The following is a 267,080-nucleotide window of genomic DNA, read 5'->3' as shown; positions in this document are numbered from 1 at the left end:
AGGAGTCTCAAACTCAAATGTTGACAAGAGCCAGCTAAATATTTTAGTAGATTATCCTCAGCCAAATGGGCTCTGATTAGGAGCCTGTGAAAGACACTTTTTGTTAATTCTCTCAATTTTGAAATGTTGGTAGCTAATTTACAATATTCTTAAATGTGTGTTAAAAAAAACTGCACTTGGGCCATATCATTTTTCAACTTGTGTTAGTCTTAGCTTGCAACTTATGTCACTGTCCATCTGACGCACATTGGAATCACAGAAGATTCAAGAGAACAAAATAACTAATACCTGATTCCCCACCACCACCACCACCAATTTCCATAGAGATTATGACTAAAATGGCTTTGGATTATGTCCTGAGCATTAATTTTTTAAAGCCCTATCCTCATTCCTGTCCATGATGATTGTACAATGCAGTTTAAGACTTGCAGACACCGTTCATTGAGGCCGCTGATGAAGACACTTCTGTAGTTTCCAAGAATATAGGTTGTGCACTCTAGAACATAAAGTGACAATAAGACTTGTGGCAAATTCACAAGCTCAGGAAAGGGCCACACTGTAGGCCCTAAGTGGGGTTTGTGGAATGGTGCTTCCTATGGATCTAGTGTGAAATGCCCAATTTGTCAGTTTTCTGATAAGTGTTTCACCTTGGAGAAAATTAAATTCACAAACCAGAACTAAAACCAGCCAGGCAGAATAAGATGTTCACATCAAGTGGCAATATATTCTCTGCCCAAGGGAGAGAAATCTACCTAGGGAAGTAAATTAGTATATCCTGAACCAAATCAGTTGAATGCTTATGAGCAAAGCTAACTTTTTTGTGTCGAGTCAGTGGACAATTTCATTTAATAACAAAATCAGCACAATAAGCCACAGGTTTCTCACTGTTACTTTCTTTTGATGATCTCTGTGAAGACAGGATTTTTTTGTTTTTATTCCCAGTGTGGTAGAGTGGAAAGATAGCAGTATTTCAGCCATATTTTTCCTTTTGAAAATGGGGTAGTAATAGCTATAATTTGTTGAGTGCTTCTTATTACATGCCTTACATATATATTATCTCTATCTTCTAAGCAGCCCTATGACGAAGTTGGCATTGTTCTCCTATTTTATAAATGAGAAACAGGTTCACATGCTATTCACTCCCTCAAAAATTATATATGACAGGGTTATGCTTGTCTGATTTCGTATCTTCATTCTATCATGCTATATTATCTGTTTTACATGAATATTGTGAAGATCAAGGAAAACAGGAAATCAAAGCCTAGTTATAAATAATAAGCATATTGATACAAACTTGGCAAAAATGATACAGATCTGTCTCATAGACTCTCAAAGGCAGGATGACATTGGATCCAGGGACTAGAACGTTTTGTGGTTTTTTTGTTTGTTTTTTGCCTGTTTTTAAAATTTTTATTAACAGACTAGAGGCCTGGTGCTCTCCAATCTGGGATTCCTCTCACAATCCAGGACTGCTGGGTCCCAACTGTTCGCCTGGCTGCCTTCCTGATTGCCCCTAACCTGCCAGCCTGATTACCCCCTAATCACTACCCTGCTAGCCTGTTTAAGTGCTCCCCTGCCAGCCTGTTTGCCCCCAACTTCCCTCTGCCGGCCTGGTCACCCCTAACTGCCCTCCTCCACAGGGTTTATCACCCACAACTGCCCTCCCCTGCTGGCCATCTTGTGTCCACATGGGGGCAGCCATCTTGTGTGTTGGAGTGATGGTCAATCTGCATATCACTTTTTTAAGCTAGGATAGAGGCCTGGTGCATGAGTGGGGGCCCGCTGGTTTGTTCTGAAGGGTGTCCCAGATCAAGGTGGGGCTCCCTTGTGGTGTAGGGCAGCCTTGGCAAGGGGCCTGTGATTGTTTACAGGCCGGCCACACCCCCAGTGACCCAAGCAGAGGTCCTGGCATCTGGAATTTATTTACCTTCTACAATTGAAACTTTGTAGCCTGGAGCAGAGCCAAGCCTTCTGCTTGCTCCTTGGCTGTTGCCATTTCTGTTTGGATTTGTTTACCTTCTATAATTGAAACTTTGTAGCCTTGAGTGGAATCTTAGGCCGGCAAGGGCAGGCGGAAAGTTTGGCTTCTTCCATTGCCAAAGAAACCCAAGTCTCCCTCCTGCTCTCTGTGGCTGCAGTCATCTTGGTTGGGGTTAATTTGCATACTCGTTCTGATTGGCTGGTGGGCGTGGCTTGTATGTATAGTGGATGTGTGGTCAATTTGCATATTGCTCTTTTATTAGATAAGATACCTCCCTTTCCCCCCCTTGATCCCCTCCATCTCACCCCACCCCAGGCCATCACTATGCATACATGCTTAGAGAGCCATTTTGAACTTCTGAATTGACATTGTCATCAATACATCCACATCATTCTAACAGCTTTGCTTTCCCTGTAGCTACCCCATAACTCCAGGTGTTTCATGTTAACAGTTCCAGACACATGTAGACAGAACCAAGAGAGCCTTGGGACCAGCACATTGGTAGAAATGTGGCCCTTTCGAGCTAAACCATGTGGTTTGGGCGGTAGATCTGAGAGGTTATGGTTTGCTGGCTGCACATCACAAAAGGTGCCTTTTTAAAGTGTCTTTGTTGATTTTAGGAGGGAAGGGAGAGTGGGAGAGAGAAACATTAATGGTGAGAGATACTGGGGATTGAGCCCACAACCTGGCCATGTGCCCTGATCAGGAATGAAATCTTGGTTCATAGGTCGACATGCAACCACTGTGTACAGGCCAGGCGACAAAAGGTGTCTGACAAAAGCAAAATGCCATGAAATGAAATAAATATAAGAAATACTATATAGTAGATAATTATTAACTTATTCTTACTAAATGCTTCATGTACATTTTAAAAACTCACAATCCTATGAGATAAATACCATCTCCATTTTATAAATAAAATAAAGCTCAGAGAAGGTAATTTCCCTGAGGTCATCATTTTGTGTCAGAATGAAGATTCAAACCTAGGTTCTTTCAGTCAGTTCCCACACTGACAAGCACTATTTTTTTTAAATATACTTTATTGATTTTTTACAGAGAGGAAGGGAGAGGGATAGAGAGCTAGAAACATCGATAAGAGAGAAACATCGACCAGCTGCCTCCTGCACACCCCCCACCGGCGATGTACCCGCACCCAATGTGCATGCCCTTGACCAGAATTGAATCCAGGACCCTTCAGTCCGCAGGCTGACACTCTATCCACTGAGCCACACCGGTTTCGGCTACAGGCACTATTCTAAACACTAGAGGTACAGCAGTGAATAAAAAGCCTGTTAGTTTGTCTGAAGCTTTTAACCTTGTTTTGTACACCAAGACTTGGTTTGCCCAAGGTCACCAGCCAGTTAATGGCAGAACTGGAACCATATTTGGACCACTATGCTGTATGTATGCTTTTCATGACATTTTAGCTGCTGATTCTCAAGCAGCCTTTCCAACAGCATCTGCTAAAATTATATAGATTGGTTAGGGGGAACTTACAGCCTTGGGTTGCCTTGGTGACTGACCAATTTTTATTTTTGGTTCTGTTCAAAACATTAACCTCAGATACTGTACCTGCCTTTTTCTTCACAATTGAGAGCCACCTTGGCATTTTAATGATAGTTAAGAAGCAAGCCCATGTTTCCAAACCATCTTCAGAAGGCCAATCTTACCTATTTTGAGCTAATGACTTGGCTTCATATTATGCACATAATAACAGTTTCTGATTTGGCACCTGTATGTCTCTCCTCACTGACTACACATGTAAAAGTTTAGTCTTTTTAAGCTGCCTACCTTTTACCATGGAATACTCAGGGTGGGAATTTGGAAGGTGATTATAGACTATAAAACCAATTCTCTATAGTAGACAGAGGACCTTCTGATGGCTAAAATTGGTTTCTGTATGCATAACAACAAAGCAGTGTCCTAGAAACCATCTCGGTGCACATTAAATGGCTGTTTGTTAGAATTGGCAGTTGGGCTTGTGCAGTGAGGATCTGGCTCTCTGCGATTAACTGACCAAGTTGGGATTCATGAGAAGTGAACAAACAGCATGGTTCCATCCTAAGTTTTCTGAGGAACCTATCCAAAACCACTAGTATTGAGTACATTTCCCAGCTTCCTCTTGCAGGGAAGACTCCCTGTGTGTATTTCCACCTCTGCAGGTCACATCATTTTCTCAGAGGGAGTGCAGCATAAAATGATAACCAGCATTTGTGAAGCACCTCTGTTCCCACCTAGATAGTAGACATTACAATGGAATGTTCTAAAATTGTAAGTTCTTGCACCTGCTCTCAAGTCATTTATAACCCAACTACAGGCCCAATGCATGAAATTCGTGCAAGGGCCTGGCTTTGTCCAGAAAGTCATTCAGACGATTGTTCTGATGTTCTAATTAGCATGTTAACTCTTTATTATATAGGATTGCTGGTCTTCTGGTATGAACAAAATTATCTGGTTGTATAAATTTCTACCATATGATACTGACTTGTGCTCTACAACCAGGGCAAATATTAAAGTGTTTCCTAAAAAAGGAGGAAGTATGATCTGAGTGTCCACCAACTTTGGAAAAGATGCCTGCTTTCAATAGGAAATGATTTTGTATTTAAAATTCCTGTGACTGGTTTGGAGCATTATAAATGTCATGGCAGCAAATACCAGAGAAAGTTTAATGGAGATAGTGTTCTACATGCCTTTGAAGAATTAATTTTCACTCCATTATTTTTACTAGCTTGCAATTGACTAGGTTAAGTACCATTCAATATCTTCATGTTAAATCCAACCTAGTACAAGTCAGTGCCTTACACAATGGTCAAATTTGTTGCTCACTCATCAATGGAAATAAAGTTGCTTCACAAATTTCTAAATGCTGTTTCAATGAGACACTGGATTGTGTGCTTTTTTAATATAAATTCAGAATCAAATTCCTTGTCCTGAACAGATTAGAGCCCAACAAAGATCACACTGAGAACAGACCAGTAAGGGTTGGAGAAATATGCTCCTGAAATAGAAATCCTCCACTCATCTTTAAGTTAATATATAGAAATCAATACATATGTTGTGAAAGGCACACATCCTAAGTGTCAGTTTGACATTTTGATAAATGTATAAACCTTGTGATAACCACCCAAAAGAAGATATAGAACTTTCCCATTAATCTAGAAATATTTTTTGTGCATCTTTCAAATTATTCTTGCTCACCTCCCTACTCCAATGATCACTTGCTGATTATCACTAAAAATTTATTTTGTCTGCTTTTGGACTTGATATAAATGGAGTCATATAATATGTAGGATTTTTTTGTTTTTGTTTTTTCAGTAAATCTTTATTGTTCAGATTAAAATTGTTCCTCTTTCCCCACCACCCATATCTCCCCTCCACCCAGTTCCCACCCACCCTCTACCCTAGACCCACTCCATTGTCCTCATCCATAGGTGTACGATTTTTGTCCAATCTCTTCCCACAACCCCCATATCCCTTTCCCCCTGAGAATTGTCAGTCCACTCCTTTTCTATGCCCCTGATTCTATTATATTCACCAGTTTATCCTGTTCATCAGATTTTTTATTCACTCAATTTTTAGATTCACTTACTGATAGATATGTATTTGTTGTTCATAATTTTTATCTTTACATTTTTCTTCTTCCTCTTCTTAAAGAATACTCTTCAGCATTTCATATATTACTGGTTTAGCAATGTTGAACTCCTTTAGTTTTTTCTGATCTGTGAAGCTCTTTATCTGACCTTCAATTCTGAATGATAGCTTTGCTGGATAGAGTATTCCTGGTTGCAGGTTCTTGCTATTTATCACTTTGAATGTTTCTTGCCACTCCCATCTGGCCTGCATAGTTTCTGTTGAGAAATCAGCTGACAATCATATGGGTGCTCCCTTGAAGGTAACTGTTTTTCTCTTGCTGCTTTTAATATTCTGTCTTTGTCTTTTGCTTCTTGGCATTTTAATTATGATGTGTCTTGGTGTAGTCATCTTTGATTCCTTTTGTTTGGGGTTCTGTGCACTTTCTGGACTTGTAAGTCTATTTCTTTCACCAGGTGGGGAAAGTTTTCAGTCATTATTTCTTCAAATAGCTTTTCATTATCTTGCTCTCTCTCTTCTTCTGGCACCCTCATAATTTGTATGTTGGTATGCTTGAAGTTGTCCTAGAGGCTCCTTACACTTCATATTTTTGGATTCTTTTTTTCTTTTCTGCTTGAGTGTTTTTTGCTTCTTTGTATTTCAAATCTTTGACTTGATTCTTGTGATCCTCTAGTCTGCTGTTGGATCTCTGTATATTATTTTTTTATGTCAGTCAGTGTATGTTTAATTTCTAGTTGGTCATTTTTCATATACTCAAGGGTCTCACTAAATTTATTGGCTTTTTCTAGAAAATTCTTGAAAAATCTTATATCTGTGGTTTTGAACCCTATATCCATCATTTGCTTTCCTCCATTTCTTTCATTTGTGCTCTGTTTCTTTGTCTCCGCATTTTCGCTGCTTCCCTGAGATGATAGAGAGTGGCTTTGCATGCTAGGTGTTCTATAGGGCCCAGTGGTGCATCCCTTTGTGGGCTATGTGCACAGTCTTGTTGTAATTAAGCCTTGATTGTTGTTGGTATCATTAGGAGAAATTGACCTCCAGGCCAATTGGCTGTGAGGATCAGCTGTGTCTAGGATGGGAGAACTTCTGTGGTAGAGACATCCTTGTGAGACTAGATTTGCTCCAGTATGGCTTTGGTGCTCACTGAGTCTGCCCCCTGAGTGTGTTCCTTATGGATCTGAGGAGTTGTAATCTGGATGGTCCCACTCTGAACCCTGGGAACACTGGTTCTTGGATCTCCAAGGAGGTGCTAATTTAGCCTCTGCTTGAGGCCACCCAGCAGGAGCTACAGAGAGATCTACAGATTCCTCTTCTTCGTTTGGATTTTGGAATTGCCCAGATGAGGCCTAGCTATGAAGCAGTGCAAGCTAATGCAGTGCCTTGGGCCTTCTTTTGGATGTTCTGGGTCTCACTGACTCAGCTACAATTTGTTAGGTAAGTTTAGAATTCAAAGGAACCATTTATATGCAAAAGCTGCTATGCTCAGCTTGGATGGGGCAGAGTCTCAGGGTGGACCAATCAGTAATGGCTTCTTGGGGTGGGATCCCAGAGTGGAGCAAACAGCTATGGCTTCCCATCAGCCCTGCCCTAATAGGCCCCTGGGGTCTCAGTGTCCCTTGGTAATTTCTGCAAGCATCTCTGAGAGAAAGCTGCACTCAAGTTTCACTTGCTGCCAGATAGTCCAATTTCTCCCCATATGAGTCTGGATCTCCAAGAGTCTCGCCCAGAACTGGAGTTTCCCAGTTTCCCAATTGAGAAAGCCTGCTGTTTACTCCGTTGCCAGCCCTTTCCACATGCATGCCTTCTTACCTCTGCCTTCCGCAGCTCCTGTGAGTCTCAGTGTGCTTTTCTCTTTCCTTCTAGTTAATAGAATTTCCACTCAGCCAGCCTTCCTGTGATTCTGGATATCTGTTTTATCTTTTAGTTGTAGTTTTGAAATTGTTGTTTGAGGCAGCAGTTTCTGTGTTTACCTATGCTTCCATCTTGGTTTCGCCATATGTAGTCTTTTGCATTTGGCTTCTTTCATATAATACTTTAAAGACAACCATGTTGACTCTATTGGTAAATTATTCTTTATTGCTGAGTAGCAGTTCATTTTATAAATATCCACAATTTGTTTTTCCATTCCCATATTGATAGACTTTTAAGTTTCTAGTTTGAGGCAATTACAAATAAGACTACTATATAAATTCTCATAACATTTTGTTTTGTGGATACATGTTTTTATTTCTTTTGGATACCTAAGAGTACAAAATTGCTGAGTCATATGGTAAGTGTACATATGACACTTTAAGCAACTGCATTCCTGTTCTTCCAAGTGGTTTTACCATTTCGTACTCCCAACAATGAAGTATGAGAGTTCCAGTTGCTCCATGTCTTTTTCAACATTTACTATTGTCAGTGCCTTTTATATTAGCCATTTTTTGGGGGGGTGGAGGATATGAAATAACTGATTTTAATTTACATTTCTCTGATGTTTAATGGTGATTATTTTCCATATGCTTATTTTACATTTGTATGTCTTTCATGAAGTATCTTTCATGTCTTTTCCCATTTTAAAATTGAATTGTCTTTTGTATTGTGGCTATTATTCTGTAAATTCTGGGTACTAGATGTTTTGTTTGTTTATCTATAATCCCCTGTACCCCAAGGTTACATCTCCTCTATCTTTTGTTTTCAGCTGATTGACTATGATATGTATAGGTATATTTTACTTTGTGTGAAGTTTACTAAATCTTTTGGATCTTTATTGATGTCTTTCATTAATACTGGATATTTCCTGGCCATTATCTTTTCAAATATCTTTGTTCCATACTCTGTCACCTCTCTTCTTCTTTGGGGACTCCAATTGCACATATATTAGATGATTTTAAATTATCCTACGCACCTCAGATGATTTTCTTCCATTCTCTTTTTTGTTTTCAATTTGGATACTTTCCATTTAGCAGTGCCCAAGTTTTCTGATACTTTTCTGTTAAATCTATCTAATGAATTATCTTTTATATTGTATTTTTAATTTTTAGTATTTCATTGTATTTGTATAGTTATCATGTTTATGCTAAGATTTTCCATTTCTTCATGCATATTGTCCACATTTTCCACAAGATTTTTTAGCATTTTAGTTAAAGTTATTTTAACAATCCCAACTGATAATTTAGTCATCTGGGCCAACTATAGTTCTCCTATTATTCTAGGGAGAGAGAGATAGAAACATCAATGATAAGAGAGAATCATTGATTGGCTGCAAGCTAAGGGACAGTCAAACCCTAGGAGCAGGTGGAGAACTACTGATTGGGATCCCCTGACAGGGAAGCACCCCGGTGGGGCTGGGTCCCCTCCTGGAGCTACCTATGAGCTATGACGGGAAAATATTGCCATCTTTAAAGGAAAAGTGGATCTTTTTAAAGGAAAAAGGCCTGAATATCCACAGCAGCAGTGACCACCGAGCAGCTGTGAGCCCCAGAACACTGGTCCCAGGTTGCGCGACACTTGGACTCAAAGGAGTGCTCCACCGCATGACTAAAAAGATTTTGCTGGGATAGGGTGAGTCCCCTTGGAAGACAGATGTACACCGCTCGGAGAAGCCCAGGGCTATTGGGCTGGTGTGACCCGTGATTGTGGACGGGGGTCCTAATAGGGGAGATATATAAAGAGCAACCCATTTTTATCTGACTTGGAGGGATAGCAAGTGGGTTTCAGAAGAGTGCAGTCGGCTCGGACTTGCCTACCAGCCTCCTCAGATCACAGACAGAAATAAAAAAGGCTAGAAAGGCCTTGGAGCCCTGGAAGTCAATCCAGAAACACTGCCACCCAGAAGCTAAATCACAAATTGACCCTAGTGTAAAAAAAAAAAAAAAAAAAAATCAAGGCAAGGCCTGCTTAAAAATCAGGACTGGATTACAACACTGAGGAGAAGAAGGGAAATTCAGGGAGCTATAATACTGTCCAGGCTGGGAAACAGGCATGCCAAACAGAACAATAGAGGTAGTGAATGACCTTTACTACTGCACATTTTATTTAATTAAAAAAAATTTTTAATTTAAAATTTTATTTATTTTCATTATTTGCAACATTTATTCAAGAAACTATTTTTTATTTTTTCCTCACTTGATTTTACCTTTTTAATTATTACATTTTTATTTGTTATCAGCATTATTACTACTACTATTTTACCTTTTTAATCTTATTTACTTTTTTTTTTATTATTACTTTTTTAAAGTGTCATATTATTTGCTCTTAAGTTTCCTTCGGGATTAGTGTTCTACAGTCTATTTTCACCTTTACTTCACCAACGCTTTATTCTATCTCAACTCTTATCTTTATGCCATCACTTTCTTCCTAACCTTTCCCCCTTTAGTGTCCTGTTTATTTTAACCCTTTCCTGCTCTAGATTGTCCCTATTCTTTATGTTTATCCCCTGCTGAAATTTCTTCACCTTACTTGTGTATATTTAATTTCCAACCATCTGCTCTAAGTCCATACACATATCCTTTTTCGCAATCCTAAAAACAAAACACAGACAAACAAACAAACACGTTTTCACGTTTTTCTCTCTATCCTTTTGTAGTTATATGTTGAATGTTAACTATTATGAAGTTTAATACTTTTTTCTGAGTTTGTTTTGCTTATTCTTTTTGTTTGATTGTGTTTTTGTTAGCTTTGTTTTAGTTAATTTTTACTTCGCTTTCCCTTTCCTCGCTTGATATTAGTTGGTGTTGTAAGTTGTGTTAATCTCCAGATACTTGTTGCTGGCATTTGCTGTGATTAATGGTTGTTCTATTGGAGTTTCCTCCCCGTATTATATAATTAGTTCCTCGTATCTCTCTTAGTATTGTTCTAATCTCTCTCCATTTTTTTCCTCCTTTTCCCAATTTTATTTTGACACTTTCTTTTCTTTTCTTTCTTTCTTTTTACTCTTATATTTCTTCTACACCCTAATTTGCCTTTCTCTAATGGTCACCTTTATTAGAGGTTAATAATATTGTAAATACATTTCTGTTCAGTGCCTGTGTATTGTACCTGGTTGTGTTGTATTTTGTACCTTTAAATCAATGCAGGAGAGAGATAACTACATAACCAGACATTCTGAAATGATCGAGACCATGGGGAGACAAAGAAACAGCCCACATATGAAAGAAAAGCAGGCATCACCAGAAAAGGAAGTAAACGAGTTAGAGGCAATCAACATACTGGAACAAGAATTCAGAGAAATGATTAGAAGATGGCTAAAAAGAATGGAGGACAAATTTGACAACTGAGTAAAAACCAAGAGGAAATAAAGAAGAATCAAGAATAAATGAAAAATGACATCACTATTGTACAGAATTCAATAGAAAGCATCAGAGTAGACTAGAAGAAGCAGAGTACCGCATCAGTGAGCTAGAAGACAGTATGAAAAAAAAATACCAAATTATAGCAGATTCTAGAAAAAGAAAAAAAAAAAGCAGGGGGAGAGCCTAAGGGAACTTTGGGACAATACAAACAAAAACAATATTCATATAATAGGGGTTCCAGAAGGAAAGGAAACTGAGGAAGAGATGGAAAACCTGTTTTAAGAAATGACAGAAAACTTTACTGAGATAAAGAAAAAACCCACACAAATCCAAGAAGTTCACAGAGTCCCAAGCAAAATGAATCCCAAAAGACTGACACCAAGGAACATTATAATTAAATTGGCAAACACCAACAACAAAATAAGAATCTTAAAAGCAGCCAGAGAGAGACAGAAAGTTACATATAAAGGAATCCCCATCAGACTAGCAACTGATTTCTCAACAGAAACTCATCAGGCCAGAAGGGAATGGAATGAAATATACACAGCCTTGCAAAGGCACGGTCTGAATCCAAGAATACTGTACCCAGCAAGGCTATCAATCAAAATTGAAGGTGAAATCAGGAGTTTCACAGATAAAAAAAAAAAGTCTAAGGGAATTTATCACCACCAAACCAGCAATGCAAGAAATGCTAAAGGGTCTGCTGTAAAAAAAAAAAAAAAAAAAAAAAAAAAAAAAAAAAAAAAAAAGGGAAGTGAAGAAGGAACACGGGTATAGAATAAAAATGGTGACAAATAAGTATGTATCAATAATAACTTTAAATGTAAATGGATTAAATGTCCCAATCAAAAGACATAGAGTAATGGATTGGATAAGAAAACAAGATCCTTATATCTGCTGACTACAAGAAACCCATTTCAGAAAAAAAGATGCACACAGACTAAGGGTGAAGGGATGGAAGAAGGTTTTCCAGGAAAATGGAAATGAAAGAAAAGCTGGCGTAGCAATACTTATATCTGACAAATTAGATCTCAAAGTGAAGGACATAACAAGAGATAAGGAAGGCCACTTCATAATACTAAAGGGAGCAATCCAACAAGAAGACATAACCCTGGTAAGCATATATCCATCCAATACAGGAGCACCCTAATACATTAAAACAAAAACAAACAAAAAAAACTGCTGGAGGACATTAAGGGAGAGATTAATAGCAATACAATCACAGTAGGAGATTTTAATACCCCACTATCACCTTTGGGCAAATGATCTAAACAAAAAATCAACAAAGAAACATCAACCCTAAATGACTCACTAGATGAGATGGAATTAACATCTTTAGAACATCTTACTCCAAAGCCACAGAATATACATTATTCTCAAGTGCACATGGGACATTCTCAAAGATAGACCACATTTGGGAAACAGGCAAAGTCTCTTCAAATTCAAGAAGATAGAAATCATATCAAGCATATTCTCAGATCATAGTGCCATAAAACTGGAAATCAACTACGATAAAAATAATCCAAAGAAATCAAACACATAGAGACTAAACAGCATGCTATTAAACAAGGACTGGGTTACCAGAGAAATCAAGGAAGAAATTAAAAACATCCTGGCAACAAGGCCCGAAGCGGCCGGGCCCGGAGCATCTGGGCCCAGATCAGCCGGGTCGGGTGCGGCCAGGCCCAGAGCAGCAGCAGCCAAGCCCGGAGCAGCCAGGTCGGGACCTGCCAGGCCCGGAGCAGCAGCTGCCAGGCTAGGAGCGGCCAGGTTGGGAGCGGCAGTGGCCAGACCCGGAGCAGCTGGTTGTGGAACGGACCAGAGCAACAGAGGCCAGGCCCGGAGCAGCCAGGCCCAGAATAGCTCGCTCCTCGCCTGCCTCCGCCCCAAGGCTGCCTCGCAGATATGGCTGGAAACTTGGGGGAACTAGAGGGTCTGCTGAATCAAGTGATGAAGGCTTAGATCTGGATGTGTTGAGTTAGTATAGCACTGGGGTGTTGATTTGTGAGTGCCTTGTGTGGGGCCTGGAGGAGGTTGGTTGATCTATTTGGGAATGTCTTTTGTGTGGGGTGTATCCTTGGGCATGTGGAGGTGTTATTGATTTGAGAAAATGCTAAGTAACTGATCTGCTATCTGAAAGGTTTAAAGTTCTGAAAGTTTAAGGTCTCTTGCCAAAAAGAGGTTTTAAAGCTAACACCTTAATTTTAATGAAGAAAGGGGAAGACAAGCCCTTCCCACCCAGAACAGGTAATCCAATTCCAACCAGCAGTTATGTTTAAACAATGTGTCCATTTACACTTGAATGGCTACACCTTTTGATAGCCTAAGGGCAAGTTTACATGTAAACAAGTTTACTCTCAACTCCCAGGGCAGAAAAACAAAAACAACAACAACAACAAAAAAAAACCCACAAGGTTTAAAATTATTAGATTTTAAAATTTATTCTTTGAAGTGTAAATTTTATTAATTTAAAAACAAAACAAAAAAAAAACACAGGAGATTGAAAAACCTGATGAACAATAATAGCTGTTCATTGTAGTAGAGTCGGCGATATGGGAGGGGTGTGGACTGACTGTTCTAGGGGGAAAAGGGAGGGAGGAAGAGACTGAACATAAACAATGCACCTATGGATGAGGACAATGGGGGGTGGGGAGGGGGTGGAGGGTGGGGTGGGAACCTGGTGGAGGGGGGGAAGAAATGAGGAACCTTTGTAATAATAGGAACAATAAAGATTGATTTTTTAAAAAACAAACAAAAAAACATCCTGGCAACAAATGACAATGAAAACACAACAATCTATGGGACACAGCAAAATCAGTTTTGAGAGTGAAATTCATAGCTCTACAAACCTACTGAAAAAAAAAACAAACAAAAAAACCAAACAAACAAAAAACAAGAAAAAATGGTAACAAATTATCTAACTCTACAACTCAAAGAGTTAGAAAAAGACCAATAAGAAAAACCCAGTGTAAGCAGAAGGAAGGAAATAATAAAAATCAGAGCGGAGATAAATGACATAGAGACCAAAGAAACAATACAAAAGATCAACAAAACCAAGAGCTGATTCTTTGAAAGAATAAACAAGATTGATAAACCTCTAGCTAGGCTAACCAAGAAACAAAGAGAGAGGATCTATATAAACAAAATCAGAAATGAAAGGTGAAATAACAACACCTGCCAAAATACAAAGGATTGTTACAAAATACTAAGAACAACTCTATTCCAAGAAACTGGACAACCTGAAGGAAATAGACATATTCCTAGAAAAATATAACTAAACTCAATCAGGAACAATCTAAAATCTCAATAGACAAGTGCCTTTGGAAGAAATTGAAGCAATCATCAAAAAGCTTCCTGCAAACAAAAGCTCAGGGCCAGATGGATTTATAGGAGAGTTATATCAAACATTCAAGGAGGAATTAAAACCTATCCTCCTCAGAGTATTCCAAAAAACTCAAGAGGAAGGAACACTTCCATACTCCTTCTATTAAGCCAGCATCACCCTAACACCAAAACCAGATAAAGATAACACAATGAAAGAGAATTACAGGCCAATATCCTTCATGAAGATAAATGCCAAAATCTTCAACAAAATTCTAGCAAATTAGCTCCAGCAGCACATCAGAAAGTTCATATACCATGAGCAAGTAGGATTTATTCCAGGAATGCAAGGATGGTACAATTTCCACAAATCAATAAATGTGATACATCACATAAACAAATTGAGAGATAAAATAGTCATCTAGTCATATCAATTGATGCAGAAAAAGAATTTGATAAAATCCAACACCCTTTCCTGATAAAAACTCTCAACAAGGTGGGAATAGAAGGATCATACTTCAACATAATAAAAGCTATACATGATAAACCCACCACAAATATCATACTCAATGGGCAAAAACTAAAACCATATCTTCTAAGAACAGGAACAAGACAGGGATGCCCACTCTCACCACTCCTGTTTGACATACTACTGGAAGTACTAACTATTGCCATTAGACTGGAAGAAGAAATAAAGGCATCCAAATTGGAAAATAAGAAGTAAAATTGTCCTTATTTGCAGATGACATGATATTGTACATAAAAAAACCAAAAGACTCCATAAAAAAACTAATAGATTTAATGAATGAATTCGTCAACATAGCAGGATACAAAATTAATGCCAAGAAATCTATGGCATTTCTATACACCAATAGTGAACTTCCAGAAACAGAGACTAAAAAAGCAATCCCATTTACCATTGCACCAAAAAATTAAGATACCTAGGAATAAACTTAATTAAGGAGGTAAAAGACCTATATGCGGAAAACTACAGGACACTGAAAAAAAAGATAGAGGAAGATGTAAATAGATGGAAGAACATACCATGTTCATGGATTGGTAGAATCAATATCATCACAATTTCTATACTTCCCAAAGCAATTTAAAGGTTTAATGCACTCCCCATTAAAATACCAATGGCATATTTCACAGACCTAGAAAGAAAACTCCAAAAAAATTCATCTGGAACAAAAGAAAAAAAAAAGAAAAAGAAAAAAGAAAAAAAAAGTCTCTGAATAGCCACAGCAATCCTGAGAAAGAATAAAATAGGAGGTATCTCAATACCAGATTTCAAGCTGTATTACAAAGCCACTGTTCTGAAAACAACCTGGTACTGGCACAAGAACAGACATATGGATCAATGGAATCGAATCAAGAATCCAGATAACCCAAATCACTATGCTCAATTAATATATATTTTAAACAAGGTTCATTTTAAAATATATATATATATCTTATTAAGTTTTTACAGAGAGGAAGCTAGAAACATCAATCAGCTGCCTCTTGCACACCCCCTACTGAGTATGTACCCGCAACCAAGGTACATGCCCTTGACGGAATCAAGCCTGGGACCATTCAGTCCACAAGCCAACACTCTATGCATTGAGCCAAACCAGTGTAGGCTCAATTAGTATTTAACAAAGGAGGCGCGAACATACAGTGGAGTCAAGATAATCTCTTCAATGAATGGTGTTGGGAAAATTGGACAGATACATGCAAAAGAATGAAACTAGATCACCAACTTACACCATACACAAAAATAAACTCAAAATGGATACAGGACTTAAACATAAGATGGGAAACCATAAAAATACTAGAGGCATCCACAGGCAGCAAAATCTCAGACATATGCCAAAAGAACTTCTTCACTGATATTGCCCCTAGGGCAATGGAAGCTAAAGAGAAAATAAACAAATAAGACTACATCAAAATAAAAAGCTTTTTTACAGCAAAAGAAACCATCAACAAAACAACAAGAAAGCCCACTGTTTGGGAGAACCTATTTGCAAATGTTATCACTGATAAAGGTTTAATCTCTAACATCTACAGACAGCCTATTCAACTTAATAAAAGGAAGATAAACAACCCAATTAAAAAAATGGGCAATGGACCTAAATAGAATCTTTTCAAAAGAAGACAGAAGGAAAGCCAAGATGCACATGAAAACATGCTCAAAGTCACTAATCATCTGAGAAATGCAAATCAAAACGACAATGTGGTACCATCTCATACCTGTCATCAAGAAATCAGCTGGCAAGGATGTGAAGAAAAAGGAACCCTTATGTACTGCTGCTGGGAATACAGACTGGTGCAACACTGTGGGTGAACAGAATGGAGTTTTTTAAAAAAACTGAAAATGGAACTCCCATATGCCCCAGTAATCCCACTCCTAGGAATATATCCTAAGAAACTAGAAACACCAATCAAAAAGGATATTTGTACCCCTATGTTCATAGCAGCACAATTTATAATAGCTAGGATAAGGAAATAGCCTAGATGCCCGTCAGCATATAATTGGATCAAGAAACTATGGTACATCTACACAATGGAATACTATGTTGCCATAAAAAAGAAGAAATTCTTATCATTTATCCACCTTGATGGAATTGGAGAACATTATGCTGAGTGAAATAAGCCAGTCAATGAAAGAAAAAGACCACATGATCTCACTCATTTATGGATAATAAGGAACATTATAAACTGATGAACAAAATGATAGATACAGAGACAGGAAAGCAACAAACAGACTATCAAATTACAGTGGGGAGGGTAAGGAAATATGGGGGAGATAGATCAACCAAAGGACTTGTATGTATGCATATAAGCATAACCAATGGAAGCAAAACCTGGGGAGGGAAGGCATATATGGGAGTGGGGGAGATTGGTAAGATAGGTACACATATAATACCTTAATAAAAAATGAAAAATAAATAAAAAAGCATACTGTATATTCTATACTTTGTTTTCTCATATAACTCTTTCACCATCTTGAAAATCTTTTAAAGACTACAAAACATGTCTTAAGATATATGTACTTCAGTTTATTTAAATAATTCCTGGTGTTTTTTCTCATAAACAATGCAGTAGTCTTTGTCCACATTCACTATTGAATATATCTATAGTATCAGGAATATTTTAACTGCTTCATGAAGGCCTTTAGAGCTTCATGTTATTTTTAAAATGCTACCCAAGATGTTGGCTGGGCTCTCAAGGAGTTGGTGGTATGGGTTTTTGGAAGGGCAGACATAGGTTTTAGGGAGTTGCCTGCAGGTGTATCAGAACAGAGTTGGCTATAGACTCTGCCTGTCTATAAATGACATATTAAAATATTTAAAATGTCAGAACTCAATGATATTGTAACTTATTTATATACATATTGAGGATGTTAAAAAGTTACTAATGCCTAATTCCTCTCATGCTTTCTCAACTCCTACTATGGGGGAAAAAGGTAATTACCATTTTATTTGGAATGCCTTATCCAGCTTTGTTACTCGAATGATCCTGATAAACATCAAGGTTACATCCAAAAAGGTTTTCTAGGGGAAATGAAGACTGATGTGTCATACAAGAAGCATTATCTATGTCATAATGGGATTTTTCTGTGAAAATGTTATTTTTTAGGATATTTTTCTAATTACCTATATAATTAAAGCACATTGTTTGGTTATTGCAATTTGAGAAGCCAACATGCTTTCTTATGGAAAAAAAAAAAAGCCATTGCACAGAAAGTGCTCTATCTTTCTCTTAAAATCTGGGATCAAGGGACAGATTTTAAAACATAGTAATAATAATAATAACAGCATCTATTTAATAACATAGGCATAAACAATGTCCTTAACTCCCCACAGGATCCCTTTCAGGGAGATTTTATATATTGAAAAGCAAGCTCATAAGATTTCCACCAACACCTTCCCTAAGGCTCCCCATTTCAGTAATTGACTGTACTATTCATCCAATTGTGTTTTAAAATGTTTCTTTTTTATTTCAGAGAGATGAAAAGGGATAGAGAGAGAGAAACATTGATGAGAGAGAGTCATTGATCGGCTGCCTCCTGATTGCCCCCAACCAGGGATTGAGAATGTAAACCTGGCATGTGTCCTGACCGAGAATCAAACTGGTGATCTCCTGGTTCGTTGGTCAATGCTCAACCAATGAGCCACACTGGCTGGGCCATACAATTGTTTTGAAAGTTAGAAATCTGGTTATATTTTTGTAATATCTATCTCCTTTTCCCTCACTCCCCATATATAATTCTTCACTAGAGAAGGTTTATTTTACCTCCTAAATTTTTGAGAATCTGTTCACCCTCCCCCATCTTTCTAGTCCAAGTAAATTGAACTGTTTCATCATCTCATTAGTAGTGTTAGTCTCCCTTAAACTATCAATTCTTGTCTCCCTCTCAATTCATTCTTTACTTATTCTTTAATACAAACTCTTTAAGTATTCATTCTGACCATGTCATTCTTTGCTCAAAATTCTCTAGTCTCTTCCCAATGCCCTTGGAATAAAATTGTTCACATGGTCTCTGTGGATCTGCACAAGTAGGCTTCCTTACCTCTCTACCTATTGCCACCAACACTTTCCCCCATATGTCTTTCAAGCTACTCTGGTCTTTTTATGCTGCAAACTGGCCAGAATTTTCCATCCTCAGGACCTTTGCAGCACAAGCTCTTCCTTTGCCTTAGAATTCTTTCCTAGCCTGCTAACTTTTTCAGCCTTTGTCCCCAAACTAATGCTTTCTCTTTTAGGTTTTATTTTAAGCATCTTGTATCTAGGGAAGTTTCCCTGTCCAAAGAAGTCTAGATTGAATCTCTTTGTTTATTTGCTGTTACTACTCTATTTTTTCCTTTAGTATTTACCATTGATATTATATAGTTACTAAAGGCCCAATGCATGAAAATTCGTGCAACAGTAGGCCTTCCTTCCTTCAGCTGCCAGCACTGGCTTCCCTCCCACACTGGGGACCCTGGCTTCCCTCCTCTGGCCGCCCTCAGGCACCTGGGATCCCAGCTGGCTTCCCTCCCACCCTGGCCCCGGCCCCCGGCTTTGTCAGGAAGGACATCCAGAATGACGTCCAGTCTAATTAGCATATTACTCTTTTATTATTATAGATGTTCTTTTTAATTTTTATTATTGGAAGAAGTAATACATCCATAAAAATTCAAATTGCACACAAAGTATAAAGCCTTTTTCTTTCTGTCCCTCTACTACCCAGTTCTCCTTAAAAGTAACCACTTCTGGCTTTAAATATCCTTCCAGAGATATTTTCTAAGTACAGCATAATTAAATACATAATATTGTTCTTTGATTTTTGCCTTCTCTTTTATGAACACACATACTAATACATTTTTCTGTACTTTGTTTTTACCTGTTAATATCTTGACAATTCTTCTATATCAGTATGTATATAGTTGCCTTTCTTTTTCATGTACCATATAGTATGGGCTTATGATAATTTATTTAACCTCAATTATTGAGCATTTGGGTTGTTTTTAGGCTTTGTTTATTACAATCAATCTGTACTAAATAACTTTGTATATAATGTCATTTCTCACATTTTTACCTGTAGAATAAATTCCTAGAATTGAGCTAATTGATTTAAAGAATATGTGTGTTCTTAATTTCAGTAATTGCCAACTGCACTTAATGAAGGATGTACCAATTAGCCACAGATGATGAATGCATGCTTCCTCACAACTATGCCAGTGAAATTTTTTGTCCTTTGTCAATGTATGAGGCAGAAAGTATCTCTTGGAAACATTAATTTGCATATTTTCTTCCTTGCAAAGTTATATTTTCATATGCTTAACAACCATTTGTATTTCTTATTTAGTGAACTGTTTCTTCATAAGCTTTGCTTTTGTTATTATTTAATGTCTTACTTCTCCCTAAATGTCTGTTCTTCAGGTACAGGGATCCTGTTAGGTTTTGTCCATCACATAGTGGCTGGAATGAATGATGCTCAAGAAATTACTGACTTGCTCTGGCCAGTGTGGCTCATATGGCTGGGTGTCTTCCTGTGTACTGAAACATCACCATTTTGATTCCCAGTTTGGGGCACATGCCCCAGTTGTGGGCTTGATCCCCACTCAAGGGTTTGTAGGGGGCAGTCCATTGATTTTATTTGCTCTCACATCAACATTCACTCTCCCTCTCTCTCTCTCCTCTGAAAATCAATAAAAATATTAAAAAGAAAATAAAGCAATGACTGGCTCACATCATGCAATAGTAAAATCCAGAACTTCATATCTGACTCTAAAACCCACCCATATTTGTGATCATCCAGTGGAAAGATCAAGCATTTAATTTACCATACTAGAGGCCAGATAAGCAATGTAGAATGGCTGAAGTGTGCTGAAAGTGAGAACTGGCAAAAAGGTGAACAAAGACCTATCTATAATTTTCAGACTTATTTTACTGCCTTGGAGGAATGAAGGCCCATTATTAGATCTTTACTTATCCTGAGGACAGGTTTCTGGCTTTCTTGTGAAATCTGACTTTTGTCCATGTAAGAACCTCTAAAGTTGTAGAAAAAATTTATAAATATTTAACAGAATACACTTGGAAGCATGATCTCAACAGACAGAAAATTCTCAGAATGAGAGTTTGCAGCTTCTTTTATACATTTGGAATTAAAAAGGAAAGGAAGATTACATAAAGGTGGGAGGAAGCAAGTCGGGGATTAGACTTGCTTTCAGGATAGTTAAGATTATTTGCTGTCTTCTAAAACACACCATTTCAAAGGTGCACATAAACAATGGACAGGGATTGCTTAAGGCAAAGATAAACCTTTCACTAAAAAGATTATATGCCTAAGGTATGACTAACCCACTATGACTGCCCAGTTAGCAATTTATGATCAGATTATCATCTGAAGCTACTTTCCCTAAACCCCCCTTTTTCATTCATTTAAAAATATTTCCAATCAAAACAAGATTGTGCTCAAATGCACCCCATCAGCAGTGGGTTTGCAAACTTGGGCATAAACAAGAATGGAAATGTCAACGTAAGAAACATTCAAACCTATAGAGAATTTTTGTGAGTTTATTTGAGCCTATCTGTTGACAATTGCAGGGAAGCAAATTTTTAACAGATTGCGATAATACTCACCAGGAATGGAAGCTTTGCATATTATTTTGTATCCTATAATAATAAAAAGCTAATATGCTAAGTGTCCAGTCATCTGTTCAACCAATCAGAGCGTAATATGCTAATGATATGTTAAGGTCACTCATCCGCTCACTATGATGTGCACTGAGCACCAAGGGGCAGACAGTTGACCAGTTGCTATGATGTACATGGACCACCAGGGCAGACATTCCAACTGATAGGTTAGCTTGTTACTTGGGTCTGGCCAATAGGAACTGAGCGAGAAGGGCCAGATACATCCTGGAACCCTCTTGCAGTCCTTCCACAGCTGGCCAACGTCCTGAGTCCTAGCCCTGATAATGCCCTCTTGCAATCTGAAACCCCTCAGTAAATGTCAGAGTGCCAGTTTTGGTCAAATCCCGCAAGCCAGGCCAAAGGACCACACTGGTGCATGAATTTGTGGACCAGGTCTCTAGTATTACAATAAAAAGAGAAGACCCATTAAGTTATATGAAATCCATTGGTGATAGATTAGGGAGGTCAGAGAAAACAAAGCAGGGAAACCTCTGGGATTGGACAAAAAGCAAAATGATAGACATATATATAAATACTAGAGGCCCGGTGCTTGAAAATTCATGCACTGGAGAGGGTGTCCCTCAGCTTGGCCTTACCTCTCTCATAGTCTGAGAGCCCTCAGAGGTGGGAGGTGACACCTCATCACACTTCTGCTGCTGCCATTGCTGGAAGCACAAACCTTGGCCAGCCCTGGTTACCTGAGCCTTAGATGGCCCCTGAGCAGCTGCCATCTGAGGCTTACCTGTGCTTCAGGCCAGCTCTGGGAGGCTGGGGGGCTGAGGGTACTGGGAAACTCTAAAGGCAGGCATGCAGAGCAGCCAAGCCCACTTGAGGGTGGGCCCAGCCTTGCTGCGTGCCTGCCGCCCTGATGGGGCTGAGGGGACTGGCTGCCACCATCTTTGAGGGAGTGACAGTCAATTATCATATTCCCTCCTTATTGGCTGTGGGTGCTTCTATCTTTGTGATGGTGTGAGGGTCAATTAGCATATTCCCTCTTTATTAGATAGGATATATGTGTGTGTGTGTGTGTGTGTGTGTGTGTGTTTACATAGGTAGGTATAGAATAATTTACAGTTAATAATTAATATAACAATAACAATGAGAGAATTTATGGTCTCAATCGTGTGCATTGGTTGTGCCCTGAAGGGTCTAGAAAAAGCAGAGTAACCCAAAGGAATGTTATTGAAGCTATAAAAGACAATAGACAGGCTCAGTTAAAGTAAAGATTGCCTTTGTCAGAAAAAATACCAGCATAAGACATGACTACTTACCATGAACTGCTTTTAATGAAAAAGTTTTCATTTCAAACCATCCTTTGTGGTTACTTTAGGTCTCTGAGTTTGCAAGGCTGCTATGTAGGCCATCCCTGAGCTAGTCAGGTTAGTATGTGGCCCCTTTTTGTCCACAGAAGGCTGATGAGGTGAGTACTTCAGCTGATTGGTGACAACCAAGAAAGAAGGAGTTTTTTATGTAAGATAATAATGAGGTTCCCTGCTCTAGGGTTTGGGCTTGGAGGCTGGGCACTTCTGGAAGGAGAATTGAAATACAGTCTTCTTAAAGATATCCATACCTCTTAAAGATTAGGTAACTTGGCATTGTGTGACATCATAGCATATACTTACACACACCTTGGCTATATGGTGTAGCCCAGTGATTTTCAATCTTATGGCACACATAAACTTATTACTAAAATAAGTGGTATACCAAAAGAGATATGTTTTACCAATCTGGTAACAAAAAAAGAGTATAATTTTTATTCATTCACAGCAGACAGCTATTGATGTGTTGGGTGTTTTCTTTCTTTCTTTCTTTCTTTCTTTCTTTCTTTCTTTCTTTCTTTCTTTCTTTCTTTCTTTCTTTCTTTTAAATAAATATTTTATTTCCTTATCAACCTAAATGTTTTATTTTATTTTTTAGGTACTTATATTTACTTATTTATTTTACATTTAATAAATCTTTATTGTTAAGATTATTACAATTATTACTCTTTTTTACTTCATAGCTCCCCTCCACCCAGTTCCCACCCACTCTCTGCCCTTATCTGCCCCCCACCCAACTGTCCTCATCCAGAGGTGTGCAATTTTTGTCCAGTCTCTTCCAATAATCCCCATATCTTTTCTCCCTGAGAATTGTCAGTCCACTCGTTTTCTATGCCCCTGATACTGTTATATTGACTAGTTTATCCTGTTTATCAGATTTTTTATTCATTTGATTTTTAGATTCACTTGTTGATAGATATGTTTTGTTGATCATAATTTTTATCTTTACTTTTTTCTTCTTCTTCCTCTTCTTAAAGAATACCTTTCAGCATTTCATAATACTGGTTTGGTGGTGATGAACTCCTTTAGTTTTTTCTGATCTGTGAAGCTCTTTATCTGGCCTTTAATTCTGAATGATAACTTTGCTGGGTAGAATAATCTTGGTTGTAGGTTTTCACTATTCATCACTGAATATTTCTTGTCACTCCTGGCTGGCCTGCATAGTTTCTGTTGAGAAATTAGCTGATAATCATATGGGTGCTCCCTTGAATGTAACTAATTGTTTTTTTTCTTGCTGCTTTTAATATTGTCTTTGTCTTTGCTCTTGGCATTTTAATTATGATGTGTCTTGATGTGGTTCTCTTTGATTCCTTTTGTTTGGGATTCTGTGCACTTCCTGGACTTATAAGTCTATTTCTTTCATCAGGTGGGGGAAGTTTTCAGTCATTATTTCTTCAAATAGGTTTTCAATATCTTGCTCTCTCTCTTCTTCTGGCACCCTCATAATTTAAATGTTGGTACGCTTGAAGTTGTCCCAGAGGTTCTTTACTCTATCTTCATATTTTTGGATTCTTTTTTCTTTTCTGGTTGAGTGATTTTTGCTTCTTTGTATTTCAAATCTTTGACTTGATTCTTGTGATCCTCTAGTCTGCTGTTGGGTCTCTGTATAATATTTTTTATTTCAGTCAGTGTATGCTTAATATCTAGTTGGTCATTTTTCATATCCTCATGTGTCTTGCTAAATTTATTGGCTTTTTCTAGAATATTCTTTAAAAATCTTAAAACAGTGGTTTTGAACTCTATATCCGTCATTTGCTTTCCTCCATTTCTTTCATTTGTGATCTGTTTCTTTGTCTCTGCATTTTGACTGCTTCCCTGAGTTGATAGAGAGTGGATTTGTGTGATAGGTGTTTTATAGGGACCAGTGGTTGAGCCTCCCCAGTTACCTGAGGTGGACACTTTTGGTGCATCTCTTTGTGGGCTATGTGCACAGTCTTGTTGTAATTAAGCCTTGATTATTGTTGGTATCATTAGGAGAAATTGACCTCCAGGCCAATTGGCTGTGAGGATCAGCTGTGTCTAGGATGGGAGAACTTCTGTGCTGGAGACACCCTTATGAGACAAGACTTGCAAAAGCCTTTGTGCTCAACTTGGATTGGGCAGATTCTCGGGGAGGAGCAGACAGCATTGGTTTCCCATCAGTCCTGCCTTAATAGGCCCCTGTGTCTCAGTGTCTTATGGTGATCACTGCAAGAACCTCTGAGAGAAAGGTGGGCTGTCTTGGTACACCCCTTTGTGGGCTGAGTGCAAAGTCTTGGTGTAGTTAAGCCTTGATTGTTGTTAGTACACTGGGAGGAATTGTCCTCCAGGCCAATTGGCTGTGGGGATGTGCTGTATTTATATTGGAAGAACTGCTGTGCTGGAGACATGCTTAAGGGGCAGGAGTTGCTTCAGTGGGCTTTGGTGCTCACTGAGTCTGCCTCTTGAATATGTCACTTATGGATGTGAGGAGTTGAAATCTGTGTCTCACACTGACCACTAGGTACATTGGCTTCTGGATCTCCAATGCAGGAGTTACGTTGAAAACTACAGTCCTCTCCTCCCTGCTTGGGATTTATAGATTATGGAGCTATCTTAATTAGTTTCCAAATTTGCTAGGTTAAATGGTGATCATGAAGGCCAATCATATGCAAAAGCCGCTGCTTCAAGCTTGGCTGAGTTTGTAGATTGTGCAGCTGGAGTCTCAGGGCAACACTAGGCTAGGGCGTGGCAAACAGCAATGGCTGGCAGCCAGCCATCCCACACCTCTGACTGCGTCCCTGCATCTCGCGTCCCAGCACAACAAACAGTTATTCCTCTGTGCAGCTCTGCAAGCAAGCCAGCCTCACTTTCTGACTCGATGGCAGACAGTCCAGCTTCTCCCTGTATGAGTTTGGGTCTCATGCGTCTTCCCTTTGGGTTGAAGAAAGCAACACCCACCGCCAGCTGGGATCCGCTGCCAGCCCTTTATCGCATGCTTCCCTATACCTCAGCTTTTCAGACGAGATCGGGTGCGTTCAGGGTGGTATGGCCGTAGACATACCTCAGCTTTTCAGTGTTTGTGCACTGCATGCTCTTTTCTCTTTCCTTCTAGTTGTAGAAATTCCACTCAGCCAGCCCTCCCATGGCTCTGGGTGATAGACATTTTGTCTTTTAGTTGTAGTTTTGAAATTGTTGTGCACAGCCACAGTTTAGGTGTTTACCTACACAACCATCTTTCAGGTATTGCATGTTTAATTTTTTAAATTTAATAAATCTTTATTGCTCAGATTATTACAATTGTTTTTCCCCCACCCCCCATAGCTCTCTTCCACCTGGTTCCCACCCCATCCTCTGCCCTTACCTCCCCTCCCATTGTCCTCATCCATAGGTGTATGATTTTTTTTTCCTGTGAGGCATTTTATTTCCACAAATGTATTACATCTCTAGAAAAAGAATCCCAGGATTTTCCCTCCTGTGTGTTTTCGTCTTGCTTCTTCATGGTCCATGATGCCCGCTGAGGTTGTCAGTATAATGAAACCAAACTGACGGGATGGAAGCAAGTTGTTCTGCCATTTTTCTTGACCTTTGAGTTGCACATCAAATCTGGGGCTGATTACTCCACACTTGTTCAACCTGCCTGTGAGGTTCACAACTATTTTCCCAGCTCTGTGGTCATCAATAATTTCAAATTCGCCAATGTAACCATGCTTCATAATCATGGTCAGAAACCGGACGATGACTTTGGAGCACGGCCTAATGAGGACCTGGTGTTTGCCTCACTTTTTGGCATTGTTGATACTCTTCAGAGCATCAGCCAGGACATTCATGCACACCATTGTGGCGGCACAGACTGATGGTGGAAAGAGTCATAGGTGTATGATTTTAATACAGTCTCTTCGTGCACCTCCTGATAATTATCAATTCACTCCCTTGCTTTGCCCCTAATTCTATTATATACACCAAATTATTCTGTTCCTCAGATTTTTAATTCACTTGATATTTAGATTCACTTGTTGATATATATGTTTTTTTGTTGATCATAATTTTTATCTTTACTTTTTTCTTCTTCCTCTTCTTAAAGAATACCTTTTAGTATTTCATATAATATTGGTTTGGGGGTGATGAACTCCTTTAGCTTTTTCTTATTTGTGAAGCTCTTTATCTAACCTTCAATTCTGAATGATGGCTTTCCTGTGTAGGGTAATCTTGGTTGTAGGTTCTTGCTGTTCATCACTTTTATTATTTCTTCCCATTCTTGTCTGGCCTGCATAGTTTCTGTTGAGAAATAGCTGATAATCAAATGGGTGCTCCCTTATAGATAACTAATTGTTTTTCTCTTATTGATTGTAAAATTCTCTCTTTGTATTTTGCCCTTGGTATTTTAATTATGGTGTGTCTTGTTGTGGTCCTCTTTGATTCCTTTTGTTTGGGGTTCTGTGCACTTCCTGGACTTGTAAGTCTATCGGGTCTAGTAATATTTAATGTCGTTTTTAAACATTCGTTTAAAATCTTGCTTGGCTTTGACTTGTATTGACATAACCTTCAAACACGTGGTATCTACAGAACATGTGAAGTGCAATTAACAAGTTTTGCTTGAAAAAGTTTGTGTTTGGTTTGTTTTTTGTTGCAAAACTAGGGCTAAGAAGATGGCGGATGAAGAGCATATTCAGCACTGCATGCTTTACGAGTTCCAATTAGGAAGAAAAGCAAGTGAGGCTGCAAAAAACATCTGTAGTGCTCTTGGTCAAGATGCAGTTAGCGCCAGAAAATGCCAGCGTTGGTTTGAGAAATTTCGCGAGGGAAATTTTTCGTTAGATGACAAGAGTGGTTGAGGCCGTGTGTCCAATTTTGATCAAGAAGCTCTTCAAGCTCTTTTGGTGCAAAATCCTCAAATTACCCAACAAGAGCTTGCGACAACTTTAAATTGTTCACAAAAAACAATTTCCAATCAATTGCGTGCACTTGGCAAAGTCCAAAAGTTTGGAAAATGGGTTCCTCATGAGTTGACCGACAACAACCGTAATCAAAGAGTCACAATTTGCAGTTCGCTCCTCTCTCGTCAAAACCGTTTGCCGTTTTTAGAGCAAATTGTTACCGGAGATGAAGAATGGGTGCTGTATGTTAATTTGAAAAGGCGGCCTCAATGGTTGGACAAAAATGAGGCTCCGCAGCCCAAGCCAAAACCTGACTTGCATGCGAAAAAAGTGATGTTGTGTGTTTGGTGGAATTTTAAAGGAATTCTTCATTATGAACTTTTACCATCTAACCAAACCATTACAAGTGCAGTGTATAGTGCCCAATTGGAAAGGTTAGCCCAAGCTTTAAGAGAAAAAGAACCCGCGCTGATTAATCGGAAGGGCGTAATTCTTCACCACGATAACACACGACCGCATGCTGCAAGAATCACTGCTGAAAAACTGCGCCAGTTGGAATGGGAAGTTCTCCCTCAACCTGCATATTCTCCTGATATTGCCCCTTCCGATTACCATTTGTTTCATTCTTTGCAAAACTTTCTTCTTGGAAAAAAATTTAATAATGAAGAATGCCTCAAAAATGCATTGACCGAATTTTTTGCATCAAAATCACAAGAATTTGACAACAGAGGGATTAAAATGCTTCCTGAGCATTGGGCACAAGTAATAGAAAACAATGGCAACTATATTGTTGATTAAATTTTGTTGTATTGTTTAAATAAATTTGATTTAAAAAAGGTATTAGAAAACGACATTAATTATTACTAGACCTAATATTTCTTTCACCAGGTGGGAAAAGTTTTCTGACATTATTTCTTCAAATAGCTTTTCAGTATCTTGCTCTCTCTCTTCTCTGGCACCCCCATAATTCTGATGTTGGTTTGCTTGAAGTTGCCTTAGAGGCTCCTTACACTATCTTCAAATTTCTGAATTCTCTTTTCTTCTTGCTTCTCCAGAGGAGTGTCCTTTGCTTCTTTGTATTCCAAATCTTTGACTTGATTCTTGTGTTCCTCTAGTCTGCTGTTGGGTCTCTGTATAATATTTTTTATTTCAGTCAGTGTATGTTTAATTTCTAGTTGATGGCAGACAGTCCAACTTCTCCCTGTATGGTGCTCATATCCTCAAGTGTCTCACTAAATTTATTGGCCTTTTCTAGAAAATTCTTGAAAAACCTTATAACCGTGGTTTTGACCTCTATAGCCAGTCATTTGTTCTCCATTTCTTTCATTTGACATCTATTTCCTTCTCTCCTCATTTTTGCTGCTTCCCTGAGTTGGTCGGTTGGCTTTGTGTGTTTGGTGTCCTATATGGCCCGGTGGATCAGCCTCCCCAGTTACCTGCGGTAACTGGTGCTCTTTGTGGACCATGTGTGCAGTCTTGTAGTTATGTCTTGATTGTTGTTGATATCACTGGTAGTAATTGACCTTCAGGACAATTGGATGTGAGTATCAGCTGTGTGTACGCAGGGATACCTTCTGTATTGGAGACAGTCTTATAGGATCAGACTTGCAAAATTGCAAAAGCCTATGTACTCAGCTTGGATGGGGCAGAGTCTCAGGGCTGAGCTGACATTCTTGGCTTCCCTTCAGCCCTTCCCTTGTGCATGAGCCTCAGACCTCTGCCTTCTGCAGCTCCCCTGAGTTTCTGCCTGACAGTCCAGTTTCCCCTTAAAAGAGCGTGGGTCCCCCAGAGGCTCGCCTGGAATTGGGTTGGGTCTCTGTATAATACATTTAATCCCAGTGCAGTCGGAACTGGAATTCAATGCAGTCTGGAGCTTCTCGCTCCTTCTGCTATGGAGAGGCCTTGGCAACCTCCGCAGTCAGACCTCTGCACGCACTCACTCGCACATGTGTGAGCACCTCTAGATCCTGCCTGCTGCAACTCCCGGATCCCCCGAGTCTCCCGTCTCTGAGTCTCTGGATGCCTTTCTCTACAGTCCAGACTCCACCCATATGAGCCTGGGTCCACTAGTTTTCAGCCGGGGTTGGGGTTCAGTGCAATTGGAACTGAGGTTCAGTGCAGTGGGGGCTTCCTTTCCCCTGCCACCAGCCAGGCACTTGGCTGCCCTACCTCTGTGCGCACGTCTCCACACCTCAGTGCTTTGCGGCTCCCCTGATCCGTGAGCCTCTCTCCTTCTTTCTAGTTGTAGATTTTTCCACTCAGCCAGCTTTCCTGTGGTTTTGGATGATGTCGGTTCTGTCTTTTAGTTGTTGTTTTGAAATTGTTGTGCAAGGCCGCAGCTTAGGTGCTTACCTAGGCTGCCTGCCATCTTGGTTTCTCCTCAGGTATTGCATGTTTTAAAAATTCTTGTGGCACACTAGTTGAAAATCATTGGTAAAGACCAGTGGTCCGCAAACTCATTAGTCAACAAAGCCAAATATCAACAGTACAACGATTGATATTTCTTTTAAGAGCAAAAATTTTTAAACTTCTTCTAATGCCACTTCTTCAAAATAGATTCGCCCTGTCCATGATATTTTGTGGAAGAGCCATACTCAAGGGGCCAAAGAATTGCATGTGGCTCATGAGCTGCAGTTTTCTGACCACTGCTATAGACCATTGCTCCTAGACAATACAACATGTTACTCTACTGAATACTTTTGGCAATTGTAACACAATGGTAGTTATTTGTTATCTAAACATATATAAAAGGTACAATAAAAATGTTAGTGTTGCCAAAGGAGGAACACACAAGGCCAAAGTAGAAAGGGATTATAAGCCGAGACCGGTTTAGCTCAATGGATAGAGCGTCGGCTTGGGGACTGAAGGGACCCGGGTTCGATTCCGGTCAAGGGCATGTACCTTGGTTGCGGGCATATCCCTAGTAGGGGATGTGCAAGAGGCAACTGATTGATGACTCTCTCTCTCATCGATGTTTCTAACTCTCTATCTCTCTCCCTTCCTCTCTGTACAAAATCAATAAAATATTAAAAAAAGAAAGAAAGGGATTATAAATTTATTAGGTTATCTGGATACCAGATGGGCTGAGCTCCAAAATGGTATCAGTACCCAGGGATGGGGAGTCAGAGATTTTAAAGTATTCTATGTGGGATTTTTCTGGGCAGAGAATTCTCTAGGTTAGGGGTGTCGAACTCAATCAGAGAAGGGGCCAAAATCTAAAATCCAGCCTAAATCGCGGGCCCAATGGTTTACTGAACAGTCATAAACTGTCATTGTGATGGAAACGCAGCGGAGTGCAGTGATGACAGCGCGGTGCGGGCCACATTGCAAGGCCTGGCGGGACGGATTTGGCCCGCGGGCCTTGTGTTTGACACATGTGCTCTAGGTGGTCCAAATCTTAGCAAATGAAATGTGGTCTAAGCAAAAGGGAATGTTGGTTTTGAAGTAGCCAAAAGGTCAGTTCCTGGGGGAGGGGTATTGATTCAATTATTTGATCAGACCTAACATTCCAGCCTTTTTGTTTTATGGAATAGGGATGAAGGTCATATCTTCCGTAGTTACTTCCTGCTAGGGGGAATGTCGAGATCATAAGGGGATGGACTTTGATTGTAGTTGGCTAGAACACTGATTAGATTCCTCACAGTTGGTTGGAGTGAGGTATTACAGCAGCATGATTTCCCTGACAGAATAGTTGGTGAAGACTCAAAAATGGTCCTGAAAGAAATATGAAAAATAATGCATAATACATGGGGCCAAAATAAAGAATAAGGAATAGGAATGCTAATTGTCCTATGAAGGGGAGTAGTCAGGTATACCAATTTATATTCTTTATCCAGTAGTCCCATGAATTTACAAAATATGATAGAGCAGTGGTTAAGCCCCCTATGCCAGTCCCGACACCTGTTGTCATGTTGAAGATTATGAGGAAAGGGATTATCTGGACTGCTTTTTTGTGTCAGATATAATGAGTTATGGGGACAGGTAAAGACTGATTACTGAAAGCTACATCTACATTGGGTGAAAGATAGATGAGAGTACAGGTTCCTGTCCAGTTGGTCAGGAGGCAGATATATGTGATTTTCCTGCAGAGGAAGAAAAATTCCAGTTCATGGAGGCAAGCTAAAAAGTGTAGGGAGAACAGGTACCCTAAAGGGTATGACGCTCCCTTTCCTGGTTCCATGCTCCAAACCAAGAAGGTAGTCACTATGGCACTACCAATAAGTGGTGACAGATGAGTGGTTGATATTCTATTGCAGTGAAAATGGGCAATGAGCTGTTATCCAAGGGAAAAGCTAAAGGGAAGGAAAGGAACAATTGAAGCCTCAGGCCTGAATGGTTGGATAAGAAGTTAAATGGATTGGATATAGGAAATAACCATTGGCTTTTGGGGAGACCTGGTAGTCAACCCCTTTGGGACCAATGGTTGTTGGGTAATTCTAGGTTAACTGTGGTGTTGCAAGTTGATAATGGGAGATGGTCTATTGATTTATGCCATGTGACCTTGTAAAGCATAAAAGTGCTTGGATGATTAGTAGGGTGTGTACAGTGAAAGGACCTGTGACAGGAATGGAGGAAGGAGTTATCTTAGTAAGACATTGAATATAAGAATGGAAAAGAAGGAAGGCTTGATTTGTCTAGGCTGTAGGATGAAACCAGGGGCTGTGCCCTGATAGTTTAGCTGCAGTTGGGATAGTTAGGAGTAGATAGGGATCTTGCCATTGGAGCTGTAAATTATGGATGGATTTCCTTTAGGAGAATCCAGTTCCCTGGCTGTAGAAGAGTAGGGGATGTCTCCCATAAAAGGTTGAGCATGTTCTCAAAGTTGGATGAGATTTAAAATGGGGACATAGTCTCCTAGAGGGGTCTCTGTGGAAGGAAGGTTTCCTAATAAGAGTATTCCATACATGAGTTCAAAGGGACTAAGAAAGGAGGGTACATGAGGGAAGGTGGGGGTTGCCCTGATGCACATAAGGGCTAGAGGTAATAGAGTACTCCAAGGTTCTTTAGTTTTGGAGCATTAATTTATTTAGGTGAGAATTAAGGAATTCACATTTTCTACCTTGCCTAAAGATTGGGGCTGGTAGGAAATGTGTAAATTCCACTGGATGTTCAGAGTGGAGGAGATATAACCTATTGAATTATTGAAATATGAAAGCATTACAATTATCTGATTGTAATGAAGTGGGTAGGCCAAATCTGGAAATTATATGCTGAATGAGAGTTTGAATGACCTCAGAGGACTTTTCAGAAGTAGTAGGGAATATTTCTACCCAGCCCAAGAAGGTATCCACTAGGGTTAAGAGATGCTTAGTTCTTTTAATAGGAGACATATGAGTAAAGTAAATTTGCCAGTCTTTTCCAGGGATTTGACTCCTAGCCTGATGAGTGGGGAAAAGTCTAACTTTCCTTGGGGAGATAGTGAGTAACAAGGAGAGTGGTTTTGGTATATCTTGTGGTAGGGAGGCTAGGCTAGGAAATGCGATGAGGCATTTTAGGACTTGTAGAAGTGAGTTGTATCCTATATGCAGGGACTTGTGAATAGCTGGTAAGATATCATGGGCCTGTCCATGGGGAAAGATATATCTTCCCTGAAATTTTAACCATGGATCTTCCTGAGTGGCCCCAGTTGGAGAGAAGGGGGTCCCTTCGATGTTAGGGGTAATCAAGTCCTGACTCACGGGACAAACTTTTCTACAAACAATTTTACTCATTCAGAAAGCTTAATTTCCAATGATAACTAAAATGTAAACAATCAGCATTTCTCAGATTGACATTTATGAACACACTTTGAACACACTCTTACTTCTAAGAAAATATACCTCCAACAAAGTACAAGAGACCTAAGAGAAGGTGAATTTAAAACTTGTCTAGCAATCAGTGTTTCAGTATTTTATGTTATTTTAAAATATTTAGATACTTATTATTTAACCCAGCAATGCTCCAAAACCTTTAAGTTACCAAATACTTTGAAAAATTACATATAAGCCCAAGAGGCTGTAGAAAAGATAGGGGGAGGAGGGAACAGGTCCTGCAGCCTGTTCTAGGACTGCAGTTTCCAGGGTTCCAGCTACTTGGTTTTAAAACTGCCACATTTTCCCCTAGAGATAACATCTAAGGTTTGGGTGATAATGAATTCAGCTTCTGATAATAGCAGGACTGTTAAGTAAATGTTTGCAATCTTGTAGTAAAGAAAGTTGTTCTTTGGGGAGGAGGTGGCAGGTATTGAGGTGAGAGCAGTTTTTAGAGAATTAACAGGAGTGAGAATGATAGCCTTGGGATCTAAAGTCTCAGTGAGGGGTCCCTTCACCATATACTAAAATTATTAATAAGAACCCAGAGGCAGAATTACCCAGCGAGCTCCAGGAAGGAGAGTATTTCTTGTCTAGAGGAGGGGACAGTCATGGAGGAGATAATACATTTACAGTCTAAAGGTAATGGCTTGATTTTGAGGGGTGAGAATGACAATGAGGTTTGGAACAACTGGGCTTTATGAGGGGATGGGTAGTAGCCCTGGTCAGGCACCAAGGTAGAACATCAAGAGAGTGGATAAAGGGGGTGTCTAGTAAGATGCAGTGCAGAGGTTAGGTGGCTAATAGCTGTGAGATTAGTCCCTCAACTCCCATAATAGAGATTGAGGAGGGGACAAGGGTCCCAGCAACTTTGGAGAGGTCAGAATAAGTGGCCCTCGTGTCAATTAAAAGGAGATCGACTTACCTGCCACCACAATCATTACCCGAGGCTTTGTCCTGTGATGTAAGTCTCTGGGGTTTTGTCATGGCATGGGCAGTTTCAGTCTTCAGTGGCCAGTCTCAGTAGGTCAGGGAGCCCCAAACCAGATGCAGAGGGCAGCCTTGCTAGACATGCTGAGGTCCGACCTGGAGAGGCCAGACTACAGTCTGATTTCCAGTGGCCTTCCCTTCTGTACCTTGCGCAGGGCCCAGGAGGGGATCTTGGGTTTGGCCCAGTGTCCTTTCTTGTTGCATTTGAGGCATGGGCCTGGAGGAGACTTATCCCCAGACTTACCCTTGTTCAGAGGATCAGCACTTCATTTGGAGTTCATGAGAATGGTGGTTAGGAGCTAAAAGGCCTCCTTCTGGGCCTCAGCCTTAGCCTAATCTTGCCTTTGTTTTTGGATTTGGGTCTCCTCGTCTCTATTAGTAAAGACCTTAAAGGCCTGGTTAACAAAGTTCTTTTGAGGGTTTTGTGGACCTGTGTCTATTTTTTGAAGTTTGTGGCATATGTCAGGGCTGATTAGTATATACAATGGGTGATCAAAGGAAGGGTTCCCTCGGGGCAGGTGGGGTCTAAGGTGACAAATTTCTTTAAGGCTTCTGTGAAGTGGGAGAGGAAGAAGAGCTGGGTTTTCTCCTGAGTGATTTTATTGTTTACTAATGGCCTGGTGGATGAAATTTGTGCACAGAGAGGGATTCCCTCAGCCCAGCCTGTACCTGTAACCTCACATTTTTACAAAGAGGAAGAGAGAGGGATAGAGAGTTAGATACATCGATGAGAGAGAATCATCCATCAGCTGCCTCCTACACCCCCCCTCCCCCCACCGGGGATGTGCCAACAACCAAGGCACATGCCCCTGACTGGAATCAAATCCGGGACCTTTCAGTCCACAGGCCAAAGCTCTATCCACTGAGTCAAACCAGTATCGGCAGTCTGGAGTCTTTTTAAAGGGAGGAACAAGAGAGGGTTGGACCCAGAGTGGAACAGGAAGGGGTGGGCTCCAGGGCACTTTGGCACACGCTGATTGGTGGTTCAATGTCTTGGGGATGTCTCTGTGACAGATTCCAGTAATGTCATAACTCCGCCCACCAGTTGGGGGGAGGGAGAACCTCACATTCCAGACTCTTTGATATATTATATTTTAAAAAATTGAGAGTCTGGGCAGGGATTCAGGGGCTTTGTCACCATCCACCTTGCAGATGCTTTTATTGGCTCTGGGCTTCCCCCCCTGCCTCTCTGGCCTTTTGGTGATCTGTATACCCTCTACTTTGAGCTTTACCTGGGGCTCAGCAAGGGTGACAGGGGTAGTCGAGTCCAGGCATCTGGCCAACGGCAGATCATAACCTGGAAGGATGGCCCCTCTACGCTGAGACGCAAAGGGCTCGTCACTTTTCCAGGGGCAGTCACTTTTCCAGTGGCCCATCACTTTTCCAGAATGCCGGGCAGGGCTTGAGGGCACTGTGACCTTCGTTTCTGCACTTGAAGCATCCTCTAGGTGGCGTTCGTCCTTTCGTTGTATCCCCACCACACACAGTTATGAGTGGCTGCTGTCGGCCCCAGGGTAGCAAGCAAAGGTGTGGGTTTTGCAGACTTACCTCCTGTTGAAGACGGGTTTACTCTGCCTGCTCCTCACGGGCATTAAAACCTTAAATGCAGTGAATGGATCTCGGACCTGGGTCTGAGAAGGCGTCAGGAGAGGGGGATGGCGCGGGGCAGGAAGCTGGAGGTAGACCAGAGGAGCGGCAGGCCGGGCTTGAGAAAGCAGGACTTGGTTAAAGAGGGGAGGGGGCTCGTGACGCCCAGATGGCGGTGGCCTCGTGGGAATCAGAAAGGGGCGGGACTCGCCATGCCAAGATGGCAGCGGCCATGTGGCAGCAAGGCTGCTCATAATACACAATGGAAAAGCAATGAAAAACAGAAAGCAAACCTAGCTGTTGCCATGTCCAGTCTGCACTGACTGCAGGACTGGCTTCCAGTGTTTGGTTGAGCCTTCGGTCAGTCATACAGACCCTGGGTTTTTATATATTAGGATTATAGTTGATAATATGGGCAGCCTTTTTGAGTCCGGTAATGAGACAGGTAATCAAATGGATACAGAGCTGGTGTTCTGGAGAAGTAACCTGATAGTCTTATCTCTAGTCAGCTCAGGGAACTGCATTAGTGCCAACTGGCTATATCCGATCCATGAAGGACATGGGCATGGTCTTGAGGTGCTAGCCAGATGTGCTCCTGAGGTGCTAGCCAGGTGGACATAGATGTCATTCCAGGTAAGGTCATAGTGTGAGAATAAACAAGTCATTTTTTTCTGTCAAAGAACAGTTTAGACAGCTGCCATTTTGGTCCCTGTGACTTGCAGCTCCCCTGGAGGCCACCATCTTGAAATGGCAAAGGCCAACCCCTTCCCTTGAATTAGTCAATCATGAAAGACTGTGTGCCTGAGCTCCAATCAAGTGCTGATCAACAGAATTAAAAAGCCAAGCAGACTGCATACTCAGTGTGCCTGTGCTTTCAGACCATGTGTTCACATCCTTCTACATAGAAGTAAAGATATTTGCCTTACTGCCCGGAGCAGCAGCAGCCACGCCCGGAGCAGCCGGGTCGGGAGCGGCACTGGCCAGACCAGGAGCAGTAGGTTGTGGAACGGACCAGAGCAACAGAGGCCAGGCCTGGAGCAGCCAGGCCCGGAACAGCTCGCTCCTCGCCTGCCTCCGCCCAAAGGCTGCCTCACAGACATGGCTGGAAACTTTTGGGGGAACTTGAGGGTCTGCTGAATCAAGTGATGAAGGCTTAGATCTGGATGTGTTGAGTTAGTATAGCACTGGGGTGTTGATTTGTGAGTGCCTTGTGTGGGGCCTGGAGGAGGTTGGTTGATCTATTTGGAAATGTCTTTTGTGTGAAGTGTATCCTTGGACATGTAGAGGTATTATTGATTTGAGAAAATGCTAAGTAACTGATTTACTATCTGAAAGGTTTAAAGTTCTGAAAGTTTAAGGTCTCTTGCCAAAAAGAGGTTTTAAAGCTAACACCTTAATTTTAATGGAGAAAGGGAATGACAAGCCCTTCCCACCCAGAACAGGTAATCCAATTCCAACCAGCAGCTATGTTTAAACAATGTGTCCATTTACACTTGAATGGCTACACCTTTTGATAGCCTAAGGGCAAGTTTAGATGTAAACAAGTTTACTCTTAATTCCGAGGGCAGAAAAAAAACAAGGTTTAAAATTATTACATTTTAAAATTTATTCTTAGAAGTGTAAAGGTTTATTAATTAAAAACAACAACAACAACAAAAAGGAGATTGAAAAACTGATGAACAATAATAGCGGTTCATTGTAGTAGAATCGGCGATATGGGAGGGGAGTGGACTGACTGTTCTCGAGGGAAAGGGAGGGAGGAAGAGACTGAACATAAACTGTGCACCTATGGATGAGGACAATGGGGGGTAGAGAAGGGGTGGAGGGTGGGGTAGGAACCTGGTGGAGGGGGGAAGAAATGAGGAACCTTTGTAATAATATGAACAATAAAGATTGATTTAAAAAAAATTCTATTTAGGTCCATTGCCCATTTTTTAATTGGATCATTCATTTTCCTTTTATTTAGTTGTATAATCTGTTTGTAGATGTTGGAGATTAAACCTTTATCAGTGGTAACATTTACAAATATGTTCTCCCACAGCAGGCTTTCTTGTTGTTTTGTTGATGGTTTCTTTTGCTGTAAAAAAACTTTTTATTTGGATGTAGTCCCATTTGTTTATTTTCTCTTTAGCTTCCATTGCCCTAGGGGCAGTATCAGTGAAGAAGTTCTTTTGCATATGTCTGAGATTTTGCTGCCTGTGGATGCCTCTAGTATTTTTATGGTTTCCTATCTTATGTTTAAGTCCTGTATCCATTTTGAGTTTATTTTTGTGTATGGTGTAAGTTGGTGATCTAGTTTTATTCTTTTGCATGTATCTGTCCAATTTTCCCAACACCATTTATTGAAGAGACTGTCTTGACTCCATTGTATATTCGTGCTCCTTTGTCAAATATTAATTGAGCATAGTGATTTGGGTTGATATCTGGGTTCTCGATTCTATTCCATTGATCTATATGTCTGTTCTTGTGCCAGTACCAGGCTGTTTTGAGAACAGTGGCTTTGTAACACAGCTTGAAGTCTGGTTTTGAGATCCCTCCTACTTTAATCTTCTTTCTCAGAATTGCTGTGGCTCGGAGTCTTTTATTGTTCCAAATGAACTTTTTGAGAGTTTTTTTTCTAGGTCAGTGAAATATGCCATTGGTATTTTATTTTATTTTATTTATTTATTTATTTATTTATTTATTTATTTATTTATTTTTTGGAGAACAAGAAAAATAGGTTTATTTGAATTACTCTTATTTTTTTATACACATATATTTATAGATACAATATACAGTATATGCACACAAAAATAAAATCATACCCTACATACTGTTTTCATTAGTACTATATCATGAACATTTCTTCATGTCAATACATCTTCTGTCATAATATCATCTTTTTCTGATCATGTCATTATTAATGGTCAAATTATATTCCATCATATTCATGTATCATAATCTGTATGACCAATGCTAGTTGTAGGGTATTTTCTATTTTTTCCTATTGAAATCAAACTCTTTTTTCTAATTTAATTTAATTTAATTAATTTATTTATTTTTAAATCTATTTTATTGATTTTTTTTGCCCCCCTCCCTCCCAAATATATCCTCCCTCCTCAGTTTTATGTCCATTGGTTGTACTTATATGCATGTATACAAGTCCTTCGGTTGATCTATTATCTCCCCCAAATCTCCCTCCCCTCCCCATTGTAATTTGACAGTCTGCTTGTTGCTTTGCTATCTCTATATCTATCTTTTGGTTCATCAGTTTATAATGTTCTGTATTGCCAAAACCGGTTTGGCTCAATGGATAGAGCATCGGCTTGGGGACTGAAGGGCCCTGGGTTCGATTCTGGTCAAGGGCATGTACCTTGGTTGCAGGCACATCTCCAGTAGGGGGTGAGCAAGAGACAGCTGATCGATGACTTTCTCTCTCGTCGATGTTTCTAACTCGCTATATCTCTCCCTTCTTCTCTGTACAAAATCAATAAAAATATATTTAAAAAAAAAATAAATAAAAAAATATATAATATTCTTTATTATCCATAAATGAGTGAGGTCATATGGTGTTTCTCTTTTATTGATTGGCTTATTTTACTCAGCATGATGTTATCCAATTCCATCCAGGTTGCTGCAAATGATGAAAATTCCTTCTTTTTTATGGCAGCATAGTATTCCATTGTGTAGATGTACCATGGTTTTTGGATCCAATCATCTGCTGATGGGCACCTAGGCTGTTTCCAAATTCTGACTATTGTAGATTGTGCTGCTATGAACATAGGGGTGCATATATCCTTTTTGATTGAAGTTTCTAGTTTCTTGGGATATATTCCTAGGAGTGGGATTACTGGGTCAAATGGGAGTTCCATTTTCAGTTTTTTGAGGAAACTCCACACTGTTCTCCACAATGGTTGCACCAGTCTGTATTCCCACCAGCAGTGCAAGAAGGTTCCTTTTTCTCCGCAACCTCGTCAACACTTGCCTTTTGTTGATTTGTTGATGTTGGCCATTCTGACAGGTGTGAGATGGTACCGCATTGTTGTTTTGATTTGCACCTCTCAGACAATTAGTGACTTTGAGCATGTTTCATGTGTCTTTTGGCCTTCCTTCTGTCTTCTTTTGAAAATATTCTAATGAGGTCCATTGCCCATTTTTTAATTGGATCATTCATCTTCCTTTTATTTAGTTGTATTAGCTGTCTGTAGATGTTGGAGATTAAACCTTTATCAGTGGTAACATTTGCAAATATGTTCTCCCACACAGTGGGCTTTCTTGTTGTTTTGTTGATGGTTTCTTTTGCTGTAAAAAAACTTTTTATTTTGATGTAGTCCCATTTGTTTATTTTCTCTTTAGCTTCCATTGCCCTATTAGTAAAGAAGTTCTTTTGGCATGTGTCTGAGATTTTGCTGCCCGTGGATGCTTCTAGTATTTTTATGGTTTCCCGTCTGATGTTTAAGTCCTGTATCCATTTTGAGTTTATTTTTGTGTATGGTGTAAGTTGGTGATCCAGTTTCATTGTTTTGCATGAATCTGTCCAATCTTCCCAACACCATTTATTGAAGAGACTGTCTTGACTCCATTGTATATTTGTGCCTCCTTTGTCAAATATTAATTGAGCATAGTGATTTGGGTTGATATTTGGGTTCTCAATTCTATTCCATTGATCTATATGTCTGTTCTTGTGCCAGTACCAGGCTGTTTTGAGAACAGTGGCTTTGTAATACAGCTAGAAGCTGGTATTGAGAACCCTCCTACTTTACTCTTCTTTCTCAGAATTGCTGTGGCTATTCCGGGTCTTTTATTGTTCCAAATGAACTTTTGGAGAGTTTTTCCAGGTCAGTGAAATATGCCATTGGTATTTTAATGGATAGTGCATTGAACCTATAGATTGCTTTAGGAAGTATGGACATTTTGATGATGTTGATTCTACCAATCTATGAACATAGTATATTCTCCCATCTCTTTACATCTTCCTCTATCTCTTTTTTTAGTGTCGTGTAGTTTTCCACATATAGGTCCTTTACTTCCTTAGTTAAATTTATTCCTAGGTATCTTAATTTTTTTGATGCGATGGTAAATGGAATTGCTTTTTTAGTCTCTGTTTCTGTAATTTCACTGTTGATGTATAGAAATGCCATGAATTTCTTGGCATTAATTTTGTATCCTGCTACATTGCCAAATTCATTTATTAAGTCTATTAGTTTTTTAATGGAGTCTTTTGGTTTTTTTATGTACAATATCATGTCATCTGCAAATAAGGATAACTTTACTTCTTCTTTTCCAATTTGGATGCCTTTTATTTCCTCCTCTTTTCTAATTGCAATGGCTAGTACTTCCAATACTATGTCAAACAGGATGGCAAGAATGGGCATCCCTGTCTTGTTCCTGTTCTTAGAGGGAATGGTTTTAGATTTTGCCCATTGAGTATAATGTTGGCTGTGGGTTTATCATATATAGCTTTTATTATGTTGAGGTATGATCCTTGTACTCCCACATTGTTGAGAGTTTTTATCAGGAAAGGGTGTTGGATTTTATCAAATGCTTTTCTGCATCAATTGCTATGACTATATGATTTTTATCTTTCAATTTGTTTATGTGATGTATCACGTTTATTGATTTGCGGACATTGTACCATCCTTGCATTCCTGGAATAAATCCTACTTGGTAATGGTATATGATCTTTGTGATGTTCTGCAGGAGCATATTGCTAGAATTTTGTTGAAGATTTTGGTATATATGTTCATGAGAGATATTGGCCTGTAATTCTCTTTCATTGAGTTGTTTTTACCTGGTTTTGGTATTAGGGTGATGCTGGCTTCATAGAAGGAGTTTGGAAGTGTTCCTTCCTCTTGAATTTTTTGGAATAGTCTGAGGAGGATAGGTTTTAGTTCTTCCTTGAATGTTTGGTAAAACTCTCCTGTGAAGCCATCTGGCCCTGGGCTTTTGTTTGCTGGAAACTTTTTGATGACTGTTTCAATTTCTTCCCAAGTCACTGGTCTATTGAGATTTTTAGATTCTTACTGATTGAGTTTTGGAAGTGTGTATTTTTCTAGGAATATGTCCATTTCCTCCAGGTTGTTCAGTATGTTGGAACAGAGTTGTTCGTAGTATTCTGTAACAATCCGTTGTATTTCAGTGGGGTCTGTTGTTATTTCACCTCTTTCATTTCTGATTTTGTTTATTTGAGTCCTCTCTCTTTGTTTCTTGGTTAGCCTGGCTAGGGGTTCATCTATCTTGTTTATCCTTTCAAGAACCAGCTCTTGGTTTTGTTGATCTTGTGTATTGTTTCTTTGGTCTCTGTCCTTTATCTCTGCTCTGATTTTTGTTATTTCCTTCCTTCTGCTTACACTGGGATTTTCTTGTTGCTCTTTTTCTAACTCTTTGAGTTGTACAGTTAGAACATTTGTTACCATTTTTTCTTGTTTTTTTTCAATAGGCTTGTAAGGATATGAACTTCCCTCTCAAAACTGATTTTGCTGTGTCGCATAGATTTTGGATTGTTGTGTTTTCATTGTCATTTTAATTTCTTCCTTGATTTCTCTGGTAACCCAGTCCTTGTTTAATAACATGCTGTTTAGTCTCCATGTGCTTGATTTCCTGGTGTTATTTTTATTGTAGTTAGTTTCCAGTTTTATGCCACTATGATCTGAGAAGATGCTTGATATGATTTCAATCTTTTTGAACTTGAAGAGACTTTGCTTATATCCCAAAATGTGGTCTATCTTTGAGAATGTCCCATGTGCAGTTGAGAGGAATGTATATTCTGTGGCTTTGGAGTGGAATGTTCTGAAGTTGTCGATTAATTCCATCTGGTTTAGTGAGTAATTTAGGATTGATATTTCTTTGCTGATTTTTTGTTTAGATAATTTGTCGAAGGGTGACAATGGGGTACTAAAATCTCCTACTCTGATTGTATTGCTATTAATCTCTCCCTTAATGTCCTCCAACAGTTTTTTTTTTTAATGTATTTTGGTGCTCCCGTATTGGGTGCACATATATATATTTACCAGGGTTATTTCTTCTTGTTGGATTTCTCCCTTTAGTATTATGAAGTGGCCTTCGTTATCTCTTGTTATGTCCTTCACTCTGAGATTTAATTTGTCAGATATAAGTATTGCTACTGCAGCTTTTTTTTCATTTCCATTTGCCTGGAAAACGTTTTTCCATCCCTTCACCCTCAGTCTGTGTGCGTCTTTTTTTCTGAAGTGGGTTTCTTGTAAACAACAGATATATGGGTCTTGTTTTCTAATCAATCTGTTACTCTATGTCTTTTGATTGGAGCATTTAATCCATTTACATTTAAGGTTATTATTGATAGGTACTCATCTGATGCCATTTTTATTCTATACCCATGTTCCTTCTTTGCTTCCTATTTCTTTATTTTTACAGTAGACCCTTTAGCATTTCTTGCATTGCTGGTTTGGTGGAGATAAATTCCTTCAGTCTTTTTGTGTTTGTGAATCTCCTGATTTCACCTTCAATTTTGATTGATAGCCTTGCTGGGTACAGTATTCTTGGACTCAGACCCTTCCTTCGCATGACTTTGTATATTTCATCCCATTCCCTTCTGGCCTGATAAGTTTCTGTTGAGAAATCAGTTGCTAGTCTGATGGAGGTTCCTTTGTATGTAACTTTCTGTCACTCTCTGGCTGCTTTTAAGATTCTTACTTTGTCGTTGTTGTTTGCCAATTTAATTATAATGTGTCTAGGCATCTGTCTTCTGGGATTCATTTTGCTTGGGACTCTGCGAGCATCTTGGATTTGTGTGGTTTTTTTCTTCTCTATCTCAGGAAATTTTTCTGTCATTATTTCTTGAAATACTTTTTCCATGTCCACCTCAGTTTCCTTTCCTTCTGGAACCCCTATTATTCGAATATTATTTTGTTTTGTATTGTCCCAAAGCTCCCGTAGGCTCTCCTCTTGCTTTTTAATTTTTTTTTCTAGAAGCTGCTCTAATTGGGTATTTTTTTTCATCTTGTCTTCTAGCTCACTGATGTGGTTCTCTGATTCATCTAGTATACTCTTGATGCCTTCTATTGAGTTCTTCATGGTAGTGATGTTACTTTTCATTTCTTCTTGGTTCTTCTTCAGTTCCTCTTGGTTCTTCTTTAATTCCTCATGGTTCTTCCTCATTTCTTCTTGGTTATTGTCAAATTTCTCTTCCATTCCTTATAGCCATCCTATGATCATTACTCTCAATTCTTGCTCTGGTAGATTGCTTGCCTCTAACTCGTTTACTTCCTTTTCTGTAGATGCCTACTTTTCTTTCATGTGCGGGCTATTTCTTTGTCTCCCCATGGTCTCTCTTTTGGGGATGTCAGGTTATGTGGTGTTCCTTCTCCTGCGTTGATTTAAAGCAGGTTGTCTTCAAACTACGGCCCGCAGGCCACATGCGGCCCGCAGAGGAGTCTGATCCGGCCCGCCAAGTTTTTTGGGCAGTGAGCGCAGCCGAGGTGTTACAGTAGGAATTAGTAGTTCATATAGTCCGGCCCTCTAGCTCTCTGAGGGACCGTGATCTGGCCCCCACTTTAAAAAGTTTGAGGACCCCTGATTTAAAGGCACAAAATAGAACACTACCAGGTACAACACAAGAGGCACTCAACAGGAATTTATTTACGATATTAATAACCTCTAATAAAAGTTACCATTAGAGAAAGGCAAATTAGGGGATAGGAGAGAAGGAAGAAAGGTAAAAATAAAATAAAGAAAAATAAATAAATAAAAGATGGATAAAGAGATAGAAAAAGAAGAAAAAAAGTAATGACAAAATGAAGTTGGAAAACAGGGAAAATAGAAAAAAGAGAGAGAGAGAGAGAGAGAGAAGAAGCAGACTAAGAGAGAAATGGGAAACAAACTATATATATATGTATATATATATATATATATATATATATATATATATATGTGTGTGTGTGTGTGTGTGTGTGTGTGTGTGTGTGTGTATGTGTAGAAAATTCCCATAGAACAACACTAATCCCAGCCCATGCCAGCAACGATACTTGGAGATTAGTACAAACTACAATATCCACTAGTATTAGGTAAGGCTATGATATACAGAAGTACAAAAAACAAACAAAAACAAAGGCTTTTTAAAAAAATACAAAGCAACAATAACAACCCATGAATATGCATAACAATTTCAGTAAAAAGCATAGAGATTCACAATAATCAACATTCACGCAAACAATGACAAAGGGATAGAGAGGAGAACAGTTTTTTTTGTTTTTTGTTTTTTAACTAGTTAATATAGTGCAAAGAGTGGTATTTATGCACTTGGATCAGGGGTTGGAACTTAGGTCTATAAGTATAGTCGGAGCTTTAGCAGGGGGTATACAGAAAGAATAGAGGAAAAACTAAAGCCAGAAAGGGATAGGATAGATAAGAGACTAAAAGGGTAAAGTTTAGTAAGAGAGTGATGGTGTAAAGGTCGAGTTGAGATAGGGTAGAACAATGCTATAGTAGAGATTAAAATAGAATGAAGATTACTCCCAATGTAAAATAAAGAAAAAATAAAATGGTGCTGGGGGTGGGGGGAAAGAAGAAAAGGATTCAAAAATTGCAAAATAGCAGTAATAATAGTGATGATTGAGATTGAAAAATGTAATAATTTAAAAGGTAAAATCAAGTAATGAAAAAAATTCGTTTCTTAATTAAAAGACGTAAAAAATAAAAATTAAGTAAAAGATGTAAAAAAATGAAAATAAAATAAAAAATAGTAAAATTAGCATAAAAATGTCCAGTGGTCATTCACTTCCTCTGATATTTTACTTGGCATGCCTGATTCTCGGACCAGACAGTCTTGCAGTTCCCAGAGCTCCACTGCACCTCAGTTTTGTAAGGTAGTCCTTAATTTTAAGTAGGCTATATCTTAGTTATTTGTGTCCATTTATTTTTGATTAATTAAAAGTAAAGGAAAAAAATGGCAGTTTGTAATTCAGCCCCTAGGTGGCAGGTTTGACCTTCCAGTCTTTTTGGTTGCTCTGGTCTTCTTTCTCTATTGCTCTAGCTGACAGAGTGCCTGCTGGTTCCCAGACTTTCTCTTCTGGCTCTGAACCCCCGTTTCCAGGAAGGCACTTTCTTCCTGCAGTCCCCAGGATATGCCCAACTGGGCAGTCCTTCCCTAGTATTCAGAAGCAAGGGGGTGAAGGGGATCAGGTGCCAAGATGTCCAGATGTTCCGCCCTTGGCGAGACAGCCCCGATTCTTAATCTGTCCCGTGTCCCTTGGCGTTATAAAAAAAAGTCCCGCTTCTGGGGAAGATTACGCCAAACCCAGCACTGGGTATTGCCGGGCAGGATTCTCACTGCAGCCTTCTTTGGGCGCAGCTCAGGGCGGGCAGCCGCTTGGGTGCTCAGCGGCTACAGTGGAGGCGGGGCCGGAGCTCTGCGGCTAGTTGCTGCCAGCGCCGCCAGAACCCTCACGCTACCCCCGCAAACTCTGACCTTTCCATGGGTGACCGAAGAATTCCATTGAATCCACGTGTTTGTGCCGATTGGGGCGTCACAGCTGCTTGTTGGTCTCCTCTGCTGTGGGCTTCTCCAGGCCTCAGAGAAGATCCTTCTTTCCTGGTAAGTTGGCGCAGCCTTCCCTCCTAGCCTGTAGCTCTGGGAGAGGTCACCGCCGCCCCGGCAGTGCTGGCTGCTTGGTCAGGAAATCCTGTACAGCGTACCCTTCCTTACTTTCCTTTAGAGTTTCGCTTCCCCTTAGCTGCCAATCAATATTCCCTGAGCAACTCAGAAGCTGCTTTTATCTGTTCTGGGACCAGGGTCAGAACAAGTCCGTCTGTTCAGTGGCCATCTTGTCCCCTCTCTCCATGCCATTGGTATTTTAATGGGAAATGCATTGAATCTATAGATTGCTTTAGGAAGTATGGACATTTTGATGATGTTGATTCTACCAATCCATGAACATGGTATGTTCTTCCATCTGTTTACATCTTCCTCTATCTCTTTTTTCAGTGTCGTGTAGTTTTCTGTGTAGAGGTCTTTTACCTCCTTAGTTAAGTTTATTCCTAGGTATCTTAATTTTTTTGGTACGATGGTAAATGGAATTACTTTTTTAGTCTCTGTTTCTGTAATTTCACTGTTGATGTATAGAAATGCTATGGATTTCTTGGCGTTAATTTTGTATCCTGCTACATTGCCAAATTCATTTATTGAGTCAATTAGTTTTTTTAATGGAGTCTTTTGGTTTTTTTATGTACAATATCATGTCATCTGCAAATAAAGATAACTTTACTTCTTCTTTTCCAATTTGGATGCCTTTTATTTCCTCCTCTTGTCTAATTGCAATGGCTAGTACTTCCAGTACTATGTCAAACAGGAATGGCAAGAGTGGGCATCCCTGTCTTGTTCCTGTTCTTAGAGGGAATGGTTTTAGATTTTGCCCATTGAGTATAATGTTGGCTGTGGGTTTATCATATATAGCTTTTATTATGTTGAGGTATGATCCTTGTACTCCCAACTTGTTGAGAGTTTTTATCAGGAAAGGGTGTTGGATTTTATCAAATGCTTTTCTGCATCAATTGCTATGACTATATGATTTTTATCTTTCAATTTGTTTATGTGATGTATCACGTTTATTGATTTGCGGACATTGTACCATCCTTGCATTCCTGGAATAAATCCTACTTGGTAATGGTATATGATCTTTGTGATGTTCTGCAGGAGCATATTGCTAGAATTTTGTTGAAGATTTTGGCATATATGTTCATGAGAGATATTGGCCTGTAATTCTCTTTCATTGAGTTGTTTTTACCTGGTTTTGGTATTAGGGTGATGCTGGCTTCATAGAAGGAGTTTGGAAGTGTTCCTTCCTCTTGAATTTTTTGGAATAGTCTGAGGAGGATAGGTTTTAGTTCTTCCTTGAATGTTTGGTAAAACTCTCCTGTGAAGCCATCTGGCCCTGGGCTTTTGTTTGCTGGAAACTTTTTGATGACTGTTTCAATTTCTTCCCAAGTCACTGGTCTATTGAGATTTTTAGATTCTTACTGATTGAGTTTTGGAAGTGTGTATTTTTCTAGGAATATGTCCATTTCCTTCAGGTTGTTCAGTTTGTTGGAATAGAGTTGTTCGTAGTATTCTGTAACAATCCGTTGTATTTCGGTGGGGTCTGTTGTTATTTCACCTCTTTCATTTCTGAATTTGTTTATTTGAGTCCTCTCTCTTTATTTCTTGGTTAGCCTGGCTAGAGGTTCATCTATCTTGTTTATCCTTTCAAAGAACCAGCTCTTGGTTTTGTTGATCTTATGTATTATTTATTAGTCTCTATGTCATTTATCTCCACTCTGATTATTATTTCCTTCCTTCTGCTTACACTGGGATTTTCTTGTTGCTCTTTTTCTAACTCTTTGAGTTGCAGAGTTAGATAATTTCTTACCATTTTTTCTTGTTTTTTGCAATAGGCTTGCAGGGATATGAACTTCCCTCTCAAAACTGCTTTTGTTGTGTCCCATAGATTTTGGATTGTTGTGTTTTCATTGTCATTTTTTTCCAGGATGTTTTTAATTTCTTCCTTGATTTCTCTGGAAACCCAGTCCTTGTTTAATAACATGCTGTTTAGTCTCCATGTGCTTGATTTCCTGGTGTTATTTTTATTGTAGTTAGTTTCCAGTTTTATGCCACTATGATCAGAGAAGATGCTTGAAATGATTTCTATCTTCTTGAACTTGAAGAGACTTTGCCTATGTCCCAAAATGTGGTCTATCTTTGAGAATGTCCCATGTGCACTTGAGAAGAATGTATATTCTGTGGCTTTGAGGTGAAATGTTCTGAAGATGTCGATTAATTCCATCTGGTCTAATGAGTAATTTAGGATTGATATTTCTTTGCTGAATTTTGTTTAGATGATTTGTCCAAGGGTGACAGTGGGGTATTAGAATCTCCTACTATGATTGTATTGCTATTAATCTCTCCCTTATTGTCCTCCAGTAGTTTTTTTAATGTATTTGCGTTCTCCCATATTGGGTGCATATATATTTACCAGGGTTATTTCTTCTTGTTGGATTTCTCCCTTAAGTATTATGAAGTGACCTTCATTGTCTATTGTTATGTCCTTTACTCTGAGATCTAATTTGTCAGATATAAGTATTGCTACCCCAGCTTTTTTTTCATTTCCATTCGCCTGGAAAACCTTTTTCCATCCCTTCATCCTTAGTCTGTGTTCGTCTTTTTTTCTGAAGTGGGTTTCTTGTAAACAACAGATATATGGGTCTTGTTTTCTTATCCAATCTGTTACCTCATGTCTTTTGATTGGAACATTTAATCCATTTACATTTAAAGATAGGTACTCATTTGATGCCATTTTTATTCTATATCCCTGTGTTCCTTCTTCACTTCCTATTTCTTTATTTTTACAGTAGACCCTTTAGCATTTCTTGCATTGCTGGTTTGGTGGAGATAAATTTCTTTAGAATTTTTTTGTCTGTGAAGCTCCTGATTACACCTTCAATTTTGATTGATAGCCTTGTTGGGTACAGTATTCTTGGATTCAGACTTTTCCTTTGCATGTCTTTGTATATTTCATCCCATTCCCTTCTGGCCTGATGAGTTTCTGTTGAGAAATCAGTTATTAGTCTGATGGGGGTTCCTTTATATATAACTTTCTGTCTCTTTCTGGCTGCTTTTAAGATTCTTACTTTGTCGTTGGTGTTTGCCAATTTAATTATAATATGCCTTGGTGTCGGTCTTCAGGGATTCATTTTGCTTGGGACTCTGCGAGCATCTTCGATTTGTGTGGTTCTTTTCTTCTCTATCTCAGGATAGTTTTCTGTCATTATTTCTTGAAATACTTTTTCCATGTCTTCCTCAGTTTCCTTTCCTTCTGGAACTCCTATTATTCTAATATTGTTTTGTTTTACATTGTCCCAAAGTTCTCTTAAGCTCTCCTCCTGCTTTTTTCCCAGAAGCTGCTCTAATTGGGTATTTTTTTCCATATTGTCTTCTAGCTCACTGATGCAGTCCTCAGCTTCTTCTAGTCTACTCTTGATGCTTTCTATGGAGTTCTTCATAGTAGCGATGTCATTTTTCATTTCTTCTTGGTTTATCTTCATTTCCTCTTGGTTCTTCTTCAATTCCTCTTGGTTCTTCTTCAATTCCTCTTGGTTCTTCTTCATTTCCTCTTGTTTCTTATTCATATCATCAAATTTCTCTTCCATTCTCTTTAGCCATCCTATGATCATTACTCTAAATTCTTGCTCTGGTAGGTTGCTTGCCTCTATCTCGTTTACTTCCTTTTCTGGTGATGCCTGCTTTTCTTTCATGTGCGGGCTATTTCTTTGTCTCCCTATGGTCTCTCTTTTCAGGATGTCTGGTTATGTGGTGTTCCTTTTCCTGCGTTGATTTAAAGGCACAAAATAGAACACTACCAGTTACAACACAAAAGGCACTTAACAGGGATATATTTGCAATATTAATAACCTCTAATAAAGATGATCAATAGAGAAAGGCAAATTATGGGATAGGCGAGAAGGAAGAAATGTAAAAATAAAATAGAAAAAAATAAATATAAAAAAAGAGGGATAAATTAAGAGATAGAAAAAGAAGGAGAAAAAGTAATGACGAAATGACGTTGGAAAACAGGGAAAAAAAAGAAAAGAGAGAGAGAGAGAGAGAGAGAGAGAGAGAGAGAGAGAGATAGTAGAAGCAGACTAAGAGAGAAAGGGGAAACAAACTATATATATGTTGAAAAAATTACCATAGAACAAACACTAATCCCAGCCAATGCCAGCAACAATACTTGGAGATTAATACAAACTACAATATCCACTATTATTAATTAAGGCTATGATGTACAGAAGTCAAAAACAAACAAAAACAAAGGATTTTTAAAAAATGTAAAACAATAGCCGAGACCGGTTTGGCTCAATGGATAGAGCATTGGCTTGGGGACTGAAAGGTCCCGGGTTTGATTCTGGTCAAGGGCATGTACCTTGGTTGCAGGTATATCCCCAGTGGGAGGTGTGCAAGAGGCAGCTGATCGATGACTCTCTCCCATCGATTTTTCTGACTCTCTATTTCTCTCCCTTCCTCTCTATACAAAATCAATAAAATATATTTAAAAAATAAAAAAATAAAAAAATGCAAAAGAACAATAGCAGCACAAGAATAAGCATAACAATTTCACTAAAAAGCATAAAAATTCACTATAATCAACATTCACGCAAACAATGACAAAAGGATAGAGAGGAGAACAGGTTTTTTGTTTTGTTTTGTTTGTTTTGTCTTTAACTAGTTAATATAGTGAAGAGAGTGGTATTTATACACTTGGATCAGGGGTTGGAAATTAGATCTATACGTATGGTGGGAGCTTTAGCAGGGGGTATACAGAAAGAATAGAGGAAAAACTGAAGCTGGAAAGTGATAGGATAAACAGGAGACAATAAGGGTAAATATTAGTAAGAGAATGATGGTGTAAAGGTCGAGTTGAGATAGGGTTGAAGAATGCTATAGTAGAGATTAAAATAGAATGAAGACTATTCCCAATGTAAAATAAAGAGAAAATAAAAGGGTACTGGAGAAAAAAAAAAAGAAGAAATAGGGAACAAAAAATGCAAAATATCAGTAGTAATAGTGATGATTGAGAATGAAAGATGTAATAATTGAAAAGATAAAATCAAGTAAGGAAAAAAGAAAAAAAATCGTTTCTTAAGTAAAAGATGTAAAAAATGAAAATAAAATAAAAGATGTAAAAAATGGAAATAAAATAAAGAATGGTAAAATTAGCATAAAAATGTCCAGTAGTGGTCATTCACTTCCTCTGTTATTGTATTTGGCACGCCTGATTCTCGGACCAGTCTTGCAGTTCCCAGCGTTCCACCACACCTCAGTTATTTGTGTCCATTTATTTTTGATTAGTTAAAAGTTAAAAAAAAAAGGCAGTTTGTAATTCAGCTCCTAGGTGGCAGTGTTTCTGGTTTGACCTCCCAGTCTTTTTGGTTGCTCTGGGCTTCTTTCTCTATGGCTTTAGCTGGCTGAGTGCCTACTGCTCCCAGACTATCTCCTCTGGCTCAGATCCCTTGTTTTCAGGAAGGCAATTTCCCCCTGCAATTTCCCCGGATATGCCCAATTGGGCAGTCCTTCCCTAGTATTCAGAAGCAAGGGGGTAAAGGGGATCAGGCGCCAAGGTGTCCAGATGTTCTGCCCTTGGCGGGACAGCCCCAATTCTTAACTATCTGTACCGTGTCCCTTGGCGTTTTAAAAAAGTCCTTCTTCTGGGGAAGATTACACCAAACCCAGCAGTGGGTGTCACCAGGCAGGATTCTCGCTGCAGCCTTCTTTGGGCGCAGCTCAGGGCGCGGGCAGCTGCTTGGGTGCTCCGAGGCTATAGTGGAGGTGGGCCTCCTGGGAGCTCCGCAGTTACAATCGCTGCTGGCGCAGCGGGGACCCAGAACCCTCAAGCTATCCCCTCAAACTCTGATCTTTCTGTGGGTGATTGAAGAACTCCCTTGAATCCACATGTTTGAGCCAATTGGGGCATTACAGCTGCTCGATTGACTCCTCTGCTGTGGGTTTTCCAGGCCTCAGAGAAGATTCTCCTTTCCTGGTAAGTTGGCGCAGCCTTCCCTCTGAGCCTGTAGCTCCGGGAGTGGTCGCTGCCGCCGCAGTGCTGGCTGCTTGGTCAGGATATCCTGTCCAGCGGACCCTTCCTTACTTTCCTTTAGAGTTCCACTTCCCCTTAGCTGCCAATCAATATTCCCTGAGCGACTCAGACGCTGCTTTTATCTGTTCTGGGACCAGGGTCAGAACAAGTCCGTCTGTTCTGTCACCATCTTGTCCCTTCTCCCCTCGTTGGTGTTTTGTAATTTAATTATAATATTCCTTGGTGTTAGATGAATACAAACTACAAACAACAACTAATATCAAGTGAGGCGAGGGAAAACAGAAGTAAAAACAGCAACAACAATAACAACAACAAAAAACAAAAATAAAGATAAAAAGCAAAACAATCTTACAAACAAGCCTAAAAAATGATGTAATCAACAATCAAGCAAATAGCAACAAAAGGACAGAGAGAGAAAATTTTTTAATAGTGAAGAAAAAGAGAGAGATATGTATGGACTTGGAGCAGGGGAATGGTAGAGTGTAATTTTAACAGTTGGTAAAAAGAAAGAATTGGGGAAATCTATAGCAAGTATAGGGTAAGAGAAATAGGACAGCTGAAAACGGGTTGGCTCAGTGGTAGAACGTCCGTCTGTGGACTGAAAGGTCCCAGGTTCGATTCCAGTCAGGGGCATGTACATTGGTTGCGGGCACATCCCCAGTAGGGGGTGTGCAAGAGGCAGCTGGTCAATGTTTCTCTCTCATTGACGTTTCTAGCTCTCTATCTCTCTCTCTTCCTCTCTGTAAAAAATGAATAGAGATATATTAAAAGAGCGAGAGAGAGAGAGAGAGAGAGAGAGAGAGAGAGAGAGAGAGAGAGAAATAGAACAATAAAAAAGGAAAAGTGAGGAAGAGACTGATGGCATAAAGGTAAAATTGAGGTAGAGTAAAATGATGCTAAAGGAAAGATGAAAATAGAATGTAGAACATTAATGCCAAAGTAAAATAAAGAGAAAATAAAATGACACTTAAAAAGGTAAAATAGTAGTGGTAATACTATTTATTAAAAATTAAAATGTAATAATTAAAAAGGTAAAATCTAGTGAGGAAAAAAGAAAAAAAATTAGTTTCTTAAATAAAAGATGGAAAAAAATGCAGTAGTGAAGGTTATTCACGTCCTCTACTGTTCTGTTTGGCATGCCTGTTTCCTTGTGAGGATAGTATTGAAGTACCCTATGTTCCACTGCTCCTGAGTATTCTAAGTCAGTCCTGATTTTCTTATATTCCTTTATTTGTGTTTATGCAAGAGTCAATTTTTGACTCAACCCTGTGTGTCAGTGTTTCTGGATTGGCCTCTGGGTCTATAGGTCCTCTCTAGCTTGTGTTTAGATTTTGTTTTCCCTGTTGCACTTAATACCTGTTTGGGGAAGTGGGTTGTCCAGGGCTGGTTCTCTGATGGTTATTCCCTTCTCTGATCCACAGGTTCCACAAAAACAATTTTACCCTGCAGTTTCTTAGAGTGTCTCCAATTGGGTGATCCTATGTATTGGGCTTAGTAATCAGAATCAAGGATTTAAAGAGGGGAAAAAAGTGCCATAGTAAGTGTGCAAATTCCAGGGCTGTGTGCAAGTCTGTGCAGTCCTTTTTCCCCTTGGGTCTAAGTAGCCAACACACTCAAAATTTTTAAGCTGTCCTTTCACACCCAGATCAAAATGGGTTGCTTTTTAGATTTCACTCATGTTAGCAGCTTTGTGAACTCCCTTCCACATTCATGGATCATGCCAACCCCCAAAACCACAGGTTTTTCTAGGTGCAGAGTTTCCCTTGTCCTCCAGCTCCTGCATGCTTGTTTCTCTCTCCTGCCGGGACAGCAGACCTCACCTTATCCCAGGCGAAATCTGACCTTTCTGTGAGGGAGTGTAGAGCTTCTCTGAATCCGCCTGTTTGTGCCACTTGGGTACTATTGTTCTTGGGTTCGCAACTGTTCGGTGGGTGCCGTAGTTGTAGATGCCCTGGGCTTTTCATGCTTCCAATAACATCCACTTTCCCCTTCAAAACGGCACAGTCTTTGTGTCTGAGCTGGTCGCTCAGGGAGGGAACCTAGCAGCAGTACAGCCTGCCTGGTCAGGGGAGTCCTGTCTACCAGTGCCCCACAGTATCCTGGAGTATAGCTGTCCCTCAACAAACACTCCCCATGTGACCACACATTCTCCCTTTGTTTTCTCACTCACACACTCTTGAAAATTGTTTCTAAAGCTTGTTATTTCGGAAATTTGTAAGACTTATAAAGGAAGATTTATGGAGATGCCAAGATGGTGGCATAGGTAAACACACCTAAATTGCTGCCGTGCACAAGTATTTCAAAACTACAACTAAAAGACAAAATGTCTATCACCCAGAACCATGGGAAAGCTGGCTGAAGGGAACCTCTACAACTAGACTGAAAGAGAAAGGAGCATTTAGGGCACAAGTGCTGAAAAACTGAGGTACGAGAGCGCAGGCGCAATTTAGGCTGGTGGTGGATCCTGGTTGGATGCGGGCATTGCTTTCTTCAACCTGAAGAGAGACAATCTCCAAATCTCTCTGAAATCCAGTTTCTGAAGAGAAGCTAGACTGTCTGTCATTGAGTCGGAAAGTGAGGGTGGCTTACTTGCAGAGCTGTGCAGAAGAATAATTGTTTACTGTGCGGGGGCGCGAGATGTGGGGAGATGCGGGGACATGGTTGGAGAGGCAGAGAAGGCTGACAGGCAGACATTGCTGTTAGCCATGCCCCGGCCTAGTGATGCACTGAGACTCCGCCCTGAGACTCCGCCTGCACAATCTACAAACACACCTAAACTCCAAGCAATGGCTTTTGCATATAAATGGCCTTCTCTAGTACAGTTTAACCTAGCAAACTTGAAACCTGGTGCAGACAGCTCCAAAGCCTCCAAACTCCAAGCAGGGAGGAAAGGACTGTGGTCCTTGCTGTAGCTCCTGCACGGTGGCCTCAGACAATAGCTGAACTGCACCCCATTGGAGATCCAGAAGCCAGTGTCCCTAGTGGTCAGTTTCAACTCCTCATACCCATAAGTCACACATTCGGGAGACGGACTCAGTGAGTACCAAAGCCCCACTGAAACAAGGTGCTTCTCCAGTGCAGCAGTTCTTCCTTTATAGACACAGCGGGTCCCCACAGCCAATTGGCCTAGAGATCAATTCTTCCCAGTGTACCAACAGCAATCAAGGCTTAATTACACCAAGACTTTGCACTTAGCCCACAAAGGGGTGTACCAAGAGTGACCACTTCAGGTGATTGGGGAAGCTAGGCTACTGATCCCTATAAGTCACCGACCACACAAAGCCACTCCATCAACACAGGGAGGCAGCCAAAATGAGGAGACACAGAAACCATGTTACGAATGGGAGAGATGGAGGAAAGTAAACTACTGGACGACACAGAGTTCAGAATCACATTTATAAGGTTACTCAAGAATTTTCTAAAAACCTTTGAGAAACTTGATGAGACCTCCAAGGAGCTTAGTGAGACCTTCAAGGACCTTAATGAGAACACAAAATAAATGGAAAAAGACCGGTAAGAAATTAAGTATACACTGTCTGAAATAAAGAATATACAGAAACTCAACTGTAGATCAACTTACCCCAAGAATCAAACCAAAGATCTGGAATATGAGGAAACAAAAAACACCCAACCAGAGAGGCAGAAAGAAAGAAGAATCCAAAAGTGTGAGGATAGTGTAAGGAGCCTTTGGGACAGCTTTAAGCATACCAACATCCGGATTTTTGGGGTGCCAGAAGAAGAGAGAGAGCAGGATATTGAAGAAAAAAAAATGACAGAAAACTTTCCCTACCTGGTGAAAGAAATAGACCTACAATTCTAGAAAATGCACAGAACCCCAAACAAGAGGAATCAAAAGAGGACCACACCAAGACACATCATAACTAAAATGCCAAGGGCAAAAGACAAAGAGAGAATCTTAAAAGTAATAAGAGAAAAACAGTTAGTTACCTACAAGAGAGTACCCATATGACTGTCAGCTGATTTTTAAAAAAATATATATTTTATTGATTTTTTACAGAGAGGAAAGGAGAGAGAGAGCTAGAAATGTCAATGAGAGAGAAACATCAACCAGCTGCCTCTTGCACACCCCCTACCGGTGATGTGTCCACAACCAAGGTACATGCCCCTGACCGGAATCGAACCTGGGACCTTTCAGTCCGCAGACCGACGCTCTACCACTGAGCCAAACCGGCTTTGGCTCAACTGATTTCTTAACAGAAACTATGCAGGTCAGAAGGGAGTGGCAAGAAATATTCAAAGTGATGAATAGCAAGAACTTACAACCAAGATTACTCTACCCAGCAAAACTATTATTTAGAATTGAAAGTCAGATAAAGAGCTTCACAGACAAGAAAAGTTAAAGGCATTCATCACCACCAAACCAGGATTATATGAAATGCTGAAGGGTATTCTTTAAGAAGAGGAAGAAGAAAAAGGTAAAGGTAAAAAGTATGAAAAACAAAAAGACATCAAATATATACCTTCCAACAAATGAATCTAAAAATCAAGTGAATAAAAAAATCTGAAGAACAAAATGGACTGGTGAATATAATAGAATCAGGGACATAGAAAGAAAGGAATTGGACTAACAATTCACAGAGGGGAAAGGGGTCTGATGGGTGCGGATAGAGATTGGATAAAAATCTTACACCTATGGATGTAGACAGTGGTGGGGGTAAGGGCATGGGCTGGGGTGGGGAATCAGGTGGAGGGGAGCTATGAGGGGGAAAAAAGAGGAACACCTGTAATAATCTGAACAATAAAGATTTATTGTAAAAAATGAAAAAAAAATACAAAAGATTTATGAAAGTTATAAAATGTTTTTAAAAAATATTGAAAAGAAGTTGAAGATGTTGCAATGGCCAGTAAGCCAGAATAAATAGAATAGGAAAATTGAAATAAACAGTAATTTGGAGCATCTAGTTAATTCTATATTCTCTAAATCAAGGACACTTAAGAGTAAATGATTTGCATTTTGCCTCCCTAAGCACAGAGTAAATAGTTTATATCAATGTACTCACAGAGACTGATAACAGAAATTCAATTATTAGCTGAGACCAGTTTGGCTCAGTGGATAGAATGTTGGCCTGCGGACTGAAAGATCCTGGGTTCGATTCCGGTCAAGGGCATGTACCTTGGCTGTGGGCACATCCCCGGTAGGGGGTGTGCAAGAGGCAGCTAATTGATGATTCTCTCTCATCGATGTTTCTAATTCTCTATCCCTCTCTCTTCCTCTCTGTAAAATATCAATAAAATATATTTTTTAAAAAAAGGCCTGTATGGTCACAAACTGATATTGATTGAATCTTAAAAAAAAAAAATTCAATTATTATTGTGGGGGCCTGATGCGGTGGGGATCTCCCTTTTCTGCATCTTGCATGGAAAGAGAGATGAACAAACTGGTTCAAAGTGGAGGTGGCCAGGGATTGAGAAATAATAGAAATAAAGAGAGAAGACACAGAGATAGATTTTAGCTGGAGCTGGGTGGGCCGCCATCCTATCTGCTGGAGAGGCAGGAAGAAGACAAAGACGACCCTTCCCAGCACATTTATTTTATACCTCCAATACCAGGAAGTAACACCAACTTATTTGCATTCTTAACTAGGCCCTAGCATGCCTGGATTTACATATCTAGTCCCGCCCCTGCTGACATCTGGGCTGATATGAAGGCCAAGCTGACAACATGTCCACCATCTTGGGGGAAACATGTTCCCAAGGTGTGGCTCTGCCTACTCCTTGAGTTCAGCTGACGATAATTAAGGAAAATGCCCATGTGTCTTCCCAGGCGGCCCTCTACAAGTATCATTTGTTCTCTGTACTAAGGATAAATAAAGTTAGAAAATAAACCTTATTTTGGTTAGTCCTTTTCTGAAGCAAAAGTTCTATAAATTATTATAGGTATGTTACTTTGAGGCCTGGTTTACAAATTCATGCACTAGTAGAGTCCCTCAGCTGGCCTGTGGGATTGGGCCAAAACCAGCTCTCTGACATCCCCCAAAAGGGTCCCAGATTGTAAGAGGGTGGAGGCAGAGGGATCCCACCAGTGCATGCATGATCAGGGCCAGGGAGGGATGTGGGAGGTTGGCCAGCTGGGAGGGGCTGAAGGAGGTATCCAGGGCATATCCAGCCTGTCTCACTCAGTCCTGTTAGGCCAGACCCCACCAGCAAGCTAACCTACTGGTCGAAGAGTCTGCCTCCTGGTGGTCAATACAGATCATAGCTACTGATTGACTGGTCAATTGTCTGTCCCATGGTGGTCAGTGCACGTCATAGTGACCAGTTGAGTGGTCTTAGCATATAATTAGCATATTATGCTTTGATTGGTTGAACGGCCAACCAGATGACCGAAACACTTAGCATATTAGGCTTCTATTATATAGGATATTAATCAGGTATTTTTAATTTTTAAAAAAGATAATCTTAGTTGTGAGACTTGAAGTTTTATTAGCTTATGTTTGTGTTTAATACCCTCTGAATTTACATATCTAGTCCTGCCATTATATGTCATGGGATTTGTGTATGACATTATATGTCACTTTGAATGCTATATAGTCTTTTGGTAGGATGGGTTTGACAACCTTCCTAGGGTTTAAATTTAAAAAAAAAATTTTTTCCCCCTTAGAGTTAGCTGTAGGTGATTCCAATAGGTCCTGGAATGCCTCAAGATCTTCGTACAATGGAAACTAGGGACCAAACTACTTAAGATACTGGGTATCTCTTCTATTGTACTTTAATCTCTCTCTGGTTAGAAGGCCTCCTGACCCAAAGCCCTCTTGATTTTCCAGTTCATCACCAATGATCAGAAGACTTTGTTTGTTCTAATCAAGATTTGGAAGGGAAGCAAGTTAGAACCCTCCTGGGAAGGACCCTAACTGTCTTGCTTGCCACAGAGATTGCTGTTTGGACTGCTGAGTAAGGTTAGACCCAACACATGGCTTAAGGGCAGACACACCTCAACTTGAACAGCAATACCAGGACATATCCCCTTGAAATTGATGCTAAAAACTGTGAGGTGTCTTAATAGCCATCATGTACTGAGTTCTATTTGCTGTAGAGGTCTGGCAAATTGCAGGGGCTTACAATGTGGGCTGGGAAAATGTGTACAATCTGGATCATGCATACCCAGTTAACTTAAATGATTTGGATATTTTGCCTTTAGGTCAAAAGATTGGCTAGGGCTAGATTTAGAAATAGATGTCACAGGACAAGAACCTCTAGGCCAGTGGTTGGTAAACTTATTATTAAACAGAGCCAAATATCAACAGTGCAACGATTGAAATTTCTTTGAGAGCCAAAAACCAACTTCTGTGCATGGGCCACAAAGTTTCAATCACACTGTATGTGAATACCCACACGTGGTATTTTGTGGAAGAGCCACACTCAAGGGGCCAAAGAGCAGCAGTTTGCTGACCACTGCCTTAGGCCACTGCCACTACCATGCAAATAGAAGTAGGATATAAGGGAACAAATGCCTGGGTGGAATGGATGAAATATTCTGTACTTGACCTAAATAAAAATGACTGTTATGCTTGTGCAGCAGTAAAGCTAGAAGCCCAAGTGGTTCCATTCCCATTTGCATGGACCTCAGGTCAGTAACAGGAAGGAATGTGTGCTTGGCCTGTATCAGGAGGAAACTGCCTGGGGCAATGCTTTCTGTAAGACTCTCCCTGTTGTCCCAATCCAACAGAGTCAAAGAGCAAGGATCCCCTCCGCAACCCCCCCGCCCCCCGCAAAAAAAAAAACAAAAACCCACAAAACCCAACAATAACACCAACAACAAACAAGATTCAGCCCTGTCCTCCACGTAAACTATACCTCCTGCCTCTCAAGGTCGGGGCGGGGGAGAGGGGAGGGAAGGGAGAGACAGTGCTCAGAGTTCATGAGAAATTTATTGGGAAGCCAATCATGCTGCACTGTCTATTCCCATGCGGATGCCTGGTGGTGTTATGGGGGACCCTTACTTGTGGTTTTGCTCAGCAAATGGGAGTGGAACTTGTGCTCTGATATAATTGGTTATCCCCTTCACTTTGGCATATCGTAAACCTTTTTCAATAGACAGACAGACTAGGAAAAGGAGAAAGTGTCCAGGGGGCTCCTTTGATCCCCATATATACACAAATCCCATTGGGTTCCAGGAGGAGTGAGTGCCAAAGAAGTTTAAAGCTAGAAATCATATTGCCTCAGGATTTGAATCAGTCCCATTCCGGTGACCCACTGTAAACAACTTTGTTGTTGGGTTAATTATATTTACTACTAGAGGCCCCGTGCACGAATTTGCATTCCCTCATTAGCTCCTTTTGTGCCAAACTATATGTGGGGCAACAACCAACCCTTCTCCAGCTTCCTGAAACTCTCAGTGGTGTGGGCAATCAGCAATTCCCCTCCCAATTTCCCTCCCGCCCTGCCTTTTACTTCCTTCTCGGCTCAGGCCCCTCCCTCTTCTCCAGCCCACAACTTCCGTTTGTCTGGTTGCCTGGGAAACCTCTTATTTCCGGCCGTGCAGCAGCCGGGGGTCGGCAGAGATGGCTGAGGAGAGACACCCAACGGTGAGCACAGACTCTGTTTTGTGCCAGGCGAGACTGGATGGGGCAGGGCCCTAGGGGACCGACGGAGCCTAACAGCAAGACAGGCCGTCGGGCGGCCTTGGTTTTTTGCAGCAGTCCCTGGACTAGTGGGGAGTCGGGCAAGCGACTCGCGGTGGGCGGGAGACATGGGCCAGCCCCCGGGAAGTGGTTTGCTTGAAGCTGGGCTGAATTCTTTGCAGCATTTATCCCATGGTTCTCTCGGGGTGACCTGGATGGAAAAGGGGGGTTTTTCATTAAAATATGTCTCTTTTCTAGCCTCATTTCGTCCGTCTCATTCGGTTTGGAGGTACTAACCATCCAGAGGCAGGCAGTTCTTTTTAATCCCCTGGATTAGGAACTGGGGTGGGGGTGGGGGGATGTTTTCTTTGCTGTGATTAAATTTAGGATAGGACCCTAGGGATTAAACTCCCCAGAATTGCCATTACGAAGTAGCCAAGTGAATTCGGGGGAACTCAGTAATAATTTTTGAGGCGTGTATTCATAATTGGATGTAAAGTTACAATTGTGAAACTTTGTTTTCCTTATTTTAGTATTGGGTTTCAGAGCTTGTTTTGAGCATTTGTTAGAATGACTTTAGTTATTACTCGGAGTTTATTGCCCTTTGAAAAACACCCCGGAAAACAAAGACAAATGTTGGCTGCTACAGAGCAGGCCAATATTATTTATTATCTGTTAGAGGGGCCGTTTGGTTTCTATTTTCTTTATATTAGCAGAGAAACTAAATTATTTTAGTGTAATCAGAAAACTCTGAGTACAGAGCATGAAGCCCTATGCAAAGATTTCTTTAAGCTACGAATTTAAAAAAAGCATTATTAGTGTTACTAGGTTTTCAATATTGGAAACATACTAAAGAAATTACTTCACCTACATAATCTTAAATGTAAAACATCATGTTATTTATCCTTACTACAAATATTCTTTAGTGTTCATTGTAGGTATAGATAGGTGTTCACGAATAGTCTGTGAACTTGATTTCTGTGAAGGCAGAATACACCTGTGATTTTGAGTTTCTAATACCCTGTTTCCCCGAAAATAAGCAGTGTCTTATATTAATTTTTTCTCCCAAAGTTGCGCTAGATCTTATTTTCAGGGAATGTCTTATCTTTCCATGAGCTAGGTCCTATTTTCAGATGATGTCTTATTTTCGGGGAAACACGGTAGTGTTTTAAAGGGAATGGCTTTTAAATATATATATTGATTTCAAAAAGGAAGAGAGAGGGAGAGAGAGTTATAAACATTAATAATGAGAGAGATACAGTGATTGGCTGCCTCCTGCATGCCCCAAACTGGGGATCGAGCCCGCAACCTGGGCATATGCCCTGATAGTGAAGCATAGTAACCTCCATCTTGTATAAAAAACTGGTGTTTGAAATTCTCTGCTATTGTTAGATAGTCCCTAGTCCTGTAAACTCTGTCATTGTAAACTTTGTCACTATAAAATGACTTTGTTTTTAGTTCAAATAATAGAAAAAGCCACTCAATGTAATAGACTAATACTAATAATAATGCCCATATTCTTATGCCAAGTACTAACTCATTATGTATTCAAGGTTACAACTGTCTGTAACAATAACTCACACAGAGCCCTTTGTTTTTTGTGTTTTTTTTAATAAACTTTTATTGTTCATATTATTACAAAAGTTCCTCATTTTTTTCCCCTCCACCAGGTTCCCACCCCACCCTCCACCCTTTCCCCACCCCCATTGTCCTCATCCATAGGTGCACAGTTTATGTTCAGTCTCTTCCCGCACCCCCACTCCTCTTTTCCCTGAGAATCATCAGTCCACTCCCCTTTCATACCTCTGATTCTATTATATTCAACAGTTAATATTGTTCATCAGGTTTTTTTTAATTCCCTTGGTTTTTAGATTTACTTGTTGATAGTTATGTATTTATTGTTCATAATTTTTATCTTTATATTTTTTCTCTTCCGAAAGAACCACCTTCAGCAATTCATGTAATTCTGGTTTGGCGGTGATAAACTCCTTTAGCTTTTTTTTATTAGTGAAACTCTTTATCTGGCCTTCGATTCTGAGTGTTAGCATTGCTGGGTAGATTATTTTTGGCTGTAGGTTCTTGCTATTAATCACCTTGAATATTTCTTGCCATTCCCATCTGGCCTGCATGGTTTCTGTTGAGAAATCAGCTGACAATCGTATGGGTGCTCCTTTATAGGTAACTACTTGTTTCTCTCTTGTTGCTTTTAATATTCTTTCTTTGTCTTTTGCCCTTGGAATTTTAATTATGATGTGTCTTGGTGAGGTCCTCTTTGGATTCCTTTTGTTTGGGGTTCTGTGCGCTTCCTGAATTTGTAGGTCTAATTCTTTCGCCAGATGGGGGAAGTTTTCTGTCACTATTTCTTTCTTTCAGTATGTTTTTGGTATCTTGTTCTCTCTCTTCTTCTGGGACCCCCATAATTTTGATGTTGGTTTGCTTGAAGTTGTCCCAGAGGTTTCTTACATTATCTTCAACTTTCTGGATTCTCTTGTCTTCATGCTTCTGCAGAAGAGTATCTTTGGGTTTTTATGTTCCAAATCTTTGTCTTGATTCTTGTGATCTTCCTTTCTGTTTTTAGGACTCTGTATAAATATTTTTTATTTCAGACAGTGTATTCTTTATTTCTTCTTGATCCCTTATTGTTTCTTGTTGATCCCTTATTATTTCTAGTTGATCCCTTTTCATATCATAGGTCTTATCGACCTTTTCTAGGAAATTCTTGAAAAACCTTATAAGTGTGGTTTTGAACTCTATATCCAGTCGCTTTTTGTCCTCCATTTCTTCCGTTTGTGATCTGTTTCCTTGTCTCAGCATTTTCACAGCTTCCCTGAGTTGGTAGCCTTAAAAGTCTCTGTGTTCAGCTTGGATGGGGTGGAGTTTCAGGGTGGAGCCTACAGCCTTAGCTTCCGTCAGCCATGCCCTATGAAGCTCCTGAGTCTCAGTATTCCTCAGGGTCCTTCAGTACTTGTTGCAAGCACCTCTGAGAGAAAGGTGCCCTCGAGTTTCGCCTGCTACCAAACAGTCTAGGCTCTCCCCCAATGAGCCTGAAACTGGGGTTCAGTTCAGTTGCAGTGGAGTTGGAAGTGGAGTTTAGAGCAGTTTGGAGCCCCTGTCTCCCTCCCACCAGGGCAATCCAGGGGCACAGTCAACCACCCGTTCTTTGTGTGCAATGTGCGCGCCTCCAGGACTTTCTTTTGCCACTCCCCAGGGTTTCCGCCTTACAGCCCAGGCTCCCTCTGTATGAGCCTGGGTCCCCAGGGTCTGGCCTAGAACTGGGGTTCAGTGCAGTTGGAACTGGGGCTCAGCACAGTCCGGAGCTTTTGTCTCCTTTCCACTAGGGAATCTAGCAGCAGAGTCAATGATCCGTCCTCTGCGGGTAATGTGCGCGCCTCCGGGGCACTGCCTTTCGCCACTTCCCTAAGATTTCACCTAACAGCCCAGGCTCCCTCTGTATGAGCCTGGGTCCCCAGGGTCTCGCCCAGAACTGGGGTTCAGTGCTGTCAGAACTGGGGCTCAGCACAGTCCAGAGCTTTTATCTCCTCTCTAGGGAACGCCAGCCAGGCACTCAGCCGCCCCCTCCTCTCTGGTTCTGTCCTCTCAGTGTATGCAGCGTGTCTCCATACCTTAGGCTTTTACCAGCTCCTCTGATTTTCCTTCTGGTTTTCTCTTTCCTTCTAGTTGAAGAATTTCCCATCAGTCAACTTTCCTGTAGTTCTGGGTAATGTCCATTTTATATTTTAGTTGTATTTTATTGAAATTGTTGTGTGAGGCTGCAGTTAGGTGTTAGCTATGCCGCCATCTTGGATTCTCTCCTCACACAGAGCCTTTTGTAATATCTGCAAACAAAGAGGCTCGAAAAGTATAAATACAAAAGCTTCCTGTTTGTGTTGCTCAGAGATTTGGAAGAGATGCCTCCCTTTGGGCTGCACACAATAAACCACTCCTAATTGGCTAATTAAGGCATCTTGTATCTCATTCGCTTATTTACGATACAACCACAGTGACCTCCTGGTTCATAGGTGTGTCCCAATAATTCCATAAGAGACGTATGCACAGGTGACCAAGGATGCCTCAGCTAGAAATCTGACACGTACGACCCAAGGTACTTAATTAATAATCCACCGAGCATAAATTACACAGGAGACAAACATGCAATGCACGAATCACACACGGTTTATTTACCAGAGTCCTGGTGGCAGGCCACCCGGGGATACACACTGACACACACTGACACACACACACACACACACACACACACACACACACACACGGTTCACGGAGGACGTTGCAGCTGTGGCTCAATTCCGGGCTTGCGGCTCATGCAGAGCTTGACAGGTGCAGGTAGGGAAAGTGGAGAGTGACCTTCTGTGGAGGAGCAGAACGAGTGTCTCTGATCTCCTCTGGGGCTTGCTCTTTCTATGTGCTCAGATGGGTGTCTTCAGTGTGTCTTATCAGCGGGTCCCAGGAACCTTGCTATCTGGTCTTACATATGGGGTACAGATTACTTTATCTATTTTCTGCATACAGTCCTCTCAAGGGTGCTTATCAATTTGGTTACATTACATTTCATACTTTGTGATATCACACTTCAATTCCACACTTTAATACTTATTCTATATTGTATTTTATCCTTATTACTATTGCTACAACAAGGTGAATGCTCAACCACTGAGCCAAGTTGACTGGGCAGGGAATAGCTTTTTTGTTTTGATATGACTTTAGCACTTGAACCTGAAGTTTAATTATTTTCATTATTGTCAAATTTATTGCCAGCAGTGTTATATTTATAGTAGCTATGTTTTCAAGTTACTACTGCATGGAAATTTGAGTTTCTTCCTTTTTGGAAATGATCTTGCATCTTGTAATAAAATGACATGATAATCCTATCGAAATAGAAGCAAAAGCAAATAGTACAAGTGTGTTTATTGCAGTACTATTTACAGCTGCAAACAGCTGGAAACAGTGAATGTCCATTGGTGAGGTAATTTCCATATGTAAGAAGATTATACAGCCATTAAAAAGAATGTTAGAACTACGTATGTTGATTTGGGGGGTTTTCATAGTATATATTTAAGTAAGAGCTAGATGTGAAGTGAGGAATATTGTGTGATCTTAATTTTGTGACCCAAAGAAAAAAAACATAGATCTGTGGATGTGGATATATATATATATGGAGAAGACAAAGACTTAAAACTCATAGAGAGAACTTTGAACAAATGTATAAGTGAAGTCTGTGATTGAAGGCCTTGAGGCCAGAGATATCCCAGCAAAATGGAATGAAACTAGCCCAATGTGTTGCACACAGGAATTCTGATTTGCTACCCAAGTTATTTATTATTATTTTAAATATATTTTATTGATTTCAGAGAGGATTTGAGAGTGAGAGAGAAATAGAAACATCAGTGATAAGAGAGAATCATTGATCATCTGCCTCCTGCACACCCCACACTAGGGATCGAGGTCACAACCTGGGCATATGCCCTTGACCGTAATCGAACCTGGGACCCTGCAGTCTGCAGGCTGACACTCTATCCACTGAGCCAAACCAGCTAGGGCTACTCAAATTATTTAGATTAATAGTTCCTTATGGAAGAAAAATGGGGACTGATATTTATATTTTATTTAAGAATAAAATGGTTTAGATATCTTTTTAAAAATACTGAGCAAATAGCTCTGGTTTCTATGATTTATAACATTTTTTGTAATTCCCATTATTTTTGCTTTTTTTATTTTTCAAATATATTTTTATTAATTTCAAAGAGGAAGTGGGGGTGAGAGGGGAGAGAGAGAGAGAGAGAGAGAGAGAGAGAGAGAGAGAGAGAGAGAGAGAGAGAGAGAGAGGGGAAGAAGGAGGTGGAAGAGGAGGAGGAGAAGGAGGAGGAGGAGGAGGAGGAGAAGAAGAAGAAGAAGAAGAGTGCACGCAAGGGAGAAAAAGAGAAAGAAACATCAATGATGAGAGAGAATCATTGATTGGCTGCTTCCTGCACCCCTCCACACCAGGGATCAAGCCCACAACCTAGCCATGTGCCCTGATGGGGAATCAAACTGTGACCTTCTGCTTCATAGATCAATGCTCAACACTGGCTGGGCTAATTCATTATTTAATGTCTTCGTATAAACAACTTTCTTCCAATAAAGTTTAAATCTTTCAGAACATAAAATACTATTGCTCTAGTTGATTTGGTTCAGATAGAGTACTTATCACATATCAAGCATTACATAAATATTTGTTAGATGCACAAATGATCACAGAACTACATAAAAAGGAAGGAACCAAAAATTTTATTTTTTTATACATCCCAGCTATAAATGCAGTCAGGTGGGTTAATAGAATTTTTTTCATCTCAGTATGTTTTGGGAAGTCTTTTGAGAGAAACATAAAAATATACATAATTTGTTTTAATTCTACTTCGTGTAGGAAGTAGGGTTGCTGACTTATGAAGATGCTTTTTGAACCTTTAAGAATCTTTAATGCCGAAACCGGTTTGGCTCAGTGGTAGAGCGTCGGTCTGCGGACTGAAAAGTTCCAGGTTTGATTCTGGTCAAGTACATTGGTTGAGGGCACATCCCTGGTGGGGGGTGTGCAAGAGGCAGCTGGTTGATGTTTCTCTCTCACCGACGTTTCTAGCTCTCTATCCCTCTCTCCTCCTCTCTGTAAAAAGTCAATAAAATATATTTAAAAAAAAAAAAAGGAATCCTTACTTACTAAAAGTTCCCCAAAGTGAAAAGAAAATCCCAGATCAAAAACAATAGAGGTGCCTGACTGGCATGGCTTAGTGGTGGTCAAAGTTCAATTCAAAGTCAGGGTATATGCCTGGGTTGTGGGCTCGATCCCTGTTGTGTTGTGTGCAGGAGGCAGCCAATCAATGATTCTTTCTCATCATTGATGTTTCTATCTCTCCCTATTCCTTCCATTCTGAAATCAATAAAAAATAAAACAACAAAAAACAATGGAGGTGTTTTTTTGTTAGCACTTTAAAACCAGCTTTGTTGAGGTATAAGTATATATACTGTAAAATTTACCCATTTTAAATATATAGTTTGATTAATTTTAGTAACTTTATATAGTTTGCCAACTATCACAACTTATGTCCATCACTCCGAACAATTCTCTTGTGTACATTTGCAGCCAATCCCTACTTGTAATGTGTGGAGAGTGGCTACAGCGTTTGGACAGGTTCAAACCTTAGACAAGGTCCTCTCATGGCAAAGCCACGTGCAAGTCCTAACTTGGGGGGCAAAGCCTTCCCAGCACAATTATAGTCAAAGGCTATAGTTGCAAGCTTGACCTTATGGTCCAAACCTGTGGTCCCACGTGGCTATAGGTTGCGGGAGGTGCAGCAAGTAAACAAAGCTTGATCAGGTGCATGTAATTGAGTAGCTTTGAAACCCAGGAGAACATTGTAAACATCTTGACCACACCTTTACTTTGCCTCGTGAATCTGGCTATAAAATAAAGACTTGGCTTGCAGGCTGTGGTGTTATCTCTCCATCAGAGAAGCAGCATCCCATCTAGTCCTAGCTTTATTCTCTTGTCTGTCTTTTCCATCCTTCACTTCCCCCTCTCAGGTTCATCCATAGCTGTGCCGGCATGGCACAGTAATCAAAACAGACTGTTGATCTGCTTTCTGACTCCATAGTTTTGTCATTTCTAGCAGTTTCATATAATGGAATCAAACAGTATGTAGTTATATGTGTCTGACTATTAAAATATATTTTTATTTAACTCACTAGAGGCCCAGTGCATGAAATTTGTTAATGGGGGTATGTGTCCCTCACTCCAGCCTGCACCCTCTCTAATCTGGGACCCCTCGAGGGATATCTTACTGCCCATTTAGGCCCAATCTGTCTCACAATTCAGGACTACTGGCTCCCAACCACTCACCCGCCTGACTGCCTGCCTGATTGCCCCTAACCACTTTTGCCTGCCAGCCTGATCACTCCCTAACCACTTCCTTGCCAGCCTGGTTGTCCCTAACTTCCCTCCCCTGCCAGCATGGTCACCCCTAACTGCCCTCCCATGCTGGCCTGGTCAACGCCAACTGCCCTCCCCTGTTGGCCCAGTCACCCATAACTGCCCTCATTTTCCAGTCTGGTTACCCCTAACTTCCCTCCCCTGTAGGCCTGGTCCCCCTTAACTGCCTTTCCCTGCAGGCCTGGGTCCCCTCCAACTGCCCTCTCCTGCAGGCCAGGTCACCCCCAACTGTCCTCCCCTTGTTGGCCTGGTCATTTCTAACTGCCTTCCCCTGCAAGCCTGGTCCCTCCTAACTGCCCTCCCCTGCAGGCCTGGGTCCCCCCCAACTGTCCTCCCCTGCAGGCCAGGTCACCCCCAACAGTCCTCCCCAAGTTGGTCTGGTCATTCTAACTGCCTTCCCCTGAAAGCCTGATGACCCCCAACTGCCCTCCCCTGCAGGCATGGTCCCCTAACTGTCCCCCCTGCAGGATTGGGTCCTCTTCCAGCTGTCCTCCCCTACAGGCCTGATTGCCCTCAACTGCCCTCCCTTGCAGGCCTGGGCCCCCCCCAATTACCCTCCCCTGCAGGCCTGGTCCCCCCAACCGCCCCCCCTGCAGGATTTGGTCCTCTCCCAGCTGTCCTCCCCTACAGGCCTGATTGCCCCCAACTGCCCTCTCTTGCAGCCCTGGTCCCCCCCAACTACCCTCCCCTGCAGGCCTGGTCCCCCCAACTGCCTCCCCCCTTGCAGGATTGGGTCCTCCCCAAGCTGTCCTCCCCTACAGGCCTGATTGCCCCCAACTGCCCTCCCCTACTGGCCTGATCGCCAGCAACTGCCCTCCCCCTGATGGCCATCTTGTGGTGGCCATCTTGTGTGTTGGAATGATGGTAATTCTTTATTATATAGGATTATCTAGGATGGTTATTTTGATTTTAATATATATTTCCCTAATGGATAATGATACCTGTTAGCATCACTGAAGGAGGAACATATCAAGTAGGAACAAATGAAAATGAAAAATAGTAATGTTAATGGTCCTATGAAGGGTAGTAGCCAGGTTTACCAATTTATATTCTTTAGCCAGTAATCCCATTATTGATGTTCTCTAATCTTTGCATGATATTGATTGATATTCTGTAATCTTGGTGGTCCTTTTTGTTAACTTTTGGGTGGCATCCCTGACTAGGTGAGGTAATAATAGAAAATGCTTTGGCCGGACCTCTGTGGAAAGGCCAAGTGTGTTAAGATTATAGAGGAGACATCCCAGAGGAGTGTGTGTTTTTTTTTTTTTTTTTTTTTTTTTTTTTTTTTTTTTTTGAGGGACAGATAATTCTCCATGGTGTAAATTAGGAAAAGGAGGTAAACAACAAAGGGATACCTTGGAAGCTAGAGGAAAGGGAACATCCCCACTGTCTACTTAGGCTCCAGAGGAAGGAGAACAGTCTGATCTGCATGGTGGGCATCCTTCTGCCTTCCCTCTGAGGTTTGATGGTCTGTTCCATGCTTCTCTGTCTCTGGATTTTTTTTTGTTCATCAGTTTACGTTCATTATATTCCACAAATGAGTGGGATAAGTACATATTCAACTTCATTATTTATGGGAAACTTTAAGGTGGTTATAATAATTTATATTTCTTCCACTAGTTCCTGTTGCTTATATCCTTGATATTGTTACAACTTTAGCTTTTGTGATTATGGTGGATGTGAAATATTTATGTGGTATTATTTATATTTCCCAGATTGTTAGTGAGGTAGAGCATCATTAGTTGTATTTTTTCTTTTTCTGTGCAATTCCTAGTTAATATGTTTTGATTTTTCTATTTTGCTATTTGGGTTCAATATTTTTAGTTATTTCTAGTTTCTGGCTGTTAATCCTTTGTTATTTTTTGGTTTTGTATTGCAAACATCATCTCTTAGTTTTCTGTCTTTACTTCCTTTTTGGAACAGAAATTACTAATTTTAATGTAGTTGAATATTTAGATAACCTTGTTTTTGAAGTTTGTTTTTCAATCCCTGTTGATATACAATATTATATTAACTTTAGATCTATTACATAGTGGTTAGACATTTATATACCTTACAAAGTGATCACTGGAATAAGCCTAGTACACATCTGATACCATACATAGTTACTACAGTGTTATTGATTATATTTGTGCTGTACTTTACATCTCCGTGATTGTTTTTGTAACTGTCAACTTGTAGTTCATTCTTTTCACCTTTTCCACCTATCTCCCAAATTCTCACTCATCTGGCGACCATCAATTATTCTCTGTATCTGTGTTTGTTTCTGCTTTACTTATTCCTTTATTTTGTTGTTTAGATTTCACCTATAAGTGAAATCACATGGTATTTGTCTTTCTCTTTCTGACTTATGGTGCTGCATTGAACATAAGGGTGCATATATTTTTTCAGTTGGGTCCCCTCCCCAATTGAAATTTTAGATTTCTTTGAATAAATACCTAGTGTTTTAGATTTCTTTGAATAAATACCCAGAGGTGGAATTGCTGGGTCATATGGTGTGGGGGTTCTTCAGCCATGACCAGCATGGCTAGAGAGTGAACGGATCCTGAGTAGGGGTGACTGGGGATTGAGAAAAAGAAAGAGACAGACCCGGAGACAGTAAGTAAAGCTGGGACCAGGACACTGTTCTCGGATGGAGAGACTGTGACCCAGACTTAGTGCAGTGTGTTTATTATATACAGCATGATACCGGGAAGTTTCATTAGAGTTTAAGACAAAGGAAATTATGTGAAATAATGCTAAAAGATGAAGCTGCATTCTTGATTTTTGTGGCTTCTCGTAATTGTCAAACCTGGAGCCCAGATAATTGTGTCCACCCCAGTGCCTGGCTGAACTTAGATAATGACATCCACCCCCTGGCACCTGAGCGGTAGGTCAGGACTGACAAAATTTCTGCCTTTGGCAAGGTATGTTTCCAGGACATGGCTTTGCCGATGCCCCTGGACATAGCTGACAACCTTTGCTCAGGTGCTGTCCCAGGTGCTCTCTATAATATGGTAGTTCTATTTTTAATTTTTTGAGGAACCTTCATAATGTTTTCTGTGGTGTCTATACCAGTATATAACCCCAGCAACAGTGCATGAGATTTTCCTTTTCTCCACATCCTTGCCAACACTTGTTGCTTGTTGTTTTATTGATGATAACCATTCTGACAGGTATGAGGTGATATATCATTGTGGTTTTAATTTGCATTTCTCTGGTAATTAGTGACATTGAGAATCTTTTTGTTTGTTTTGTTAATCCTCACACAAGGATATTTTCCCATTAATTTCTAGAGAGAGGGGAAGGTTGAAGAGGCAGAGAAACATGGATGTGAGAGAGACACATTGATGGGTTGCTTGCTGCACATGCCCTATCAGGACTGGGGATTGTGCCTGCAATCGAGGTATATGCCCTTGACTGGAATAGAACCTGGGGCCCTTCAGTCCTCAGGCCAACACTCTATCTACTGAGCCAAACTGGATAGGGTGCATCTATTCTTTTTATAAATGTTTTTTTATTGCCTTTTAGAGAGAAAAGAGAGGGAGGGAGAGAAAGAGAAACATCTATGCAAAAATGAAACATTGATTGGCTGCCTCCTGCAAGCCCCCCCAGTAGGCGCTGGAAAGGTGGGGATTGAGTCTACAACTCAGGGATGGACCCTGACTGGGAATTGAAACAGTAACCCCTTAGTGTACAGGATGATGCTTAACCAACAGTCAGACCAGGGCAAATATATCTATATATTTATATATCTATATATCTATATATCTACCGTGTTTCCCCGAAAACAAGACATCCTCCGAAAATAAGATCTAGCGCATGGAAAGATAAGACTTCCCCTGAAAATAAGACCTAGTGCAACTTTGGGAGAAAAAATTAATATAAGACACTGTCTTATTTTTTGGGAAACAGGGTATATATCTATCTATATCTATATCTATATCTATATCTATATCTATATCTACCTATCTGTCTATCTGTCTATCTGTCTATCTGTCTATCTATCTACATCTACACCTACATCTACATCTACATTTATATCTATATCTACATCTATGCCTAAGTGACCATTATGCCTGGTTGACCAATCACTATGATGTGCACTGACCACCAGGGGCAGAAGCTCAATGCAGGAGTTGCCCCATGGTGGTCAGTGCACTCCCACAGCCAGCCTCCTACAGCTGGCCAACCTCCTACAGTCCCTCCTTTAGGCTACCCCTGATCAGCCCTGTTAAGGACTGGGTGAAACGGCCCCAATCGGCCCCAATCAGCTCCAATTGCCACAGGGCAGGCTGAGGGACCCCACCCATGCACGAATTTGTGCATCAGACCTATAGTCTTTTCATATGTCTATTGGCCATATGTATGTCCTCTTTGGAGAAGTGTGCATTCAGGTACTCGGCTCATTTTTAATTCAAATTGTTTTCTTTTTGGTGTTAAGTAGTATGATTTCCTTATATATTTTGGATATTAACCCCTTAAAGCATATATCATTCATGAATATCTTCTCCCACTCAGTATGTTGTCTGTTTTGTCAATGACTTTCTTTGCTGCACAGAAACTTGAGTTTGAATTTGTTTTCCTTGCATGAGGACACATAGCCAAAAATATTGCTAAGAGCAATGTCAAAGAGTTTACTGCCTGAGTTTTCTTCTAGGAGTTTTATGTCTTACATTTACATCTTTAATTCATTTTGAGTTTATTTTGTATATAGTTTAAGAAAATGGTCTAGGATTAAAAATGATGATGGTATAAGTACTACACAGATATGCTCCCAGGACCAAACTGGAATTACAAGTGAAATGAAAAAAAAAAAAAAAATCCTGAAAATCAATTGAAGATTAGCTGGAAGAACCTTGATAACCACAGATGGAAAGTGGTGACCACATAGAGACTGGTAGGAAGGTGGAAGCTAGAAAGGGTTGGTCAGGCTTCCACAGATAGCAACTGAAGATCTGGAGAGATATCTCTGCTATGGGGGGTTACCACTGAGAACTCAGGGGTCTAATCCCCAAGCTGCCCCCTCCCCTCCGCCCCCACATCCCAGCAGAGAGCCCCAGAACTGAGAAAGGTGTACACCTAACTTCTGAATGTGAAAAGTTCACATCCCAGCAAGGTTGCTGTCTGCCAGGGAAAGATGGCTGGAAATACAGTCACCCTCTTAAAGGGCCGCTGAACAAAATTCCCTGTGCTGCCACTCACCATGGGCTCAGGCAGAGGAAGGGCAAAGTGGACTGGAGCTGTGTGAGTAGAAACCAGGATTGGGGGTTCTGGAGTTAGAGCTCAGAAGGCAGATACTTTGGCTTCTTGTGCTGAGTTAGTCCCCCAAGCTGTAGGTATCTTTTTCAGGAAGAGAGTTGTTATCCTGGTAATTTTGCCTAGGGCAGTGGTCAGCAAACTGTGGCTCATTGGCCCCTTGAGTGTTCTAACACCACTTCTTCAAAATAGACTAGCCCAGGCCAAAAACCGACTTCTGCACATGGGCCACGAAGTTTCAATCGCACTGTACATGCACGCCCGCACGTGGTATTTTGTGGAAGAACCACACTCAAGGGGCCAAAGAGCTGCATGTGGCTCGGGAGCTGTAGTTTGCTGACCACTGGCATAGGGGGAAGACAGTTGACGCACCCTATTAGAAAACACCTTGCCCCACCAGTGGAAAAACTCACCACACCTGTGGATGATTGCCTGAGGAGTTCTCAAGAATGAATCCAATCAGTCTGCAGGCAGAGCTGGTCTCTGGAGGCTTAGAGATTTTTCCTGATCTAATTAGTCAGAAACAGTGACACTGTCCTGCACTAGAGATTGGGAGGCATAGCAGATCTACCTAATACTTAGTGGCAAACCCAAACATGCAGCCAAAATGAGGAGACAAAAAACAACCCCCAAATGAAAGAACAAGACAGTTCTCCAGAAGTAATAAATGAAATGGGGATAAGAAATTTATTTGATATAGAGTTCAGAATAATGATGTAAAGATGCCCATCAGCAGGAGAAAAGATATAGTATCTATGAAAGAAGAACAGTTGGAAATAAAGAATGGCATAGCATAAATAAAGAACACATTGGAAGGAATACACAGCAGATTATGGGAAGCTGAGGGTCGGATCAGTGACTTAGAAGACAGGGTTGAAAAAAATCACTCAATCAGAGAGCCAAAAAGAAAACAATTGAAAATAGGACAGCTTAAGGGATCTGTGTGGGACAACATGAAACGTAACAATATTAGAATAGCAGGTGTGTCAGAAGAGGCAGAAGGGATAGAGTATGTATTTGAAGAAATAATTGTAGACCCCTAGCTGGTTTGGCTCAGTGGATAGAGTATTGTCCTATGGACAAAAGGGTCCCAGGTTCGATTCCTGTCAAGGGCACATGCCCGGGTTGTGGGTTTAATCTCTAGTGGGGCGCATGCAGGAGGCAGCTGATCAGTGATTCTCTCTCATCAAGATGTTTTTACCGTGTTTCCCCGAAAATAAAACATCCTCTGAAAATAAGACCTACTTAAGGTTTCCTTCTGAGTGAAATATAAGGCATTCCCCAAAAATAAGGCCCCCCAGGCTCTGTCTTAGAATGAAAATTAATTTACTGTAAACTTTGTGAAAACCTAAACTGCAAGAATTCATGGGAGAAAATCACTGACAGTTGCATTGCAAATGCACTGCGAGCAGGCTACCTTGACAAGAAGTACTCATTTAAAGACAGTGCTATTGCTAAACATGAGAGATTTGGTCCACTGTTTCTGAAAGAAATGGAGTCACAAGAAATTCACCAGGAAATTCAGGAATTGGATTGTTATGATGATGTTCCAGAAGATGATGACGATTGTCATTGAATAAATGAGTAGATTCTTGATACTGTAGGATTAACAGTTTGTCTGGTTTGTGTTGACAACTACCGTACTACCATACCGTATACAGGTAATAAATTCCCTTTATTTTCATTTAACAATAAATGTGTACCGTATTCTTCTTCATGGAAAAATAATACAACCCCTGAAAATAAGACCTAGAGCATCTTTGGGAGCAAAAATTAATATAAGACACTATCTTATATTCAGGGAAACAGGGTATCTGTCTCTCTACCTCTTCTCTGAAATCAATAAAAATATTAAAAGAAAAAGAAGAAATAATGGCAGAAAACATTCCTAATCTGGTAAAGGAAAAAGTCACACAATTTCAGGAAGACAGAGAGCCCTAAACAAGAAGAACCAATACAGGCCCATGCTCTGATACATTATAATTAAAATGCAAAAATTTAAAGACAAAGAGAGAACCTTAAAAGCAGCAAGAGAAAAGAAAACTTTCATATAAAGTAGTTCCCATAAGGCTGACACCTGATTTCTCATCAAAAACTACAGACCAGAAGGGAATGGCATGAAGTACTCAAGGTAATGGAAAGCAAGTATCTGAGACCAAGATTACTATATTCAACAAGGCTATCATTCAAAATAGATGGTCAAATAACAAGCTTCTCAGACAAAAAGGCTAAAGGAGTTCATCATCACCAAGCTAGCATTACAAGAAATGCTTAAGGGATTTCTGAGAAGAAGAAACAGAGAGAAACCTAGCTGTACAGAATTAAAGTGGCTATAAATAAGTACCTCTCAGTAACCCTAAATGTAAATGGACTAAATACTCCAATCAAAAGGTCTAGGGTAGCTGAATGGATAAAAAACATATGACGTAACTTTATGCTGTCTACAAGGGACCACTTCAGAACAAAATACTCACACAAGATGAGAATGAAGGGATGGAAAAAAATGTTTTCATGCAAATGGAAAGGAAAAAGAAAAGCTGGGGTAGCAGTATTCATATCTGACAAAATAGACTTAAAAATGAAGGCCATCAAAAGAGACAACAAAGGTCATTACAAATACTAATGAGATCAATCCAACAAGTGGATAAAACCCTTTTTACAAGTGGTAAATATATGCACCCAATAATGGTGCACCTAATTATATAAGAAACTTTTAGAGGACTTTCAGGGGGAGATCGACAACAATACAGTCATAGTAGGGGACTTTAACACCCCACTGACTTCACTGGATAGATCTTCCAGACAAAAAATTTAAGGAAACAGTGACTCTAAATGACTAGTGTGTGAATTCGTGCACTTTGAAAGGAAATTAATTAGAATATTTAAATATTGCTATTCGCCCTTTCTCTATAATAGAAGTGTCAACCATATTTGTGATTGTCAATGACAGATCGAAACACACACATGCCATTGGCACCGAGAGCTTTATATGTATGATGCATCTGTGAGTCAACTTAGCCTTTTATATGTATAGAATAAACTTGGTTTGTTAGACCTGCTTTCTGATGCAGCTAAACTTTTTTCCAATCTTGTGAAGCACCCCAACATCTCTTAATTGTCAGCAGCACAACAGTAAATATCAATCTGAAGCCGATTATTATTGTAGATGATGCAGGGAGAAGAAAAAGGGTAAAATATTTAATTGCAGCAGAATATTTGACTATATTCTGCACAATAAGAAAACCTGAAGTCCTTTTCAAGGTCCACCATTTCTTCTTTTAAGTTGGGTCAAGTTTCTAAACTTTCTAAATCTCTGTTTTTCCCCTAATGAAAAGAAAATAGGATTTTACGGAGTCTCTCGTCTATCTACTCCAGGACTTCTGAGAAGATCAAATGAGATAAGGCACTGGAAAACACTTCACAGACATTTGGTTATAGTGTAAAGTGTTTCCACCTGGCTATAAAGCAAGCTGTGTTCCTGGGCTGAAGAAACTGCAAGGAGGCTAGTCATTGCTAGGAAGAGGAAGCCAGGCATTGCTATGTGATGTCATTACTTGGACAGAGGGAAGAACACTTACCATATTAGCCTTTATATATATATATATATATATATATACACACACACACACACACACACACACACACACACATATATATATATTTCACCCCAAAGTTGCAAATATACATCCTTCTAAAGTGCACATGGTTCATTCTCAAAGATAGACCACATGTTGGGACATAAAATAAGTCTCTACAAATTCAAGAAAATTGAAATCATATCAAGCATCTTCTCAGATCATAGTGGAATGAAATTAGAAATCAACTACAATAAAAATGCCCCAAAACATTCAAATACATGGAAGCTAAATAGCATTTTATTAAATAGTGAATGCTTTACCAATGAGATCTAGAAAGAAATAAAAAACTTTCTAGATACAAATGAAAATAAACACACTGCAACCTAAAATCTCTGGAATCCAGCAAAAGCAGAGAGCAATGTTCATAGCACTAGAGGCCTATCTAAAACAAAACAAAACAAAACAAAACAAAAATATTAATAATAAAATAACTCTGCAACTAAAATAACTAGAAAAAGAACAAGAAAAGCCTAGAGTAAACAGAAGGAAGTAAATAATACAGATTAGAGCAGAAATAAATAACATAGAGACTGGGAAAAAAAAATCAATGAAACCAAGACCTGGTTCTTTGAAAGGACAAGCAAAATTGATAAATCATTAGCCAGACTCATCAAGAAACAAAGAGAGAGGACCCAAATAAATAAAAGAAGAAATGGAAGTGGAAAAGTAGCCACTGACACCACAAAAATATTAAAGATTGTAAGAAAATGCTATGAATAACTATGCTAATAAGCTGGACAATGTGGATGAAATGGATAAATTCCTACAAAAATACAATCTCCCAAAAAAGTGGAATTAGGAAGAATAAAAAAACCTGAATAGGCCAATAACAACTGATGAAATAGAAGCAGTAATAAAAAACAAAAACAAAACAAAACAAAACAAACAAACAAAAAAACCCTCCCACAAACAAAAGCCTGGGTCTGGATGGCTTCACGGGAATTTTAAGAAACATTCAAAGATGAACTAATATCTGTACTTAAAATATTCCAAAAAATCCAAGAGGAAGGAACACTTCCAAGCTCTTTTTATAAGGCCAGCATTATATTAATTTCAAAACCAAATAAAGACATTACAAAGAAAGAGAATTACAGATCAATATACCTGGTGAACATAGATGCTAAAATCCTCAACAAAATATTAGCAAATCAGATCCAGCAATATATTAAAAAGGCCAAGTGGGATTTATTCTAGGATGCAAGGCTGATACAATATCTGCAAATCAATAAATATGATACATCACATAAACAAAATGAGAGACAAAAATCATCTGATCATCAATGCAGAAGAAGCAAGCATTCAACGAAGTCCAATACCCTTTTTTGGTAAAAACTCTCTGCAAAGTGGGAATCGAGGGAGTATTTCTCAACATGATAAAGACCATATATGATACACTTCCAGTGAACATTATATTCAGTGGGCAAAAACAAAAATAATTTCCCTTAAGAACAGGAACAAGACAGGGATGTCTACTTTCACCACTCTTATTCAACGCTAGATGCCCAGTGCATGAATTTTGTGCACAGTTAGGGTTCCTAGGCCTGGATGGTGATCAGGGCCAGTTGGCACTTTTATAGTTTTATGACTTACATTTAAGTCTGTAAAAATGGGGCCTTTCTTCTCTGGATGCTGGCTGGAGCCTTTCTTCCCTGGATGCTGGTTGCTAGCTGGGTCCTTCCTTCATTCTGAGTCATCCCCTGGTGGTCAGTGCATATTGTAGCAAGTGATGGAAGTCCTGGTCTTCTCATCGAAATATGGAGGGGACACTGCATATTATATACATACATACATACATATATATGTGTATATATATAATGTAGATAGGTAGATAGATAGATAGTACTAGAAGTCCTAACCACAATAATCAGACAAGAAGCATCTAAATTGGAAAGGAGGAAGTAAAACTCATTATTCGCAGATGATGTGTTATGCATAGATAACCAACCCTAAGGACTCCACCAAAGAAAACTAGATTTAATAAATGAATTTGGCAATGTAGTAGGACACAAAATCAACACCCAAAAATCGATGGAGTTTTTTATACATCAATAATAAATTCTCAGAGAGAAACTAAACAAACAACCCCACTTACCAGTGCAACAGCAAAATATAAGAAACTTAGGAATAAACTTAACCAAGGAGGTAAAAGACTTGTAATTCAGGAAACTACAGGACATTGGAAAAAAAAAAGATAGAGGGAGATAAATTTAAGTGGAAGCATATTTTGTGTTCATGGGCTGGTAGAATTAATATCATTAAAATGTTCATACCACAGAGTCAATGCTATCTTTATTAAAATGCCAAGAGTATATTTCACAGATTTAGAACAAATTCTCCAAAAATTTATAGAGACCCAAAAAAGACCCTTGAGAAAGAAGAATAAAGCTTGAGGAATCACAATACTAGATATCGAGTTATATTACAAAGCCACTGCAATCAAAATAGACTGGTATTGGAACAAGAACAGGCATATAGATTAATGGAACAGAACAGAGCTGTCAGAAATTGACCCAAGGCATTACACTCAATATTAGACAAAAGAGGTAAGAGCATACAATGGAGTCAAGACAGTCTCTTCAATATATGGTATTAGTAACATTGGAGAGGTACTTGCAAAAAATAATAAAACTAGTCCACCAATTTACAGCATACCTAAGAATAAATAAGAATTACAGCATACATAAGAATAAATAAGAGAAAAGACTAAATGTAAGTCATAAAACTATATAAAAATCCTAGAAGAAACCACAGATATATCTCGGATATATCTCAGCAATAACTTTGCCCATATATCTTCTAGGGCAAGGGAAACTGAAGAGAAAATACATGGACTACATAAAAATAAAAAGCTTCTGCACAGCAAAAATAACTATCAACGAAATAAAAAGGGAGCCCATTATATGGGAGGAAATATTTGGCTGTGATACATGTGATAAAGGGTTAATAAAATATATAAGGAACTCATACAACTTAACAAAAGGAAGACAAACAATCCAATTAAAAAATGGACAAAGTACCTAAATAGACACTTCTCTGTGGACATGCAGATGGCCAAGAGACATGAAAAAATGCTCAAAGTCACTGATCATCAGAGAGATGCAAATTAAAACAACAATGAGCTAGGCCAGTGTGGCTCAGTGATTGAGCTTCAACCTGTGAACCAGGAGGTCATGGTTTGATTCCTGGTCAGGACACATGCCTAGGTTGCTAGCACCATCTTAATGAGGTGTGTAGGAGGCAGCTGATCAATGATTATCTCTCATTATTGATGTTTCTAGCTATGTGTACCTCTCCCTTCCTCTCTGAAATCAAACACACACACACACACACACACACACACACACACACACACTGGAGGCCCGGTGCACAAAATTTGTGCATTGGGGGTGTCCCCCAGCCTGGCCTGCACCCTCTCACAGTCCAGGATCCCTCAGGAGTTGTCCGCCTGCCAGTTTAGTAAGCTGGCAGTCAGACATTCCCTCTTGCACTCCAGGACTCTCGCAGTCCAGGACTCCTCGCTCCTTACTGCCGCTGGGCTCACTAGCCATTGGCCTGGCCTGGGGCTGAGTGATGCTCTTCTTGTGGGAGTACACTGACCACTAGGGGGCAGCTCCTGCATTGAGCGTTTGCCCCTGGTGGTCAGTGTGCGTCATAGTGACCGGTTGTTCCACTGTTCGGTCGATTTGCATATTATGCTTTTATTATATAGGATGTATGTGACCATGAGGTATCACCTCACATCTTTCAGAATGGCTGTCATCAACAAATCAACAAATGACAAGTGTTTTGTGGATGTGGAGAAAAGGGAACCCTAGTACATTAAAAAAACAATATGGTATTTCCTAAAAAATTAAAAATGGAACTGCCATTTGCCCCAGTGATCCACTTCTAGAAACCAAAAACACTATTCAGAAAGAATGTATGCATATCTATGGTCATAGCAGCACAACTTATAATCACTAAGATTAGGAAATGGGACCCCGGACCTTTCAGTCTGCAGGCCAACGCTCTATCCACTGAGCCAAACCAGCTAAGGCTGCCTTTTCCATTTTAGTCTTCAATCCATTTTAATTCATTTTAATTTCCCTGATAAAGCCTTTTCTCTTGAAGTCTATTTTGTCTAATGTTAATATTGCTAATTTGATTTCATTTTGTTTCTATTTCCTTGGTGTATCTTTTTGCCATCTTTTTACTTGTGTTTTTTCCTTGTTTTAGATTTTGCTTTATATAAATAGCATATTTCTGTATTTAGAAAATTCATTTTTATAATTTGTTTCTTTTTTTAAAAATTGATTTTTCACAGAGAGGAGGGGAGAGAGAGAGAGAGTTAGAAACATCGATGAGAGAGAAATATAGATCAGCTGCCTCTTGCACACCCCCTATTGGGGATGTGCCCACAACCAAGGCACATGCCCTTGACCGGAATCGAACTTGGGACCCTTCAGTCCGCAGGCCGATGCTCCATCCACTGAGCCAAACTGGTCAGGGCTATAATTTGTTTCTTAATTGGGAAATTTCATTTTTTTCTTCTTTCTCTTTTCATGCTATACCTCCCACCCTTTTAGACTGAGTTTCTTTTCTCTCTCCCTTCTGCTTTTCTCATTTTTTTTTTCTCATTTTATTCCTTAGCAGTTATATATTTTATTCTTTGGTCTTCCTTTAGTGAGTACCCCAGTTTTTAAAATAGTACATACTTAAAGTTCAAACATAAGTTTGAATAACACAAGGATCCTTGAATGCTTTATTGCCCCTCATTTTCTGCCAATGCATGCCATTGTTGTTCAGTTTCACAGTTTTTCTTTTTTTTTTTTTAATGTATTTTTATTTTTATTATATATACTAAAGGCCCGGTGCATGAAATTTGTGCACGGGGGGAGGGGAGGGGTGTCCCTCAGCCCAGCCTGCACCCTCTCCAATCTGGGACATAACTCTCACAATCCAGGACTGCTGGCTTCTGACTGCTTGCCTCTTTGTCTGTCTGATTGCCCCTAACCACTTCTGTCTGCCAGCCTGATCACCCCCTGACCACTCCCCTGCCAGACTGATCAACACCTAACTGCTCCCTGCCAGCCTGATTGCCCTTAACTGCCTTCCCCTGCTGGCCTGGTTGTCCTAACTGCCCTCCCTTGTAGGCCTGGTTGCCCCCAACTGCCCTCCCCTGCTGACCTGGTCACCCCTAACTGCCCTCCCTTGCCAGCCTGGTCACCTCTGACTGCCCTCTGCTGCCAGCTTGGTCACTCCCAACTGCCCTCCCCTGTAGGCCTGTTTGCCCCTGCTGGCCTGATCACCCCCCAACTGCCATTTTTTGCAGACCTGGTCCCCCCAACTGCCCTTCCCTGCTGGCCTTATTGCCCACTTCCTTCCCCTGCCAGCCATCTTGTGACAACCATCTTGTGTCCAGGGGGGGCAGCCATCTTTGGCCACATGGGAGTGGCCATCTTGTGTATTGGAGTGATGGTCAATTTGCATATTACTCTTTTATTAGATAGGATATGTTTTTATTGATTTCAGAGAGGAAGGGAGAGAGAAATATCAATGATGAGAGAGAATTACTGATTGGCTGCCTCCTGCATGCCTCCTTCTGGACGGATTAAGCCCACAATCAGGGCATGTGCCCTTGGCTGGAATCGAATCTGGGACCCTTTAGTCTGAAGGCCATTGCACTATCCACTGAGCCAAACTGGCTAGGGCATTAATATATTTTTATTGATTTCAGAGTGGAAAGGAGAGAGGGAGAGAGGAACATCAGTGATGAGAGAGAATCATTTATCAGCTGTCTCCTGCCCGCCCCAAACTGGGGACTGAGCCTGCAACTCTGGCTTGTGCTCTGACTGGGAATTGAATCATGACCTCCTGGTTAATAGGTTGATGCTCAACCAATGGGCCCCGCTGGCTAGGCATTTCCACAGTTTTTATATTTCTCAATTCAACACCACAAAATTATACTTATTTTTCTATATAAATTCAATTTATCCTTAGACTATTTTTAAAAGAAACAGTGGTGTGCTGTTTTTCTAAAAATATGCCTTTATAGATTTATATATAATATGTATATTATAAAATCCATACATGTATTTACATGATTGCTACATGCAAAAGTACAGCACTGTGTTATTACATATCTATAGGTATATTCCTTCTGCTCATCCCTGCTGTGCTGCTCCCAGGTGAAGCAGCTCTCGGCTGGCTCAGCCAGGTGCCTCTGAGTGAGGGCCGCCGTAGAGAAGGTGCGTGGCTGCTGAGGGAGCAGCAGGTTGCAGGACTTGGTAGGCAATATCTGGAGCCATCAACCCATGGTGACAATGCTGTCCTTGAGATGGAGGTGGCTGCAGAGCTTCTGGGGCCATTCTATGTCCAGGACTTGCTTGCCTGAACCAATAACTTGTATAGGTAAGGGGAGCAGAAGGCTGAGAGGCAGCAACTCCTTCCAGCCTTGGTCCCATGAAGGGGAAAAGGCTGGATGAAAATTATAGTTTTGATTATTTCTTTTATTTAGTCAGTAGATACTTAGAAAAGTTCCATATTTTATCAATTCCTTTGCTCATTTTACTTCATTCTGGTGCTATTTTCCCTTTATATAATGTATATCCTTTACAAGTTTATTTGGTGAGTCTAAACACTCAAATTTTACTCGTCTGAAAATTATTTTAATCTGCCATTGTTCTTTAAAGTTAGTTGATTGGTTTAAGAGTTTAAAAGAACAGGGGTTGGCAAAGTGGTTTTTAAAAGGTCAATAATATTTTTAGTTTTGTGGGCCATATAGTCTCTCTCAAGTAACTAAATTAGTCAGTTTGTAGTAAACAAGCAACCTCAGACAATATGTCAACACGTGAGTGTGACAGAAGATTTTGTTGATAGACACCAAAGTTTGAATTTTATGTAATTATCATGTGTTATGAAATGCTAATTTTTTAAACCATTAGAAAGTGCAAAAGCCATTCAGCCAGTTTGTGGGCTGTGTAAAAACAGGCTGGAGCCCTAGCCAGTTTGACTCAGTGGATAGAGTGTTGGCCTATAGACCAAAAGGTCCCAGGTTCAATTCCAATCAAGGGTACATACCTTGGTTGCAGGCTCTTCCCTGGCCCGGGCCCTGGTTGAGGCTTGTGTAGGAGGCAACCAATCGATGTGTTTCTCTCACATTAATATTTCTCTTTGTCTTTCCCTTTCTCTTCCACTCTCTCTGAAAACAGGCTGGATTTGACCTTAGGCTATAGGTTTTGCTGACCTTTTATCTAGATTAGCATTTATTTTACTAGCACTGGATATTTGGTAGTAATCCTATATAATAAAAGGCTAGGTGGCATCATGCTCTCATGCAATGTTCTTGTGCAATGTCATCACAAGATGGCTGGCAGGGGAAGGCAGTTGTGGGTGATCAGGCCAGCAGGGGAGGGCAGTTGGAGGGAATCCAGCTGGTAGGAGAGGGAAGTTGGGGGTGAGATCAGGCTAGCAGGGGAGGGCAGTTGGGGGCGATCAGACCAGCAGAGTAGGACAATTGGGGGTGATCAGGCCAGCAGGGGAGCAGTTAGGTGTCAATCAATCTGGCAGGGGAGCAGTTAGGGGGCAATTAGGAGCAATTGGGCAGGCTGGCAGGTGAGCAGTAAGGAGTCAGCAGTCCCGGATTGTGTGAGGGATGTGATTAGGCCTAAACTGGCAGTCGGACATCCCTCAAGGGATCCCAGAGTGGAGAGGGTGCAGGCCGGGCTGAGGTACACCCCACTCATGCATGAATTTTGTACACCAGGCCTATAGTTATTCTTATAATGTCTTAATGTGATACTATCTTTCATTTTTAATTATTGAGAAGTCAGCTGTCAATCTAATTATCCTTTATTTTTAGGTAATGTGGTGATATATTTTTCCTTTGTCATGCTTTATTTATTTTTTAATATTTTTATTAACTTTTAGAGAGAGAGGAAGGGAGAGGGAGAAAGAGAAACATTGATATGAGAGCAGAACATTAATTGGCTATCTCCTGCTTGCCCCCTACTAAGGATTGAGCTGGAAACCTGGGCATCTGCCCTGATTAGGAATCCAACTTGTAACCTTTCAGTGCATAGGATTATGCTCAATCAACTGAGCCACACCTGGCAGGGCTTCTTGGTTGCTTTTAAGAATGTCTTAGTGTCTCTGGTGTGAGTCCCTGTGATATATTTAAATGTGGCTTTATTTTCATTTAACCTGGTCAGGATTGGTTGAGTACCCAGAATCTGAAAATTCGTGTCTCATTATTTATGGAAATTTTCAGCTGTTATATTTTGCTCATATCATATTATACCATATCATATAAAACATAGGAGGTAGAAAGATCCATTTGAAGTTTCTTTTCAATTATTATGTAAGCTATTATCTACTATACTAGTGGCCTGGTGCATGAAATTCTTGTTCATTAAAAGGGGATTAATTAGAGGAAATATTTTAATATTGCTATTTGCCCTTTCTCTATAATAAAAGTGTCAGAGATGAAAGAAAATTAGTAAAATAAATATGAAAATATTCCTCCTGTCAGAATCTGGGGCACACCACAGAACCCAGAGTCAAGTCCCCACCCACCACATGCTCCTCAAAATTGCATGAGACCTGGGTCTAGATTCAGCTGGCCCCCCACCATTGGACTAGATCTAGACTTGGCTGGTCTTACCCTTGTAAAACCCCACTGGGTGTGTGTGTGTGTGGGAGTGCAGCCTCAGGTTCCCTGGCCCAGTACTGGAGTGGGGGGCATGACCTGAGGTCCCCCTGCCCAGGCAGTGCACCTTTAGGTCCCCTGTCAAACTCTGCCGAGTAGGAGACGTGGCCTGAGATCTCCTGTCAAGCCCTGTCAGGTGGGAGGCGCGGCCTCAGGTTCCCCATCAAGCCCTGCTGGGAGGAAGTTGCGGCCTGAGGTCTTCTGGCCCAGCACTAGAGTGTTGGGGGCACAGCCTCAGGTCCCCTGGCCTGGCACTGGGGTAAGGGGCACAGCCTGAGGGCCTCCATCAAGCCTTGCCAGGTGTGTGTGCACAGCCTGAAGCCTTGCCAGGTGGGGATGGGGGTGGGGCACAGCCTCAGGTTCCTGCTGATTTCTTGTTAAGGCTCATTACAAGAACTCGGTCTCCATTGTGGGTTCAGCCATTTTGTGTTATGATTCCACTGTTGGTGCCGCCATTTTTGTGGTGGAGGGATGGTCTTATTTAATATAATGTGTTACTTAAAAATAATTCCCTCCTACTGTTGAGTCCTATACAGTTTCTGTGTAGTTGACCTCATAAGCTTCCTTTTAAAATGTTTTAAAATTTTATAGGCACAAGCTTTTAATAGAGCTCAGTTATTTAAAGTACGGTACTCTAAAAGATGCTGAAAACTAGAGTTTCAAGTCTTTATTTAAAAAAGACATTAAGCTTCATTGAAAAACCAACTGTAGAGAAAAAGACTGCAACAGGGCCATGGCAATTCCATGGCATCTATACCCCAAGTCTTTCATGCAGTCGGTCAGTGGATATCACACTGATCTGCTGTGTGGACACAAGTAAGTCTAGCCTAGGGGTGGGGAGTTGAATCTGGGTCCTGTTGTAAATTTGTTATTCTTGAATCGGAACAGGCCAAGAAGTAACTGGCATGAAGGATTAAGTTGGAATGCGCCTCTCCTGTCCCATACCTCCAACCTTCAACTTCTGGGTTTTGGTTCTTCCTATGATCTATGTTGAGTCCTTGTAAGTTTACTGTTAAATGCTGTCCATGATAGGGCCTTAGAGCTTGGTCTAATGGTAGTGATTTCTGTAGCCCTCTCATGTACTGCCACTCTCATTTCACTGAGTGCTGCAAGTGAACCTTTTCTCACTATCCCTGATCTACCATTCATGAACATCTCACCAGCCAGTTGCTTGAAATATTCTGGAAGATCAGCATATTCATTTCTGTAGATGACCTTACCCCTTTATCCAGCATGCTTTCTTTAAGCTTCTTGAAATCATCTACATCTCCTTCAAACCAGTATGAAATGTTCTAAGTCAGTTTTATGCTTGACAGCCTCTAACAAAAAGGGCTTAGAAAGTGGTATCATCCATAGTCCAGCCACAGTCCAGGAAAAGAAATGACTTGTTTTCATAGAGTTTCTGAGTCTCTTGTAACTTCATTGTCCCTGAGCATATTCTGATACCCTGCTGGTTATACCACTGTGGTTGGTATAACCCTAGAAGCTTCTACTTCTCTTGAGTTCACTCTAAAGCCTTTTTTTCACCAGTAAGGTCAAGGATTCAAGTTGTTTTCTCTGCTCTGCTGCATACAGTTCCAAGAGATTGTCAAAATTTGTAGTCAATACCAGGGCTCCACTTTTCATAAGGTGGAAAATTGACTGAAGTAGCTGTTTTCCAGAGTCTTCCATTTTTACTCCAAGCCATTGAATACTTCATATAAACAGTTCTTGAAAAATGTATATCGAACATTACTAGTACAAGGAGAGTCTTTGAATAGGTAACAACATATTTGTTGTTCATAATTTTTATCTTTATTTTCTTCCTCTTCCTAAAGAACCCCTTTCAGCAATTCATATAATTCTATTTTGGCGGTGATGAACTCTTTAGCTTTTTTTTATTTGTGAAGCTCTTTATCTGGTCTTCGATTCTGAGTGATAGATTTTTGTCTCCATGGAGACATTTCTGCAATTTTTTGCGCTCATCTTCTCAAAATTAATGGCAGCATCCTTAAGGCCTGAATTAACCCCTTCCAGGATTTTAGGGCTGGAACCTGAGTTGCAATTGCAGCAATAATGCTTGTTCCAATCACCAGCACAAGTTCCCAAGGCTTCTTACTTTTTAAGATTGGAAGCAGCTTCCTGTGCTTTTTGGTGGGGGGTGCACCATCTCTGAAATATAAAAAAATATTGTTCATATCAGAATTCTGGCTCTATGTAGAAGTCATTCATCCAGTTTTGTGCAAAGAATGAGAATTTCTTTGTCACTGCTTTTCCTCCTATGAAGCTTCGAGAAGGCATATTCATATCTGCTCCAAATGCTGCAGCTCTAACTCATAAACTCTCTTTTATTAAAATTATCACTTTTTTGGTTTGGTTGCTGAGAAGTATAGCATTACATATAATACTAATATGTAATGTCTAAGAAATTAGTACTTTTTTTGCACATTTTATCCTATATATAATTGATAAATACACATAAGTATTTTTATATTATTAATATGCATTTTACATTATTAATGGTTTACTTGACCTCTGTTTTTTAAACTATATTCAGAACAATTCTTTGTACCTGTATGCAGTTAATGGATTTATTGGAAAGCTACTGATTGTTATTTGAATGCTTAAGTTTGCAAGATTTATGCTAGTGCTTTAATATAGATTCTTTCATTTTAGAGAACTCAGTTTCCTGCATCTGCTGAAACTCAAAAACCCCACCTGAAAAAAGGTCTGTATACAATTTCATTGTATATTTGCAGATTTCTCTTTTCTATATGCATTAGAGCTTATCAAAATATGATTGGGTTCTTCCATAGCTAGTTTTTATTTTATGGAATTATTAGATATTGGAAGGTTGATTTTTACCTGTAAATGAGTTTAAATGGTTTTAAATATGTACTAATTTTTCACTTGTGAAAAAAACACTCTAAAATTCCCATAAGTACATTCGAGACCTCAATAATCTCATGTATATGTTAAATAAATGTGTTTGGTTTTACAAAAATTGAGTCTGGGAAGCCTAACTTGGTAAGGACCTATACTGTAAGGAAGTATATTTTATAATCTGATAGGAATATGACATATTTTATTTAGAGGAATAGGTTATCTTCACTTGTTACCTATAATAGTCTTAGGAAGGTTTGCATCAAGTTGTAGGTTAATACAGTATTGGATATTTTCCTATGCCTCAACTTCTTATTTCACCAGGCTATACTTCCTTTGCAGCATGTTCTTTTCCTATAGTCTGTTAAGAGTTTGAAATTTAATTTATCAATAAATTGTTTAGTTTACTCGGGGCGTTTCTGTTATTCTTTGAAATTATAATGTAAGTTAGAAAATCTGCCTTTCAGGAATTTATTTTCAAAGTGTTTTCCAGGATTATATCTTTCATTGAAAGAGCAGTACATATGTAATTTTGATTATTTGTTACATTTAGATGTAATTCTGCCAATCCTGTATAATAAAAGGGTAATATGCAAAATGACCCTAACGGCAGAACAACCAGAACGACAGCTGGACCAGCCACTATGAGGTGCACTGACTACCTCTTGGTCCTTTTCCCTTGCCAGCAGGCTCTGATTGCCTGATGGTGAATGGGGTCTGGGGGTGGGTGGCAGGGGATGTGGGTGACACCAGGCCAAGGCTCCCACCCTGCCAGTCACCCCACACACAGAGGGTGACCCATAGTGGGGGCAGGGCACCTCATGGTGAAAGGGGAACTGGAGTTGGGTGGTGATATGCGTGTTGAGGAAGATGGCCCTGATCGCAGGCCGGAACTATGGACCATATCCAGGCACGAATTTTGTGCATCGGGCCTCTAGTATCTATACTAATAATAGCCTAGGTGGTGTCACACCCTCATGTCATCACAAGATGGCCCTCACAAGATGGCCATATGCACAGTGGAGGCAGGTCCCAGCAGCCACTCCCCATGGTGAGGCCTGGGAGTCCCCTGCTCTGTGTGGCAAGGAGGAGGCAGGTCCCGGCGGAGGAGGTGGGACCAGCAGGGGAGGGCAGTTGGGGGTGATCAGGCCAGCAGGAGAACAGTTAGGTGTCAATCAGATTGGCAGGGGAGCAGTTAGGTGTGATCAGGCTGGCAGGCAGAAGCGGTTAGGGGCAATCAGGCAGCAGACAGGTGAGTGGTTAGGAGCCAGTAGTGAGAGGAATGTCCCAGGTTGGAGAGGGTGCAGGCTGGGCTGAAGGACGCCCCTCCCCCGTGCACAAATTTTGTGTACCAGGCCTCTAGTCCTATCTAATAAAGAGGGAACATGCTAATTGACCCTCACGCCATTGCAAAAATGGTGGCGCCCACAGCCAATAAGAAGAGAATATACTAATTGACTGCCCTGCCCTGCACCCACAGCCAATATGAAGAGAATATGCTAATTGACTCCTCTGCCCTCAAAGATGGCAGCACTCACAGCCAATAAGGAGGAAATATGTTGATTGCCCCAACCTCAATGATGGCAACACCCATCCTACCTAATAAAAGAGTAATATGCAAATTAACCCCTGGTCTGCTACACCAGCCACTCCCACCAGCCAATCAGAGCGAGTATGCAAATAAACCCAACTAAGATGGCTACAGCCACAGAGAGCAGGAGGGAGGTTTGGGTTTCCCAGGCAATGGTGGAAGCCAAGCTTTCCACCTGCCCTTGCGGGGCTAGGCCTCCACTCAAGGCTACAAAGTTTCAATTATAGAAGGTAAACAAATCCAAACAGAAATGGTGGCAGCCACAGAGTTGGAAAGAGCAGGAGGCTAAGGTTGCCCCAGGCAATGGAAAAAGCAATGCTTTTCTGCACACCCTGGCTGGCCCAGGCCTCCACTCCAGGCTACAAAGTTTCAATTATAGAAGATACATACCAACAGAAATGGCTGCCAGCCATGGAGTGAGCAGGAGGCTTGGCTCCGCTCCAGGCTACAAAGTTTCAATTGTAGAAGGTAAATTCCAGATAACCAGAACCTCCACTTGGGTCACCAGGGGTCATGGCTGGCCTGCAAATCACCACAGGCTCCTTGCTCAGGCCACCCCACGCCCCATGGGAACCCCCACCCTGATCCAGGACACCCTTCAGCGCAAACCAGCTGCCCCCACCCATACACCAGGCCTCTATCCTATCTAAGAAAAGATTAATATGCAGATTGACCATCACTCCAACACACAAGATGGCTGCTCCCATGTGGTCAAAGATTCTGCCCCCATGCAGACACAAGATGGCCACCACAAGATGGCCAGCAAGGGAGGACAGTTGGGAGGAACCAGGCCTGCACGGGAGGACAGTTAGGGGTGACCAGGCCAGCAGAAGAGGGAAGTTGGGGACAAACAGGCTGGCAGGCAATGGTTAGGGGGTGATCAGGCTGGCAGGCAGAAGTGGTTAGGGGCAATCAGGAAGGCAGTCAGGCAGCAGTCCTGGATTGTGAGAGGGATAACCAACTGCCCATTTAGGTCCGATCCAAGCAGGCAGGCCTAAACGGGCATTTGGACATCCCTAGAAGGGTCCCAGATTGGTGAGGATGCAGGCTGGGCTGAGGACACCCCACTCCCAACCCTGTGCACGAATTTTGTTCACTGGGCCTCTAGTAGCCAATAAGGAGGAAATATGCTAATTGACTGCCCTGCCTCAAAGATGGTGGTGCCCACAGCCAATAAGGAGGGAATATGCTAATTGACTGACACACTCTTAAAGATGACGGTGCCCACAGCCACAAGATGGCTGTGCCCAATCTTCTCAGCCCTACTGTGTGCCTGCCTCTGGAGTCCCCCAGTCACCTAGGGCCACCCGAGGCTCAGGTAACCAGGGATGGCTGACGCTTGCACTGCTGGCAGTTGCAGCAGCAGAGATGTGATCAGTTGTGGCCTTCTCCTGATCATGGGATCGCCTCCTGCCCCTGAGGGCTCCAGGACTGTGAGAGGGCATGCTGGGCTGAGGGACCCCCCCTCCAGTACATGAATTTTCATGCATGGACCTCTAGTTTAACATAATTGCTAATATTTTTATACTATTTCTGGGCATGAGAAATCTTCTTATGATATGTGTTACTTCATTCAATCACCAGGGTAATTTGGCTAGTTAGGTGGATGTAGTGGTATTATGATTATCTCTCCATTGTTCTTTCCACACTTCCTCTAGAGTCAAACCCAGAGGTTTCATTGATTCCTAGACTGGGAGAACTGTGATTAGTATATACCAATCGAGAATTGGCCCATGCCCAATCTACATTAATAAGATACAAAGTTTATAGCTATGAGGAAAAGAGATACAAACTATGCTATACAATTTAATAATCCTGTCCTGCCCCTTCTCATTAGTTCTTTCTCCCTTCTTCACTACAAAGCAACTGCTTTTTTATTTCTGTTATTGAAGTTTAGAATTTCCTGTTCCAGATTCCAGGACTAGTGATAGGTGTTTGGAATACAAATATAAATAGGGCATTGATTCTGCCCTCTGGATTGACAGTCTTCAGGGTATCTCATATAATAAAAGCTAATATGCTAAGTGTCCAATCGTTCATTTGACTGGTTGACCAGTTGCTATGATGTGCACTGACCACCAGGGGGCAGACACTCTGACTGGTAGGTTAGCTTGCTGCCAGGGTCTGGCTGATCGGGATTGGGTGAGACAAGCTGTAAACACCCTGAAGTCTTCTCATGGTCCCTTCAGAGTTGGTCAACCTCCTACGGTCCCTCCCTGGCAAGCTGGCCCCAATTGGGACTGAGTGACATAGGCCAGACACGCCCTGAACAAGTCTGTGCACAAAGCCTCTAGTATAGAGTATAAGCTAATACGATACAATAATTAAAGTTCAGTATATACTTTCTAAGCCCTTTCTTTTGAAGGTTAAACATTTCTAGTTTTTTTCAACTCTTCACATGAGATATTTAGAACACTTTGCTATTATTGCTTTTGTTTTCTGGTGAAATGTGTTGGTACCCTAGGAAGTATAGAATTCAGGACTAAGTAGAATATTCTAGTTATGGTGTGAATGGGGCCATATGGAATGTCTAGATTAAGATAAAATCTCTTCATCTGCACTTTTTATTTATGTTAGCCCAGCTCAAGGCTGCATTGCCTTTTGGGCAACCATTTAATACATTTGCAATACAACTGTATTATTACACAGTGGCAGGAGTAACATTCATGTAGACTGCAATAAAAATGATGCTTTGGAGTTGTGCATGGAGGTGACACTGGCCCCTAAAATATCGAGGTAATAACAACATGCTCTTAATCTTCCCTTAATTTCTGACTCCCATAACCCATAATTTAATATATTGATATGGTGGATTACATTGAATTTTGGAATGTTGTATCAGCCTTGCATTTTGGGATAAATCTCACACAGTCACGATATAGTAATCTTTTTATATATGGCCGGATTCAATTTGCTAATATTTTGTTATTGATTTCATACTTGTGTTCATGAAAGTTGTTGGTCTATAGTTTTTATTTTTTGTGATGCTTTTGTCTATTTTGGGTATCAGGGTTATGCTGGCCTCAAACAAATTAGGAACTATTTTCTGTCCTATTTCTTGGAAGATTTTGTGTAGAATTGATATTATTTTGTTCTTAAATGTTTGCTAGAATGTGACAGTGAAGTAATCTGGACCTGAATTTTTTTTGTTGTTGGTTTTTAAATATGAAATAAATTTCTTTAGTAGATGTGGAACTATTCAGATTATATATTTCTTTGGAGAGAACTTTGGTAATATTTTCCTTTCAAATAAATTTGTTCATTTCATCTCGCTTAATCAAGTTTATTTATTTTTTAATAAATATACTTTATTAATTTTTTACAGAGAGGAGAGGGATAGAGAGCTAGAAACATCAATCAGCTGCCTCCTGCACACCCCCCACTGGGGATGTGCCCGCAACCAATGTACATACCCTTGACCAGAATCGAACCCGGGACCTTCCAGTCCGTTGACTGATGCTCTAACATAGGGGTGTCGAACTCAATCAGAGAAGGGGCCAAAATCTAAAATCCAGCCTAAATCGCGGGCCAAATGGTTTACTGAACAGTCATAAACTGTCATTGTGATGGAAACGCAGCGGAGTGCAGTGATGACAGCGCGGTGCGGGCCACATTGCAAGGCCTGGCGGGACGGATTTGGCCCTCGGGCCTTGTGTTTGACACATGTGCTCTAACAACTGAGCCAAACCGGTTTCGGCTTAATCAAGTTTATTTGCATTAGGTTTATAATACTCCTATATTTTCTTTTTAATATCTGAAAGATGTGTAATAATCTTCCCTCTATTGTTGCTTTTGGTAATTTTTGTCTTTTTCTTGATCAGTCTGGCTAGAGGTTTATACTTTTATTGATCATTTCAAAGAATGAGCTTTTGATTTTATTGTCTCTCCCCCCCCCCCCCCCCCCTCTTTTGCTTTTCTGTTTCAATTTTATTGGTTTCTGCTCTTATCATCTAATACTAAAGGCCTGGTGTATGAAATTTGTCTACTGGGAGGGGGGAGGTCCCTCAGCCCAGCCCGCCCCATCTTACAGACAGGGAGCCCACAGAGGATGTCCTAAGCTGCAGTCTGGCCTCACCTCTGTGGCAGGTGACTGGTCTGATCAGGGGAAGGGGCCAGCCCCATCACCCCACTGCTGCTGCCACTGCTGCAGCCACCAAGGTGTTTTCATTAACACGAACTCTAGTCCCTTTGCCACAAAAAAAGACAACTTTCTTTAGGCATTTTCAAGATGTGATTTTCATATGATATGACCTTTCTTTCTTTCTTTCTTTCTTTCTTTCTTTCTTTCTTTCTTTCTTTCTTTCTTTCTTTCTTTCTTTCTTTCTTTTGTCTTTCTTTCTTTTGTCTTTCTTTCTTTCTTTCTTTCTTTCTTTCTTTCTTTCTTTCTTTCTTTCTTTCTTTCTTTCTTTTCTTTCTTTCTCTTTCTGTCTGTCTGTCTGTCTGTCTGTCTTTCTGTCTGTCTGTCTTTCTTGTCTTTCTTTTCCTCCTCACCTGAGGATATGTTTCCATTGATTTTTAGAGAGCTTGGGAGACAGAAGGAAAGACAGAGAGAAACATCAATATGAGAGGGACACTTCGATTGGTTGCCTCCTGCTTGAGCCCTGACCTGAGCCCTTGCCAGGGAGGAGGCTGTAACCTAAGTACATGCCCTTGATCAGAATTAAACCCTGACCTTGTGGTCAGCTGGCTGAGGCTCTATCCACTGAGCCAAACTGGCTAGGGCAGAATATGATATTTCTTAGCCCCTCCAGCAGTGGGCCTTAGTTTTTTCCTCCAGGAGTGTGGTAGAAAAACCCTAGATCACCTTCCTGGATTCTTATTACCCAAGTTACCAAGAACATTGCAAGTGGCATACAGGGAGCTTAGGCAATGAGCAATCAGAAAAGGTGTTTCCTCTGCAGCTCATGCGCAGAGGACCCTCTGCGTTTTTGTCCGCTGGGCTGGGGGCGTTCTGTCTGCTGGGCTTCTGTCTAATGGACTGGGGGCATGCTCCAAGCCCTGAGGCAGCTACAGGGGGCACGCCCTCAGCCTGGCATCCCTCTTGTGTCCCCTGGGCTAGAGGTGTGCTCTGAGCTGTGTGGCAGCAGCTCAGAGCACACCCTCAGTCCAGCAGCCCTGCATTGTGTCCGAGCCCTTCCTCCCTCTGTGTCCCGCCCCGGCCACTATGGGTGCCACCATCTTTGTTGCGGAGTGATGGTTACCTTTTTATTAGATTAAATTTTCTTGTGTTTAATTTGCTCTTCTTTTTTCAGGTTCTTAAGAGAGAAACTTGGAAATTAATTTGAGATCTTTTCTTTTGTAAGCATTTTGTATTTTATATTTTCCTTTAACCGCTGCTCACTTGGTTTATACACATTTCAAGTGTTATATTTTAACTTTTATAGAACTCTTTATTTTTAAATTAAGTCATTTTTAATATCAACAGTAATTGTTCACATTTTCTTTATTGTTTCATAAATATACAATTCTTTAAAAAAAATATATATTTTATTGATTTTGTACAGAGAGGAAGGGAGAGAGATAGAGAGTTAGAAACATCGATGAGAGAGAGTCATCGATCAGCTGCCTCTTGCACACCCCCTACTGGGGATATGCCCACAACCAAGGTACATGCCCTTGACTGGAATCGAACCCGGGACCTTTCAGTCCCCAAGCTGACGCTCTATCCTTTGAGCCAAACCGGTTTCGGCCATAAATTCTTAATTAAAAAGAAATGTTTTAATTGAGTTCATAGAGAGATTTTAGAGAGATATAAACATCTTTGATGAGAATCAGCTGCCTCCTACACACCCCTTCCTGGGGATTGAGCTCACATCCTGACATTGACTGGCTTATTTCACTCAGTATAATGTTCTCCAATTCCATCCAGGTTGCTGCAAATGATGAGAATTCCTTCCTTTTTATGGCAGCATAGTATTCCATTGTGTAGATGTACCATAGTTTTCTGATCTAGTCATCTGCTGACGGGCACCTAGGCTGTTTCCAAATTCTAGCTATTGTATCAATAAATTGTGCTGCTATGAACATAGGAGTGCATATATCCTTTTTTCATTGGTGTTTCTAGTTTCTTAGGATATATTCCTAGGAGTGGGATTACTGGGTCAAATGGGAGTTCCATTTTTAGTTTTTTGAGGAACCTCCATACTGTTCTCCACAGTGGTTGCACCAGTCTGCATTCCCACGGGCCGTGCACTGGGGTTCCTTTTGCTCCGCATTCTCGCCAGCACTTGTCATTTGTTGATTTGTTGATGTTAGCCATTCTGACAGGTGTGAGATGGTACTGCATTGTTGTTTTGATTTGCATCTCTGATGATTAGTGACTTTGAGCATGTTTTCATGTGCCTCTTGGCCTTCCTTCTGTCTTCTTTTGAAAAGATTCTATTTAGGTCCATTGCCCATTTTTTAATTGGATCATTTATCTTCCTTTTATTAGTTGTATAAGCTATCTATAGATGTTGGACATTAAACCTTTATCAGTGATAACATTTGCAAATATGTTCTCCCATACAGTGGGCTTTCTTGTTGTTTTGTTGATGGTTTCTTTTGCTGTAAAAAAGCATTTATTTTGATGTAGTCCCAATTTTTTTTTTCTCTTTAGCTTCCATTGCCGTAGGGGCAGTATTAGTGAAGTTCTTTTGGCATATGACAGAGATTTTTCTTTCTATAGATTCCTCTAGTATTTTTATGGTTTTCCTTCTTATGTTTAAGTCCTGTATCCATTTTGAGTTAATTTTTGTATATGGTGTAAGTTGTGTTCTAGTTACACATTTTTGCATGAATCTGTCCAATTTTTCCTACACCATTTATTGAAGAGACTGTCATGACTCCATTGTAAGTTCATGCCTCCTTTGTCAAATGTTAATTGAGCATAGGGATTTGGATCGATTTCTGGGTTCTCTATTCTATTCCATTGATCTATATGCCTGTTCTCGTGCCAAAACCAGGCTGTTTTGAGAACAGTGGCTTTGTAATACATCTTGATATCTGGTATTTAGATCCCTACTACTTTATTTTTCTTTCTCAGAATTGCTGTGGCTATTCGGGGTCTTTTTTTGTTGTTGTTGTTCCAGATTAATTTTTGGAGAGTTCTTTCTAGATCTGTGAAATATGCCGTTGGTATTTTATTTTAATTTTTTTATTTTTTAAAAATCTTTATTGTTCATATTATTACAAATGTTCCTCATTTTTCCCCTTCCATTGCTCCCTTCCACCAGGTTCCCACCCCAATCCAGGCCCTTTCCCCACCCCCCATTGACCTCATCCATAGGTGCACAGTTTATGTTCAATCTCTTCCCACACTCCCCACTCCCTTTTTCCCCAAGAATCGTCAGTTCACTCCCCTTCCATACCTCTGATTCTATTATATTCACCAGTTTATATTGTTCCTCAGATTTATTTTTTTTTTATTCCCTTTGTTTTTAGATTCACTAGTTACGTAGCTTTGCTGGGTAGAGTATTTTTGGCTGTAGGTTCTTACTATTCATCATAATTAAAATTAAAATTCCAAGAGCAAAAGACAAAGACAGAATATTAAAAGCAGCAAGAGCAAAGCAGTTAGTTACCTATAAAAGAGCACCCATAGGATTGTTAGCTGATTTCTCAACAGAAACTATGCAGGCCAGATGGGAATGGCAAGAAATAGTCAAAGTGATGAATAGCAAGAACCTACAACCAAGATTACTCTACGCAGCAAAGCTATCACTCAGAATTGGAAGTTAGATAAAGAGCTTCACAAAAAAAAAAAAAAAAGCTAACCAGAATTATATGAAATGCTGAAAAGTATTTTTTCTTTTTGCTCTTCCGGTTGGGTGTTTTTTGCTTCCTCGTATTTCAAATCTTTGACTTGATTCTTGGGATCCTCTAGTCCAGTGTTTCCCAAACTTCTCTCATGATGAGAATCACCTGGTGGAGTTGTTAAAATACAGATTCCTGAATTCCAACTAAAGTGCTAAACTAGAATTTTTGGGAACATATAGGTAAAATTGTATACTTAACTTAGTGCTCTAGTATACAATTTTACCTATATGTTCCCAAAAATTCTAGTTAGCACTTCTTAGTTGGGATTTAGGAATCTGTACTTTAACTATTCCACCAGGTGATTCTCATCATGAGAGAAGTTTGGGAAACAGTGCTCTAGTCTACTGTTGAATCTTTGTATATTATTCTTCATTTTAATCATTGTATGCTTAATTTCTGACTGATTTTTTTCCATTTTTTTGGCATTCTCACTAAGATCCTTGAAGGTCTCACTAAGTTCCTCAGAGGTTTCTAGAAGATTCTTGAGTAACCTTATAACTATGATTTTGAACTCTATATCCAGTAGTTTGCTTGTTTCCACACCTATGCCAGCAGGTGGACATCCCCTGAGGGGTCCTGGACTGCATAAGGGCGCAGACTGGGCTAAGGGAATCCCCCTCCTGAGTGCATGGATTTTCATGTACCAGGCATTTAGTATATAATAACATTCCTGAAATATCTTTTAAAAAGTCTTCATATTTACCTTCCATATCTAGGGAGAGTGAGATAGGAGAAGGGACAAACAATGATTTTATTTTCTTTCAGGCCAACTTATTTGAAAAACTAATATAAGCTACAAAAAGTAAAAGAAACATATTTAATTTGTGCTAGTAGGACTTGTATCTCTTAGTTTAATAGTATTTACATTTTTGATGCAGTATGCTATGGACAGCAGCATGAAGAATTTAATATTATATTGTAAAATGTTTGTGGTTAGTTTATATGTGAGGACAGTGTGTTAAAAGAGAAAATCTTACAATTAACTGTGTTGTTTGTTTTGTCAAAATATGCTGCCCAGCTCCAGAGTTTCCTATTTTGGAGAAGCAGAATTGGCTGATACATCTCCACTATATCCGGAAGGATTATGAAGCATGTAAGGTGAGAGATTGAAATGATAGGCAGACTTTGGTTAGGCGGCTGACAGTGTCTTTCACTGTATCTGTCCCACTAATAATGTATGAATTGCTGTTTTCCCATACTTGGTGTATTTGTTAGCCTTTGCTATGATAATTCTATTTTAGAAACAACTTTAATTCCAGTGGTCTCCAACAACAGATGTCTATTTATTGCTCATGGGCCTTCCTATTGGCTGTGGGTTGGCTGGGTTTGACTACAAGCTGTGGGTCAGGTTCAGTTATGTTCCATGTGTCTTCTCATTTCAAGACCAGATGAAGGGCATTCATTATCTGGGACTTGTTAATCTCACAATGGAGGGCAGATGTTCAACCAGCATAGTATTTTTTAGTTTTTGATCTCTGGACAGGTGAAAAGTGGTATTTTATTTAGTTTTATTTTATAATTCTCTTATTCTGGTGAGCTTGATCATCATTTGTTGATTATATTCAAAATCCATCTGTATTTTTCCCCCTCTAAACTGTGTGTATGTTTATCACATACTATATGTTACATACTTGCTGGCAGACAATAGTATTAACATGCAAAATACATCCTTGGTATTGTCTTTTTTGGCATTCAGAGATTTGTAATGTTCCTAAGGTTGTGGTTTTTAATTTATACCTGTAGTTTTTATATCTATGGCAATGCACAGACCTAGCAATGTTTAGTACCAGTCTGAATCTCGAAAGGTTTCTTTCTTTCCTTCTGTGATAATTATCTTCTTTTTGTTTCCCTTTTTCTTTTTTTGTTTTTTAACAACTTTCTCTGTTTCCTTTTTTGACTTCTCTTTCTCTGCTTATTTTTTAAGAGTTGGGACTGACCCCTTTCTCTGCTCATTTCACATACTCCCTCCTGATCTCCAGACTAATGTGATACTTACTGAATATTTCAGTCATTTCAAATTTATATTTTTCTGTGGCTGAATTTATTGGCTTCCTTCCAAACCTATTCATTCTCCTGTTCCATATCTCAAGGATAGTTACTACCATTCACCCAGCTGTCTATGTGAGAATACCCTGACCCACTTTCCCTAATATAATGTAGATAACCATCAAGTTCTGGTGCTCCTTCTCTTATTGTCTCTTGAAATTGCTTCTATATCCTCTCCATGCCTTAGTTAATCCCCTTCATTTTAATTTAAATTAGCAAAAGTGTTCTTATACCAACTTTGCCTCTATTCTTGCACCCTTCCCATCTATTTTCAACAATGCTTCCCACAATTTTTTTTTTAATAGAGCAAATAGAATCAGGTTACTTACTGCTTAAGACTTTTTAATATTTCCCCATTGTTCTCAGCCTTTTTAGCATGGCATTTGAAAACTTTCTCTCTGACTTTCCTGGCCACCTCATATTTTCCACCTCCTGCCAACACAGGATTTAAAACTGTTTACTCTGGAAAGCTTTATCTGGCTCTCAAAGTTAGAATCAGGTGCTTGCCCTCTGAGCTCCCGTAGCACCTGGGGCTTAGCCCACCATAGTAGAAAGTGGAGCCTGTATTTTGCTCAACAGAGGTTTTTTGTTGTTGTTTTTGTTGTTTTTCTTAGCTTAACTAGATAGGTTTTAGGTAGGGTTAGCAAACTTTTTCTTTAAGGGACCAGATGGTAACTATTTTAGGCTTTGCAGGCACAAATAGTCTCTGTCTCATAAGCTTAATATTCTCTCTCTCTCTCTCTCTCTCTCTCTCTCTCTCTCTCTCTCTCTCTCTCTCTCTCTCTCCCCATTTATTTATTTTTTCACTTCTTTATTGATTAAGGTATCACATATTTGTCCTCAACCCCCCCATTACAATCCCTAACACACACCCCCCCCCCAATCATGCCCCCAACCCCTTATTGTCCTTGACCACTGGTTAGGCTCATATGTACGCACAAAAGTCCTTTGGTTGATCTGTCCTTTTTATCCCCACCCTCCCTCTGAGGTCCAACAGTTTGACCCATGGCTCCTTATCTCTGAGTCTGTTCTTGTTCATCAGTCTATGTTGTTCATCATTTCCCCTAGATGAGTGAGATCATGTCCTACTAGAAATATAAGAATCGAAAATAAGACAAGCAATAATGCTCATGCTGAAAGGCATCTGAATTAGTCTGTAGTGAGTTTCTTTCTGGGCCAACAGTTCTTTTGAGGCCCAATTTCAATGTCAACAGATCCTTATGTGTATATGTCAGCAATGATATTTCAGTTCTGGATGGTGGACAAATGGAGGTAATACAGGTCCAACTCTCTCTGGTTTGGTCCTGGACAACCTGCAGTGACACACAGCTGCTGACTGCTTTTATGGCAAGGTGATGTCAGTGTCTTCCATCTCTGGACTGCTTCTCTTCTGTCTTCATGGCTGGAGTAGTCCTGTCAATTTTTCTCTGTTGCAGAAATCCATATGATCTCGGAGTTGTTTTCTGAAAATATACAAACATATTCTCTACCAAAAGTTAATAAAGGAATATTTTCTATAAATTTGACTTGGGATCCTTTTTCATTTTTTGCTCAAATGATTTTCCTCTGACTTGTTTTGACACCATGTTATTTTTCATGGGTGTCTTGCTGTTAGCATTACAAATAATTTTCTAAAGTACAAATTTTCTAGATGTAATTTACTTACAGGATATTTTTCCTTACATGGTATTCTACTTTCCTTCTTTTTTGATTTAAATATTAGGAGGCTTTTGAAAATTTTATAATGTAGTCTTGATAGCTTTTAAATTTTAATTTTTTGCACTATAATATGACTGCTTTAGGTTTGTTTCCTGTTGTGCAATTTTATCACAACATGAACTACCAATAAAAATTTTAGTTAACACTTTAAGGACAGCATTTAGTCTAGTACAATGAATTTTTTTTTTAGAATATTTCCTTATTTCAATTAGCCAATTTAAATTAGCTTGAAAACTTGACTACTATTTTACTGTCAAATTTATTACTCTAAAAACACTCTTATTTTACCCTGTAAATATTAGGGGAAAGGATTATTTGCCTTCTTGAGTAGGCCCTGAGCATTCCTGGTGCCAAGCTGGGTTTAGATATCAAAACCCACTTCCTCACACCATGGGTACAAGACAACTCAAATAAGTCTTGTTGCAGTGAGAGGGCAGCTGCTGTCATCCAAGTTGTCTGTTACCTGGGTCCCAATTTGAGCTGGGCATGGGAAGCTTAGCAGCCATGGGGGCAGGAGACCTCTCCTAGCAGAGATGAGGGTTTAGGCCCCTGTAGAATTGGGAGGGTGAAGGTCTGTGCCCCACCTCAGTTGACCCCCAAGTTCTCTCCTGATGGTCCCTCTTTGATTGTGCCTATCTTAGGTTGTTCCTTCCCTGAGGAATCTCTGGCTAATCAGCCATACTCTGGGGCCAAACAGGGTGATGTGAGGTTCAGTTCTGTCTCCTGGGTAACCTATGCCCCCATGGCCTCCACACCCAGCTCCTATCTTGTGATCCTCTCACCTAAAAAAAGATGTGTTACCTTTGTCTCCAAGCACCAAAAAGATGATTTTTTATTGATCACATATCTTGGGGAACCCACGTTTCTTCTCCAGGGAGGGCCCAGCTTGCCCCACTGGGTGAGAGACAGATCCATGGTACCAGTCATCACAAGGCTTCGACATGAACAAAAACTCAGGCAATAGCTGAGGGCAATTGGATTGTGAGAAGAGGTTCCCTCTTGGCCAAAAGGGCAAGAGGGAGCAATATAGAAATGCTCATGTGCCTTCCCAGGTGGCCTACACAATGAAGGGATTAAATCCTTTCATGTCCTTTTAAATTGCTGCCAGACATTCAAAAAGTTAATTCAGCCAAAACTGGTTTGGCTCAGTGGATAGAGCATTGGCCTGTGGACTAAAAGGTCCCAGGTTCGATTCCGGTCAAGAGCCTGTACCTTGGTTGCGAACACATCCCCAGTAGGCGGTGTGCAAGAGGCAGCTGATCGACGATTCTCTCTCATCAATGTTTCTAACTCTCTATCCTTCTCTCTTCCTCTCTGTAAAAAAATCAATAAAATATATTTTTAAAAAAAGTTAATTCTTAAGTTTGCTTGGGATAATTGTATAATATCCTGTTGTAATTCTAAAATATCAAGAGATGTGCTACCTTTGTCTCCAAGCACCAAAAAGATGATTTTTTATTGATCCCCAGGGGTGCGCGGTAATATTATAAGTAATTGAGGTAACACAAATCTGGAAAAATTTTTATGACATTGTAGAATAATATCATGTAAGGATATTCTTTGTTCTAGGCCATGGCAATTCCATTTCATACTGGCTGTCCATTTCCTTTTCTATGGAACAGATCTTAGTTACATTTTCTGGCCTTCTCCAAGGGGCTAGTAGTGATAGTAGTGACACCCTTTCTTTGGTGTCCACATAAGCCAGAAACCTCTCTTTAATTTTACACACAAAGGGGCAGTGTTTTGATTTTGTGTCATACAGAAGGGAAGCTTTTATGCTTCACCCATGGTCCTCCTGGATGACCAAGGTATTTGGTATTATTGGTAACTACATTAGGCAGGGGATCAGCCCATGTAAGGGGTCTTACCCATGAAGGATCAGGAGCATAAGTACAAAATACTTCCCCATTTGCCCAAGGTAATATTACTGTACAGCTAATGATTGCTAGCATTGCTAGAAAGACGTTATCAGGCATTCTTGGATTTCTGATTACCTCACAATTTCTTCCCTGAGGTTTGACGTTCTCATTGATGTTTCTCTGTTTCTGGATCTATTTTTATTTTCATCAGTTTATGTTGTTCATTATATTCCACAAATGAGTGATATCATGTGATGTTTATCTTTCTCTGCCTGGCTTATTTCACTTAGCATAATGTTCTCCATCTCCATCCATGTTTTTGCAAATGGTAAGAGCTCCCTCTTTTTTAACGCAGCATAGTATTTCATTGTGTTTTTTAATCCACTCATCTGCTGATGGGCACTTAGGCTGTTTCCAAATCTTAGCTATGGTGAATTGTGCTGCTTTGAACATATAGGGGTGCATATATCCTTTCTGATTGATTTTTTAGTTTTTTGGGATATATTCCTAGAAGTGGGATCACTGGGTCAAATGGGAGTTCCATTTTTAGTTTTTTGAGGAAACTCCATACTGTTCTCCATAGTGGCTGCACCATTCTGCATTCCCACCAGCAGTGCACAAAGGTTCCTCTTTCTCCGCATCTTCGCTAGCACTTGTCATTTGTTGACTTGTGGATAATAGCCATTCTGACAGGTGTGAGATAGTACCACATTGTTGCTTTAATTTGTATCTCTCTGATGACTAGAGACTTGGAGGAGGTTTTCATATGTCTCTTGGCCTTCCTTCTGTCTCCTTTGGAAAAGTGTCTATTTAGATCAGTTGCCCACTTTTCGATTGGGTTGTTTATCCTTTTTGTTAAGCTGCGTTAGTTCCCTGAAAATGTTGGAGATTAAACCATTATTGTTGATATCATTGGCAAATATGTTCTCCCAGGTTGTGGGCTTTCCTGTTGTTTTGTTGATGGTTTCCTTTGCTGTACAAAAGCTTTTTATTTTGATGTAGTCCCATTTGTTTATTTTCTCTTTAGCTTCTATTGCCCTAGGAGCAGTATTAGTGAAGAAGTTCTTTAGGCATAGGTCAGAGATTTTTCTTTCTAAAGATTCCTCTTGTATTTTTATGGTTTCCCTTCTTATGTTTAAGTCTTGTGTATCCATTTTGAGTTAATTTTTGTATATGGTGTAAGTTGGTGTTCTAGTTTCATTTTTTTGCATGTATCTGCCCAATTTTCCCAACACCATTTATTGAAGTGACTGTCTTGACTTCATTGTATGTTCATGCCTCCTTTGTCAAATATTAATTGAGTATAGTGATTTGGATCAATTTAGGGGTTCTCTATTTTATTCTATTGATGTATTTGTCTCTTCTGTGCCAATACCAGGTAGTTTTGAAGAACACTGGCTTTGTAATATAGCTTGATATCTGGTATTGAGATCCCTCCTACTTTGTTTTTATTTCTCAGGATTGCTGTAGCTATTCGGGGTCTTTTTTTTAAAATTCCAGATGAATTTTTTTGGAGAGTTCTTCCTAGGTCTGTGAAATATGCTGTTGGTATTTTAATGGGAAGTGCATTGAATTTTTAGATTGCTTTGGGTATTATGGACATTTTGATGATGTTTATTCTGCCAATCCATTAACATGATATGTTCTTCCATCTGTTTATGTCTTTCCCTATCTATTTTTTTTAGTGTTGTGTAGTTTTCTGCATAAAGGTCTTTTACCTCATTAGTTAAGTTTATTCCTAGGTATCTTAATTTTTTTTGTGTGATGGTAAATGGGATTGCTTTTATAGTCTTTCTTTCTGTAATTTTATTATTGGTGTATAGAAATGCTATAGATTTCTTGGCATTTATTTTGTATCCTGCTACTCTGCCAAATTCACTTATTAAGTCTAGTAATTTTTTTATGGAGTCTTTAGGGTTTTTTATGTACAGTATTATATCACCTGCAAATAAGGACAGTTTTACTTTTTCTTTTCCAATTTGATGCCTTTTATTTCTTCTTCATGTCTGATTGCTATGGCTAGTACTTCCAGATTTTTAGAATCTTCCTGAGTATGTTTTGGCTAGTACTTTCAGTACTGTGTCAAACAGGAGTGGTGAGAGTGGGCAATCTTGTCTTGTTTCTGTTCTTAAGGGAAATGGTTTTACTTTTTCCCATTGAGTATGATGTTGGCTGTGGGTTTGTCATATATGGCTTTTAGTATGTTTGCAAATGATCCTTCTATTCCTACCTTGCTAAGTTTTTAATCAAGAAAGGGTGTTGGATTTTGTTAAATGCTTTTTCTGCATCAATTGATATGACTATGATATTTTTATCTCTCAATTTGTTTATGTGATGTATCACTTTTATTGATTTGTGAATATTGTACCATCCTTGCATCCCCAGGATAAATTCTACTTGGTCATGGTGTATGATCTTTCTGATGTATTACTGGATCAGATTTGCTAGAATTTTGTTGAGGATTTTGGCATGTATGTTCATGAGGGATATTGGCCTGTAATTCTCTTTCATTGTGTTGTCTTTATCTGGTTTTGGTATTAGGGTGATGCTGGCTTCATAGAAGGAGCTTGGAAGTGTTCCTTCCTCTTGAATATTCGGGAATAGTCTGAGGACAGGTTTTAGTTCTTCCTTGAATGTTTGGTAAAACTCCCCTGTGAAGCCATCTGGCCCAGGGCTTTTGTTTGCTGGAAGCTTTTTGATGACTGCTTTAATTTCAATGACTGCCTATTGAGATTTTTTAATATCTTCTTGATTAAGTTTGGAAGGTTGGATTTTTCTAGGAATGTGTCCATTTCCCCCAGGTTTCTAGTTTGTTAGAAAAGAGTTGTCCATAGTATTTTTTTTAATAAGCCTTTATATTTCTGTGGGATCTTGTTATTTCACCTCTTTCATTTCTGATTTTGTTTATTCAGGTCCTCTCTCTTTGCTTTTCCATTAGCCTAGCTAGAGTTTCATCAATCTTGTTTATCCTTTCAAGGAACCAGCTCTTGGTTTTATTGATCTTTTGTATCTTTTTTTTTTTTTTTTTTTTTTTTGTCTCTGTGTCATTCATTTCTGCTCTGATCTTTATTATTTCCTTCCTTTTGCTCACTGTGGGCTTTACTTGTTGCTCTCTTTCTAATTCTTTGAGCTGTTGAGTTAGATTATTTATTACCCTTTTTTCTTGTTTTTTTGATGTAGCCCTTTAGAGCTATACATTTTCCTCTCTGAACTGCTTTCATTGTGTCTCATAGTATTTGTATTGTTGTGTTTTTATTGTTATTAGTCTCCAGGAATTTTTTCTTTTTTTCTTTTATATCATTGTTAACCCAAGCATTGTTTAATTGCATGCTATGCAGCTTCCAAGTGTTTGAATTTTTTGGAGTGTTTTTATTATAGTTTATTTCTAATTTTATGCCATTGTGCTGAGAAAATGGTTGATATGATTTCAGTCTTTTTGAATTTGGGGAGACTTTGTTTATGACTCAATATGTGGTCCATTTTTGAAAATGTCCCATGTCTACTTGAGAAGAATGTATATTCTGAGGCTTTGGGGTGAAATGCTCTGAAGATGTCAGTTAAGTCCATCTGACCTAGTGAGTCATTTAGAATTGCTGTTTCTTTGTTGATTTTTTGTTTAGTTGATTTATCCAGTGATGTCAGTGGTGTATTAACGTCTCCTACTATCATTGTATTGTTGTTTTCACCCTTGATAATTTCCAGGAGATTTTTTATGTATTTGGGGTGCTCCTGAATTGGGTGCATATATGTTTATCAGGGTTATATCCTCTTGTTGTATTGATCCCTTTATTATTATGAAGTGGCCTTTCTTATCATTTTGTTATGGCCTTTACTTTGAGGTCTATTTTGTCAGAAATAAGTACTGCTATCCCAGCTTTTCTTTTCTTTTCTTTTCTTTCTTTTCTTTTCTTTTCTTTTCTTTTCTTTTCTTTTCCTTCTTCTTCCTTCCTTCCTTCCTTCCTTCCTTCCTTCCTTCCTTCCTTCCTTCCTTTCTTTCTTCTTCTTTCCTTTCTTTCTTTCTTTCTTTCTTTCTTTCTTTCTTTCTTTCTTTCTTTCTCTCTTTCTCTCTTTCTCTCTTTCTTTCTTTTTTTTCCTTCATTTCCAGTTGCCTGAAAGATGTTTTTCCATCCCTTCACTTTCAATCTGTATGAGTCCTTTTTTCTGAGGTGGGTCTCTTGTAGATAGCATATATATGGGTGTTTTTTTTTTTTTTTTTTTTTTTTTTTTTTTTTTTTTTTTTTTTTTTTGTGTGTGTGTGTGTGTGTGTGTGTGTGTTTATCCATTCAGCCACTCGATGTCTAAAGTTATTATTAAAAGGTACTTGTTTGTAGCCATTTTTATTTTTTGACACTGTGTTCCTTTCTACCTTTTTATCTTTTCTTTTTACACCAGTCCCTTTAGCATTTCTTGCATTGCTGGCTTGGTAGTGATAAACTCACTTAGCATGTTTTTGTCTGTGAAGCTCCTTATTTGCCTTTCAATTTCAAATGATAACTTTTCTGGATAGAGTATTCTTGGATTCTGTCCCTTGGTTTGCATCATTTTGTAGATTTCCTTTAATTTTTTTTTTTTCTGGCCTGATGTGTTTCAGTTGAGAAATCTTTTGATAATCTAATGGGGGTTCCCTTATATGTAACTTTCTGTCTTTCTCTTAAAGCCTTTAAGATTCTCTCTTTGTCCTGAGTATTGGCCATAGTAATTATGATGTGTCTTGGTATGGGTCTTTTTGGTTTCATTCTGTTTAGGACTCTCTGAGCTTGTATGATTTTTTTTTTTCTTTCTTCCACATCAGGGAAATTTTCTGACATTATTTCTTCAAATAGTTTTTTTTTTTTAACCCTTGTTCTTCTTCCTGTTGTTCTGGTACCTCTATTATTCTTATGTTGCTTCGTTTCATGTTGTTCCATAGCTCCATTAGGCTTGCCTCATGTCTTTTAATTTTTTTCTCCAATTCCAATTCATTTTGGCTGTGTTTTGCTTTCCTGTCTTCTAGTTCACTAATTTGGTCCTACGCTTCTCCTAGTCTACTGTTGAAACTTTCCATGGTGTTTTTTATTGCAGCTATATTACTCTTCATTTCTTCTTGATTCTTATATAAGTTGTTGATTTTTTCACCCATTTCTTCTTGACTCTTGCATAAGGTGTTAATTTTTTCTTCCATCTGATTTATGAACTCTATGACCCTTATTTGAATTCTTTTTCTGACATATTGCATACCTCTGTTTCACTTACGAGCTTTTCTGGCATTTCCTCCTTTTTCTTTCCTTTGGTGGAATCTTTATTTACCCACTTTTGATCTCACCGACTTATCTAGATGTCGAGCTGTGCCATGGGTGGCCGTAGCTTCTCTGGCTGCAGTTGCTCCTTGGGCCGTTATGATAGCAGCTGCTTTTCAGTTGGCAGCAGTTCCTCTGGTGGGTGCTGTTTGCAGCAGTGTTGCCTCCTCTGGCTGTAGGGGGAGGCTCTCGTATAGCTTCTGTTCCTTGGACGGGTTTGGGCTTTTTCCAGGGACTTCTGCCTCTCCCAGGTACAAACTATCTCACCAGCTGTGTCTCCTCATCAAATTCGGGCTGAATTCCTCTTGTTTCAGCTGCTCCCTCCACCCACTCCAGAACAAGGCTCAGGATACATCCATCTATTCTGCCACCATCTTTTCTCCCCTGTTTTATTTTTTTTAACGAGAGCTTTAAAACTATGAGAGCTGTTCACAAATAGGCTATACATGTTAGATTTGGACTGTGGGCTATAATTTGCCACCCCCTATTGTAGAATACGTGGCCATCAAGAGAGGAGATTTTTTTAAACATCTGAATTAACTACTTTATTAGTAATTATTCTGGATTCTTACATCTGCTCCTTGTTCATATCTACCCTTTCTTTAAAATCCTTGAAGGCATTTAACCATTCTTCAGAAGTATTTTTCTTCATCTTTCAGGCTATTATCAAACAGCAGCTTCAGGAGACCCAGGGGCTATGTGAATATGCTATCTATGTCCAAGGTAAGACATATATTTCTCTTCTTGTTAGAAAATGCACATTTTGCCTATATTTCTGGAAAAAGAGCAAACAACTTATGAAATGCTTAAATTCAAGTGAGTGCTCTACAAAGGTTTTTTTCTTTTCAGCGTTGGTTTTTTATTTTATTTTTAAATACTGTGCTACATTTGCTTTAATTTATTTTATGTTTTTTTATTTTTATTGATTTCAGGGAGAGAGCAATAGAAACATCAATGATGAGAGAGAAACATCTATCAGATGCTTCTTTCATGCCCCCTACTGGGGAATCTAGCTTTCAACCAAGTCATATGTCCCTGATTGAGTTGAACATGGAACCCTTTAGTCTGCGGGCCAACTTTCTATCCACTGAACGAAATTGGTTAGCGCCAGTGTTGATTTTTTAAATTGGAACATATGAAGGGGTGGGGGGGGTGGGGGATGAGGACACATATGTAATACCTTAATCAATAAATAAATTAAAAAATAAAAAGTAAATAAAAATAGGGATTTAAATATTTCTAGAGAAGTTTTTTTTTTTTTAAATAAAAAAATAAATAGAAACATAATTCTTAGGCTAGATTTGACCTCAGAAATGACTGGTTATGTTTTAAGAAAGATGCTACCATCCTTCACCCCATTTCTAGTTTCTGCCTAGTATTTTTCAGAATGGATATTAGGGTCCAAGCTTCTGCAATAGTGTCAGGCCCAGAAAAGGCTTTAAAAGGGTTCCTTGTAATCAGGCTAAAATAGATGAGGAAAGACTTGAGGATTTTTGGTAAGGTGAGTCAGGATGAAGGGAAGTAGCCCAGAGATATACAGGATAAAGAAGAGAATAAATGAAATTCATTAGAAATAAAATATAGAAACTATTTTCTGAAATTTTACTCTTTAGTGCCAAAGTTGCATCCCTAATTTTCCCATGAACTTTTCTTTTTGAGCTTTTTTTGTATAAATGAATTATTTTGTTGACCACTCATTGCCATTGTGGTCTTCAGATTTGTATATAATTTTCTGGCAAAATTGGTAAAATATTGACACATCTAGGACATCATGGCAAAAAAATAAAGTTATTTTATTCCCAACATTACAAGTTCTGGACTTTCACTTTCTCATAATACTTAAGCATGAAAATTTTTTGTTTTTGTTTTGTTAATTGTTACCTGACGATATTTTTCATTGATTTTTAGAGAAAGTAGAAGGGAAGAGAAGACAGAGAGCAAGAGAAACATTGATATGAGAGACACACATTGATTGGTTATCTCCCGACAGGGCTAGGAATTGTGTCTGCAACCAAGGTATGTGCCCTTGACTGGAATCAACCCCAGGACCTTCAAGTCCACAGGCGAATGCCCTAACCAGTACTAAGCCAAACCAGCTAGGGCAAGCGTGGAAATTCTTCTGAAAACTTAGGTGTAGGAAAAAATATGATTCTGAATGGTTGCTATACTGATAATCAAGTCTGAATATTACTGCTTTTTTTTGTGCCAGAATCTCCTTGTTGGACATAGGGTATGATTGTCCTTGCCCCATTTGGGGAACTCTCTAAAAACGGAATTATGAATTATGATAGAGCATCTAATAATAGAAGTTTAAGAATGTTTATATGTAGTTTATCTGGTAATCTGCCAGGCACCTATTATTTGTGTGATAGATACTGGGAGTGGAGGGGGTTAGGCAAGTTTGAGGCATCTTATTAAAAAGGTTTTAGCCTAGCTGTGCCTCTGCACTGGGTGACCAATTGTGCCAAGGTCCTGTCTCCTGATAGTGAAAACTCTTGATTCCTTCTTCCTGCATCCATTTCCCACTGAGGTCACCCAGCCAACAGAAGCAACAGAAGCAAAAGCAAGGGTAGTAAGCAGATGGAGAGGGCCATGTCTCATCCTCTTCCTGCCCCTTCCCAACTTCAATCCACAGTCCACTGTCTCAGAGCTGTAAAAAATGGGCAGTTTACAGAGCCACAACTGGAGCCTGCAGGAAGTAGAAATGAATATCTAAATATATTTTTCTTAAATATCTTTATTGATTAAGGTATCACATATTTGTCCTCAACCCCCATTCCAATCCCCCACCCTCCCCACTTATGCCCCCATTCCCCTATTGTCCTTGACCACTGGTTAGGCTCATATGTATGCACATAAATCCTTTGGTTGATCTGTCCATTTTATCCCCACCCTCCCTCTGAGGTCCAACAGTCTGACCCATGGCTCCTTATATCTGGGTCTGTTCTTTTTTATTTATTTTATTTTTATTTTATTTATTATTTTTTATTAAATTATTATCTGTGTACATATTTTAACATTGTGGGCCCTCCCCCCCTCATACATACCCTCCTCCCCAGAGTTTTGTGTCCATTGGTTGTACTTATATGCATGTATACAAGTCCTTCGGTTGATCTATTATCTCCCCCAGATCTCCCTACCCTACCTGCTGTAATTTGACAGTCTACTTGTTGCTTTACTGTCTCTATATCTATCTTTTGGTTCATCAGTTTATAATGTTCTTTATTATCCATAAATGAGTGAGGTCGTGTGGTGTTTCTCTTTCATTGACTGGCTTATTTCACTCAGCATGATGTTCTCCAATTTCATCCAGGTTGCTGCAAATGATGAGAATTCCTTCTTTTTTATGGCAGCATAGTATTCCATTGTGTAGATATGTTACGCCCAGACTTCGTGATCCCCAAGGACCACCAGGGAGCCAAGTCTGATGCAATAAACAAAAGAGCCTTTTCATGCTAGCATGGGCTCTGTCCCACTCACACCGGCAGCATGGCGGAAGAGAGAGCGAATTTCGCCCAGTCCAGGGGTTTTACTCCGGTCGGTGGTGATGTCACTGCCTCAGCTAACCCTGATTGGTTGGGTGAGGGCTAGGGTTCAATTACAGAATGGAGGATAACTCCGCCATGACCTCTCATTCCCCCCTTGTCTAATGTGCCTAGTCAAATCATTGACTCAGCCTACTTTCTTTCAGCATAAACAACAAATACAGTTACCAAGACCCTTAGTACCACAGTTCCCATCAGTATTGTCCTCACTGAAGTCCAGTTCCCCTCCTGCAGGCATCAGTTCTCCTCCTGGCCTATAGTTGCCAGGATCCAGGCCATGCAGGAGCTGGGAGTCATGTAGTCAGGTCTGGGTGCAATCTACTTCAACAGCAGTGGGCGTGCTCAGGATAACAGTGCAGCGTCCCTTTGAGCCCTTGGGCAGTGAATTTCTTTACCCACATTGAGTTCCGGGGCTACAGGGTCTGCAGTGGGCACTGGCAGTGCATCTGGAACAAGCAAACTGCAGAGCCTGTAAGGACTTGAGCAAGGGAATGGTTACCATACATGATCCCCTCCCAAAAAAGGGGAAACTTGCCCCAGTAAGGGGTACACCTGGCCCTTAAGAGGGTGAAGGACAGGGGGTTGGTCCAATTTTCACCGATTCTAGGACACATTTAGTTAAACCTCTTTTCCAGAGTCTCACTTACCTGTCCTAAGGCTAGAGCTATACTCTGAGATACCTTAGCTACCAAGGTGGGGCTGTTATCTGATACTGACAGCCGGAATCTAGGTATAATCTCCTGGAGTAATCTCTTGACTACTATAGAGGCAGTTTCTATCTTAGTGGGGTATACTTCAACCTAATTTGAAGTGTCTACAAAAACTAGACCTTAATGCTGGTGGTTTAATCTCTGAAATCTACCTACCAATGCTCTCCTGGGGAAGTTCCCTGGACCCGAATTCCCAGGGGGACCCTCTTACCTTGCTTAGCATTTACCTGTGCACAGACAGTACTTCTAGCAACTCTGCCTCACAGAAGTTCAGAAGTCTTGGTGACACTTAAGTGGGTAACCTGGTGTCACTGGGCAACTCTGACCTAGAGCCTCTGGGACCAACAGTCTTGTCATCTAGAGTAGGGGTGTCGAACTCAATCAGAGAAGGGGCCATAATCTAAAATCCAGCCTAAATCGCGGGCCAAATGGTTTACTGAACAGTCATAAACTGTCATTGTGATGGAAACGCAGCTGAGTGCAGTGATGATAGCCCAGTGCGGGCCACATTGCAAGGCCTGGCGGGACGGATTTGGCCTGCGGGCCTTGTGTTTGACACATGTGATCTAGAGGGTCCACCAATCATCTGGTCTGTCAGGGGCTTGCTTCTGTTCAGCCGATTCCTTCCGGCTGCAGTTGGTAACCCTCTTTTCTCCGTGGATGGCACAGTGTCTCTATCAAAGAGCCTGGATTAAGGCCAAAAGTTCTGGAGCTGTGCCCAAATGGTGTGGTCCAGGGTGACTACCACTACCCCTGCATATCAGATCCCATCCTGAACATAACTGCTCCCATCCGTGAACAGTACCTTGTCGCCTGTTACCTCTGTGCAGTCATGAATGGCTTCCTCCATCATCATCTGGAAGCAGGCTGGCAGGATTGATGGCCAGAGTCTTATGAATCTGGACACAGGGCTGGTCCAAGAGAAAAGCTTGGCCCATCCAGGTTAGCTCTTGTCCCAGTCTGCTTATCTGCCTCCTTCACCAGCAATGCTGTGGTGGCCACTGCCTGGAAGCATGCTGGCCACCCTGCTGCCACAGGGTCCAGTCTCTTAGACAGATAGGCAACAGGTCTCTTCCAGGGACCTAGAGTTTGAGTGAGAACCCCTTTGGCAATGCCTCTTTATCTCACTCACGTAGAGGTGGAAGGGCTTTGTGATGTCTGGCAAGGCTAGGGCAGCTGCTGAGATGAGAGCCTTCTTTAGCTCCTCAAAGGCCCGTTGTTCCACTTTGGACCAGTTCAACAGCTGCATTTCCCCAGTACGTGTTCCTTCCGAGGACCACAGTCCTTCTTGATGTCCAAGGAAAACAGGCAGTTTGTCCGGTGGCTTCCTGGGCTGATGTACTACGGGTCCTATTGCTCTCTCAAGACTAACTAGGCTGCCCCAATGCCCATCAGGAAACTAACAGGCTTGCCTCTCCTAGCTAACCTGTAAGGACATTCTCTTTATAACTTTTATAAAAATCTTATCTTCCAAAAATACATAACCATGCCTTAAATTTTAAAGAAAAGGCAAGGGAGGAGGGAGCAAGTCCATACACTGTTCCCAGGCCTCTAACCGCTTGAAATTTAAAATGCCACATTTTCCCTACAGATACAGATTTATCTGCATTTCTAAGCCCCCTTCTACTCCCCCCCGCAGAACATCGGTGAAAATTGTCCTAGCAGTCGTGGGGGGTTAAATCATACAAATAATTGTTTTCACACAATTCTAAATAAATTATAAACCTTTGTGATGAAGTCTACTTAAATCTATAAAGTAGACACACATGGCTGAAACCAAAAAATGATTCCCAAAGTTTAAACAAAATACAAGATGCAGGTACAAGCCCAAATTCAAACTTACAATGCAAAGCAAAACAAAACAGATCAAATATAAAAGTTTCATATGTTACATTAAACATTACTTCAGAAAAACTGACTTCAAAAAATACTGCATACTGCTTATTCTTAACACATGTTATACAGTTTAGCCTGCCATATTCTAGGCATTTAGTTACTGCAATTAACTTTTCCTAATTCAATTTATACTTTGAACTTTTAAAGCTGGCAAGTCAAATATATTTGGCATTTTTTTAGATTAATAACATTACATTTTTAATACATCCTGCTTACTTAGGGTAAAGTTTCAGCAACAGATCTGGTCACACATTTTTTCAGATCTCAAAATTTTTTCTGAAGTTCAAACAAAGCACTGAATAATCTCTTTGCAGGAGAGCTAATAGTCTTGCACTCTCCGGCCTCCCCTAGACCTCTCTGCACCAGAAGCAGTTTACTAGGATTTAAGACTATGTTAGAAAAAATGAATTTTGTTCATAGATCAATCACAATTCATACTTAAGTAGCTATATGACTCTGCTTAGCTGATACCAATGACAAGGAAGACTAAACATTGTAAGCAAGGCCATCTGGGCAGCTTCACCACGGAATCACCTGCCACTCCCTGCATATCACTGGAGTAGCATTCAAATGCAAATGAACACATTCTTTAGCTGAAGACTCCCAGCCATTCCTGTAAATTTGTTACCATTACCATCTACTTTCTGCCTCACAGTGGAGAATTTCAAAAGCTGCTTACAATGACTTGGGAAACCAGTTTTAATTTATCTCCCAGTTATCTCCACTATTTTTAAAGCTCATTCTGTACAAAGAAAAGAGTTTTAAGCACAGCCCAAAACTATGCGCACTCATTTTGAACTGGCCTTTCCCCTTTACTGAGCCCAGAAATTCGCCCTTGAGCTCTTCTCCCGTACCAATGCCGCCACTGACCGATGCCTCCACGCCGGCCCAGGCCCCCGGGCCCAGGCCCCCGGAGCAAGGCTGCTGCCACCGCCGCCCCAGCCATGCTACTCAGGAGGCCCCCGAGGAGGAAGTGCGGGTCGCCCCAACAGCTTCCCAGCTCCGCCTCCCCTTCTCCAGGCAGCCAGCAAATTAACCCAGGTGCCTGCTCCCGGAGCGAGGCCACCACTGCCCAGCCGCGCTCCAATGTGCAGCCACGCTCCAATGAGCGCATGGGAGCCCCCCCTCCAACCCAACACTGCTGGGGGCCCCACACCGCCACGCCGGCCACACTTCGCCTGCTCCATCCTGGGGTGCCATGTTGCCCGCAGATACCAAACTCAGACTTGGGAAAGGTTTCCGCAGGTCGTCCTGGGAGAGGTTACCATCCCTCTCCCAACATGAGGGTCCCTCTAGGGCCCTCCTGGGAGGTCAGAACGTCTTCTGACCTCCTGCCTGTGGCCTTCATGGTGCGTCCACCAGGCGTATTTGGGCACCAATTCCATGAGGGGTTTTACGTCTCTCCAGAGCGCACACAAGGACACAGACACACACACACCTCTGCAGCCAGTCAGGCTCTCCGGATCGGAGTCCCTCATGGTCCTGGCTGGGGATCCCGGACTAATTCCCCCATATGTTACGCCCAGACTTCGTGATCCCCAAGGACCACCAGGGAGCCGAGTCCGATGCAATAAACAATAGAGCCTTTTCCATGCTAGCATGGGCTCTGTCCCACTCACACCGGCAGCATGGCGGAAGAGAGTACGAATTTCGCCCAGTCCAGGGGTTTTACTCGGGTCGGTGGTGATTTCACTGCCTCAGCTAACCCTGATTGGTTGGGTGAGGGCTCGGGTTCAATTACAGAATGGAGGATAACTCCGCCCTGCCCTCTCAGATATACCGTAGTTTTTGTTTGTTTGTTTGTTTGTTTTTTATTTATTTTTTTTAATATATTTTATTGATTTATTTTTGCCCCCCTCTCTCCCTCCCACACATCCCCTCCCTCCCCAGAGTTTTGTGTCCATTGGTTGTACTTATATGCATGTATAAAAGTCCTTCGGTTGATCTATTATCTCCCCCAGATCTTCCTCCCCTCCCCACTGTAATTTGACAGTCTACTTGTTGATATACTGTCTCTATATCTATCTTTTGGTTCATCAGTTTATAATGCTCTTTATTATCCACAAATGAGTGAGGTCATGTGGTGTTTCTCTTTCATTGATTGGCTTATTTCACTCAGCATGATGTTCTCCAATTCCATCCAGGTTGCTGCAAATGATGAGAATTCCTTCTTTTTTATGGCAGCATAGTATTCCATTGTGTAGATGTACCATGGTTTTTGGATCCAATCATCTGCTGACGGACACTTAGGCTGTTTCCAAATTCTGGCTATTGTAGATTGTGCTGCTATGAACATAGGGGTGCATATATCCTTTCTGATTGGTGTTTCTAGTTTCTTGGGATATATTCCTAGGAGTGGGATTACTGGGTCAAATGGGAGTTCCATTTTCAGTTTTTTGAGGAAACTCCACACTGTTCTCCACAGTGGTTGCACCAGTCTGCATTCCCACCAGCAGTGCACGAGGGTTCCTTTTTCTCCGCAACCTCACCAACACTTGTCGTTTGTTGATTTGTTGATGTTGGCCATTCTGACAGGTGTGAGATGGTACCGCATTGTTGTTTTGATTTGCACCTCTCGGACAATTAGTGACTTTGAACATGTTTCATGTGCCTTTTGGCCTTCCTTCTGTCTTCTTTTGAAAAGATTCTATTTAGGTCCATTGCCCATTTTTTAATTGGATCGTTCATCTTCCTTTTATTTAGTTGTATAAGCTGTCTGTAGATGTTGGAGATTAAACCTTTATTCATGGTAACATTTGCAAATATGTTCTCCCACACAGTGGGCTTTCTGGGTCTGTTCTTGTTCATCAGTCTATATTGTTCATCATTTCTCCTATATTTTCATATCCTGATGGAAACATACTTATAGGAATCAAAAATGAGACAAGCGATAATTGTTATGCTGAAAGTCATATGAATCAGTCTATAGTGAGTTTCTTTCTGGGCCAACAGTTCTTCTGAGACCCAATTTCAATGTCAAACAGTTCCTTATGTGTACATGTCAGTAATGATATTTCAGTTCTGGATGGTGGACTATTAGTGGTAATGCAGGTCCAACACAGCTGCTGACTGCTCTTATGGCAAGGTGATGTCAGTGTCTTCCATTTCTGGACTGCTTCCCTTCTGTCTTCATGGTTGGAGTAGTCCTGTCACTTCCTCTCTGTTGTCAGAATCCACATGGTCTCAGAGTTGTTTTCTGGAAATATACAAATATATTCTCTACCAAAAGTTAATAAAGGAATATTTTCTATAAATTTGACTTGGGATTCTTTTTCATTTTTTGCCCAAATGATTTTCCTCTGGCTTATTTTGAGACCATGTGTGTTTTTCATGGGTGTCTTGCTGTTAGCATTACAAATAATTTTCTAAAGTACAAATTTTCTAGATGTAATTTACTTACAGGATATTTTTCCTTACATGGTATTCTACTTTCCTCCTTTTTTGATTTAAATATTAGGAGGCTTTTGAAAATTTTATAATGTAGTCTTGATAGCTTTTAAATTTTAATCTTTTGCACTATAATATGACTGCTTTAGGTTCATTTCCTGTTGTGAGATTTTATCCTGAGATGAACTACCAATAAAAATTTTAGTTAACACAAGATCTAAATATATTATATTCAACTAGAGCTGCATGCTCCCTAAAGGAAGGAAACTACAGAGAGTACATTCAAGATTGTAACAGGGCTCTGGAACTTCATTCTCAATCAAACCTCTTTTTCTTTTTTTAAAATATATTCTAATGATTTTTTACAGAGAGGAAGGGAGAGAGATAGAGAGTTAGAAATATCTATGAGAGAGAGTCATCAATCAGCTGCCTCTTGCACGCCCCCTACTGGGGATGTGCCTGCAACCAAGGTACATGCCCTTGACTGGAATCGAACCTGGGACCCTTCAGTCCACAGGTTGACGCTCTATCCACTGAGCCAAACCGGTTTTGGCAATCAAACCTCTTTTTCAATTGAGAATGACCAGTGAAACTTTACAGAAATATCAAAAGGCTTATGTGAATTATAAAACAGTGTTATGTAAATAGGCTATGAGATAGCAAATGACAGTATGAACAGAAGAATAAGAATTTTAATGGACATGGATGCATCTAGCTGGTGGGAGAAGCTGTCACCCATTGCTTAGTGCCCATTTCTATGTAGTTGTGGGTTTGGCAGCCTACAGTGGAGATGCCCCCAGACTAAGTGGGAGATTCCTGCAGCCATCACCAGCTGGGCATCACAGATGAAAAAAATGTTTAAAATTCTTAAGAAAGAAAATCACTGGGAAGAAACCAAGATGGCAGCATAGGGTAGACACCCAAATGCAGCCTACCACAACAAATTTGAATTTAGAACTGAAAAACAGGGGAGGCATTGCCCTGAAGCGCCAGACAGCTAGCTGAGAGGAGGCTCTGCCATCTGGGAAGGAGAGAGAAGGCACGCTGAACCTCAGGAACTGTGAAGGTACGGAGAACTGTGTGCGCGAAAAGGCGCTGGTTTACTCCTGGTGGAGAAGAAGGGCCGGACCGAGATTGCTGCTGGCTTACTCCCTGCACGCCGAGAGGGCGGGCCGGGCTGAGTTCACTACTGGCTTACTCCTGGCACGTGGAGAGGGCGAACAGCTAACGCGGCTGGCTTTCTTGTCCGAGAGGAAAACAGAATCACCCTATTGCTCTGATAGACAGCCCCAGACAGGGAGAGGAGAGACTGTCAGGCAGCGGGCAGAGATCTCTTGGAGGTGTGTGAAGCCAGAGGCCATTACTGCGGGACTTGGGGAGGAGCCGAAGGGAAAACAAAGTTTGTCTGCACCAACCCGAGACTCCGCCCTATCTGTGGCTGAGCACAGAAGCTCTCCCAGAGGCTGGCTTTCTCTAAGGAGAGACTGGCTGCAATCCAAAGCTTGTCTGCACCTTTACCAAAGAGGTGCATGTGCCTGCAACCAATCTTCCAAAACTCTCCACGAACAGGACTTTTCTAAGGCGAGACTGACAGGGAACCAAAGATTGTCTGCGCCACCCCAAGACCCCGCCCTATTCAAGCAGAGTACGGAAACCCTCCTTGCTGAGACACTGCTGATCCTCACAGCCAATTGGCTTGGAGATCAGCGCTTCCCAGTGATACCAACAATAAGCAAGGCTTAACAACAAGACTGCACACACAGCCCACAAAGGGCTACACCAAGACTGTCCACCGCAGGTAACTGGGAAGGCTGTGCTACTGGGCTCTACCAGAACACCTAGCACACAAAGCTATTCCATCAAATCAGAGAAACAACTAAAATGCAGACAAGAAGAAGGACAAAAAGGAAGGAGATGGAGGAAAAGAAAAGATTGGACATTGAGTTCAAAACTACAGTTATAAGGTTATTCAATAATATCCTAAAAAAGGCCGATAAAATAAATGAGACCTATGAGGATATGAAAAGGGAGCAACTAGAAATAATAAGGGATCAGCAAGAAATGAAGAAAACATTGTCTGAAATAAAAAATATTATACAAAGTCCTAAAAACAGACTGGAAGATCGCAAGAATCAAGACAAAGATTTAGAACAAAAAGAGCCAGAGGACACTCCTCTGCAGAAGGGAGAAGATAAGAGAATCCAGAAAGTTGAAGATAGTGTAAGAAACCTCTGGGACAATTTCAAGCGAACCAACATCAGAATTATGGGGATTCCAGAAGAGAGAGAGCAAGATACCGAAAGAATACTAGAAGAAATACTGACAGAAAACTTCCCCACCTGGGGAAAGAAATAAACTTATAAGTCCAGGAAGTCCGCAGAACCCCAAACAAAAGGAATCCAAGGAGGACCACACCAAGACATATCATAATTAAAATTCCAAGAGCAAAAGACAAAGAGAGAATATTAAAAGCAACAAGAGAGAACCCATAAGATTGTCTGCTGATTTCTCAACAGAAACCATGCAGGCCAGACGGGAATGGCAAGAAATATTCAAGGTGATGAATAGCAAGAACCTACAGCCAAAAATAATCTACCCAGCAAAGCTATCACTCAGAATCGAAGGACAGAGAAAGAGCTTCACAAATAAAAAAAAGCTAAAGGAGTTCATCACCACCAAACCAGAATTATATGAATTGCTGAAGGGGGGTTATTTACGAAGAGGAAGAAGATAAAGATAAAAATTATGATCAACAACTACGTAGCTATCAACAAGTGAATCTAAAAACCAAGGGAATTAAAAAATCTGATGAACAATATTAACTGGTGAATATAATAGAATCAGAGGTATGGAAGGGGAGTGGACTGACGATTCTCGGAAAAGGGGAGTAGGGGTGCGGGAAGAGACTGAACAAAAACTGTGCACCTATGGATGAGGACAATGGGGGATGGGGAAAGGACAGAGGGTGGGGTGGGAACCTGGTGAAGGGGAGCAATTGAGGGGAGGAAGAGGATCACATTTGTAATAATCTAAAAAATAAAGATTTATTAAAAAAAAAAAAAGAAAGAAAGAAAATCAATGTGTAAAGGATGAAAACTATGAAGATGCCCATGGTAAATAACACAAATGCTTAAAGATTAACAATAAGGAATGTGCTATTTATACAAACAGAAGCTGTTACTTGAATCTGTACCAGTTTGCAGAGGCAAAGCAGGATTCTGATTAGGTGCTTTAGATAATGGGCATGTGAAAGCATGCTGTAGACACGCTCTTGCTAAAAAAGGAGTCAAGAATCATCAGAAATATTAAACAATCTCAATAAAGTTCTACTAGACTCAAATATTATTGAGGCAAAGGTAGAACTTTTAGCCAAATTCCTTAATATTAAGGACTAGAGGCCCAGTGCACAAAATTTGTGCACTAGGGGTGGGAGGAATTCCTCAATGCCCTCTCGCTCCTTACTGCCTGCTTGCTTGCTGTGCCATAGTGCTGCCTCGGAGGTGGGAGAGGCTCCCGCCATCGCCGCTGTGCTTTTTAGCCATGAGCCTAGGTTCTGGCTGAGTGGTGTGTCCCCTGTGGGAGCGCACTGACCACCAGAGGGCAGCTCCTTTGTTGAGTGTCTGCTCCCTGTGGTCAGTTTTCATCATAGCAACTGATTGTTCTAGTAGTTCCACCATAATAGTCGCTTAGGCTTTTATGTATAGATTAGAGGCCCGGTACACGAATTTGTGCACCAGTAGGGTCCCTCAACCTGGCCTGCGGGATCGGGCCAAAACTGCCTCTTTGACATCCCCTGAGGGGTCCCAGATTGCGAGAGGGTGCAGGCCAGGGGCCCCGACGGTGCATAATCGGGGCCTTGGAGGGATGCTGGAAGTTGGTCAGCCGGAGAGGGACTGTGGGAGGGCTCCAGGCATATCCAGTCCATCTCACTCAGTCTCTATCAGTCGGATGCCAGCAGCAAGCTCACTCACCAGTTGGAAAATCTGCCCCCTGTTGGTCAGTGCACATCAAAGCAACTGGTTGACTGCCCCTGGTGGTAAGTGGACCAGTCGACTGCCCCCAGTGGTCAGTGCAAATCATAGCGAGGGAGCAGTTGAGTGGACTTAGCATATCATTAGCATATTATGCTTTTACTATAGAGGCCCGGTGCACGAAATTTGTGCACTGGGTTGGGGGAGTGTCCTTTAGCCAAACCTGCCCCCTCTCACAGACTGGGAGCCCTCAGGAGATGTTCTACTGACAGGAAGTGGGCCTAAGCCACAGTCTGGCCTAACTCTGTAGGAGGTGACTGGGCTGATCAGGGAAGGCACCAGCCCCATCACCCCACTGCTGCTGCCACTGTCACAGCCACCAAGGTGTTTTCAACATGGACTCCAGTCCCTTCACCATGAAAAAATGACAACTTTCTTTAGGCACTTTCAAGATGTGTCTTTCAAAGGATGTGACATTTCTTTCTTTTTTATCCTCACCTGAGGATATGTTTCCATTGCTTTTTAGAGAGCTTGGAAGAGAGAGGGAGAGACAAAGAGAAACATCAATGTGAGAGAGACACTTCAATTGTTTGCCTCCTGCATGAGCCCTGGCCAGGGAGGAGCCTGCAACCTGACCTTGATCAGAATCGAATCCAGACCCTGCGATCAGTAGGCAGAGGCTCTATCCTTTGAGCCAAACTGGCTAGGGTAGGATATGACATTTCTTAGCCCCTCCATCAGCAGACCTTAGTTTTTCCTCCGGGAGTGTGGTGGAAAAACCCTAGATCACCTTCTTAGATTCTTATTACTCAGGTTACCAAGAACACTGTGAAAGGCAGCTTAGCCAATGAGCCTGCAGAAAAGGTGTTTCCTCTTCAGCTCATGCACGGAGGACCCCCTGCATTGTGTCTGCAGGGCTTCTGTCCACTGGGCTGGGGGCTGTTGGGGGCATGTCTCCAGCCCAGCGGCCCCGCTTCCTGTCAGCTGGGCTTCTATCTGCTGGGCCGGGGGTGTGTCCCAAGTCATGTGGCGGTGGCTCTGAGCATGCCCCCAGCCCAGTGTCTGTCTGCTTAGGGTGTTCCAAGTCGCACTGTGGTGGCTCAGAGCTCACCCCCAGCCCAGCACCCACTTTCTGTCAGCTGGGATTCTGTCTGCTGGACCCGGGGTATGTCCCAAGCCATGTGGTGGCAGCTCAGAGCACGCCCCTGGCCCAGCAGCCCAGCATTCTGTCTGCAGCTCTTCCTCCCTCTGTAGCCTGGGAGTGGAATGTGCTCCTCCCTGGCGCTATGGGCTCTGCTATCTTTGTAGTGGAGTGATGGTTAATTTGCATATTACTCTTTTATTAGATAGGATAGAGGCCTGGTGCACGAGTGGGGGCCAGCTGGTTTGCCCCAAAGGGTGTCCCGGATCAGGGTGGGGGTTCCCTTGGGGTGTGAGGTGGCCTGGGTGAGGGGACCAGTGGTGGTTTGCAGGCCAGCTACACCACCCTGCAACCGAAGCGGAGGCCCTGATATCTGGAATTTATTTACCTTCTACAATTGAAACTTTGTAGCCTGGAACGAAGTCTTGCTCATGGCTGCTGCAATTTCTGTTTGGATTTGTTTACCTTCTATAATTGAAACTTTGAATCTTTGAGTGGAGGCCTAGGCTGGCCAGGGCAGGTGGAAAGTTTGGCTTCCTCTGTTGCTGGGAGCAGCCCTAGCCTGTTCTCTCCAGCTCTGTGGCATCTGCCATTTTTCCTGGGATTTATCTTCTATAATTGAAACTTTGTATCCTAGAGTGGAGGCCTGGGCTGGCCAGGCTGTGTGGAAAGCTTGGCTTCCTCTATTGCTAGGGAAACCCAAGCCTCTCAACTGCTCTCAGTGGCTGCAGCCATCTTGTTTGGGGTTAATTTGCATACTCACTCTGATTGGCTGGTGGGCGTGGCTGATGGTGCAGTGGAGTGATGATTAATTTGCATATTACTCTTTTATTAGGTAGGATTGGTTGAAAGGCCGACTGGACAACTGGACACTTAGCATATTAGGCTTTTTTAAAATATAGGATAATATGGCGTCACTCAAGAAAGAAAAGGAGAGAAAGAAAATTGACATTCAAGAGGTGAATGAAGGTTATGAAGAGCCTAAAAGTACTTCAGAGGAGATCTCTACTGGCTGCTTTGCTTCTGAGAAGAGGGAAACAAGCAAAGGGCAACTGGAATACTATGAAAAGCTATTGTTTGCCAAGTCTAACAATGCATGTGAAGTTAGTTTATAAATGCTACCAGAATTAGGAAAGATAAGTCAATGCTCAACTTTTAGCCATCACTGAACTGAAAGATTTGGCGATATTGTTGAGTAACAAACTTGAAGGGGATATATTCCTCTTCCCACTTCAGTCTCTGAAAAACAATCTTTGCCAAATATTTAAATGTCTTTCTTTCCTATTTTTTTCCTTTTTTAAGCTTGAGCTTATTTATTCCCTTAGTAAATATGAAGAACTCCTCATAGTGAAAACTCCTTTGTTATTTCTCACAATAAAACATTCAGGTCTCAAAAAAAAAAAAAAGGTTTTTAGCGTGTTAGTCACTTTACTATTTGTTTCAGCCCATCTGATTGTGTTGAAGATATAATAATCCAAAGACTTTCTTTGATATAATTTTCCACCTCTCGTTTTTCCAATTTTTTATTTATTTATTTATTTATTTATTTATTTATTTATTTATATCAGGCTCTATTCTCAGAACACAACTTTATTTTCTGTTTCTTGGCAGCACTGATATTTCGCCTGGAAGGAAATATCCAAGAATCCCTAGAACTCTTTCAGACATGTGCTGTTCTCAGCCCTCAGTGTGCTGATAACCTCAAGCAGGTGGCCAGATCTTTGTGAGTATCAGCAGTCTGGAGGTCCTGGACACTCATGGAAAATGTTGTGCAATGAGCATTCTTAGGAAGAGGCTACTTCTGGCAGCCTGATCAGCCTTATCCATAGAGGGAGAGTAGCTTAATAGGTATAGTGGGATTCATTTGAAGAGTGTAGGTTAACTTTGAAATATGACCAAAATGTGAGTTATCTCCTTTTGGTCAAATTTCAGTTAATCTACACTCTTCTTGCAATGAAAATAAGGTTTTCATATAAATACTGACTTTTGTGTCCTCAGTTCTCTAATCTTATTGGCAACCCATGGAAATTTTTTCATCCAATACTTAGCATAATATTTAACACATAGTAGATTTTTAATGTTTGTTGAGGGGATGCTCTGAAGGTTCCTGAATGCAAGCAACCTTTAAAATCTTTCTAAGCTGTTAGGTGCTCTAATAGCTTTACTACCCCAGTACAGTATTCCAGTAGTAAAGTTTCTGTGGGGTTCTCAACCTAATTTTTTTTAAACCTAAATTGTGATTTATACCTGTACTCTCTTTGCATAGAGCCTGGTTTCCCCCTGCTTTCTCCAGAGCAGACTTAGGTTTGGGAGTGAAGAGCATATCCCTAATAGATGATGGTGATAAGTGATGGCAGCTCTTGCTTAACATGGTACATTATTTGGTTTGTTTCTTTTTTGGTCTACATTTGTAGTACACTGTAGAAAATAAATTACAGAAAATTCACTAAAATTGGTATAGAAGTTGATCAAGGCACTGGAACTGCTACCAAGAGAGCTTCTGCTGTTGGTAGACAGCAGCCTCACTGACCGAACCAGTATGACCAGCTCATAGGGAAGAGACTTCAGAAGGCTCAGCTGGATTGGATTTGAGTCAAATGTGGGGTTAGTGGAGTTAGTCTTCTAAAAGGTTTGAGTTAATAATTATGGAAACTGTATTTCTTCCGCAGATTTCTTTTGGGGAAACATAAAGCTGCCACTGAAGTATATAATGAAGCAGCTAAACTTAACCAGAAAGACTGGGTAAGTGGGAAACTTTTAGATCTTTGTTATTAGCTACAGCTCATGGCTCCATTTATCATATGGCTGTCTTTTGTTGTTACTGAATTCTTACATGCCAAAATTGTTTTTATCCTCACACTAAATTGATGATTCAGTTAGACATAAGATCAAAAACTATGTTTTCGAATAACTTAGCAGATACTGCTGCATGGTTTTCTGGCAGGGAGTGTTGCTGTTAAGCAGTTCGCCATTAATCTGATTCCTGTTGATAATCCAGCTTTCCTGTCTAGAAATGCTCTCTCCTTTCTCTAAATAAAGGGAGTCTTAATAAAGGGAATTAAAGATATTCTGTAGAGCTTAAGGTCAGGAAATACAGGTTGGTCTTGCGATGAACTAGAACTGGAAAGCTGTCAGCACCAAGGTAGCTACTCTTCATTTCTGTTTTATTTCTTCTTTTTATAGATCAGCAGTTGGCAAATGTTCTATGTTTTAAAGGGCCAGTTAGTAAATATTTTAAGCTTTGTGGCTTCATATAGTCTCTGTGACAACTACTGAACTCTGGGGTTCTAGTATAAAAAAATCATGGACAATAACAATAAAACTTTATTTACAAAATAAGGCAGAGATGGATTTGGTCTGTGGACTTTAATTTACTTTACTGACCTCTGCTGTCTGCATTTGCAGATTGACTTCAAATACATATATTCCATTATAGTACCCTCCATATGGTGCTATCAGTCCCAAAGTCCACATCACTTAGTGAATTCCTAGATTCCTAGGAAAAGGAATCCAATTAACACATATACGTGTATGTATCTCTTTAGGGTAGGACAGGAGTGGGGGGTAGTCTCTTCGGAGAAGAGGGCACAAATGAAGTTGATCTCCTGTTTGTCCTGCTTTTATGTCTTTTTATCTCTGTGTGTGGGGTATATTAAGGAACTCATCTTTTTAGAATTAAATATATTTGAATATGAAATCTAGTAAAAAACTGACTGTAATGCATATTTTAAAGTTTAAACTTTGCTGAACAATAACAATCTCTAGATGACTGTTGTTTCACTCTAATATGTAATGTGGAATTTATACCTAAGCTGTTTTCTTTTGTGTGTAGGAGATTTATCATAACCTAGGAGTTTGCTACATTTATCTGAAACAGTTCAACAAGGTAATTTATAGAAATAGTGGTGGCTAGTGATTTCACTGAGGGTATACTTGTTACAGAGGTGCCATTGCTCATTTTGTATTATTCTTAGTGCTTGCACAGATTTTTGGAAGTAAAAGTTTGAAAGTGCCATATACACCTATCTCCATTTTTCTTTTCATTTGCTGTTATCCATATCCCGGCTTTTAACAAGAAAATGAGAAATTCTAGAAATATTATGAGGAAATGGTCATCTAATTTCCTTTTTTCTCTCTTCCTTTTCTCTACCCCAGATTAATTTTCCAGTATAGAAACAAATGTTCAGTAAAACTTAGGTATCAAAAAGTAGACCATTGCCCTAGCCGGTTTGGCTTAGTGGATAGAACATCAGCCTGCAGACTGAAGGTTCCCGGGTTCAATTCCTGTCAAAGGGATATATCTCAGTTGCAGGCTCGATCCCGGGCTCTGGTCAGGGTGTGTGTGGGAGGCAATTAATGTATCACTCTCACATTGATGTTTATCTCTCTGTGTCCCTTCTACTCTCATGAAGAATCAAAGGTAAAATGTCCCCATGTGAGGATTAATAACAACAAAAAAGTGGACCTTTAAGTCTTAAAAGTGTAATCATGACCATGGTAACTCTCTTATGCTCTGATAGCAACTAATTTTAGTTTTTAAGGTCATTGGAGGTAAATTTTAAGTTACAAGTGGATCTGATTTCTGAGTTTCAGTTTCTAAGGTTATTTTCTATATGAGACTTTATATTTCATTGTGATTAAGCTGCAGACTCTAAGGCTCTTATATCAAACTAGGTGCCTGGTGCACGAAATTCATGCACCCTCAGCCCAGCCTGCCTCCTCTCACATACTGGGAGCCCTCAAGGGATGCCCTACTGATGGCTTAGGCCTTCTCCCCATTGGGAGCATACCTAAGCTGCAGTCTGATCTCCTTTTGAGGGAGGCTGATCAGGGGAAGGTGCCAGCCCCATCAGCCCACTGCTGCAGCCACTACCAGTCACTACAGCCATCAAGGTATTTTCATCAACACGAACTCCAGTCTCTTCACCATGAAAAAAATGACAACTTTCTTTAAGCATTTTCAAGATGTGTCTTTCATAGGACATGACATTTCTTTCTTTATTTTTATTTTTATCCTCACCTAAGGATATATTTCCATTGATTTTATCCCCTTCTCTCTGATCCCAGGCTTGGTCCCTGCCCAAGCCTAAAGCCTCCGCCGCCCCCCGACCCTCCGATCACAGGCTCAGTTCCTTCCTAAGCCTAAAGTTTTTGCCCTGGGCTTTAGGCTTGGGAAGGGGGACCCTCTGCCCCTCTGATCGCAGACTCGGCCCCTTCCCAAGCTTAAAGCCTCTACCTGGTGGAGGTTCCCAAGACCCAGGTATGTATGCAAATTAACTGCCATCTTTGTTAGATTAATTTGCATATTCACTCTGATGGGTTGTGGGTGTAGCAGAGGTAGGGTCAATTTACATGTTTCTCTATATATAAGAAAAAAATATATATATATATCTTAACTGAGGGATAGATTAAATTAATTGAGAGCTCTGAAAATTAATGATAGTGGGCTGCATAGGGTTCCCTTCATAAAGCTTCCACTTAGTGATTATGAAGTTTTATTCTCCTTTCCCTAGTGCTGACAGGACTAAGAATCTCAGTTGGTTAATATCCATTTGACAACATTTAATCTATCCCTCAGGTATGTGAAAAAAAATCTGTACATCAGCAGTTGAGGTGTGAGAGTAACTTTTACTCTTGTGAAATATATAATAACTAGAGGCCCATGCACTGAAGAGGAGTTCCTCAGCCTGGCCTTCTCCCTCTCACAGTCCGGGAGCCCTCAGGGGCTGGAGGCAACCCAGCAATCAGGGGAAGGCAACACCCCATCACACCTCTGCTGCTGCCACTGTCTATAGTGCAAGCCTCAGCTGGACCTGGTTACCTGAGCCTCAGGTGGCCCTGGGCGGCTGGGCAGCCACCATCCGAGGCTTGCCTACACCTTGGGCCATCCCTGGGTGGCTGGGGGGCTGAGGAGACTGAGAGGCTCCAGCAGCAGGGCTGAGGGGACTGGGCATTGCCATTTTGTGGCTGTAGGTGCCGCCATCTTTGATGGCATAGCAGTCAATTAACATATTCCCTCCTTATTGGCTGTGGGTACCACCATATTTGACGACAGGACATTCAAGTAGCATATTCCTTATTGGCTGTAGGCTGCCACCATCTTTGCAATGGTATGAGGGTCAGTTAGCATATTTCCTCTTTATTAAATAGGATATGTATAAGTAAAAAATATATATATATATATTATATATAATGGGCCCCCTGTCCACTGGGCAGATCTACATTGTTAATATACTTGGTTAGGAAATTTTTCTCTCAAAGACTATTTCAAGCAAGTATATTTCTATTAATAGGATTATTCTGAGGCAAGGGAGAGGCAGGTTGGTTTTTGGTCATATCTGTAAAGGAGAAAAAGATTATATTTAAATGTTACTGTAAAGCTAACAGAGCAAATACAATACTTGGCATTTATGTAAATAGTTGTTGAATCAGCGAATCACTAAAAAAGCCCTTTTGATCATCAACTAGGAAGAATATAAGCTTTTCCAGAGCAAGAAGTTTGTTTTGTTAGCTCTAATATACCTAGCACCTAGAACAACAGGTACTCAGTGAGTACATATTGAGTATAAATGAGAACAATCCATTCATTTATTTATCAAAATATTGTTGAGGAAAATGAAGTCCCCTCTGGGAAAGGTTGTGCAGTTGGTCACTGGTGCAGCTAGACAGTGCTGTATACCGTACTATGATGCCCCCTTTTGACTTATGAAATATGAATCATAGGTATGATTATTAAAAAGCAGAAAATAGCACTGGCTGGTTTTGCTAAGTGGTTGGAGCATCAGCCTGTGGACCGAAGGATTGTGGGTTTGATTCTCTGTTAAGGGCAAGTACCTTGATTGCGGGTTCCATCCCCGGCCACAGTTGGAGTGCATGCGGGACAATAAATGTTTGTCTTTCCAGGCAATGTTTCTTTCTCCATTTCCCCTGCCCTCTTCCTTCCTTCACACTTTGTCTGCAAAACAATGGAAAAAATATCCTCGGGTGAGGATTATAAAAAGAGAGAAAAGAAGCAAAAACATTCAAAAAGTTAGTCATCTTGTAAAAATTCTTCCAAATGGCTCCAAAGGCAGATACTCCATGTTTCCACCTGTCCTGGCAGCAAGTACAGTTTTGGTACGAGTTGTAATTTTTTATTATTGGCTGAAATGGAATGTTCCTACATTAGTATAGCGGGAGCTTTGTTTTTGCTTTATACATACACAGCCATTGTCCTTTATGGTAGTGATTTCATTCTCTTCATCAATCTTATTAGGCACAAGACCAATTGCATCATGCCCTACAGCTTAATAGGCATGATCTGACTTACATAATGCTGGGGAAGATTCACTTGCTGGTGGGAGACTTGGACAAGGCCATGGAAATCTACAAGAAAGCTGTGGAGTAAGTGTACCTGTTTCCGTTAGAGCAGGACTGGGGAACATCTGGCCTATAAGCCAGGTGAGGCCCATGAAATCATTTGATCTGGCCCTGCCAAGGTATTAGTGGTGAGTTAATTAAGTGTTTGACCAAATATAGCAGGATAATCTTTAAATTGATAATTTTATATGGCCCACAAATGATCTTATAAATATCTAAATGGCCCTTGGCAGAAAAAAGGTCCACCCAACTGCCCAACTTTGGAGCAAGGAAAAAATTAAAAAAAAAAAAAAAAAAAAGGGAGTAGATATATGAATTCTCAAGCCTACGAGAGAATATATATGACTGATAACTATTTGTATGAATTAGATGAATGCAAATGTTATGCTAAGGTTAAGAGATCCCAATGACCTAAATAAGGAAGATTTGTATTTCTCACCAATTAGTATGACTGTGTGGGAGTCCTTTTTTTTTTTTTTTTAACGAATCTTTATTGTTCAGATTATTACAAATGTTCCCTCCCCCCCCCCCCCAGTACTCCCCTCCACCAGGTTCCCACCCCACCCTCCCTCTGCCCTTTCTCCACCCCCCATTGTCCTAATCCATAGGTGAAGTTTTTGTTTAGTCTCTTCCCACACCCCCAATCCCCTTTTTCCTGAGAATCGTCAGTTCACTCCCCTTCCATATCTCTGATTCTATTATATTCAACAGTTAATATTGTTCATCAGATTTTTTTAATTCCCTTTGTTTTTAGTTTCACTTGTTGATAATTACATATTTATTGTTCATAATTTTTATCTTTATTTTTTTCCTCTTCCTAAAGAACCCCTTTCAGCAATTCATATAATTCTGGTTTGGCGGTGATGAACTCCCTTTAGCTTTTTTTTTTTATTAGTGAAGCTCTTTATCTGGCCTTCGATTCTGAGTTATAGCTTTGCTGGGTAGATTATTTTTGGCTGTAGGTTCTTGCTATTCATCACCTTGAATATTTCTTGCCATCCCCATCTGGCCTGCATGGTTTCTGTTGAGAAATCAGCTGACAATCGTATGAGTGCTCCTTTATAGGTTTCTCTCTTGTTGCTTTTAATATTCTCTCTTTGTCTTTTGCTCTTGGAATTTTAATTATGATGTGTCTTGGTGTGGTCCTCTTTGGATTCCTTTTGTTTGGGGTTCTGTGCGCTTCCTGAACTTGTAGGTCTAATTCTTTCACCAGATGGGGGAAGTTTTCTGTCACTATTTCTTTCAGTATGTTTTTTGGCATCTTGCTCTCTCTCTTCTTCTGGGACCCCCATAATTCTGATATTGGTTCGCTTGAAGTTGTCCCAGAAGTTTCTTAAATAATCTTCAACTTTCTGAATTCTCTTGTCTTCTTGCTTCTGTGGAGGAGTATCTTCCAGCTCTTTATGTTCCAACTCTTTGACTTGATTCTTGCAGTCTTCCATTCTGTTTTTAGGACTTTGTATAATATTTTTATTCCAGACAATGTATTCTTTATTTCTTGATCTCTTATTATTTCTAGGTGATCCCTTTTCATATCCTTATAGGTCTCGTTTATTTTATCAGCCTTTTTTAAGGAAATTCTTGAAAAAACTTTATAAGTGTGGTTTTGAACTCTATATCCAGTCGCTTTTTGTCTTCCATTTCTTTCGTTTGTGATCTGTTTCCTTGTCTCAGCATTTTCGCAGCTTCCCTGAGTTGGTAGCTTTAAAAGTCTCCGTGTTCAGCTTGGATGGGGCAGAGTTTCAGGGTGGAGCCTACAGCCTTGGCTTCCTGTCAGCCCTGCCCTATGAGGCTCCTGAGTCTCAGTGTTCCTCAGTGTCCTTTGATACTTTCTGCAAGCACCTCTGAGAGAAAGGTGCCCTCGAGTTTTGTCCGCTACCAAACAGTCTAAGCTCTCCCCCAATGAGCCCGGAACTGGGGTTCAGGTCAGTTGAAAGTGGGGTTCAGAGCAGTCTGGAGCTTTTGTCTCCTTCCCGCTAGGGCAATCCAGCGGCACAGTCAACTGTCCGTTCTCTGCGCGCAATGTGAGCACCTCTGGGACTGCCTTTTGTCGCTCCCCTGAGATTCCGCCTGTATGAGCCTGGGTCCCCAGAGTCTGGCCTAGAACTGAGGTTCACTGCTGTCGGATCTGGAGTTCAGCACAGTCCGGAGCTTTCATCTCCTTCCCACTAGGGAATGCCAGCCAGGCACTCAGCTTCTCTCTCCTCTCTAGCTCCGTCCTCTTCGCACGTGCAACGTGATTTTCCTTCTGGTTTTCTTTTTCCTTCTAGTTGTAGAATTTCCAGTCAGTCAAATTTCCTGTAGTTCTGGGCAATGTCCATTTTGTATTTTAGTTGTATTTTATTGAAATTGTTGTGTGAGGCTGCAGTTAGGTGTTTACCTATGCCGCCATCTTGGATTCTCTTGTGTGGGAGTCCTTAACACGACCCGTGTGGTTCAGGGCCCACTCAGGGTCCGTTTTCTGGAGAAGGCCACACACTAAAATGAAGAGAGAGACTGGAAAAAGAGTTAATTTGGGAAAATGGGGGGGGGGGGGCAGGCAGGAGTTAACCTCTAGTGGGAAGACTACCACTAGGCTCTCGCCTTGCTATCCCTTTTATTGAGGCTATGGGATACACCCATTACCCTTAAACAGCTTTGGGAAAGACCCATAGCCCTTAGGCAGGTAATAAGTGGATTATCTTATCAGTAAGGATTTACATTATTACAAGATGGGAAAGTTGCCTCAGTTACCATTGTCTCAATTAGATAGGAGTGGTTGGTTCTGATCTTTCAGAGCTTCAAGGTTGACCAGCCTCTTTTTATTAGTGAGACAATGATTGGTTTCCAGCATGACTGATTTAGCCTCGGTGGGCAGCTGTGCTCTACAAGGTCAATCTGGGACCCAGGTTCCTTTCTTTTTGACTCACCATTGTTTAGGTTATCTTCATCTGCATGGGTGAAGCTGAGTTACTATAACCTCCATATTCTGGACTGTGGTTGGGGGAGGTGGTACTGGAAACTAAGTACTAAATAAAAAGCTTGTAGTATTTTAAGTGACCCAGAAGTTGTACACCTTTTTACGCTTGCATTCCATGGTTCAAAATTAATGAGGTGGCCACATCCAACTGTAAGGGAAGTGGGCACACATGCTTGGGAGGAGGGTCTTATTAGAATGTTTTTTTTTAAAAAAAAGTATTTAAAAAAAATATCTTGTTTTAAAAATATATATATTTTTGAAACCTCCTATTGATATTGGAACTGACTGGCTTTCCCAGGATGGTGTTCCATGTTTTCTCTCTGGACACACGTTATCTTGCCTTTTCTGTATAGGGTTTTCTTTGTTTTAAATGGGATAGCTGTCACCATGATGCTTTAAGCAGGGGTCCTCAAACTTTTTAAAGTGGGGGCCAGATCACGGTCCCTCAGAGAGCTGGAGGGCCGGACTATATGAACTACTAATTCCTACTGTAACACCTCGGCTGCGCTCACTGCCCAAAAAACCTGGCGGGCCGGATCAGACTCCTCTGCGGGCCGCATGTGGCCCGCGGGCCGTAGTTTGAAGACGCCTGCTAATGTCTCGTTTGTCCATTTAATAGAATGCCTGGTCACAGAGTCTAGTATTTATGGTAGTTAGACTATGAACTAAACTTAATTTGTTAAATTAACATGTTAATTAACTTTGTCTTCTACCATAGTAATGATGTAGTAACTTTTCTGGTTCCATCAGTTACAGCTTTCTGAATTTTCTTCAGTCAAATTTTGTGCCTAAAAAGATAGAAATATCCCTTGGTTAAGTGAAGTTCTAAGAGACTTTTATCATCAAGAGGCTATGTATATGTGGACAACTAGGAAGGAGCCCACATAGCATATGTTAAGCTTCTGTGGGGCTGCTGGGAGCCTTAATTTGTAACCCCTGGCTTCTAGAAAATGAGTTCACATAAGGGTGACATTCTTTCAGTGGTTGGTCAAGGACTTAAGTCACAAGAATTTCCAAGAGGACAGCTGAGCATTACTGAGAATGTGGAGATCCACAGCTTGGAGATAGCAGTTTTGGTAGATCATGCAAGTTAGTTTGGGGAAGGGAGATGATGAAAATGGATATTTATTATGGCAAAGTGAAGGGCAAATACTCAGTTGAACTGAGTAAGCTTTGTTTGGCCAGCTCAGGTCTCCCTGGTTGGGGTTTTGGTCCCTCTCATTCTGGTCGCCTGATAGGTAACCAGTGCCCTATCTCATTGCTTCGACTTATGCAACACTGTTCTTCATCTTTGGCATTTTTACTGTTGTTACTGTTTGATTATCCTGTAGTCAGATCATAGCTCAGTTTTGTAACAAAGACAAATATTAGTGAGGGATTGGGAAGGCAGATAATCTTTTACCTAAGTCAGTGGCTAATCTTTCCCAGAGCTGGTATGTCTTCCTTTTTTTTTTGTTTAGTGTGGCTGTTTACCATGGCCTTTTGTTTAATGTGGAGAACAGAGCATTAGGGCCCTTAGGATCATAAATTACACAGAAAATTATACAGGTTGCCATTGTGCATACAGTGAGAACATGGGGAAAAAGAAATTCTACCAGAAGGAAACTGACTAAAGCTACCCTGTTTCCCCGAAAATAAGACAGTGTCTTATATTAATTTTTGCTCCCAAAGATGCTCTAGGTCTTATTTTCAGGGATGTCTTATTTTCCCATGAAGAAGAATACGGTACACATTTATTGTTAAGTAAAAATAAAGGAAATTTATTACCTGTAAACGGTACGGTAGTACGGTAGTTGTCAACACAAACCAGACAAACCGTGAAACCTACAGTATCAAGAATTTACTCATTTATTCAATGACAATCATGTCATCATCTTCTGGAACATCATCATAACAATCCAATTCCTGAATTTCCTGGTGAATTTCTTGTGACTCCATTTCTTTCAGAATCAGTGGACCAAATCTCTCATGTTTAGCAATAGCTCTGTCTTTAAATGAGTACTTCTTGTCAAGGTAGCCTGCTCGCAATGCATTTGCAATGCAACTGTCAGTGATTTTTCCCCATGAATTCTTCACCCAAGTCACAACTTCTTGCAGTTTAGGTTTCACAGAGTTTCCACGCTGATTTCTCTCCATTCTATTTTCAATGTAGTCATTAATTTCCATGCACAAATTGTCTTTGAATGGCTTGTTTGTTGCAATATCAAGAGTCTGGAGATAGGTCGTCATTCCTGCAGGCGGCCCTAGCGACCAGTTTACGGTAAATTAATTTTCATTCTGAGACAGAGCCTAGGGGAGCCTTATTTTCAGGGGGATGCCTTATATTTCACTTAGAAGGATGCTTTATTTTCGGGGAAACACGGTATGTATGTTTCTTACTGGCTTGGCTTATAAAGAATTATTCTTTAATTCTGTCAGTATAATGAAGACAGTCACACAAAATATTCAATAGGTTTTGTCTTAGGACTTGAACTCTAAGAAATGGTCCTAAAAAAGAGTCTGAATTCTAAGTCCTATTTCTATCTTTTTTTAAAAATATATTTTATTGTTTTTTTTATAGAGAGGAAGAGAAAGCGATAGAGAGTCAGAAACATTGATGAGAGAATCATTGATCAGCTGCCTCCTGCACACCCCCTACTGGGGATGTGCCCGCAACCAATGTACGTGCCCTTGACTGGAATCGAACCTGGGACCCTTCAGTCTGCAGACTGAAGTTCTATCCACTGAGCCAAACCGGTTTTGGCCCTATTTCTATCTTGTTGAGCAATCCTCCCTTGTAGCCAGGGTTAAAATGACACACTATTAAAGGCAATTTCCCAATCGTTTTGGGGACTTTCCATGGAGAGTGGGACACACACTGTCTTTCAGATGTTGCATGAGGGCATGTTACTGTGCATGTGCCTCAGCATCTCATTCACATCTTGTTTCCTTTTGAGCATCTCTGTGTTGATCTCTGTGTTGCAGGTTCTCACCAGAAAATACAGAACTTCTTACAACTTTAGGATTACTCTACTTACAGGTAAGAACTTTTTACTCATTCATGCATTGATGTTAGAAATACTTTTGGATTATGTGTATTGTGGTTTCCCTGCATTTTGATTTTATTTTAGCACTTTTCACTGAAGTTCATATGAAGCACACCAACCTTACTCTCTGCATTATTATATTCTTTATCTGTTAAAAAAATTAATTTTCTGCTTTCAAAAAAAGACTGAAATTATAATTTTTAAAGGAAAGAACATATATGAGAAATAACTGGTCACAAGGACTGTCATTTTGTTGTGGGGAGAGAGAGATACAAGTTAGCACTATCAGGGTTTTGGAGCTAAAGCCATTTCTGTTGTTCCTTTTTCCCAGCCAGGTGCTATAGGAAAGAGGAGGCAAAACATTGTCTAGAATAAGAAGTCTATCTCCTTCCTGAGTATGAATGAAATTCTTTTAGCTCAATCACTTATTAGCCTGAGAACTGGGGCCCAGAATCCTGGAGGGACCTCTAGTCGTCCCATTTCCCATCAACTCCCAAAGTTCACTGCTCGGCTGATCCTGCCTCCAGTTCTTCCTCTTTAGTAGCCTTTCTGTTTGTTTCATTTTTCTTTAAAAGGAATTAGGAGTTTACCCCTGGGCCTTCCTGGCTTTGGCTTGGGAGGTTGACCCCAAGGGAGATGAGGCTAACCAGCCCATTTCCTGCCAAGAGACATTAGTGTGGAGCATATTATGGCAGAGATAATTCCTGGCAAATAGGTACTTTGATCTTATCAAGGGACAAATGTGGGGATTTTTAGTTTTCTTTTTCTATCTGGTATCAGTAGCTCTGTTTTGTAAAGAGAACTCAGAAAAGTCAGGGTGTAATTGGCCAGACTCCTGAACTGCTATCTCCTCGCTGATACAATTCTCTGGTTTGCTTTTTCTCCAAGGTTGGCATTTATCAGAAGGCATTTGAACACCTCGGAAATGCTCTAACTTATGACCCTATCAACTACAAGGTACTGTAGGCTGTCAAACCCCAGAGCCTTCATATAGATGTTCCACTCCTAGAGGTGATCTGGCCCTTAAAAGCATTTTGAATACCTGAGAAATTACATTTTACTTAGAAAAAATATTAATAAACATGGCTCTTTTCATTTGAAAATATTGTAAAGTGTTGGTGTTCTGCTTGTTATTTTCCAAAAGAGCACATTTGTTATAACAGACCTATAACTTACGCAGAAAGCAAAATTGTAGTACTGGTAAAGTTTTATATATTTATGAAATTAGCAAAGCCTCCACAACTATAAAAATACTTCTGGTGAAATGATTTCTAGTTTTTTAATGAATTTTCAATTACAACCTTGTCTAGATATGTCTTTAGGGGTGAGAAGATCATTAAGTGAATGAATGTCATTGAGGGAGATGCAGCAAAACAGGCTGTGAAGGATACAGACTCAGTCCTATCTCAGAGTCACATTAGCCTGACTCCATCAGCTCCCCACCTGAACCCTGGACTGATGAAGCCTAAAGCTGTGTCACCTTTGTGCTGTGGCAGAAGGAACTATACTTTAAGTGGCAATGAAAGGAGTATTTGAGTTGTCTGGATCAGCACTTAATGTATCAACTAGGGGCTACAGGGAACAGATTAAAGATAGTGTGCTCAGAAATATTGCCTTCTCTAGTTAGAAGTTGGAAGAAGTAGGAAACAAATGAGCTGGGTAAAGTCAGTGACATTTTATCTTTTTTTTTTTCTTTTTTCTTTTTTTTCTGTACTGTGCCAAAGAGAGCCAGAGTCTGGGGTGCAGGGATTTCTCATGAGCATTTGTCCCTAATAACTTGAATATCTTTTATATGTCTCTGGAAGTCCTCAGTCATGATGTACATTATCTACACCCAGGAAGGCTCCTTCATTACTACAGCCTTTTGGGAATGACTGAATTATCAACTTCCCATATCCTGTGTTTTCAGGCAATCTTGGCAGCAGGCAGCATGATGCAGACCCATGGAGACTTTGATGTTGCCCTCACCAAATACAGAGTTGTAGCTTCTGCTGTTCCAGAAAGTCCTCCACTTTGGAATAATATTGGAATGTGTTTCTTTGGCAAGAAGAAATATGTAGCAGTGAGTGTCTCCTCACCTTCCTTCTTTGTGCTATTGGGTCTGCCCAGCTTGTCCCACCCTCATCAAGTGCTCCTCTCTCCTGCAGGCTATCAGCTGCCTGAAACGAGCCAACTATTTGGCACCCTTTGATTGGAAGATTCTCTATAATCTGGGCCTTGTTCACTTGACCATGCAGCAGTATGCATCAGCTTTCCATTTTCTCAGTGCAGCCATCAACTTCCAGCCAAAGATGGGGGAACTGTACATGCTCTTGGCTGGTAAGAGACTATTGTGTGGAAACTGTCTCCACAGTCTGTAATAAGGGGGGAAATGAATTAGAATCATTGGAGGTGAGTGGCTACCCTGTAGAAGCCATCCCCTTGCAGGTCCCATAGGAATCTAGATTATTGTGCTAGAGCTTGAAAAACAATGAAGAAAATAATGACAAAGCATTTGGTTGTTTCTAACTTGGGGCAATTTCACTCAAAGACCAACAGGTTAAATCAAGATCATACCTAATTTATCTTTTACCAAATGTTTTCCCTTGACTATCTATATTAGGGGTGTCAAACTCAATCAGAGAAGGGACCAAAATCTAAAATCCAGCCTAAATCGCGGGCCAAATGGTTTACTGAACAGTCATAAACTGTCATTGTGATGGAAACGCAGCGGAGTGCAGTGATGACAGCGCGGTGCGGGCCACATTGCAAGGCCTGGCGGGACGGATTTGGCCCGCGGGCCTTGTGTTTGACACATGTGATCTATATATACACTAAATGGCCAGATTATTATGATCTCTGAGTGCATAATAACCTGGCCACTCAGTGTATATCCTATATAATAAAAGGCTAATATGCAAATTGTCCCCTCATCCAGGAGTTCGACCAGCAGACAGGCCAGCCAACTGCCCATATCCCCTCCTCCTGGCCAGGCTGGCTGGCCCCCACCCATGCACGAATTTATGCACTGGGCCTCTAATATATATACAGAGTGGCCAGATTATTATGCATTCAGAGATCATAATAATCTGGCCACTCAGTGTATATAAAAGCCTAAGCAACCATTACAATCGAACAACCAAAACGATTGGTTGACCTGTCGCTATGATGCACACTGATCACCAGAGTACAGACACTCAATGCAGGAGCTGCCCTCTGGTAGTCATTGCACTCCCACAGCCAACCTCCCACAGCCAGCCAAACTCCCCCTGTTCCTCACCCCCTGCCGGCACACCTCCTGCAGTCCCTCACCATCTGGCAGGCCCCATCCTGCAGGCCCCGTCCAGCACCTGGCAGGCCCTATCCAGCAGCTGGTAGACCTGGCTCCAATCTGGAATGGGTGAGACAACCCGCATAGGCCCTGATCATTGGACAGCCCTAGGGACCCCACCTGTGTACGCATTTTGTGCACCGGGTCTCTAATCTATAATAATAAAAGGGTAATATGCTAATTAGATCGGACATCATTCCAGACATCATTCTGATGTCCTTCCAGATGAAGCCAGGGCCAGAGGGAAGTCTGGGTCTTGGGTGTGTACCAGTGTCAGAGGGAAATATGGGTCCCAGGTGCCAGAGGGAAGTCGGTATCAGTAGCCAGGGGATGGAAGGCCTACTCTTGCATGAGGCCTTAGGCCTTAGGCCTCTAGTTTATATATATATTTTGTGCCCAGCTAAGTTCCAGATATCATTTAGTGTACAAGAGATATATCTTATAGGGTTGGTGAGGGGGTTTCATAATTAAGTAACTGGGAGTTTGAAGAGCCACAGGAAGGAGCTACCTTTCTCAGAATCCCAGGCCTGTGGTGCTGGAGGCCAAGGTGGGGCATGGCTGGGCTGGGAGCTCTTAGTTGTGGAGCTGGGACTTTCCCTCACCTGCCTTCACTGCTGGGCTTTCTTTTGCTCACCTGCCTTCGCTGCTGGTGTGGAGGTTTCCTAGCAGAGTGTTTCTCCTGCCACTTGGCAGAAGAAATCTGTGATCCTTCTGGGCAAGTGGCAGCGGCCATCAGGAGTGCTCACAGCCACCACTGCCATGTGGGGACATACAGGCTGCCCTCTACAGGCCACTCCCGCCTTGTCCCCGCTGCCATTATGTCCCAATGCTGCAAGTCCCCGCCCACCTGTGTCTTCTGTGTGCACAGCCTGCTAATCTGTTGTTACTATGATGGTGTTCGACTAGTTTGCCTATTACCCTTTTATTAGGTGAGGCTTCTATTGTAGAAAATACTGATTTAAAAAGTGAAATTGTCCTGGTGCTAAACAAATTTTAAAGCTCAGGATTATGGGTGATTGGGGGCCAGTGAGGATTCTTAAGCAGGATAGTGTCATTTTCAGATTTGTTTGAAAGTTGTTGAGAAACCTGGCAGCATTGTGACAAGTGGATGGGTACAGATGAGGACATTGCCACAGCCAGAAACAACTTGGGCAGTGTCAGAAAAGAAACTGCAAAAAATTGTGTTCAGATAACTTGGCAACTGATTGACTGCAGAAGGGAACTGTTGAAGATGACACCAGGAAACTAAGCTGAGTGAGTAGATGGTGGTGCTAGACACTAAGGAGGCAAAGGAGCAGTTATGTTGGGGGAACTGAATGAACTGTGGTCTTGAAACATTTCTTCTGCTTTCTAAGCTGGGTTCTCCAGTCTCAGTCCTCACTTTCTTTGTTTCAGTGGCTTTGACCAATCTGGAAGATACAGAGAATGCCAAGAGAGCTTATGACAAAGCAGTCTGCCTGGATAAGTAAGCTGCACCTTGGGGAATAGTATTGGGGAGAGCTAGACTCTCCAAAGCCAAGAAGTGGCATTAGACAACTGGCTTTGCCTGAGTCAGTCCAGTTGCTTGCTCTCCATAGGCTTTGTGCACACGGCATGTGTGGAAGGATGTGCTACTAAGCCTGCAGTGGAACCGACACTGACACTTTCTAAGAAAGTGTTTCTGGCCCTAAGTTTAGTAGTTAGGAGACCAGAGAAAGTCAGAGCTGGCAGTGGACTTTGGTTACTGGGCTAGATGGAATATCAGATGCAGCTCTGGGCTCAGTTCAATCTAAGATAAATGTGACTCTCTCCATATTCATTCCACTGACATTGGCTAGGCAGCAGGGTAGGAATCACTTCTTCAACCCACTTGGTGGTCCCTGCTGAGGGCTGAGATGTCAGACTTGGTCCTGATTGTGGGCAATTATCCTTGATTCTTTCCCACAAATCCACACATAGCATGTGTGTTCCTCTTACCTTGCTGCAGAATGGAGAAATCTCTACTTACAATCAGTTTTGTTTTTTATGTAATGGGAAAATCTAAATGACCATTGATTGTGAAGCCTAAGTTTCATAGAATCCTTGTCTGTTTGCTATAGGTATAACCCTTTAATCAACCTGAACTATGCTGTGCTGCTATACAACCAGGGTGAGAAGAGGGATGCCCTAACCCAGTATCAGGAGATGGAGAAGAAAGTCAACCTACTCAAGGACAGTAGCTCTCTAGAATATGACTCTGAGGTATTTTTTTTAATATTTTTTATTAAATATATTAATATTTATATTAATACTAGAGGCTCAATGCATGAAATTTGTGCAAGGGGCTCGGCCCTCACAGCTGCAGCTTTGTCCAGGAGGTCATCTGGCCGGTCATCTAGTCTAATTAGCATATTGTGCTTTTATTATTATAGATATAAATGAGGAAGAAAGAACTAGAGAGATGCTGAAACTGGTTTGGCTCAGTAGATAGAGTGTCGGCCTGCAGACTGAAGGGTCCCAGGTTCGATTCCGGTCAAGGGCATATACCTTGGTTGCGGACATATCCCTGGTAGAGGGTGTGCAAGAGGTAGATGATCGATGATGATTCTCTCTCATCAATGTTTCTACCTCTCATCTCTCTCCCTTCCTCTCTATAAAAAAATCAATAAAATATATATTAAAAAAAAGAAGTAGAGCGATAAAAACATCAATGATGAGACAGAATCATTGATTGGCTGCCTTCTGCATGCCCCACATGGGGATCAATCCCGAAACCTGGGCATGAGCTCCTATCAGGAACGGAACCTGTAACCTCATGGTTCATAGGTCAATGCCCAACTGCTGAGCCGACACTCAACCAACTGAGCCGCACTGGCCACGGCATGAGATATGTCTTTTATTAGCTTCTAAGGAGCCATAAGCAAGCTGTCAGTACACTTTTGATCAAACACAAATAATTCAAAGATAATCTGTTATAAGCTCATGCCTATTTTTTTTCAGGCTGTCAATTAGTGACAGCCTGAAAAAAAAACAAAAAACAAAAAAACACACAAAACTTTCCTAGAAGAAAATAGTAAGAGGAAATTCAGGCTTACTGAACCTGCTACTGATAATACAACCCCTCTGAGGCCCATATCTCATTGTAGCTTCCTCCCAGTAACATACCAAACTTGAATTGTTAGGTTTGAGATCTTGTATGAACTTTCTTGCCTCAATAAGGGCAGTCTGTGATTTCTGCTGTTTGAGAAATATTTCCTTGTAATAAGTATTTCCTCCCTCAAATGCTAGTACCAGTAGTCACTATTTCAGCTATAACCCACCAGGTGGAAGGCGTAGGAAGCAGGTAGGCTTGTCTCTGCCGGTCATACCTTGATTCTTTTTTTTCTTCACATGTGGGTACAAGATGGTGGAGATGGCTCAGAAGTTGGGAGCTGCTCTCCAGGTTGGGGAGGCACTGGTCTGGACAAAATCAGTCAAAGATCCCAAATCAAAGCAACGGACAACTTCAACTAGCAAAGCTTCTGGTTTCCAGCAGCCTCTGGGCTCTAATCAAGCTCTAGGACAGGCAATGTCTTCAGCGGCTGCATACAGCAAGCTACCCTCAGGTAGGAGGTTACACACAATGCCATAAAGACCTCATGGTCATAGTCACATGTACCAATGAAGAGGTTACACATTTGAATGAAGCCTGTACTTTTCAGACTCAGAACCTGTCCAATGTAATATTGTTTGGAAGGGAGAAAAAGTCTTAAGGTAGCCAAATTGGCATTAGTTTCTTTAAAGCAAGTTCTATATTAGGTAACAGTTACTGGCAGGCTTAATTGGATTGTTAGCATACTGGGTCTTTACAATATTCAAATTTAGAAATATATTCAGTACTTTCTATTATATAGTCTTGTTTTAAATCTCACTGCCTTATCATAAGTTGACATGGTGCAGATAATTAAAGATTTCTTTTAGTTACTCATTGAAGGCAAACTTGACTGTTTGCTTCATTTCTTGTTATGGCCTAACTTCACAGCTGCAAAGATATACCACAGTCCCAGTAATGCTAGAAAACATGGGGTTTCTTGAAATTCAGCATAATTCTTTGGGAATTCTGGAACAAGAATTCAAGTTACCATCTCTTCCTCTGGAGTTGAAGCCCATGTGGAAGCATGTCCAAGTGAAGCAGCAGCACAAATAAGAGAAAAATAGGAATAGGATCACCATAGAGTAGGGGTTTCTCTGGTGATGATTAAGAAAGGTCACATGACAGGTAGAGCACATTCCTTGGGAACCACAGAACGCAGCATATGTTGTGATGATCATGTGGAGCCTGAGGTCTCTGCAGTCATCATTGGTCCCCATCACCTCACCCAGGAAATGAGAAGCCAGCCAGACAGATCCTTTAAGAATTGGTTCTAAATATGTAGTTCTAAGAGCCAGCAGGGTACTTTTAAAAATTTTTAAATTTGCTTTGAAAAATTTTTTTTATGTTATTTTAAAATTTTTTATTTAAAAAATGTTTTATTTTTTATTAATTTCAGAGAGAGATAAAAATATCAATGGTGAGAGATAATTATTGATCAGCTGCCTCCTGTATGCCCTCTATGGGGGATCAAGCCTGAAACCTAGGATGTGCCCTGATCAGGAATTGAACCATAACCTCCTGGTTCATGGGTTGACATTCAACTACTGAGCCATACCAGCTGGGCTTGAAAGAACTTTTGTTTCCTGGCTGACCCATATATCTGTTGTCTACAAGAAACCCACTTCAGAAAAAAAGACGCACACAGACTGAGGGTGAAGGGATGGAAAAAAGTTTTCCAGGCGAATAGAAATGAAAAAAAAGCTGGGGTAGCAATACTTATATCTGACTAATTAGACCTCAAAGTGAAGGAGAAGGAAGTGTAAGCAGAAGGAAGGAAATAATATAAATTAGAGGGGAGATGAATGACATAGAGACCAAAGAAACAAAACAAGATAATGAAGGCCACTTCATAATACTAAAGGGAGCAATCCAACAAGAAGAAATAACCCTGGTAAACATATATGCACCCAACACGGGAACACCCAAATACATAAAAAAAACTGCTGGAGGACATTAAGGGAGAGATTAATAGCAATACAACCTTAGTAGGAGATTTTAATACTCCACTATCACCTTTGGACAAATCATCTAAACAAAAAATCAGCAAAGAAATATCAATCCTAAATGACTCAATAGACCAAATGGAATTAATCGACATCTTCAGAACATTCCACCCCAAAGCCACAGAATATACATTCTTCTCAAGTGCACATGGGACATTCTCAAAGATAGACCACATGTTGGGACATAGGCAAAGTCTCTTCAAATTCAAGAAGATAGAAATCATATCAAGCATCTTCTCAGATCATCGTGGCATAAAACTGGAAATTAACTACAATAAAAATAATCCAAAGAAATCAAACACATGGAGATTAAACAGCATGCTATTAAACAAGGACTGGGTTACCAGAGAAATCAAGGAAGAAATTAAAAACATCCTGGCAACAAATGACAATGAAAACACAACAATCCAAAATCTATGGGAATCAGCAAAAGCAGTTTTGAGAAGGAAGTTCATATCTCTACAAGCCTATTGCAAAAAGCAAGAAAAAATGGTAACAAATTATCTAACTCTAAACTCAAAGAGTTAGAAAAAGAACAACAAGAAAAGCCCAGTGTAAGCAGAAGGAAGGAAATAATAAAAATTAGAACAGAGATGAACGACATAGAGACCAAAGAAACAATACATAAGATCAGCAAAACCAAGAGCTGGTTCTTTGAAAGGATAAACAAGATTGATGAACCTCTAGCCAGGCTAACCAAGAAACAAAGAGAAAAGACCCAAATAAACAAAATCAGAAATGAAAGGTGAAATAACAAAAGACCCCGCCAAAATACAAAGGATTGTAACAAAATTCTACAAACAACTCTATTCCAACAAACTGGAGAACCTGGAGGAAATGGACAGATTCCTAGAAAAATACAAATTTCCAAAACTCAATCAGGAAGAATCTAAAAACCTCAATAGACCAGTGACTTGGGAAGAAATTGAAACAGTTATAATAAAAAAAACTTCCAGCAAACAAAAGCCCAGGGCCAGATGGCTTCACAGGAGAGTTTTACTAAACATTCAAGGAAGAACTAAAACCTATCCTCCTCAGACTATTCCAAAAAATCCAAGAGCAAGGAACACTTCCAAACTCCTTCTATGAAGCTAGCATCACCCTAATACCAAAACCAGATAAAGACAACTCAATGAAAGAGAATTACAGACCAATATCCCTCATGAACATAGATGCCAAAATCCTCAACAAAATTCTAGCAAATCGGCTCCAGCAGAACATCAGAAAGATCATACACCACGACCAAGTAGGATTTATTCCTGGAATGCAAGGATGGTACAATATCCGCAAATCAATAAACGTGATACATCACATAAACAAATTGAAAGATAAAAATCATATAGTCATATCAATTGATGCAGAAAAAGCATTTGATAAAATCCAACAACCTTTCCTGATAAAAACTCTCAACAAGATGGGAGTACCTCAACATAATAAAAGCTATATATGATAAACCCACAGCCAACATCATACTCAATGGGCAAAAACTAAAACCATTCCCTCTAAGAACAGGAACAAGACAGGGATGCTCACTCTCACCACTCCTGTTTGACATAGTACTGGAAGTACTAGCCATTGCAATTAGACAAGAAGAGGAAATAAAAGACATTCAAATTGGAAAAGAAGAAGTAAAATAATCCTTATTTGCAGATGACATGATATTATACATAAAAAAACCAAAAGACTCCATCAAAAAACTAATAGACTTAATAAATGAATTTGGCAATGTAGCAGGATACAAAATTAATGCTAAGAAATCTATAGCATTTCTATACACCAATAGTAAACTTGCAGAAACAGAGACTAAAAAAGCAATCCCATTTACCATCACACCAAAAAAATTAAGATACCTTGGAATAAACTTAACTAAGGAGGTAAAAGACCTATCCATGGAAAACTACATGACACTGAAAAAAGAGATAGAGGAAGATGTAAACAGATGGAAGAACATACCATGTTCCTGGATTGGTAGAATCAACATCATCAAAATGTCCATACTTCTCAAAGCAATCTATAGGTTCAATGCACTCCCCATTAAAATACCAACGGCATATTTCACTGACCTAGAAAAAACTCTTCAAAGTTCATTTGGGAGGATCCAAGATGGCTGCGCCCAGGTAAACACCTAGCCGCAGCCGCACACAATAAAATATAAGTAAAATATAAAATGAGAAGGAAGTTCATATCTCTACAATTTCAATAAAATATAAGTAATATATAAAATGGACATTACCCAGAACTACAGGAAAGTCGACTGACTGGAAATTCTACAATGAGAAGCAAGGAGAAAACCAGAAGGAAGCGTGGAGGAGCTTTAAAAGCCCAAGGTACGGAGACACGCGGAGCGCGGAGAGGACGGAGCCGGAGAGGAGGGAGGTCGAGTGCCTGGCTGGCGTTCCCTAGCGGGAAGGAGATAAAACTCCGACTGTGTTGTGCCCCAGTTCTGACTGCTCTGAACCCCAGTTCTAGGCCAGACTCCGGGGACCAAGGCTCATCCATAGGGAGCTGGGCTGTAAGGTGGAACCCTGGGGAAGCAGCGAAAGGAGGTCCCGGCGGCGGACGGTCGGCTGTGCCGTGGGATTGCCCTGGCCGGAAGGAGACTGGGGCTCCAGTCTGCTCTGAACGCCACCTCCAACTCCACTTCCAACTGAACTGAACCCCAATACCGGGCTCATTGGGGGAGAGCATAGACTGTTTGGCAGCAGGCGAAAATCGAGGGCACCTATCTCTCAGAGGCGCTTTGCAGCGAGTACTGAAGGACCCTGAGCCGCAGGAGCCGCATAGGGCGGGCTGACGGAAGCCAAGGCTGTAGGCTCCACCCTGAAATCCCGTCCCATCTGTAACTGCGAAATGCGACAACGAAATAGATCACAGATGAAAGAAATGGAGGACAAAAAGCGACTGGATATAGAGTTCAAATCTACGCTTATAAGGTTTTTCAAGAATTTCCTAGAAAAGATGGATAAGACCTATGAGGATATGAAAAGAGATCAACTAGAATTAATAAGGAGTCAACAAGAAATGATAAGGGATCAACAAGAAATGATAAGGGATCAACAAGAAATAAAGAATACATTGTCTGAAATAAAAAATAGTATACAGAGTCCTAAAAACAGAATGGAAGATCGCAAGAATCAAGTCAAAGATTTGGAACATAAAGAACCAGAAGACACTCCTCCACAGAAGCTAGAAGGCAAGAGAATCCAGAAAATTGAAGATAATGTAAGAAACCTCTGGGACAACTTCAACAAACCAACATCAGAATTATGGGGGTCCCAGAAGATGGGAGAGAGCAAGATATCAAAAACATACTGAAAGAAATAGTGACAGAAAACTTCCCCCACCTGGTGAAAGAATTAGACTTACAAGTCCAGGAAGCGCACAGAACTCCAAACAAAAGGAATCCAAAGAGGACTGCACCAAGACACATCATAATTAAAATTCCAAGAGCAAAAGACAAAGAGAGAATATTAAAAGAAGCAAGAGCAAAGAAGGTAGTTACCTATAAAGGAGCACCTATACGATTGTCAGCTGATTTCTCAACAGAAACCATGCAGGCCTGACGGGAATGGCAAGAAATATTCAAGGTGATGAATAGTAAGTACAGCCAAAGATAATCTATCCAGCAAAGCTATCACTCAGAATCGAAGGACAGAGAAAGAGCTTCACAAATAAAAAAAAGCTAAAGGAGTTCATCACCGCCAAACCAGAATTATATGAATTGCTGAAGGGGGTTCTTTCAGAAGAGAAAGTAAATAAAGATAAAAATTATGAACAACAAATACGTAACTATCAACAAGTGAATCTAAAAACCAAGGAAATTAAAAAAATCTGATGAACAATATTAACTGTTGAATATAATAGAATCAGAGGTATGAAAGGGGAGTGAACTGATGATTCTTGGGGAAAAGGGGAGAGGGGGATGTGGGAAGAGACTGAACATAAACTGTGCACCTATGGATGAGGACAATGGGGAGTGTGGAAAGGGCAGAGGGTGGCGTGGGAACCTGGTGGAGAAGAGCAATGGTGGGGGTTGGGGAAAAGAAATATTTGTAATAATATGAACAAAAACTTATTAAAAAATAAAATAATAAAATAAAATGCAAATTATTCTGGTTAGAAAAAAAAAAAGTTCATTTGAAACAACAAAAGACCCCGAATAGCCATAGCAATCCTGAGAAAGAAGAGTAAAGTAGGAGGGATCACAATACCAGATTTCAAGCTGTATTACAAAGCCACTGTTCTCAAAACAGCCTGGTACTGGCACAAGAACAGACATATAGATCAATGGAATAGAATTGAGAACTCAGATAATCCAAATCACTATCCTCAGTTAATATTTGACAACGGAGGCCTGAACATACAGTGGAGTCAAGACAGTGTCTTCAATAAATGATGCTGGGAAAATTGGACAGATACATGCAAAAGAATGAAACTAGATCACCAACTTACACCATACACAAAAATAAACTCAAAATGGATACAGGACTTAAACATAAGACGGGAAACCATAAAAATACTAGAGGCATCCACGGGCAGCAAAATCTCAGACATATGCCAAAAGAACTTCTTCACTTATACTGCCCCTAGGGCAATGGAAGCTAAATAGAAAATAAACAAATGGGACTACACCAAAATAAAAAGCTTTTTTACAGCAAACGAAACCATCAATAAAACAACAAGAAAGCCCCCAACATGGGAGAACATATTTGCAAATGTTATCACCGATAAAGATTGAATCTCCAACATCTACAGACAGCTTATACAACTTAATAAAAGGAAGATAAATGATCCAATTAAAAAATGGGCAATGGATCTAAATAGAATCTTCTCAAAAGAAGACAGAAGGCCAAGAGGCACATGAAAACATGCTCAAAGTCATTAATTATCTGAGACATGCAAATCAAAACAACAATGTGGTACCATCTCACACCTGTCAGAATGGCCAACATCAAGAAATCAACAAACGACAAGTGTTGGTGAGGTTGCAGAGAAAAAGGAACCCTTGTGCACTGCTGGTGGGAATGTAGACTGGTGCAACCACTGTGGAGAACAGTATGGAGTTTCCTCAAAAAACTGAAAATGGAACTCCCATTTGACCCAGTAATCCCACACCTAGGAATATATCCTAAGAAGCTAGAAACACCAATCAGAAAGGATATATGCACCCCCATGTTCATAGCAGCACAATTTACAATAGCTATGATTTGGAAACAGCCTAGATGCCCATCAGCAGATGATTGGATCCAAAAACTGTGGTACATCTACACAATGGAATATTATACTGCCATAAAAAAGAAGAAATTCTCATCATTTGCAGCAACCTGGATGGAGTTGGAGAACATCATGCTGAGTGAAACAAGCCAGTCAATGAAAGAGAAACACCACATGACCTCACTTATTTATGGATGATAAAGAACTTACAAACTGAAGAACCAAAAGATAGATATAGAGACAGTAAAGCAACAAGCAGACTGCCAGATTACAGTGGGGAGGTTAGGGAGATCTGGGGGAGATAATAGATCAACCGAAGGACTTATATACATGCATGTAAGTACAACAAATGGACACAAAACTCTGGGGAGGGTGGGTACGTGTGGGAGGGGGGGCAATGGTAAAATATGTACACACATAATAATTTAATAAAAATTAAAAAAAGATACAAGAAATTTTTTTAAAAAAAATAGATATACAGAAATATAGCTAAAAAAGACAATAAATTATAATGAAATTCTAAAAAATATTCAATTAGCACTTTCCTCCCCTAAAGAAAATGGACTGTAAAGGAAGAATGAAGGAACAAAAAAGAAAAAGCTGGAACAAAGAGAAAATAAATAACAAATTTTAAATCTAAATCAAATCATGATAATAATTACATGAAAGTGTAACTAGACTAAAAAATATAATTGGATTAAGCATTCCGATTAAAAAGCAGAGAAAGAATTAAAGAAGGAAAAAAGCCCAGTTATCTGGATTGAAATAAAAAGGATGGAAAAATACATATCATAAACTATGGGCATAAGAAATCTGTAATAATGTCTAGAGTACTGTGTTAATGTCATATAGACTTCAGAATACAGAGTATTACTAGAAATAGACTAATTTGCCTGACAAAGAATTCGAATAAGGATGCTCACCAAACTTAACAGTGCAATTGAGGAACTTAGGGAGCATTTCAACAAAGAAGGTTTAATAAAGAACCAAGCAGAGCTAAAAAAATATATTGTAATAACTGAAATGAAAAACACACTAGATGGAATTAACAGATTAGCTAGTACAGAAGAATGGATTAGTGATCTAAAGGATAGACTAGTGGAAATCAACCATCAGAATAGTGAAAAGAAAAAAGACCGATATTTTAAGAGACCTATGACATCATCAGTGACAGAAACATTCACATTATAGGGATCTCAGAAGGTGAAGAAAGAAAGGAACAGAAACTTTACTAGAAATGATGACTGAAACTTTCCTAACCTGGGAAAGGAAATAGACATCCAGGTCCAGGAAGTATACAGTTACAAACAGATGAACTCAAAAGATACCCACACTAAAACACATTATAATTATAATGGGAAAAGTTAGAGACACTTTTGAATGCAGCAAAGGAAAATAACTAATTATATGACAAATGAAACCTCATAAGGTTATCAGCCAATTTCTCAGCAGAAATTTTAGAGGCTAGAGGGAGTGGCAGGACATCTTTAAAGTGCTGAAAGAAAGGAACCTACAACCCAGAATAATTTACCTGACAATATTGTCATTCAGAATTGGAGAAATAGTTTCTCAGACAAGCAAAAACTAAGGAGTTCATCAGCTTTTTAAATCAGCTTTATAAGAAATGTTAAGCAGAAAAGGAAAGTCCATAACTACAAAATAAATATGAAAAAAGAAAACATCTCACAAACCAAATATTTAATAAATATAGCAAATCAGTCATTTAAAAAGCTATTACAAAAGACAAAAATACTAAACTTAACCCAAACTATAATAAGTAGTTAGGAGACACACAAGACAAAGATTGGTAGTTATAAAATATATAGTCACAGAGATATAAAGTACATCACAGGGAACATAGTCAACAAAATTGTAATAAATATGTATAGTGCCAGGTGGGTACTAGACATATCAAAGTATCACTTTGTAAAATATATAAATGTCTAACCTCTATGTTATATATCTGAAATTAATCCTATATAATAAAGAGCTAATATGTAAATGGTCATCACGCCCTCATACCATAATGGCTCAGACACTAAACACTGAGGAGAGAGGGATGGGGACTAGCCAGGCACAAATGAGCTTATGAGATAGGAATGTGGACCAGCCAGGCTGTGACCCAAGATAAAGACAAGCTGCCTGCCCTGCAGTCCTGGGCACCAGAAGCTGGGGCTGTGGCTTGAGAGGGGGACAAGCCACACACCCTGTGGTCCCAGGTGCCAGCGGGTATGCCTGTGGCCTGGGAGAGGGACAGGCCACCTGCCCTGTGGTCCTGGGTTCCAGAAGCTTCACCTGTGCCTATGACCCAGGAGAGGGACAAGCCACGCACCTATGGCCCCAGAGGCCTGTGGCTGCAGCCCAGAAGAGGAACAAGCCGTGTGGTCATTGGGCCAGCGCCTGTAGATGTGGCCTGGTGAAGCTCTCTGCCCACTGTCCCCTGTGGTTGCAGCCAGCCTGGGCAAAACCGGCCTGGGTCATGAGTGCCTGTGGCTGGCCAGAAGTGGGAATCCTGGGTCCCAGGTGTGGGGCGAGGCATAAGTGGTTAGGAGTGGTTAGGTAGGCAGAGGGTTTAGGGATGATCAGGCAGGCAGGCAGGCAGGCGAGCGGTTAGGAGCCAGCAGTCCTGGATTGTGAGAAGCAGTCAGACATTCCCCAAGGGGTCCTGGATTGGAGAGGGTGCAGGCTGAGCTGAGGGACTCCCCCATGCATGAATTTCGTGCCCTGAGCCTCTAGTATAAAATAATATCGAAAGTGAACTCTAGTGGAAAAATAAAAACACACATTTTAAAAAAACAAACAAACATAAAAGATCTAAAATATGACATAATAAAACATAGGAGTGTGGGCCCTAGCCAAGTAGCTCAGTTGATTAGAACATAATCCTAATAAGCCAAGGTTATAGGCTCTATCCCAGTCAGGGCACATACAAGAATCAACCAACGAATGCATAAATAAGTGGAACAACAAAGCGATGTCTCTTTCTCTTGCTCCCTTCTTTCCTCTCCCCCCTCCCTCCCTCTTTCTCTCTAAATATCAATAATAATTTTAAAAAATGTACAAAGTATGGAGGGAGGAATAAAAATGTCCTTTTAGAAAGTACTTGAACTTAAATGCTTATCAGCTTAAAATAGGCTGTTGTAGATACAAAATGATATACACAAATCTCATAGTAACCACAAACCAAAAACCTACAAAAGATACACAAAGAATAAAAAGAACCTAAACAAAACTCTAAAGGAAATCAGCACACCACAATGCAAGAGCTCAAGAGAAGAAGAAAGGATTAGAACTACAAAAACAACTAACAAAATGGCAGTAAGTACATCCTCCCTATCCTACATAATAAAAGAGTAATATGCAAAATAACCATCACTCCGCTACACCCACAGCCACATCTACCAGCCAATCAGAGCAAGTATGCAAATAAACCCAACCAAGATGGCTACTGGCCACAGAGAACAGGAGGGAGGCTTGGGTTTCCTAGGCAATGGAGGAAGCAAAGCTTTCCGCCTGTCTTTGCCTGCCTAAGCCTCCACTCAAGGCTACAAAGTTTCAATTATAGATGATAAACAAATCCAAACATAAGTGGCAGCAACCACGAAGCTGGAAAGAACAGGAGGCTAGGGTTACCCCTGGCAATGGAGGAAGCAAAGCTTTCTGCACACCCTGGCTGTCCCAGGCCTCCAAACATCTACAAAGTTTCCATTGTAAAAGGTAAATAAATTCCAGATACCAGGGCCTCCACTTGGGTCTCCAGGGGATGTGGCCAGCCTGCAAACCACCACAGGCCCCTCGCTCAGGCTGCCTCACACCCTAAGGGAGCCCCCACCCTAATCCAGGACACCCTTCAGGGCAAACCAGCCCACTTGTGCACCAGGCCTCTATCCTATCTAATAAAAGAGTAATATGCACATTGACCATCACTCTAACACACAATATGACTGCCCCCATGTGGTCAAAAATCCTGCCCCTATGTGGACATAAGATGGCCGCCACAAGATGGCCAGCAGGGGAGGGCAGTTGGGAGGAACCAGGCCTGCACGGGAGGACAGTTAGGGGTGACCAGGCCAGCAGAAGAGGGAAGTTGGGGACAAACAGGCTGGCAGGCAATGGTTAGGAGGTGATCCCTGCAAGGGAGGGCAGTTGAGAGGGACCAAGCTGCAAGGGAGGGCAGTTGGAGGCAATCAACCCTGGAGGGGAGGGCAGTTAGGGGTGACCAGGCCAGCAGAGGAAGGAAGTTAGGGGCAAATAGATATCAATTTGGGGAGCAGTTAGACATCAATCAGGCTTTCATGGGATCAGGCTGGCAGGCAGAAGCAGTTAGGGGCAATCAGGAAGGCAGGCAGGCAAGCAGTTGGGAGCCAGCAGTCCTGGATTGTGAAAGAGATGTCTGACTGCCCGTTTAGGCCCAATCCCAGTGGGCAATTGGACATCCCTCGAGGGGACCCAGATTGGAGAGGGTGCAGGCTGGGCTGAGGGACACCACCCCCCGCCCCTGTGCATGAATTTCATGCACCGGGCCTCTAGTACTTAATAATTACTTTAAATATAAATGGGTTAAATGCTTTAATAACAAGACAAAGGGTTGCTGAATGGATTAAAAAGATGACCCATTTATACACTCCTTACTACAAGAGACTCACTTCAAATTGAAAGAACTGAAAATGAAAGAATGGAAAAATATATTTCATGCAAATATAAATGAAAAAGCTGGGCTAGCAAAACTCATATTAAACAGAAAATACTTTAAAACGAATAAAAAACCCCACAAAGAACATTACTTAATTATAAAGGGGGCAATCCAAGAAGAGGCTATAACTGATAAATATATACACACTCAATATAGGAGCACCTAAATATATAAGGCAAATATTAATGTACATAAAAGGAGAAATTCACATAATACAATAATAGAGGATTTTAATACATCACTCAACTTAATGGAGAAAATTTATAAGGAAATAATGCTCTTAAATGCCACATTAGACCAGATTGACCTAATAAACATTTATAGAACACTGCATCTCAAAACTACATAATATCACATTCTTTTCAATTATACATGGAACATTCTCCAAGATAAAATATTAGGCTATAAAACATGCTTCAACATATTCATGAAGATTTAAATCATATCAAGCATCTTTTCTGGCCACAAACATGAAACTAGAAATCAATCATAGGAAGAAAACTGTAAAAAAACAAATACATGGGAGATTAATCAACATGCTACTAACCAACTAATGGACCAAAGAGAAAATCAAATAGGACATTAAAAACTACCTTGAGACAAATAAAAATGAAAACAACTTTTCAGAATTTATGGATGCAGTAAAAGGAGTTCTAAAAGGGAAATTCATAGCTATACCGGCCTACTTCAAGAAAAAAACCTCCACAAAAAAATTCGAAATAAACAATCTAACTTTATGCTTAAAGGAACTAGAAAAGTAACAATAAAAAAAAAATCCACAGTAAACAGAAGGCAGGAAATAAGATCAGAGCAGAAACAAACAAAGATAAAAATATAATAGAAAAGATCAGTGAAACTAAAGTGGTTCCTTAAAAAGATAAACAAAATTGTCAAGCCTTTAGCCAAACTCATCAATAAAAGAGAAAAAATAAAATCATAAATTAAAAAAAAGTTGCAACAGACACCACAGAAATAAAAGTAATTAATTCTGCAAAAAATTATATATAAACAAATTTGATAACCTCAAAGAGACTGATAATTTTTAGAAGCATATACTCTTCTAAGACTGAACCAAGAAGAAACAAAATCTAAATGGTCTGATTACTAGCAATGAATTTGAAGCTATAATTTAAAAAAAACAAAACTTGAACAAATAAAAGTCCAGGAGCAGAACGCTTCACAGGTGAATTCTACCAAACAATTATAGAATAATTACATATCCTCCTTACACTATTTCAAAAAATTGAAAGAAATGTTTCCAAATTCACTCTACAAAACCAGCATTACCCTAATATCAAAACCAGACATGAAAAAAGAAAGAAAACTATAAACCAATATATACAAATCAATCAACATGATACGTCACATTAACAAAATGAAGGATAGAAATCATATGATCATTTCAATAGATGCAGAAAAAGCATTTGACAAAATTCAATATCCTTTTATGATAAAAACTGAGTGGATATAGAAGGAACATACCTAAACATAATAAAAGGCCATATGTGGCAAACACATAGCTATTATCAGACTGAATGGTGAAAAGCTGAAAGATTTTTCTCTAAGATCAGGAATAAGACAAGGACACCTGCTATTACCACTATTAGTCAACGTAGTATTGGAAGTCCTAGCTATAGCAATAAGACAAGGAAAAAAATAAAAAAGCATTCAAATTAGAAAGTAAGAAGAAAAAACTCAGTTTGCAGATGACATAATACTAAAGACTCCACCAAAAAACTATTTGAATAAATGAATTCAATAAAATTGTAGGATACAAAATCAATATACAGAAATATTTTTCTGTACATCAACAATAATCAGCAGAATTAACTAAATCTCATTTGTAATTGCACCAAGAAATAAAATAAAATACTTCCCCAGCCAGTGTGGCTAGTTGGTTGGAGCATTGTCCCATACCCCAGGAGGACACATAACCAGGTTGCAGATTTGATCCCTCATTGGGGTATGTTTGGGAGGCAATCCACTGATGTTTTTCTCATGTTTCTATTACTCTCTCTCCCTTTCCCCCCTCCCTCTTTTCATTCCCTCCCTTAATCCCCCCTTCCTGTCTCTAAAATAAATAAATAAATATACATAGAAATAAATTTAACCAAATTGGTGAAAGATCTGTATTCTGTAAAGTATAAGACATTTAAGAACGAAACTGGAGAATATACAAATAAATAGAAGGTTATATCTTGTTCATAGATCAGAAGGATTAATATTGTTTAAATGTCCTTATTACCTAAAATAATATACAAATTATTGATATTAAAATAGCAATAGCATTGTTCTCAGAACTAGAACAACTAATCTAAAATTTATATGGAACCACAAAAGACCTCAAATATCCAAAGAAACCTTGAGAAAGAACAAAGTTGGAGGTACCACATTTCCTGACTTCAAGCTAGACTACAAAGCTACAGTAATCAAAACAGTATGGTACTGGCAATAAAACAAATATATAGATCAGTGTAATAGAATAGAGAGTCAAGAAACAGATCCTTGCTTATACAGTCAATTAATCTACAACAAAGGAGACAAGGGATATACAATGGGGTAAAGACAGTTTCTTCAATAAGTGGTGTTGGGAAAACTCAATAGATATAGGTAAAAAAATGAAATTGGACCACTTTCTTACACCACATACAAAAATAGTCTCAAATGGATTAAGGACTTAAATGTGAGACCTGAAATTAGAAGAAAACATAGGAGTAAACTAAAAAACATCAGTTACATGTTTTTGGAAGCCTCTTTGGAAAGGGCAACAAAATAGAAACAAATGGGACTAAAGTTTTGCAAGGTAAAGGAGACCATCAACCAAATGGAAAGATAACCTCCTGAAATGGAAAAGATAATCATAAATGATATATCTGATGAGGTAAATATCAAGTATTTATAAGGAACTTATAAAACATTAACACCAAAACCCCCCACAAATAATACAACTAAAAACGGGCAGAAAACCTGAATAAACATGTCTCCAAAAAAGATATACAGATGGCTAACAAACATATAAAAAAGTGCTCATTGTCACTAATCATCAATGAAATGCAAATCAAAACCACAGTGAGATATCACCCACACCTGTCAATATGGCTATCATCAAACATTAACAAATAACAAGTGCTGATGAAGATGTGGAGAAAAGAAAGCCCTTGAACACTGTTGATGTGACTAAATTAGTGCAGCTACTATGAAAATCAGTATGGAGATTAATAAAAAAATTAGGAATAGAGCTGTCATATCTAGCCAGCAATTCCACTTCTGGGTATTTATCTACAGACAACAAAAACACTAATTCAAAAGACATACACACCCCTATGTTCGTTGCAACATTACTAACGATAGCCAACATACAGAAGCAATGTAGGTGTCTATCAATAAATGAATGGGTTAAAAAGATGTGATAGATATATGCAATGGGTTATTACTCAGCAAGAAAAAAGGAATAAAATGTTGCCATTTGTGACAACATCAATGGACCTAAAGGGTAGTAAGTCAGATAAAGAGAAATACCACATGATTTTGCTTATATGTAGAACTGCCTCCCCTGCCCCAATAACCAAAAAACAAATGAATAAACAAAACAGAAACAGACCCCGTAGACATAGAGAACAAGCTCATGCTTACCAAAGGGGAGCAGTGTGGGGGTGAAATTTTTAAAAAATAAAAAAGGAGACATAGTATAACATTCTATATGGTAATCATGGAGATGTTAGAGACAGCATTACAGATGGTAAAAAAAAATGAGTTTCTTATCAGAGACATTGCAAGCATTTGTATGATTTAAGTTGAAACCTTACTGATTTATTTTGATCTTATTCTTTAATCTTAAAATGTATGAAATGCCTGAAACCTGCAAAAAGGGAAAATGAAGACTGATAGCAGAGCTAATGAAATAAAGAGAGTGCTATGAATTATTGTTTTATGGTAGGTTCTACTAATAAGGATAATTGGGAACAAATATCCCCAAGGAGATAGGCCATATTCATGAATTGGATGACTGATTATTATTACGATAAAAATTCTTCCCAAATTGGTCTATAGACTCCTATCATTATACCCAGCAGGTTTTGAGGTAGAAATTGACAAGCTGTTGTATGCATGCATATGAGCAAAACCAGTGGACACAGACATTGTGTGTGGAACGATGAGGGCATGTGCTAGGGTGTGGGGGTGGCCAGGTAGAGGTCAATGGGGGCGGGGGAAGGAAATTTATGTAATACTTTAAACAATAAAGAATTGAAATAAAAAAAAAGAAATTGACAAACTGGTTCTAAGCTGTCATGGAAATAACAAAGGATCTGGACTATCCAAGGCAATCTTGAACAAAATTAGACTTATGCTATCTCACTTCAAGACTTAATCATAATAGTAATTATGTAGTATTATACTAGCATAGGGATAGACAAATAGACCAATAAGACAGAATAGAGTCCATAAATACATCTACACTTACATAGTCATTTGATTTTTGATAAAAGCACCAAAGCAATGCAATGGGAAAAGGAAAGTCTTCTTAACAATGGTGCTGAAAACAACTGGATATCCATGTGGAAGAAAGTGAATCTGACCCCCAACCTAACACCATGCACAAAATAACTCAAAGTGGATTCTAGAACTAAAGGTACAAACTAAAATTACAAAGTTCCTAGAAGAAGAATGAGATTATATTCATGACAAGGAATAGTTATTGTTTCTTAGGACGTAGAAGACCAATAAACCATGAAGAATATGAATATCAGTCTGGGAATATATTCTGTGAGAATATAGTCACAAACTATATCTGACAAAGGATTTAAACTGAGTGGTCAGATTATTATGATCTCTGAATGCATAATAATCTGATCACTCAGTGTATTTGTATCTCAAATGGGTACCTAAAGTATTCTAGACTTGCACTGAGTTTTCTATCAGCCAGTGCAAAGGGGAAAATTGATCAGGTGCACAATTTATAGTATCTCTGATATCAAATAAATGAGGTACTCAAGAGAAGTACACTGAGTGGACAGATTATTATGTGTTCAGAGATCATATTAATCTGGACACGCAGTTTATATCCAGAATATATGAAGAATTCCTACAACTCAAGAATAAAAACTCTAAAACTAAGACTATATATATATATATATATATATATATATAGTCTTAGATATATATACAACCCAATTGAAAAAAAGAAGGCAAAATATTTTTTTGTTTGTTTGTTTTTTTGATTTTATTATTTATTTATTTATTTATTTATAATATATTTTATTGATTTTTTTTGCCCCCCTCCTTCCCTCCCACACATCCCCTCCCTCCCCAGAGTTTTGTGTCCATTGGTTGTACTTATATGCATGTATAAAAGTCCTTCGGTTGATCTATTATCTCTCCCAGATCTTCCTCCCCTCCCCGCTGTAATTTGAGTCTACTTGTTGATATACTATCTCTATATCTATCTTTTGGTTCATCAGGTTATAATGTTCTTTATCATCCACAAATGAGTGAGGTCTTGTGGTGTTTCTCTTTCATTGATTGGCTTATTTCACTCAGCATGATGTTCTCCAATTTATCCAGGTTGCTGCAAATGATGAGAATTCAAGAAGGCAAAATATTTGAACACTTCACAAAAATAGATGAATGGCCAATGAACATATAAAAACGTGATCATCATTCATTATCAGGGGAATGCAAAATAAAATCACAATGAAATAGCCATAAAATGTAGCCATAAAATGCCTGAAATTAACCATTAGCAACCCCAAATGTTAATGCAAATGAACGCAACTGAACTGTCATCAATCACTGGTGGGAGTGGTCCAAATACTTTGGAGAAAGGTCTGTCACCCATCCCAAGATATATATATTTGTTCCAGCAATTCCATGCCTGTGGATTTTTACCCAAGAGAAATGAGAATGTATACACAAATTGTTGATAGCATTATTCATAAAGGCCCCAAAGTATAGTAACTAACACATTGTATAGTAAACAGGAGAATACCATCTAACCTAATAATAGAGTAATATGCAAATTAACCATTACTCCACCATACAAGCCACGCCCACCAGCCAATCTGAGTATGCAAATTAACAAAAAATGGCGGTTAATTTGCATATGTGGAGGGAGGGATGAGTGAAGACTGAAGACAGCATAGAAGGAAGAGGGAGGGAAAGTGGAAAGCAAGGCTGCTGGAGGCGCAGCAGGGTGGGGAATGTAGCAGAAGGGGTGGTGGGCTCAGCGGGGTAGGGAATGCAGCAGCAGCGATAGCAGCAGCAGCGGGTTGGTTGTGGAGGTGGAGGTGGCCACGGGGCGGGTGGAATGGGCAGGACATGCCCCCCTGCCCCGCCCACCCGGCCCTGCCCACCACAAGCGAGAGAGGTGGGGCTGGGGGACTGGAGAGATGGGGGTGGTGTGCCGGAAGTCTTGCAGCAATATTCCTGCAGCAGGTGCCTAGTTTAGCTATAAAAAGCAACTACACGGAACATAGATTAATCTCACAAACATCATGCTGAATGAATAGAGCTTTTTACAAAAGACTCAATATTAAGTTCCAAAACAAGCAAAACTTATTTATGGTGAAAAAAGTATAACAGGTTGCTATGGATGACTTGGAAATGGTACAAGATGATGGAACCATTCTATATCTGACAGGCATTTGGATTTGATAGGTATATGCATTTGTCAAAACTTAGGAAATGGTACACTTAAAATTTGTGCTTTCACTGTATGAAAATTTGTAGCTAAAAAAGTCCAAAAAAATTTTTTTTGAAAGGAGACAAAATGGCAGCAGAATAGGCAGACGTGTCCCAAGCCTTGTCCCAGAGTAGATAGAAGGAGCACCTAAATTGAAGTAGACACAGCTGGTGAGACAATTTGCAGATAGGAAGGGAAGAGGATGCCTGGAGAATGGTAAAATAAGGGATCTGGGCTGGAGAGAGGTGTGAGACTTCCAAGAGGTTGGAAGGAAGTTGCACAGCACCAAGGCCGCGTCCCTTGGGACAGGCATAACATCTGACTGGAAAGGAAGTCCACAGGGCTGCTGGTGGCAGGGGATTCTAGATGAAAGCCCAAAGCCACAAGAGGCTGAGCCCAAAGAAGGCAGCCTGAATAACTGCCCAAGCTGCGCTGTGCCAGGGGGAGAGGCTCTCAGTGGCACAGCACTTTCCCTGCTTTTTGGTCTTTGCTTTTATTTGCTAAATCCAGTTCATAGGACCTTTTAAATACACTCACTCATGGCTGAGGTACAGGTGGAGGTGCGAACTTTTGGAGTCTGAGGAGAGGACCAGGTCAGGGAGAGGTGGCCAAGAGTCTGGCACTGAGACATACCTGACATGCTGTACCTAAGCAGCCATTTTTTATTTTTTTTTTTTTCTAAAGAGATAGCCCTTTCCTGCAGTCTCCAGGCAACCAATACAGCCTCAGCCAGCCTACACCCTCAGTGTTACAAAGGATAAAAAACAAATTTGAATAATCCCTGAAGAGAGGACATTCAGTCCCGGCAACCTCCCTAACTATGGCCCTGTCAGAAACAGCCACTTGAGAGATTAAGATTGAAAGTGGACAAATAAGCTAAGTGGGAAGATTGGTCCTGCCAGCTAGCAGTCAAGGCTGTGGAGATAGACCCAAACAGAGGAGTGATGTATTACTTGGAACTTCAACAAACTAAAGTGAAACTGAAGTGGAAAACAGTACAGAAGAGTGGGATCTTAAACCAACTCCTGGCGCATTAAAACTCTGCAGAAACAAATGACAATTCAGTTTTTCATATTTTTATTATTGTTATTTTGTTTTCGTTTTTCTTAATGTTCCTTTTTTAGTTTATTTTTCATTTCTTTTTGCATTATTTTTTCATTCTATTTATTTATTTTATTTTATCCTATTTAAATTTTTCTTTTTTTTCTGCTTTCTCTTTATGCTTATCCACTCATCCTCTACTTTCTCTATACTGAACTGAACTCCTCTCTATATTTGTCCAATTCTTCAACCTTTCTTTCTTTTTTTTTTTTTTAAATTTCTTTATTGTTTAAGGTAGGGGTGTCGAACTCAATCAGAGAAGGGGCCAAAATCTAAAATCCAGCCTAAATCGCAGGCCGAATGGTTTACTGAACAGTCATAAACTGTCATTGTGATGGAAACGCAGCAGAGTGCAGTGATGACAGCTCGGTGCGGGCCACATTGCAAGGCCTGGCGGGACGGATTTGGCCCTCGGGCCTTGTGTTGACACATGTGGTTTAAGGTATCACATATTTGTCCTCATTCCTCTATTCCCATCCCAAACCCCTCCCCATGCTAGCCCCCAGCCCCCTGTTGTCCTTGACCACTGGTTAGACTCATATGGTTGCACACATCTTTTGGTTGATCTCTCCCCTATAGCCCCACCCTCACCTACCCTCCCTCTGAAGTCCGACAGTGTGATCCATTTCTCCTTGTCTCTGGGTCTGTTCTTGTTCATTAGTCTATGGTGTTCATCATTTCTCCTAGATGAGTGAGATCATGTGCTACTAGAAATACACTTATAAGAACCGAAAATGAGAAAAGCAATAATGGTTATGCTGAAAGGCAAATGAATCAGTCTCTAGTGAGTTTCTTTCTGGAGCAATAGTTCTTTTGAGACCCAATATCAATATCAAGCAGTTCCTTATGTGTACATGTCAGCAATGATATTTCAGTTCTGGATGGTAGACAAATGTTGGTAATGCAGGTCTCACCCTCCCTAGTTTGGTCCTGGGCAATTTGCAGTGATGCACAGCTGCTGACTGCTATTATGGCAAGGCGACATCAGCATCTTTCATCTCTGGACTGCTTCTCTTCTGTCTTCATGGCTGGAGTAGTCCTGTCAATTCCTCTCCATTGCAGAAATCCATATGGTCTCGGAATTGTTTTCTGAAAATATATAAACATATTCTCTACCAAAAGTTAATAAAGGAATATTTTCTATAAATTTGACTTGGGATCCTTTTTCATTTTTTACCCAAATGATTTTCCTCTGGCTTGTTTTGACACCATGTGTATTTTTCATGGGTGTCTTGCTGTCAGCATTACAATTAATTTTCTAAAGTACAAATTTTCTAGGTGTAATTTACTTACAAGATATTTTTAGTTACATGATATTCTTCTACTATCTCCCTTTTTTAATTTAAATATTAGGAGGCTTTTGAAAATTTTATAATGTAGTCTTGATAGCTTTTAAATTTCATTTTTTTGCACTATAATATGACTGCTTTAGGTACATTATATGTTATGCAATTTTACCATGAAATGAACTACCAATAAAAATTTTAGTTAACAATTTAGAAACAGTACAATGAATTTTTCTAGAATATTTCCTTATTTCAATTAGCCAATTTAAGTTAGCCTGAAAATTTGACTACTATTTTACTGTCAAATTTAGTACTCCAAGAACACTCTTATTTTACTCTGTAAATATTAGTGGAAAGGATTATTTGCCTTCTTGAGTAGGCCCTGAGCATTCCTGGTGGTAGGCTGGATTTAGATATCAAAAACCCACTTCCTCACACCATGGGTACAAGACAACTCAATTAAGTCTTGTTGTAGTGAGAGGGCAGCTGCTGTTGGCCAACTCTCTGTTACCTGGGTTCCGATTTGAGCTGGGCATGGGAAGTTAAGCAGCCATGGGCCAGGAGACCTCCCTCAAAAGGGGTGAGGGCTCAGGCCCCTGCAAAGTTTGGGGGTGAGAGACTGTTCCCCACCTCTGTTGACCCCCAAGTTCTCTCCTGCGGACCCCTCTGCAACTGTGCCTATCTTAGGTTGTTCCTTCCCTGAGGAATCTTACCCGTCTCTGGCTAAACAGCCATCCTCTGGGGCCAAACAGGGTGATGTGAGGTTCAGTTCTGTCTCCTTTGTAGCCTATGTCCCCATGGTCTCCACGCCCAGCACCTGCCTTGGGATTCCCTTGCCTGCTGGTGGGGCCCCAGCACTGATAGTATCTTGGGAAACGCGGCTTTTTCTTCAGGGAGGGCCCAGCTTGCCCCACTGGGCTAGAGACACATCCAAGATACCAGTCATCACGAGGCTTCAACCTCGACATGAATAGAAAGCTCAGGCAATAGCTGTAGGCAATTGGATTGTGAGAAGAGGTTCCCTCTTAGCCAAAAGGGCAAGAGGGACCAATATATAATGCTCAGATGCCTTCCAGGAGGCCCTTTACACAATGAAAGGGATTAAATCTTTTCATGTCCTTTTTAAATTGCTGCCAGACATTCAAAGAATTAGTTTATAAGTTTGCTTGGGATAATTGTATATTATGCTATTGTAATTCTAAAATATCAAGAGATGCGTTACCTTTGTCTCCAAGCACCAAAAAGATGATTTTTTAATTGATCCCCAAAGGTGCAAGATACTATTATAAGTAATTGAGGTAACACAAATCTGGAAAAATTTTTATGACATTGTAGAATAATATCATGTAAGGATATTCTTTGCTCTAGGCCATGGCAATTCCATTTCAAACTGGCTGTCCGTTTCTTTTTCTGTAGATCAGGTCCTAGTTACAATTTCTGCACCTGTCCAGAGGCAAGTAGTGACACCCTTTCTTTGGTTTACACAAGCCAGAACCCTCTCTTTAATTTTACACACAAAGGGGCAGTGTTTTGATTTTGTGTCATACAGAAGGGAAGCTTTCATGCCTCACCCATGGTCCTCCTGGATGACCAAGGTATATGGTATTATTGGTAACTACATTAGGCAGGGGATCAGCCCATGTAAGGGGTCTTACCCATGAAGGATCAGGAGCATAAGTACAAAATACTTCCCCATTTGCCCCAGGTAATATTACTGTACAGCTAATGATTGCTAGCATTGCTAGAAAGACGTTATCAGGCATTCTTGGATTTCTGATTACCTCACAATTTCTTCCCTGAGGTTTGACGTTCTCATTGATGTTTCTCTGTCTCTGGATCTATTTTTATTTTCATCAGTTTATGTTGTTCATTATATTCCACAAATGAGTGAGATCATGTGATGTTTATCTTTCTCTGCCTGGCTTATTTCACTTAGCATAATGTTCTCCATCTCCATCCATGTTGTTGTAAATTGTAAGAGCTCCTTTTTTAACGCAGCATACCAGTAGTATTCCATTGTGTAGATGTACCACAGTTTTTTAATCCACTCACCTGACGGGCACTTAGGCTGTTTCCAAATCTTAGCTATGGTGAATTGTGCTGCTATGAACATAGGGGTGCATATATCCTTTCTGATTGATTTTTTAGTTTTTTGGGATATATTCCTAGAAGTGGGATCACTGGGTCAAATGGGAGTTCCATTTTTAGTTTTTTTGAGGAAACTCCATATTGTTCTCCACAGTAGCTGCACCAGTCTGTATTCCCACCAGCAGTGCACAAAGGTTCCTCTTTCTCCGCATCTTCGCTAGCACTTGTCATTTGTTGGCTTGTGGATAATAGCCATTCTGACAGGTGTGAGATGGTACAGCATCGTTGTTTTGATTTGCATTTTCCTGATGATTAGAGACTTTGAGGAAGTTTTCATATGTCTCTTGGCCTTCCTTTGTCTCCTTTGGAAAAGTGTCTATTTAGATCAGTTGCCCATTTTTAGATTGGGTTGTTTATCTTCTTTTTATTAAGCTGCATGAGTTCCCTATAAATGTTGGAGATTAAACCCTTATTGTTGATATCATTTGCAAATATGTTTTCACATGCAGTGAGTGGGCTTTCTTGTTTTATTGATAGTTACCATTGCTGTGCAAAAGCTTTTTATTTTGATGTAGTCTCATTTGTTTATTTTCACTTTTGCCCTGGGAGCAGTATCAGTGAGGTTCTTTAGGCATATGTCAGAGATTTTTCTTTCTAAAGATTCCTCTAGTATTTTTATGGTTTCAGTTATGTTTAAGTCCTCGATCAACTTTGAGTTAATTTTTGTGTATGGTTTAAGTTGGTGTTCTAGTTACATTTTTTTGCATGTATCTGTCCAATTTTTCCTACATCATTTATTGAAGACTGTCTTGACTCCATTGTATGTTCATCCCTCCTTTGTCAAATGTTAATTGAGCATAGGGATTTGGATTGATTTCTGGGCTCTCTATTCTATTCCATTGATCTATATGTCTGTTCTTGTGCCAATACCAGGCAGTTTTGAGAACAGTGGCTTTGTAATATAGCTTGATATCTGGTATTGAGAACACTCCTACTTTGTTCTTCTTTCTCAAGGTTGCTGTAGCTATTCGGGGCCTTTTTTAAATTCCAGATGAATTTTTGGAACATTTTTTCTGGCTCTGTGAAATATGCCATTGGTATTTTAATGGGGAGTGCATTGAATTTTTAGATTGCTTTGGGTAGTATGGACATTTTGATGATGTTGATTTTACCAAACCATGAACATGGTATGTTCTTCCATCTTTCCCTATCTATTTTTTCAGTGTTGTGTAGTTTTCTGCATATAGATCTTTTACCTTCTTAGTTAAGTTTATTCCCAGGTTTGTTAATTTTTTGTGTGTGATGGTAAATGGGATTGCTGTTTTTGTCTCTCTTGCTGTAATGTGAATAGAAATGCCATAGATTTCTTGGCATTAATTTTGTATCGTGCTACCCTAATAAGTTTTTGATGGAGTCTTTAGGGTTTTCTATGTACAGTATTATGTCATCTGCAAAGAGTGACACCTTTAATTCTTCTTTTCCAATTTAGATGCCTTTTATTTCTTCTTCTTATCTGATTGCAGTGACTAGTACTTCCAGTACTATGTCAAACAGGAGTGGTGAGAGTGGGCATACCTGTCTTGTTCCTGTACTTAAGAGAAACAGTTTTACTTTTTGCCCAATGAATATGATGTTGGCTGTGGGTTTGTCATATATGGCTTTTAGTATGTTGAGGTATGATCCTTCTATTCCTACCTTGCTAAGACTTTTTATCAAGAAAGGGTGTTGGATTTTGTTAAATGCTTTTTCTGCATCAATTGATATGACTATGAGATCTTTATCTTTCGATTTGTTTATGTGATGTATCACATTTATTGATTTGTGAATATTGTACCATCCTTGCATCCCTGGGATAAAAACTACTTGGTCATGGTGTATGATCATTCTTATGTACTGCTGGATCCGATTTGCTAGAATTTTGTTGAGGATTTTGGCATGTATGTTTATGAGGGATATTGGCCTGTAATTCTCTTTCATTGAGTTGTCTTTATCTGGTTTTGGTATTAGGGTGATGCTGGCTTCATAGAAGGAGCTTGGAAGTGTTCCTTCCTCTTGAATTTTCTGAAGTAGTCAGAGGAGGATAGGTTTTAATTCTTCCTTGAATATTTGGTAAAACTCCCCTGTGAAGCCATCTAGCCCAGGGCTTTTGTTTGCTGGAAGTTTTTTGATGACTGCTTCAATTTCTGCCATAGTTATCAGCCTATTGAGATTTTTAGAATCTTCCTGAGTATGTTTTGGAAGGTTGTATTTTTCTAGGAATGTGTCCATTTCCTCCAGGTTGTCTAGTTTATTAAAATAGAGTTGTTCATAGTATTTTGTAACAATCCTTTGTATTTCTGTGGGGTCTGTTGTTATTTCACCTCTTTCATTTCTGATTTTGTTTATTTGGGTCCTCTCTCTTTGGTTTTTTGTGAGCCTGGCTAGAGATTCATCAATCTTGTTTATCCTTTCAAAGTACCAGCTCTTGGTTTATTGATCTTTTGTATTGTTTTTTTGTCTCTACGTCTTTCATTTCTGCTCTGGTCTTTATTTTGCACAACAATTTCAAAACTTCAACTGGGAGACAGAGCGGACATCGTCCACAACCCAGTGGATGGCTTGCTGAGTGGAAAATCTACAACTAGAAGAAAAGATAAAAGGACACAGACCCAGAGGAACTGTGGAGGACAGGTGCAGAGACCCGCACACGCGGAAATTGCGGGAGGCTGAATATGTGGCTGGCTTGTGGCACTTGGATAGGGCAGGCAGCAAGCACACAGCTAGCTTTCTCATCAGCAAGGGAAACAGAACCTCCCAACTGCACTGAAATTCAGTTCTGGATGAGTCTTTGAATACCCAGACTCATTCGGGGAGAAACTGGACTATCAGAAGCAGGTGAAATTCAGGGCAGCCTTCTCTCAGAGGTGCGTGCAGCCATTGCCACAGGGCACTGCGATACAGGGGTATCGTAGGGCAGGGCTGATGGGAAACCAAGGCTGTGTGCTCAACCCTGTCTGCTCAGCCCCATCCAAGCTGAGTACAGAAGCTCTCCCAGTGGAGACACAGCTGATCCTCACAGCCGGTTGACCTGATGGTCAATTCCCCCCAGTGATACTAACAATAATCTAGGCTTAACTACAACAAGACTGCACACATAGCCCATAAAGAGGCATACCACGGGTGTCCACCTCAGGTAACTGAGGAAGCTGAGCCACTGGGCCCTGCTAGCACACCTACCACACTTTCCATCAACTCAGGGAAGCAGCCAAAATGCCAAGACAAAGAAGCAGGCCACAAATGAAGGAAATGGAGGAAAGTTAATGATTGGATATTGAGTTCAAAACCACGGTTATAAGGTTTTTCAAGTATTTCCTAGAAAAGGCCAATAAATTTACTGAGACCCTCGAAGATATGAAAAAGGATCAACTAGAAATTAAGCATACATTGACTGAAATAAAAAATATTATACAGAGACATAAAAGCAGACTAGAGGATAGGTAGAACCACATCAAAGATTTTATTTATTTATTTATTTATTTATTTATTTATTTATTTTGTGTGTGTGTGTGTGTGTTTTAAAAAATAAATCTTTATTGTTCAGATTATTACAAATGTGTTCCTCTTCCCCCCCTCAATTGCTCCCCTCCACCAGGTTCCCGCCCCACCCTCTGCCCTTTCCCCATCCCCCATTGTCCTCATCCACAGGTGCACAGTTTTTGTTCAGTCTCTTCCCACACCCCCACAACCCTTTTCCCTGAGAATCGTCAGTCCACTCCCCTTCCATACCTCTGATTCTATTATATTCACCAGTTAATATTGTTCATCAGATTTTTTAATTCCCTTGGTTTTTAGATTCACTTGTTGATAGTTACGTATTTGTTGTTCATAATTTTTATCTTTATCTTCATCTTCTTCCTAAATAACCCCCTTCAGCAATTCATATAATTCTGGTTTGGAGGTGATGAACTCTTTTAGCTTTTTTTAATTAGTGAAGCTCTTTCTCTGTCCTTCGATTCTGAGTGATAGCTTTGCTGGGTAGATTATTTTTGGCTGTAGGTTCTTGCTATTCATCACTTTGAATATTTTTTGCCATTCCCGTCTGGCCTGCATGGTTTCTGTTGAGAAATCAGCTGACAATCGTATGGGTGCTCCTTTATAGGTAACTACCTTCTTTGCTCTTGCTTCTTTTAATATTCTCTCTTTGTCTTTTGCTCTTGGAATTTTAATTAAGATGTGTCTTGGTGTGGTCCTCTTTGGATTCCTTTTGTTTGGGGTTCTGTGGGCTTCCTGGACTTGTAAGTCTATTTCTTTCCCCAGGTGGGGGAAGTTTTCTGTCACTATTTCTTCCAGTACTCTTTCGGTATCTTGCTCTCTCTCTTCTTCTGAAATCCCCATAATTCTAATGTTGGTTCACTTGAAATTGTCCCAGAGGTTTCTTACACTATCTTCAACTTTCTGGATTCTCTTATCTTCTCACTTCTGCAAAGGAGTGTCCTCTGGCTCTTTGTGTTCTAAATCTTTGTCTTGATTCTTGCGATCTTCCAGTCCAGTTTTTAGGACTTTGTATAATGTTTTTTATTTCAGACAATGTTTTCTTAATTTCTAGTTGCTCCCTTTTCATATCCTCATAGGTCTCATTTATTTTATCGGCCTTTTTTAGGATATTGTTGAATAACCTTATAATTGTAGTTTTGAACTCAATTTCCAATCTTTTCTTTTCCTCCATCTCCTTCCTTTGTGTCCTTCCTCTTGTCTGCATTTTAGTTGTTTCCCTGATTTGATGGAATAGCTTTGTGTGCTAGGTGTCCTGGTAGAACCCAGTAGCACAGCTTTCCCAGTTACCTGCGGTGGACAGTCTTGGTGTAGCCCTTTGTGGGCTGTGTGTGCAGTCTTGTTGTTAAGCCTTGCTTATTATTGGTATCACTGGGATGCATTGATCTCCAAGCCAATTGGCTGTGAAGATTAGCAGTGTCTCAGCTAGGAGGGCTTCTGTACTCCACTTGGATAGGGCGGGGTCTTGGGGTGGCGCAGACAATCTTTGGTTCCCGCTCAGTCTCATCTTAGAAACGTCCTGTTCATGGAGAGTTTCGGAAGATTGGTTGCAGGCGTGCGCACCTCTTTGGTAAAGGCGCAGACAGAAAAAGCTTTCTCTTTTTCCTTAGAGAAAACCAGCCTCTGAGAGAGCTTCTGTGCTCAGCCACAGATGGGGCGGAGTCTCGGGTTGGTGCAGACAAACTTTGTTTTCCCTTTGGCTCCTCCCCAAGTCCCGCAGTAATGGCCTCTGGCTTCACACACCTCGGAGAGATCTCTGCCCGCTGCCTGACAGTCTGGCCTCTCCCTGTCTGGGCCGTCTATCAGAGCAATAGGCTGATTCTATTTTCCTCTCGAACAAGAAAGCCAGCCAAGAGTTAGCTGTCCGCCCTCTCCTTGCGCCAGGAGTAAGCCAGTAGCGAACTCAGCCCACCCGCCCTCTTCGTGCACGGGAATAATCCAGCAGCAATCTCGGTCCGGCCCTTCCTCTCCCCGCGCTGGGAGTAAGCCAGTGCCTTTTCGCGCACACAGTTCTCTGTACCTTCAGAGTTCCTGAGGTTCAGCGTGTCTTCTCTCTCCTTCCCAGACGACAGAGCCTCCTTTCAGCTAGCCGTCCGGCGCTTCAGGGCAATGCCTCCCTGTTTTCCAATTCTAAATTCAAATTTGTTGTGGTAGGCTGCATTCGGGTGTCTACCCTATGCCGCCATCTTGGTTTTCTCCCACATCAAAGATTTTAAATACAAAGAAGCAAAAAACAACTCAACTGAGATAGAAAAGAGAAAAAAGAATCCAAAAAGTTGAAGATAGTGTAAGAATCCTTTGGGACAACTTCAAGCGTATCAACATCAGAATTATGGGGGTGCCAGAAGAAGAGAGAGAGCAAGATTCTGAAAACCTATTGGAAAAAATAGTGACCGAAATCTTCCCCCACTTGGTGAAAGAAATGGACTTATAAGTCCAGAAAGTACACAGAACAACAAACAAAAGGAATCCAAAGAGGACCACACCAAGACACATCATAATTAAAATTCCAAGAGCAAAAGACGAAGACAGAATATTAAAAGCAGCAAGAGAAAAACTGTTAGTTACCTACAAGGGAGCACCCATATGATTGTCAGCTGATTTCTCAACAGAAACTGCAGGCCAGATGTGATTGGCAAACAATATTCAAAGTGATGAATAGTAAGGATTACTCTACCCAGCAAAACTATCATTCAGAATTGAAGGTCAGATAAAGAGCTTCACAGATAAGAAAAAGCTTAAGGAGTTCATCACCACCAAACCAGAATGATATGAAATGTTGGAAAGTATTCTTTAAGAAGCGGAAGAAGAAGAAGAAAAAGGTAAAGATAAAAATTATGAACAACAAATATGTATCTATCAATAAGTGAATCTAAATCCAAGGGAATTAAAAATCTGATGAACAGTATTACTTGGTGAATATAATAGAATCAGGGGCTTAGAAAAGGAGGGGACTTATAATTCTTGGGGGAAAAGGACAAGTGGGGGGTGTAGGAAGAGACTGAACAAAAAGCATACACCTATGGATGAGGACAGTTGGGGTAAGTATGTAAGTGCAGATGGTGGGGTAGGAACCTGTTGGAGGGGAGCAGTGGGGGTGGGGGGGAAAGGGGAATTATTTTAATAATCTGAACAATAAAGATTTATTAGCCGAAACCAGTGGTAGAGCTTCGGTCTGCAGACTGAAAGGTCCCAGGTTCGATTCCAGTCAGGGGCATGTACGTTGGTTGCGGGCACATCCCCGGTAGGGGGTGTGCAAGAGGCAGCTGGTCAGTGTTTCTCTCTCATCGATGTTTCTAGCTCTCTATCTCTCTCCCTTCCTCTCTGTAAAAAATCAATAAAAATATATTTTAAAAAAAGATTTATTAAATTAAAAATATCTTAGGGTTTTAGATTTTATAGTTTACAGAAACTGCCCTTGCTCAATTAAGATATGGACATCTTTTCTTATAGAGCTGGATTATCCCCCTTACTTGTTTTATCCTGATTCTGTTTCTTGTGGTCTGTGAGGCTGTGTACATGTAGGACCTGAGTCTATCTCTGGCAGAATTGCCTCTGCTGAATTTAGATTTTATAGTTTACAGAAACTACTCTTGCTCATTTGAAACATGGACATTTCTTAGTGCCAAGATCCAAATAGATCTTAGCGCTCCATGTGGTGCAGGTTTGATTCAATATCACATTCAAAGTGACACAGTTCACTTGCATTATGTAATCCCTATAAACTAATTGTCCAAATGGAGCCCTGGGTTCTACAGAGGTAGGCTTCCACCTATGCTCTATCTCTCCTGCAGGGGCCAGCAGCTTTTTAGACTTCCTGGGACAATCCTGGGATGCTGGGACAGCTTGTCAGGAATATCCAGTGGGAGGTGACCCAACTCTGTAGAGAGTAGTGTCCTGTTGTGTGTAGGGGGCACTCCAGACACCTTTTTCCTTTCTGTGTGGTCTTGCAAAAGTCTCCACGTAGCTTCCTGGCAAAGATACTTCATCTTTTTAACTACTTAGCATGTGGTTTACAAATTCTTCTAAATACCAGCAGATTAGTCAGTGGAAATCCAAAACTTTAAAAAAAACTAATTGAAAGAGCTATTGAATGGAGGAGGTTCTGCCTGAGTAAATATTTTCTCTATGGAAATGTGATCTAGTCACTTAGTAATCTTAATTATGGTTTTGTTAATTTGGGAGTAGTTTCAGAGAAAATGCTTTATTCCATTAGGAACTATCACTAATAGGTTAAGAGGGTTTTGTTTTTCATTTCCGGTGTTTCAAAGAAAACTCATTCTTGCAAAAGCTTTAGCTATTCTTTGCTCTGTCTGCTGTCTTGGTGCTCAAGGATGACCAGAAAATACCTCTGGCTTTTGTTAATCCCATGGCTGAATCTGTGTGCGCTGTCCATGTTCTCTTTTTACTAGTGCTCCTGGGTACTCACAGCAGATACTCACCCACATGTCCTTCTGAGATGTATGTGCTGAATGTAAAAGGAGTTTCCATTTCCTCATTATCTTCCAAATGATGTTCAGACAGGCAGAGCAAAGGTTAAGCCTTCCCAGGCCTCAGGATCTTTGGGTATGCAGTATCTTCTATCGAAACATTCTCTTCCCCTTTCTCTTCACTTGGCTCTCTCAGTCATTCTTAAGTTTCTGGTACTTGTGACTTTATGGCCCACAATGCCCTCCCTGGATACAAAGAACACTGGAGTCATTCTTAGGTTCTTAGTTCTATCACTTCCTCTGGGAAGTCTTTTCTAACTCTTTGTCTATATCCATAGCCATGAACTTGCCTCCTGAACCTCAGACACATGAAATCATTAGTATTGGACGTTTCATTCAATGTCTCGTAGGCATCTCAAATCAACATGTCCTGAATTGAAAACATCATTTCCCTTTCTTCCCACCTCGCTCTCTTCCCTTCCCTCCCTCTAAGCCTGCTTCTCTCCAGGAAGGGCACTGTGGGCCATAAAGTCATCAGTAACAGAAACCTAAGAATTACTCCAGAATCTCCTTTTCCCCTTATTCCCATCTCTCTCAATTGTAGTCCATTCTTGCATCCAATGGATCATCCCTCTTAAGTTTCTCATAGATCAATTCTTCCCATTTTCTCTGTATGGATGGAATGTTTGTGTTCCTTCCAAGTTTATGTGTTGAAAGCCTAATCCCCAATGTGATAATATTTGGTGATGAGACTTTTGGGAGGTAGTTAGGTCTTGAGGGTGGAGCCCTCATGAATGGGATTATTGTCCTTATAAGAAGAGGCACAGGAGAACTTGCTTCTCTCTCTGTTCTCCACTATGTGAGAATAAATGGCCAAGTGTAACAAAAAGATGGCCATGTGTAAGCCAGGAAAATGGCCCTCATCAAGAACCTGACCATGCAGGTACTCTGATCTTGGACTTCCATACTCCAGAACTGTGAGAAATAAATCTTGTTTAAACCTGCCAGTCTGTGATAATTTTTATAGCACACTGAACAAGGACTCCTTGGTTTTTTACTTGTTTGCTTGGATTATTGCATCAGTCTCCGAACTGGCTTTACTGTCTCTGGTCTCATCCTGGCCATTTAGTGATCTCTAATGTGAATCATGTAATTTTACTTTCTGCTCTGGATTTTTCAGTTTCTACAACCCCTATCCTATTGGATGTAATGTAAATTCCCATCTGGCGTTTGCCTATTTGTCTGATTTCATCTTCTGTCACTTTGGTCCAGTCAGGAGTCTAAATTGCAAGGAACAGAAAAGCCAATTCAAATTTATGTAAGCAAAAGGCTTTTATTGATTCCTATAACTGAACGTCCAGGGATATATATGGCTCAGCTTCAGGCATGGCTGGGTCTAAGCACTCAGGCAATGTCATTAGAAAGCTGTTTTTATCTCACAGCTAGCCCCCTTTTAAAAAATTGACTCCAACTATGGTAGGCTTCTTTGCACATTATGACAAGATAGCTGCCACAGCTTCAGACTGTATATCCTCACAGGAACAAATCCAGCAGAAAGAGCATTTCTTTTACATTGGGATTCAAGCAAAATCCCAGGATTAGCTCTGGTTGGACCTAATTGGCTTGCCTTGGGTCAGTTGCTCACCCAATCACAGTGGTCAGAGGAAGGCTCTTGAGATATATGTCTATCTCTGGAGAAGGGGTTGGAATTAGTTTTTCCAGAAGCACATGGAATAACAGTGTGTGGGGAAGCTTTCCAGTGAGAAAATGGAGAACTGACTCGGAAAAGTGGGAATGGAGATTGGGCAGCAAACAGAATCAGGCACGCTCACTCCCTTCCTTGCAGGACCACTCCTCCTGCCAGTCTCTTTCCAGCTATCCTTCCCTGACTCCTTTCTATCAATTTGCAACCTAAGTTTTACCACTCTGGGGCACTTCCCTAATCCCCGGAGAGAACTGGCTACTCCTCCCCCCCCCCCCACCCTGTTCCCATATCTCTTGCTTTGGAACAATAGTGCTGGCACATATCTTTGCCTTGGATTTTCATATCTCTAGACAGTGAGTTCCTTGAGGACAAGAACTCTTTCTTTATATTTGGTATTGCTTGTTACTGAACTCAAGGGGTTCACCACTTGGGGTGCTTTACTCAAGAATGAGACATGGTTGATGCAAGGTCGTTTTATTTATTTGCAACATATCCAAAGCTCTGTTTCCCAGGAGGGAAGCTTAGCCATTTCTTATATACACTATTTGCCCAATTACACTTTGATTTCTTCTTTGGAGTTGGCTATATTTATCCCTTTAAGTCCCTGTAAAACTAATTCTGTTTACAGCTGGTCTGCAAAATACTGTGCTTCATTTTAACATGTAGTAAGAAAAGCATTTAGTTATAACTTTTAGAACCGCCCAGTCCTTGAGACCCTTGTCCTATCTATATACTTGTACCTGGTATAGGCTCTGGTCAACAGGGTTTTCCTACCAAGAGTTGAATGAGAAAAGCTTTAAGGAGAATGCAAATGTCACATGAACGTTAATTCTGCATACTATTTAGATAGGAAGAACAACCAGCATTTTGAATAACAGAATTATGACTATAAAGGGCTCAGTAGCCTGAAAAAATAGACCAAATATGCCAAGATGAACTGAAATAGGACTAAGTGTAGAGTCCTGTATTTAGGTCTAAAAAACACTTGTTTAAATACTAGGTCATGATGGTAGGAATATCAGGAAGAGAAACTTAGTGGTCTTTGTATAGGTACTTAAAAATACTAATATTATTTTAGGCCACACTAGTGGAAATATACTAATACTTCCACCACTGATTCTTGGCATATCACCAACATCAATCCACATAAGACCCCTTTCATTTGTTTATTTTTTAATTTACCATGTCTCTCTCCATTCCTTGCCAACTTAGAATACATTCTTCCTGTTTCTATGTCTTCTTATAAAGTACCAGAGGCCCGGTGCACCAAATTTGTGCATGGGGGGGGGGGTCTCTCAGCCTAGCCTGCACCCTCTCCAATCTGGGACATCCCTCTTACAGACCAGGACTGCTGGCTCCCAACTGCTTGCCTGCCTGCCTGCCTGATTACCCCTAACAACTTCTCTGCCAGCCTGTTTGCCCCTAACTGCCCTCCCCTGCAGGTGTGGGTCCCCCTTGCAGGCCTGGTCCTTCCCAATTGCCCTCCCCTGCTGGCCATCTTGTGGTGGCCATCTTGTAGTGGCCATCTTGTGTCCACATGGGGGCAGCCATCTTGTGTGTTGGAGTGATGGTCAATTTGCATATTATCCTTTTATTAGATAGGATTAGATGGTATAGAAGCCTGGTGCATGAGTGGGGGCTGGCTGGTTTGCCCTGAAGTGTGTCCTGGATTAGGGAGGGGGTTCCCTTGGGGCATGGGATGGCCTGAGTGAGGGTCCTGTGGTGGTTTTCAGGCCAGCCACGCCCCCCTGGCGACCCAAGCGGAGGCCCTGGTATCTGGGATTTATTTATCTTCTATAAATGAAACTTTGTAGCCTTGAGTGGAGCCAAGCCTCCTACTTGCCCTGTGGCCCCAGCCATTTTTGTTGGATTTATTTATCTTCTATAATTGAAACTGTATAGCCTTGAGTGGAGGCCTGGGCTTGCCAGGGCAGGTGGAATGCTTGGCTTCCTCCATTGTCAGAGGCAACCAAAGCCTCCTGCTCTCTCTGTGGCCGTAGCCATCTTGGTTGGGTTAATTTGCATACTCATTCCTGATTGACTTGTGGGTGTAGCAGAGTGATGGTTAATTTGTATATTACTCTTTTATTAGATAGGACTAGAGGCCCTGTGCACGAATTCGTGCACTTGGGGGTCCCTCAGCCCAGCCTGCACCCTTTTGCAGTCTGGGAGGCCTCAGGCATCTTTAGCACAATCGGACATCCTTAGCACAGTCAGACATCCTTAGCGCTGCCACAGAGGCAGGAGAGGCTCCCACCACTGCTGTTGTGCTTGCAAGCTGAGTCCTGCTTCTGGCTGACCGGCACTCCCCCAGGGGGCAACTCCTGTGTTGAGCGTCTGTACCCTGGTGGTCAGTGCGAGTCATTAGTGACTGGATGTTCCACCATTCAATTGAGTTGCATATTACCCATTTATTATATAGGATGTATTGGGGCAACTCCTGTGTTGAGCGTCTGTACCCTGGTGGTCAGTGCGAGTCATTAGTGACTGGATGTTCCACCATTCAATTGAGTTGCATATTACCCATTTATTATATAGGATGTATTGCTGTTGTTTTAAATTTACATAAATGATATGATGTCATAGAGCTCATTCTGTCTTTTTTTCCCCACTCAGCACTTTGTTGCTAAATTTCCATTCATGTTGCAATGAGTACATGAAGTTCATTGCTTCTAAATGCTTCTATATGTAGACCCCTCTCCCCCACATTTTATCTAACTATTTTCCTGGTGATGGATACTCAGAATGCTTTCAACTTCCTGCAGTCACAGACAACTACAACGGACATACATCCTTGTACATATCCCCTATGGACATATGAGAAAGTATTTGGGATATGTACCCAGGCAACGACCTACTGTTCAGAGAGTAGTAAGTGTATCCTTATCTACCTGGGCTGTTCAAGCTGCTGTCTTGACATCATTTGACACTTTCACCAGTGGTAAGAGTTCTGCTGTTCCCATATCTCTGCCAACATTTGCTTTTACTCACCTTCTTTTTTTGCCAGTCTAATGTGGATAAGGTAATTTTTTTGTCATTTTAATTTACATTTCTTTGGTTACTATCATAGTTTGGTTTGAGCATCTTTTCAAATACTCCCTAGCTTTTTTAGTTTCTTTTCCATTCATTGTCTGGTTGTTCTTCTTTGTCTGTTGTTCTCTTGAGGAGCCTATCAGTTTTGATTTTCAGGAATTCTCATATTTTCCTAGATACCTGTTCCTATTTACCTTATTTTGGACATGGCAAATACTTCTCAACTGTCCTGCCACTCTGCTCTGACAGTCTGGAGAATCGTGTTTTGTTCTGGGGAGGTCACATTTCAATAGACATGATGAGGATGGCATAGAGAAGAGAAACTTGATTTGTGATCCTAGAATAGGGGCACATCAGATCAGAGCTGCATCAGTGAATGGAGTTGCAAGAATGCTGGTTTCAAGTATAATAATATAAAGACGCTATTTGCAGTGATCAGAGCCACTTGATAGTGAGAGGTTGCAAGCGCCCTAGACAGGATCAGAAGTATCAAAACAGCACAGTTCCTTGAGGGGGCAGCTGCATAGGATTTCAAGCATTAGATGGCACCTTCCAACTTTGAGATTTTCCAGAACTTTAGGAGTCAACATGTGCTGAATGTCCGAGAAGGTCTCATAGAAGAGGAGGGTAAAGGAGAAACAATGTTAATTCCTTTAGTTCTTGTCTTAGTTGTCTTGAGCTGCTGTAACAAAATACTGGAGACTGAGTGGCTTAAGCAACAGACAGTTACTTCTCACACTTATGGAGGCTGGGAAGGCAGATTTCGTGTCTGTTGAGTACCCTCTTCCTGGTTCATAGACAACCATCTTTTCACTGTGTCCTTACTTGGTGGAAAGAGAGAGCTCTCTGCTATAAGGCACTAATCCCATCGCAAGGACTCTGCTCTCAGGACCCAATCATCCCCAAAGGCCCCACCAACTAATATTCCATTGGGGGTTAGGATTTCAAAATATGAATCCCTAACCCCTTTTCTTACTCCCAATATCCTTTATTTATCACAGCATGGCACCTTCCATTGCCTTATGTTTTGTAAGAGCTGCACACACTTGTGCCAAATTCTGTTCATACAAACATTTGTACATTAGCTAACCCACATAAACACACTCACCCACACACAAGTGCACACACACACATATTGCAATTAATATTAAAATGCCCTTCAATATACAGATACTATACATATACATCTGCCCACACATGTTTGCTTCCAAAGGGTGGGCAATGGTTTTGGGTTCAATGTGAAAGGCTACTGAGCCTACTTTGTGTGGTGGCTCCATCTCTGATGTTTCAATCCTGCTAGCACAGTGGTTGGCAAACTGCAGCTCACAAGCCACATGTGGCTCTTTGGCCCCCTAAGTGTTCTAACACCACTTCTTCAAAATAGACTCGCCGAGGCCAAAAACTGACTTCTGCACATGGGCCACGAAGTTTCAATCACACTGTACATGTATGCCTGCACGTGGTGTTTTGTGGAAGAGCCACACTCAGGGCCAAAGAGCCGCATGTGGCTCGCAAGCTGTGGTTTGCCAACCATTGTGCTAGAATATCTGAGGGAAGTGGGCTTGTGTTCTGCAGGGTCGTAACTATCCTCCCATAGTTCACCTCATCCCACAGGCCAGAGTTCCATGCAGACAGGCAGGTCCTTAGCAACTGGGCTTTGTTTCAACCCTCTCCACTCTCAACTTAGTGTCTTATCAGAATAATCCTTCAGCTAAACAAACCTCTGGCATTTGGTCTCTTACCTCCCAAGAAGCCTACCCACCAGAAAAATTGTTCTCTAATGTATCCTCTGTCTAGGTCACACATGTCAAACACAAGGCCCGCGGGCCAAATCCGGCCCGCCAGGCCTTGCAATGTGGCCCGCACCGCGCTGTCATCACTGCACTCCGCTGCGTTCCATCACAATGACGCGCGGTGACATAGGAGGCTTGTGATCTCGCCGGCCGCCTCGCCGGCCACCGTACTTGCTATCTATTACGCATGCGCATAGATAACAAGTCACGCGAGATTCAGGAGGCATGACCTATAGTCCGGCATCCGATGTGGTTGTGCGGGTGGCAGAGGAGAGGAGAGAGTGAGTGTGTGGGCATAAAAAATACACAGCAGAAGCTGCCAGTTCCTGGCATAAAGTGCAGGCATAAAAATCGCAACAGAATCTACTATCTGTACCCAGCCAGGCATTTATTGACTGACTTTTTTTTCTCCACTCCATCTGCCAAATCAAGCTATCCCTGTGCAGTTTTCAACTTTTTCCTTCTAACGCAGATTTCCAATAAACTACATCTTTTACTGCCAATATTGATCCCAAAATGTCCAGGAAAAGAAAAGTTGACTGTGAAGGCAGACAATTTAATGACAAATGGGAAAATGAATACATGTTTGTGCTTAGAGAGGGCAAACTAGTGTGTATATTGTGTTATGAGACAGTGTCGGTGATGAAAGAGTACAATATACGTCGTCATTTTGACACCAAACATAATGTTAAGTATGGCAAATATACTTTGGAAGAAAAGCATAAAATTGTTAAAGAACTAAAAGGCAAACTACAATCACAGCAGCAAATGTTTACAAAGGCTACAGCGAAAAATGATGCTGCAGTGAAAGCAAGCTTTATAGTGGCTGAAGAAATTGCCCGTACTTCAAGGTGTTTTTCAGAGGGTGCCTTTTTGAAGCAATGCATGCTAAAAGTGTGTGAGCAAGTATGCCCAGACCAGATACAGAGTTTTCAAAATGTCAGTTTGTCAAGAAACACCATTGCAGATAGAGTTCAAGAACTCTCAGGAAATCTATCATCACAGCTGGCCGAACAGGCATGCAGTTATCTCGCTTTTTCACTTGCTATCGATGAAAGCACAGACAACACTGATACAGCGCAGCTGTCCATCTTTATACGTGCTACGAAGACCGACCTCTCTGTCACTGAGGAACTTTTGGATGTAGCTGCCATGCATGGGACGACGACTGGTAGAGATATATTTGAGGCTGTGGAGAAATCTATAAATAATTTTAAATTACCCTGGGAAAAGTTGGTGGGGCTAACTACCGATGGCGCACCTTCAATGTGCGGAGAAAAGAAAGGCTTGGTTGGACTAATGAAGGAAAGAATGCAAAAAAATCACTGCCACACACCCTTGATTACTTATCATTGCATTATCCACCAAGAGGCTATGTGTGGAAAAGTTCTGGACATGAATGACATAATGACCACAGTCAATAAAACTATTAACTTTATACGGGCACGTGGCCTGAATCATCGCCAGTTCCAGCAGTTTTTACAGGAGGTGGGTGCAGAGCATGGAGACGTGCCATACCACACAGAAGTAAGATGGCTGAGCAAGAGCGCAGTCCTCAAAAGATTTTTTGAGCTCAGAGAACAAATTGCTCTTTTCATGGAAAGTAAAGGAAAGCCCTTGCCTGAACTGTCGGATCCCGCCTGGCTATGTGATTTTGCTATGATGTGTGACATATGCGAGCGTCTCGCCCAACTGAATCTGAAGCTGCAGGGACGCAAACAAGTCATCACGAAGATGTCTGACATGATCACAGCATTCCAGCGTAAACTTCAACTATGGAAGTCCCAACTGGAACAGGACAATCTTGCCCACTTTCCCGTTTGTTTGAGTATCTCAACCACTATTTCTGGTACTTTTCCTTGCAGTCGGCTGGCTACCAAAGTTAGCCGTTTACTAAGTGAATTTGAGCGGCGCTTCTCTGACTTTAGAACACAGCACTCAGGCTTTGACATCTTTGCCAATCCTTTTACAGTTGATGTCAGCAATGTGCCCCATCACCTTCAGATGGAGATAATCGAGCTTCAGTCTGACAGTGGCCTGAAATCAAGGTTTCAGGATGTTGAAATTGAGGACTTCTACCCTCTACTGCCCCCTGACTCAATGCCAGAGCTCCGACTTCATGCTGCCCGTATTCTACCCATGTTCGGGAGCACCTATCTTTGTGAACAGATGTTTTCAATAATGAATCTGAACAAAAACAAGCACAGATCACGCATTACCAATGACAACCTCCATGCTGTTTTGCGGGTTGCTACAGCCCAAGAAATAAAACCGAACATTGACTCATTGATCCGGGGAAAACGGTGTCAGACATCTAGCCAGAAAACAAAACAATGAGCATTTTAGGTACATTCCAATATTACTGTTTTGCTTGATACCAATATTACTGTTTTGCTTGATAGCATGTGAGTTGGTTAACAGCACTGTTAAGGAAAAGATTGTTCCACTCATTTTAAATTCACATTTCTGGTTAACATTGTCAGTTTATGACTGTTCAGTAAACCATTCGGCCCGTGATTTAGGCTGGATTTTAGATTTTGGCCCCTTCTCTGATTGAGTTCGACACCCCTGGTCTAGGTTATTGAGCTTCTGGGTCTTGCACATTCTTCACACTGGCTTAGGACTACTTGCTTTGCTAAGCAATTGTGGGTGATATAATTCAGGAAGAATAGTGTGCTGGGAGGCCAAAGCTCTGAATAATGAAAGCTGTTTCTGTGGATAGAGATAATTCTGGGCCTGGACTGATTCTTTCCCTCCTAGGAGCCTCTGGGCAGAGTTAAGCAGCTGAGCAGCACCCTGTAGAACAATGGGCAAAGGGTTACATCGGACAATTAATGAACTAGGAACTCAAAAGGCTAAGGAGTATTTGCAAAGATGCCCAAACTGCTTTATTAATCAAAGAAATGCAAATTAACACAATAATAAAAGATTTTTATGTATACTGGCAAAAAAAAAAAAAAAAAAAAAAAAGCTGAGTAATAGCAAGTATTGGAAGAGATGTGGGGATGGTGGAGCTCTCACAACTGGTGCAACCAATTGATTCCATGCTCCCTGTCTGCCCCCAGACACAGAGGGATGGTGCTGGTCACATGTTCCTTCTAGTGACAGTGGGGTGTGTGGGCCTCCTAAGAGCTGGAAGATGTATGACAGCGCTGCAGAGGCACCCTCTCTGGTTGTGGAGAAGAGAGAGGGAAGACACTGTGTATCCTGGCTGGGAAGAGCCTTTCCAAAGATGTCACAGGAAGCCTAGAACAGATGTGCCCCTGGGCCCTGCCCCCAGTGATTGCCCACTGAACCTGGAAAGTGGTCACTGGTGGCTCTGTGTGATTTTAGGGCCCCTCGAGCTCCAGCTCTGGTGGGTTCTCAGCCTCTGGAGGCCTGCAGCAGACAGCATGTGCACAGGTGGCTGCACCGTTTGAATGCAGATGCAAGAGACTTTGAGAAGCACTGGGTAAAGCGAGAACCTGGAGGAAAAGCTTCATCTGGATGGTCAGAGAGGAAGGGAGCCTGGTGCAGAGGCACCAGAGTCTGGGCTAACCAAGAAAGGGAGACTGAGGGGTGAGAAAGGGCCACGTGTTTTTGAAGAAAGATGGCAAGAGCCCATGAAAAGTTTTTCCCCCCATGATAAAAGCTAACCAGTAATAAGGTGTGATTGAGGAGATGAAAAGTTGTGATATTGTGAATTGAACATCCAGCTAAAATACATGTGCTTCTAAGCCTGAGGCTTATTCAGAGAAAAAAACCAAGAAATTTGCCCAAGGACAGAAAGTGTTCACAAAACCTTCTTTAGTTACTATAAGGGCGGCTTCCACTAGTGAAAGGTTGTGTCGGCCTGGTCTCTCTGCAGCCCACAGAGCGCTGGAGCTGCATATGCAGCGGAAGTGGCAAAAGCTTCAGGAGAGGGAGAGCTGCTGTCCCCACTGCCCTCTATCCCCAGACCCCCTATCCCCACTGTCTCTGCTGACCCCAATATCTCCACTGTCTGCACTTTCACCGATGTCCTCACTGTGCCCCTATCCCCACTGTCCATGCTATATCTGCTATCACCCTGTGCTCCCTGTCCCCCATGTCCCCACTGTCTTCACTGTTCACACTATCCCTGCTATCCCACTGTCCCCACTGTCCCCGTTACCCCCACTGTTCCTGCTGTCCCCGCTGTCTTCACTGTTCCCACTGTCCTCACTTCCTCACTGTCCCCATTGTCCCCACTGTCCTCACTGCCCTGCTGTCCTCACTGTGCTCCTGTCCTCGCTGTCCCCACTCTCCTCACTGTCCTGACTGTTCCAACTGTCCCCCTGTCCTCATTGTCCTCAATGTCCCCACTGTGCCCATTGTCCTTACTGTCCATGCTATCCCCAATATCCCCACTGTTCCTGCTGTCCCTGCTGTCCTCACTGTCCCCTTTCCCCCTGTCCTCACTGTCCCAACTGTCTTTGCTATCTTGCTGTCCCCTCTCCCCACAGTCCTCACTTCCTCATTGTCCCCACTGTCCATGCTGTCTCACTGTTCCCACTGTCCCAGCTGTCCTCACTGTCCCTGCTGTCTCCACTGTCCCTACAGTCCCTGCTGTCTCTACTGTCCCCACTGTCCTCACCCTCCCCACTGGCCTATCCCTGCTGTTCCCACTGTCTCTGCTATCCCCACTGTCTTCCCTATCCCTGCTACCCGCACTGTCCCCATTGTCCCCGATGTCTCCATTGTCCCTGCTGTCCCTACTTCCCTCCTGTCTCCACTGTTCTTTGTGTCCCCACTTTCCCGCTGTCCCCGCTTCCCCTGCTGTTGCCACTGTGCCTGCTGACTTCACCGTTCCCACTGTCCTTGCTGTCCCTACTGTCTCCCTGTTCCCACAGGCCTCAGAAGGCTCTGTGCTCCTGACCTGGGTGAGACTCACTCCAGGTGCAGTGCTTTTTGAGCTGGCTTCCTATGAGACTTGCGGCATTCGAAGGACCAGTGAAAAGAGTTTTTAAAAAAGGAGGTAGTATTAGGTTAAAATTTTAACCATCAAGTAAGGATGTGAAAATAATGTGCCCTCATGAAAGATAGGTGGAACATTACCTGAGAATAATAGCTAGCCTTTCAGAGGGAGCACATTGAAAATGGGTGGGACACTGGTGTGACTCAGTCTCTGCTACTGCTGCATCCATGCTAGACTCGGCATTTGATCACAAAGTCTATAGCAAGTGATGCAGATTGTATTGGTGACTCATTTGGTAAAGCAAGGAGGCAGAAGGTGACCTTGCAAATTGAAAAATAGAACTAAAGTCAAACAGCCCTTGGTCACCTGTGTTGTGCCCTGAATCTTTGGTGGACAGTTTCCTCATCTCCATCTCATCATTCCCCATCTGTCTCCACCCTTCCCTGACTCACAGGAAGTTTGAAGTAGACACCAAAAATGCCAATTTATTGCTTTACTAGAGGCCCGGTGTATGATATTTGTGCATTGGGGGAGGGGGTTCCTCAGCCTACCCTGCCCCTCTCACAGTTCCGGGATGTCCTGCTGATGGCTTAGGCCCGCTCCCCATGGGCCTATGCCACCAGTAGGCCTCCCTCTGCAGGAGGCAATCTGGCTGATCAAGGGAAGGTGCTGCCCCCATCACCCTGCTGTTGTTACCATTGCTGGCCACTGCAGCTGCCAAGGTGTTTTCATCAATGGGATTCCAATCCCTTCACCATGAAAAAATGACAACTTTCTTTAGGCATTTTCAAGATGTCTCTTTCATAGGATATGACCTTTCCCTTCTCTTTCCCTTCCTTTTCCCTTCCCTTTCCCTTCCTCTCCTGTCCTCCCCTCCTCTCTCAGCCTGTATCCAGGCCTAATCGCAGCCCCTTCAGTAGTCAGTGCTGGGTCACCTCGGCTGACTTCCGGTGTTTGGGTGAGCCTTCGGTTGTTATGGACCCTGGCTCCTGATATATATACACACATATATACACACACACATACATATATATATAATGAACCTACAGAAAGAGGGATTAAAAAAAAAATTACCAGCCGGTTTGGCTCAATGGATAGAGTGTCGGCCTGTGGACTGAAAGGTCCCAGGTTTGATTCCAGTCAAGGGCATGTGCCTTGGTTGCTTGTAACAAGGAGGGAACTCCTACCATTTGCAACAACATGGATGGATCTGGAGAAAGTTCATGCTTATTATGCTTAGTGAAATAAGTCAGATGGAGAAAGATAAATATCAAATGATCTCACTCATTTGTGGAATATAAGGAAGCTAAGATACGGGAAATCCTTAATTCGAGTTAAAATCACATGAAACACTGTTTGAATCCTATACTGTTTTTTTAAAACAGCCTAGAGTGGTAAATGTGTGTCATACAAGGCAGAATACCATTGAAATAGAGAAAGAAACACGTTCGGCAGCTTTGGAAAGCCTTATACTTCACTGGACTGTAGTACTACACACTATAACATAGTTGAGAGACTATGTTTCCGAGCTGCTTCTGTTCATAACAGTGTATGGGAAGTTGTTTGATAATGTTTGTAATCCTCATACTTGGACAAGAAGGCAGAATATAGGAAACTACATGAAAATTTGAATAATTCAGTGAAAATGACTGTATATAGATGGTGGAAATTCATACATATATGCACTCATGCAGGCATATATCAAATTCCACAAAACAATACTTACAATACCTATTCCTATAATGTATGGTGCATTGATACTTTTTATGATAACCACAAAACTGACTTGCAAGTATTAAAAGTTCAAAACTCGTCTTTTGAAAAACTACTCTAAAGTATATGCTGACAACATATCCTGGATCAGTCTTTATTTCACCAGTGAAAACTGGAGAACTTGCTGAAAATAAACTAATATCAGGTTCTGAGAAGACACATGGAGAACACTTTGGAACTCTCAAAGTGTTTTCAGGTTTAGAACACAAATGTTATCTTATTTCAGTTCTTTTTGAGAAAATAGAGATCTCTTCTCACTTAAGCCTTTCCAGTAATATAGGCTAGACTGTAGTTGGCAAACAGTGGCTCTCGAGCCACATGCAGCTCTTTGGCCCCTTGAGTATGGTTCTTCCAAACTTAGAAGAAGTTTAAGTTTAAACAATTTGGCTCTCAAAATAAATTTCAATCATTGTACTGTTGATATTTGGCTCTGTTGACTAATGAGTTTGCTGACCACTGGGCTAGAAGATTGGTATTTAATTGAAGTTGGAGACAGAGACTGATGAGGTAGCAGCTAGAGATTTCCTTAAACTACTTGTTTTGAATTCAACATGCATAATTCTCCAGGCTTAAATTTTCTTGAAGGATTAACCAAGCCTTTTTTTCTTACCCAAAGTAGGGAAGGAGCGGTCACAAATGAAGAACTTGAGCTAGCTTTGAGGTTCCAGAAGCTGCTGCTGCGAGCCAGCAACTGCCATATCAATACTGCTCTTTGAACAAACCAAGAAGGCCCATCATCCTTTAAGCTGCTGTTTCTCACTGGATTGGCTACTTGATATTAGTATCGTCTGTCACTTTAAAACACAGAGGCTCAGTCTCAGGGACTGCCAACCAGTGATTGGGAAGAGAAGACAAACACCTCAAGAGTGAGTAACAGAACTCACAAGTAAAAGTTGGAATGAGTTCTACTGTATCTGGCTCCAGAATGATAGGTAGAACAAAATCAATTGCAAATGGTCTTAGGATTCCTGAAATGTAATTGTTTTTAATATATTTAAAAGCACACAGAGGTCTCTTTGATTTATAAAAAAAATAAATACATAACATGACATATTTCTTCATGATCCTGGGCTCTTATGAGTTCAAACTCTTAAATGGATGTGGTATGGTCACACATGATCAGGTACACACACAAAAGCATATTCCAGTTGTAAAAGCAAATTCCTTCAAGGACAAGAATAAACAGATTAGTTTTCTACTGGAGAAAGTATGTCCAGAGCTTGGCAATAAGGTTGGGCCCAGTATGGTAGTCTCTGACCAGCTGGCCTACAATCTAAGAAGCCAGGGCAGGAAGGCACAGCCCTTCAGCTCACATGGTTACCCACCCTACGGTCAGCCAGGCTTCTAAACCAGTGCAGAATGGCCAATTCTCTCCTAGGCTCCACAGGGCTCCCACCTAACTGAGAATGAAGCACAGGAAGAGTGATTTTGTCTATACTTGAGGCTCTGTCTTAGAAAACTAAGGTGTGCTCATCAAGTATTTTCATTATAACACTGAATGGAAGTCATGACCCTGCCCATGAACGCTGAGCAGAGAACACGAGAGGTTCACCGTGGGCTTTACTAGACATGATGAGTGAGCATGCAGTTCTGAGTGGGAAGGAGGGAGGTGTTTTTTCCAGCTGGCATGCACTCCAGCCAGGGTAAAGACATTTGGCCTGAAATACCTGACAAAGCTATGTAAACGGGGGGTTTCAGAATCTTGTTTTTTAATCATATAACACAACATAAAAAAACTAAAAATCCAGTCTCGGTAAATTTGGATTAAAACCTGAAACATGTTTGCCAGCAGGTAGGAATGTATCTGATAGTTTAATCTATTATTGTGTTATTGGCTATCTTTGAATTAAATCTAGAAATCTGATACCTCAATCTTGTTTTCCAAACCACTTAATTCCTATTAATTCTTAAATTGGTTAGTTCTCCTTCTTCAGAATAATTATCCATAACAACCTTCCTAATAGCGAGGGTGTACTTCTGAATATAAGAGACCTTCAGTTGAAATGGCATCTCCAAGGCCCACAGTTCGGATAGGGTCTTTACATACCAATACGGGTGTGAAGTGGAAGGACACCCCCTCCCTGTGCCATTCTATCACTGGCTCATCGGGGTTGAATATGACCCTAGAACCTACCTCCGAATGGGAAGTCAGAAACTCATGTGGTGCTCTCAGGGACACTCGGCTGGTATCTATGGTTTCTGTAGCACAGGCTTGTATCCCAGCCACACGAGCTCCTGCAGCCACGGCTGCCAACTGGTTGGCCCATTGTCCATCTACAGTTGCTAAGATGTGGTAGACCAGCGTGTGGAAATGGATCCTGGTGAGGTCTGAGGCTCTGCTTTTACTCTTCCCGTGTTCCTTCAAGATCCAAAATAGGATGTCACTGACCATGCCCACATCAGGAACACCACTCCAAGAAGAGAGGGAAGAGTGAGGTCCAGCTGCTGACTGGCTAAGAAATAGCAGCTCCTGTTCATTCAGCCCAAGGGAAGTCACCGCATGGAAGACCTGCTAACAAAAACAAAATGACAGTCTCTTTCCAATTCACATAAAAAAGGCATTTTAGGACACAGACAATGACCAAAGCCAGGGAAGTAAGACAGGATAACCTCTTCCTTACAAGACTTCCTACCTCTGAAGTCTGTGGTGGGGAAGTGACAGATCATATGTCAGTTTTTACTATTACACCTCTATTTCCACCTTATTTTCCTCAGGATAAACTGGAAAGTTGCAGTAACACTCTTAGAGCCAGTCTTTTGTTATATGCCATTACAAGACAAAGGGCAGAGATATACATATTTTGTATTTCTTTTCATGGTGCCTAGCTTTGCATACATATTAGATCCTCTTACCATTGATGGGACATGAGTCTCAGTTCCTCATTGTCATCAGACATTATACCAGTGAAATGGAGAAGGCTCTAGCAACACATAGTCAGGATTATAGTGGTTTTGTGTATAACCACCAAAGAGCAAGAACAGTTTCATATTAGCGCTAAGCTTTTTAGGCAGGTGTTACTACTAAATAGAGTACTCCTCTTTCTATTTAGTAATAACACTGAAAAAGGGCACCACATAGGAGCCATTGAGCCTGTTTCCTTTTCGTTCTGTTTTTAAAAAAATTATTTCTAAATTTTAGTTGATGTACAATATTACATTAGTTTCAAGTATACAACAAAGTGATTAGACATTATATAACTAAGTGATCACTCCGATAAATCTCGTACTCACTTGACACCAGATATAATATTGATTGTATTCCTTAGGCTATACTTTATATCTCTGTGACCCTGTAATTACCAATTTGTACTTTTAAATCCTTTTCACTCTTCTTCCAATCCCCTCCCATCTGGCAACCATTAAAATGTTCTCTGTATCTGTTTTTGTCATTATTTTTTTGGATTCCACATATAAGTGAAATCATCAAGCATTTGTCTTTCTCTCTGACTTATTTAATTTCGTCTAATACCCTCTAGGCCCACCAATGTTGTTGCAGATGGCAAGATTTCATTCTTATGGCTGAGTCGTAATCCATTGTACATATATACCACTTATCAATACACCTATTGGTGGACACTTAGGTTGTTTCCATATTTAAATACTGTAAGTAATGATGAAATAAACAAACATATGGATGTATATGTCTTTCTGATTTATTATGTTTCTTTGAATAAATATATAGAAGTAGAATATATATAGAGTTGCTGGGTCCTTGTTTCTTGTTGTATCCTTTGTTTGTCTGACATAAGTATTGCTACCCCAGCTGGTTTTTTATTTCCATTTTCATTAAATATCTTTTTTTTTCATCCCTTCACTTTTAGTCTGTCTTTTGATGTTGTGTTTCGTATAATTTTTATCTATTCTAGTCAGTATATATCTTTTTAATAAATCCCAGTCTGAGGATTTTTTTTAAACTGATTTTAGAAAGAGGGAGAGAAACGTTGATGTGAGAAACATGGCTCAGTTGCCTCCTGTATGAGCCCTGACCAGGGATCAAATCTGCAGCCTATCTGGGATCAAACTCACAATATTTTGGTATATGGGATGATACTCAAACCAACTGAGCACTGTATATGTCTTTTGATTTGAGCATTTAAAGTAATTGCTGCTGAAACTGGTTTGGCTCAGTGGGTAGAGCGTTGGCCTGCAGACTCAAGGATCCTGGGTTCAATTCCAGTCAAGGGCATGTACGTTGGTTGCGGGCACATCCCTGGTAGGGGGTGTGCAAGAGGCGGCTGATCGATGTTTCTCTCTCATCAATATTTCTGACTTTCTATCCCTCTCCTTTCCTCTCTGTAAAAAATAATATATATATGTATGTGTGTGTGTGTATTTTATATATATATAAAATAAAGTAATTGCTGTTAGATATGATTTATTGTCCTCTTATTATTACTTTTGATTTTTTTTTTCTTAAAAGCCCTTTTAACATTTCATGTAACACTGATGTGGTGGTAAACTCCTTTAGCTTTTTCTTGTCTGGGAAGCTCTTTAGCTGACCTTTGATTCTATGAAGCTCCTGATTTCCCCTTCAATTTTGATTGATAGTCTTGCTGGGTACAGTATTCTTGGATTCAGACCCTTTCTTTGCATGACTTTGTATATTTCATCCCATTCCCTTCTGGCCTGATAAGTTTCTGTTGAGAAATCAGTTGCTAGTCTGATGGGGGTTCCTTTATATGTAACTTTCTGTCTCTCTCTGGTTGCTTTTAAGATTCTTACTTTGTCATTGGTGTTTGCCAATTTAATTATAATATGTCTTGGCGTCGGTCTTCTGGGATCCATTTTGCTTGGGACTCTGCGAGCATCTTGGATTTGTGTGGGTTTTTTCTTCTCTATCTCAGGAAAGTTTTCTGTCATTATTTCTTGAAATACGTTTTCCATGTCTACCTCGGTTTTCTTTCCTTCCGGAACCCCTATTATTCGAATATTGTTTTGTTTTGCATTGTCCCAAAGCTCCCGTAGGCTCTCCTCCTGCTTTTTAATTTTTTTTTCTAGAAGCTGCTCTAATTGGGTATTTTTTTCCATCTTGTCTTCGAGCTCACTGATGCGATCCTCTACTTCTTCTAGTCTGCTCTTGATGCTTTCTATTGAGTTCTTCATAGTCGCGATGTCATTTTTCATTTCATCTTGAGTCATCTTCATTTCCTCTTGTTTTTTTTTCATTTCCTCTTGGGGCTTACTCATGTTGTCAAATTTGTCTTCCATTCTTTTTAGCCATCTTAAGATCGTTACTCTGAATTCTTGCTCAGGTAGGTTGCTTGCCTCTAACTCGTTTACTTCCTTTTCTGGTGATGCCTGTTTTCCTTTCATTTGTGGGCTGTTTCTTTGTCTCCCCATGATCTCTCTTCAGGATGTCTCTCTCCTGTGTTGATTTATCTCTCCTTTCCGTGGATGATTGAAGATCTCCCTTGAATCCATGCGTTTGCACCAATTGGGGTGTCTCAGCTGCTCGATGGTGGTTTTTTCAGGCCTCCTGTTCCAGTCTTACCAGCGTAAGGAGATCAGGCTCACAAGCTGGGAACTGTGGCGAAACAGGGACAAGCCGCCATCTTTTCTCCCATTCTGACCTTTGATTCTAAATGATAGATTTGCTGGATAAAGTAATCATGGATGTAGGTGTTTGCTTTTCATCATTCTGAATATTTTGTGCAATTCCCTTCTGGCCTGCAAATTTTCTGTTGTAAAATCAGCTGGCAGGGCATGGGAGCTCTGTTTTAGGTAATAACTACTTCCCCCCCCCCTTTTTTTTTAATAAATCTTATTGTTCATATCATTACAAATGTTCCTCATTTACCGCCCCCTCAATTGCTCCCCTCCACCAGGTTCCCACCCCTCGCTCTGCCCTTTCCCCACCCCCCCATTGTCCTCATCCATAGGCACACAGTTTATGTTCAGTCTCTTCCCGTTCCCGTACCCCCTTTTCCCCTTTTCCCTGAGAATCGTCAGTTCACTCCCCTTTCATACCTCTGATTCTATTATATTCAGCAGTTAAACTGTTCATCAAATTTTTTTTTTAATTCCCTTGGAATTTAGATCACTTGATAGTTACATATTTGTTGTTCATAGTTTTTTTATTTACTTTCTTTTCTGAAAGAACCCCCTTCAGCAATTCATATATTTCTGGTTTGGCGGTGATGAAATCCTTTAGCTTTTTATTTTTATTTTTATTAGTGAAGCTCTTTATCTGGCCTTCGATTCTGAGTAATAGCTTTTCTGGGAAGATTATTTTTGGCTGTAGGTCTTGCTATTCATCACCTTGAGTATTTTTTGCCATTCCCATCCAGTTTCTGTTGAGAAATCAACTGACAATCATATGGGTGCTCCTTTATAGGTAACTACCTGCTTTTCTCTTGCTGCTTTTAATATTCTCTTTGTCTTTTGCTCTTGGCATTTTAATTATGATTTGTCTTGGTGTGGTCCTCTTTGGATTCCTTTTGTTTGGGGTTATGTGCGCTTCCTGGACTTGTAAGTCTATTTCTTTCCCCAGGTAGGGGAAGTTTTCTGTCACTATTTCTTTCAGTATGTTTTCAGTATCTTGCTCTCTCTTCTTTTGGGACCCCCATAATTCTGATGTTGGTTCGCTTGAAATTGTCCCAGAGGTTTCTTACATTATCTTCAACTTTCTGGATTCTCTTGCCTTCTTGCTTCTGCGGAGGTGAGTCCTCTGCCTCTTAATGTTCCAAATCTTTGACTTGATTCTTGCGATCTTCCATTCTGTTTTTAGGACTCTGTATAATATCTTTTATTTTAGACAATGTATTCTTTATTTCTAGTTGATCCCTTTTCATATCCTTATAGGTCCCATTTATTTTATCGGCCTTTTCTAGGAAATTCTTGAAAAATCTTATAACTGTGGTTTTGAACTCTATATCTAGTCACTTTTTGTCCTCCATTTCTTTCGTTTGTGATCTGTGTCCTTGTCTTGGCATTTTCACTGCTTTCCTGAGTTGGTAGGGTGGCTTTGTGTGCTAAGGTGTCCTATATGGTTCAGTCTCCCAGTTACCTGAGGTGGACACTCTTGGTGCCCCCTTTTGTGGACTGTGTGTACAGCCTTGTTGTAGTTAAGTCTTGATTGTTGTTGGTATCACTGGGAGGAAATGACCTCCAGGCCAATTGGCTGTGAGGATCAGCTGTGTCTATTCCAGGAGACAGCCTTATTCGACTAGACTTGGAAAATTGCAAAAGCCTCTGTGCTCAGCTTGGATGGGGCGGAGTTTCAGGTGGAGCCTACAGCCTTGGCTTCCTGTCAGCCCCACCCCATGAGGCTCCGGAATCTCAGTGTTCCTCAGTGTCCTTCAGTACTCAGTGCAAGCACCACTGAGAGAAAGATGCCCTCGAGTTTCGCCCGCTATCAAAGTCTAGGCTCTCCCCCAATGAGCCCAGAACTTGGGTTCAGTGCAGTTGGAAATGGGGTTTAGAACTGTCTGGAGCTTTTGTCTCCTTCCTGCTAGGGCAATCCAGCAGCACAGTCAACAGTCCGTCCTCTGCGCGCAATGTGCACGCCTCTGGGACTGCCTTTCGCAGCTCTGAGCCTGGGTCCCCAGGGTCCGGCCTAGAACTGGGGTTCAGTGCTGTCGGAACTGGTATTCAGCACAGTTTAGAGCTTTTATCTCCTTCCCGCTAGGGAACGCCAGCCAGACACTCAGCTGCCCCTCCTCTCCGGCTCCGTCCTCTTTCCCGTGCGCACCATGTCTCTGTACCTTAGGCTTTTACAGCTCCTCTGCTTTTCCTTCTGGTTTTCTCTTTCCTTCTAGTTGTAGAATTTCCAGTCAGTCAACTTTCCTGTAGTTCTGGATAATGTCCATGTTGTATTTTAATTGTTTTTGAAATTGTTGTGTGAGGCTGCAGTTAGCTGTTTACCTATGCTGCCATCTTGGTTTCTCTATCTACTTTTCCCCTCTTTTAAGATTCTCTTTTTACATGATTATGGCATTTTAATTTATGTGTCTTGTGTAGGCCTCTTTGAATTTTTCTTGTTTGGGACTCTATCCTTCCTGGGCTTGAATGTTTATTTTCTTTACTAAGTAGGAAAGTTTTCTGTCATTATTTCTAAAAAAAAAAAAAAAAAAAAAAAAAAGGTTTTCAACACTAGCTCTTCCATCTTCTGATGCAAATTTTGGTATGTTTGATGTTATCCCAGAGGGACCTTAAACTATCGTCATTTTAAAAATCCTCATCTGAGGTTATGTTTCTATTGATTTTTAGAGAAAGCAAAGGCGGGGGGATGGGGGAGGAAGCGGAGGAGTAGGAGCTAGAGAATCATCAATCTATTGCCTCCTGTATGCACCCTAACCTGTAATTGAATCTACAACCCATGTATGTGCTCTGACCAGGAATAGAAATTACAGTCTTTTGGTATATGGGATGGTACTCGAACCAACTGAGCCACTATTCTCATTTTAAAAATTCTTTTTCTTTTTGCTTCCATATATTCAGTCACTAATTTGATTCTCTGTTTCATCAACTCTACTGTTTATATCCTGTAAATTATTCATTTCAGTTAGTATATCATATCTTTCATTTCTGACTGGTTATTTATGGTTTTCATGTCCTTTTTTATAATTGAAGTTTCCACTAAGTTCCTGGAGCATCCCTATAACTACTGTTTTAAATTCTGTATCTGGTAGATTCCTTGCTTCTACTTAATTTAGTTCTTCTGGAGATTTCTCCTGTTCTTTCATTTGGGACCTGTTTTTGTTGTTTGTTTTTGTCTCATTTTGGTTCCTTCCCTGTTTGTTTCTATGTATTAGGCAGAGCTGCTCTCTCCCAGATTTGGTAGTAGGTGTCCTATAGGGCCCAGTGGTGCAGCCTCCCTGGTCACTGAGCTGGATGCTCCAAGTGTACCCCATGTGAGCTGTGTGCACTATCCTGTTGTAGCTGAGTCTTGATTGCTATTGGCACATCTCTAGGAGAGATTTATCTCCAGGCTGATTGGCTGCAAGGACTAGCTGCAATTACAGCAGAGGAGCTGCTGTGCATGAATCAACCCCATGGAGCAGGTCTCACTTCATTGGGGCTTTGGTGCCTGCTAAGTCTGCCCCTTGAGTTTGCCACTATAAAGGTGGTTGGGTTGTAATCCAGTGTGGTCTGTAGTTATCCACCAGGTCCACTGGCTCTCAGGCATTCTGAGAGGTAAAAGATTAGCCACTGCCTGGGGCCATCTGGTGTGAGCAACAGAGCAATCTGCAGATGGCTGCTACTTGTGCTGGGCATGGAGGTACCCAGGAAAGGTCAAGCTGCTGAGGCTGGTAGCTGCTAGGCAGGTGTGGGACCTCTTAGCAAAATGTATGGGGTATGGTCAGGCCAAATCATGTTTAATAGATTTTAGAAAGTCTAAAGCATGAGTCAAGAGAGGCTATTTGTATGGGAAACTACTGGGAAAGGCTTGGGTGGGCCCAAAAGTTGGGAAGGGTGGGGTTTCAGGAATCACCAGAGCAGAGCTATGAGTGTTAGCCAGGTTGATGGAGACTTAGAAATGGCATCTGGCTGAAACCAGTTTGGCTCAGTGGATAGAGTGTCGGCCTGTGGACTGAAAGATACCAGATTTGATTTTGTTCAAGGGCATGTACCTTGGTTGCAGGCACATCCCCAATGGGGAGTGTACAGGATGTAGCCAATCAATGTTTCTCTCTCATCGATGTTTCTAACTCTCTATCCCTCTCTTCTCTCTGTAAAAAAAAAATCAATAAAATATATTTAAAAAAGAAAATAAAGAAAAAAATGGCATCAGCCCGCCAACTCTGTGGAACAATGGCTTCTGCTAGTACTTCTGTCTGAGAGACTGTCTGTTCCTCCAGCCCTTGCTAGACAATTCAGTTCCTCCTTGTATGTCCCTATTTTTTGTAGCTGCCACCCCAGTACTGGAGCTCAAAATGTGCCCAAGCTAAGTTTGTGCCTTGATGGGCCCTTTAAGAGGAACACCTGGGACTCTAGCAGACCTCCATCTCACTTAGCTGTAATATCCATTGGTCTTTACAACCAGAAGTTATGGGGACTTCTCTTCCTAGTACTTGAACTCTGGACTGGGGTTTCTGATGTGAGGCTGGGACCCCTTACTCCTTATGGGAGATCTCTACAGCCAAGATATCCCTCCCAATTATTAACTGCACATGTGGGTGTGGGACCAGCCTATTCCAAGCCTCTTCCCTCCTACAGTCTCAATGTGGCTGTTCCTTTATATTCTTAGCTTTAGGACTTCTGTTTAGCTAGATTTAAGGGGTTCTGAATGATGGTTGTTATGTAATTGTAACTTTTGTTGTGGTTGTGGGAGGTTCTAAGTACCATGTTTACCTACACCAACATCTTTACCAGAACTCTCTGTTGAGCCAGTTTTCTATCTTAAAGAGAACTACTATGAACCACCTCACTATCTTTCTTACTTAGCACTTTCCTCCTTACAGCCAGAGACATACATATAAGATGACTGTTAGTGCAAGAGAGATATGCCCCTATATATATGCAGGCATGTAGGTATGGGTAAAGGGATTTATGTGTATGCATGTGTTTATATTTATTTAAAAATCAATGACCTGTACCTCTGCAAATATAATAGCACTTTCATTTACTGAATGTTCTTTTCTAGAACTGAACTAATGGCTTTACTCAAGGGAAGGAAGGAGGGATTAAAATAGGGAGAGAGGGAGAAAAGGAGGGATTACCTCCATTTTACAGATAAGGGGACTGAGGAGAGATTAAGTAGACAAGTTACACAGAAAATGAGATAAAAATGGCTTCCTTTTTAAAAAGTAAATAGATAACCTAAAAAAGAGAAATGCAAATAAAAACTATACTGAAAAACACCAAGAGTGAACCCTAATGTAAACCACATATTTTATGTGGCAATGATGTGTGAGTGTAGGTTCACCAACTGTACCAAGTATCCCACTGTGGTGCAGTGGGTGAGATACTGGGGGAGACTGGGTGGGTTTGGATAGGAGGTATATGAGAACTCTATATTCTGCTAATTTTACTGTGCACTTAAAACTTCTCTAAGAAGTAAAGTCAGAGGGGGGTCGGGCAGCAAACTGGGTGGAGAAAGGCAAATGGGAGGGAAATGTGGGACATCTGTAATAGTATCAATAAAAAAAGTAGTCTAATTAAAAAAATATTTCTCACCTGTTGCACTGGTGACAGTGCATGATTTTACTGTTTTTTTTTTAACAAAATTTTTTAAAAACTGAATTTTATTGCTTTATCAAGAACTTTATTATCATTTCAAAGAGAAAGGGAGGGGGCTGAGAGAGAGAGAGAGAAAGAGAGAGAGAGAGATACATCAATGCTGAGAATCATGGATTGGCTGCCTCCTGCACACCCCTACTGGGGATCAAGCCTGCAACTGAGCATGAGCCCACACCAGGAATCAAATCTTGACCTCCTGTAGAAGATAGAACAAGATGGTGGCTGGCAAGACGGAGCTGAGAGAGAGGAAGTGGGTGAGAGTAGGAAAGGAGTGTGTGTGGATGGGCGTGGGGTGCGTGAGTGAGGGAAAGTTAAATCACACAGGAGAAGCAGGAGCTGGCAGAAGGCATCTCCTTGACAAGGAGTGACTAGCATCACTGCAAGCTCTCCCGGGATGGTGGGATCCCAGCACAGAGCCCAGGCCATCTTGAAGGGGAGAAGGGCCTTTTTTAGAAACCCATCAACACCATCAACAAGACAGACCTTGGAACTGCCCCGTGACCCAGCACCAATTCCAGCCAATATCCTGCTACCCCAGCTGCAGACTCATGGACCTTCACATCCAAAGATATGCTGATCGTGGCAGCTAGAAGTGCACTCCCCCTTCCCAACCACAAAACCCGGGTTCGAGCATCTGCCCCACCCCACCCGTCCCCCCCACCCCCCTTGGGTCCGCTCGTGCCTCATAGCAAAATCCTGGTTTGCCGGCAAACGGCATTTGTGGGTTTGCGCCTAAGCCATACCCTGGTTTCTGCGCATCTGTGGGCTTGTTCCTGCCCCGCCTCTTCACCCCCCCTTGCCCGGATTCCAGAGTTCGCTGCCCCTCACGCTTGCTCTCACCCAGCAGCAAGACTCCAGTTCATGCGCGTCCATGGGCTCATGCTTGCACCCCACCCCTTTTTTTACTCCCTCTCGCCTTTGCTCAAGCCCAGATTCCCACGTTCACAGGTTTGTGCCTGATCTGCCCATTCGTGTCCACTCACGCCCACTAGAGCCGACAGAAAAACCTTGGATTCACCGGTTTGCAGGCTTGCACAGGCTAAGACAAGCAAGAACACCCCACCCCAGGGTTGCACGCCTATCCTGGTGCACTCGATACTTCAACCCCATAGACAATAGAACATCCCAACCCCGGGTTGCACGTCTCTCTGGGAACAGTGCGTGGGAGACACCAAGAGCACCCGAGAGTGGATTCTGTACAGACAAGGGCTCGAGGCCCTGCAGTGGAAATTCTGAACGCCTTCTTCCTTGAGGCTAGCCAAGCTGCTCAATCGAGTGCCGGGACCCCTAGGTGTACATCGGAGCTCAGAGGTCTGAGAGTTCGTATCCACCGATACGCCACTGCAGAGGTGAGGTTCCTGCAGACCTCTGTAAGCCACTAGTGGGAGCTACTGTGAGCTTGCCTTGGATGCAATCTTGAACAAGCAGGAGGCGCACACCCATCCAGCAGTAGAAGCTTTGAATTCACTTTGCCTAGATACTGACACACAGGCACCTCAACTGCGCGACTACACTTCTAAGGCTCTTCAGAGTCATTCAGTGCACAATCTAATGTGGGTTTTCCAGTGAACCACCACTGGGAGTAAGCAACTATTCACCACAGGTGCAACAACAAAAGCTGGGTCCGCCCATCCCACATCTGCATATCTCTGGGCACCTCACCCACGCCTTTCCAAATAGCAGGTCCCCTGAACAGCAACACCCCAACAGATGGTTCCTGGGGACCACTGCGAGTGCCTGCAGGGCATGTGTGATTACAGTTAAGGATGCAAGATAGCAAAAATTAAGAAACTCCTCCACATCAGCTGACTTGTAGACACCACAGTTGTACCTCCCAAGTTTACAGACCTACATCAAGAGAACCCAAATAGCTTGAGAAGGGAGCTACACTAGATTAACAAGCCCAGGGGAACTAAGAAATTACACCAGTAGCACCATCCCCAAAGGAACCTGGGAAGCAAGGCAATTGGATCTACAATTAAAACACTACAGGAAAACATGGGAAGACAAAAAAGCAATCCACAAAGGAAAGGGAAAGAGGAATCACCAGAAAGGGAGTTAAATGAATTCGAAGTTAGCAGCTTATCAGAGACAGAATTCAGAGTAATGATTATAAGGATGTTTAAACGGCTAGAGGATAAATGCACACAACTCAATGACAATTACACACAACTCAATGAGAATTACAAGGAGCTGAATGAGAATGTCACCAATATGAAAAAATACCAAGAGGAGATGAAGAACAACATAGCTGCAATAAAAAACACAGTGGAAGGTTTAAAAAGTAGGCTAGAAGAGGCCAAAGACCGCATTAGCAAAGTAGAAGACAAGGTAGAAAAAAGCACACAAACACAGCAGCAACTGGAAAGAAGACTTAAAAAGCAAGAGGAGAGCCTAAGGGAGCCATGGGACAACTCAAAATGAAACAACATTAGAATAATAGGGATACAAGAAGGAGAAGAAAAGCAAGAAAACCTCCTGGAAGAAATAATGACAGAAAAATTCCCTGATATTGGCAAGAAAAAAACTATCCAAGTCCAAAAAGTACGGAGAGTCCCAAACAAATTGAACCCCAAAAGACTGACACCAAGACACATCATAATTAAATTGACAAACCACAATGACAAAGCAAGAATCTTAAAGGCTGCAAGAGAGAGACAGAAAGTTACATACAAGGGATCTCCTATTAGAATAGCAACTTATTTCTCAACAGAAACACACTAGGCCAGGAGGGAATGGAATGAAATATACAAAGTGATGCAACACAAGGGACTGAATCCAAGAATACTATACCCAGCAAGGCTATCGTTCAAAATTGATGGTGGGATCAGAAGCTTCACAGACAAAAAAGGGCTAAGAGAATTCATCACTACCAAGCCAGCAATGCAAGAAATGCTAAAGGGACTGCTGTAAAAAGAAGAAAGAGAAAGGCAAGAAGAAAGACAAACGCTAAGGAAGAATATGGCAACAAACAGGCACTTATCAATAGTAACATTAAATGTAAATGGATTAAATGCACCAGTTAAAAGACATAGGGTAGCTGAATGGATAAGAAAACATGACCCATATATCTGCTGTCTACAAGGAACCCACCGTAGAGCAAAGGATTCACACAGACTGAGAGTGAAGGGATGGAAAAACATTTTTCAGGCAAACAGAAATGAGAAAAAAGCTGGGGTTGCAATACTTATATCTGATAAAATAGACCTCAAAGTAAAGGCTGTAACAAAAGATAAGGCAGGCCACTACATAATACTAAAGGGAGCAAGTCAGCAAGAAGATATAACTCTGGTAAACATATACGCATCCAATGCAGGAGCACCAAAATACATAAAAAATCTGAAAGATATAAAGGGAGATATAGACATCAATACAATCATAGTAGAAGACTTTAATACACCACTGACATCAATGGATAAATCCTCTGGACAAAAAAATCAACAAAGAAACAGCAATCCTAAACGACACACTAGAGCAGATGGATCTAATTGACATCTTCAGAGAATTTCACCCCAAAGCCAAGGAATATACGTTCTTCTAAAGTGCTCATGGAACATTCTCAAAAATAGACCACATATTGGGTAACAAGCAGTCTCTCCAAATTCAAAAAGATTAAAATCATATCAAGCATTTTCTCAGATCACAAAGGCATAATATTAGAAATAAACTACAATAAAAACATTCCAAAAAATTCAAACACCAGGAAGCTGAATAACATGCTACTAAACAATGATTGTGTTATCAATGAGATCAAAGAAGAAATTAAAAACATCCTGGAGACTAATGACAATAAAAACACAATACTGCAAATCCTATGGGACACAATGAAAGCGGTCCTAAGAGGGAAGTATATACCTCTACAGGCCTACCTCAAAAAACAAAAACAAAAAACAAAAACAAACAAACAAACAAAAAAACACCAAAAAGGGTTAATAAATGATCTAACTCAACAACTCAAAGAATTAGAAAGAGAGCAACAAGAAAAGCCCACAGTGAGCATAAGGAAGGAAATAATAATGATCAGAGCAGAAATGAATGACATAGAGACCAAAGAAACAATACAAAAGATCAATAAACCAAGAGCTGGTGCTTTGAAAGGATAAACAAGATTGATGAACCTCTAGCCAGGCTCACCAAAAAGCAAAGAGAGAGGACCCAAATAAACAAAATCAGAAATGAAAGAGGTGAAATAACAACAGATCCCACAGAAATACAAAGGATTGTTACAAAATACTATGAACAACTCTATTCTAATAAACTAGACAACCTGGAGGAAATGGACACATTCCTAGAAAAATACAACCTTCCAAAACTTAAGAAGATACTAAAAATTTCAATAGGCAGATAACTAAGGATGAAATTGAAGCAGTCATCAAAAAGCTTCCAGTAAACAAAAGCCCAGGACCAGACGGCTTCACAGGGAGTTTTACCAAATATTCAAGGAAGAATTAAAACCTATCCTCCTCTGACTACTTCAGAAAATTCAAGAGGAAGGAACACTTCCAAGCTCCTTCTATGAAGCCAGCATCACCCTAATACCAAAACCAGATAAAGACAACACAATGAAAGAAAATTACAGGCCAATATCCCTCATAAACATACATGCCAAAATCCTCAACAAAATTCTAGCAAATCGGATCCAGCAGTACATAAGAAAGATCATACACCATGACCAAGTAGTTTTTATCCCAGGGATGCAAGGATGGTACAATATTCACAAATCAATAAATGTGATACATCACATAAACAAATTGAAAGATAAAAATCCCATAGTCATATCAATTGATGCAGAAAAGCATTTGACAAAATCCAACACCCTTTCTTGATAAAAACCCTCAGCAAAGACCATACCTCAACATAATAAAAGCCATATATGACAAACCCACAGCCAACATCATATTCAATGGGCAAAAACTAAAACCATTTCCTCTAAGAACAGGAACAAGACAGGGATGCCCACTCTCACCATTCCTGTTCAACATAGTGCTGGAAGTACTAGCCATAGCGATCAGACAAGAAGAAGAAATAAAAGGCATCCAAATTGGAAAAGAAGAAGTAAAACTATCCTTATTCGGAGATGACATGATACTGTACATAAAAAACCCTAAAGACTCCATCAAAAATTATTAGACTTAATAAATGAGTTCGGCAAGGTAGCAGGATACAAAATCAAAACCAAGAAATCTATGGCATTTCTATACACCAATAATGAACTTACAGAAAGAGAGACTAAAACAGCAATCCCATTTACCATTGCACCAAAAAAAATTAAGATATTTAGGAATAAACTTAACCAAGGACGTAAAAGACCTAAATGCAGAAAACTACATGACACTGAAAAAAAAGAGATAGAGGAAGATGTAAACAGATGGAAGAACATAACATGTTTGTGGATTGGTAGAATCAACATCATTAAAATGTCCATACTACCGAAAGCAATCTATAGATTTAATGCATTCCCCATTAAAATATCAACAGCATACTTCACAGACCTAGAAAGAACACCCCAAAAACTGACATGGAATAAAAAAAGACCCCGAATAGCAACAGCAATCCTGAGAAAGAAGAATAAAGTAGGAGGGATCTCAATACCAGATTTCAAACTGTATTACAAAGCCATTGTTCTCAAAACAGCCTGGTACTGGCACAAGAACAGACATACAGACCAATGGAATAGAACAGAGAATCCAGATATCGACCCAAACCACTATGCTCAATTAATATTTGACAAAGGAGGCATGAACATACAATGGAGTCAAGACAGACTCTTCAATAAATGGTGCTGGGAAAATTGGACAGATACATGCAAAAAAATGAAACTAGACCTCCAACTTGCACCATACACAAAAATAAACTCAAAGTGGATACAGGACTTAAACATAAAACGGGAAATCATAAAAATACTAGAGGCATCCACAGGCAGGAACATCTCAGACACATGCCAAAAGAACTTCATTGATATTGCTCCTAGGGCAATGGAAGCTAAAAAAAAAATAAACAAATGGGACTACATCAAAATAAAAAGCTTTTGCACAGCAAAAGAAACCATCAATAAAACAATAAGAAACCCCACTACATGGAAGAACATAACCCCAACGATATCAATGATAAGAGTTTAATCTCCAAAATTTACAGAGAACTCATATAACTCAACAAAAAGAAGATAAACAACCCAATAAAAAAATGGGCAACTGAGCTAAATAAACACTTATCGAAAGAAGACAGAAGGAAGGCCAAGATACATATGAAAACATGCTCAAAGTCATTAAACATCAGAAAGATGCACATCAAAACAACAATGCAGTACTATCTTACACTGGTCAGAATGGCTATCAACAAATCAGCAAACAACAAGTGGTGAGGATGTGGAGAAAAAGGAACTCTTTTACACTGCTGGTGGGAATGCAGACTGGTGCAGTCACTGTGGAGAACAGTATGGAATATCCTCAAAAAACTGAAAATGGAACTCCCATTTGACCCAATGATCCCACTTCTAGGAATATATCCCAAGAAACTAGAAACATGAGTCAGAAAGGATATATGCATCCCTATGTTCATAGCAACTCAATTCACCATAGCTAAGATTTGGAAACAGCCTAAATGCCCATCAGCAGATGAATAGATTAAAAAACTGTGGTACATCTACTCAATGGAATACTAAGCTGCGGTAAAAAAGAAAGAGTTCCTACCATTTGCAGCAACATGGATGGAAATGGAAACCATTATGCTAAGTGAAATAAGCCAGGCAGAGAAAGAGAAACATCACATGATCTCACTCATTTATGGAATATAGTGAATGGCATAGACTGAGAACAAGAACAGACCCAGAGACTGAGTAACATTGATCAGAACCTCAAACCCCAGGGAAGGAGGAGATCGCTGGGAATAAGAGGGAGAAATCAACCAAGAGACTTTTGGGCATACATATGAGCCTCATCAATGGCCATAGATAACATGGGGGTGAAGTATGAGTGGAAGGTAGGGGATAAGGGGAGGATAAGAACACATATGTAAAATAATAATAATAATAATAATAATAATAATAATAATAATATATGAGAGAGAGAAAGAGAGAGAGAGAGAGAGAGAGAGAGAGAGAGAGAGAGAGAGAGAGAGAAGAAAGTGTGAGCCAGAACTCCAAGAACACCTGAGAACGCCTTACTGCCATGCTAACAGGCATCAGCTGTATGATAATATAACCTGGGGCTATTGGGCAAGTATTTCTGGACTTATGTTCCTAATCCTTCGCGGGTGGGAGTTCTTACCTGGGCTGATCCTCCTGCCCAAAGTAGTCACTGATGACACCAAACACCTTGGTCATCCAGGAGGACTACAGGTGGGACAAGGAAGTATAATTACATAGGGGTCACCACCCAGCTCCCCTTCTGTATGACACAAAATTAAACCACTGCTCCTTTGTGTGTAAAAGTAAAAAGTGGTTTCTAGCTTGTAAAGACACCAAAGGAAGGGACCATCACTACTTCCTCCTGGGAGAGATGTAGAAAATGAAACAAAGACCCTGTCCATATAAAAAGAAACTGACAGCCAGTTTAAAATGGAATTTCCATGGCCTAGACTAGAGCAAAGAATATCCTTACATGATATTATTCTACAAGGTCATTATAATTTTTCCCAGATTTGGCTTATCCCCATCATTCATTTTATATATTTTGTGCTTGGAGACAAAGGTAACACAGCTCTAGATATTTTAGCATTATAACAGCATATTGTACAATTATCCAAAACAAACATACAAACCAGTCCTTTGAATGTCTGGCAGCAATTTAAAAACGACATGAAAGAACTTCATCCCTTCCACTATGCAGAGGGCCCCCTGGGAAGGCGCCCGAGCATTCTATTTTGGCCCGTCTTCCCTTTTGGCCAAAAATGAACCTCTTCTTGTGGTCCAGGTGCCCACAACTGTTGCCTGACCTTTCAGTTCATGCCGAGGCTGAAGCACCATGGTGGCTGGTACCATGGACCTCCTGCCCGCCCAGTGGGGGGAGCTGGGCCCTCTCTGGAGAAGAAACATGGGTTCCCAAAAATATGAGATCAATGCCCAGGCCTCGCCAGCAGGTGAGGAGTTCCCGAGGCAGGTGCTGGGTGTGGAGCCCATGGGGGCATAGGCTACCAAGGAGACAGAACTAAACCTCCCATTACCCTGCTTGGCCCCGGAGGATGGCTGGTTAGTCAGAGACAGGGAAGATTCCTCAGGGAAGGAATAACCTAAGACAGGCACAGTCGCAGAGGGGCCATCAGGAGAGAACTTGGGGGTCAACAGAGGTGGGGCACAGACCCTTACCACCGCCCCCCCCCCCCACGTGGCAGGTGCCTGAACCTTCTCCCATTCTGAGGGAAGTCTCCTGCCCTCATGGCTGCTTCGCTCCCCATGCACAGCTCAAATTGGGACCCAGGTAACAGACAGAGACTTGGCTGACAGCAGCTGCCCTCTCACTGCAACAATACTTGAGAGGTCTTGTACCCATGGTGTGGGCAAGTGGGTTTTTAATATCCAAGTCCAGTCTAGTAGCAGGAATGCTCAGGCCCTTCTCAAGAAGGCAAATAATCAATTCCACTAATACACACATGGTAAATAAGATTGTTGCTAGAGTGTTGAGTCTGACAGATGAATAGTAGCCAATTTCTTACAGGAAATTAATGTGGCTAATGGAAATAAATGAATATTCTAGAAAAACTGAATGTACTGTACAAAAAGCTGTACCTAAAGTATTAACAAAAATTCTTATTGGCAGAGCATTTCATGGTAAAATTGCACAACATGTTATGAACCTAAAGCAGTCATAGTGTAGCGCAAATAATTAAAATGTAAAAGCTATCAAGACTACATTATAAAATTTCCAAAAGTCTCCTATTATTTAAAGTAAAAAAGGGGGTGACAGTGGAAGAATATCATGTAAAGAAAAATATCCTGAGAATAATTTACATTAAAAAATTTGTACTTTCGAAAATTAACCTTCACCTGAAACGCTAACAGCAAAATACCCATGAAAATACACACATGGTGTCAAAACAAGCCAGAGGAAAATTATTTGGGGGGGGAAAAAATGAAAAAGAATCCCAAGTCAAATTTAAAGAAAATATCCCTTTATTAACTTTTGGTCAAGAATATGTTTGTATATATTCAGAAAACAACTCCAAGACCATCTGGAATCCTGTAACAGAGAGGAATAGACAGAAGTGCTCCAGCCATGAAGACAGAAGAGACACAATTCAGAGATGGAAGATGCTGACGATGCATCACCATACCAGTAGACAGAAGCTGCATGTTGCTGAATGATGCCCAGGATCAAACCAGAGATGGTCGGACCTGCATTACCACAATTTGTCCACCAACCAGATCTGAAATATCATGGCTGGCATGTACATATAAGGAACTATTTGACATTGAAATCGGGACTTAAAAGAACTGTTGGCCCAGAAAGGAACTCACTACAGACTGATTCATTTGCCTCTCAACATAACCATTATTGCTTGTCGCCAGTTTAGGTTCTTACAAGGGTATTTCTTGGATCACATGATCTCACACATCTAGAGGAAATAATGAACAACATAAACTGATAAATAATAAAAGACCCAGAGAAAGAGAAGCAGCGATCAGACTCAAACCTCAGAAGGAAAGTAGGGGAGGGTGGGGGTAAGGGGAAGAGATCAACCAAAGGACTTGTGTGCATGCATATGGGCCTAGCCAGTGGCCATGGACAACAGGGGGGTGGGACATATGTAGGGAGGGGTTTGGGATGGAAATGGGGGGGATAAGGACAATTATGTGATACCATAATCAAAATAAATAAATAAATAAAAATAAAAAATAAAAAATAAATTTTTTTTTTGACCTCCTGGTTCATAGGTTGATGCTCAACCACTGAGCCATACCAGCTGTGCATGTATTTAATCACACTTTGGTCACTGATATGAGGAAATAATAAGCACTTGTAAAGAATTCTAGTGGAAGTAAATTGGTATAATTCTCATGGAAGGCAATTTGGCAATATCAAATTTATATATGCTTTTTCTGCTCCTATCCAGCCAATTTTACTTCTGAGTATTATACATATGTAGTTGTTTATGGACAAAATAAAATCATGTACAAAGTCACCGGTTGCAGGCCTATATGGAATAGCAAAGGGTAATGCACCATTGAAAAAATTCAGGTTCAGCCGGGACAGGTTTGGCTCAGTGGATAAAGCGTCGGCCTGCGGACTGAAAGGTCCTGGGTTCGATTCTGGTCAAGGGCATGTACCTTGGTTGCGGGCACATCCCCAGTGGGGGGTGTGCAAGAGGCAGCTGGTCGGTGTTTCTCATCGACGTTTCTAACTCTCTGTTCCTCTCAATTCCTCTCTGTGTAAAATCAATAAAATATATTAAAAAAATAAAATAAAATAATAAAATAAAATCAATACATTAAAGAAAAAAAAAAGAGAAAAAATTCAGGTTCAATAAACTGAGGTGCCCACACATTCCTTTTAACAACACAGCTGTGAAAAGACGAGAATGTTTTCCAAGTGATGACAGAAAAAAGATCTTCAAAATTTGCTTGTGAGAAGTATTTGAAATCTTGCTCCCTAGCATATGCCATCAGCTTGGCTCAAATAAATTCTTATAGAAAAATTTTAAAACCCAATAAAACAAATCCACTTAGTAAAAAAGAACAAAGTGTAGAATGTGTATTTAAGTATGCTATGATATATATTTTTTTTATTAAAAAGGCTTAAAAATAAGGACATATTCCCGTGTGTGTGTGTGTATTAATATTTTATGAATATATCAACCATTATAAAGGTTAAATAATAATAAAATGAAAGGGTAAATAACTTGCCTAAGTTCATAAAGCTAGTGAATGGCAAAGCCAGCATTTTAACTCAGGTTCCCCAAGTCTATGTTCTTAAGCATCACCCTCTCAAATTTTTTTAATCACTGTAGCCGTCCCAAGGCAGGAATGAACACATGATGCCTGGAGGTAAGGGAGTTAAGCTCCCCCACTTTCCTTTTTCTGAGTTTCTTGACATTCAGTTGAAAGCAGCTGAGCTGGGCTTTCAGTTTTCCTCTTTGAGTTCTACTGTAGACCATTCGCTCCCAACTTCTCCATTCTAGAAGGAGAAACAGCCCATGAACCCATCAGATGTATTGCCATATTTCTAACCTAGGAGGAGATCCTGTTCCAGAACAGTTCTGGTTCATTATTTAGATCTTGAAGGACCTAAATCTGAGTGACATGACAGCCATGCCTCAGTGAGCTGGCCCCTGAGCCCAAAACAGCTGGTCCTGCTGGACAAAGGCACATCTTTGCAAGGCCTCATGAGAGTCAGGGCCAATGAGGGCCCTATGTGCTGCCCACATAGTTACCTGATGCATAATGCTGCTCATGAGCTCCCTATTGGTCATACTGGCCAGCTCTAGGTGAATTGGAATACCAACGGGGATGTCAGAAATGGAGGTCACAACCTGTAAAAAGAAGACAGCATTGCTATTAGATATAAAGGTCAGACAAAAGGAAGAAAAAATCAGGTTCTACAGGCAGTGTGAATTGTTAATGTCTTCTTTATATCCTCATGAAAACTAAGCTATGTAGGCCTCTGTGGATGAGGGATGCTTTTCCTAACTGGAACACCTAGGATCAGCAGAGAAGCACTGGATTACAGACTCAGAGAGCACAAAGGACTGTCTCTGTATGCTCATGTAGTCAGCCTATTTCTGGGGACCTAAACCGAATAGTTGGCTTCAACTTCTGTATGAGTCTGCAACAATAGCTGATGGGAAGTGAGATGACACAGATAATACAAAGGACACAAACTATAAACACTGCAGCTTTCAGCCACATTTAGTTTAGCACAGGATATAGAGGCTTAGGCAGTAAAATGTTCTGACCTATCCTATTCAAGCTGCTGCCTGTGTCTGAAAGAATACTGTGAGGTACCTCCCTAGAGCAAGAGGCAGGTTCAGAGCCACCTGCCCTGATATCTCCTGAGAAGGCCAGAACTGAGGGCAAAGCAGCATAAGCTATAAAGGTCAAAAGAAGCAGGATTCTGAAGAAACACACTGCTGAGATGTGTGAAATTCTAGAACAGTGTTATTACCTCTAAGAGTCTCTTTCTCTGGAACTCCTTGCTTTGTCCCTCCATCATGTGCAATCCAGAGAGGACCACCAGGTCTGGCTGAAACTCCTCCAGGCTAGACACAAACACCTCCAGCATATTCATAGCCCCGTTGGAGAGGTCGTGGGAGAAGATGAATCGGTTGGCATGGGGAGCTTTTAACTGGCCCCACTCCTCCCCTAGAAAAGTCCAGACAACACAATGGGAAGAAAAGGAAGAGGCTTTAAGTCTCCTAGCTGTGGGAAAGGAGGGCTTGCAGCCCCCCCACCCCCCAGCCTTTTCTTGGGGGAGGCTGGCTTCTGGCTGAGGAGAACCTCACTACAATGACCTAAGGTTAAGCACAGCATTGCATCCGTAAAGGCAGTGGTCAGTAATGAAACAAATCTAAAACACAGAAACACAGTATGGGTACTATACATCTTTATCAAAGCATAGCAATTAGTTCACCCTGAGTCCCAGGAAAGCTCTGCTGTCCATTGAGCTTTTCAAACACAGGATGCCTGTATCCTTTCCCAGTTAGAGGACAGTAGCATTACTTACAAATACCAGGCTATAGTGCATAGCACACATGTCCCTGCACACAGCAATGCTGCCTTTCTCTGTCTCCACCTCACAGGAATGTCCTGAGCACCTTTCACTTAGTTGAGACCTAAGAAGGCTGAAATTCCAAGAGTCCAGCTGACTGTACTCCCTCCCCCCTGCTGCCCACCGGTGGTTTCCAGGCACTTGGTCCAAAAGGTAAGAGCATCTGATTGCTCTTAAATCCTTTGAGTGAGGTGCTGTGGAATGACTGCTCAAGACCAAGCTCAAGTGCAACTTCATGAATGATGTGACTACTCCAGCCTGAAGTACACTTTTAGTACTTTAAGCATCCACAGATATTTTCCTTTCCATGGTCTGTGGTAATCACTTTGCTTTGACTTATCTCTTCTACTATTGAGAACTAGTAGTCAAACCTCAATCATTTTTCATACATTTGTGCTACATCTCCCTGAAGAGATTGTCAGTTCTATAAAGGTAACATGTATGTCTGGTTCCCACAGCATTTGTCACAGCTCCTGGCATAGACTGCCCATTCAGCACCTACTAATCTGAACCCAGTAGAGCAAGCATGTCAAACTTGCGGTCCCCAGGCTGCATGTGGCCCACAATGAATACTTTTGTTGTCCAGCCCATATAACGGTATGTAAGAAACATTTTAATAAAATTTTGTAACTTACTTTTTTCAATATTCTGTTATACATAGATACTAGTAATGAAATACAATGTTCGCTAATGACTGATTACTATAATTATATTGCATTAATTTCCTTACATGCCTTAGGCACAGGTTCACCATTTCTCTACATTAATACTAGCAGCATTGTTTGGTGTGTGCAACAGGAAATATTTTGCTTTTGGAAAACAAGAAAAATAGGTTAATTTGTGTTATGCTTATTTGTTTGTGCAGTTATTCAGGGTCTGGTAAGTTAATGTTCAAGAAAATATATTAATTTTTATTAAAATGTTCTATTATTTTATGCTAACAAATATTAATTTCAGCCCTATGTATTCAGCATGTCTCTATAAAAATAAAATGTTTCTATAAAGTTGAAGTTTTGGGGGTTTTTTGGTGGCCCACATAAACGTAAACCTTGTTTATGTCCTATGTTAGCCTTTGAGTTTGACATGCTTGCAGTTGAGGGAGGCAGATCAATCCTGGGGTGGGTCTTCTGACATAGGGAGGAGTTTGGATCTGCACATCTATAGAAGTGGCTCTCAGCACTGGCCATGTATCAGAATCCTCCAGGGAACTAGCTTTAAATGTGCAGGTGATGAGGCCCCATCATGGGAGATCTTGGCAGGCAGTTAGGTGGAGAACTACTAACTGAGGCCTCACTGCTGTCAAGTACAAGATAGGAGTGCTGCACTGTGAGTCCTAAAGCAGGGAAGGGGACAGCGGCCCTCTCTGAGCTTGCCTCGTGAAGCTATGCAATCAGAGGCTTTACCACACAGAGTTCATCTTCTTGTCCATAAAGACTTGGCAGAAAATCTTGAAATGAAGTCAGCTGAAGGGCTGCCTAGGCTATACAAATGCTTAGGGCAATTCTTACATGAGGCTATCCCCCTGAATGGGGGCGGGGTGAGGAGAAACTTATCACCACCAGCAGGGACACTCTGGGGCAAGGACTTAGTATAATTCAGGTTTACGTGGCTTTCCCTCGCATGAAAGATTTGTCCCATTTATACAAGGGAAGCCCTTATGCTGAAAACTAGTTGAAAAACTTGGTTTCTATCACATTTACTGGATATTCCTCCAGAAAGTTTTCTCCTAAGACAAACAACCTATAGCAGATGGTTTCTTCATCTTGCAGGTGATCTGCCAACTGCAGTTAGCAACCTCCTTCCTTCTTTCTACAATGGGCTCTTCAAATAGAAGCTCTGCCTCTCTGTGGAGAGCACCTGTATGCACATATGTGTAGGGCTTCCTCTAGGGCAAGTGTCAAAGCTGGGAGAATCCATCCTTACTTTAAGTTCAGCTTTCTTTCTTTCTTTCTTTCTTTTTAAATTGATTTTAGAGAGAGATCAAGGGAGAGGGGGAGAGAAACAACGATAAGAGAGAGAAGCATCAATCAGTTGCTTTCTCTACACACCCCAACTTGAGCTCGAGCCTACAACCTGGGCATATGCTCTGACTGGGAATCGACCTGGCAACCTTTCAGTGCACAGGATGACACTCAACCAACTGAGCCATACCAGCCAGGGCAATCAGCTTTCTTGAATCCATTCCTCTGAAGAAACATTTAATTGTGGGTAAACCTCAATGCAATGATTATATTTGTTAAAACTATATTCTTTTCTTAGCTCCTGGTCATGTCCAAACAAAATACCCAATGGTGGTCTACAGAGTAGAGTGTAGTAGTCTAGCTCAACTTCATTTAAAGAGCAGACACCAGGACCTCCCCATGAATCCTTTCCTCTGCCACCCCCAATGACTTCCTTTTCTGCGCTATAGCTGCACCCAGTTGTAGGAATTGGCACTTTACTTTGCAATCATTTGTTCAGGAATCTGTCTCCTGCAGTGGATGGTAGCAGAGGGCAGAGTAGTGTCTCCTACTATCATCAGACTCCTGCTCACACCGGACCTGGCACTCAGCCACATGAACAAACAGCAAGATACATGAGCAAGAGAACAGACTCTAATGCCCACAACAACAAAAAATATGGGTATGAACTCTAAGTCCAATATTTCCCCCATCTGCAGTGATGAGTTGCATATGGGGAAAAGATGTGGCATTAGTATTCTCTGCAGGGCAAGACCAGGAACTGGCCCTTAAAGAGTGAAGCTGCTAAGACACATTGCCTAAGTTAACTTGGGAAAAAAGCCACACAGACTTCAAAATAAATAAATTCCTTCAGCAAAAAAAGTGAACGAGATAAAAAATAAATAGGCTTTTGCAATGTGAAGACAAGGAGAGATGTGAAGGGCTCTACACTGGCTGGCTGCACAGGGCTGATGGAGCTGACTAAGAAGCAAAGTGACTGAAACTTAGACAGTGTGCACTCCTAATAATAGGTTAATGCCTCTCTTTTCTCATAAACCTTTGAATTTATTTAAGCGATTTATTCTATCAATTTATCATCCTGCCCTTCAACCACTGAGTAAGCAAAACCTATGTAATGACTCATTGGATCCCTGGCCCAATGACTGAAAATAAGCTTCTCTGGAGATGTCTGACAAGAGAGGATGAGGGAAAAGTTGACAATTCTTCCTGGGAATTTATTCATACAGGTTAGAGAGAAGTAGGAGATGGACTTCTATTAAGAGAGCTGACCCAACAGCTGCTGCCACCAGACTAGATTCCCTACAGAGTCTGATAAAAATGTAAATGTAAGTTTAATAAAAGGTCTGCTTTATTCTAAAAAATATAGCCAAGAAAAGAAAAATTGAAGTGTAAGCTTCTCAACCCAAGGATGAAGACAGTCTCCTGTGAAGATCAGCTGTGCCATATATGTAAGGTACATATGTCAAATACAACAGCAGTCTTCGTGAGGAAACAGTCTCTCCACTCTTGTCCCCAGGGGAAATGACAGAAACCAGGAACCAGAAAGGTCCCAAGTCCAGAATGTGAGTGCCAAGAGAAATGGAAGTGAGAACATGGAACTGGCAGTAGCATCAGCAGCACATCAAAGACACACCTTTATTTATTCTAGATTCTTTCAGTCAACAGTCTTGTTCATGCCTTTCATTTGAGCAGTTCATAGTGCTTATACACAGTATCCTAATTTTTACCACAATCTTCAGGCAGTAAGAAACATCACTCTGATTTCCCATTTGGGGAAACTAAAGCCAAAAGTAGCTCAAAACTTATATATTATTAAATGTGAGCTGCCTGCGCTAACAATCGGTCCCTAATTTTCAGACCCTGACTGATTCTAGTAAATACCCCAAACAAGGGATTGTTCTTGTTTCTGGTTCCTAAAGAGAACCAGAAATAAGAACAATACCGTTTTGTACTTGAAGAAAGGCATAATTTTCAGGAAGCACTATATTTCATAATTTACATTAAAGTTAATTACTCTATTAAGTGAGGTTCTCTTAATTTCTGACTTGGAAGCAGTTCACTGAAGCAAATTAAATACATACTGCTTTAAGGTGCCAATTAGTCTGTTTCGATGTTTAAGTCTTTAACTTGAATTAACGTGTTGAATCAGAAATTTAAGAGGCTGGCTTCAGAGCAGAGGAAAGATACCGCAGCAAATACACAGAACTAAATTATGTTCAGGTATTTAGAATTCTTTCAGAAATCAGATCTGCAGACTGTGTAACAAAATATACTGGGGGAGGGGAGCTAGATGGAGTGGTTTGGAGTGATAAACATTGAGACATTATATAACAACAGGGAATAATATGCATTGTTAAATATGTAACACTTCCAGTTATACACCTAAGGGAAAACAAAACAATTCAAAGAAAGCTTGCCAGAGGCCCAGAATCAAATCTGAGCAGTTTGAAAACAGTTGCCCAGAAAAGCCTTGGACAGAATCTAGCACAGAGTTGAACAGGTATTATCTGCCCTTTTCTTTCTTTGTAATAAAGAAAAACTTTATAGGTATGTATTTAAGATGCCTGCTTTCCTACATCTTGATTCCTCTTGGTTTCAGATCAATTCTGTTTATTGATCTGGAAGTTTTCTTCACTGTTGTAATACTCTAGCACTCTCCCTTGAGACAATGGCCAGCATCAATGCAGCAAACCTGTGGTAAAGCAAGAACAGGGGATCCTACTAATTTACACAGAGAAATCTGTAGCATAGTTACTCCTCAATATAACATTATACACTCCCCTGCCGAGTCTTACACTGTTACTTACTCATTTCTCTTACCTGCTTGATACTCTAAAATTAGGTGGAACTCATCCACTTCTTGCAGTGACTCTGGTGGAACAAATACATTGTCATCAAGAAGTTCATGCAGTTTTGGACCAACTGGACCACAAAGAAGAACCTGGAGACAAGAAATATGAAGTCTATCAGATTTGTTCCTTTTTCCATAGAATCTGTATAGTAACCAAAAAGATACATTGAGGCTCCTTCTTTTCATTTTAATAAAATACTGGAAACCCAATCTAATTTTGAAAGTTATGTAATAGACGGACTATTATCAGGGACTCAGCCTCTGGAATATATGGCCACAATGTACCCAGAAATGAGAGGCTACAAAAGACCCATGTCACACATGCTAGGTCCTATGCAGCTGCTAGGGACTGCACATTAATGTCCCTCCAAAATTCATACGTTAAAGTCTCATTGCAATGTGATAGTATTTGGAAATAGAGCTTTTAGGAGGTACTTAAGGCTAAATGAGGTCATATGGGTGAGGTCTTATAGGATTGGTAGCCTTATAAGAAAGAGATTTCTCTTTTTCTACAACATACACACTGAAGAAAGGCCATGTGAGGTCACAGCAAAATGGGTTGCCATCTGTAAGCCAGGAACAGGGCCCTCACCATAAACTAAACATTTCTGGAACCTTGACCTTGGACTTTCCAGCCTCCATACTGTGAGAAAATGAATTTTTGATGTTTAAGCCATTGGTATATGACATTTTGTTATGGCAGACTAACTCACATCCTATGTAGGAAAATAGATATGGAATGTTATAAATAATTCTGTTTGAATTGTACAGAGTATAAAAAAAGAAACCTCAAGGATCACAATACCCTCCACAACCAGGTGACCTGACTTATGAGACCAGGCCCTACTATACTTAGCTGTTATGTGAATAGAACAGTTTTCCAAATATGAAAATTAAAAATTACTACAATTTAGAAAGTTTGGGGGCAGGTGCTCTGCAATTTTTCCAAAACCTTTTCTTCAACTCTCCCAGTCTATTCTTTTTAGAAGCTATTTCACAGTATTGCTGTTTCTGCCATGCTAGTTCTGGACCTCACTCAGAGCCAGTCCAACAGACTCAAAACCATTGAATGAGGGCTTGGGCCACAATTTAAAGGAAAGTACACAGAGATAACACCATTTGAGATCTAATATGCTCCACCCAGAAGCTTCAAAGGCATTTTTACTTGCCAACTGACTGCTTGTTTATACAGAGGCACTTTTATGTGTCTGAGAAATCCCAGCTTCTGAGTGAAAGGAAAATATACCTCTCTCTCCTTGACCTACTTACTGCTCCCTTTCAGCCTTAACACATGTCCATTATTTGCCAATTCTGAAAAGTCTTGCCCCTAACGTTTTATTTTATTGAATTCTTGACTAGAACTTCAGTTTTCAAGATAAGGTAACAAGGGGAGACACAAAATGGCGGAAGAATAGATGGACGGGTTCTGAGCCTTGTCCCGAAGCAAAGAGAGCAGCTGAGGGTCGCGCTGGAAGTGTTTGTTAGCAAGCTAAGAGATAGGTGAACTCCAGAAAAAGGTGGGGGACTGCTAATTAGAGTGCCTCTAACTGGGAAGCACCCAAGGCAGGGCTGGGTCCCCTCCCGGAGTACCTACGGGCTTGCATGGGAAATCTCGCCATCTTTAAAGGAAAAATGGATCTTGTCAGAGGCCTGAATATCCACAGCCTCGCGACCACACAGCAGCTGTGAAACCCAGAACACTGGTCCTAGGAGGCACCAACACTTGGACTCAAAAGAGTGCTCCACAGCACGACGAAAAGGTCAGATTTTGCAGAGATAGGGTGAGTCCCTTGAAGACAGAAGCTGGAGAACTGGGGCAGTGTTTACAAGGAGAAGCCCAGGGCTGTTGGTTTGGTATCACCAGTGATTGTGGACGGGGCTCTTATAGGGGGGATATATAAAGATATCAACCCGTTTTGATCTGACGAGGAGGGATAGCCAGCGAGCTTCAGGCAGTGTAGTCGACTCAGACTTGCCCGCCAATTTCCACAGATCAGTGGAGTGTCATAGAGGGGGAAAAAAGCTAGAGAGGCTTTAGAGCCCTGGAAGTCAACTCAGAAACACTGCCATCCAGAGGTTAAATCACAAACTGACCCTAGTGTAATAAAAAATCAAAGCAAGGCCTGCTTAAAAGTCAGGACTGGATTACAACACTGAGGAGCAGAGAAACGCAGGGAGCTGCAATACTGTTCGGACTGGGAAACAGGCGAGCCAAACAAAACGGAAGTGAATGACTTTTACTACTGAACATTTTAATTTTTTTATTTTTGTTTTTATTTTCACTATTTGCAACATTTACTCAAGAAACTATTTTCTTGCCAAAACCGGTTTGGCTCAGTGGTAAAGTGTCGGTCTGCGGACTGAAAGGTCCCGGGTTCGATTCCGGTCAAGGGCATGTACCTTGGTTGTAGGCACATCCCTGTTAGGGGGTGTGCAAGAGGCAGCTGGTCGACGTTTCTCTCTCATCGATGTTTCTAGCTCTCTATCTCTCTCCCTTCCTCTCTGTAAAAAATCAATAAAATATATTAAAAAAGAAAAAAAAGAAAAAAAAGAACTATTTTCTTATTTTTTCCTCACTTGATTTTACCTTTTGAATTATTAATTTTTATTTGTAATCAGCATTACTACTACTACTATTTTACCTTTTTTATCTTATTTACTTTTGTTTATTTTTATAATTATTTTTTTAAGTGTCATATTATTTGCTCTTTATTTTACTTCAGGATTACTGTTCTACAGTCTATTTTTACTTTTCCTTCACCAACGCTTTATTCTATCTCAACCTTACCTTTATGCCATCACTCTCTTCCTAACCTTTCCTCCTTTAGTGTTCGGTTTATCTTAATCCTTTCCTGCTCTAGATTTTTTTTATTATTTCTGTTTACCCCTTGTTAAAATTTCACCCTCCTTGTGTATATCTAATTTCCAACCTCCTGGTCCAAGCCCATACACATCTCCCTATTCACTGTCCTAAAAAAATAAACAGAAAAACAAAACAAAAACAGTCTTTCTATCCTTTTGTACTTGTATGTTGAATGTTAACTATATCAAAATTTTATGCTTTTTTTGTGAGATTGTTTTGCTTATTCTTTATGTTTGATTCTATGTTTTTGTTAGCTGTGTTTTAGTCAGTTTTTACTTCTGCTTTCCCTTTCCTTGCTTGATATTAGTTGGTGTTGTAAATTGTATTAATCTCCAGATACCTGTTGCTGGTATTTGCTGTGATCAAGGATTGTTCTACTGGAGTTTCCTTCCCATATATATAGTTAGTTCCTTGTTTCTCTCCTAGTATTGTTCTAGTTCTTCCCTCTCTCCCTCCCTCCCTCTCTCCCTCCTTCCCTCTCTCCCTCCCTCTCTTTTTCCCTCCTTCACGCAATTTCATTTTGCCACTTCTTTTTTTTTTTCTTCTATCTCTCCAACCCCCTAATTTGCCTTTCTCTAATGGTTACCTTTATTGGAGGTTATTAATATCGCAAATACATTTCTGTTCACTGCCTTGTGTATTGTACCTGGCTGTGTTGTATTTTGTGCCTTTAAATTAACGCAGGAGAGAAAGAACCGCATAACCAGACATGCTGAAAAGAGAGATCATGGGGAGACAAAGAAACAGCCCATATATGAAAGAAAAGCAGGCATCACCAGGAAAGGAAGTAAACAAGTTAGAGGCAAGCAACCTACCAGAGCAAGAATTCAGAGTAATGTTCATAAGATGGCTAAAAAGAATGGAAGACAAATTTGATAATGAGTAAGAACCAAGAGGAAATGAAAAATGATATTGCTACTGTAAAAAACTCAATAGAGAGCATCAAGAGTAGACTAGAAGAAGCAGAGGACCCCATCAGTGAGCTAGAAGACAAAATAGAAAAAAATACCCAATTAGAGCAGCTTCTTGAGAAAAAAAGTTAAAAAGCAGGAGGAGAGCCTAAGGGAACTTTGGGACAATACAAAACAAAAAAATATTAGAATAATAGAGGTTCCAGAAGGAAAGGAAACCAAGGAAGACAGAGAAAAAATGTTTGAAAAAATAATGACAGAAAACGTTCCTGAGATAGAGAAGAAAAAACCCACACAAATCCAAGATGCTCGAAAAGTCCCAAGCAAAATGAATCCCTAATGACCGACACCGAGGAACATTATAATTAAACTGGCAAACACCAACAACAAAGTAAAAATCTTAAAAGCAGCCAGAGAGAAACAGAAAGTTACATATAAAGGAACCCCCATCAGACTAGCAACTGATTTCTCAACAGAAACTCATCAGGCCAGAAGGGAATGGAATGAAATATACAAAGTCATGAAAAGAAAGGGTCTGAATCCAAGATTACTGTAACCAGTAAGGCTATCAATCAAAATTGAAGGAGAAATCAGGAGCTTCACAGACAAAAACAGATTAAGGAAATTTCTCACCACCAAACAAGCAATGCAAGAAATGCTAAAGGGTCTGCTGTAAAAATAAAGAAATAAGAAGCGAAGAAGGAACACAGGGGTATAGAAAAAAAAATGGCGACAAATTAAGTACGTATCAATAATATCTTTAAATGTAAATGGATTAAATGCTCCAATCAAAAGACATAGGCTAACAGATTGGATAAGAAAACAAGACCCATATATCTGCTGTCGACAAGAAACCCATTTCAGAAAAAAAGACACACACAGACTGAGGGTGAAGGGATGGAAAAAGGTTTACCAGGCGAATGGAAATGGGAAAAAAAGCTGGGGTAGCAATACTTATATCTGACAAATTAGATTTCAAAGTGAAGGAAATAATAAGAGATAATGAAGGCTCCTTCATAATACTAAAGGGAGCAATCCCACAAGAAGAAATAAACCTGGTAAACATATATGCACCCAATACAGGAGCACCCAAATACATAAAAAAGCTGCTGGAGGACATTAAGGGAGAGATGAATAGCAATACAATCATAGTAGGAGATTTAATACCCCACTATCATCACCTTTGGACAAATCATCTAAACAAAATAAGCAAAGAAACATCAACCTTCAATGACACACTAGACCAGATGGAATTAATCAACATCTTAAGAATATTTCACCCCAAAGCCACAGAATATACATTCTTCTCAAGTGCACATGGGTCATTTTCAAAGATAGACCACAGGTTGGGACATAGGCAAAGTCTCTTCAAACTCAAGAAGATAGAAATCATATCAAGCATCTTCTCAGATCATAGTGGCATAAAACTGGAAATCAACTACAATAAAAATAATCCAAAGAAATCAAACACATGCAGACCAAACAGCATGCTATTAAACAAGGACTCGGTTACCAGAGAAATCAAGGAAGAAATTAAAAACATCCTGGCAACAAATGACAATGAAAACACAACAATCCAAAATCTATGGGACACAGCAAAAGCAGTTTTGAGAGGGAAGTTCATATCTCTACAAGCCTATTGCAAAAAGCAAGAAAAAATGGTAACAAATTATCTAACTCTATAACTCAAAGAGTTAGAAAAAGAGCAACAAGAATAGCCCAGCAGGAAAGAATAGCCCAGAAGGAAGGAAATGATAAAAATCAGAGTAGAGATAAACGACATAGAGACCAAAGAAACAATACAAAAGATCAATAAAACCAAGAGCTGGTTCTTTGAAAGGATAAACAAGATTTATGAACCTCTAGAAAGGCTAACCAAGAAACAAAGAGAGAGGACCCAAATAAACAAAATCAGAAAGGAAAGAGGTGAAATAACAACAGACCCCAAAGAGATACATAGGATTGTTACAAAATACTACGAACAAACTGGACAACCTAAAGGAAATAGACATATTCCTAGAAAAACGTAATCTTCCAAAACTCAATCAGGAAGAATCTAAAAATCTCAATAGATGAGGGCCTTTGGAAGAAATTGAAACAGTCATCAAAAAGCTTCCAGTAAACAAAAGCCTAGGGCCAGGTGGCTTCACAGGAGAGTTTTACCAAACATTCAAGAAGAACTAAAATCTATCCTAGTCAGTCTATTCCAAAAAATCCAAGAGGAAGGAACACTTCCAAACTCCTTCAATGAAACCAGCATCGCCCTAATACCAAAACCAGATAAAGACAACACAATGTAAGAGAATTACAGGCCAATATCCCTCATGAACATACATGCCAAAATCCTCAACAAAATTCTAGCAAATCAGATCAAGCAGTACATCAGAAAGATGACCAAGTAGGATTTATTCCTGGAATGCAAGGATGGTACAATATCCACAAATCAGTAAACGTGATACATCACATAAACAAAGAGATAAAAATCATACTGTCATATCAATCGATGCAGAAAAAGCATTTGATAAAATCCAACTCCTTTCCGGATAAAAACTCTCAACAAGGTGAGAAAAGAAGAATCATACCTCAACATAATAAAAGCTATATATGATAAACCCACGGCAAACATCATACTCAATGGGTAAAAACTAAAACCATTCCCTCTAAGAACAGGAACAAGACAGGGATGCTCACTCTCACCACTCCTGTTTGACATAGTACTGGAAGTACTAGCCATTGCAATTAGGCAAGAAGAAGAAACAAAAGGCATCCAAATTGGAAAAGAAGAAGTAAAATTGTCCTTATTTGCAGATGACATGATATTGAACATAAAAAAACCAAAACACTCCATCAAAAAACTAACAGACTTAATAAATGAATTTGGCAGAGTAGCAGGATAGAAAATTAATGCCAAGAAATCTATGGCATTTCTATACACCAATAGTGAATTTACAGAAATAGAGACTAAAAAAGCAATGACATTTACCATCGCACTAAAAAAATTAAGATACCTAGGAATAAACTTAACTAAGGAGGGAAAGGACCTATAGGCAGAAAACTACACAATCCTGAAAAATAGATAGAGGAAGATGTAAACAGATGGAAGAGCATACCATGTTCATGAATTGGTAGAATCAACATCATCAAAATGTCCATACTTCCCAAAGCAATTTATAGGTTCAATGCACTTCCCATTAAAATACCAATGGCATATTTCACAGACCTAGAAAGAACTTTCCAAAAATTCATCTGGCACAAAAAAAGACCCCAAATAGCCACAGCAATTCTGAAAAAGAAGAATAAAGTAGGAGGGATCTCAATACCAGATTTCAAGCTGTATTACAAAGCCACTGTTCTCAAAACAGCCTGGTACTGGCACAAGAACAGACATACAGATCAGTGGAATAGAATAGAGAATCCAGATATCAACCCAAATCACTATGCTCAAGTAATATTTGATAAAGAAGGCACGAACATACAATGGAGTCAAGACAGTTTCTTCAATAAATGGTATTGGGAAAATTGGACAGATACATGCAAAAGAATGAAACTAGATCACCAACTTGCACCATACACAAAAATAAACTCAAAATGGATACAGGACTTAAACATAAGACAGGAAACCATAAAATTACTAGAGGCATCACAGGAATCAAAATCTCAGACATATGCAGAAAGAACTTCTTCACCGATATTGCCCCTAAGGCAATGGAAGCTAAAAAGAAAATAAACAAATGGGACTACATCAAAATAAGCTTTTTTACAGCAAAAGAAACCATCAACAAAACAACAAGAAAGCCCACTGTTTGGGAGAACATATTTGCAAATGTTATCACTGATAAAGGTTTAATCTCCAACATCTATAGACAGCTTATACAACTTAATAAAAGGAAGATAAATGACCCAATTAAAAAATGGGCAATGGATCTAAATAGAATCTTCTCAAAAGAAGACAGAAGGAAGGCCAAGAGGAACATGAAAACATGCTCAAAGTCACTAATTAGCCAAGAGATGCAAATCAAAATGACAATGCAGTAGCATTTCACATGTGTCAGAACGGCCAACATCAACAAACGACAAGTGTTGGCGAGGTTGCGGAGAAAAAGGAACCCTTGTGCACTGCTGGTGGGAATGTAGACTGGTGCAACCACTGTGGAGAACAGTGTGGAGTTTCCTCAAAAAACTGAAAATGGAACTCCCATTTGACCCAGTAATCCCACTCCTAGGAATATATCCCAAAAAGCTAGAAATACCAATCAGAAAGGATATACGCACACCTATGTTCATAGTAGCACAATTTACAATAGCTAGGATTTAGAAACAGCCTAGGTGCCCATCAGCAGATGATTGGATCCAAAAACTGTGGTACATCTAGACAATGGAATATTATGCTGCCATAAAAAATAAGGAATTCTCATCATTTGCAGCAACCTGGATGGAATTGGAGAACATCATGCTGAGTGAAATAAGCCAGTCAATGAAAGAGAAACACCACATGACCTCACTCATTTATGGATAAGAACATTATAAACTGATGAACCAAAAGATAGATATAGAGCCAGTAAAGCAACAAGCAGACTGACCAAGTATAGCAGGGAGGGTAGGGAGATCTGGGGAAGGTAAGAGATCAACCAAAGGACTTGTATACATCCATATAAGTACAACCAATGGACACTAAACTCTGGGGAGGGAGGGCATGTATGGGGGAGGGGGGCAATGGTATATGTACTCAGATAATAATTTAATTTAAAAATTAAAAAATAAATAAATAAAATAAAATAAAAAAATAGGCAATGGACCTAAATAGAATCTTTTCAAAAGAAGACAGAAGGAAGGCTAAGAGGCACATGAAAACATGCTCAAAGTCACTAATTATCCGAGAGATGCAAATCAAAACAACAATGCAGTACCTGTCCAAATGGCTATCATCAACAAATCAACAAACGACAAGTGTTGGCGAAGATGCGGAGAAAAAGGAATCCTCATGCACTGCTGGTGGGAATGCAGACTGGTACAACCACTGTGGAGAACAGTATGGAGTTTCCTCAAAAAACTGAAAATGGAACTCCTATTTGACCCACTCCTAGGAATATATTCTAAGAAACTAGAAAAGCCAATCGAAAAGGATATATGAAACCCTATGTTCATAGCAGCACAATCAATCTACAATAGCTAGGATTTGGAAACAGCCTAGGTGCCCGTCAGCAGATGACTGGATCAAGAAACTATGGTACATCTACACAATGGAATACTATGCTGCCATAAAAAAGAAGGAATTCTTATCATTTATGGATGATAAGGAACATTATAAACTGATAAACAAAAAGATAGATACAGAGACAGTAAAGAAACAAATGGACTTTCAAATTACAGCAGGGAGGGTAGGGAGATATGGGGGAGATAAGAGATTAACCAAAGGACTTGTATGCATGCACATAAGCATAACCAATGGATGAAAAACTCTGGGGAGGGAGGGCATGTATGAGAAGGGGTGGGGGTGGAGATTGGTAAGGTATGTACACATATAATACCTTAATAAAAAAAATGAGAAAAAAAAAGATAAGGTAACAAGGACCAGTTTACCCTCTTGCCTAAATTAATAACAAGGGAAAACAGATACAATATATGAAACAAGGGTTTTCAAAGCATTTGGACACTGGGCAAAAAAGAACTGATTCTGAAGAAACAGGAAAAAACTAAGCAAGTCCTACAAATACTTCAGCATATTATCTTAAAAGAGTTTCCTTAAAGGAATTCCCTGATACACAAAAGAATTCATCATCAGCAGACCTGCACAATAAAAATGTGAAAGATCTTTCAGGCAAAAGGAAAATTATACTGGATGGAAATACAGCTCTAAACAAAGGAATGAGAGCACCACAAATGGTGCTGGATAAGTAATATCTAGATAAGCCATATTTCTTATTATTTAGAGCTCTTTAAAAGATAATTAACTGCTTATAAATATTAACATATAGAGAGGTTTGTAAGATATGTAAACTGTATAGAAATCTATACTAATAATAAAGAAATATGCAAATTATCTGTTACAGCTTCACATTACCACGTAATCAGCAGGCTGTCCCCCTGCCCTCTGCTCATGCAGCTGCAAGGTCAAGAGCATGATATATGATATGATATAGGAGGGGATAAGAAAGGAGAGGGAGAGAAAGGCAGGCCTGCATTCAGACAAGCCTACAGGAAAATCAGAAATTCAGAAAGGGAACAACAAAAAGACACAGGAATGGAAAAGGGAAGGAAACGTAGGGCTGCACGCAGGACGGGGTGGCCACCTGGGGAGCGGGGGGAGCCCAGCAACAAGGGATAAGGGCAGTAGCACTCCCCCCCACCCACGCATGGGCCATTAGCAGGGAGGCGCCACGGGTCCCAGACAGAGTAGTGGACGGTCCAAGGCCTTCTGGGCAGAGGTGCTCCTGCTTTGTGGCAGCAGCAACCTCGGCCACCCTTGCTGGGCTGGGAGTCCTGGGCAGGGAATGGGAGCAGGTAGGAGGCAGGGAGGCCTGGGAAGGGGGGACGGTGAACACCTGGCCTGGGCTGAGCCCTGGGCTGGGGGTTAATGCTCCCTCCCCCCAATGTAAGCTTTAAAAGGGGAGGGAGGGAGGGAAGAACTTTATAAAGGAGTCAGTAGAGAGCAGAGTTAAAGAAGGAAAGAGGATGTGTGAGTGAACTGTAGGAGATATAATGAAAATCAAGTATAGTTGTCTACTGGGGGCAGATTTTAAAAGTAGGAGTCAGAAAAAAAGGATAAATGATAGTCAATAATTAGGCAGGTAGATAGATATTAAAACAGTGGAAGTAAGTAGAGAAGAATGTATGGGAAAGGTAGGATGAGAGAGAAAGAGGGAGGGAAGAAAAGTTTTAAAGGGGAGCCAGTAGAGCTTAAAAGGAGAATGGGAAGAAGGAAGAAATGGAGGAGGTAGCAAAGCAGTTCCGAGGAAGGAAGTGAAGAAAAAAACTAAGGTGGGAAGGAAGGAAAAGGGGAGGGAGGGAGGGAGGATAGGAGAATGACAGGAAGAAGAATGATGGAACAGAAGTGGGAAATAAGGAGTGAAGAAAAGTTTATAAATGATGAATTAGTAGGAAAAAGTGTTACATAAAGGAGAGAGAAAAATTGTGTGAGAGGGAAAAGCCGATAAGGAAGTCAAATACAATTGCATGTGAAGGGGATAAGGTTTAAAAAAAAAAAAAGTTAATAGGGGAGCCCAGGCTGGCAGGGGAGGGTAGTTAGGGGGATCAGGCATGCAGAAAGGCAGAGTGGTTAAGACAGGCAGGCAGGTGAGCCAGAGGTCCCAGATTGCGAGAGGGCTGTCCAACTGCCAGTTTGGATGTCCAAAACTGGCAGTTGGACATCCCCTGAGGGCTCCAGGATTGGAGAGGGTGCAGGTTGGGCTGAGGGACCACCTCCCATGCAAAAATTTAAGGCAACAGGCCTCTAGTAATAGTATAAAGACAAGAAGGGAGAAATGGAGGTGTATGCTGTTGTAAAGTTCTTACATTCTACAAAGTATACTAATATCACTTGAAATCAGACGGTGATATATACATTATAACCCTAAAGCAATCACTAAAAGAACAAAGAATTTTAGCTAATAAGCTTAGATAATACGAAATCACAGAAAATAATATAAAGAGTGCAGAAGTGGGTATGGCTCAGTGGTTGAGCATCAACTTATGATCCAGGAGGTCCTGGTTTGATTCCCAGTCAGTGCATATGCCTGGGTTGTGGGCTCAATCCCCATTAGAGGGTGCGCAGGATGTAGCAGATCAATAATTCTCTCTCATCATTGATGTTTCTCGCTCTCTCTCTTCCTCTCCCTTTCATATATATATATATATATATATATATATATATATATATATATATATTTTTTTTTTTTTTTTTTTTTAAGAATGTAGAAAAGGAGGAAAAAAGGAAGGGTAAAGAGGTGGGACAAATGGAAAACAAGTAGCAAGATGTCAGATTTAAACCTAACTTGATAAAGCAACAATAACATTAAATGTAAATGGTCTAAACACTCCAATTAAAAGACAGATTGTCAAAGTATTAAAAAGCATGCCTCAATTATATGCTGCCTATGAGAAATAAGATTTTTAAAAATATATATTTTATTGATTTTTTACAGAGAGGGATAGAGAGTTAGAAACATCGATCAGAGACAATCATTGATCAGCCGCCTCTTGCACATTCCCTACTGGGGATGTGCCCGCAACCAAGGTACATGCTCTTGACTGGAATCAAACCTGGGATCTTTCAGTCCACAGGCCAATGCTCTATCCACTGAGCCAAACCAGTTATGGTGAGAAATAAGTTTTAGGGAGGAGGTTCCAAGATGGCTGCACAGGTAAACACCTAACCGCAGCTGCACACAACAATTTCAATAAAATACAACTAAAATATTAAATGGACATTGCCAGAGCTACAGGAAGTTGACTGACTGGAAATTCAACAACAAGAAGGAAAGAGAAAACCAGAAGGAAAATCAGAGGTGCTGTAAAAGCCTAAGGTACGGAGGCACACTGCGCGCACGTAGAGAACAAAGCCAGAGAGAAGGGGGAGGCTGAGTGCCTGGCTGGTGCTCCCTAGCGGGAAGGAGATAAAAGCTCCGGAATGTGCTGAACCCCAGACCAATAAGGGGTTAACCCCAGTTCTAGGCCAGACCCTGGGGACCCAGGCTCCAACAGAGGGAGCCTAGGCTGTGAGGCGGAATCCCAGGGGAGTGGCGAAAGGCAGAGCCCCTGGACTCACGCACATTGCGTGCAGAGGACGGACTGTTGACTCTGATGCTAGATTGCCCTAGCGGGAAGGAGACAAAAGCTCCGGACTGTACTGAGCCCCAGTTCTGACTGCTTTGAACCCCAGTTCTAGGCCAGACCATGGGGACCAAGGCTCATACAGAGGGAAACTGGGCAGTAAGGCGGAACCCCGGGGGAGTGGCAAAAGGCAGAGTCCCCGGAGGCATGCACATTGCGCACAAAGAAGGTACAGTTGGCTGTGCCGTGGGATTGCCTGGCGGGAAGGAGACAAAAGCTCCAGACTGGGAAGAGCCCGATGAGGAGCGGGAGCCACCGCTGGGTGCCGGCAAGGAGCCACCGTAGCCAGGTGACAGGGCCCCCCGGGGGGGTGGGGGGGTGCCGCTGGGCCCTCTGATTGTGAGCCATGGAGCCAAGGCTGGGGGCCGCTCCTTGAGCGGCGCCGACACCGGCAACAGGCTGAAGCCATGCAGGAGGCCCCGGAGAACAAAGGGGTGCCACTGGCCAGCCTGCTAAGCTTCCAGGAAGAGGAGGAAGAAACAGAAGAAGTTCTCAATGTGAAGAAGTCAAGTTATAGCAAAAAGATAGTAAAATTACTTAAGAAAGAATACAAAGAAGATCTTGAAAAATCAAAGATTAAGACAGAACTCAACTCATCAGCCAACACTGCAACATAAATGCGTTAAAAAAAAAAAAAAAAAAAGACAGAATGTTGGAGCGGCGGTGGCCAGGCCCAGAGCGGCCAGGCCCAGGGCAGTGGCAGCCGGGCCCGGAGCAGCAGCAGCCAGGTCCCGAAGCAGCAGCAGCCAGACCTGGAGCAGCAGTAGCCAGGCCTGGAGCAGCCAGGCCTGGGACAGTAGCAGCCAGGCCTGGGGCGGCGGCGGCGGCCAGGCCTAGGGCGTCTAGGCCTGGAGCAGCCGGGCCCGGAGCAGCAGCAGCCAGGCCCTGAACAGCCAGGCCTGGAGCAGCTGGGCCCGGAGCAGCAGCAGCCAGGCCAGGAGCAGCCAGACCCGGAGCAGCTGGGCCCCGAGCAGCCAGGCCCGGAGCATCCAGGTCGGGAGCAGCCAGGCCCGGAGCAGCAGCAGTTGGCCTGAAGCAGCCAGGCCCAGAACTGCCGGGTCGGGAGCAGCAAGGCCCGGAGCAGCAGTAGCCGGGCCTGGAGCAGCAACGGCCAGACCAGGAGCAGCTGGGCTCGAAGCGGCAGCAGCCGGGCCCGGAGCAGCTGGGCCCAGAACAGCTCACTCCTCGCCTGCCCATGTCCCAGGACTGCTTTTCAGACATGGCTGGAAACTTTCGGGGGAACTTGAGGGTCTGCTGAATCAAGTGATGAAGGCTTAGACCTGGATGTGTTGAGTTGTTGTAGCGCTGGGGTGTTGATCTGTAAGTGCCTTGTGTGGGGTCTGGATGAGGTTGGTTGATCTATTTGGAAGTGTCTTATGTGTGAAGTGTATCCTTGGGCATGTGGAGGTATTATTGATTTGAGAAAATGCTAAGTAATTGATTTGCTCCCTGAAAAATTTAAAGTTCTGAAAGTTTAAGGTCTCTAGCCAAAAAATGAGGAACTTTTGTAATAATATGAACAAGAAAGATTGATTTAAAAATAAATAAATAAATAAATAAATGAGAAATAAGTTTTAAATATAAAGATACAAATAGGTTAAAAGCAGAAGGATGAAAAAAAGATATATCATGCTAACAATCAAAAGAAAGCTAGAATGGCTATTTTAATCAAAACAGATTTCAGAACAAATAATTTTATAAAATGATTTTCTTTATCCTTGGTAATGATAAAGAGTTCAATACATAAAGGGATATAACAATCCTAAGCAGTTCAGCACTTAATAATAGAGCTTAAAAACACATGAACAAAATATTATAAGAACTGCAAAGGAAATAGATAAGTTCACAATTATAGCTGAAGATGTTAATACATCTCTCTCAATAATCAATAAATCAAATAGACAGAAAATCAATAATATAGAATGACACTATTAACCAATGTGGTCTAATTGATGTTTATAGAACACTCTACCTAACAACAGAAGAATATACATGCTCACCAAGATAAACTTTACTCTGAGCTGTAAAAAAGTCTCAATAAATTTAATAGGAGTCAGAGAAGCACATTGTCTAACTAACAATAGAATTAAAATAGAAATAAGTAACAGATATCTGGAAAACTCCCAGATATTTAGAAACTAATATACTCCTAAGTAGTCCATGGATAGGTTAGTAAATAGCCCATTTCCAGAAATCAAAGGGAAATTAGAAAGCATTTGAACCACATGAAAAAAAAAAAAAAACCCCCCCAAAAAAAACCCACAATGCATAAAAAACTGTGCAAGCAGCTGAAATAATTCTTAAGGAGAAATTTATTGTATTAAACATCCTAAATCGGAAAACAAGAAAAGTTTCAAGTCAATGACCTCAGCTTCTTAAGAAACTAGAAAAAGAGCAAGTTAAATTCAAAGTAAACAGAAACCAATAAAATAGAAAAAAAAAAACTATAGAAAAATCAATAAAACCAAAAGCTAGTTATTTTCTAATAAGATCAATGAAATTGAAAACCTGTAGCCAAACTAATCAAGGAAAAAAACCACAATTTACTTATATCAGAAAAGATCGATAACTTCACTACAGATTCTGAAGATCTTAAGAGGATAAGGGAATATTATGATTAATTTTATGTCAATAAGTTTAAGATCTTAGATGAAATGGATAAATTCCTTAAAGAATAAAATTACCGAAGCTCATTCAAAAAGAGAAAATCTGAATTTTTCTATACCTATTTAAAAAAAAATCAAAGTTACAGAAACCATGCAGACCAGACGTGAATGGCAAGAAATATTCAAGGTGATGAATAACAAAAACCTACAGCCAAAAATACTCTACCCAGCAAAGTTATCACTCAGAATCAAAGGCCAGATAAAGAGTTTCACAAATAAAAAAAAGCTAACGGAGTTCATCACCGCCAAACCAGAATTATATGAATTGCGGAAGGGGGTTCTTTAGGAAGAGGAAGAATATAAAGATAAAAATTATGAACAACAAATATGTAACTATCAACAAGTGAACAGTAGCTACGGGTTGCTGAAGGATGCCCAGGACCAAACCAGAGACGGGTGGACCTGCATTACCACCATTTGTCCACCAACCAGATCTGAAATATCATGGCTGGCATGTACACATAAGGAACTATATGGCATTGAAATTGGGACTCAAAAGAACTGTTGGCCCAGAAAGGAACTCACTACAGACTGATTCATTTGCCTCTCAGCATAACCATTATGGCTTGTTGCAGTTTAGGTTCTTACAAGGGTATTTCTTGGATCACATGATCTCACACATCTAGAGGAAATAATGAACAACATAAACAGACCCAGATTAAGAGAACCAGCAATCAGACTCTCAAACCTCAGAGGGAAAGTAAGGGAGGATAGGGATAAGGGGAAGAGATCAACCAAAGGACTTGTGTGCATACATATGGGCTAGCCAGTGGCCATGGACAACGGAGGTTGGGGGGGCATATCTAGGGAGGGGTTTGGGATGGGAATGGGGGAATAAGGACAATTATGTGAGACCATAATCTATTAAAAAAAAAAAAAAAGATGTTTACCTTGCAATAAATAAATAAATAAATAAATAAATAAAAATAAAAACCAAGGGAATTAAAAAACCTGATGAACAATATTAACTGTTGAATATAATAGAATCAGAGGAAGGGGAGTGGACTGATGATTCTCGGGGAAAAGAGGAATGGGGGGTATGGGAAGAGACTGAACATAAACTGTGACTATGGATGAGGACAATGGGGGGTGGGGAAAGGGCAGAGGGTGGGGTGGGAACATGGTAAAGGGGAAAAAAAGTGAGGAACTTTTGTAACAATATGAACAATAAAGATTTATTTAAAAAAAAAAATCAAAGTTGTGTCTTGGCCAGGTGGTTCAGTTGGTTGGAGTGTTAATCCGTACACTGGAAGATTGTGGGATTCCCAGTCAGCACATACTTAGGTTGTCTCTTCTTTCTTTCCTTCCCTCCGTACCCCACTTCCTCTCTCTCTAAAAATAAATAGGCATATCTTCCAGCGAGGATAAAAAAAAAAAAGTTGTTAACTTCACATAAAAAGAAATCCAGGTCTAGAGTAGCTTCACTGGTGAATGCTACAAACATTTAAGGAAGGTATAATATAAATTCTTCACAAACTCTTTAAAAAAAAACAACACAAAAAACTAAATATTTCCCAACTCATTTTAAAGGTCAGTATTACCTTGATACCAAAACTAGACATACAAAAAAATAAAAATAAAGACTACAGCCCTCTTGGAAACAGACATAAAAATTTAAAACAAAATTTTAGTAAACTAAATCCAACAATATATAAAACATAATAAATACATCAGAACCAAGTCGGGTTTATCTCAGGGATGTAAGGTTGGTTTAACATTTGAAAATCAATGTAATTACCAAATATCAAACTAAAAAAAAACCAAAAATCCACACAATCATCTTATTAGATGCAGCATTTGATGAAATCTAGATTATATTTTCTCAAAGGCAGTCAGTCTCCCCTTCTGCAATCTGGCTTCTATCCTACCATTCCACTAAATCTGCCTTTGCTATATTCACCAGGGTCTATTTTTGAGACACAATCTATAGCATAGTCATTAAAAATATGGACTCTGGAGCGAGACTGCTTGGTTTAAATCCCAGCTCAAACCCTTTATAAGGATTTAACCTTCCATACCCCATTTTTCCTATCTACAAAATTGGGTAATATAACTTCCCTTATAGGGCATTCTGAAGATTAAATGTGTACTATGTATTTGTATGCTTGTGTGAGTGTGTGTGTGTATCACTTGAGAGAGTACCTAGCATACAATAAGACCTATGTGTTAGCTATTACTATTATTACCTTTGGAAAACACCTAGTTCTTAACCTCTGGTAGTTCTCAGATAATCCCATTTTGGCAGGTTAAACTAAATCTGAGAGCCTTTGAATCCTGGCTCTATCATTTCCTGGCTAGATGACCTTGGGCACATTACTTTTCTAGATCTTTTATCTTTAAAAGGGTGATAACATACTTCATAAGATTATTGTGAGCACTGAGTAACAAATACCCCTTTTCTTTGCTCAATATCCTATTGAGGCTCAGATATGTTTTACCAGAATGCTTCCCAACGAGACTAGTTCCAAGTCCAACCTCTCCAGAGGTCAATATTGAAAAGTCAATCTTGTATTAATAATCCAGGACTTCCAGGGTGCTGTCCTTCCAGAGTCAGAATTACTTCTCTGAGTCAGGAGGGTGGCCTTTTAGGGACCCACACAAACACCAGGGTTCTAATGGGAAGGGCACAGGCACTCTCTAATGAGCTTATGATTGATCTTTTCTTTCCTATTATTTATTAACTGGTAATATTTCTGAAGGGTAGCCCTGGAATTTCCAATCTTCTCTACTTTGGAGTTAATTATGACTACAAAGATAATGACTGAAAAATCTTTATTTTCCACCCTAATTCAAGAGAACTTTAATTCTTTTAAAAATGCAAATGTTCACACTTTACTATGCCCTCCACATATAAGTACACCCATCTCCTGCTGTACAGCATGGCTCCAAATAAATTCCCCCCCTCACACTACTGATCAGCTATCTGTATTAGTGGGCCCATCTCTGCCCTTGACCCATATTTCTATTTTCAGGCTGGTTCCCCCTAATTGTTTAACGTTCCTTTTCTCCATCGGTAGTCACATCTATTCCACACTTATCAAGTTTGCTTACTCCGAAATCATCTTTGTTAAATCTATCTTCTTTGCCCTCAAGTGTGATCTAGCACTGAGTGATTCCAATATAGTGAGTTTTAGACAGGTGAGTTTCTCCTTTTATGGCTGCTCTAATCCAAACCTTAATCACTTTACAATAGGGCAACAGCAGTAACCTTGCTGGCCTCCCCTACATACATATTTCACTCAGCAAAAGAACCTTCTTATTTAGATGTTGTTCTGAACAGCAGGAATTTTGAATTCTATTTTAAACTAATAGTTGAAGACTTGAAGATACCCTCCTACTGACCTCCATTAGTGGACTTCATTTTTCAACACTAAATCTAGGCTCACCCAGAGCCAACTAAGTTTTCTCTCATCACTGTTTAATCCCCAGTCTCAGGTTCTGACTCCAAAGCCTACATGCTTTTAACCAATACATGATACATTACTTAAGAACGAGGACTCCAGGTCCTAGGTTAGAACAGTTCCATTTATTAGCTGTGTTGTTCTATGCCTTAAGCTTCATGTGGAAAGATAGTAACAGTACCAACACCAGTATTAGCCTTAAAGGTTGTTGCAAGAATTAAATGATATAATCTATGTAAATCACTAAAAAAAATAAGAGGCAAAGACAATGTCAGACACAAAGTAAGCACTCAGGAAGCATTAGCTGCTACGATTCTCCTACTATTATTATATTGGCTCCTAACAAGGTGGTCTGTACGGTGAATAAGATATTCATTCTTGCTCCTAAAATTATTGAAAAGTAGTGGAAGGGACAGATTTTAATCTGGGAATTTGACCTACCTTTAGATCTGAGTTGGCTGCAAATTTCTGTCCAATTAAAGCTGCATTTCCTCCTACATAGTGCTGTAAGATACCGTAGTTCAAGGTTATTAGACATATTTAGCACAACTATGTTATCAAACCTTAATAATTCTTAAATTTTGAATTATATTTTTTTCCAAAAAATATTTTGAGGTGACTTTACAAGGACACTGAAGTGAAGCTAATAAAACATTAAACCCACAGGTAAATGGACTGAGTTATAAGGAAAGGTGAAGAAAACAAATATGCTAACCATGGAAATTAGTATAATTGCCTTAACCCTGGATCAAATTTGGCCTTGAACTTTAAGGCAGATAGAACAGATAAAGGAAACAGGACAAGTGTGCACAGATCTTATCTTTTACAATGTAATCCTTCTAAGAGTTTATGATTATGTCACTCTCCTTCTGAAAGTCATCCAATAAACACTACAATGAATTGAAACAAAACTCCTAAGTGAGGCACACAGGGCTTCTTTAGCTGCCCCTGCTCTCCTTTCCACCTTCCACATCGTACTTGCAGTTCTACAAGTTTGTGTTCCTCTGTGTGCCTGCCCTTCTCATACACTGGTATATCCCTGGTCACTTTTTAAGAGTCAGCTGCAGTTATCACTTCTTCTGCAGTGCCTTCTATTTCCTCTTCTCCACAGCCATCCCAGCCTCCACACCCTTCCACCCAGACAGGATTCCAGAGCCTCCGCTTCCCCTATACTCCGAACAAACCGCTACTGCAGCCCCTGTCCACTGGGACTATTATCATCTGGGTACATGTCTAGCTCCTTCAGGGTAGGGACTGTTTCTCCCCCCCCCCCACCCCCCCTTATAATAAGTGCTCAAGAAACTTTTGTTGCTACATTTTGAAAAAGAAAGAAACAAACAGATGTGTTAGGAAATACAAAGGCTTTCCTAGAGGACAATGCTGTTTCCTAAACACCATCTCTCAGCCCAGGACACAGACCTGGAGAAGTGATAATTCAAGGCTGCTATTTCATGTTGCTGACTAAAGATGAATTCATGTGCTTTGGAAATCTGACAAGTGGGAGATAAAACTGATGCTCTATTATGAAAGCTTAGCAGCCTTAGGTAGAATGCTGCTACCTCACCTTCCTGGTCCTCAGCTCCACACAGAGGCACAGACTAAATACTAGTAAATAATTCAATTCTAGATGTTAGACATCACTGTAATCCCACTGTAATTTGTGTCAACCAATCACTTCCTATAGTAATAGCTTTCTAGGGACAAACTTAAAACTTTCTGTTGATACATAGGTTGAAATTTGGCCTTTAATATGTTAGCCTTAACTTTGTATTTAACTGTGATGGCTAGAATTTACTAAATATGTTGGGGAAAATATTAAGATTCTAAGAAGTGGATTTAAGTTTTCATTTAATAGTTACTAACTGCTGTTTATCAGTCAATCTGCCTTAAGGAAATTAGAAAAGGCACCAAATGAAGTATCACCTTAGTGGGAAATAAATAACACATTTTAGGTTTTACAAGAAATAATTTGGATGTTCTAAAAGCTAGGTTAAGTTTTGTAGAAAGAAATTTTGTTATGAAACAAAAGCCATGATCAAAGCAGAGAAAATAGAAACCAAACTGGTGATTTAAATACATCGTCATAAAGACTAAACTTGTCATCATGTTAAAACTATCAAGATTCTTTCATAAGAGATCAGACCTTCACTACTGAGCTCAGATGCAAAACTATCATAAATAAAATTTTAACAGTTGCTATCTCGTTTAGAAACTCAGTTGGGTAATGCCCATGCCCATTTCTAATGTTCAAATGGGCAGCTTCAAAGGAAAACCCCACAACAATGTTTAAATCTTAAAAGTTATCAAAATAAAAGATAGCCCGTGGAAGTTACCAATTAAAAATGGCATTAAGAGCCTCCCTAGTAAGAGTTACAACCACGGTCAGGTGACTAGCCAAAGGAAGATTTTAGGTAAGAAGAATCAGGGGCGAGATGGAGTGGGGTGGAGAAATGTTTAAACAAACCACCACAATTCAACCTCAAGAGGCATAGGGGCATGTGTGACAAACAGGTGTGCTGGCCCAGGGTAAGAGCCATGGTTGGTCAGGTCTCCTGCCCCAGCATTGTTTCTTACTCCAAGTGAGCCTCTTGAAAGTTGTCTGGACCTTGCAGGCCCCAGAGCTTTGTTTATGATCACCAGATGGGCTTGAGGTTCCCCTAATTGTATCTCTGACAGATTCTACCCTGTGTACTTGTGATTCTCAAAACAACATGCTCAGAACAATAGCATCAATATAACCAGGAAACTTGCCAGAAGGATATATTCTTAGGTCCCATGCCATATACACTGAATCAGAAACTCTGGGACCCAGGAATCTGTGTTTTCAATACCACATTCAAGTGCTTCTGATGCACATGTTCAACTCTGAGAATCATCAGTCTAATCCTGAGGTTCTCAACAAGGGGTGATTTTACTTCCTTCCCCTTCCCCATCCTGGAAACATTTTCAACTGTCACAGTGGGGGGAAAAGAGGAAGTGCTACTGTCACATAATGGTTAGAGGCCAGAGATGCTGCTAAATGTCTTACAATGTTCAGGAAAGCCCCCACAACAAAGAATTGTCCAGTCCTAAATGTCAGTAGTGCTGAACTGGAGAAATATTCATTGCTTGGGATCAGTGGAACAGAGGTGAGGCCCAGGCAAAAGCTGGAACTGATGGTTTGGCCTTGTCTTCTGCTCAGGAAGGTCTAGGCCATGTTAGGATTATTGCAAGTTAATAGTCACAAGCAATTTCCAAACCAGTTAGAAGATATCTTTCCTAACTTAAGCTTGGGTAACATGGATGAATCAGAACCAAAATTTTAGTAAATATGCTCCATAAATGCTGATTGATCTGACCAGAAGCAGCAGAGTTAACAGAAGGTCAGATAAACAGTTTTATAAAAGAAAACATTGCAGAACTGGATTCCCAACAGTCATTCCCTTGGGAAAACTGGAGGAAGAAGTTGCTTGGTTGCTTCTAGGAACCATACAGAAAAGATATATTTTCCCATCCTCTTAACGTACTGCTAGCCAACCAAACAGACCTGGGCTCCTGGGAACTTCGATGCAACCTGGGCAACATCATGGAAAGTTTCCTTATCGCTGAAGAAGCGCTCTGCAGCTGCTCCCTTCCCCATGAAGTGAGTGAAGGCTTCTTTCAGATCATTCCTTGAGTGCAGGATGGAGTGATCTTTCCCATCCCCAGGATTCAGGCCAAGTGCCTGCAAAAGCTTCACCCCTGAGAGCACCACATCCACACATGCATTGACTCTGAAAGGAAGGACATAGATCATGAGATAAATTAGCCGAAATCCTACTCCTCCCTTCCACTCTCTAAGAATCAATAGAAAAAATATCCTCTGGTAAGGATTTTAACTAGTTAACTGACATGATATTTTGAATTTAATTAAAAAGGTCTGCCGCTTGTATCTATAGATGCCTATGGCGTACAAGTGGTTAAAAAAAAGAAGAAAGTTCTGGCTTGTATGTCAGTGTTTCTTTGCTAAAAGTCATACCCTAAAAGAATGACTGAATAATTTGGGTAGCTAGTTGAGGTCTTTCCACTGCAAGTCACTATTCCTGCCTCTGCCAAATGGGGATGTCATTCTTGGCAGTGGGGCTAATGACCACATAGGCAGCTCCTAGCCTCTGAGAAGAGCAAGGCTCATAGAGGGCCAATTAAAACAGTTCCTGGTGATAAAAGTGGCTGGGCTTCCAGGTTAATACTGGGCAGCTTTGAAACCAGAAGGTAAACTCATCAATATAGGGAACTGAATGGATTGAATTTTAGTGTGAAATATATAACTATGTTTACCTTCTAGTTGCTTTAAAAAAATATCTTGATCTGGCCGTGACCGGTTTGGCTCAGTGGATAGAGCGTCGGCCTGTGGACTGAAGGGTCCCGGGTTCGATTCCGGTCAAGGGCATGTACCTTGGTTGCGGGCACATCCCCAGTGGGGGGTGTGCAGGAGGCAGCTGGTTGATGTTTCTCTCTCATCGACGTTTCTAACTCTCTGTCCCTCTCAATTCCTCTCTGTGTAAAATCAATAAAATATATATTTAAAAAAAAAAAAAAAAAAAAAAAAAAAAAAATCTTGATCTGGAAATTAATACACCAAATCATTAATGATTGCAAACTCTAAGAGGAATGAGACTGTGGTAAGGAGAGGAATTTTATTTTTTTATTAGATATATTTCTAATGTTTATAAGCACACATTACTTTTCTAACTTAACAAGTAATATTTTTTTTTATTTTTTTTTGTTAATCCTCACCTGATGATATTTTTTTCCATTGATTTTCAGAGAGAATGGAAGAGAGAGAGGAAGGGAGAGAGAGAAACATTAATGTGAGAGAGACACATTGATTGGCTGCCTCCCACATCCACCATGACTGGAGCTGAGAATTGAACCTGTAACCCAGGTATGTGCCTTTCCTTGACTTGTGAACCTGTGACCCTTGAGTGCATGGGCTGACAGTCTAACCACTGAGCAACACAGACCAGGGCAACAAAGAACACTTTCCAAAGGTTTGTATGTAGGCTAGATATTATTTACAACACTCAAGTAAGGCTTACAAGGTTGGGAAAGAGACACATCCCTCCTCATGACAGAAAATGATTGAATCCTCATGGCAAAAATTATTTTATTAGTTCCTCCTCTATGGAGCCTATATTTAGGAAAGAATTTTGTCTACAAAAATGTAAACACCTAAATACTCAAATTTTCTTATTCTTTTACAATCAAGGACACATAATTACTCTGGCCAACTAGGAAAGGCTCTAAGCATTAGCATGCCTTTTAGAGCATAAAACACACTGACATGCATGTGGCAGGTCCTGAAAAATGTTTAAAATAAATTTCTTTCACAGCCATATATGATAATAAACCAAATACACCTTGTAAACATGTCCCAATTCCACCTCAGACAGTATCCTGTATTCCTACAAATGCAACATTAGATGTCTATAGGGTAGAATCTTAGTAAGAATACGGGGATCCTTGACTTTAGTAGGTTTCAGACAGTGAGAGTTTGGATAGCCAGGGATACTATTTCCACCAAACAGTTCTACCTGGAAAGTGTATCCAAATGGATTTGGGTCCTGAGTCTGTACAGTAAAAATTCAGATATTGAGAGATACCCATATTTGGAAATAATGACTTCAATAAACACATCATCTTCATATCTAGTTCTGCTGAGACCTTAAAAGTGTGATTCTTCAAAGATGATAATAATGGAGAAATCTGAGTTTGCAAAAGTTACAAAATAATAAATCTGAAAGAACAATGTTCAACATATTTTGCAACACAAGACAAAACACAACAGGGCTAATTTTGAGTTTAAAAAATCGTGAGTACCAAGGTAACATTAAAAAAAAAAAAAAAAAAAATAGGGCTTCCTGCAACCTGAGTGAAGCAGAGAAGGGAGTGAAGCCTGCCCAGGCGGGCTTCCCTCCTACCGCCACCCCTCTACTTTTCCTCCCTCTTCTAAGCTGTCTTCAGTCTTTGCTCTGTGCCTGCGTATGTAAATTAACTGCCATCTTTGTTGGGTTAATTTGCATACTGATTGGCTGGTGGGTGTAGCGGAGTGATGGTCAATTTGCATGTTTCTCTTTTATTAGTGTAGATATATATCCTTATTGAATTCAGAGAGGGAGAAGGAGACAGAAACATCAATGATGAGAAAGAATCATTGATAGGATGCCTCCTGCACACCCCCTACTGAGGATTGAGCCCACAACCTGGGCATATGCCCTTGACGGGAATCAAATCTGGAACCCTTCAGTCCGCAGGCTGATGCTCTATCCACTGAGCCAAACTGGCTAGGGCTAAAGTAACATGTTTCATTCCCGTCCCCAATCATGCCATGAATACCAGGGGGAAAACAATCTTATAGAAGAAAACTTTGTATTTAATGGTCACCCATAAAAATAAAAAGATCACTGACATCTACTATGTGCCAATCTTCCTGCAACAGGCCTCTAGTGTATATATATGTGTTTTCTAGATATATATTATTAAACTTTAACCAGAGTAGGAATCTTTCTCTGCACTTACCTCATGCAACAGCATACTAAAATGTAAGCAAGCACATTGTTTACAGGCTTTATTATCATATCTAATAAGGAGGGAATATGCTAATTGACCCTCATGCCATCACAAAGATGGCAGCACTCCACAGCCAATAGGAGGGAATATGTTGACTGCCCCACTCTCAAAGATGGTGGCACTCTCAGCCAATAAGGAGGGAATATGCTAATTGACCACCATGGTCTCAAAGATGGCGGTGCTCACAGCCACAAGATGGCAGCTCCCAGTTCCCTCAGCCTCTTCTGCCAACCCCTTGCACCACCTCCAGGCAGGCCTGGCCATTCTGCACACCTGCCTCCAGAGTCCCCCATCTCCTTAGCCCCCCAGCCACCCAGGGCTGGCCAGAGGTGCAGGCAAGCCTCGGATGGTGGCTGCCTGGACGCCTGAGGCTGAGGTAACCAGGGCTGGCCGAGGCTTGCGCTACAGGCAATGGCAGCAGTAGAGGTGTGATTGGGGCATCGCCTTCCCCTGATTGCCGGGTTGCCTCCCATCTCTGAGGTCAGAGGGAGCAGGCCAGGCTGAGGGATCCCTCTTCCAGTGCATGCATTTTCATGCATTGGGCCTCTAGTTAGGAAATAAAGGGAGTGAAGGGACAAAAGAATCAGAAGACAAAATTATGCTTATGTGACAGGCAGAATTTCACACTTTAGTTAAAAAAAAAAAGTATATATACATATATGATTGTAATGTGTTTGGAGAAAATATAGACACAGAAGAAATAACTGGAAAATAAAAGGAAGACAACAGATTTTGAATACCCAAACAAGAGGCTGAAGGGGCAAGCGGAGGGAGCTGGAAGACTGGGCTTCCTTGCCTATTATTAGAGACAGGTTGGAGGCAGGGAAGGGGACACAGTTCTCCCTTTTACCCTCTAAATTCCTTAAAGGCACAAGCAATGGTTCTTATTGTTATAGTAGGCAGCTAGAAAGATATGAGCTGGGAAAGGTTGGGAGAGGCAGCTGGGACTTGGAGGGAGTACGTGTGAGACTTGACAAACTAAAAATAGACAATGGAGGTGGTAGGCCCCTATGTGAGCAGGAAAGATTCAGAGCCCTCCAGGATGTGTTCTAACTGGTGGCAAAACACTTAGGTGAAGGAACCTTATAACTTAGAGATACAGTGTTTGAGTGTGTGTGTGTGTGTGTGTGTGTGTGTGTGTGTGTGTCTTTTGAGAAATAAGGGAAGGGGAGACTTACTGAGTGGCACTCCAGTCTAGGGATATAAATATCTCAAACCCCACCCAAGCTTGGTTTTGTTTCAGCCAGCTGAGTTGCCCACTCAGGTCCTATCTGAGTGTATTTCTTTCCTACAAATAAATCCTGTGTGTTTTTGCTGCCATTTGTTGTCTCTTGTTTGAATTTATTCAAGCAAGACAAGAACTGGGGAAGCAGAATACTTTCTCTGGCCAGAGACCCCCTTGACCACTGATGGCATTATCACTTCCCTTCTGTTTCATCATCTGTAAAATGTTTCCTAGGGTTTTTTTAAGCTGTAACACCACACCTGAGATATTAAAAGAGCTAATCACAAGTACTACAAAGTAGAGAACTGTAGAAATCTGAAAGGGAAGAGGCAATAGTCCCAGGGCTGACCCTTGGATGGTGCTCTAGAGAAAGAAGGCAGGCATTTTCAGTTAAATGACACCAATTTGCAAAACATCCAAGACAGGAGAGTAGTCATCACCACTTTCCACTGAGAAAAAAGAAGTCCTCTAACATTCCAAAGGCCATGGATGGAGAAGCCAGTTTCAAACCGATTTATCTGACACTGAAGCTTAGGCATTAACTTTGTGTTTGGACACCATAAGAATGTTGATCTAGTCAGAATAGAGTGTTTGAGTAGGGAGAAGAGTCAGATAGGTTTCAAAGGTGAGGGTGAAGCCAGGTATGGGGGAACATAAAGAGATTGTTCCCAAGTTAAGGGGTTCATCATTCACCTAATGAGCCTTTGGTATCAGGTCTGATTTGAAGCGGGAAGGTGAGGCACGTTCTAGAAAGATGTGGTGGTGGACTTGGCACTGACAATTTTCTTAAAACTTCTTTTATCCTATATTTCTCTGGTTCTGATCCAACACCTTACATGACAGTGCCTCCCCAAATGCCATCCTTGCCATTTACCTTCCTTTCTTGTTTTCTTCTTGGGTGATGCTATCCACCTCTGGCTTCAACCTAAGTTCTGACATCAAAATCTGCAGCCAACCCTACCATTCCTCAATATACTCCTAACTCCAGGCTCTTGTAGTCAGCAGCTGTGGTTCTCTTTCACCTGCAATTCCACACCATGTAAATTTCCCCTCCTTTGAAATCAAACTGGTTACTTTGCACCACAAAGTTGTTCCTTTTTCTTAATCTCTTAATTGCAACATTGTGGCATGAACACGGATGGGCCAGGAATGGGTTGGAGTTGGGCTTCTGGCATTTGCTAATTGTGGTCTTGGGCAAATCAATGTTTCTAGTAAGCTTCAGTTTACTCATCGGTGAAAACTAGATGATAATATCTGTATCTACCTACAGAAGATTGCTGTAAGATCTTACATACTAAAAATCTGTCATTTTTGACAGCCTTTCTTTAGCACTTTCAACCTATCAAATCTCTTGTGTTTGACATCACTGGCAAGCAAGAAAAGGTCATTTTCTCCCTTAACACAGACCTTACATTGGCCTCTTAATGAGAGTCAGGGTCTCAGTACTTTCCTCCTTATGAATCACATTAAATTGTGTGTGTGTGTGTTATTCTAGTAATTCAACTAGTAAGTCAAATTATCACACACACTTCAAAAGGGGTTCTGGTATATGTACTGCACTTTCTCCTGCCTACCCCTTGCACAACCCCATCTTTAGGATAAAAATCTCTTGGAGTAATGAGAAATATTACCAATGGATACCTATTACTCATGAAAATGATGTGAAACAAACATCTTTCACATTCCCACCAGAATTCTACATCATTTACCTGATTTTTTTTAAAATGATTTAAAAAAAAAAAAAAAATCATCACCTATCTTGATATTAAAGGCCCTTCTTGGTAAGAACTAAGATGGTGACATAGGTAAATACCGGTACTCACATTCTCCCACAATCACATCAAAATTACAACTAAAATACAGAACAACCATCATTCAAAACCACCTGAAATCTGGCTGAATGGAGGTCCTATAATTAGAGAAGAAAAGAAAGTATACTGAGACTGGTGGGAGGGGCAGAAGCATAGGGTGGGCTGGTCTGATGCCCACATACAGCTTTTTTTTTTAATCAGGAAGGATATCTAGGCTGCAGAGATTGCCCATGAGGAGCAAGGGACCCCATCCCCACAACAGACCCCCAGCCCAGGGATCCAGAGCTTGAAAGAGAAGTCCCCTAACTTCGGGTTCTAAAAACCAGCAGTGATTGTGGCTGAGTGAGGCTGTGGAAGTCCCAGCTGTTCCTTCTAAAGGGCTGGCACATGAACTTACTCAGACTCATTTCTCTGGGCTGGAGAGGTGGCTTGAAAGGAACCTGGGACATTTGGGAAAGAATTGAATTATATGGCATCAAGGCAAGAACTCTCAGACTGGAATGCTCACAGGAGTTAGGTTCCTATGCTTAGACTTTCCCCGTTGCAGAGCTAACTGGCAGCTATATCTGTTTCCAACAGTGTGGCTCACATTGTTTGCTCTGCCCTGGTGATTTCCTGAGACCACACCAATCCAATTTGCAGCCTCACCCAAGCTATTTACAATGGCTTTTCCATATGAATGGCCTGTCCTGGATCAGGCTTTAGACTTTATTAAAATATTTTAAACAAGCAGCAGCTGATATCAGTGTGCCCCATACCTATCAATAAGGGGCCTAAGACCAGGCATTAGCCTGCTTTTCTTCACAGCTTGGCTTCATCTGGGTACCTCCAAACCCAACATAAGTAGCAACCATTTGCAGATGGCTCTTTAGCTCCTGATTGGATGGCCCCAAGCACTGGCTGACTTTAGGCCCTAGAACCAATGCACCTGGTGGTCAACTTCAGACCATACCAGATTACAACTCTACACATCCACAAGTGACACATTCAAGGGACTGATTCAGTGAGCACCAAAGCCCTACTGAAGCAAGTCCTGCCCCATAAAGATGTCTCCTGCACAGCAGCTCTTCCATTGTAGACACAGCTGGTCCTCACAGCCAATTGGTTTGAAGGTCAATTCCTTCAAACAGCAATCAAAGCTCAACTATAAGATGATGCACACAGACCACACAGTGGTGCACTTCAAGTGCCCCACTCAGGTGACTGGGGCAGCTGAGCCACTGGACCCTATAGGACACCTCTATACAAGGCCACTATACCAACTCCAGGAGACACAGCAGCTCTACCTAATACACAGAAACAAACACAGGGAAGCAGCCAAAATGCAGAGACAAAAAAAGATGTCACAAATAAAGAACTGAAGAAATAAACAGAAAAAGATCTAAATGAAATGGAAGGAAGAAAACTAGATAGAGTTCAAAAACAATGGTTATAAGTTTGCTCTTCAAGGGACTTAGTGAGACTTTTAAGAACCTTAGTGAAAATTTCAAAAACATGAAAAAGGACCAGTTGGAAAGAAAGCATACACTAACTGAAATTAAGAATAATTTACAGGGATTCAACAGTAGAATAGAGGATGCTGAGAATAAAATCAATGATTTAGAATATAAGGAAGCAAAAACACCCAATCAGAAGAGTAAAAAGAATTAAAAAATATGAAGATAGTGTAAGGAGCCTTTAAGACAACTTCAAGCATACCAACATTTGCATTGTGGGGTGCTAGAAGAAGAGAGAAAGCAAGATATTGAAAACCTATTTGAAGAAGTAATAACAGAAAACTTCTCCTACCTAGTGAAAGAAATAGACTTATAAGTTCAGGAAGCCCTAGAGTCCCAAACAAGAGGAACCCACAGAGGCCCACACCAACACACATCAGAATTAAAATGTCAATTATTAAAGACAAAGAGAGGACCCTCTCCTCTCTCCACCATGGCGTGTGCTCGTCCACTGATATCAATGTACTCTGAAAAGGGTGAAACATCTGGCAAAAATGTCACTTTGCCTGCTGTGTTCAAGACTCTTATTCAACCAGATATTTGTGAACTTTGTTCACACCAACTTGTGCAAAAACAATAGACAGCCCTATGCTGTCAGTGAACTGGCAGGTCATCAAACCAGTGCTGAGTCTGGGCTGGCAGGGCTATGGCTTGAATTCCCAGAGTCTGAGGTGGTGGAACTCATCATTCTGGCCGGGATGCTTTTGGAAATATGTGTCATGAGGGCCGCATATTTGCACCAACCAAAACCTGGCGCCGTTGGCACCTCAGAGTAAACACAACACAGAAACAATATGCCATTTACTCTGCCCTCACTGCCTCAGCCTTACCAGCACTGGTCATGTCTAAAGGTCATCGTATTGAGGAAGTTCCTGAACTTCCTTTGGTGGTTAAAGATAAAGTTGAAGGCTACAAGAAAACCAAGGAAGCTGTTTTGCTTCTTAAGAAACTTAAGGCCTGGAATGATATAAAAAAGGTCTATGCCTCTCAGCAAATGAGGGCAAAATGAGAAACCAACGCCATATCCAGCGCAGGGGACCTTTATCATTAACAATGAGGACAACGGTATCATCAAAGCCTTCAGAAACATCCCTGGAATTACTCTGCTAAATGTAAGCAAACTGAACATTTTGAAACTTGCACCTGGAGGGCATGTGGGCTGTTTCTGCATTTGAACTGAAAGTGCTTTCCCGCAATTTAGATGAGCTGTCTGGCATTTGGCGTAGAGCTGCCTCCCTCAAGAATAAATACAATCTTCCCAAGCACAAGATGCTCAATACAGACCTTAGCAGAATCTCGAAAAGCCCAGAGATCCAAAGAGCCCTGTGAGCACCATGCAAGAAGATTTATCGCAGAGTCCTGAAGAAGAATCCACTGAAAAACCTGAGAATCATTTTGAAGCTATATCCATATGCAAAGACCATGCGCAAGAACATCATTCTTCACCAGGCCAAGAACCACAAGCTTTGGATGGATAAAGCAGAAGCAGCACTAGAAGCCAAATCAGATGAGAAGGGGGTGTGGTAGGGAAGAAAGGAAAGAAGGCTGTTGGCCTTAAGAAGCAGAAGCAGCCTTTGGTGGGGAAAAAGGCTGCAGCTACCAAGAAACCAGCAGCTGAGAAGCCCACAGAAAAGAAACTCACCACAGAAGAAAAGAAACCCGTGGCATAAACTTAAATTTGTTTATTCCATAATGGTCAAGTCACTTTGGACAGCTAATTTTGAATAAAAATATGATCAAAGGCAATGAGGGGGGAAAAAAGAAAAGACAAAGAGAGAATCTTTAAAAGCAGCAAGAGAAAAACAGTTAGTTACTTGCAAGGGAGCACCCATACAACTGTCAACTAATTTCTCAACAGAAACTTTGCAGGCCAGGAGGGAGTGGCAATAAATAGTCAAAGTGATAAATAGCAAGGACATACAAACAAGATTACCCAGCAAAGTTCTCATTTAGAATTGAAGGTCAGATAAAGAGCCTCACATTTAAAAAAATAAGCTGAAGGAGTTCATCACCACCAAACTACTATTACAGAAAATGTTGAAGGGTATTCTTTAAGAAGAGGAAGAAGAAAACAAAGAAAGATTTAGAAAATGAATAATAAACAGCTACAGGATCCACACCAGGAGGGTATCCAGCAGCACCTTGGTCTTCAGAAGGACAATGCCTGCTGAGCTTGTAGGACTGCCTGGAGCCCCCAGAGGTCAAGAGGAGAGGCTGCCCTCGCTGTGGGTCCATCCCTCAGCCCCCACCTGAATGAGACCAGAGACTGGACTTTTCACTGGGTCCCTTCCCTTCCCTGCTCCTTTGCTCCCATGTTTGTGAGCTGCTTATTAAATATTTGGTTCTCTCAAGTCTTATAATAAACTTGATGTTCCAGAGAGAAAAAAAATAGAAAATGAAATAATAAAAATTAAAAAAATAAAATGGCAATAAATATATATCTATTAACAATTGAATCTAAAAATCAAAACCAATGAACAAGGAATTTAATGAACAAAATAAACTGATGAATAAAACAGAACCAGAGGCATGGAGACATGTAACAGAATGATGAATCTCAGGGGGAACAAGGGTGGAGGGGAAGAGATTAACCAAAGATTTTATATGCATAACCTATGGACACAGACAACAGGGTGGTGAAGGCCTGGGGCAGGGTGGGAACCAAGTGGAGGAAGGCAATGCGGGGGAAAATGGGGGACATCTGTAATACTCTCAACAATAATGATTTTATAAATAAATAAATACAAAAAGTCCCTTCTTGGCATCATTTTTTGACATTTCTCTGCCATAGGTCCTTACCCTAATATATTTTTTTAATCATATTTTGTTTTATTCTTCTTCTTCTTAAAGAATACCCTTCAACTTGCTGTTCCCAAACTATGTACTTCTTCACATTTGGTTCTCTCTGCCTAGGTAAATTTATTCCTCCACTTTCATATGGAGAACTCCCACTTCCCAGGACTTATCCCATGCAAGTCAGTACGATGGCCCACAAGTGTGTCATGATACATAGCCTTCTGTAGTTTCCTTTTTTTCACAAGATATTGATAAATGAAACTTTGTAAATTTATTTTAACTGCTATATAATATTTCATTGCTTTGTTTATGTATTTTCTTGTTTCCAACCAAGAGAAAAAAACAGATATTGAATTTTTGCTACCATAAATAATGCTTTAACTGGGAGGGAGGGAGGAGGAGGTGTTCCATTCCATATGTTCTTTTTTTACACTCTTCCCATCAACATTTGTTCTATATCCTCCCCTTAAAACCAGTTGCAGCTAATAACTATAATCAACTTTTAAGATGATCCTGGTCCCAGCCATCATATAACTGAAACTGTACAACCCAAAATGAGAATTGCCTGGCTGAGCCCAGTCAAATCTCAGAATCATGAGAGATAATAAAATAAAATGACATGAAATGTTTTAAGCTACAAAGTTTTTAGGTGATTTGTGATAGAGCAATAGCAAATGGAATGTCCCTTCTCAGATAGAGCTTTTCTTTTTGAAACCTCATCCTAGGAAGAATGAGTAATCATTCTTTGGGACACAAGCTACCTTGTTTTTACTACTAGTCCAGCAAATCACTTCTCATAATTGTAATGGACAGAATTGTCACTCTTCCCCCACCCTCTGCCCTGGGCCTCCAATTCATATGTTGAAACCCTAACCACAAATGTAACTGTATTTGCAGATAGACACTATTTAAAGAAGCAATTAAGGGCAAATGAGGCCATAATCCAACAGGACTAGTGTCCATATACTAGTAAGAGGAGGAGGAGACAACAGGAAAGCTCATGCACAGAGGAAAGGCCATGTAAGTACACACAGCAAGAAGGTGGCCATCTGCATGTTAGGTAGAATAACCTTGCAAGCACCTTGACCTTGGCCTATCAGCCTCTAGACCTGTGAGAAAATACATTTCTGTTTTTAAAGCACCCAGTTTGTGGTCTTCTTTTACAGGAGCCCAAGCTAACATAATGAATATATATTTCCACAAATGAGATAAGGACCTTGCTTCATCAATCTCTGTATCCTCAGAACCCTAGTGTGGACCTGATACACATGTAGTTGATGAATCAATGTGCATAAAGCCAGAGAGGCCAATGAAGCTGGTAAGGAAGTGGGTAAAAGGGCCCAACTTTGAAAAACAGATAAAAATCAAACATCTAAATAAACAATGAATATGTGATATAAAAAAATACTAGCTAACGTTCGAGTGTTCTTTAAAGTAGACAACATGCTAGATTACATAGATTATTTATTTGTAAGGAATAACTTTACTTTCTGCCTTAGCCTTCCTGGCCCCAACAATAACAGAAACTAATATGATAGTATAAGACTGTTTTTCTATGGTGCTTTTGAGGTGATATCAAGAGAACTGAAGTTGAACTAAGAGACAGGAACTTAAGTTACTGAAAGGAAATAATTACATTCCCAGAGAGGAATACAAAGAAAGGAGGCACGGTGACTTGGGAGAATCCTAAATATGCAATATCACTAGATTAGTAAGAAATGAGTTTCAGAGAAGGGCATGAGGCTGCAGAGAGAGTCCATAATGGAGACTAAAAATGGCAGCTGAATTTGAAAATTACCAAGTCACCAGTGAGCTTTGAGAGGAGTTTCTGTGGAGTGCTGGTCTCCAAACTACAGCCTTAAGGAAGGGGAAGCAAGGCATCTATACTAATAAAAGGGCAATATGCTCATTAGACTGAACATCTTCCAGTCTTCTAAACAAAGCCATGTTGACAGGGCCAAGGAGGTTAGAAGCGATCAGGCAGGCAGGCAGGGGAGAGCAGTTAGGGGCCACAGATCCTGAGGGGTCCCACATTGGAGAGAGTGCAGGCTGAGCTGAGGAGACCCTTTTCCCATGCACAAATTTCATACACTGGGCCTCTAGTAAAGAAATAAAGTCGGTAGCTAAAAGCACTCCTTCCTTCAAGAAGTTCAGAAACAAGAGGAAGAGTGCTGTTTGGACTGCAAAAGAGCAGTCGCTAGAGGAGCAGGAAGAGCTGAAAGTGGAATGAAGGAGGCACAGAAAGAAAAGGTGTCTGGCTGAGCGGGATTTCCCAGAGGCTATGAAGACGGAACTACGCACTCAAGGGAGGGGTGAAGGTCAGCCAAGAGAAAAAAAGCAGTTTGTTGAGTCCCTGCAGCAATGGCCAAGGGGCTGACTGGACAGTCCGACTTAAGTCGTGAAGAAGGCCTCCCCCGGTCCTCGCAGAACCCGTTTCGCGCGGGCTCCAACTTCCCAGCTTGACCTCCGCCAAGGTGGCCCTCGGAGGCAAACGGCCACACCTCCTGGAGAGGCTGAGACGCACGCCCCGGCGGCACTCACCCAACGGCCACGCGGCGCCAGCGCTGGGCCGGCCGCACGATGAGTGCGTCCCAAGCGGCCGCCAACCGGCCCTCAGGGGAGACGGGTCCGGGGTACGTGGGCCCAGGTTGCAGCGCGCTCCAAAGGGAGTGAAGCGCCGAGTGGGGCAGCTGCGGCTCCAACAGGAAGACACAGCCCACTGCCAACGCCAGGAAACCCACATACGCAGAGCCGCGCCACAGCGCCATGGGGACCCTGCAGTCCCCGCGTAGCCGCCTTGTGCCTTTCCAGGCCGCGCCTCTTCCGGGCTCGGCGCGCCCAGGTCCACGCGAGCGACACGTCACGCCGCGCGCCACTGCCCCTGTGGGGGCGGAGTACGGGGGCCGCAGGGGGCGTGGAGCCTTTATCCTCTCATCAGATCCTGGCTTTTACAGGCACCGTTTCAGGCCCTGAAGTACATTGGACAAAGGCGGTCGTGCTGGTTGGGGCGCTGCATCCCTTTCCGGAACTCTAACCATTTCCAAAAGTAGAGGGATGAGGATACCTTTGCTTTCCCAGTAAAACGAAAAGGAGGGATTGTAAAGAAGTGGGCAAACTTCCATCTGAGCCATTCAGTGTCCCCATTTGAATTGTGCCTGTAGCTCCGAGGGGCACGAACCACACCCCGCTTTTAATCCGTTCCCTAGTGGCTGAAGGTCTCAGCCTCCCTCCCCTATACCTTGGTTTCTCCTTCTCTCGTGATATGGCTTAAACCCAGCAGACCCTGGATCTTAGCTCTGAAGTCTGGACCACCTGCATGAAGTAATGATCCCCTACACTAGTGTGGCCAATGAATCAGTGGAGACCACAACCCTGAAAGGACACACTTGGAAAGTTGCTTAATATTCCATTAAGATCTTCCCCAGGACCTCCTCTAAAATCTCCATCCTTAAAACCCTTAGGATGGAAGACCCAGTGCACTCTTTCTCCTGGGAGCACACTCGGTGCCTTTCCCTTTCCCCCTCCTCCTCTCTCTACCTCTCCCTGCCCCAGACTGTTACCTTTCCAGTCCTCACTCCAAAGCTCCACGGGCCCTTCCTTTACCTCTATAACCTGTTTCCTAAGTCCATTTCTTCTAGAAATTACTTCTCCTACCACTATGATTTACCAAATGTTCTCTTACAGTTTGGATCTGTGAAGGAAAAGAGCCACATGCTAACCTGACAAGCTCAAGAGAGGCTTGAGTGGCAGTCTTGCAAACTCAGAGACCTGAAATAACCACAAAAGATGGTTTGAAAATTAAATATCTAACTACAAACAGGTCCTAGACCGATATTTCACCTGACAAAGAACAACTTAGATCTTCTTTACTTAGCCCATTTGCCTTCCCGCCTCTAAGATAACATATCTATGAGATGTCTGGGTAACTTGTAACTTCCCTTTTTCTGGAGCCCCTGGGGCACAAACCAAATGTGGTGGGTGCCAGGACAGATGCCTCAAATTCCTTCGTTATCTTGTTAATTGCTCCTGCACTCACCTAAGTACACATCCATCATTTTACTTTTTATCCAATCCCAGGGGTTTCCCACCGCTTTGCTTTCTTCCGCCTCCTTAATCCATCACCAATGAATTTCATGTAACCCACCTATGTCCCTCCTTTGGTTGCAATGTATAAATAAAAATGTAAGCTGCCATTCTTTGGAGCATTATCTCAATCCGTTGAGGTTCTGCTTCCCAGCGTATGTCGACAGTTTGGCTCAAATAAAATCACAAAAATTCTTTGCAACTTTCAATGGTTTTTCATTAACAGGTCTTAGCTCTGAATTCTTTCCTAGCCAGAACCCAAGTACAGAGGTTGCTGAACCCAGATTTTGTCTGACCCCAATGGTCCCACACCTGGTGTGGTTATTCCTGCCACCTACAACACATCCTCCATAGTTTACTAAATTCCTTGTCTTTCACACGCAGCTCTTAGCGCTCCCTGCAGGAATTGGCTCTAATGACTGCAGCACTACAGCGAGCTCCTGGGGCCCTTGTGGCAGGGGTATTCTGCCCCTTTGGAGGGAGGCTAAGACCTTCAGCCACTAGGGACATATGCCAAGACTAAGGAGAGCTTGCGGCAATCATCCTGGCTGAATGACCAAATTAAAACCAAAAATAATCCTTTTGGGGTCGCTGTTCCCTGGAACAATCTCAGAAAAATGTACAAATCCATACATATTGTGTACAACACAGGGAGGTTATGAACCTCAGTTAAGAAATCCTGGTTTCTCCTCTTTTCCCTTGTGATAAGGCTTAAACCCTACAGACCTTGTTGTCTTTGTTGAAACCCTTGTGTGTGAGCCTAGGTTGGGACACAGTGAAGTTAGGCTTAGTGCCAGCACAGTTATAGTAGCCACCATGCCAGGCCTTGTCTTGTTCCCTGGCATGTTTCTGTTTTTCCAGTTGCTGTCTCCTGACTTGGCTCTGTGTGGGATTTTTCTACTCTGTCTGACCTTTGGACTTGGTAGTGAAACTTTATTTCCCTAACTTTGATCTTGAGCATTAGGCTTCATACCCTTCCCATCCCCCAGCACCACTGTATCAGCACTTACCCACCCTACTCTATCATCCCACCCTCTCGTCTTACCATCCTGACCACAGCCCTCCTGACTGACCGTAGCATTTTTTTTAATATATAAATCTTTATTGTTCAAATTATTACAGTTGTTCCTCTTCCCCTGATGCCCCCATTACTCCCCTCCACCTGATTCCCACCACACCCCATGCCCTCATCCCCTCACACTGTCCTCATCCATAGGTATAAGATCTTTGTCAAATCTCTTCCCACACCTCCCACACCCCTTTCCCACTGAGAATTGTCAGTCCACTCCCTTTCTACATCCCGATTCTATTATATTCACCAGTTTATTCTGTTCTTCAGATTTTTTATTCACTTGATTTTTAAATTCACTTATTGATAGATATGTATTTATTGTCACTTTATTGTTCATAATTTTTATTGTTACCTTTTTCTTTCTCTTCTTAGAGAATACCCTTCAGCATTTCATGTATTACTGGTTTGTTTGAGATGAACTCATTTAGCTTTTTCTTGTCTGTGAAGCTCATTATTTGACCTTCAATTCTGAATGTTAACTTTGCTGGGTAGAGTAATCTTGGTTGTAGGTTCTTGCTATTCATCACTTTGTATATTTCTTGCCACTCCCTTCTGGCCTGCATAGTTTCTGTTGAGAAATCAGCTGACAATTGTATGGGTACTCCCTTGTAGTTTTTCTCTTGCTGCTTTTAATATTCTCTCTTTGTCTTTTGCTCTTGGCATTTTAATTCTGATGTGTCTTGGTGTGGTCTTCTTCAGATTCCTCTTGTTTGGGGTTCTCTGTGCTTCCTAGACTTGTAAGTCTATTTCTTTCACCAAGGGGAGCTTTTCTGGCATTACTTCTTCCAATTGCTCTTTCTCTTCTTCTGGCACCCCCATAATTCTGATATTAGTATGCTTGAAGTTGTCCCAAAGGCTTCTTATACTATCTTCATACTTTTGGGTTCTATTTTTCTTTTTGCTTTTCCATTTGGGTGTTTTTTTTACTTCTTTGTATTTCAAATCTTTGACTTGATTGTTGGGATCCTTTAGTCTGCTGTTGTACATCTGTATATTATTCTTTATTTCAGTCAGTGTATGCTTAATTTCTGATTAGTTCTTTTTCATATTCTTGAGGATCTCACTAAATTTATCAGGTTTCTAGAAGATTCTTGAGTAACCTCATAACCGTGGTTTTGAACTCCATATCCAGTCTTTTGCTTTCATCCATTTCTTTCATTTGTGACGTGTTTCTTTGTCTCAGCATTTTGGCTGCTTTCCTGTGTTGGTTTCTATGTACTGGGTAGCTGCTAATTCTCCTTGAGTTGATAGACTGGCCTTGTGTAGTAGGTGTTCTATAGGGCCCAGTGTCTCAGCCTCCCCAGTCAGCTGAGGTGGATGCTTTTGGTGCACCCCTTTGTGGGCTATTTGCACAGCCTTATTGTGATTAACCCTCGATTGCTGTTGATATCACTGGGAGTAATTGATCTTCAGGCCAATTACTTGTAATGACCTGGCTGTAATGACCAGCTGTGTCTACACTGGAAGATCTGTTGTGCAGGAGGCACCCGTATGGGGCAGGACTTGCTTTAGTAGGGCTTTGGTACTCACTGACTCTGCCCATTCAGTGTCTCTCTTATGGATGTGAAGATTTGTAATCTGATATGATCTCACTGTGACCACTGGGTACACTGGCTCTTGGATCTCCAAGATCTCTGATCTTTGTATGGGGTTTGAAAGTGTTCAGATGAGGCCCAACTGTGAAACAAGGCAGCTTCTGCTGCTGCTGCCAGGCAGTGGGGCTTCTTTTTCAATTTCTGGGGTTCTCTGACCCAGCTGCAATTTATTTTAGGGGAGAGAACAGACCATTCATATGCAAAAGATGATTCACACAGCTTGGGTTGGGTTATAAATTGGGTGGGGTGGGGTCTCTGAGAATCACCAGGACAGAGCAAACAGCAATGGCTGCCCTGAACCAGAGAAGTCCCTGGTTCTCTGTGTCCCACACCCTGTGCAGGAACAATGATCACTGTGAACACCTCTAAGAGTAAGCTGCCCTCAAGTTCCTCTTAATGCCAGTCAATCCAGTTTCTCCCCATGTGTCTGGATCCCCCAGAGTCTCTCCCTCTCTCCTGGAACTGGAGTTCAGAGCAGGTGGGAGCTTGTATCTACATCCTGGTTTAAAAACTGCATCCCAGGAGATAGAGATTGAGGAAGCAACCTAAATGGTGTCCCACCAAGCAAAGGGGAGGTTGCCTTTTATAGCAAAACCAACTAGCTACTGTGGACCTGACAAGATCAACTTAATGTGAACCTTGAAAACAAATTTATCTGCTGATATGGACTCCCTATACACAACAGAGAACCTAAATTTTATAAATAGTAAAAGCCCAGCAGCCAATTGCTGACAAGGGCTTCTCAGGTACTCTGTATAAAATAACTCAAACCACAGTAGTACATCCAGGTGCCAGCTCTTTCTGAATCTCCACACCTCTACGGTTCTCAATGAGCTTTCTTACCTCTCCAGTTGTGGAATTTCCACTAAGCCAGCTTCCCCATGGTTTTGAGTGGTAGTTGTTCTGCCATTTAGTTGTGTTTATGTGGTTGTGAGAGGCAACAAGCCAACTTGGTTTCTCCCCATAGCAGTCTTTTTAAAGGAGATAATCACATAGGAAGAGATTTAGGCTATTGTGGAGAAAAAAGAAGTCAAGGGGCCAAGGAAAAATCTGTGGTGCCATAAAGATGTCTTTCCTAGAGTTGGTTGTTCCTTCTCTGTCTTTGAGAAACTGCTTCCTCTCTTGGCCCAAACTGGGCAGGTTTCCCTACCCCACCCCAGAAGTGACTGAACTAGAACCTGACTCAAAAGCAGTGAATACACTGACTGGCCAGAGATCATTTCTTTCTACTTAGAATATAAACCAAGAGTGAAGAGTCTGTAATGTAAACCAAAATTAATTTATAATTTTGTAACAAAGAATAAAAAATGTTTATTTGAGCCCAGCTGGTGTGGCTCAGTGGTTGAGTGTCAACCCATGCAACAGGAGGTGGCCAGTTCAATGGTTCAATTCCCAGTCAGATCACATGCCCAGGTCGGGGGCCATGCAGGAGGCAGCAGATCAATGTTTCTATTTCTCTAAAAATCAATAACAACATTTTTAATAAAGGATTTATTTGAGCTAATGTAACTGCATCCCAGGAGATACAGATTCAGATAGCAACCTAAACTGTGTCCCACCAGGCAAAAGGGAGGTTGCCTTTTATAGCAAAAATTTCTACCATGTTCCCAAATGGGTCTGTTTCATGTAAATGAGGTATCCAAATTTGTATACTTCATATTGGTCTAAACTCAGTCCTGATTGGTTGGATTTACACATCCTTATTAGTTGTTATGGAGCAGTTCTAATTGGATGGGGTAGATCTTTGTCCATTGGTGGAAAGACCAAACTAGGAACTGACTCTTTTATAATAGTTGACTCAGATAGCTAAATGAACAGGGTATAGTGCAGGAAGCTCAGAGTTAAGTCTGAGGCTCTGGCCAGTTGCTTAGAGCCTCCTCCAGATATGCTAAGATTATGGGCTCCATATCTGGTCAGGGCACATACAAGATTCAACCCTTGAATACATAAATAAATGAAAGAACAAATTTATGTTTTTCTCTCAAAATCAATCGATCAATCTATTTTTAAAAAGAGTTAAGTTTGAGTTATTTTATACATAATACATGAGAAGCCCTTGTCAGCAATTGGCTGCTGGGCTCTTACTATTTATAAAATTTAGGTTCTCAATTGAGTATGGGGAGTCCATATCAGCAGATAAATTTGTTTTCAAGGTTCACATTAAGTTGATCTTGTCAGGGTCCACAGTAGCTAGTTGGTTTTAATCATGGGCCTGCAATTTTACATAGGTTTGAAAGGCAGTTAAATATATTTTCAAGGTGAAGCTTTGGAGAAAGAAGAGGAAGCTAAACTGTGGGAAGGCCATGTAGCAGATAGGCTTAAAGGATCAGGGTAGTGCTCAACACCAAACTGATGTGTAGAAAAAGGACCTGGGGCATACCCTTCTGGCTCCCAGGAGAGCTGCTGAACTGAACAGTGTTTTGCATCTATTTCTTCTGCTTCTTTCTAGGCTTACATGACCCCCACTCACCCCTCGGTTTTATTGACATAGAACATTGTATAAGTTTGAGGTGGTTTGATATATGTATATGTTGCACAATGATCACTACAGTAAGTTTAGTTAATATCCATCACCTCACATAATTACAATTTTTTTCTTTAAAAAAAAAACACCTTTATTGTTGAGAGTATTACAGATGTCCCTCTTTTCCCCCGCTCCACCCAGTTCCCACCTGCCCCAGGCCTTTACCATTCTATTGTGCCCACTGGTAATGTTAGGGGAAGAAATAGAATATTGGAGACTAGCTATGGTTATGAGAAATATTAATCATGTTCAGTTAACCATGATTGACTTGTGTTAGTTAAATGAAGAATAATCTTGGAATGTGGTCCATTCTTATTCAATAACTGCCTATTATCATGAAAAAAGTAACAACTTTGTTGCCCAAACAATGGAGTCCTGTACCACCCCAACCCAAATTGCCTATTTCCCTATGCCTGTATTCTCTACTTCCCCATGTAATCTTTGTCTTATCCTATATAAGCAGCTGGCTTATGGGGAGCTACAGGGAAGATTTTTGTGGATGACCTGGCTGCTCTCCCATACTGCTGGCAGTATTGGAATAAGCACTCATGTATGATTCAACCCTATCTCTGCTTAATTGGCTCAAGTAGTAACAGGCACTATGGACCCATTGAAAGTCCTGTTATAGTAATGCATATACAGTATACATTTAACATGTTTGGTTCATCTCTTTCCACTCCCCCTTTCCCTTTGAGATTCATTAGTCTGTTCTATGTTTTGATGCCTCTGATTCTGTTTTATGCACCAATTTATTTTATTAGATTTCTTGTTCATTTAATTTGATTTTTAGATATAATTGTTGACAGGCATTTATTGCCATTTTATTGTTCATATTTTTAATCTTTTTTCTTTTTCCTGTTGTTATAGAATATTATTCAACGTTCCATGAAATAGAAGTGTGGTGGTGATGAACTCCTTTAGCTTTTTCTTGTCTGTGAAGCTCTTTATTTGACCTTTAATTCTAAATGATAGCTTTGCTGGGTAGAGTAATTTTGGTTGAAGGTCCTTTCTATTCACTACTTTGAATATTTTTTTGCCACTCCCTTCTGGCTTGCAAAGAGAAATCAGCTGACAATCGCATGGGTGCTCTCTTGTAGGTAACTAAATGCTTTTCTCTTGCTGCTTTTAAAATTCTCTTTTTATCTTTAATCCTCAGAATTTTAATTCTGATGTGTCTTGATGTGGGTCTCTTTGGGTTCCTCTTGTTTGGGACTCTCTGAGCTTCCTGGACTTATATGTTTATTTCTTTCACCAGGTAGGAGAAGTTTTCTGTCATTATTTCTTTTTTTTTTTTTAAATCAATCTTTATTGTTCATATTGTTACAAAGGTTCCTCATTTCTTCCCCCCTCCACCAAGTTCCCACCCCACCCTCCGCACCCTCCCCATCCCCCATTGTCCTCATTTATAGGTGCAGTTTATGTTCAGTCTCTTCCTCCCTCCCTTTCCCCGATAGTAAATCCCTTTTCAGATAGTAAATCAGTTACTTAGCATTTTCTCATATCAATAATACCACCACATGCCCAATGATACATTTCACACAAAAGACATTTCCAAATAGGTCAACCAGCCTCATCCAGGCCCCACCCAAGGCACTCACAGATCAACACCCAAGCCCTATACTAACTCAACACATCCAGATCTAAGCCTTCATCCCCTGATTCAGCAGACCCTCAAGTTCCCCCAAAAGTTTCCAGCCATGTCTGAGAGGCAGCTGTGGGGCAGGGGAGGGCGAGAAACGAGATGTTCCGGGCCTGGCTGCTCCGGGCCTGGCCTCTGTTGCTCTGGTTCGTTCCACAACTAGCTGCTCCAGGTCTGGTCACCGCCGCTCCTGATCTAGTTGCTCTGGACCTGGCTGCTGCTGCTCCGGGCCTGGCCGCACCTGACCTGGCTGCTCTAGGCCCGGTTGCTCCGGGCCTGGCCGCTCCCAGCCTGGCAGCTGCTGCTCCAGGCCTGGCCGCACCCGACCCGGCTGCTCCGGGCCTGGCCACTCCCAGCCTGGCAGCCGCTGCTCCGGGCCTGGCCGCACCGGACCCGGCTGCTCCGGGCCTGGACGCTCCCAGCCTGGCAGCCGCTGCTCCGGGCCTGGCCGCTCCCAGCCTGGCAGCCGCTGCTCCGGGCCTGGCCGCACCGGACCCGATGGCTCCGGCCTGGCCACTCCCAGCCTGGCAGCCGCTGCTCCGGGCCTGGCTGCACCGGACCCGGCTGCTCCGGGCCTGGCCGCTCCCAGCCTGGCAGCCGCTGCTCCGGGCCTGGCCGCATCGGACCCGGCGGCTCCGGGCCTGGCCGCTCCCAGCCTGGCAGCCGCTGCTCCGGGCCTGGCCGCTCCCAGCCTGGCAGCCGCTGCTCCGGGCCTGGCCACACCAGACCCGGCTGCTCTGGGCCCGGCTGCCCCGGGCCCGGCCGCTCCGAGTCTGGCCACTCCCAGCCTGGATGCTCCGGGCTTGGCTACTGCTGTTCTGGACCTGGCTGCTCCCAACCCAGCTGCTCTGGGCCCGGCTTCTCCGGGTCCGGCCACTCCGGGTCTGGGTATTCCTGGACTGGCCACCCTGGGCTTGGCTGCCTCCGCCTCAGGCCTGGCTGCCACTGCCCCAGGTCTGGCTGCTCCAGTGCTGGCTGTTGTTGCTCTGGTTCTGGCTGCTGCTGCTCTGGGGCCTGGCCGCTGCTACTCCGGGCCCGGTTGCCATTGCTTTGTGCCTGGGCACTCTAGGCCTGGCCGCCGCTGTTCCAACATTCTGTCCTTTTTCTTTATTTTTTAAACGCATTTATGTTGCAATGTTGGCTAGTGAGTTGAGTTCTGACTTAGTCTTTGATTTTTCAAGATCTTCTTTGTATTCTTTCTTAAGTAATTTTATTATCTTTTGCTCTCACTTGATTTCTTCACATTGAGAACTTTGGTTTCTTCCTCCTTGTCCTGGGAGCTCAGCAGGTTGGCCTGTGGCACCCCTTTGTTCTCCGCGGGCTCACGTGCTGCTTCAGCCTGTTGCTGGGGTCGGCGCCACCCAGGAAGCAGCCCCCGGCCTTGGCTCTGTTGCCCAAGCTCAGAGGTCGATGGCTTGGGGGCACCCCCCCGCTGGGGCCCCGTCGCGCCCGGCTCCCCACCGGCGCCCAGCTGGCTGGCGTCCGGCAGGGGCTCCCGCTCCCTGTCGCATCCCTCCAGTCTGGAGCCCTTTCTTTTTCTCCTTCCCGCTAGGGGAGTCCAGGATCAGAGTCAACAGACTGTCCTCTGCGCGCAGTGCACGCGACTCTGGGGGCTCCGCCTTTCGCCACTCCCCTGGGATTCCGCCTCACAGCCCCGTCTCCCCCTGCCCAAGCTTGGGTCCCCAGGGTCTGGTCCAGGACTGGGGTTCAGAGCAGTCTGGACTGAGGCTCAGTGCCGCCGGAGGCTTTGTTTCTTCACGCTAGGGTAATCCAGCATCAGAGTCAACATTCAGTCCTCTGCGTGCAAAGTGCACGCGACTCCGGGGGCCCTGCTTTTCGCTGCTCGCTTGGGATTCCGCCTCACAGCCCTGTCTCCCCCACCGGAGCCTGGGTCCCCAGGGTCTGGCTCATAACTGGGGGTCAGTGCTGCCGGTTCGGGGGTTTAGCCCATGCTGGGGGTTTTATTTCCTTCCTGCTAGGGAACGCCAGGCAGCACCCAGCCCTCTCCTCCTCTCTGGCTGCGACCTCTCCACACGCGCAAGCACGCAGCATGTCTCCGTACCTTAGGCTTTTTTTCAGCTCCTCTGATTTTCCTTCTGGTTTTCTCTTTCCTTCTTGTTGTAGAATTTTCAGTCAGTCGACTACCTGTAGCTCTGGGCGATGTCCACTCTACATTTTAGATGTATTCCATTGAAATTGTTGTGTGCTGCTGCGGCTAGGTGTCTACCCGAGCAGCCATCATGGATCCTCCTCTGTCATTATTTCTTCAAATAGGTTTTCAGTATCTTGCTGTCCTCTCTTCTTATGGCACCCCCACAATGCAAATGTTGGTATGCTTTAAGTTGTCCCAGAGGCTCCTTACACTATCTTCATATACTAGTATTTGAATTCTTTTTTCCTTTTGCTCTTCTGATTGGGTGATTTTTACTTCCTCATATTCCACATAGCTGATTTGATTCTTGCCATCCTTTACTCTACTGATGAATCCCTGTAAATTATTCTTTGTTTTAGTTAGTGTATACTTACTTTCCAACTGGTCTTGGTTAATGTCATTGACATTCTGACTGAGATACTTGAAAGTCTCACTAAGTCCCTTGAAGCTCTTATTAAGATCCTTGAGCAACCTTATAATCATGGGTTTAAACTCTTTATCCAGTACTTTGCTTTCTTCCATTAGTTTAATTTGTGATATGTTTATTTGTCTCTATATTTTGTTTCCTTCCTTTGTTTACTTCTATGTGTTAAGTAGAGCTTATAAGTCTCCTGGAGTTGGTAGAATGGCCTTGTATAATAGGTGTCCTGTAAAGTCCAGTGGCTCAGCCTCCACAGTCACCAGACCTGGGCACTCTAGGTGCATCCCTGTGTGGTCTGAATGTCGTCTTGTTGTAGTTAAGCCTTGATTGCTATTGGCATCACTGGGAGGAATTGTTCTCCAGGCCAATTATCTGTGAGGACTAGGTGTCATTACAGTGAAGAACTGCTGTGCAGGAAACATCCCTATGGAGCAGGACTTGCTTCAAAAGGGTTTGGTGCTCACTGAGTCTGTCCCTTGAGACCACTTTTGGATGTGTAGAGAAGTAATTTGCTATGGTCTGGTGCTGTCCACCAGGTGCATTGGCTCTAGGGTCTCTATGGAGGTGCAAAGTCAGCCACTGCCTGGGGCCACCAGGCAGGAGCTACAGAGGGATATGCAGATACTGCTATGTGCATTGGGATTGTAAGTGCCCAGGTTGTAAAGCAAGGCAGGCTGGTGCTAGTGCTGGGTCTTGAGCCTCTTATTGGTAAGTTTACAGCATGGTGACACCATCTGCTGCTTAAATGGGAGATTTTAGAAAAGTCTGAGGCCTGAGTCAGGATACCCAATTCATATGAAAAAGCTGCTGCAAACAGATTAGGTGTGGCTGCAAATTGGATGGGGTTGGGACTATTTATTTATTTATTTATTTATTTAAATATTTATTGCTCAGTCAAAGCTGGTTTGGCTCAGTGGTAGAGCGTCAGTCTGCGGACTGAAAGGTCCCAGGTTCGATTCCTGTCAAGGGCATGTACAGTGGTTGCGGGCACATCCCTGGTGGGGGGTGTGCAAGAAGCAGCTGGTCAATGTTTCTCTCTCATTGATGTTTCTAGCTCTCTATCTCTCTCCCTTCCTCTCTGTAAAAAAAATCAATAAAATATATTTAAAAATAAATAAATAAATAAATAAATAAATAAATATTTATTGCTCAGATTATTACAATTGTTTCTCCTTTTTCCCCCCATACCTCACTACCACCTGGTTCTGCCCCAGCCTCTGGACTTACCACACCCCCATTGTCCTCATCCATAGATGTACGATTTTAATCCAGTCTCTTCCTGCAACCTCACACCCCTTCCCTCCAGATAATTATCAATCCACTCCCTTTCTTTGACCCTGATTCTATTATATTCATCAGTTTAATCTGTTCCTCAGATTTTCAATTCACTTGATTTTTAGATTCACTTGTTGATATATATGTATTTGTTGATCATAATTTTTATCCTTTTTTTTCTTCTTCTTCCTCTTCTTAAAGAATACCTTTCGTGGCGGAACTTGAAGATGGCGACCGAACAGACGGACTTGTTCTGACTCCGGTCCCAGAACAGAAAAAAGCAGGGTCTGAGTCGCTCAGGGGAAGTTGATTGGCAGCTGAGGGACAGCGGACATCTAAAGGAAGGAGAAGAAACACCACATAACCAGACATCCTGAAAAGAGAGGCCATGGGGAGACAAAGAAATAGCCTGCACATGAAAGGAAAGCAGGCATCACCAGAAAAGGACATAAAGGAGTCAGAGGCAAGCAGCCTACCAGAGCAAGAATTCAGAATAATGATCATAGGATGGCTAAAAAGAATGGAAGAGAAATTTGACAATAACCAAGAAGAAATGAGGAAGAACCATGAGGAATTGAAGAAGAACCAAGAGGAATTGAAGAAGAACCAAGAGGAACTGAAGAAGAAACAAGAAGAAATGAAAAATGACATCACTACCATGAAGTACTCAATAGAAAGCATCAAGAGTAGACTAGATGAAGCAGAGGACCGCATCAGTGAGCTAGAAGAAAAGATGGAAAAAAATACCCAATTAGAGCAGCTTCTAGAAAAAAAGATTAAAAAGCAGGAGGAGAGCCTACGGGAGCTTTGGGACAATACAAAACAAAATAATATTCGAATAATAGGGGTTCCAGAAGGAAAGGAAACTGAGGTAGACATGGAAAAAGTATTTCAAGAAATAATGACAGAAAACTTTCCTGAGATAGAGAAGAAAAAACCCACACAAATCCAAGATGCTCGCAGAGTCCCAAGCAAAATAAATCCCAGAAGACAGACGCCAAGGTGCATTATAATTAAATTGGCAAACAACAACGACAAAGTAAGAATCTTAAAAGCAGCCAGAGAGAGACAGAAAGTGACATACAAAGGAACCCCTATTAGACTAGCAACTGATTTCTCAACAGAAACATATCAGGCCAGAAGGGAATGGGATGAAATATACAAAGTCATGCAAAGTAAGGGTCTGAATCCAAGAATACTGTACCCAGCAAAGCTATCAATCAAAATTGAAAGGGAAATCAGGAGCTTCACAGACAAAAAAAGACTGAAGGAATTTATATCCACCAAACCAACAATGCAAGAAATGCTAAAGGGTCTACTGTAAAAATAAAGAAATAGGAAGTGAAGAAGGAAAACGGGTATAGAATAAAAATGGCGTCAAATGAGAACCTATCAATAATAACCTTAAATGTAAATGGATTAAATGCTCCAATCAAAAGACATAGGGTGTCAGAGTGGATAAGAAAACAAGACCCATACATCTGTTGTCTACAAGAAACCCACCTCAGAAAAAAAAGATGCACACAGACTGAGGGTGAAGGAATGGAAAAAAGTTTTCCAGGCAAATGGAAATGAAAAAAAAGCTGGGGTAGCAAAACTTATTTCTGACAAATTAGATCTCAGAGTGAAGGACATAACAAGAGATAATGAAGGCCACTTCATAATACTAAAGGGAACAATCCAACAAGAAGAAATAACCCTGCAAAATATATATGCACCCAATACAGGAGCACTCAAATACATAAAAAAACTGCTGGAGGACATTAAGGGAGAGATTAATAGCAGTACAAACATAGTAGGAGATTTTAATACCCCACTGTCACCCTTGGACAAATCATCAAAACAAAAAATCATCAAAGAAATATCAATCCTAAATGACTCACTAGACCAGATGGAATTAATTGACATCTTCAGAACATTCCACCCCAAAGCCACAGAATATACATTGTTCTCAAGTGCACATGAGACATTCTCAAAGATAGACCACATTTTGGGACATAGGCAAAGTCTCTTCAAATTCAAGAAGATAGAAATCATATCAAGCATCTTCTCAGATCATAATGGCATAAAACTGGAAATTAACTACAATAAAAATAATCCAAAGAAATCAAACACATGGAGACTAAACAGCATGCTACTAAACAAGGACTGGGTTACCAAAGAAATCAAGGAAGAAATTAAAAACATCCTGGAAACAAATGACAATGAAAACACAACAATCCAAAATCTATGGGACACAGCAAAAGCAGTTTTGAGAGGGAAGTTCATATCCTTACAAGCCTATTGCAAAAAACTATAAAAAAGGCTAACAAGTGATCTAACTCTACAACTCAAAGAGTTAGAAAAAGAGCAACAAGAAAAGTCCAGTGTAAGCAGAAGGAAGGAAATAACAAAAATCAGAGCACAGATAAATGACATAGAGACCAAAGAAACAATACATAAGATCAACAAAACCAAGAGCTGGTTCTTTGAAAGGATAAACAAGATAGATGGACCTCTAGCCAGGCTAACCAAGAAACAAAGAGAGAGGACCCAAATAAACAAAATCAGAAAGAGGTGAAATAACAACAGACCCCACCGAAATACAATGGATTGTTACAAAATACTACGAACAACTCTATTCCAACAAACTTAACAACCTGGAGGAAATGGACATATTCCTAGAAAAATACACACTTCCAAAACTCAATCAGGAAGAATCTAA

At 41.0% G+C, this 267,080-nt stretch overlaps 2 protein-coding genes and 3 pseudogenes across 9 annotated transcripts; 2 read left to right on the top strand and 3 right to left on the bottom strand.

Moving 5' to 3' along the window:
• Positions 1–26,006: 26,006 nt before the first annotated feature.
• Positions 26,007–26,455, bottom strand: LOC118729332 (annotated as a pseudogene).
• A 34,431-nt stretch (positions 26,456–60,886) lies between these two features.
• BBS4 (Bardet-Biedl syndrome 4) lies at positions 60,887–189,128 on the top strand. Of its 5 annotated transcripts, none has more exons than XM_045587186.1 (16): positions 60,887–60,976; positions 89,205–89,256; positions 99,818–99,897; positions 110,359–110,422; positions 125,961–126,072; positions 127,019–127,091; positions 128,182–128,235; positions 131,605–131,732; positions 137,632–137,686; positions 138,582–138,650; positions 139,603–139,755; positions 139,841–140,012; positions 142,399–142,468; positions 143,082–143,223; positions 144,365–144,566; positions 188,958–189,128. In XM_045587186.1, the coding sequence occupies exons 1-16, from the start codon at positions 60,953–60,955 to the stop codon at positions 188,990–188,992; spliced, it is 1,485 nt and encodes a 494-aa protein (XP_045443142.1). In that variant the 5' UTR covers positions 60,887–60,952; the 3' UTR covers positions 188,993–189,128. The 5 variants fall into 5 exon arrangements, with proteins under 5 accessions (XP_045443142.1, XP_036312572.1, XP_036312566.1 ...); XM_036456679.2 differs by having other exon boundaries at positions 188,955–189,128; XM_036456673.1 differs by lacking the exon at positions 188,958–189,128 and adding an exon at positions 144,983–145,361.
• On the bottom strand, positions 87,202–88,977 carry LOC118705961 (annotated as a pseudogene).
• A 169-nt stretch (positions 189,129–189,297) lies between the features above and the next one.
• On the bottom strand, positions 189,298–252,458 carry ADPGK (ADP dependent glucokinase). 4 transcript variants are annotated; one of them, XM_036456700.2, is made up of 7 exons: positions 252,157–252,458; positions 239,226–239,451; positions 236,141–236,203; positions 216,999–217,119; positions 211,615–211,811; positions 210,884–210,982; positions 189,298–190,850 (listed from the first exon to the last, which is right to left on the bottom strand). In XM_036456700.2, the coding sequence occupies exons 1-7, from the start codon at positions 252,381–252,383 to the stop codon at positions 190,296–190,298; spliced, it is 1,488 nt and encodes a 495-aa protein (XP_036312593.1). In that variant the 5' UTR covers positions 252,384–252,458; the 3' UTR covers positions 189,298–190,295. The 4 variants fall into 4 exon arrangements, with proteins under 4 accessions (XP_036312593.1, XP_036312602.1, XP_036312605.1 ...); XM_036456709.2 differs by having other exon boundaries at positions 189,298–190,847; XM_036456712.2 differs by lacking the exon at positions 239,226–239,451 and having other exon boundaries at positions 252,157–252,295.
• Positions 247,238–248,569, top strand: LOC118729298 (annotated as a pseudogene).
• Positions 252,459–267,080: the final 14,622 nt, after the last annotated feature.

This window comes from Pipistrellus kuhlii, unplaced genomic scaffold (genome assembly GCF_014108245.1).
Source record: "Pipistrellus kuhlii isolate mPipKuh1 unplaced genomic scaffold, mPipKuh1.p scaffold_m20_p_1, whole genome shotgun sequence".
Classification (NCBI taxonomy): domain Eukaryota; kingdom Metazoa; phylum Chordata; class Mammalia; order Chiroptera; family Vespertilionidae; genus Pipistrellus; species Pipistrellus kuhlii.
This window is presented reverse-complemented; position numbering and strand designations above follow the sequence as displayed.

What these genes read in the sequence shown, in the direction of transcription:
- ADPGK (XM_036456700.2), bottom strand. Translation starts at nt 252,383, where the DNA reads ATGGCGCTGTGGCGCGGCTCTGCGTATGTGGGTTTCCTGGCGTTGGCA. An exon ending in AATTTTAGAGTATCAAGCAG is followed by an intron (nt 211,812 to 216,998) that starts GTAAGAGAAATG and finishes GGACTTTTCTAG; the next exon opens with GGGAGGAGTGGGGCCAGTTA. An exon ending in TGAGCAGCATTATGCATCAG is followed by an intron (nt 190,851 to 210,883) that starts GTAACTATGTGG and finishes TGTTTTTGTTAG; the next exon opens with CAGGTCTTCCATGCGGTGAC.
- BBS4 (XM_036456673.1), top strand. Translation starts at nt 60,953, where the DNA reads ATGGCTGAGGAGAGACACCCAACG. An exon ending in ATATGCTATCTATGTCCAAG is followed by an intron (nt 110,423 to 125,960) that starts GTAAGACATATA and finishes GTTTCTTGGCAG; the next exon opens with CACTGATATTTCGCCTGGAA. An exon ending in AAAGCAGTCTGCCTGGATAA is followed by an intron (nt 142,469 to 143,081) that starts GTAAGCTGCACC and finishes TGTTTGCTATAG; the next exon opens with GTATAACCCTTTAATCAACC.